This window comes from Agelaius phoeniceus, chromosome 3, assembly GCF_051311805.1.
Source record: "Agelaius phoeniceus isolate bAgePho1 chromosome 3, bAgePho1.hap1, whole genome shotgun sequence".
Lineage (NCBI taxonomy): Eukaryota > Metazoa > Chordata > Aves > Passeriformes > Icteridae > Agelaius > Agelaius phoeniceus.
In genome coordinates, this window is record NC_135267.1 from 21,794,950 (window position 1) to 22,083,307 (window position 288,358).

The 288,358-nt window shown below is 38.5% G+C and overlaps 2 protein-coding genes and 1 long non-coding RNA gene across 9 annotated transcripts; 1 reads left to right on the forward strand and 2 right to left on the reverse strand.

Moving 5' to 3' along the window:
- Window positions 1-18,230: 18,230 nt before the first annotated feature.
- Window positions 18,231-33,003, reverse strand: LOC143693518 (uncharacterized). The gene is made up of 2 exons (XR_013181260.1): window positions 32,141-33,003; window positions 18,231-19,871 (listed from the first exon to the last, which is right to left on the reverse strand). It is a non-coding gene; the product is annotated as an uncharacterized LOC143693518 (long non-coding RNA).
- Window positions 33,004-69,134: 36,131 nt separating this feature from the next.
- Window positions 69,135-72,989, reverse strand: HTR1B (5-hydroxytryptamine receptor 1B). The gene is made up of 2 exons (XM_054630258.2): window positions 71,117-72,989; window positions 69,135-70,279 (listed from the first exon to the last, which is right to left on the reverse strand). The coding sequence occupies exon 1, from the start codon at window positions 72,310-72,312 to the stop codon at window positions 71,179-71,181; it is 1,134 nt and encodes a 377-aa protein (XP_054486233.1). The 5' UTR covers window positions 72,313-72,989; the 3' UTR covers window positions 69,135-70,279; window positions 71,117-71,178.
- A 17,870-nt stretch (window positions 72,990-90,859) lies between these two features.
- Window positions 90,860-223,620, forward strand: MEI4 (meiotic double-stranded break formation protein 4). Of its 7 annotated transcripts, XM_077174846.1 has the most exons (8): window positions 90,866-91,322; window positions 93,967-94,071; window positions 125,661-125,959; window positions 127,301-127,350; window positions 159,290-159,538; window positions 170,924-171,483; window positions 182,314-182,445; window positions 219,898-223,619. In XM_077174846.1, exons 3-8 carry the CDS (start codon window positions 125,712-125,714, stop codon window positions 220,147-220,149), a joined length of 1,491 nt encoding a protein of 496 aa, XP_077030961.1. In that variant the 5' UTR covers window positions 90,866-91,322; window positions 93,967-94,071; window positions 125,661-125,711; the 3' UTR covers window positions 220,150-223,619. The 7 variants fall into 7 exon arrangements, with proteins under 7 accessions (XP_077030963.1, XP_077030961.1, XP_077030960.1 ...); XM_077174845.1 differs by lacking the exon at window positions 93,967-94,071; XM_077174848.1 differs by lacking the exons at window positions 93,967-94,071; window positions 182,314-182,445 and having other exon boundaries at window positions 90,860-91,322; window positions 219,898-223,620.
- Window positions 223,621-288,358: the final 64,738 nt, after the last annotated feature.

A 288,358-nucleotide genomic window follows, 5' to 3' on the forward strand; every position in this document is an offset into this window, starting at 1 on the left:
GCACTGGTAGGTGGCAACATGAATCCAGTCTTGCGTATTACAGAGGAGGTGAGAAAGGCAGCACAGTTTCTTTAATCTCACGCTTTCTCTTCCTGCTCGTAGGAAGATCCCAAGTGGTTTTTTCACAAAAAGACATCCAACTCTTCCCAACTGATTTCTATATTTTTTTCTAGGGAATGAGGCAAGTGGGAGGAAAGAATACAGCATTGTTCTGCATGGACTAATTTTTTCAGAAAAACTGTTTTACCTCATAAAACATAGCATCTTCAAGTCTAAAACAGTTTGTGGAAATATACCAGTCTAGAGCCAGCATCCACAGGAAGGAAATAAATTTTCAGAGGAGGTGAATTATCACCCCAAGTGATAAGGGGCAAGTTCCAATGGGAAATTTATATGCTGCAATGCTCAGTGCTACAGTTGTTGATGGTCTGGTGCCAGTCCCAGGTGTAGAGCAGCTGCAGGAGTTGCATTTGCACCATTGACTCAGGCACATATGCTTTCCTTGTACTGAATGTAGTGAACACAGGGAGCTGGGGATGCTGAGGAGGTGGGAGTAAGGCACTAAAGGTGCTGGGAAGGCATGTTTCTGAAGGCATGCAATTCTTTAGGACACAAGTGAAGTTTCTCACCTATTTTTCTCCCTTTTTTTTTTAAATTAACCCGTTTAACCTCCATGCAGATACAAGAGTAGACTTCCTGAGTTAGAGTTTATATAACTTGAAACAATTTCAAACAGATGATCTTCAGCAATAAAAAACTACACCTATGTGTTGTATAGTCTCTGGGTTGCCACCAGGTACCCTATCCACTCTATCACTCCCCTTCCTCAACTGGATAAAGAAAAAATTCTGATGAGAATTTGGCCATGATCCATCTAAACCAATACAATCTACCATGCCAAAACTAAAAGAGGAAAGAGAGGGGCAGGTTAAAAATAATTTAAAAAAAGGAACAAAATGAAAGAAACAAACAAAACCCTAAACAAATAACAAAACCAAAGAAACAAAAAACTACAAGCAATGCATCAAACCTGGGGAGGGCAACAATCATTCATTTGACCATCTGCTCTGACTGGTGAAAGGCTGAGGGCCTGGAAAAGATGAGTGGCTGAAGCTCTGCCTTCCAGCAGAAATTGCCTTGTGTTTCTTCAATGCTCTGCACCACTGTGCTGTATTCCACTCTGCTGGCATGGTTGAGGAATGGAAAGGAGGAGGTGAGTCATCAGTGGCATGCATAGAAAGTGTGCAGTGAGGAATGGCTGTGCCACAGAGTAAATGCGCTCCTCTGTGCTCCCCACACAGCGGAGCCCCAGCTGCCCACAGCACCCAGCTCACCTCTCCAGTCCTGCCTCAGCTCAGGGAATCACCTGTCTTGTGTTGGTTTGGAGCCAGGGGATGGCTGAGGGCACAATCATGGGCACCAGGACAGTTGGACACACAGCACTGCCTGGCCAAGCAGACACATCCACTGACAACATCTGCCTGAAAATGAACAAGCCAGGTTTGGATGGGGCTTTGAGCAACCTGGTATAGGGGAAGGTGTTCCTGCCCTTGGCAGGGGTCTGGAGTAAGGGGACCTTTAAGATCCTTTCCAACACAAACCCCTCTTTGATTTTTATGATCCTACAAGCATTTCTCAGTCTAAAGGCATCTGTATCAATTAGATCCTGAGCTCTGAGGCGACGGGAGGAGTGGATGCATATTAGGAATTTTTTTTCACTTCTACATCAGCAGTTTGGCATTAGAATTTGAGTTTTAATTGGTGAATAACCTGCCAATCACATTTACAAAATATACAGGAGGTACTTTTAAATTTTTACACTCTTGAAGCATTTGTGATCTTTTTCATGTATCTTTTAGCCTATCTCTCTCTTATTACTTGAATAAAAGAAGTGGGAGGATGAAAAAGAGAACAGCAAGGGCTCGAGAATCTTGTTATAAAGATACAGAACATCATCTGTAGGTGGTGATATAAAAAATTACAAGAAATGTTCCTCTCTGTTACTGTATATAGATATGCCTGGTCAAAGTCTGCCACTACAAACACCAGGATATAACCACATTGCTGAACGTCATTATCCCGCTTTCACCAGTAGCTTATTTAGGAAGTCTGACGTCAAATTCCTTAAGTCTTTCTGAGTGTTTTTGGCTTTCTCAAGAATTAATTTATCAATCACTTTTGCAATCACATGCTCATTCCAGCTAAAATTGCACTAGAAAGTCGTTGTCTGAGTTACTTTATCTGTACTTTAACTCCTCTCTCTTGGAGTCAGTTGGATGTCAATCTGAATTGTGATCTGGTGTTTGTTTTAAAAGCAGCCTCCTGGATGGTTTTAGTTTTATTCTTCACTCTGGTTTTTCCTCATCCCCTTTCTCATTTTGGGGAATTTTTGTCTTGCTTTTTTTTTTTTTTTTTTTTTGCCTCACCAGTTTGGTGACATTCTATTTTCAGAAATAATTTAGTCAGAAGTAAGAACTCAACCCTTCAAACAGCATTTCATCAGGTAAGTGTCTGAAAAAAAATTATTAAAACATGCTACCAGTGCTGAAATATTCATCTATCAGTTCATATAAAAGAAAGTTTTTTCTGTCACTTTAGAGAAAATAGGACTGTCTGGAAAGACATTTTTTGCAATGAGGTATTGATTTTGAGGAAGTTTTTGCAATAGAGATGTTTATGAGATCCAAGGCAGTCTGGTCACTTCTAATGGCAGCTTGGAATAGAGATCTGAAATGAAAACCTGGTATTGATCTGAAAAAGATGTCTTCAGTAGGGTACCATTTTTGAAACCAAAAAGATAGCGTATTGTTCCAGTGCAAAACACAAACCCGTTTCCAAACCTTAAGAGCTCATAAAATTGCCAAAGTTAGTTGTTAATGAGTTACATGTCAAGAGGGACTTGTGGATATGAAGATTAGATGGGTTTTTACTCATTTTTTCCTAACAGAATGTTCTCTCTGAAGAGGGGAATCCCTGAATGGCAGTGTTGAAGCAGTGGTGCCATCTTTGTCACAGTGTTTACAGAAAATGGCTGATGCATTGTCCTTGTTCTCAAGACAATGGCACTTTGAAGGCAGTGGAAGATTACTCCATCCACTAAAAGCATCCTGAAGTTCAAGGCTGGCTATGAGCCCGGGCAGACCACACTGCTCCCAGGAAAGCAGGCTGTTGGGGCATCAGCACAGCCACTGCTTCCCACTCCTCCCGTTTCCGACCCCTGGGAAGCCAGGCTGGCTGCTGCCACTGCCCCTGCAAACGCAGGGTGTGTGCAAAACAGGCTGTCCTTGGAGCAGGGTGGGACACAGGATGGGGGCACTCTCTCTCAGTAGCACCAGCAATTGCTGTGTCTGCATCTCTGCAAGTGTCTGGAAAGAACAGGACCAGCGAGCTGGATTTCTCAGGGCTCTCACATTCTCTCTGTCTCCCCCAGCTTTTCCTGTGCCAGGAGCAGGAGCATCATGGCTTTGTTTTAGGTCTTTTGGTGCTTTCCTGAGAAGCCATTTCTTGAGCCCCCACTCAAATAAAGACCTAACATCATCCTTAGGGGACAAAAATAGTGTGGTGGGCTGACTCCAGCTAGCAGCTAAGCCTCCACCCAGTTTTTTGTTCATGCCTCTACAGTAGAAAGGTGGAGAGAATCACAGGAAAGTGTGGAAAACTCTTAGGTTGAGATAAAAATAATTTGATAAGTGAAGAAAAATAACAAAAACAAAATCAAGTGATGCAAAGGCAATCTCTCACCAGCTCTGACCAGGACACTGGTCAGTCTCAGAGCAAGGGCTACTTCCCTGGGCTGTAATCCTTAGCACAGTGCTACAGCAGATGGAACGTTTCTTTGGTCAGTTCAGGTCATGTGTCCTGCCCGAATCTCCTCCCAAATACTTGTGCATCCTCAGCCTACAACAGCTAAACCACTGATGTGCTATCAACACTGCTCTGGCCACACATAAATCTAGAAACACATCACCCCATGGGCTGCTTACCCCAAGGTATTTCCTTCTCAACACTCCTAGGAGCAGCATTGGGAATTTTCAGGGAGGTATTTATCAAGGTTAGTAAGTAGAAAAAAAATATAGTTTAGGGTAAAAGGTTAAAATGGGGTTAAAATAAAGTTGAAATATGTTATGGTTTAGATTCACGTTTCAATGTGGTTTTTAATGCATATAGCAATACAGAGTCCCTTCTATGGTTCAGAATATCACAAAGCATTTCTGTAAATATTTTTCCTTTTTTAAATTGGAATGCACTGAAATATACTTTTGCTAGCAGTTGGGAATTGGACTAGCAAGGACCAAAATTTATGAACTTAATTTTGTGTTCAAAGTATTCAAGTTTCTGTGTTTGCATATATTTATTTTGTTTCATTTACTGATATGGCAGACTTTTTTTCCTATTTCTTCTGAGATGAAAATATTCTCACTAATGAAGATCCATTTGCTTTTATTTTGCATGCAGTAATTTTCAATTTTTCTTTACATATTTTTGGTCAATATGATAAAATATTTGAAAAACTTATCTTTTTCTCAGTCCTGAGATTTTTTGGTGTGTGTTTTTCTTGGGGTTTACATCTTTCTTCAAAACCCTGGAAGATGTATGGTGGACATACATCATAGCAAATAAATGAGTAAACTCTTTGCATCAGGCACTTAACATCACAACAACCGACTCACTAGTCTCTTGAAAAATTCACCAATAAGATCACTGACATTGTTAATTGTTATTTCCTTTTCCCAGTAAATGTTTAAGAAGGGTGCTGAAAAAAGAATTCTGACTTTTCTTACATAAAGGAAAGGGTTTAAAAAACTCCTATGCCGCCAAGAGACATTAGCCCCTGAATTTGAAGCCTGTGTAGGTGGCATTACTCTCAAAGTAAGGTTTTTGTTCTTCAAAATGTGTTTTAACAGGAGGTCTCTTTGGGGACGGTTTTAAGGCAATGAAACCAAGTAAAGCCTTGACAGCAAATTCACTAAGTACGGATGGGCACATCCCAGGGACGAAGGCAATTCTTTCTGTTTAGTCTATCTTTTGAAGCTCTCTCTTCTCCTAATCTTCTGGCAATACTCTAGCTGTCGCCTTTGAGTAAATCTTGCAACGATTTTTTTCCCGTAGTAGAAATAAAACCTCGTGTTCCTTAGGAGTGGAGAAATGTATGCAGGTAGGCAGCCAGGCAATCTCCCTGGCTGTGCTGTGTCGTGCCTCAGTTGAGGGATGCTGCGTGCTCAGCGACTGTCAGTGCAGCTTCTCCTAGGAGCTTTAAATTGCTCTCTTGAAATCTGGTTGCAGGGGCTCGTTGTCTTCTGTTTGGGTATGCAAGCTGAAACAAGGCACATCCTAGCAGAGCTAAGCTCAGTCACTCTTAGCTTCAAATCTGCCCCAGTTTTGTGGGGCAGACTTAGTTAAACAGAAAGGCCACTTAGGAGAATTTGTAAAAATTTTATCCATCAGAAAAATTTGGATCCTTCCAAATATTTAAATGTATGGTAAAACTTTGCCTGAATTAGCCTCTGCTTTATCCAGGTTCTGAAACCTCATCCCATGTAGTTTCATATCTTACCAGGACACAGCTCTGTAGAAATCCCTTGGGGAAAATCCAGTTTCTTATAAGGTCTGTTTGAATCCTTGGAATTTTTTCATATGTTTTTAAGGACTTCAGCAGAAAAGATATTTTGCCTCTCTTCTTATATGTAATAAATATCTATTCTGAGGATGATTAATCTACTTTACTAATGAAGTTTCAACTGTCTTACTTTAATAAGCATTAATAACACAGGTTTGTGTTGTCACTAGATATCTAAGATACTTTATTATTTGTCATACAGTCCAATCAAGCTACTTTTAGTCATCATGAACAACTGACTTAGCTGTGGAATAAAGTATACTTGTAAAAATGTGATGGTGTGTCAGCATAGAAGCATGAGGACAATGTACTGAGACATAACTTTCTCATGCTTTAAAGCAAAGCTAAGATGCTACCTATAGCATCTACATTATGGAACAAAGCATGCTTATTATGTAAATTCTTCCAATTTAAAGTGTTTCTTGAGAATGGCTGTTATGAAAAATGCACTAGAAGAAGAAAATGAGCAAAAGGGGTCACAGTTTTTTTCACAGCACTAGGAGAAGACATGTAAAGGAAAAAGGTGGAAGTTTCCTTTTGGATGACATGACTGACAACAGGAACAAATCTGTGTGAACTCTCCCTTTCCTGTTTCTGGCAGTCACTGGCAGCTGTGAGACCTAAAAGAGTGCCTCCTCTTAATATTTGATGTAAAGGGCTTCAAAATTACTAGATTCTTGATAAGTGCTCTTTGTCATGTGAAAACACAAAGTTAATCAAAATTGCAATTCTAGTGCTGGTGGATTTGCTAAATTAGTTTAAAAAACAACCTAACAAAACACAGCTGTTGACTACTTTTTTATTTTCTGACAATGGGCTGTATGAGTGAAATTCACTGTATGAGTGAAATGAAGGTGACAATAGTCCTGATTGTCCCCTTCATCATATAATGGATTATGAACAACTAGCTGGGGGATTTTTACTGCCTTTTTTCTCTTTTTTTGCCCCCAAGTGCCTTCTAGAACTTTCCTAAATAGGGAAGATGAGAATTTAAAATGTCTCTGTAAATAAAAATCTTTCTATATGCTCCCTACTACAGATTTATTTCCCTTTTCATTTTTATTCCGATGCTTATTTGACCACTCTGTTCTTGCTCTGTGTGATGTTACTCAGTTACCAGTGAGACCTGCAGCATCAGTAAATGGAGTAAACAAAAAACCCCCAGTCCTGTTCCTACAAAGAAAAAATTTCATCTGCAAATGATCAGATCTCTGAAGACTGTATAAATATATACAAGTGACTCTGGAGTGGTGCTTTTGCATGTACAATACAATTACCACACCAGCTTGTCACATTTAATTTACTATTACTAGGATTCAATATTTAGACTGTGGCAGTGCTTAGTCTGCAGAGGCATTCTGCTAACACAGGGTAGAACAATACTGCAAAAAAAAAAAAATTAAACAAGTAAGGGGAAAAAATCAGCTATCTTATAAATGCAGATGACACATAGCAAATGGAAGTCTGGAACAGTATTAATTTTGTTAGGAATTAAAGCAATATTCTATGTCTTAAACATGGATTTCACCTCAGCTATTCTATTTGCCAGAATCATTTGGTACAACTTGAGAGCAATTTGCTGCACAAATAAATCCTTTATCATATTCTTTTTCATATACCTTTAGGACTTAACATATCTCTATTAAAATGTCCCTTGCTGTGTCTTCTTTTATGGGTCTCTGGTCAGGCTGGCCAGCTTATGTGACTGTCAGTACTCATGTGCTGTAAGCATGGCTGGGTCCCCACTGCTTCTGCACAGTAGATTCGGGTTTGGGATGACCCCAGGCTTTTAGGCATATCTAGTCAGCCTCCAGGAACATGGGTGCTGCTGGTGCTCCTTTTTAAAATGAAAATCTTCTGTAGTTTGTTCACATTAGCATCCTGAACTTCATGTGGGTTTTCCTTTAATTTTATCAATAATATATGGACAAGCACTGTCATATTTCAAGCAACATTGTACTAGGTTGATTTTTTTGTCCTTAACAACTAGATTTATTTCCCTATATATTCTTCTCCAAATGTTCATATTATAGTCATGAAATTACAACCCCCTAACTACAACTTCACCATCAGCCCCTCAGTGTTAGATACGGACCTACTGAGGGCTCACAAAGTGACTTTTCTGAAATTTTTGTAATGCAGCAAAGCTCTAGTAATTTGCAAAAAATTATCAGATCTGAACAAGGGGTAATAGTTTTAAACAGAGAGAGAGTAAGTTTAGATTAGAGATTAGGAAGAAATTCTTTACTGTGGGGGTGGTGAGGCACTGGAACAGGTTGCCCAGAGAAGATTTGGACACCCCATTTCTGGAATTGTTCAAGACCACATTGGATGGGGCTTTGAGCAATCTGGTCTAGTGCAAGGGTGTCCCTGACAACAGCAGAGGGACTGGAACAAGATGATCCTTTAAGTCCTTTCCAATGTAAACCATTCTATAATTCTATGATTTATTTTTTATAAAAGACTTAGAGAAAAATAAAGAGACACATGTCTAGAAAAGTCTTCAATGTCTAGAAAATTCAGTGTTGGGCAGGTGAGGTTTTTATTATTATTGTGGAATGGAAGCATATTTTTCAAGATCTCCATTTTTACACGGAGAATTATGTAAGTTTAACATCTATTAGAAATGGAAAAATGTGATTTCTCCTAAAATACACCAAGATCCTTTCTATGTGGTTCATAGGTTTGTAACTATTATCATTAATACTATTCATGGAATAAAGGTATAATTCATGGCATAATATTTTTGGAAATATTATTCACAGAATATGAACAACTGGTGTGCAATTGTTTTTGCTCATTCAAGGAAAAGTGCCTTTCTGATTAGATCCCAAACTATGTCACACATTTGCATAATGGTGCATTACATGGCCACATTAGAGACTTGCTGAAAATAACCAGAAGGCAGTGTCTTACTTGCTCTAACACTTGGTTCATTAGCAGGCTTATAATTTTAAGGCTAAGCTAGAGAGATACATGCAAATATTCCCTATTCTTAATTCACTTGCCAAACTGTCCTTTTCCCATCTTGTTTAAAATCTGGCAAAGTTGTACAGAAAAAAAACTAGGGGACTTTCTTGCTAGCAAGCTGATCATGAGTCAGCAAAGTGTCCTTGCAGCCGAAGCCAGGAGCACTGTGGGCTGCATGAGGAGGGAAGCATTGCCATCAGGTGGAGGGAGGTGAGCTTCCCCCTCTACTCTGAACCGGTGAAACGCGCGCTGAGTCCAGTTCTGGGCTCTCCAGCAAGAGAGAGACATGCACAAACTGGAGCAAGTCAGTGAAGGGCTGGTAAAATCATGGGGGTTTGGAGCAGGAGGAGGCTGGGGCCACTGGAACTCCTGCCCACCTATGGCACCGTGACTCTCTGTTAAGGTGGAATCAATGTTTGGACACAATACAGGGAATGCCCTCACACTCATGGTTTGTGCTGCACCTGTCCTGCCCTTTTTTCTCATCCTTCTGATATTTCCACAACTCAGATCATATTCACTGAAGTTACAAAAACTAATTGAGCATGGAGAACAGAATTTTAACAGGGATGCTCCATGTCCTTTCTTGAGTATTGCATCTAAAGAACAGAAGATCTCTGATTCAGTTCTCTGCTGCCTTCTTCTAGCAAGGAAAAGCTTTTTTCACAGAGAATAAAATATACATTGTGTCTCTGCCCTCATAAATTCCTAGATATTTTTCCTAGATTTTGGAAAATTATTTATATACTATACCATGTATAACTCCTTTTGACTTCTGTTTAACATCATCAGTGTTGTTCCTGATGCCAAATTACATAGGCTACATGTGTCACATTTTTCTTTGGACCTCTTCTTGGGCCCTTCAAGAACTACAATGTGTAGTATGACTTTCTGACTTGGGAAGGGAGTTATTTTACTTTATTTTATTTTATTGGATTTTGCTGCAGCATTTAGGAGGAGATTTGGTTAATGTAGTACATCCAGATAATGGCTGAAGGCTGTATGGATGTTTGGTGGTGATAAACTTCCTGCAGTTGTGCTGCAGGACTGTACAGGGAGATAATAAGACAAGAGGCAATGGGCACAAACTGATACACAGGAACTTCCACCTGAGCATGAGGAAGAACTCCTTAACTGTGAAAGTGACTGAGCACTGGAACAGGTTGCCCAGAGAAGTTGTGGAGTCTCCTCCTCTGGAGATATCTTGATACAGTAAGGTTCTCTAGGGAACCCTTAATTGAGCATGCAGATTGGACCAGAAAACCTTACCCACAGAAACCCACTGCAGCTCCTGATGCCTACTGGAAATAGTTCCTGGTCCTTTGTGAATAGTTCCCGATCCTTTGTGTGCCCCAAACTTTGCCTAGCACTGCCCAGAGATTGCGAGCTGGCTTGGACCAAAACTGTGATAATGCAGGAGAACAAGCCTTCTGGAAATCAGTAATTTCAAGTCCAGTTTCACTCCCCAGTCTTGTTGTTATTGCCAGCATAGATGTTATCTCAACTAATGAGTATCAGGAAAAGGGTTTTTTTAAAAGCAGATATTTCAATGTTCTTCCACATTAAAAGGGACTAAAGACTTTTCCCACTGCATCCTAAAGGCACTGCAGGTTTGGGAATGACTTGTAACTCTTGTGAGCTTCAGATTAATTCTGTATTCAAGATATAAACTGGAACTGTATCAGGTTGGTTTTCAGCTGCATCCCAGTGGTTCAGGTAAAACATGGATGTTGACTGTGGTTGCAATAAAAATTGTTTTTTCATCATTTACCAAGATGTGTTTCATAATATAAGAATGCAGAGATATAATTATGGAAAATTAGTTACATCTGAATACAAGTTTCAAAATCAAAACAAGCAAAACAGATCTAAGCTCAAAATTGGTGACTGGAGCTATTTGTAATTTAAAGGGTACTGGCAGTACTTATTCCAGCTGAATTTAATTTTCCTCTAAAATTGCTCCACTGAGTTTATAGATTGACTTTCTACCAAAACCTGAAACCATGTCCACACATCTTACTTTATAGATTTTCCTTTCAAATTGTTGTTTCTGAGTAGATTTAGTTGTTGAGTGTCTGATGGACAAGTTTTGCTTCTTTTTTTAAGTCATTTTAATTTCCTTTTTAACATTTTGAAATATCATGACACATACTTTGATAAAAAGGACGTTAGAAGACAGACAAGACTGATTTAAATAAAAAGGGAAAGAAAAATAAGTACTTATCTATTGCACCTAACTAAACTAAATTGCTTTTTCATGTTGATTAGCAGCTTTGGAATTCAGATGAAAGAAATTAAGAAATCTCATTGTTTATATTTACAACGACAGCTTTATTTTGAAACCTAAAGGACCAAATTTGCAGTTGTCTTAGTCATGCCCTCAAAATGAGTCTATCACTTTTTTAGTACTTTGATTATATTTTGATATTCCTGGGCTTGAAACTCTACTCTGGGAACAGTAGTTCAGCCTGTGCCTTCCTACCAATAAATTGATCCTTGTACTGGACATGAGGTAGTTATGACTGTGATCACCTCATTACTCTGTGTAAGTATTAGCTTCTTTTCTTGCAAAGAGACATATTTTCTCCCTCTGTAGTTTCAGTAAGATGGAGCAAAAAGCTCAGACTGCTGAGTCCTAGCATGGCTGTCCAAATACTGAACTTGAAGATGTTTCTCTTCTGCTTTGAGTTCTGTCAAGCAGTCAAAACACCTACAGCAAAATCACATCCCAGACTTTTGTTGTTGCATAAAGGGGTTGAGTTCAGATAAGAGTAAGGGAATAACAGACAAGAAAAAGTGATAAGAATTCTACAGGCTTTAATTTCCTTTCAACTTTTTATTTCTTGTCCAAACTGTTGCTAAATTTAAAATTCATTAAAATCTAACCTAGAGTAAAGGACTCATAGGTCTGCCTACATTGTATTGCTTGAATCTTCAAAAACTGATCTGGAACAAGCACTCTAATAAAGAAGCATAATTTATATTGTCAGGGGAAGGATCAAGAATATGTGTAATGAAGACAGGTCCAACCCTTGTGAAGCTCTTGTGAAAAAAAAAATGGATGCCAGACTTCTAGAATTCTTTCAAAATATTCAGAAGGGTATTTACTTTATAAAGAGATAGGGGGGGAGTCAGGGAGACATTTCAGATTCTGTTGGTTACTGCTCTCCCCCAGAGACTGTCTCTGTGGCTGTATTTAAGTTGCTGGGTTATAGCCAGACTGGCAGAGGATGCCTAACTTGTCAAAATCCTGACTGTCTGGCTCTTCAAGATCTATGCAGCTCTAGTTGCCAGTGTTTAGGAAAGGTGAATCCAAACCAAGGTAGGTATAGAGGCAGGCCATTATGATACTTGTGTAAATAGGGAGTAAAAGAAAAAATGGTAGAAGAGCTTGAATTATTCAACCAAAGAAAAGAAAAACTGAACAGATATGCTTATCATCTGTCAGCATACTGAGGAGGACAGATAAACACCAGAGAAGGAAAAGAGCTACTTAAGGACAGTTTTGCCACAAGTACATATATATGTTTAAATGAGCCATGAATAGATTTAAGTGGGAAGTTCAACTGACATTCCTAATTACCAGAATATTGTAATACAAAAAATCCTTTCACTTTGAGAAGCTGCAAAAAAATTAAAGTGTTTTAGAATGGAGTTTGATCAGTTTATGAAAAGGATTATGCAATGTAGTTGCCTGCAAATCCATCTTTAGGCACTGGCAACAGTAAGCAGTTACTTACCTTATCAGATTTCTTTACAGGGGTTAGGGAGAAGAAAATTTGGCTCCAGAACTAAGCCCTTAATGCATGCTGTCTTGGATTTTGGCTTTTTATACCCTTAAATACTACAAGCTTCCTGACAAGCAGAAGCAACAATCTAAATACCTATCACCAGTTTTTCTCTCAGAAGTGTCTGACAAGGCCTTCAGGGTGGGCCAGTATCATATCACAGCATCTCCAACATACACCCCAGGCTTCTCTTCCCTCACTCCCATGATTTCAGCACACAACTCAAAAATCTATGCACAGTCTTGCCACAGCAGACCTCAGAGGGTTGAGATCAATGGTTGAGATCAATGGCTACTTAAGTCTGCCTAAAAGCAGCTCTGTGCATGTGTGTGTGCATCTCCCCTTCAGCTTCCCTTTGTGTTGTCTCTGTGCTGATGAGTGACAACTCTTCACTTCTCCAGCAAACAGGATTATCAGCCTGAGTGCCACAATCATGGGATCCAGAGAGGGCCAAATTGAGCTGTGGCTGCCTGTGCGCATGCCTACAAGCGACAGTCTCATTGTGAAACTAGATCATATTAATTTGGTAAAAGAGATTGCTGTCAAAGATTGAAGATATTCCTGTCCCCATTCCAAATCATGTATATTTTGCATGACTTCAACCCAGTCTCATGCTACGTAGCAACTCAGGCATCACCTCAAGGAGTGTGCCACCATCGTGTCTTGATAGCATAAGATGTTTTTTCAGTCATTGATTTCCAAATAGTTTGGGAAAAAATTAATTGCCTGTGAATTTCTCTTCTCCTATAGAATTAATTTAAACCTATTTTGTATTATTTTGGTTTTTAGGAAAATTCCCTAACAATACTGAAGTATTCCAATATGAATGACCTTGAGGAGAAGCCAGACGAGAAGTGGCTGAGGGCACTGGGTCTGTTCAGCCTGGAGGATACTGAGGGGAGACCTCACTGCAGTTACAGCTTCCTTGTGAGGGGAAGAGGAGGGGCAGGCACTGATCTCTGCTCTGTGGTGACAGTGACAGGATCCAAGGGAATGGCCTGAAGCTGTGTCAGGGGAGGTTTAGGTGGGATATCAGGAAATGTTTATTCACCCAGAGGGTGTTTGGGCACTGGAACAGGCTCCCCAGGGAAGGGGTCCCAGCATCAGCCTGAGAGAGCTCAAGAAGCATTTGGACAATGCTCACAGGCACGTAGTGTTACTCTTGGGGATGATCCTGTACAGGGCAGGAGCTGGACTCAATGATCTGTATTGCTCCTGTCCAACTCAGAATATTGTCCTGTCCAACATTCTGAGATTCTGTAATATGGCAATAATTAAAATGTGAGTAGAATAGTAAAGAATGTAGTAGTAATAGAATAAGGAGGAGTGAAAAGTACTTCTTTTGGTAGAAAAACTTGCTCCTTGGTCATTAGCTTTTGGTCAGTTTATACTGGCCTGGCTGTTGGGCAGCTGCACAGTGAATCAAACTGGGGTCTGAGCAGGATTAGTAACAACATGGGAAAGTGTGAGTGCATATACTGAACTGTTTCACTGTGTGGCTGCACAAAACTGGTGTAGGAACAAGTGAAGGAAGGAATAATAGCTGCTTAAACAAGAAAGAATTAGTTAAGCTACAGCTTAAGGTGTAACTGAATTGTTCAGTATGAAAATTATCTGGGAGCTTAGAGAGAAGTAGAACAGTAGACAGTTTGCAGAAAAATCCTCATTTATGGGGAAAAGGGTGTGATAGAAGCTAGTTAAGTTGGCAGCAAATGAACAAAAAGAGTGCTGTAGAGGGTGAGTAAAGAAAATACTAATGAAAGACTAAATTATTGACAGAAAATAGAATACATCAGTATACACAATATTTATGACACAGGTAAGTTATTATCATTCTAGAAAACAGAATGAATAAGTAGCTACTGAAGGATGCCTTAAGGATTCCAGATACAGCTACTGTGAGTAGAAATTGAGTAGTACCTCATGTATGGATAATCGGCCTCAATACATTTCACAGAGAAGTACATTTACTGTTAATCAAATAATGAATGTCTCTGGCATTCCATTTTATCTATTTCTTCATCTGCCTGAGAATTATTTACTAAGTACAGGCTGATATTTCACGCAGAAACTGAAGATGACAAGAGTGTTCAGTACCACACTTGGCATGAGCAAGATGCAACACTTCTTAAAAGTACTTATTCAAGGAGCCAGGAAAGAGTTATCAGATTCACTGTCCCTTAAAAATAACAATTTTGTGAATAGTACTTAAAATCATCTTTATAAAACAGTCACTTCTTTTGGGTAAACAGTTCTGTGAGACTAACTGCATGTAATTCACCAGTAGATACATAATTATAACTATACATCCCACGACGACTTCATGTGTGGTAAATGTCATGCAGGAAATGAACAAAGAAATAGAATCATATTAGAAATGAAGTGTAACTACAGTGTCTTAAAATCACTTTCTCAAATCATGACTCCCTGGTCTGTGCATTACAGGAGTTTGACAGTCCGGGTTATAACTTGGAAAATTATCTCTACGCCTCTGTTTTATGTAAATTACATCCTCTTCTGGGCTCAGTAGTTTGGCACATTTTTTCACCCTGAGTAGGTTGGAGTTTGTTCGTTTTTCCTGCTTAAACTGGAGATTTAAAGGCTGGAGATTTTTATGAGTACTCCAGTAGTACATTAGGCTTTTTTTTCCCCGGCTTATTTTAAAATTACTTTTTATAACAAAGATAGTAGTGAAATAGGTCTCTTAACTGTGCAAGGGCTCATCAGGACTAGAATATCTTATCAAATAATTTCTGAAAATCTGGTACATTCTCAAGAACAATGAAGCAGCATGAACCAGCACCCTATCTAAGCACCTAGTTGTTTATAGCATTTAGAGGCATTAACCAGTTGGTGCACTGGATTTTAATCCATATCACACATTCTGGCTTTGAACTATGGAGAATGCTTTAAATATGTACATCTTAATGTAATCAGCACTTCAGGAAACACGTTAAGCTAGGTAGCCAGGTCCTAAAGGGTAGTCCATTTAAAAATAGTGTTAGGCTTGTCGGTTTACATTTTTAGAAGAGATTTGTAGCCTAGGGATATTGCCTATTGCCTATTTGTAGCCTAGGGAAAGCCTAAGAAAGCACAAATTAGGAGTTAAAATAAAGGACTTAACACTGTTAAAGTGTTATGTTATTAATTTGCTAGTCCTTCTTAACCAATCTTCCCAGAGAGAGGCTGGTTTGGAGCTGCACTGCAGCAGACACTGAAGAGCTAAGAGCTCTTAATAAACATGTAACAGAGAGAGAGATGTGCTGTACCAAGAATGGAACACACTTTACATACCCTTCCACTAAATCCTGGTAGGGATAAACTTTGAGAGCTTTGTAGAAGTGTAAGAACTACTTGAAAATGTGGCAATGTCTCCAGTAGTAAATAAAGCAGGCCAAGGGCTGGTCCTGTCCTGGGGGCCACCTGGTGCAGCATATCCACAGGAGTGAGTTCTCTTACATCCCAAAACAAAGAGGCAATATCCATACCACCTTTAGGATGTGGTCACCTGCTCATTGTAAGCCTAAGACACCACGTAGGAGAAATGCCACTTGGCCTAGGGCAAAGCCATAGAGCATGATCAGAAATTAATGATGTGAGCAACTACATGGCAACACACTGACAGATCCCCTGGCCCCAATGGTTTATTGGTACAGACTTAACCAAGGACTACAGTGGAGCAGATGCCCAGAAACTGTAGAATTACAGACAGCAAAGAGGGCATCTGAAGGAGTAGATGTGTTTAGGTTTGGGTTGAATAAGCCATTTCCTCACTGAGGTTCATAGGGTAGGCATAGGTTTAAGATTTGAAAACAAAAACAAACCAGGGTTCAAATCTTAGATGTTGTTCAAGAGACCTTAGAAAAATAACTAAGACCCAAGTGTCCAAGGATACATTTTCCTTTTTAATGGGAAAGATTGATTTTGTGAAGTGTTAATGACATTTAAAGTGAGAGATGACTGCTGCATTTTCTTTCTTGGCTGCAACTGTATATCTGCTGAGATATATGGTGTATAATTGGCAAATACCTTCTAAAAGCAAGGTGATAAACAAATATATGTGAATCACCAACCCACAAGCAATCTATCAACAGAATAGTGATGTACTGGATCATTTTTCAAATCCTACTGTATTTTACAGGCATCAAATGATCATGACAGCTTAAGGGTAAAAAAAGGTTTGTCCAAGGCTGTGGCCAATTTCAAATGTGTTTTTTTCTTCAAAGGTTGTCTTTTCAATTTTCATTTTACATCCTTATTATAATATTACTGTCTATTAATGTAAATGATTAGTCTGTGGAAATATCTTTCTATAAATGGAATCTTGAAATCTATTCTCCAACAAATATTTATGTAGTTCAGTGGAAGTGAGTTAGAGGTGATGGTTTGCTCATGTGATGTTCCTAAAGAACTTGATCAGACTTTGGAACAGATTATTAAAATTCTGCATGGAATACTTAAGAGCAAATCTAAGAAATGTTAAACAACTTATTTTTACAGTAGCCAACATTAGTTTGTATTTACAGTTTTGCAGATCCTACTGAACTGCATTACTAAGTTGTTACAGGGGCAGAGTTCAAAGGCAGACATTTTGGGAAAGGCAAAACACTCTGTGGTTACAGAATAAGAAATAAATCTCTAGTGCCTTTTATTGAAAAAAAGAGAGATCAGAACACTTAAAAATTTTGTGTGTTTACCTACAATTTTATATGTTTAAAACTTTGCTGGAAAAAATTAAATCTGAAAGTGGCATGAACTTCTGTTACAGTTGAATTTGTCATGATGGTGAAGTGGGTGCTTGTGCCTTATGCCAGAATGAAATCCAGACTGCTGTGTTTGGCTACCCAGAGAAAAGTTGTGTCTGAAAGGTGGTAATTCAGACTTCTTTGCACTGCCCCAGAGATTAATTCTATTGCTTTCACCCAATTCCTGCCTTTTAAGAAAAGTTCAGATGTCTTCTAGTGCTGAATACCTTAGTGGTTCTAATATAGATCTACTAAAAACCATGATCATCAATGAATTTCATATAGCTTCCAAAATGAGTCTGTTCTGTTATCTGGATCAATTTCAAATGTGGTTGATGGGTAGAAATAAATATCTCAGTATATTCACCTCTTTGTGAGCATGTGCTATGGGTTGTTTATCGAGGAGGCTTTTTTGTAGTGCTGCACTTGAGCTATTGAGAAGGACAACACTACTCAAATTGGCATAGCATCTGTTGGGTTGTGCAAAACCCTACATACTTTTATTTTTGTCATAGAGCTGCCAGCAAAATGTTGGTTTTATTTGCATATAAAAACCTGACAAGTGTGGTTTCAGGAAGTGGTCATGTTTTTAGTGTTGATTTGTATCCTTCTCTCTGTATGAACTGTGTGACTTTGAAGAGGTTACTGAAAACACCTAAATTAAAAAATACTTATCCTATATATATATATATATATCACAAAAAACACAAAGGCTGTGGTCAGGTCCTCTAGGATAAAACACTATGTTTCCAAAGAGTGAGAGTGAGGCCACCTCCACAAGCAGGGGGCAAATTCCTGGGAGATATTTTAGCAGCACATACTTTTTTGGTATGTTTGATATGTTTGGAATGTTTGGCCTGGAATGTTTCACCAGCTGTCCAGCACATGTAAGAGAGTGCAAAGCAGGTGATGCATTTTAACTTATAAATTGGACTGAGCAGCTACAGTCCATTCTGAAATTTGACTTGACCACTTCACCACTTTTATAACTAATAGGTACTTCAAATGTCTTGAGTGTGGAAATAAAGAGTTTATTTCTAGAATATTTGATTTATTTCTGCTTACTGTACTTTTAATGTAATTGGTAGTATCTAGTGAATAAAATGAGACTGTTTTAGCAATATTTTATTTCAAATTTATCTCCAACATAAATAATTCAATCCAGCATGCTAAGTTTGGATTGTTTCCAATTGATATTCTGGAAAGATACAATAAGATTTGTAAGCAGCAGATTTCCAGCTATGAAAAATTACTAATTATTAAAATGCTATATTTACATTTTGCCAGGTATTGAATTGTTATCAACAATACAGAATTACAGATTTTTTTATTTATCATTTTAAGATCAATACTATCAAGGAATGAAGAACATTTATTTGCTTTCCCAAGCATTAAAGAATTTGAAAACCTGTCACTGGAAGGCAGAATGCAAGCTTTTCTTCATACACATCTTTATTTCTTTATGAATGAAAGCAGTTCTCAAATTTTCTTTTAAGAGAAAGTTATTAGTAACAGTTTCTTATGTACATTATTCAAAATAGTGTTATTCCTAACATGCAAGCAAGCTCATTATTTGGAAACATATGTAACATGCATTTCATTTGGTACAAGGACTGGTGACATTCCAGCGTTCCAGAATGGAAGGTGATTCCTTTCTCAAGTGTTATAGACTGAGCTTTACAGATGGTTTCCTCTCCAAAAGCTGTTGAAGGCACAGCAAATCCCTCAGTCACCCTGAGTCACTTGTTTGTCAGGCCAGTAATCTCCCTTTCCCTCCGTGCTAAGGATCACCATGTGACACAGGAATGCTCCCAGTGTCAATCTGCAAGTCTGATTTGCTCAGTCTATATTTGATTTCAGTCTTGGTATGGTTTTACCCTGTTGAATCTCCTTAGTCTCTTGATGTCACAGGATTGACTCCCAAATCACACCAGATTATGCCAGTAAATAAAAAAAAAGTTCATTCAGCTTCTTCTCACAGTGAACACACTATGAACCTAGGATTAATCTGGTATAACTCACTTTTCATTTACAAGAATGGCCTGGTTATTAATTTGTCTTTTTCATACATAAACGTATGTGAGACATCTGTCAGTGGTGTAGATCATTTTCCTATCAATTTCCTAATCCTGCTTCTTTTCCATTATCATTCCTATACCACTTACAAACTGCTAACCTGTAAATATTGTTGTTGTCTCTTTAATCTTTGTTGTACAATATTAATACTTTTTTCAATAATTGAGATTTATCTGATGTTCTAGTACTCATTATAAATTAGCAGCAGAGATCTTTTCAGATTAGTGGATGGTCCAACACTTTCAGGTATTTGGGGCCAGTTTTTAATATTGATCTTCAGAAGATGTTTCTCACTGTTCTTTACAGAAAATATTCTATCATTGTCAGATGGAGAAGAATTTAATATGTGGGTTTGGGTCTCCACTAAAAATTTGAACAGGCATCAAAAGTAGGCATAAGGATTGACTCTGTCTGTGGAGCTGATTGTAGCAGGTTCTGCTTTGGATGCAGCAGACTGGCTTCCACCAGCCTCTTGGACTCTATGGGTGGAGGCTGTCCAGCAGCCTGAGTGCTGCTTTCTTCCACAAATGTTTAATACAAAAGAGTTCCACCAGACATTCTTCCTCTTCTGCATGTCTCTTAGAGCCAGATGTCTGCTGTTCTCTAGGAGTCTTAGTCTGTTTTCTGTAGCCAGGTTCATTTTTCTGTCCCTGGAATATCTGCACAGCAGTTGCACTGAGAAAAAGCAAGAGGAAGTAGCAGTATAAATACATTTCAAAATTATGACTTAATAGACCTAATAAAGACCTGGTGGGATGATTCATCTAGCAGGAACATTAATATAAACAGCAGAATTTGTTCAGGGCAAGTAGACAGAGAAAAGGACGTAGGTATTTCCTTATATGTTAATGTATACATAGGCATCTCTTGCTCTGAGGTTATTAATAAAGAGGCTCAAAAGTTGTCTCATAATTTCTGAGTACAATTTAAAGGACAAAAAGTGTTGGTACCCTGATGGGAGTCAATGGTCGGACAGATATCCAGGAAATCACATGATGAGCCTTTTGTAAGCAGAATTATCCAAACTGCAGCACTCAGTCCCATCAGCATTGATTTCAAAAATCTGCACATTGGAAGGAATGCCCTCAGGCAGTTGGCTAATTTTTGAGAAGTTTTAGTGGAAATTTTCTATGTAGAAGCTGGAAAATGCAAAGAGAGATGACATTTTCCAAATATGATTCTCTAATTTGGTAGAACATAAAGGAAAAAGCAAAAGTTAAAAGCAACTCGGGCACTTCTTGAGCAACGATGAGGCGGCAGAATTCATGACAAACAGGAAGAGATGCAATGTGCTTCAGCAGAGCAGATTATAGGAATTCAGAGAGCTAGTAAGTGAGATCCTGTGGGAGACAATTCTGAGAGAGAGTTGAGTGAAGTAGGCAGATCTTTAAAGGAACTATGTTAAATGCAAGTTTATGCAAAACTATGCAAAAGAAAACTATGCAGAATTGCAAGTTATGACAGTGCGGAGGAAGGGAAGGAGCTGTAGATCACTTACCAAGGAAAAGAATTTAAAGAAAGATGAATGGATGAACATGTGAGACCAAAGAGAGAAAATCAAAAGCAGAGAGTGAAACCATGTGGTGCATAGGTGATGCATGCTTCTCAGCATGTTGTTGCACCAACAGGCAGAGGCAGCTAAAGAAAGACTTAGCCCACTTCTCTGCAGAGTGAAGAACATTTGCAAACAATGCCTGGAAAGCTGATAGATTCAGCTCCTTTTTTGTTTCACTCCAAAGGTCAGTTACAAGCAGGTGGTATCATGACAAAAAGGGCAAGAACTTAAAAGAGGGAAGAAAACACTTCAAGTTATGCAAGCAAATGAGCTATTTTGTGATCAGCCAGTCCAAAATTATATTCTGAAAATCCAGAAGATAAAGGGTATTTAAAAAGTAACAGAAGAGTGAGGTTAAAATTATAATACATGGAGTTAATTTTATTTCCTGTAGAAATAGTGGAAAAAAATAACATGTTAGCTATGAACATTTAGAAAATACTATATATAGAGTAAGGACTGGTCAATAAAATCCATGTCAAGCCAAAATAGACTCAATCTGTCATAGGACATGCTTCATATGTCTTCACAAAAACAGTGGATACCACGTCTTGATTTTAGTGAGTCTCTGGACACTGTCTCCTAGAACACTCTTGTAAGTAAGCTGGGAACATATGGTCTTTATGAAAAGGCTGCTAAGGAAAGAAATCAAACTATGGCAATATATTGAGTGGGGTTTTTTCAGGAATAATCTGTGCTTGTTCCAGAATTAGTTGATATTTTCTTCAATGACTTGGCTGATGGAAAAGTGCGGGTGCCTTATATATTTGCAAATGATACCTAGTTAGGAGGGAATGCACGTAGCAGATTAAAACTCAAAACACTCATGACAATTTAGAGAAGAGATGTGAGGCAAATCAGCAGGTAATTCAATAGGAAAAAGTCAGTGGATCTGTACTTGGACAAAAATAGCCATCTATCCAAGCACTGGACAAGAGTCCTCATGTGGTTGTTGTGTGTTTGTTTCAGAAAAGGAGTGAGGAGCTCATAGAAAATTAGGAGATGAGCATGAGTTGGTAAAACTTGCATCTCTAAAGAGCCACTTGCCATTTGCATTGTGGTGGTAATTCTGGAAGAAGTCAGTTTCTGTGGGCTCCCTGCCTGCCCTGGTTTGACCCCACCTGCCTTGCAGTTTGGTGCTGGGCATTGGTGAGATCCTGTGATGCCTCAGACTGCAGATATCCTCATGAGCAACCTGTGCACTATCTCCTTTTGTTTCTGATCTAGTAACTCCTGAACTTTTTAAATTGAAATCTGTCAATTCTTGGGAAGATATGCTATTCCAATATTTATGCAGTAGCTTGGTCCTGTCTAGGAGTGGTAGCATCCTGTAATTGTCCTACTGGGTAGCAATGTCACTGGTGTCTATTGCAAAGAGGGCCTTAGAACTGGATTCAGATTTGCTGATAAGCAAATGGCCTTTTAAAAAAAGTGTATCAATTCACTATTAGAACTACTTAAACTTTTCATAAGGAGTTAACTCTTTTTTTTTCTGTTTAAGGTTTGTCCTTGAGTAGTTGTTTTACCATCACTTTCCATAGCAATATCCATTATCCAGACCTGCCCATTAAGTAGTTTCTGGAAGCAGATTTTGGTTCAAAGTCCATTTCCAGGCATTTCAATCCCCCAAATGCCACTATGGCTGAATGTTATTTTCAGGGAGAGGGGGGGACAATTAAAAATACTGTCAGGGCACAATCCAGTAACAGAAAGCAGGCTGCTCCAAACTCCAGCAAAGTCTTTCACCAGATAGATACACCCTAAAAATATGAGAAATTTTGAACGATGCTGCCACTGCCATTCCCCATCTATAGCATAGTAGCAGAAGTGAGATCAGCTTTCAGAGTATTGCTAATATCTGGAGTGTTAATGTTCCACACCAGGTTGCACCATGTTCTGTTTGTGAACTATAATGTACAACCAATGTTTTCAGGAAAGTTTTGAAGGTATTTATGACTTAGGCTGGAATAATTTTGGATTTCCTTTCTTTCTCTCAAAAAGATGGTTGAGTTGAGGCACAGCTAAACAAGTCCACCTCTAAAGGGGAAATATGAAAGTGCTATAATGGGAGACAGCACTTCTGCTATGTGACCAAGTCACTGTATAATGCATTACCTTATCCACCCCCAACCTTAAAAGTCAGAAATGGATTTAGCTTCTAAGTTCTAACAAATTAGGGCCTTAAAAATGGATTTAACATTAATAAATCACATTAAATCCTCCATTTCAAGTCCTCAAGACAACATGACGCATTTTGGAAAAAAGATATATTTTATAAGAAAATGGAGAAATATGTTTTCTAGCAGACTGCTCCACTAAATTTGTCTTATTATTTTAATTTTAAATCTGGAGGCATTTAGAAGCTTCTTAAGAGGTTGGGATGTTAAATTAATCAGAGATGACAGATTGGTGGGCAGATGAGAACAAGCGCTATCATGAATTGGTGTCATGTGACCCTGAAATTTAAGGTACTGTCAAATTGTGCTGTTAGTATATCTGAAAGACATTTATAAACCAGAATTTTCAAAGGAAGTAGATGTTTTAATACCATTTTCTTCCTGATTTTGATGTTTTCGTTTAGAAGGAGAACAGAAACATTCAGTAATTTTATGAAAGACTTTGAGGAAATCTATACATTTTTCATTACTGTGAAAATCTATTTATTGCTTCAGCAGGTGTTCAAAAGCAGAACATCCACCAAAACCTTCATGACCTCCAAAAGTCTGCAACCTGCCAGGCTGGTCCTCTGAGATGAAGTCCATATAATGAACCTGCCACCTAGGGCCCACATAGGGGTTTGTGCAATGGACTTGAATCTTACATTTTTATTTTTTTCCCTAGTGTCTTTCTGCACATTTTTCAAACTAGAAGAATGGTTAAATTGATATGGTGTATGGGATTGAACTAACTTGCTGAAGGAAAAAAGCTACACTAAGATATTTTTTTACATATTGAAACACGTTAAAATAGCCAAACCCAATAAGAAGTAATATGTTAAAGATGAATAAGAACTTGAGTTATAAATTTTATTAAATAGGCAAACATAATTGTTTTGTTTTCTGGTTTAGGAGGACAGATGGAATGTAAAACAGGGCAGGTGAAGAAGGATGGAACACAAATTTGTAACAATACCTTAAAAGTCAGATTTTAACCTGTAAGTATAAGCCATGCGATATAAATAAATGATAGCTGTGTGGCACATTTGAGCTAGATATTGGATATAAACTAGCAATCAAATGTCTGGAGAGCAGCTGCTTGCCTATCTATAAGACATCTGGCTCTTTTCCTCAGCTCAGGAAGAACTTGCTGCTACAGCCAACTGTTGTGTTTCAGAGACCTGTTTTATTTTCCAGCATAAAATGTAAGTGCAATGTGACACAAAGCAATTTTCCCTTTTGAATTGCTTAGAATTTTTATGTTCTTTTTGTGTGGATTTATACCGCATAAACCTCTGCTTCTTTTGCCACCCTTTCCTGTTGCCCTTCCTATATACCCCAATCTACCAGTCAGGCATGATCATTACAACTGGCATAATTTCCCTGTCTTTAAAAGGCCCTCTGCTTTTCCTTCATGGTGTTTTTATTATTTAACACAGGCAGGAGAAAGATCACGTTAAATGCTGCTTTATGAGACAAATGCAGCTTGCTGAATCTGTGGAGACAGGAGGCTGCAGCTACTCTTGCGTGCACTGCACTGCCTGTCAGTGCTGTCTCCTGGTGCTCCTCACAGCCTCCAGCTACAGGGCAGCTTTCTTTATGTCTTTGCTGATTGCTCTCCCTCCAGAGGAATGCTGAAGTGTCCAGAAAGACAACACAGAGGTGTTCTTTCTCTGAGAGACACATGGTACAACAAACCTACAGTTTACAAGCTAAAATCTTTATTTTTCAAGAAATATAGAAAATTTGATTTACTTTTTAATATGAGGTAAATGTTATTAAATTCTGTCTCTTGAAAACCACTGAGCTGGCTGGAAAGTCAAAAAGCCTTCCACTTCTATTTTCTACTTTTCTCTTCATGTTTTCAAATGTTTCCTGAAGCACTCACTGACAGAAAATGAAGCTGAACCTAAAGATCACTCTGTACAGCTTGTTTGTTCCAGGGTGGCTGGTGAATATTTAGGTAAACTTTTCTTGTGAAGTTTTAGGAGCTGAGGTGTAATCTGGCATTCTATTTATCGATGTAGAAATCAAACAATCCAACCAGGTTTTTCATTTGTCCTTCCTTCCTTCCTTCCTTCCTTCCTTCCTTCCTTCCTTCCTTCCTTCCTTCCTTCCTTCCTTCCTTCCTTCCTTCCTTCCTTCCTTCCTTCCTTCCTTCCTTCCTTCCTTCCTTCCTTCCTTTCCTTGTGGGAACTCATCCACTGATGATTTTTTAACCTAAAGACATGATCCTTAATATGGCCTTTTACACTTGCTGTCAACTTCTGGTTTATGAGTTATGAATTAAGTACAACACAGATAAGCAGACTGTACTCTTTCAAAGCAGTAATCTTGAGGGCATTCCAAAGAACACGCACCAAATTCCCTTCTAGCATTGCTAAAATGAAGACCTTAGAAAATTCACTCCTAAATTATCACTTTAAATTTCCCATTAAGTTATAATAGCAAATTAATTCAGAGAACGAGATAACAGATTATATAAGGAGTTACTCAACTATTTTATGTTAGCCTATAAGTGTTCTTTGAGAGTAAGAGAGAAGCTATAGCTATAGCAGAAAAAATTTCTCCTTTCACAGCATTTGGTCTGAAGCCTGTTTATTTTGGAAACTTTCTCCTTGATTGTGGTGCAGTGGGAGGAGTTTTCACAGTGGGCAATTAATTTTAATCAAAACTATCATGTATTTTGGCAAAAAAAAGTGTGTGTTTGAGTAGGTTGGAAGGAAGGGTGAATCCTTTTGTCCTTTAAAAATACATAATCTGATTTGGCAGGGCACATTTGTGGTGTCTCTGTGGTAGATTTTCTATTAAATTTTTTTAAATACTCCCATCCCTGAGAAAAAAAGCTACAGGAGTTGGTTTGAGACCTTCATTAAAGGCTACACCAAAGCATGTTTTATATGAAAAATGGCTTTGCTACTGAGAATGATTGGTATGTCAAGATTTTCATTTCAGCCAACATTTTTGTTATTAGAAGCAGCTTCTGTTGTCTACAGAGGGGTTTTGTTCAGAAAGATATAATGCAAGATACGAAAAAAGCATCCTTCCAGTGTTCTTATCTACTATGCAATACTTCTATTGTAAGCATAGATAATAACAATTCTAATATTTTTTTCATTTCCTTGGGTGCTGCTTCTTACTCACATCTTATAATGGTACTCTCGATTTTACTGCTGCTTCTCTGTGAGCTAGAAAAATAATCAAAGAGCTTGTTTTTCAGTGTGTTTATTGAAACCTTGGAACTGGATGCCTTAAAGGTGATCTTTTAAATCCCTTTTGCCTTTTTGTATCTCCCGTGTAAAATACAAAGACTATCACATTAAAATGTGTTTTCCTTATTGTTTTCTGCATCATTAAATCTTGACAGGCCCATTTCTCTTCCATTTCCTTTTGAAAGAACACCAGTTTCTGAAGAGTGGAAGGAGGGAGGACTGAAGTAGGTCAGAGCCTTTGGTGACATAACCATGACAGTCCTTTCAAACTATTCAACAGCCAGATCATCCATAGATTGGAAGGAAAATGAGAATCCAATTAAAGCCAAAATAAACAGTCTGACACTTTGTTCAATATGTTTCTGTGGTTTCTGTTGTGTTTTGTTGTTTATATCCTGTCCCACCCTTGCCCTTCTGGAAACTTTATTATCTTTTTTGTGTACTGATAAGCAAGTTTTAAAATTCTCTCAAATCAGTACAACTCTGCAGCATTCAACTCTAAAGGACCATAAGTTTCTTTGGATAGCTGAAACAAATTTCTCTGTACCTTTGAAGACATATACCATATACCATATTTTATTACTACTGTGACTATTTTTACAAAACCCTTGCTTCCTGAGCAGCAACCACATTCCCAGGGACTGTTTGCATATGCCAGCAATAGATAAAGTTAACACATCTGAAGCAACTAAGGAATGGCAGTAATGCACTGGATGGTGCTTGCTCTCTCATTTCTATTTTTGGTTGTTTTTTTTTGTACAAGTTGTCCTACCCTATCCTGAAGAAAACAAACAAACAAAACCTGACTAAAACAGAAAATGAAAGTGAATGATGCTTGTTGGGAGATAAAACATCTGATTATTTTATGTTGTCACTGACAATAGGCTGACAAGGTAGTGTTCATCACTAATTCATCACAGCCATTAGAAGGGAAGCACCACACTTCCTCATCTGGTCTCATGAACTCTCAGGATCTACTGAGAAACTATTACATTGGTAGCCAACAGCAACAAGTGATTTTCTTAATGCAAGTATTAATTTTCTTAATACATTTTGGCCTTGTCCAGTGTAAGATGTACAAAGTACAGTCCAGTCAACAGCAGCCAAAATACCTGGAGCATCTTGAAACCCAGCAATAGTTTGGACATGGTTAGACAAGGCATCCTAGAAGCAAAGGATATAAAACAATTATGAAAGGAGAAGCTGGGATAGCCTTGCCCACAGTGTCTCCTCTCAGGTCAATGTTAAACACAGCAGGAAAGTGCATAGAGACCAACTAGAAATATTCTACACACCAGCTGAGTGAGCTGTGATACTGTGTCCTTAAGGGTGTCTGGGGGTGTGTTTCAAATATTCCTGTACCCTATCTCTAACCAACAAGATCCTGTAATTTCCAGCCACTTCCGTGCTCGCCTGTTGCTGAATGTCAACAGTAAATACAGCTGGCAAACACAGAAGTTGAAGCAGTTAAAGGATGTGTCATATTTCACTGGAAGTTTATTATAATTTGCAGTTGAACTTGATTACTTAAAGGTCATCTCACTTCCGTACATAATTAGTTTTCCTTGCTCCCAATTTTACTTATACAATTGTCAAACTAAAATAATTAAGGAGGGAAAGAAATTGGAAACATATGGGGAAAGAAATTGTTTTCATGCACCAAAGAGCACAGAATTATGAAACAGTTGGGGTTGGAAGGGACCTCTGGAGCTCATCAGGTCCAACCCCCTTCTCAAGCAGGTTCACTTAGAGCAGGTTGCCCAGCACCATGACCAGATGGCTTTTGAATATCTCCAAGGATGGAGACTCTAAAACCTCTCTGGGCAACTTGTGCCAGTGATCAGTGACTCCCAGAGAGCAAGAGGGTTTCCCCTTTTTCAGATGAAACCTCCTATTGCAGTTTGCACCCATTGCCTCTTGTCCTGTCAATTAAAGATAACGTAATGTCCTGCAGTGAATCAAGGAGATGGAAGCTAATTCACATATTTCATTGTAGTGTCCAGCTAAAGTATGTAGTGATGCCTAAAGATGAGAGACTCTGTCAAAATCTGTTCATTTCTGGCAAAGAAATGAAATTGCATGATGAAACCTCCTCAGAAGTGTCATCCTCTTGTAGATGCAGATTTGGTGTTGGACAAGTCTTTAACTTGAAAACTGTGAAATATTACCTTCAGTCAGCTTGACAAGCACCATTCTTCCAACATTTAGTCTTCAAACCTACAAATCCCAGCAGCAAGTACACCATAAATCTTCAAAAGTGAGCAGTAGGTAGGACTTGCTTCTTTTAATTCTCTTTCTACCTTTGCTGAGATGCTGTCCTTTACTTTTCTGCTACAGCTACTTAATTTTCCTCCCTAGCATTACTAGTTGCCCAGATTTTACTATAATGATTATTCATCAATTTTTTTCTCTCTCTTGAACAGTGAAAAATAGCCATGTCACAGTGATGCAGCACTAACTCCAGACACCCATCCCTTTGATGCCATGGCTGAGTCACTGCAGGTAGAATGCTGCTGGTGGCTGTGTCACAGGGGGCACGGGTGACATGGGAGGCCCAGGATGGCTGCCTGGGCTGGCAGGGGCTGATGCCCATGGCAATGGGCACTTGCTGCTTCTCCTTTGCTGATTCTCCTGTCTAATACATCTGGGTGCCTGGACAGGGGTGAAGCCAGACCATGTCACTCTTCCATCCTCTACCTCCTCTGATGCTCCGTTGGAGAACACTGCAAGTTTCTGAAACAATATTGACCTAAGGATAATAAAACACAGTTCCAGTCTGTACACTATCAGGGTTCTAGATACACCTGGAAAATCTTCATAATCCTGGAAGATTAAAGGGATTAAAGGGAGCTCCACCCTATTCTCCCTCTCTGTATGCATCCTGGTCTTACAAGGAGCTGGAAGCTCCCCAGAGCCATGGATAAATGAGGCTACTTCATCACCCACCTTCTCTGAGTAAAACTTGCTGTAAAGTTTCTGATTCATAAACCCATTGGCTGTTTTTGGTTTGTGCTTTCTTTTTACTGGAAAACTTTTGAGCCTTTTCCTTTTGCATAGCAATTGCCTAAGCCTAAGTTTTTAAAGAAAAGATCCCCAACTGGCAGGCTTTTCTACACAGACCAGGTCCTCAAGGGACCTTTCAATATCTTTCACCCCAATTTCTATTTTCCTTTTAATCATATCTTTCCAGTTGGATAGAGAAACTTGTTACCTGACAGCAAGATTGCTTTTTTACCCCATAAGGTCAGAGTCTCTTGCCATTCCCTTTTGTTTCATGCTCTTTGTTTACTGAGAAAGGGCAGGTTAGGGACTCTGACCTGAGTAACTCAAGATTTTTTTTTTGGAAAATCTTCTGAAGACAGAAAATAGGCAGGCTATTTTGTTCTTCTTTTATTAATCCAGACCAGAAATTACTTTCTTATATGAGGAAACACTGTAGTGGAACTGGAGATCACTTAGAATAAAGTTGTATCACGTGGAACTTTCCTTCCCTTTGTTAAAGAAAGGTATTCAATAAATACCATAAGGTAGGTAAAATAACTGGAAAATGATGCTGTAACAGAGGCAACACTTTCTTGAAGATCTAAGGTATGGCACAGTGATTTGCCCTAATTGTTGTTGTACTTTTATCATCCTTAATCATTTTTATGCTATTCCAATTTCATCTGGGGACTTCCAACCAAGGTTAGGGTTTAAAAACTTTTTATATACAAAATGTATAAAATAAGATTGTCCCTTCTCACTCATTGCAAGTGCACATGGGAATTCAACACAGTACTGACATTAATGATAATATCACAGAAAGATGTTCACAGTGGTCCTTATAACCAATCCCTATCATAGCACTCTGCAGTCTTAAATTTAGCAGAAGAAATTGGCTCCAAAGAATAAATAGTCTTTATCCAAGCCTGTCACTGCACTAAATTAACCAAGATACCTCTCTTTAAACACAGAGGTCTTGGCCTGCTTTCTTTGGCAAGATACTGCCACAAGTAACATGGAGTTAAAGATATAGAATTAGAAGAAATACATCAATAAAATTAATTGAAATATAAGAGTTTCATTTCACCAAAACTGATAAATCTTTCTATCTATGCTTTTATGTAAAGAAGAGTTTATCAAGATAAATCATTTGATGTTATTGAGATGGTGTTAGGAAGACAATAATTACCTTTTAAGGAAGAAAAGGAATAAAGTTAATTTAGGTAGACTAAATCTTCTCTCATCTTTTGTCCTTTTATTCCTGCTTCTTTGAAGACAAAGCAGTAAAAATCTATGTGCCAAAAGAAAGGAAAAATTCCTGCAAAGCAAGAAAATGTAGCCCTACTTTTCTAATGTCTCAGAGAGAACCACTGTATTGAAAAATTCTCACGCTACCTCTAAGCAGCCAGCACAGATGTTAGAAGTGCTTTAATTGTGTTAGCATAGTACTCTCCCAGGTCGGTTCTCCTGTCTGAGCAATACCATAAGCCCAGGGAAAGCACCTTATTAACACAATTGCTCTTCTCTCAGGCTGACCCAGCCTGTTCACATTTAGCTGATATTTTACAAAATCTAGGCTTAGATTGACTTTGACTTGCTGTTGGAGAAGTGCAGAGAAGCACAGACACTGTGCTTTCCCATTTTGGCACAAGGTGGGAAAAACAAATTTCATAAACAAGCAGGCTGGTTCCAGTCTGGGTGGCAATGAGAGTCTCCCTTGCAAAGATTCTTCCAGCAGCACCTTCAACTAGATCAGGAGACACTCCCCAAGGTGCTGTTCTGTTCAGTTGTAATAGCCAGCTGAACCATGGTCCTGAGAGACTGCTCCATGGGCATGATCCATCACTGAGTACCTTAAACTAAATAAGCAGCATGACCTAGATATTCTATCTAAGATTGCCCTACACAGTCATTTCAACAGCTGAAGGAACACTTTCTACTGACTATTTTCCAGTATCTTGTCTTGTACAGTTTGATCAATTCCGCAGCAAGAACCACCCAGAGAGTCTTTGGGATGGCCTGATTCTTCACACAAGATATTAATCTTCACACTGAAGATGTGCGCAGACTAAGAAAATTATTATTACAATTGGCTGCTACATCTCAGAAATTAGCTTTCAGTTTGTCTATGGACGCTCTCATACTTCTCTTAATTTCATCATGTCTTACCCAAAATACATCTTGGTCCTACAGGCACTGCCAGAAGTCAGGTGGTTTTTTTCAAATGGTTTTAGAAAAACAGTTTTTCTTAAAAATATGTTTTTAAATGCCAAATTTGGATAGTACTGTGTACATGTTTTTAACTTCTATTGGGTCTGACAATTTTATGTAAGAAGCTGTGCTATGATCCATCTATGACGATAAAGCCCAGGCCTCTGCTTAACAGTATTTACTGTTCTCTTCCCTGACTCCTCTGTGATAGAAGTGATCTATCCACTTGAATATGGAATTTGGTCCAGAAAGTATTTCAGTTTTAGTAGTATTTAGAAGTCAAACCTGGAAGTTGGAAAATGGATCTCAACACTTCCTTTCTTTGAGTTACTCAATAGATCAACAAGGTTATCTTGTCCCAAAATTTGTTGCCTGTCAATTTGCACTGTTTCACTTGCACTTAAGTCAGAATTAATCTGGTTAGTTACTACATTTTTATTTTCTGTTACTTCTGGCTTCTCAAACCTATGTAAATTCAGGTATTCTTAGCTTTGATATGGTTTTATGATGTTTTCGTTGTGGCAAACATTGTAGAAGAATAATGTTTCTCTCACCAAATTGGTTGACACATATTTGATGCAAGCATGTTGACAACCCACAGTGAAACACCTGCATTAGATTGAAATGGCTTTTGAAAGGCTGAAGTTCTTCAAAAAATGGAAATTTACTGTTATATGCTGTTTTCCATATACTTCTACTTGGGACATACTCAACGTGTCATTTTAAAGAAAGAACATTAACATAATTAACTGTATAATCTGAATGCCAAATGTATATCACCCACTGAATCACAGGATGGGTAAGGATGGAAAGACCACTGGAGGTCACCTGGCCCAACATCCCAGCTCAAGCAGGGTCCTCCAGAGCACCTTACTCAGAATTGTGTCCAGATGGCTTTTGAATGTCTCCAGAGAAGGAGATTCCACAATTGTCTGAGCAACCTGTTCCCAGACAAAAGGGGTGAAATTTACCAGTCAAAATTATATTTAGCAGCATTTTAAGACATCCTTCCTACTTCCTTGTTCCAGAAAGACAGAAGTCTCACATAGAGAAGTCTCACATCTGGTAAATTATGTTAAAGTGTCTCAGATACTCCGGGATGTCTAAAAGGCCATTAAAGGCCTAAGAACTCAACTCCAAATGTTCCTTGTACTATTGGTATTATACTAAAATATAAATAAATTTTAATTGAAAGTTAATATAATATAATTGATTATATTTTTATTTTCATCTACATTTTCACATATTTTGTTATTTTTAACTTCTTGAGTTACAATACTTAGGGAAAAAATTGAAGTGTATACTGAGGCTGAAGAGATTGGTGTATAAAGCCCCCAAAGCCACAGCAGAATACTGGCAGCCCTTTCAGCAGACCATGCATGTCTAGCCTTCTACAGTAGTCATTCTTGAACTTTGTTTTGTTCAACAAACTTCAAGCCCCAGGATATGTTTGAAAAACCTATTCCGAAGTTTTTTCAGGAAACCTTAAACATTTTTAATCATACCCTTTTGGATTTCCTTCCTTGAACTCCTTGTCTTTTTTCCCAGGCACATAAATGAGGGTGTAAGACCTTACTTGTTCATGGTGTACCCAGTCTACTGACTTGGACTCACTTTCTTTACAAAGTGACATTGATACCAAGCAGTGAAATCTTAATAATAACCTCTAAGACTTCCATCCACACATCCAAATAAGCAAGCAGTTACCTTTCCTTGGCTTGCCCAGAGTGGATCCGTGTTTGGAGGAAGAGGTTATCACCAGCTGCTCAGAATTTCTTTAACTCACTATCACTGCTGTGCAGCTTCCTGTGGATCTTCAGGAAGAATGAAATGAGGCATCTAATTTCAATGTAGAATTCATTATCCACTCTTTCTTCAGAGCACCACAAATTAGCCAGGAATGGCCAATGTCAAATCATCTGGGGTACTTAGCAGAACACCAAGAGTAAAAACAATTATCTGACCCAAAGTAATCATTAAGAAGTTTGCTGAATGAAGAATGTGTTACCTTAAATCAATTTCAACACCCCTTTTTGTAGACACAATTTCAGGTGGTAGTACTGAGTGCATATAGTTCCAAAATAATGATTTTCAAATTAATTTCAGTTATTTATTTTTGAGGTTCTGCACAAACTGCCAAGAAAAGAACACTATCCTGCAGGATTTTTTAGCTGCATCTGAAGCGTGGATAAGCTCTGCTGTGTGCAAGTCCTGCATATAAATTAGCAAATACATCTTAAAGTGGAATGAGAGAGGACCTTTTAAAAAGGTATATTTATTTTATCAGCAAAATATTATCTCAATTGCCAATAAGTTCCTAATTTTTACTATAAAATTTATCTATGATGTATTTTTCTCATACTTTTTGTGGAGGCAAGTTGAAATAACATTTTCTCTATACAGCCAAGATGGATGCATTTTAAAAAGGAACAAGGCTAACAGGACAAATCTTTCACCAAAAGCTTGTTTCTGTTTTATTGACTTTCTCCCCCTACCAGATAATCAAAGGAGAAAGAAGAGTGCTGGCACCCAGAAATAAAAATGCATTTAGGATTGTCCAGGAGAACAAACTTACAACTGTGGTTTCATTGTCGGATCATTTGGCACATGCTGTTGATATGCTCAGAGCACTTGGCTGCACAGGTGAATGTGGGGTGATCCTGAGCTTGGTTCTGGCTTTTCAGAACACCCTTATCCAAAGCCTGCATATCTGCAATTACCATTGTGTCCTCATAATGGTAATTGCAGATTACTGGTAGCACCTCACTCATCTGTGTGCCATATGGACAAGGTTGTGATTGCCCAACTATCAGAGAGTGGAGAAGTGTGAAGGTGTGTCTGGAACACAGGCTTGACACACTGGAGAGAAGGATTGTCTGTGGTTCTTGTCTTCTTCATGAGGCTCAGGAGAAAAAAAAACAGGCCTTCAGCAGAGAGAGCAGGCAGCCTGAGTTACTACAGACCAAGGAACAAATGACAAGAGACGAATTTTCCTGTCAGCACATGCACAGTTTGGGCAGGCAATTCAGCCTTCCTGAACATCACCCTGCTAAGCACATAGCAAATCAAAAACGTGCCCCAGGATGTGGCATGCAGTAATTGCAGAAGAGTGAATAAAAGGGCTACATTTATATTTCTTCTATTTTGTACAGCTTCTCTTCTATGTTGTACAGTTCTGTATTTTACAAGCTGTCTATTTCTATGGGAATCTTATTTTCAGGTCATATGTAAGCACTATCTGAGCAAACAGTAGGCACAGTTAAACATGTAAATCTATTTAAATTTGAATAACATTGTAGAACATCAAAGGAAATATTTCATGAGTGAAGTTTGTCATGGTTTAAAATAGGAAAAGCACTCTACATTAAGATTTCCAGTTTGATTGTTTTGCTTTCAGTCATCAGAATACACATGAGTTTTTCAACTTGTAGAGCAGTCTTAAAATTAATGTGTTATGAAAGTAAAATTATTTTGCTGCACTTTGCATCCTTTTCTTCTTATCCAAGAGCCTTCTGACAGCCACCTAATATCAGCTAGATTTTCAAGTGTCCCTTATTGCAGATAATTGGAAGCATCTGCTCCATTGTTAAAATGTGCACTCCTGTGCTTACAGCTGAAAACTGTGATCTCAGCATATCCAAACATCTCTTCATCTTCCCAGCTTCAATATAATTTTCTAGTTCTGATCATGTCCTGGAGTAAGGAGTTGGTTATTCTAAGTAGTTATTCCTTGATTTATGTCAATTTGAAGAAATTGCAGAACTGCTGTAATTTTCAAGTCAATTGTTCCTCCTCACACCACCTGTGAACTAAAAAGGATGTGCTTTCCAAAAGATATTCAGTGCCTGCTGCTCAGTTGTTGGTTCCTTGGCCATTCCTGAAATTTTTTAGCGTTGCATCTTGGCTGATACACCATCAGCAGTTCTGTGGCACAGAAGAGCCGAGTGCTGGAAACGATCAGTGTGGGCATGTCGTTCCCTTCAGTTTGTGAGGATCCTCTCAGGCTGACTGCCCTACATACAATCCAAGAAAAAGAGATTCTTACACATTGGAAGGACCCAGCAGGCTTATCTCTAGTACCTCTTTATTCAGCTCTTGCTGGTTACAAGGGCCAAGAGCTCAACTACAGGGACTGTCTCGATGCGTGTGTTCAGCTTGTGACAGGTTTAGTAAAAGTGGTGAAGAGGGGAAGAGGGTCTGCAAATCTTCAGCAGAGGTTGGTATTCCTGTCTCTGGAGGAGACTTCTTTTGCCTATACACAATAGTTCCTGTTCAGAAAAGTTCAGATACAAAATATATGAGTTGCTGGTGCAGGACAGCATTGTGCAAAGGAAGTACTATTAAGAGAACTTGGAGACTAGTGTAGTTCTTGCCTTCCTGTATTTGATAAGTATTATAGACATTCTAACAGATTTCAACATCCCCCAAGAAATAGATATCTTAAGTCTTACTTGATAATGCATTTTTTACATTGAGAATCATTAAGATTCTTAATTTGTGTCTACAAGCAAATGAGGTGTCCAGTGTCCCATACACAACCAGTCTCCTAGAAAACCAACTGGTCTAGTAAGTGACTCTGCTCAGCCTGAGGTAAAGGCTCACTCCCTGGGCTCTCCCTACTGACTCTGAAGAGAGCCCAGACACCTGTATCTAAAATCATAACACACATAAGTAGATAGCTGGGATGGGTTGTCTTCATTTGCAAACTGAAGGACTCCTGGAATCTCCTGTTTTCATTGCACTGAAAGAGATATGCTTTTTTAGGACTTAATGGTGCTGCCCATGAGTGCTTGGGAAACTCTTGTCAAAAGTAGGGGACAGTGTGGGATTTCTTAATTCTTCTTCCCTCTACTGGTCACTTATTTATGAAGCAAAGATTAAAATGCCATTTCCTTTCTCCTTCCCATAATCTTGTTATAAAACATTATCCTTTCTACCATCCTCTCTTTCTCTTTAGATCATCATCATCATTTTGAAACTGCCAACACATAGGGAGTTGTTTTCCCTAGTTTGCTTAATGACTTCTGTGCTGCAAATAGCAGTTTAAGGGGTGAGTGTAAACACAGTGGTATTGTAGCCTGAACCCCAACCAGCCCCCTTTTTGGTGAGCATCCAAGCTTGGCCTCCCAGCCCTCTACAACCTTGGAGGTTCCCACTACTTCCCCCACAGATTTTGTGCTGTCTTCCTTTAACTTTCTCTTTCAGCTCCAACACTTCCACCATTCCTTTTATGAGTACCACAACACTTTGAATCCAACACCCCTCAAAGCCCTTCCCCTGTAGCCAACATTTGCTGACACAATTTTTCTTTTCCTTGAAATAAATGTGACCCTGTTTGTGATCTCCTTCCTGCACAGAACATTCTGCAAAATAAGATTTGTTAAAAGCTTCAGCCTGGTGACAGATTTTAGCAAGCAGCTTTTTTCTTGGATACTTTTGCCAACAGTCATGCCTGATTCTGGGCAAGGCTGGCCCACTGATTGCTCTGCATAACCAAAAACTGCACAATTCATGTAAGGCAAGAGAAAATGCTTTCTGGTGAGGAAGGGTATGTATGTCTACACAAGTAGATGGCTGCAGGTGCAGTACATGTCCAGTCTGAAATCTTTGTCTGATACATTCTGCTTCTTAGAAAGGCCTGACTTCATATGAGCTTGGCTATCTGATGTCTACTAAAACAAGGAGTCTCTATCAAAAGAAACTACATCAATCAAAACAATGAACAGAAATCTAAATTCACCAGTTTTATTTAATTTTCCTTTTGTATTACCTAACTGTGTTGCTGTCCATCTCCAGCTCTTCCTTTTCTTCTGGACATGAAATAAAATTTTTAATTCTGAATTTTCTCTGCTATTTGATTCTTTTTTTTGACAAAAATCTAGGCAGATCTAGCAGCCATTTTCCTAGACGTAGGCTAGTACTTATTTAGGTACTTTAAACTTCAGTACACCAGACTTTCCAATAGCCTCTGCAATTTGAATACACAAGGAGATAAGATGTGGTTAAGCCATCAGGCTGATAGAGACACGGTATCAAGTCAGGTTTGAAGGTGATTAAAAATAAATGTGAAGACTTAGAAGGCTCAGAATTGCAGTCCTTACCTATCCCCAAGTCTGCTAATAACTCCCAATTTCTTTTTTTCACAGCTCGTCTTCACTTATGTCTGACATTATCAGACCACCCATCTTAGTTTGAAGAAAATGTAAGCTTAACCCAAGCAGAGTATTTAACAGCTAAGTGGCTTTTCTTGAGTAACAACTCACACTTGTAAATTAATCATGCTGCAACAGTCTCACTCTAGGCTAACTCCACATACCAATTTAACTCATTTTCCATGTTCTGAACGTGGAAACATTAAATCTAGGTCAATATTTTCAGCAAATTCAATAAATTATTCACTGAGTCAATTATTTTCTCAAGATATTTTGTACCACAAATTTTCTACCTGATGCCATGCAACCATTTTAGCATTCAAGGAAAGAAACCATTTTTATCTGCAAAAGGACTGTGCAGTCATGCATCTTAATTCAGGATTTAACATCATTAGGTAAAGCATAGCAGGAGGGAAGCAAATTTCACCCCACCACACACTTGATTATCTTCAGACTGAGATGTACTTGTGTCTATATCTGCTTATTCTTGAAGTCAAGCAGGTGAAAATCCTCCATTAATGCAATAAAAATTGTATATTCCTAGAAGCAAGTCATTAAGCAATTTGTCCGACATTGACTGGAAAGTGTAATATAGCTTCAGATCACTTGCCTGACCCTGTAAATCAAAAATGTATTCATGATTTAACAAATCCTATTTTTTTTGCTTATTTCCCTTCTGAATTTTACAGTTTACATGTAGTATTAGTAAAATCACACCAAAGCAAAACTTGGAAGCAAAAAGAAGTAAAAAAAGAATAATAGTCTACTGTCTTCTAAACAGAGGTTTCTGACAGAAGTGAATTGTAAGAAGAAGTTGAATGAAAGATATGGAAATTTGACACGCAAAGGTTGAATAAGCAGTTCTGAAAATAAGGGCTGGGCAGATGAAATAAGGACAAAAATGTAGGCAAGACACAAGGGGATGGTTTGCAGGGAGCCCTGGCAATCCCGCCAGCATGGGGAGAGGTGGATTTAGACACACTGTCATAAAAAATTCACAGAGCTCAACCATAGTCAATCCAAAGTTAAAAGGAAATCTTCCAGTGAGATCCTGTCAGAACTGACATGCTCAATATTCTACTCCTTACAAAGCCAAGCCCAGCAGCTGTACTGGTGATGAATGGCTTGGAGCGAGGCACTGCCGTGGCAGTCTCTGCCGTGTTGGCCCAGTGATGCTCATGGGCTGTGGCAGGCGGTGAGGAAACTGGCAAAGGCGTCCCACTGGGTCTGTCAAACTCACCTTCCCTTCTCCCTGAACGGCTCCTTTTGCTTTTCATCACTGTCACAGCCATGCTCCAAAACAGGTCCTCTTCCTCAGCTGCACTCCCAGAGAAAACTCAAGAGTGTCATGCATTGCAGGACCACACAGTCAGAACCTTCGCTCCCACTCACTTCCAAAAATTAAACCTTTCTCCCTTTCTGCAGCCTTGACCTGATAATTGTGCTGGTGGGAGGAATAAACTGTTAGTGCTGCTCCACTGAATTTGGATTTTAAATGTTCAGCATGCCATTCATTAAAACTGCAATTATTAATAGTTTTTTAAAGGCATTGGTGTCACACTTTTTTTTTTCACAGCTTTAATCTCATGACTAAGGAACTGTCAGAAAGAAGAGAGACTCTTTTCATAATTGAAAACATTTTCATGTGTTTTAGCAGAATTTTTTATCTGCAAGTTGAACAAACAATTCCAAAGAGCTTTGTTTTTAATGGGTTTTCCAATTATATTGACTAATGTACAGAGAGAGGTCAAGTAACAGCTATTTCCAAATAAAATTACATTCTGCTGAAATCAGAATCTGTGACTTTCTCAGCCCTGAGTCTTTTTCCCCAAGCCATTCACTATCAGAGATTATCTAATTATATAATATTTTACACAATAAATGCAAGCATTGTGCTTTTTTGGCATCTTTTTTATCTCTATTAGAAGAAGCTAATTAGACTGTATTTTTCATGTGCAGAATGAATACGTATTATATGTATGCAAATACGTGGTGATGAATGTTAGGGTCATTACCAGTGTTTCAATGTACAATTAGATATTTCAGATTTGAATGTCATTGGTAACAACATTAATAGCGTACAAGGTTTTCCATTAACCCACTGAGATCGTGGGATGGTGAACTATTACCTCAAAGGTATTTCCCTTCTGAGGACCTAAGATCATACCAAATCCTAGTGTGGCCTCATTCTTTATTGTCACCCAAGTGCTTTTTAATGCAGGTATTATCTCTGAAAGAAGTCAGCAGATGCATCATGTACCAATTCTTCCTGAAGCATGGACACATCAGCAGCCACATGGCAAATGCTTAATAGGATTTCAAGTACATTTGCAAAGCAGACTGTTAAAAGCAGTTTGTTGCATTTAAATGGCATAAAAGGTTGAGTTTATTCTAAGCTCTATACTATATATGACATTTGGAATTTAACACAAAAGAAGAGGAACAAACTAGAAGATAGTTCTGGTACTTTTTTTTAGCTGGAAGAAGTCCTTAACACGTTGAAGCTTACATGACAGGGCCATTTCCTGTTGCAGGACACTCCCATCAATAATGAGAGAGAGATTGGGAAAGCCAAAGATGAGAAATTAAATGCCTGAAACACTTTTTTTGGAGAGCAGGACAGGAAGTGGTGAGAACAGACATTTATTTTTATACTGACTGTCTCGGTTCTAGGGAAATGAGAAAACGCAGTGTGAGTTGTATTGGCAAGCAGTGAGTCATTGATTCACTTCGCTGATAAAAGTATGGAAAAAGTATCCCTCAAGGAGGAAATAAACTGTTGAATTTGCAGCTTTACTGGAAGAAGGGGCAAAATTCTTTTTCTGCAGCTCTATTGTTGCACCACATGAAATGCTGTAAAAATTATGAATTTAAATACATAATGGAAAAGACATAATAAAGGAATGACAGATAATCAGGTCTATTTTCCCTATAGCCTTTTTTATTTTATATTTGTGATGCCTGATTTAGTGTTTTTACTAGTGGCAGTACACAATATCCTAATTCCACAGTCGTTCTACTGAGTGCTGAAAATATTTGCTGAATAAGTTATCTTTTAGAAAAATATATAAAAGCTATAGGCAGAGTCCCCCAATGGCATAACTTGCATGTAAAGATGCCTCTTATGTGTTTTTTCTTGCCGCTACTTGAATCCCCTAGAGCTCCTTACAACCCTAATGTAGTGTTTCCTACCCAAGAAGCTCAGCTGCAGACCTGCTGATTAACAATTTTATGGGCAAAAGAAGAAACACCAGGAGTAGCTGGGGCTTGCCAGAGAACTAAGGAAAGGAGAGTATCAAATTGCTCCAATGATCCACTGCCTCTTGGAGCCTGTGCCTATCCCCTCTCCTGTGTGGCTGAAATGTGGCTGTGCTGACCCTGTCACCACAGCCTGGAGTCCCACTAGCATTTAATCAACCTTATTTGCAGCCTTGAAATCCAGAACACATCATTAGATTATCCACTTTGAACCTTCTCAAAGGTTTGAACCAAGAGAGGAAAAAAAATGGCTCCTGCCCCACCTCGGGCTTAGTTGGGTGGTATTTTTCTACAGCATTTCGGAGCTGTCTAAGCAATTCAGGATTCAGAATTTGACATGGGGGTTATTTCTTCCTCAAAAAATGTTTACTATTGATGCTGAAGTCTTTCTTTACCTCACAAAAATAGTGAAAAAGTAGCTAGAAATAAAAAGAAAAACACATCCCAGAGACACAGAGAGAGAGAAGGAGCAGAGAAGGGAGAGAATTATCAGTATAAACAGTGTTGCAGACATGGAGCTGTTCCAAGCCTATATCAGGGCAACTGGTCATTCAGCTTGGATTTGGATTTGTCAGGAGCACAGAGCCTAACCCATCATTCACTGGGAATACACTGCTCTTCCTACATTGACTGCATTTTTAGAAAAGTCAGCATTTTCCATAAGAAAACTTTTACAGATGCTCTAGGGTATTGAAGAATACCAGCCTTGCCAAAAGAGAAGCCTTAGATTTCTTGTTATTCCCAGGCTCTGACTCCTCAGAGTGCCATCTTTCATCTTTCAAACAATTTTCTTGTCAAAATGTGGCTTTTTGAGAAGGGTTTTTCCCCTTCTGTCCAGTTGCTTTAGCATTTTTATCCTTCATATTGAAGGAAAAAGTTTTATCTTGGATCAGCACAGGTCCCTTTATGTTTTGCTTTCTATTTCAGCAGCATGTTGTATTTAATAGGAGACATTTCCAAAAAGGCTGAGGGTCAGACTTTCAAGTTTGCACTTAACAGCTGCATGTGTCTGAACTGAACATCCACTCAGACAGCCATAAAAATTCCCTTCAGCAGACTGAGCATGGCCACGCAACACAATGCTGCCTTGCAAGTACCCAGAGAAAATCCTAGTGAGCAGAACATCCATTTGCGACTCAAATTCAGGATTTCTGTGCCAGTATCTGGACAATGTGATCATGCCCTTGCCACAGCAACTCAGGTCAGCACTGCACTGACACCATGGCATTGTCCCCTGCCAGCTTATGTCCTGACTTAAGGCTGGCATGGAAGGGGTGCTTTCCCTTTGAGCTTCCTGCGCATTTTGAAAGAGTGTGACTTTTGTAACAAAGCTCACTTTCTAATCTCTCATTCTGGTCTTGAGGGTTGCATGGCAGCTGTGGTCTTTAAACATGCCTGATCAGCATTTTAGGCACAATCTTTCTGAGATATGACTGGAGTATCTGTTAAGATTAATGTGCTTCACCAGCAGCCTAACTCAAAATTCTCAGTTCATAGTTGTTGGATACTTTTATTATTATTTTGATTAAGACTGAAAGTGAAATTTTCTACTGGCATACCAGAATCAAACTCATCACTTGTAAAGTAAACAGAGATTTTGAGTCCCAAATTATTGAATGAAGTTCTCCTCAGGGAAGTTTTCTTTGCCATTTCCCAAAAAATATGCCAAGTATCTTGTATGTTTTGCAGCGGATGCCCTGTCCACAACAGATTTTTTTATGGCATGTTCTGAATTTTTCTGCATTTCTGCTGCTATCCATGTAAAATGATCAACTTATTTTGCACAATGTATCCACAAATAAAAGCAAAACCTATGCATTCTATAAATCATCTGACATTCCAACAGTGTGCTGTTTTCTGACTTTGGATGACTCATTGTCATATTCATTTTTTAGCTTGTTCATCTATTAAATGTAACACGCTCCATGACAAGTGACCCATTTAATTTTCAATGCTAATTATGTCTTTTTGGACCCTCCTAGTTCAATTTTCCTAGTCTTAGTGCCAAAGGTTAATGCCTTAAAATTAGATATCTAAACAGAAGTGGGACATAGGCACTGCTAAATGAGTAAAGCAATTATAATTGTGCAGCTTTAAGCATTTCTTCTACTAACTTTCTATAAATAAAACTTTCCTCAAAGGTTTCAGCACAGATCAATTCTGAGCTAAGAGTAACTATAAAAGTTATTGTCAAATTCAACTAATTCTGGAGTTATGAGTAATAAGACAATTACCATAGAATTCTACAGAAATGTAATTTTTTTAGATATTTTGTTCAAGTTAGAATACCTGACCCAGGTATTCTACACATACAGACACAGAATATAAGCACAAAGGACATTTTTATATCATATATCCTTGCTGATTAGCACATCTTGAATAGCACATATTGGTGGAATGTGATCGCTGATGCTATTACAAAACACTTTCATAGTGTTCAAGACTGTTGATATTTGGCAAGCTGTATAATTGCTTTAGTGTTTTATAGTAATAGTATTGCATTGGTTTCTTTTTGGTATTTTTCTCTTCATTATCAAACCTGTGGATCTACTACAACTTCTTTGCTATTTGTGTCCAACAGCTTTCAAAATCAGTGTGCCTTTCCTCTCATTCTACACATTTGGTTTTCCACCTCTCTCCCAAGGCCAGCGTAAACAAACAACTTCTGAGGCCATGAAGGCTGTGTAAAATGTCTGAATGACAAAGTAATGAACACTCTTTGTGACTGGAGTCAGCACAAGTGTTTATTGCTAAGCAACAAAGACTGATGTCAACGAGTTTTGCCAAATGCAGATGGTGAGTAGGTTTGTTGGAAAAATGAAATCACTCTAACATAACTCTTTACAGCAGATACTAATATAATAGAAATAAAATGCACTCAACTGGTCGGAGTGAAGCGCTCCACAGAGAGGAATGAGGTTAATTTAATAATACTTTCTGATGGCTCAGCCTGTATATTATGGAATTGCTCATATGTGAAAATATTCCTAACCTACCTCAGCAAGATTAAGGAAGGAAAAACATCTGCAAAGCTGTCCTAAAGTGCCTGCCATCTCCAAAGCTGTGGTTCAGAATGTTGTTGTGAACAAAGGAAGGACACAATACACTGCACCTGGCTGCTTGGGAGGTGGTGTTTGGAATATGCAAATACAACATCACTGGACACTTCAGACTCTCACAGCATAAACAACTTTTAGTGCTGTTCAGCAAAAGCCTTTGTACTGTCTCTCTGAACAACTCGCCAGGTGTGAATGGTGGGCTGTGATTGATGATTATGTCACTGTAAAACTGAACCTCTTCCCTGAGGGGAATGTCCACCAAATTCTTTTTATCCTTGTTTGAGACCAGATCTGTCACAGTGGAGAACACACTCATTTATCTGCTTTGAGCACCTTCATGAAAACACAAAAATCTTTATGCACATCTTTTAGGCAGAGCTCAATATCAAAATCACATGCAATTTTCCTTCTTCCCGTAGACAGTGCACAAAAGCAGGACATGAAACTGAATAGGTGGTAGTGAGCTCTTAAAGAATATGCAGGGCATTCTGTTCTGGTTCAGCCAAACTGCTAAATTAATTTACTATAACTCACCCCTGGTGCAAGCCACACTAGAAAGCAGCTACTCCCTTCCCTGGAAGTCCACATACCTTACTCACCCTTCCAAAACAACCTGCTTGTGATGACTTAAGTTTTAGCTTTCATATTTTTCAGTATCTGTACGGCCTTAGTGTGCAACTCTGAACTTCATATAAAGCGTTAGCAAGTTCTCTTCACAGTTTAGTTAGACAAAACAATCTTTTTCCAGCCTGAGAGCCAAGGACACAGTTGCAGCTTTAGGCTCAAGAAGTGTAAACAGCAGCGAATTGAGGAGAGCAGTCTGGGAGGATGGGACTTCATAAACCTGAAGCTGTAATTGGATAATTGACCCCAAATATGTAAATGGACCAAAACTTATAAAAGTGTGAAAACTCGTGACTGGTTGTCCATCCTGGGTCGATCTTGGGCAGAGCCCCGGCCAGGCTCTTGTGCTGCCCAAGGTGTATCCTTTGAAGGCCTTTCAATAAACACCTACTTTATTCCTTTAACTCTGTCCAGCCTCTGTTCTAGGTCAGCCTCTCCAGGCATCACTTCAACTCAGCTTGGAAGTTCGGTTCTGCCACCCTACTCCCAGATGCCAGTCACGTTCTGTATGAAGAGACTCAATGTTCAGCCTGGAATTTCTGTTAATTCCCTAAACTGGATGGTACAGAAAGACAGGCACATTCCCATGTTCTCAGCCTCCACAGCGAGTGAGTCACCCCTGCTGGCCTGCACCAATCCTTATGTTGGTGCAGAGCCTTGAATAGTAGCCTGTAGTAGGATAAGCACACACAGCAGTGTGGTGATGGCAATAAAGTAAACACACACACACACACACACACACAAAACCAATCCTACTTCTACTTCTTGTTGTAGAAAGTGGCTTAATTTGCTTCAAAGTAAAGATGTTGCACCTCAGGCAACTCATTAAACAAGTCTCCTGCGTCTGAATGAAAAATGTACCATGCATGAAAATTACTATCTTAACTTGAGTGAAAGAAAGATCAGCCAGAGCTCATGTGGGACTCAGCTGGGAAAAATTATTTTACTTGCAGCTATTTTTATTTCTTTTAGCTGTGTTAGACAACCAGTCGAATTATACTGTACAGTTACAACAGAAAGACATGAGTGGCTGCCTAGAACTAGGTAAAGTCGCCTAAAAAAAGACATTAACCCATTTTGAACAGTGATTGCATTTGGAAGAGATTTTAGGAAATGCTGTAATTTTTGTCACTTGCTTTACTGTTTTTACATGTTGTGTGTCTTGGGCTTTTTCAGGAGGTTGGATCTAGTTATTCAAGGTCAGTTGCTCTGCTTGCAAATGTTCATAAATGGGAGAGAATAAGTGGTATTTCAGGACTGGTGGGGTTATTCAAAAATGGTACACTTTTGCAGTTCACTACTGAACATTTGACCACATGGCTTCTGGCTTCTGGTGTCTCATCAGGCAAGCAAAAATGGTGAAGTGGTGAAAGCGGTAGTGACAAATGCATACCAACTCAAACAACATCTGAATTGCTTTCTTGGTTTTCAGAGGATTTAAATATATGTTCAGGAATACTGAGTCATTCGAATATTCAGGGTATTGTGAGAAATATCAGTTGAGCAATGGAACTTTAATTTAATTTCAGCTCTTTAATCAAAAATTACTTTATGAATTTGTTTGGACTGGGGGAAAAACTCCCATTTTTTCTAACAGTCCTAGCCACTATGCTTTTTCTCTTGATCACCAGGCATGTACACAAAGCCACAAAATTCTGTTTTCTCCATCTGTAATGCACTGCTGAAATATCTAGTACTCATGTCATTTAGCTTTAAAAGCTATTAATGCACTTGGTAAAGACAAAAATTGAAATATGAAATCTTGTCAAACCTACTGGAAGCTGTAGTTAGTCTTTTTTAATAAATGTTTTTCAGAAACTCTGTTTCGTCTATGATAAATGCACTTTTTCGAGTATAGCACTGTAGATTTAGTATTGAGAAAAATCTGTTTACAGCTGCTGAATTCTGAACTTTTTATTTAACTGCAGAACATCCAGAGTACACACAAAGACGTCATAAACTTTCCAAGCCCATCAAAGTTGTTTGTCCTCTCACATCTACAGATCAGACCATCTGTAGATGTGAGAGGACACCGCCTTTTCCATGTCCATTCTGCTGAGCCTGGCAACAAGGGCTTGAATTAGTATCAAAATTTGACAGTGGGTATTAAACATTTAGCACTGTGGGCTTGGATGTTGAATTCCCACATGCCACCTGAGTCCCTAGACTGTAGAGTGTCCTTTGAGACAACAAGTAGGTGCTGGCTGTTCATAAGTACAGGAGTGACTCCACTCTGGAGAACCCAATCACCACCAATCCTGAATGTCTGCATTTGGCAGGGGTGGGGGAACGTGCTCAAAACCCTGAAACAGGCCTGAGCCTCAACTACCTAAACCCCAGACAATTTCTGCAGCCACAGGGCTCCTTGGTTTCTCCTTGGCTCCTTGGCTCCACTGGTTTCTCACCCAGCACGCCCACAGCAGTCTCCGGTTTCAGCTCCCTATCACTGTGAGAGGGCTGCCAGCCAAAGGGACTCTCAGTGTGGGGCAAACTCTCTGAAGCTAAGAGCTTAGGAAGTCATTGTCACACAGGGTGCCCCATAAAGTCCCACTGACTATGGTCCTTCTCTAAAATAGGTTTATTGAAGTAAGTGCAGAGTGTTTTAAGCTACCTTTTTTCCCAGGCACATTCTCCTATAATTTGAAAACTGTATCTCATGCATATTGGTTGTAAGATCATTATCAAAGGACCTTAACAGCTTAATGGAATATAGAAATTTGCTGTCATTGTGCTCTGAATTCTGAAAAAAATGGACCTCATTCCAGCTTTTTAAAAGGCAAACCCTGCAGGCCTTGGAAACCACTTGAAATTTAAATTACTATACTAGTATTATTATTGTTACTATTGCTATTACTTCTACTATATTAAATAGACTTCAGAAATCAAGAGGTAAGTTGAGATAAATAACCAGTCTCAATTTACTAACTTTCCAAACCTAACACAGAACCAAGGTCTTTTTAATTGCAACTACCCATAGGATTAGTTGCAGTCTGAACTACACTATAGATCAGGCAACTCTTGTCTAATCAGGTCCCTTTGTATTTGTGTGGTAATATTGCCCCACAGCTAATGATGTCTCAGCAGACACTACAGTTCTCTTTCAACCAAAAGCAAACATTGTGAAGGCCATTTGAAAATCAAATCTTCCCCTCTGTGTAAGGAAGAGTCTGGAAAATACCACTAAGTACAGACAGAGTAAATGCAAGTAAAAAGTATTTCAAGGAATATATTTCTTAGGTGTTAATTGAGAACAATTTCGGTATATTATAGTACCCTTATAATAATCTAATACATTAAAAGACATTAAAATGTTATGAGCTATTAAAGCTCTGACACTGATTTAGTGTAAGTATCTTTTGGCTGCCAGCCAGTATTGTTTAAAAGCTGCAAAATTATCCTGTTCTGGTGAGAAGATAGAAAAGTTTGAAAGCTTTATTTTATTCTATTTTTTTTATGGGTCTAACTTCCAATAACTTTAATAAGGGTCTGCAAAACAAACTGTATTGTTGCAAAACATGAATACATGGAGAAAACAGAGAAGATAATTTGAGAATAAAGCTGTTAGCTGCTCCTGACTGTGGCCCCAGAAGCCTTCTGGTAAATCTGACTTTAAAATTCAAACTTTCAGCTATATCAGGATGTATCAAATGAAGTACATTTATTTGGCTCCTTGGATGTGCTGTATATTGAAATGTCTGGTAACTCACTAACAAATTCATATCTTGTCTTTTTAGAGAGATGCAGGAAAATAACAGGCCTCAAAGGAGCTACCTTTCAGAACAAACATGTTCTCTCACTGTTTACTTAGAGAAGAAAACAAGGAAAATTAAGTAAAAGCAGATTGCATTTTATGTCAGAAAACCATCTCACAGAATCATGTCATCTAAAAACTCAATAACTCAGTTATGTCTGCTACAGAATTTATGTTTGCTATTAGGCCCATGAGATCCTGTACCTATTGCTGTGAAAGCTTTGAGGGAAAGGAAGTCAGGATGTCACAAAAAATGGAAGATATTTAATAATCTGTCACGACAAATATTTCCCACCATTTCTTATTGAAACCTTGCTTGACAGAGATCTAGAGATCCTCTTTGGCACTCAAGTCAACTTCTGAAGGAAATAAAATACCATAAACAGAGAAGGATGGCAGTATTGATCTTTATGGTGATGAAAATTAGGATACTGAAATGCCAGATATAGTGAAATGCCAAAATTTTGATTGACTCAAAAAAACTTATTCTGGGGCTTAAAAACTTTTAAATTCAATCACATAAAAAGGTCAACAGAATTTAGCTGCTCTTTAAAAAAAAAAGGACAAAAAATGTCAATGGGTCTTTTATATCTTCCCAAGATTCAGCCTTTAAAAATATGCACCTTGTTTAATAATTAGACAGCTATATCACACTTTTATATGCTGTTTGCATGCTGACAGTCACAATTGGGTCTAAAGTTAATCTGTGTGTGCATGTCCATGATTTTTCTGTGTGTCCTCTCTACTTTTTCAGCCTGCAGAACTTGGTCCCTCTGAAGGTGGGACACAGCTCTGCCTTTGCTGCAAGAAACAGAGAGAGAGGAGCCAGACTTCCCACTGCTGCAGGAAGAAGGTCCCATGACATCACCACCAGGCTTTCCCTGATCCAGCAAACAGCTGGATTTGCAAAGCTTCAGGGTAGATGGGCAGCGGTTGTTCAACTCACCTGGCACTGCCCGTAGTTGGAGCGGTCCCTGCTAGCAAATGGGGACTTTGGGTACCTTGCTACACAGTTCTGCTAGTTCTTGCAGAAATGGACTCAGTACTTCATGAAGAAGACAAATAATCTATTGTTGTACTACTTACATTGCAGTCGTTGGGAAGACTATAAAGAAACAATATCGGGAACTTCAGCTCAGGAAAGATCCAGAGAAATCTGAGGTTTTTTTATCTAAAACCAGCATGTCTGAAGAGTGATGTGCTGGGGTGCAGTTTGTTCAGAAAAGATCTATTTTTTCCACTGACATTAGAAAAAAAAAATCTGGAGGAAAAAACCCAGAATCTTAATACTCTTTTAATAATCTGAACTTTGGTATGACAATAGAACAGCACATAGACGATGGTAAAAAGCTTTTAACAATGTCACGAAACTACCAGCACAAAAACCCCCAAGCAACTCTATTAACAATAAGCACTACTCACTGCAATAGTTCCAGCAACACATTTACTGAATTGCATGCTTGCTAATTTTGAAAAACATCTCCATATGAGACAAGAATAAAACATGACATAAAGTACACAGTTTATATGAAAAAGAGAGGACTAGTTGCTTCTATGCTTGCCTGAAACTGTCTCAGCTAACTAAGCTCAGCAAGATGTTATAATGTTGGTTGCTGAGACTGGTTATGGCTTACATATTGATATAAACTTATTTCTGAATTTCCCACTCTGTTTATGGGGTCACAATAGCTAGTTACCTGCCTTCACAGAGTCACTGGAATAACAAAACCTCTGAAGCTCATCACCACTCTCTATCCTTCTTGGAAGTAACTGTAATGGGAGACTGCCACACATGGTTAGTAAGAAGCTTGTTGGGATCACATCACCCCAAAGTGATTAATCACCATTGTGTCTGCTTTCAGTCAAGACCCATTTATCATGGTTAGATATTGTATTGGAAATTTTTGACATATACCTAATGTTAGAGAATTCAAAGTAAGTTTACAATAATTTCACCATGTTAGAGTCAAAAAGGGAGGAGGAATGGAGAGAGCTTTCTCAGCTCATAGAAGTTATTAATTAGCTAGTCAAGGACTTTGTTCTAGCAAGAGACATTTGCATCTCCAAGGAGCTGAAGTAAAAATACTTATTTTAATTGAGAAGAATGATCAGATGGTTTCTTTGATAATGAAGCAAAAATATAAGTTTCAGGAAGATTAGATTTATTGGGGCTCCAGATAAATTTCTTATAAGAGACTAAACTTTGTCCAAAGGGAGTGAAAATAAAAGTATATACCACTTCTCAGGGTATGCTGAAGGCCTGCTCTGCTGGACATGCCCTGACCATGCTCCAGCTCTGTTTTGGGAAACGTACTAACAACTCTGGTCCCCTTGGAAGTCATGGGGATGTCCCCTTAGGCTCAGAGAGATTACACTGTTTCAGAGGACAGTACAGAAAAGGTCACCAAAAAGACAACAGTACCTCAGACTTTAGCATTTGCATGTCTAGGACCTTGTAAAACCCCCAGATTTATGCCTCTACTGAGAAAAGATAGTTTGTGGCATAGAAAACACTATTGGTGTGAGAAAAAGCCTACTTCCTGAGCAGCAGCTACCAGCCCCATTCTTCCTGTCTGCCAGGAGCAGGAGCAGCAAACCCCAGAGCTGTCTTGCTACCACTGCTCAAGCTCCATCTGACTTCCACAGTGGAAGAAACCAGGCTCCAGTTGCTCAGCCTTAGGATGTCAAAATTAACATCTGCCTACTCCACTAATGAGCCTTGAGCTGGTGATTGAAAATGTATTGGCATCCCTAGTTTCTCATTAAAAAGGCTGCTTTTTCAGATATTAAACCCTTTATGCAGCTCTTGTTTGAATTTTCTTCAGTTCTGCATCGTGCTTTCAAACTGCAGCCAATCTTCCACTAGCAGCATCGCTAAATCTGCAGACAGGGTCCTTACTGTCCCTCTGTCCCTCTGCCCATAAAACCAAGGAGACTTTGCCTTCATCTTAAAAGAGTATTAACCCCTTTTTGTTTGAACTCAGTAAGGGCAATCAGGCTTATTTTGATAATTTATTGATATATCACTTTCTTAAATGACACCTCAGTCTGTGTGTGGACATGTCCTATTTAAAAAGTCTTTTGTATTTGTTTTGTTCTGGTGAGGCTAATGCTGCCAATCCCTTCTACCAGAGAGACAAAGAAGCAGCTTGCAGGGGAAGAGCAAAGCAGTGCAAAGGCTCAGCAGCTTCAAAGTGGGGCTGGCTGGCTCCACAACATAGACACCAGTCACAGAGATTGTTGCAGAGACCATGAGAATAACAGCTCAGCCCCTGCAGTGCTGCTTGCTAACTCAAGTATGGGCCAGAACTCCATCCCATCTAAATAAAAATGCAACTATTTATAGTGGGGGCAAGAACATAAACTGTGTCAGGAATCCTCTTTATTTGTAGCTATATCAATAGCTAAGAGATAACATACCAGGAGGCAGAGCTTGAGAACATGATTCTTAGGGTTAAGATCAATAAAGCATGTGCACGGCAAACAGTGCTGTCTGTGGAGATCTTTGTATCAGCTTCAATGCTTCCTCTGAGAGCTTAGAGATGCTCCAGAATATCTTGGGAGTCAAAAGCAGAAAAAAGGTAACAAAGCAGGGGGGAGGACAGAGATGGTTAAAAGCAATTAGGAACTTCCCCGCTATTCAGAAACTTGACAAAAGTTTCTTGGAGCACAGCAAATCTCCCAGTAGGAACTGCTCTTTTCTAGCTGGGAATGGATTTCTGAAAAGTTGAATAGCTCTGTAAAGCTGTCTGCACAAGGTCAGAGGAATAAGAGATATCTCTAAGGAGGGCCCTGATGTTCTGTCTTATCTTTACTTGCTGTACTTTGTGCGCAGGCAGTGTCTTCCCAAAACACTGCATGACAACCCCAGAAAAGCAGCTCTGAAGACGATAGGAAGGATGTGCTTTTGGAGCTCTACTGACACATGCTGAATTCAGCATCTGCAGATAGCTTTTTTTAATCCCCTCCAGCTAATTATCTGTGAATTCTAAATTTAATCACCATCAAATATTTTCATATTTTGATTAGCTCTCCTTCAAAATAATTTAAATTAAAAGTGAACCTAAACATGTCCCCCTGGGACCTGAGCAGGTGTCCTGCTAGAGAAATGGTTTAAGAATAACCTACTGTGGTGATTTAAGCTGACCCAGATGACTTTCTGCTGAAATAGGCACTGACATTGTCGGTTCTGGCATCTTGACTTTAGAGAAGTCAACTTTTCCTGAGGGCAGTACTTCCTACAGTGGTTCAAAAAGATCCCCAGGAGAGATGCCTCACTGAGTGCTCTGACATAAGACATCACTTTTTTACAATCAGCCACTGCTTAAGTGAAAATCAGTTTAAAAAAAAAAAACAAGTAAATAAAAAACTCTGAAAAGTCTTATGTCTAGATCCTGAAACACAGAACCTGAGGACCAGAAGCATACATAGGATTGGACAACTGAGTAATTCCAAATCTGTACTTGTGGAATATTTGGAGTGAAAGGCCTCAAACCCAGCATTTTAATCCCTTGAAATCTGGTCTATAGCTCTACTGTCTTTGTTAGGGATGTTTTAAATATTACCATCTTATGCTATAAACTTTGTTTGTTACACTGAAAACACACATGCTCTTGTTCCTTCAAATCAGAAACGGGATTTGGCCATTTATATCTCTATAGATGTGATTCTATGCAGGAAATTGGTTATTAAATGGGTAACATTGATTTAGGATGCCAGTTGTTCTTCGTGGTTGGGTCATGTATCATATGGAGCTGACATCCAGTTTCCAATTCACTTGGCTGCTCCTCCTTACGCACTTGCAGCACATTTGGATGTCAGACAGGGCCAGATTGTTTTTGGAAATAGTGGTGAAGAAGGTGTGTGAGTAACCCTGCTCTCATCCCCATTAACATTCAGAGAAAGCAGCAGTCTAGGTTGCAGTCCTCCACAGGGACTGGGCAGGAATAGGCACCATGTGATGCCCTTTTCATCTCCTGAGCCCCCATCACAGATGCTGTGGCTCAGATGATCATATTGCAGATCTGTGCTGCCCACCCCAGCAGGTGCAGCTGGCAGGCAATGCAAGTCTACCCCAAAGAGAAAGCACAACTGTGTGTTCACCTCCTTGGCAGGCAGAGCTGCAGGAGGAGCACTACTACCTCTTTGCACAGGCTAGGGCTGATGAGCCATGAAGCTGTTAATCTCTGTAGCTGGGGTGATAATTTCAAAGGGTTTCACAAAACAATATTTGTTTTGTGACAATACATTTAAACTCAGTAAATACAAACCAGAGAAATGGTAGTGTCTCCACTCAAAAAAAAAAAAAAAGCCAACAAAAACCCATCACTGAGAATCACTGAGCTTGGACACCTCTCGGAGCAGAAAAGCATTTCATTCTTTCGTGACTTCAATTCAAAAAGAAGAAAAGGTATTGCAGCATTCCTGACACTATTGAACTTTCCGAACAAGCGATCAATAGGATTTCAGACAGCTTCCCTGCCAATCCGATGCCGCTGGGGAAGGAGGAAGGACCGCTGTTCCCACAGGCCTTTGACCCTTCACTGAAGTTCAGGAGCACAAGGGCTGAGTTTGCTTTTCCCATTCCCAGAGGACTCTCTGCCCCAGCACAAGATGGTCCTTTTCTGTGCACTCTCCTCTGTAATCCCTCTGCTCTCTGCAGGGGAGAGGTGAGCGTGCTATCAGGGAGCAAAGGGAAACAACAGCCTTTGCTGGCAACCTCGTGGAGCAGAGAGGCCCTGCAGATACTGCTGACCCATCTCTGTCAGTGTAGGAGAGTGGCAGTGATTGTAAAAAGTTCTGTCTGTGCAGAACAGGGCACAAGGCTGTCATTGCAGATACCCAAACCACAGCAGCATTGTGGCACAGCTCTGCTGCTGTCTGAATGCCCATGCTGTTGACACTATGGCCCTACATTCATCACCCATCATTGAGGCCACATCTAGAAGATGTCACTGATGAAATGATGTAATGGAACTTGAGAGATTAAAGATTTATGTAAAAAATGTTAATTTTGAAGCTACTCAGTGCAGATGACAGCACATATGGATATAAGGTAGACAGTTTCTTGAGGTATGAAACAAATTTTTGGTAGCTTCACTATCAGGTATATTAGAGCAGTACCTAAGATCTCCATTTAAGAAACACATATGCATAAGGAGAGAGACCTTTGCCAAACAAGCATATGTGCAACAGAATAAAAATGTGCTGTTGCCTCTAATGCTTTAATCTCTTTCATTTTAGGGAAACTCACTCTTTACTCCAACATTTTCATCATTAGTGCACCATTATCTTTCAGTGCTGTCTACAATATCTAGATGAGATTCCTCTTCCATGCAAATTAATTTGTGCCTTTTGTATTCCTTTCAAAACCCTTTTGAGACAACCTCTAATCATTTTCTTGATCAAAAGGCAAACCTGGTGTTTAACCCACCCTATTACTGTCTTCTTCTTAGCAGCAGAATATTCTCACTTGATGTCTGTAACTTAATCTTCACACAGTTAACCTTCTCCCTCTGCAATTGCTCCTGTAGCAGAGTTCTGAAGGTGCTTATTCATCTTCTCCATGACCCAGCACTCAGCAGAAACTTTGCAGCCTTATTCCCTCTATGCTTTTTGCCCATAAATAAGCCACACTGGTAAATAAAAATCATCTATCATATTTAGGTCAGTGGCCAACAGATTTATTACCCATCCATTGACATGTCTCACTTAACTTAAGCTAAACTAATAGTCTGCTGCACTGACATTTCCTCTTAGTGCTCTGACTTAAGACTTTAAGATTAAGTGCAAAATGTTCAAAGCCAAATCCTATCTTTCTTCCCATTACCTTTAGCCTTACCACTGGAAAATACCACAAAGACTTATGATTGTGAATAATCTTAGGTGTGACCTCCTTAGCCATGTCTACCTTTCAATTCTCACTGCATAGCACTTCTTCACAGCAGAAACTTACAACCACATCACTCACTCTCTCATTACTTGCTTCCCACAATATTCATTTCTCTGCCTTTGACAAATACCATCTTGCCTTGCTTCTAGCCTGTCAGCAGCAAAGTTAGTTTTCTTAGCTCATTGTTTTGACTGTACCATTCTTCTCCTTGTATTCTGTAACAACAAACATAAGCTGCTCACAGTGCTTCCAAGGCTCTGTGACTGATCTATCCTCTCCTATTTACTGCATTACCACATTTAAGGGCCACATTCATGGAATCAACTTCCCACAGATTCTCACCCCTCCTCTACACCTAACAAGATCAATTTAAGTTATCATTAAGTTATAAGATATCAATTTAAGTTAACGTTGATTGCTGGCAGCCAAACTTCAAGGCCCAGCTTGCTTCCTGGGCCTTTTTGGCAGGCTGAAGTGTGGAGCCACCTTTTCCACTTGAACTACAAGCCACTTGATTTGAGACTGGTCAAGCCAAAGTCTGTAATGAGGATGATTAATGGATGATAGGAATGCTTCAGTAGATCAGGCATAGTACTATTTGCTGACCTCAAAAAACCCCAACAAAATAATCCCAAACCCAAACCACACGTATTCTTATTCTTATTAATAATTTTCCAGCTATGATCATTAGCACAAATTCATTTCAGTCATTAGAATTCCACTCCTCTCCACTAGCTACCAGTTTTCAGTATTTCCCATGGTTTAAGCACATGGTATCTTTCCAGTGATACAAATCAAGCCTCCCACTGAATCAGTGGGAACAGCAGTTTCTCTAGGTGACAATCCCAAAACCAAATGGTGAATGCAAACATGAAACAAAAAGCTAAAATAATCTTATTATTAGGTGGAAAGAATATAAGAAGAGCAAGAGTTCAGCTGAAACAGAGTTATTTATTAAAAGGTATGGTTTAGAACAAGTTTGAAGGAAAGATTTAATTTAAGGACTGCATAAAGATGGAATGGCTAAAGCTAAATGCAACCAAAGAGACATCAGAAAAAAAGTAAACTCTAGGTACTGATACAAAAAAAAAAAAAAACCAACAAAATTGTATAAACCACCTGTTGCTTGCACCTACTCAGGGCTTGACTCATGGGTAGAGGTACATTCAGGCAAATGTTACTCTTTCCTCTCTGTATCATGCTCTTCTAAAACATGAACTCTTCACTACAGATTTTTTTTTTTCATAGATCTTCTATAATAATTTTTGAGGGAGATACAGCAGCTAGAAAAATCTGAGTTCTTTCAGTTGGTAGCATGTTAAGATGTTTTATTCACTAACAAATATTTCCTTTTTAGTTTATGTGTGTGTCTGCAGTCTGGCTGCAATATGTTGTTGTCCAAGTAATTATTTTCAGATGAAATCCTGAATTATTTTTAAACTGTCATTTATTCTTTCCTCTTTACCAAAAGACAGAATATATCTTCTTTTTTTAATTTCTTTTAACCCTCATAATCTGCACGACTTCTGTCAATAGCAATAGCACTGCTCTTCTGTCAATAAAAAGGTGAGGTCCTCTTGACTTTTTTCTCAGGTTCATGAGTTCTGCTCTTTCCAAGAACACACAGTGTGCACCCAGGTGACACAGGCATGTGGCCACACAAGTGGTGCAGTCAGGGGGATCTGAGTACGATTCTGGCTTAACACTGTGACATCACCACTCCCTGGAAAACTGGCACACCAGATCAACATCTCAGCTGATAGCCCTTTGACTTTATACTATTTTGGCCCTTAAAATCTCCATTTGAAATTCGGTCCTCACCTGGGATGATCTCTGTGATAATGTACAGAAGAGACATGTCAAAGGATTTTGCAGTCATGATAAATGAAGTGTAAAAGAGAAAGAAGACATACAGAGACCAACATGATGATTTAGAGTATTCTCAGGGGTGAGAGAGAGAGAGAGACTGTGTGTACAGTTAACCCCAAATGCACCATTGCCCCAAACTTACAGCTTACTGTCAAGTCTGGTCTCAGTTAAAAGCCATTAAGGAGCTCACCAGTCATACTTACAGCTTTTTACTGCTGGAGATAGGATTTCACTTGACATCACTGGTCCCAAGAAAAATATGTTTCCTCTCCTAAATCTTGTGACAAATTGCCAAAGAACCTCTAGAGGGATTTATCCTACTGCTCTTTAGATAAGAGAAACATAATGTACTGTGTAACTCAGCAATTTTTAAAGGTGCCCAATGCCACAGTTTTCAGATTTGTAACCAGCCAGAGCAAGGAATGCTTTGCTATATGTCAGAGAACTAGCCAGGTTTATTTCTTGACATGATTATTGATTAAAACATAATTAAGAAACAAGGTTTCAGTCATTAAATAAAGTCACAAATGATAAAATTACAATGGCATCATTAAGAATACATTTAACAAGAATGGTCTCCCTAACTGAATTCAACAGCAGCTATGTTGTACCCTATTTTCTCTTAGGTTTATTGAAAACTTACTGACCCCTATGGAGTTAAGATGGGATGATTTTGTCATGATGGCTCTTGCATATGCCACAGACCTTTCCACACTCACATCCACTTGCACACGAAGAGCACAGGACAAAGGCAGAGAACCTTTCCAACTCATCTCAAAGCAGAATCCCTCATGTCTGGAAGAAAGTTTTCCTCCTTTTTGCTTGTGAGTGATGCCACACAACACTGAGGAACAAGGAATTACTTTACTCTTTCCCCACCTCTTCTCCCAAAGTCTCCATGAAGATTTTCACTGTATGTCTCAATTAGCACATTCAGCCTGTATGTTTAACAATCATTTTAAAACACATATGTAAGCCAGTGAATGGAGGAAATATTTATAGCTACTGTTCATTTTTAGCTCTCTTATTCTAAATGAATAAAAGTAGATAACAATTTGAGTAACGCAGATACAGATTCATGCTTTGGGTTGCATGGATTTTCTTCTACCATATCAATTGTATTTGTATTGCTGGGAACAGCATGATGGTTCAAAAACATATATAGAAGAAAAGCAAGGATCAATGGATTAAAAGGCTTCCTTCTTAAATTACTCTGTTCAATAGGAGTACTCTCAGCACATTCATGATTCACTAGTGGTTCAGCCTAGCAGAGAAGTCCCAGTGAATTTTCCTTACTTACTGTCTAGACCAAGCAAAGAACTGCAGCAGCTCAACACCCAAAGGAAAGTAGCATTTCCAAAGCTAGAGGGAACAGATAAGAGCTTTGTCAGGAAGAACAAGGGAGTCGGGACTCTTCCCTGGCTGGGTTGAGAATGGACCAACTGCTGGAAATGACGAGCATTTGCCTAGCTCAGAGTTAGACCGGACTGCAGAGTCCAGGTCTGTGTCTGGAATACAAAAAAAAGAGTGGGACCCGACAATTTTGGAGTTTGACAAAAGCCAAGTGGATGTCAGCCCAGATCAGGGATAGTTATGAGTCTCCTGTCTGAAACATGCAAGGTAAAAAAGAGTGTTAAAACTAATCAAATGTACTGGTAAGTGTGGAGTTATTTACTGGTACTCTGCACACATGCACTTATTATTTCTTTCCGTTGCCTAATACTGACACATACACACGAAAATACCTCTGTTATAGTCGATTTGACTTTTAGAGTTTAAAATGTAACTCTTCAATGGCAACATATTTTATCCCTCCATCTTTGACATTCCTCAAAATCAGGCTTCTGGGATACTTTAGGGATGATTTGAGAGCTTGTAGCAAAGAAAACAGAGCTAAGAAAGTTTTGTAGCATCCATAAAGGTAGAGGAGAGCATGCACAAACCCTGGGAGTTCTGAGAAGCAAGTGGTGCCCACACCTGAGGGGCATTGGTATGGAGTTGCAAGCTAGGGGACTTCTGGACTGCTCTGCCTGGTATTGAAGCCAGGCTGAACTTTCCATCACTTTCTACATTAAAGACGGATATTTCTGCTCAGGTTTGAGTTCTGATATCTCCTGTATTTTTCTGTTTCTCCATCAGATTGTAGGCAAATCACTCTCAGCATCATTTTGCACTGCATCCTGAAACATAGAAAAAGGTAGCACACAGAAGAGAAACTTGCTTTGAGGTACTGAGAAAAGGGATGTGAGTTCTGAACCTTTAGATCTGGCCTACAACAGGCCAGAAAACAACATCATCTGATTGAAAATCTCTGCTGTCATCTTATATCACATTTTCTGGAACTGTGGGTGGGGTGGGAGGCTGCAACTCATCAGTTTTGTTTCTGAAACACTAAGGGCCAAATCATGTGAGTACTCTGATGAATTCATGCTCCTTCAGAAAACAGCTCTCCTAGGACTGACACAAACATTTTCTTTAAAGTAGAGGATGATAATAATGCTTATTTTACCAAAAGAAGATCGGTATCATTGGCTTCCTTAACAGAGGAGATCTGAGGCACAGAGTTACTCAGGGACACTTAGCAGGTCAAAACCAACCCAGAGTTTCTGCTGTTTCCATGCCTAGTTGACAGTCCCTCTTGGGCAGCAAAGTGCTACAGGGCCTGAGGGCCCCATGGCAGTGGGGCAGTGCCCATGAGATGGGTGCTCTGGTGGCTGACGTGGCCTTGGGGCAAGGGAAGAGCACTGCAAAATACAGCTTGGGCAGCCACTGGGGCTAGCTAGGACTTGGGTCCCCTTGGGAAGGCGAAGAGCAGCAACACACAGGGAGCAGAACAAAAATTATTTTCCTGGGGTCAGAGGTCTCAGCAGTATGAGGAGAGATTGCCTCACACTGAATCTGAGCATTTCAAGGAAAAATGAAATTCATTTAATATCTTACATGCAGTGAGGATGGGAAAGTGAGCTGTTAGGCTGCTCATTGAGGTCAAGCAACATAAAAGTACTTATCTGTCTATTGTTTCTTTTGATCATGACATTTTGAAGTGTCCAGACACTCAAACACAAGGCTTGCTTGTACTAAACATCAGCTGTCCTTCAGAGAAGCCTTGTACCCTGCCTCTGCCAGCTGCTGACTAAATGAAGGGAAAAGCATTTTTCTCTACCTTCCTTATTCCTGGGCTGCTTGCCAAGTCCTTTTCCAAATCCTCGTGACTCTCTCTCGAGCAAAGGGAGCTGCCTGTGCCTCTTCCCCAGGAGCAGCAGGAGCCATCTCTGGCACCCCGCTGACCCAGGACGTGCTGCTGTGGCAGTGCCCTCAGTCCCAGTCCTGCCCCTGCCAGCATCCCACCAACCCTTCCCAGCCCAGTGTGGGGCTGCCTGGCCCTGTGGACCAGCTCCTGAACTCCATCAGTCCCGTGGAATCCTGCCAGCCCCTCCGTGGTGTGTAACCTGCAGCCCAAGAGCAGCTGACTGGAGGCTATGGCTGCTTTCACCCCTGAATGCCCAGAGCTTTCTGGACAGAGAGCTGACTGATTTAGAGATGTAATATCACTGTCTACTGGCAGCCAGAGGTCTAAAATCCTTCCCAAATAGTGATGTTTGGTCACTAATGGAGCCCATGATCCCTCAGTCAAAGGGAGTGGTATTTCCTCCACTGCCTCCAGCAGCCTTTTATGCAGTAAATGAAAGTAAAATTGCAGTAATTTCAGATATTAAAGGAAATAAATACACGCCAACACAAATTCCACAACAGTACCTCTGTACCTAACTGTACTTTTTTACCAATACGGTGGGTCTGAAAATATGAAGTTTTGAGCTAAATGAGACTTTTAGCCCTGAAAGTTTTCCTTGGGACTTAGGAAGCACTCATGTTGATACATGCAGGTCCCTCAAATGAAGAACTGCTGCCACATTCAGGGAATGTTTTAGAGAAGATATAATTTTCCTTGCCAGTATCAGTACTTCTTTGAGTTACTCCTTTCCCAAAATTTTCAGTTTCAGAAGTAATTTTTTAGAAATGCGTAAGATATTTAGAAAGGGAAGGACACAAGTCTTTGATTTGAAAAAAGTAGCTTCAAAAATTTCAACCTTTCAAACAACTGAAAAGAACACTTAAGATTACTTTAAAAGCATTAAGAATCTCCACTTTTTTCCTTTTTTTTTTTTTCCACAGAACTCTCTGCAGCTATATAAACCCTAGTACTGCTCCTCTGCTTGGGGAACAGCTGCTTCCTTAAACACCAGGGCAAACACTGCATCACTCTTTCTACTGTCTTTTTACTATCAGGTCTGAATTCTTATAAGCAGGAGTATTGTCTCCAGCCAATTCAAGGATTTAACCTATATATATTACCCAGGCAAAAATCGCATATGTAAAGGAAGTTGAAAGAATGTGAAGAATCTTCTTCTATTAAATGAACTAGTAACCATGCAGCTTGGAAAAAGCCTGGTGGAATCCCTTTGGGATCTTACCCTAACACTGATTAAAGAACTCAATTATATCTGCTGACAAACCACTCAGAATATTTTGTGAACTGTGACAAAGTGTGACTGAAACTTGTCATTCAGGCAGAAATCAATTCACTGTTCCTACAGCAAAATGTAAAATTCCCAGTACTAGTAACTTTTATTTAATTGAAATAAATAACTTCAATTTTAAAGACTAGCTGGGCAAGAGTATCCTACAGGGTGTTGACATACAACTTCTTTCTGTGGAAGCTGACTTACAGTAGTGCCAATTTATGAACTAGTAAGAAGGTCTGTGATTTAATTAAAAACAGAAGAGATAAAATCCTTCCTTCATAAATGAAAGCTAATGCCCTCTAATTGTGTATAGCTGAGTAAGAATACAGAACAGCATGGGTGAGCCTTCTTTCCTTACAATACCCTGGAGTCTCTAGTTCTGGGAAATTGCACAATGACTAATTTTTTTTTTTTTTAATATTTCATTCTTGTGTATGTGTAGAGATCTGATTAATAATCCAGAGTAACAGGAACTGGGCCCTGGATTTTCAAAGTAGTCTCCCAGCTCCAGAAACCTCATAGCTGGATGCCCACCCTACAAAACCTAAGGTGATGCTTTCTTTGCATGCAATCATTATTGTACCATCCAGCATCCATTTTTTTGGCTGCAACTTCACATATAATAGAGGAGTAATATCTGGAAAATTGTTGGAATAGTCAAGTGTCTTAATTCCTCTCTACCTAATGCAGAAGCAGGGCAGGATGGGCTGGGAAATCAGCATTCATCAGTACAACTCAAGAGAAGAAAATCATCAGAAATGCTTCCTTTCCTTGTGATTTTCAGACCCAGTGGAATCAGACCAAGCAGAATTGAATTTAGAGATGTTGTTTCCTGTAATAATTGTTGTATTCTGAATGTGCCTTCCCTTGCCATGGTGTTGAGTTGTCCTTGCATGGTACAAAGAGGAAGCCTCAAGTACCATCTCAGCTATCTTGGCAGCTGGAATATGAGATTCCTTGTGTCCAAATGAGGCTTCAGACACACTCTGCAGACACCCTCTGTTTTACTGAATGTTTTCTATTCTACTATACGGTTTTTGAGGCAGGTTTGACCTCTTGTAGCATGCAGGATAGAGGACACAGAATCTACTAGTGGAAGGAATGCTGTCTTCTGCCTTGTTTTCTATATGCAATCCTTTTTTTTGCTCTTTTGACTGTTTTCACAGAGAAGTGCTCCCAGCATGTCTAGAAGAAAAGTCTTCGTGATTTCATTGTGCATTGGTAAGAGGACTTTTTTTCCCCATATAACATTATTTTGCCCTTCTCAGCATCACTTGCCTTTGTTCACTGATTTTCCAAGCCTCTCCAGTGAAAATGTTAAATATTCTATGTCTCAGGTGCATCTGTGGGACTTGGCTGCTGTCCAAGAGGAGGACAGTGCTTCTCCCAAAGGTTCCTGTGAGGCCCCAGATAACACACTTGAAATCATCTCTTGCTCTTTTTTGAAAGCAAGAAGCAAAGAAGTTATTAGTTTCTTGTTTGAGCTGCATGTAAATACACTGCTCAGAAGCATATTTAAGTATGTGAGTACATTACCCAAGCACCAGTACTTGACCAGTGCCTTACTGGCAATCTCATAAGAAACTAATAGCGTCTCCTTCTAAAATTTTAGCCAAAGCACAGCATAAATAAATGAAAGAGACTGATTAACTTATCATGATGACTCCTTCAATCGTCTTCTCCATTAGTGTGGATCAAAGTACAGAACCTTGTACAAAGGCATTTCAGACCTATCTGTCTGGTATAAAGGATCTAAACCCGGGAGATGAAAAATCTGGTTTTTACCTGACACAAAAAGACCATTATTCTTCAAGGTCCCAGAGAACAGCTCTGAAATACTCATTTTTGAGCTGCTGAAGATTGCTTAGTGTGCCATCTAAATAATCACACTTTGCTTTTGGTATCTATATATTCATTCAACATGAAGACTTCACAAGAGATTTTTTTTAATGCTCTTGCTATATTTTGGTAGGCAGTTTCTAACATGGTAATTAGTTCAAATTAAATTAGACATTTAGTCTTCTGACATCTGGAACATTGGCTGCCAGCTATTTTCCTTCTATTTTTTTCCTGAAAGAAAGAAAATATTAGGTTGCATGGTAAAAAGTTTATCTACAAGCTCATAAAGGAGCACAGGGACAATGACAGGTGAGGCAAGCCAAGTAATATCCTCCCTCAGCTCCTCCCAGACCCATCATGGAGGGGACAAAGGGCCATCAAAGACCCATCTTCACAAGCCCACAAGAGCACAGAGGCTCAGTAGCAGGCGGTGCTAGGGGACACAAGTGCATGTGTCCAGGCATAAAACCCATAACAAGGAGGAGATTATTCCCTATGGATGTGGGATTATGAGATGCAAGGAAAGAGCATTTGGGGATAATATGAGATTTAGAATTCAATCTTTGAATTTGGTGGAGAAACCAAAACTGAGGAATGGGAGGGCTCAGGACCATTTGCAGAGGAACAAGTTTAGGAACAAATGACAGGATGAGTAATAAAAGGAGAAAAGGGGCTGGCCCTGTGTAAATGGATACCAAAGGCTGTTTGGTATCAATTGTCTGGACATACCCTGTGTCTCCATCTTGTGTGCATAAGTGTGGCAGGAGATCTAAAAGCCAGTAACTGCAGTGGGCTCGTGGGTGGGAGTTGTGTGCCTGGAGTGCAAAAACTGGCAAGGACAACATGAGTAAGAGTATGATCCCTTGCAAAGATTAAGTCACAGTAGCCAGGGTGTAGGTGAGGTGCCCTGGGAGCTGGGTGCATGCACGTGTGTGTGTGTGCTACTGTGACATCCTACTGGGTGCACGTGCACACGTACATGAACGTGTGCTCACGGGTGTATGGGCATGATCTGTACCAGCAGCTGCAGTGGGGCTACAGCACTGGGGACTCATGGGACCAGGTGAGAAAAAGGGGACACTAGGATTTGGAGGATTTGGTATTTGAATCCAGCTGCTAGAGGGATCCACCCTGTACCTATACAAATGTAAATATATATATGTGTGTATATGTGTATGTATGTGTGTATATATATATATTACTGCACCCCTAGCCTGATTAGCCAGAGAGGTGAGGACCACGAGGCCGTCGGGGCTGTTTGTGTTGGTGTGGCACTGAGTGCCTCTGTCTGTGCTGATGATGTGTGTGGCTTGCAATGAGTATGTGTTTGTGTGTTTTGTACATATATCCATGTCTGCAGGTGCCTGGGGAAACATGCTCAGCCTCGCTACTGATTGGACCTGGGGCATGGAGCTGTGCAGCCTCACCTCTACAAGGCTGGATCCCCTACTGGATTTGGCTGCCCTCACATTGTTCTCCCAGCAGCCCGATCCAGGGCCATGGAGCTCCCGTGTCAGAGCTGCCCTGAGCCAGGGCCACACAGACCCAGGGGAGAGAGAGCCCACTGGGCCTCCAGGCAATGCATGTTCCTTCACCATCTCTCACCTATATGCCACTCCTTTGAATCTTTCTGGACCCTATTAAATGCAGACTTTTGGTATGTCCCTTGTGAGTCAGACAGACCCATCCCAGAATGAACTTAGCATTGATGTTTTCCTTCTGCTGCATAAATACCTGGCTGTTCTCTACATCTGCACTGGTTTCTGGTCCAGCTTCCATCCTATCTGCTTCTTCCAAATATAACTCAGATTCTTCTAGGAACTGAGTTCAGGGAAAAACAGCCTTGCCCTGTAAAGAGGTACAAGGAACCTTGCTTTTGCACTAATTCTCTTAAATGTACTTATCTCAATATTCCTCTTGAAAACAATATTTCTCATCTTTTCAGAGACTGGATATTAGAGGACTGACTCCAAATGAGATTTATATTCTAAACACAACATACAGGTAGGAAAGGGCATGAATTGAAATTTTAAATCTACAGGGGAAAAAGTGGATGATCTCGGGAAGTGTATGCCTTCATGTAAAAGCAGACATGAATGTATTAAAAAATGTTAATTTGAACATATTTAGGAATATAAAGATTTTTAGAAAGGGTGTTATACAAGTAATATTATGAAAGTGGTACCTGGATGGAAGGAAAATTCTAATTTAATTTTCACTTTTATGAATTCTGGAAGTATATTTATTATTTTTTCCCCATTCAGCCCTAAACATGTTCCTGAAATCTCACATAACATCATTAATGCTTAAATTTTGCAGATATTGTTTTTTCCTGTTGTTCTTATTTTTGCCTTGGTTTTGCATAAGGAAAGAAATACCAAAAGGGGGTTGTTTTACATAATCACCCCCTGCTCATGTCTTTCCTATTTTTCTATGACCATTCAGCCTAAAAGATAGAACATATGATTACTCAGTGAAAGCCCTGCAGCCATGTACTCCATCTGTTTGTAGCCTTCTAAGTATTATTTGTATAAAGATAATAAAAAAGTCTTGCTCCTTTATAAGGATGACTGCAAGTAGTTTGATGTCGGAAAAGAATAACAAAGATTTTCTTTCTCCAGCTCTTGAAAATGACTCAGTATGAGATTTTGATCTCTATATTGTAAATTTGATATCCTGTGGATCTCCTCCTTATCTATTGAGCTGCTTGTTGTATTACATCTTTCAAGACTAACACATGATTGATTAAGAAGCCTCATTTTCTGCTTGCTTTTCTATATGATTATTCTGTGCTTAAATGTTTCAAGCTCATTATCAGCCAGACTCATTGCTGTAGGAGAGTTCACTTAAACTGCTTCTGTATTTTAGGTACTAACTGCTGGAATTAAAAAAAACCTCTTAATATGAACCACTAATCATTGTGTACTGACACAGGGTTGTTTAGGATGTCTCTCAAATATGTTTCATTCTTCTAATGACAAAAAAGTTACCAACACACAAAATGGAGTTGGCATCTACTTCATTCCATAACTGTACAATATTACAAACACCTGTAATATTCTTACATGTGTTTGGGCATGGTTTTTTCTGAAACTGCCCACTCACCTGTCTGCTGTGACCATGAGATGTTGGAGCAGTAACCTTGGTTTTTCCTTACTCTATGGTCAAGGTTTGAAGATTTTGGATGACTGCCTCAAAGTCTTTTTTTGCTCTAGTCTCTTTTTGGTGGAGAAACCTGTTCTTCAATCTCTGCTACATCTCAATTTAAATAGAATTTTACTATTTGCCTGCTAGAATTGCTAGAATTGCTCTCAGCCATATTGCTCAACCTGATTTGCTGCCACAAACCACAAATGCTTCTTCTCCAATGTTTCTACTACTTGTCATTTTCACTTTGCCTCCAGAAATGCTTTAGACTGATCTGGATTTTCATGTGAAAGTGCTTACTTCTGACAATATCTGGTCCTTTCTGACCAAGAGAACACAGTAACAGCATTTTCAAGTCAGAAAGCACTTGGAGTGCTCTCCTGATGGACTGCAGAGTGGCTTTTTGCAGGCAGGGGCAACGAAGGGTGGAAATCAGCTTCTCCAAATGGAGTTGTCCCTGCTCTACACAGCCCTGCTGGAGATTGAAGGCCAGGCCAGCTTCCTCAAATGCTTTAGCAGGGAATATGGTGTAAACATCTAGACATTTAGTTGAGATCCCTTTTATCACATGGAGACTTGGCACATTAGTCAAGGCATTTTCTTCGTCCTCTTCATGCAGAAAAGGCAGAACTTTGTTGGCTGCTGCATGGCCATATGAAGGTTAATTGCAAGAGATTTCCCCTCTTGATTTCTATATCCTGTGTTTTATTAATTGGAGAAGTGAGAAATGCCTCTTAAATAAAACTGAGGATTACTAGGAAAAAAGTGCAGCTATGAGGCTGCAAACAGCTGCTCCCACAATGGCAACTACTGTTGAACTGTCGTGTATCTCACAGCACCTGGAGCCAGCACCAGTCACACACATATCCCTTACCGTGGAACATAGGAAACACAAGGTTGGCAAGTGTGTGTTCAACTTCAAACCTCAGTGCCCAGCAGAGATTTGTATCAAAAGCATCATTTGAGTGTCTGAACCCAAGGCAAGAGATAGATAAAAGAAAGGCATGCTGCTTCTGTAATGAAAGACTGGAACAGCATGGGTTTAGGCACCTTTGGAGTTTACCTGCAGAGTCATGAAGAGGCTCCCAGGAGAAAACACCCGGAGGCAGGATTCACTGAGCCAGTTCCACAGGAATACAGATACAGGGTGAACAGAAAGGACAGCCTCTCCAACTAAAAATTTTAGATGCTCCATCCTCCCAGAGGCAGAGTGCAGTGACCAGGCACAGCAAGGGGGCAGAGAAGCAGGACAGCAAAATTCTCAGACATCTTCAGAGAGAGTCAAAACTTTACCAACACATCCCTGAGCATCTTTTAAAATCTAGGTTCAACCAGGACACACTCTGCCAGTGGCAGAAATGCTAAGCTCACACGGGACACTCTTCCTACCCTAAAACACTCTACGTGAATCTTGCAACAGACTTTACATATTTATATTTTCCGGCACTGAGCAACGTTTGCCCTACATTTCTTCTCTTTCACTGCGAACAAAGGCGTGCCCTCACTCTCCCTGTCCCCCTGTGTGAACGGTTTCTGAAGCAGATGCTGCTGCTCCAGTAGCGCGAGGCCTTTAACTACCAGGTACCTCAGCAGGGCTGGAGTCAGCCTCTTCTCCTCTGCCCCAGGTCACTCAGGGCAGCTTCCACACTGACAGTCTTCCCAAGAGCAAGCATGGCTGTCTAACTGCTTGCTTGCGCAGAAAGTTCAGAGCCTCAGCATAAACTTAGAAGGGTATTTTCCTGATGAATTACCTTCTCAGCAAAATCCTCACACCACAGCAGGGAGCTGGGAGTCTTTGCTGCCCATTGCTGAAGATGAAGGTATGTATACTCCAGCAACACCAGGAACAAAGCCCAACTCCTGAACCACCCCGCTCTCTCCAAGTCCCCTAACTTTGTAAAACTGACAGAAAACTCAACTCTCTGGAAATGCTGGAATACTCATTTGAAATCTCATTTTCCATTTTTCACACATGTAAGAAGCCCAGTGAGAAAGAATTTGGGGTAAACAAAATTCCTTCTAGGACATCAAAAAGTGACAAATGAGAATTGGTGAAGAATTGTTTAACACTTTTATGAGGGTACTTTCTAGAACCATAGTATATTAGTTCTCTTTTTACAGGTATGCAACTTCAAGGCAATTCTTTTGGACTTCTTCAAATTACTGAAATTGTTTATTTTCCACTGCTTCAATTTGTATCTTACAGACTTCCTCCTGCTGCCTATGACCAGTAGAAGCAGAAAGGGTCACACACTTCCTGTACTATCCAGTTAAGTAAATCCTTATTACTTGAATAACTCTCTGAAGAATAGTAGGCAGATAAATCATGTAAGATTTTTCCAGTCTTTTAACAACCCTCATCTGGAATACATACACACAGCTTTAAAAGAACATTGATTACACTATCCACCAGGTGCTAAAGTAAGTTTTGTTTGCTTTTAAAGGAGCAAGAAAAATATTTGTGGAAAAAAACTAAACATTTTTTCTGACATTACATGAAAATAGTAATAATTATGCCTAACAGAACTGACTACGATGAAAGTAAAGCTGCCTGTTAAAAAACTGACAACCGATTGAAGCTTGTAATTTCAACCTTCATCAACTGCTTTCTTGAGTGACTCATCAAATCAGTGTTACCTAAAAAGTCAATACTGAGAAAGAGGGTAAACCAATAAAAACTCCTTTCAGTCACACAATTGCTACCACTCTTGAGAACACAGTCAAGCGTTTTATTGTTTATACTCATTTTCATTTACACATAAGAGGAACAATCAATGCAGTTCTATCACAGCAGGTGGACCATATCCTGAAACTCTGCTGAATACGCACAGACCTGTCTTAAGGTCCAATTGGGAGAAAAAAGAAAAAAAAAACAAAACAAAAGAAGAAAAACTAAAAAAACATTTGGGGTAAGTAGGGAGGCAAGAGATTTCACTAACATCAGTAAATTCATGATTCATGGGTATTTATTTTGCAGGTGAAATAGCTCTTCTGAAAGAGCAAACTGCTTCACTTCTTTACAAAATACACTAAATAATGTTAAGTACTTAGAGAATTCTAAATTTTGCAGTGGTTCATGCGGTAAGGGTGTGCAACCGACACAAAATGGAAAACATGGTTACAGCATCAAACTGCTACTCCTATTCCCAGCTGGTTTATGGAAAAGGTCATTGGACTTCTTGATTTCTTCTCTTATGGAGTAAAATCAAGAAGTATTTCCTTTTTAAAGGCAACTATGAGGACAGACTACAGATATGCAGTGCAGTTGAACAGGTCTACAACTCTTGTTTCTAGAGCATTTTCATTTACTATTGTTTTGAAATACAAATATAAAACTTTTGCACACTGTCACTTCTCACACATGTTCAGCTGAAGGAGTCATTTACAGAATTTACTGTGATGCTCCTATTTTAAACGTGAGTTTGTCTCCTCTTGGCCTCATGGGTGAAGGGAGCAACTCTTTCCACTGAAAGAAAGAAATTACAGGTGTGCAGAAGTACAACTATGCTACCAACACAGACAGAGACAACTGTGCTCTTGTGCACACCCCTACAACCGGTCGGAGAACAAATTAAGAAGTTAAGCCTGCAAAATAAATGGAGTTTACTCTCAAACTTTTTTTTCTTCATTCCAGATGAATTATAGACCTTGATTCGAGGCTGCCCTCTTTTTTTTTTTTTTGCAACTGATCTGCGTGCCTATTGGAACAGCATCTCTGCCAGAGTCATTACACTGAAACGCAGAGCTGAGCAGTTTGGTGGCAGAATGTATTGACGTTTTTGCAGCATCATGAGTCTGGCAACTGGGCTTGGGGAAGTTTCAAGCAGTGGGTCTTTACAATAGCAACTTGATTCTGCAGACAAAAAGCAAAAGATTGGCAGAATTATTAAAGTATCACAATAAAGGCATGTATGCATTCTGCAGAACGTGGCGCTGAGTTTAGTGAGGAGCTGGCAGCCACTGCCGTCAAGAGGCGCGGAAAGGCAAAGCCCTTCCGCGTATGATGAGACACACGGAGGTGTCCAGTCTCCCACGGAGGCTGAGGGACAGCTTTCCCCTCGGGACGCCTGCTCGCAGCCGGCTCCGCTCCCGCAGGAGCACCGGAGCCGTGAGGAGGGCAGAAAGAAGCAGGGCTGGACTTTGTCAGCAGCCTTCAACTGGGGCCTATCCTAGCTCCCTTCCTCGCCAAAAAGCCCCGAAAACAAAGCCAAAAAACACCAACAAAACCCATCATGCCGCTGTTTGCGGGGCCGCACGGCCTCCCTTCCAAGGGGGCTGCACGCCCAGCGGCGCCCGCAGCTGCCGGCGGGGCCGGGGGGCGGCACCGGGGCGGGGACCGGCCCGGCCCGGCGCTCTCCGGGGAGCTCGGCTGCGGGCTCGGAAAGCGAGCGCCGTTTAGCACTAATTGGCCGAAACACGGGCATTAGCATACGAAATGGCGGCAGATTGGTTTAATAGGTGGAATAAAAAGCAGATTGCCGTGAGTCACTCCCTGCGATCTGGGCGGGGGGGGCACACACGACGCGCGCACACACAGCTTGTGAAATGTCAGGAGCGCGCAGCATCCGCCGCTCGCGAAGGGTCTGAACACCGGCTCTTTGTGGGGTCGCACCCCCCTCCCGCCCCATTTCCAACCCCCGGCTCCCGTCGCGCCCCCACTCTCCGCGCAGGGCGGGGTGCGCGGACCTACCTGTGGCGCCGGGCGCGGGCGTGCATGGGGGCTGCCCCGGGGAGCACATCGCATTCAACATTTCAGCCTGTGCATCGGAAACGTATGAGTTTGTGGAAAGCTTGTTTGAAGTCTTCGTTAGACATAGTATAGATGACGGGGTTGATGAGGGAGTTGAGATATCCAAGCCACGTGAAAAAGTCAAAGATGGCCATGTGGAACCAGCAAGCGTCCTTGCAAATAGGCATCACCAAGCTGATGATGAAAAAGGGCAGCCAACACACGATGAAGGCTCCTAAAATAATCCCTAAAGTCTTTGTAGCTTTCCGCTCTCTAGCGGCCGTCAGCTTCTTTTTCTCCAGCAGGGCGTCCGAGACCTTCACCTTCACCTGGTTCATGTACACGGGGGAGCCCGTTTCGCTGGATCCCTCGGGAGCCTTGGAGTTTATGGACGTGACGGAAGAGGTCGACCCCGGGGAGTCTGTAATTAACTGTGCCCGCGTTAGTCTTTTACCTGCTTTCTTTGGCGTCTGCTTCAAAATCCGCGACCTGGCTTCCACGTAGATCCTCCCGTAGAGGGCTATGAGCAGCAGAGTGGGGAAGTAGAAGGCTCCTACTGTGGAGTACACGGTGTACAGGACGTGGTCCGTGTTCACCACACAGTTAGATACTTCCTCGGCCTTCGCCTGCCGCCAAAACAAAGGGGGCATGGAGATGCAGATGGAGAAGATCCATACCAGGGCGATCATGCCCGCTGCCCGTTTGGGAGTCCGTTTCGTGGAGTACTCGACGGCGTCGGTGATCGCCCAGTAGCGGTCCAGGGCGATGACACAGAGGTGCAGGATGGACGCCGTGCAACAGGTGATGTCCGAGGACAGCCAGATATCGCAGACGATCTGACCCAGCGTCCACCTGCCGGTCACAGTGTACATGGTGCTGATGGGCATGACAAGGATGGAGACGAGGAGGTCGGTGACGGCCAGCGAGGCGATCAAATAGTTGGCCGGCGTGTGGAGTTTCCTCGTCTGGTAGACCGTGGCGATGACAAAGGCGTTGGAAAGCACCGTGGCCAGGGTGACCAGCGCCAGGACGACGGCGAGCACGATCTTCCCGGAGAGAGGGGTGGCATCTTGGTAAATCACTTCCTCGGCGCTACAGTTTCGGTAAGAGTCGTTGGCGGAGCCCAATTGCGCCCGGCAGGGGCCGGCCGGCTCCATCCCTCCGCGGCCGCCGCCCCCGCAGACGGCGGGGCTCGGCGCGGCACGGCGGGGCCGCTACCCCGGCAGGACCCCGTCGGCGCCGGGGGAGGGCTGCAGCATCGCCGCGCCAGCACCACCTCCCCGCCCGCCTGCCCGCCCTTCCGGGAGCTCCGAGCGGGCTCCGCGGAGCCTTACTCCCCACGGACGGGGGAGCAGGGCAAACCGGGGGCCAGGCGCGCCCGCTCGCCCCGGCAGCTCATCGCCCCGCCGCCTGCCCGCGGAGCGCGGCGAGCCCCGGACATGGGGCTCCCGCCCCGGCCGCCCCTAAGCGCAGCCCCGCCGCCCGCGGCTCCACTCCGTGTCTCGACGGGCGCGGTGACAGCGGAGCCGCATGCCCGCGGGCGGCGGCCTCGCCCCCCGGGCTGCGGGCGCGACGGCGGGGGCTGCGGGGGCTGCGCGGGCAGCGGAGCCGCCCCGCCGGGCCGTGCCTTCACACGCAGCCCGCCGCAGCAAGTTTGCAGCCGCCGCCACGGGTGCGGGAGGAGAAAGAGGAGGGTCCGCGGGAGGCAGGGGGAGAGACCACCTCCCATTGCGCCCCGCCGCGGGCCATGCTGTCGAGGCCCGGCCTCCGCCCAGCACCGGCAGCCGCGGGCAGGGGCCGGTGTGAGTGAGCGGCGAGCAGCCGCCGCCCCTTATATAGCGGGCGGCGCGGCTCCGCCGGCACCGAGCAACCGGTGCCGCTCTCGGGCGGGCTGCCCGCCCGCCTGCCCGCGGAGGAGGAGCCGCCGCCGCCTCCCTTGGCCCTCCCTCCGGCACCCACCAGCCGCCCGACGGGGTGGGGGGGAGGTTCGGGCCGCTCTGGCCCCGCGCACCGCCCCACCGCCGGCCCCCCCTGCCCCTGCAGGCGTCGGGAGGAGCCCGAGCTCGTCCCCCGCCCAGGCGGGGAGCAGCCCCTCCTCTTCCAGCCCGACGAGGGATGCCACGGCACGGGCGGATGCAGGTGCTCCTTGGTCCTGCCGTTGTTCCCACCCTATCTTCCCATCCTATCATCCAATCTTCCCACCGTGCCCGCTACGCCGTGGGGCTGGGCGATGCCAGGCTCCCCAGGGAGCCCGGCGGGGCTACACCCCGGTGTACTGCCCGCCGCCACGTCCCTCGGCGGCGTTACAAGCGCCGCTCGGTGCCGGAGCCGGCCGTGCGGGACAGGGGCCGGGGCGGCCGGGACCGTGCGGGACAGGGGCGCAGCCGGAGCGGGCCGGCACCGCGGGACCGCCCGCCCTGCCCGCCGGGAGAGGGGCTGCGCAGCGCGGCGAGCCCCGCTGCAGCAGAGGTGGATCCCCACCGGATCACATCGCCTGCTTTACACTTCTAGTAATCCCGTATCTTCTGTGCTCAGGCTTTCGTACCCATTTTTCTCCTTCCTTTTATATTTTTTTTCCTTTATTTTTCTGGTGCGCTCGGAGGGGCACGCCCGCGGCTGAGCAGCCTTGATGTGCCCCACAGGCTCCTCCATTGCTCGGCAGGCGGGGACAGGAGCAGCGGGAGCACACGTTTGTCCAGGTCCCGCAGCTCCTGCCGGCGTTTGTTCTTAGCAGCCGCAGGAAAGTTTTGCACACAAAGGGAGTGCGAGCTTGCTTTTTGCGGGGTCAGGATAATTCCAAGCTTGATGAAATGCCTGTGCTCCAGCCCGACTAAATCTCCCGAAGATACCACGACAAAATAAGAGGAGACAAGCGTTTTCAGTCTGCAAGCATGTTTGTGCACATCTTCACGTGCTGCTACATGCCTAAGTTCCCTGTAAACTCTCAGCAGTTCCCTCTTGGACATCTCCTCATGGCTGTTTTCCTCTGTGGTGAAAAATCAGTCAGTTTCCCTGTTGCCCCGTGCTTTCTGGGCTATGCTCAGCACCACACAGGGGCAGGCACTGCAGTGTTCTGCCTGGGACATCGAGCTCATGGATAGGGTGAGAATCCACTGCGCCCTGCTCTTCAGCAAGAGGGACTGGCTCACCCGAGAGGATGCAGATCAAGGAAGTACCACAAGAGGAGGCTGGAGAGGATCCATTGTGGCCCAGAGGGGCTAGGAAGCTCTGGGAAGAGAAGCATTGAACTGAAGAAGAGCCAGGGCTGCACAACAGTGTGGGAAAGGCAGAGCCCTGCAGGGACAGCCCCTTCCTCCCTGCTTCGGCACAGGAGGAGATGCCCTGATCTTGAGATGTGCTAAGACCCACAGGTCTCCTGAGACAAAAAAAAAAAAAAAAAAAAAAAAAAAAAAAAAAAAAAAGTGGTGGTGCTTGAGATTTTGTAAAATCTGTTCCAGATCTTTCGTTAGACTTTCAAGAAATGAGGTGGGGGAAGACTGGATTAAAGAAAGTGTGGCAGTCAAGGTTTGCCTACGTTCACTGAACTGACAGGAAGATAAAATGTCAACGAGCCCTTCTGTTTTCCCAAAAGTGCATGGGGATAGGGTTTGGTCTGTTTCCATGTTTTTATTTTGTGGTGCCTCCTTGTGTTCAAGCAGGCAGCACCTCCTTTTGGCGCCTGGTAATTGGTTGGAAGCTCTAGACTTTACTGCATTAAAAATAATAATATAGAGCTGTCTGCATTCTTCTGATCTCTTTGATAGGCAGAGATTTTATAATCCTGGCTTCTAATACAGTGTGATATTGCTTTCACTTCTGCTCAGCATTTCTGGCTTAATTTAGTTGTGCTTAAGTTGGCAAATGCCCTCAAGCCTGTGTAGCTCAACATTCTTCCCAAATAGGGCTACATATCTGAGAGGAATTTAAATTTAAAACACCAGTAATAACAAGAGGAAAACCTAGCCCTTCATTCAATTTTGGAACAGCTTGCCTCTTGTGCAAAAGCTCTTCTGATAAAATTATAAAATCTCCAAGGGCAATGTTCTAGCCCTAGCCACAGCCATCAGCCATGGTGTGTAGTGTAGACAAGTATTATGTGAATGGGTAATGAGTTCTGGCCACCCAACTAATGTCACTGTTTATTCTCATTCTAAAATATTTGTGTTCTGTGCACAGCTTTTGCTGTTGCCCTTCTCCATTAATTTTGGGTCATTATTCATCAGTAATCATTGTTCATTGCTTCCCTCTTTGTCTTGCCAAGAAGATTATTTTTTTCCTCCCTCATTTGTTTTCTTCCATTGTGCTCGCTGGTTTCTCACTCATTTCTGTAGCACTGCTCCAAGTGGTCAGCAAAATGTTCACCCAGTGTGACAGGTCTGGCTGTGGTGACTGACCTCAGCTCACCTGACTTCCTTTAAGGACCACCTGGTCTTCCTGGGCAGGCTCAGTAAGCATTCCCCACGCTTCTCTCTGAGGCTTCAGCCTTGGGTTATGAAGAGCTGCAGCAAGATAGTAAAGCCATCTTCCTAGCAGTGGTCCTTGTCATGGTGCTGCACTGCTGGAGGGGCATGCAGAAAACATGTCCCCACCTAGGCTCTGGAACTGCTGCTTTCCTCAGGCTGTGCATGCTGCTTCCAAGGATTTGTTTCACAACAAGGGGTGCTCAGGTTGTAGAAGACTGCTCTTCCTCTCTGCTCTGCCAGGCTGCACATAGCCCCCTGTCACAACTGGACTCCCGAGGGCCAAGGCTTGATGAAAGCACCAGATTCTACCTGGATCATCAATAAGTGCTGGAGTCCTGGAGTGCCAGTGAGACACGTCTTGTGTATCATATGTATTGTCACATGAACGATCGTATCTCACTGCTGGGCTGTCGCCCAGGAGCTTGCATTTCATTGTTTATTTTCTCCTCTCCTAACTGGATCTGAAAAGATGCTTATGAGAAGAGATCTTATTTCCTGAAGCTTTTGGCTTCTGTGCAGAGGCAGGCATAAAATTAATTTCTTTCTGCTGGCATAAGACTGTTAATACTTCTTATATCCAGATTCTGATGTACTAAAATACCCAAATATAGAAACTGAATGAAAACTGAGCCTATTATTGGTTTATTGCTTCACAGACTGCCCATGTATGGCGTAAATATCTTATAAATAAATTAGAGAGAAGACAGACACATAGAAAGAAACCTAAGTACAGAAAAGAAAAGGTCTCATTGTACAGTCAGATCTGTCCTGGCCACAGATAATGTCGTGTGGGTTTTGGCTCTTGCATCTTAGGTATGTTTGAACATGGGCTCAGTGCACAATATAAACTTCACCTCTGCTCTTGACTCAGCTGCTAAGTTGTGTGTAATGGCATCTGTAGCCTCCTGAACTCTGATGAGATTCATACTCATATTTTAAATAATGAAATTCTGAGTCCTTCTGTTAGCAAAGATAACCTTGGCTGTGTAAATCAACACAGTGGTATTTTGTTGAGTTTGCCAACAGGCAAATAACACTAATGTCTGTGTGAAGTTTCTCAGTGTTAACTTTGAAATACAGCTAAGGCCATTTAAATGCCATCACTTTTAAGTCACTAGTCAAAATAAAATCACCCAGCTTGAGTTACTGAAATTTAATTATATGGAACAGCTGGGCCTAGTTTTGATTTTTACTCTGAGGACCCAGACAAAGAAATTAGCACATGGGCTCAGAAGGCACAAATACACACTGAGTTTCTCAACCCATACTGGTCAGGCACAGTTGCTGAAAAATGCACTCAGATGCCCTCCAAATATCATTCAATTACCCTAAGTAGGCAACTGAGGTCAAGCAAAAACATCCCCTCCAGTCCTCCCTTACAATGTTTCTAGCAGTTATTCTTCATTCATTGCACTGATCCTCACACATTTCAGTTCATGGAGGTAGAAGCTGAAGTTGGTGTCTGTTCCTCATTCATCTACAAGGAATTTGATTTTTAACAATGTTCCTGGAGATGCTCCACAGGAAACCACTTCAATCCTGCCCTGTCTCCTCTCCTTGCACACTGGCCATAATTCTCCTGCTTTGTCACAATCAGAAGAATTGACTGCTTGTGTGAAAAGAGCTGTGGTATCAGTCTGAGGCTGCTGGAGCCTCTAATTCACACTAAAATCAGTGCAAAAGCCTGTTTTGGTGCCAGAGAATCTGGCTCAATGATCATCCCTCCAGTTCAAGCTGTCTCCAGTTATATACCTGAAGGGATTTTAACCTACCTGCTGTACTATGGGCGGATTATAACCTGCTATAAAATTCATTCATATCCATTGGGGAATGATCTGTGGAAAATAGCCATGACAGTATGACATAAAGGTACAGCTGTCTAGGAATAAAAGCCAATGGCATAACCTTTAGCACCTGTTCAGCATTGAGGGAAAGTACAATGCATTTAGGCTTTGTAGGGATTCAGATGAAAAAAGGTCTAATTTTCTCATCTGCTCAGATCTGGCAGAAGATAAATTCTCCGCTTTCAGATATGGACCTGTATCAGTTTTAAAGCATTGTCCCACTTCAGTATGTTCCAGTTTTTCTGTCTGATTTAGGGAATGGAATCTCTAAAGGTCTCCTTTCAGGATCCAGAGTTGATTTCAAAGGGGTCCCAAATATCAAGTTTTCAGAAATGCAACACTGCTTTTTTTGTTAAAAATATAAGTCTGCAGACATTTTAAAGCAACAAGCTACTAATGCATAAAGCTTCATGGAAACTTGTGCAATGCAGTGAACCACTGCAAAGTAAAACTGCTGAAAATTAAGAATCAAATCTTTTCCTTGTGAAATTATCATGTCAGCATTGATTTAAGGAGAGCTACAAAAATTCCTTCCTATTAGAGATCTGCTTCTTCTGCATGGCTCATTAATATTTATCTAGGAAAGAAGGTAACATATGCTAAGCCCACTGCCACTATTTATAAGCATGCTCTAGTCTTTGTTCCCGGAGGTAATCAGAAGCTAGGAGCTTTTGCTGGCATGCAGATTTGGGCTGCTAATTTAATAAAATGCATCAACCATTAATTTGAGTCCTTTTAGGATGTTTACTAGCTGACAGTTTCTTTTGCAGTATGAGACTTAATTGCAAAATTTAGTTGTCTGTTCTGCTTAGCAAGAGGCTGACGGAGAGATGCCTCTTAGAACCTGCTGAAATTCAGGAACAGAAGCAGTTTTGAAGGCCATGAAGGTCTTGTAGGCTTACTTGCATCAGCAGATTAGTGTAGCAGGACTAAAGCAGTAGTGAATGATCGTAGCATCATCCAAATATCAGAGCTTTGCAAGGTCAAGAGGCCCTTTGAGAAATCCAGGGTACAGACAGTTGTTCTCAGCAGCACTTTGCAAGGTAGAGCACAGTGGAAGATCTCATTCTGGTCACAAGGGACAGTTTCTGTAAACCAATTAAATCTGATATAATCTGATCTTGGAGAGAGGCTGTTATGAAACTGATGGTCGAAATGTTGCAAAGTGTGAAATCTATGAGTGAATCTACTAAAAAAAGTTGAGTCAGCAAAGGCCATCAGTATCCACCAGTGCTCTATGGGTAGCTCTTTAGGGAAGAAAACAAAGGCCCAGAAGAGGTAGGTAAATAAAATTGTGTCACTTGAGGCTTCTTCCAAATAAAAGATATTCATGCATCCCACTGCTTGGAAGCAGAATGTGTTTCATCTGGCCTTTCTCAAAGTAACCAAGTAGAACTACAGAACCAGATCAGCAGCCTGGATCAGCATTGTCCCAACTGTACATCTTTTCATATTTCTTTTTTTATTTCCCAATCTTTTCATTATCCAAAGATTGTCCTAATAGAAGCTGTGAAAGTGCATGTCTTTACATCTCATGTTTAAGGTTATTTATTGGGGAAGGGAATACTTAACTGTAAAAGATAGATGGGATCTTTATCACATTTCAAAGGGTATGTCTTAATTCTCATTACAGGAAGAAGTCAGTTTTAAAGGATTCAGATCTCAGGTAGAACATGCCCCTAAAGAGGTTTTGAGGTGATCCAAAAAATACCTTGGCTTCTACATGTAGCCTTTAAAATGTTAGTGGATTTTTAAAAAGTTGAGATATGGACTTTTTCTTATTTGCCAGATGGTCATGTCTGTGTTTGTGGAAGCAGAATCAGATAATTTTATTTTGTAGCTTTTAAATTCCAGTTGTGGATTTCATGGGTTTCTGTTTCTTTCCTTAGGCAAATCCTTCTATGTCCCTTCCCCAATTCTTACTCTCCATAGTTCCATCTCTTCACTCTAAGAGCTCTGCAAAGGTACACACTGGGTGCACATTTCATCTCTTCAAGAGCAGACCAAGGCTTCCATACCTAAGCAATCTGCTTCTTTCCAATTATTATAAAAATATGCATCTATTATTAAAAAACAAACAAACAAAACAACAAGAAAAAGCAATCTGCAGCTCTGGGTTTTCCTTGGTTTTCTTATTATTCTCAAACATTTCTGGACTTGGCCCAGATCTGTCTCCACATCCCCAATAAAGTTCATGACTTTCATCCTAATGATGAACTTTCTCCCCCTCATTTCAAAACTCCTTTACTGCCTTCTCTGTATCTTGCCCCTGCAGCTTAGAACACATCTGCATGTGAGCCTGACCTTCTGTGCCCTCACTCTGCTCCCACTACTGTCCTTGGGAAGGACAGTGTCTCCCCTCAAGACCCACAGCCTCTGTCATGTTTAAAACAGAGTCCTAAATCCTAGGGGATTTCTATACTCCAAAACCATAAACCCCCATCCAAGAGTATAGAAAATACTCGGCTGAAGTTATCTCATTGCCCAAGTTGCCCCTGCTTAAGAACAGCGTGAGGCTAGGGAGATTTAGTTCCTAAAACTGCCATCCTGGTTTCTATAATGTTTCAGCTGTGTTTTTCTGATCTTGGAAGTTGCATTATACCTACCTAAAATGCAACCACACAATTTCATAGCCTGCTGTTGTGGCCATGATCCTCTTCTCTCTTCATCCCTTCTTTGTGCATCCTTTTTCTTATCTCATTCCTCCATTAATACCTCACTAATAAGCACATTTTCTTTACATGACTTTCAAAGCCTTTGGTAGTTCATCTACTTCTCATCACATATTCAGGTTAATTACTGCCTCCCACTAGCCTCTGATGCTGGCCCCTCCCAGAGTATTATTCAATTTCAGTCAGACATCTTCATGCCCTCCCAGGCTCGAGACAAGTTTCCTGTAGCAGGTACAGATATCCTCATTATAAAGGATAAAAATCCTCCCTCGCTGTGTTACCAACAAAGCACACTTTACAAGAGTCAGGCTGTTGATTAAACTGTGACTGCTGCCTATTATTCTTCCTGGTTGTATTTTCTTTGCTGATGTTTTCCCACCTGTGTGCCTCTGCTAGTGCTAATCTTAGACTGCAATTCTTTTGAGCAGAGACACCATATTTGCTACTATGAAAATAGCTTTGAGGGTCCTGATTCTACACTTTGAGTGGCTTGGAATAAACTCTCTGTCAATAGTAGCTATTAATATTTTCTCTTATGTTGTTTTTCATCTGTACAGTTCAGAAATCACTGTCAAGATCTAAGCTGGGCAGGGGAGAGAAAATATAATGAAAGGCTTGTGGGTTGAGATAAGGGCAGGGAGAGATCACTCAAGCAGTTACTGTCATGTGCAAAACAGGCTCAACTTGGGGAAATTAGTTTAATTTACTGCTAATCAAATCAGAGTAGAGTAATGAGAAATAAACCCAAATTTAAAAAACCTCCCCACCACCTCTTGCTTCTTCCTGGGCTCAACTTCACTTTTGATTTCTCTGCCTCCTCCCCCCAGGCAGTGCAGGGGGATGGGGAATGAGGTTGGCGGTCTGTTCATCACACATTGCCTCTGCTGCTGCTTCCTCCTCAGGGGAGAACTCACACTCTTCCCCCACTCAGCGTGGCATCCCTCCCATGGGAGACATCCTCTCTGAACTTCTCCAATGTGAGTCCTTCCTCTGGGATGCGATTTTTAACAAACTGCTCCAGCACAGATCCCTTCCCCAGGGTGCAGTCCTTCAGGCACGCCCTGCTCCAGCATGGGTCCCTCACAAGGTCACAAGTCCTGCCAGCAAACCTGCTCCAGTGTGGGCTTCTCTCCATGGACCCACGGGTTCATCCAGGAACTGGCTCCAGCAGAGGCTTCCCATGGGGCCCCAGCCTCCTTCAGCTGCACCCACCTGCTCCAGTGTGCGCTCCTCCAGGGGCTGCAGGTGGATATTTGCTCCACTGTGGGCTTCCATGGCTTGCAATCGCTACTCTGGCATCTGGAGCACCTCTACCCCCTTCACCTTCGCTGATGCTGGTTCATGTAGAGCTGTTTCACATATTCTCTCACTCTGCTCTTCTGCTACAGTTGCAAATCCACAAGGTTTTTTCTCCCTTCTTGAATACCTTATCCCAGTGGCACTACCACCATCACTGATGGGCTCAGCCTTGGCCAGCAGTGGGTCTATATTGGATCTGTCTGGCATTGGCTCTGCTGGACACAGGATAAGCTTCTAACAGCTTCTCACAGCTTCTCACAGTAGCCCCTCTGCTACCAAAGCCTTGCCATGCAAAGCAAGTACAGCAACAAATGATCCACATAAACTGACGTGATCAGCACAGTGGACAGTTCAAAATAAGATCAACCAGAATCTACAAAATATAAAGGTTCCTCATTTTCTGGTTGAGAAAAGCAGTTTTGCTGTATGTTTTGTTATATTTTAAAGATAAGGACTGCCCCTTGTTTACCTTACGCAAGTAGCGAGAAATAAACAAAAGAGCCGACTATTAAGATGTAATGTGCACCTGGTTGTTTGCTTCTATTGCAGCTCTGAATTCTGAGCTATTGAGATAAAAGGGGGAAAACACCCCTGCTAGAAATTATGTTCTTAAAGACTGGGGTTTTGAGAAGTAGAGAACATGATTACCCTTTCCCTTCTGCACCTGCCCTAAAAGATTAATTTCTCCAAAGCCTCCCCAAAGGATAATATCTTACTTATAGTTTGATTATAAGAATTGGGGATTTCATCTAAAGTGAATCTGCCTAACCTCTGCCTAAGATGCACACACTTAATATAAAATTTTAAGCACCTGGTCATGGCAGACAGGACTTCTATTATCAGTGACTTTCCAGGCTTCTTCCTCTCGCCTTTGGCTTTAGTGCAAATATTGGCATTTATTGTTGGAAATGTCTTTTATTGGAGTACATTTCTTGCCTCAGCAGACTTTCTTACTGGCTTAGTACTATATGTAACATTAGGAGTTAATTTACTCTTGTCTTCTGCTGTCCTGCCCTATCAATGACCTTTGGACCAGTGGTGAAAAACCCAGTAATGTAGATTGCTCTTTTACATGATTCTGAAAATGAATCTGATAAAACCTCAGCAGTACTCCCACTTCCTACATCTCACATTTACATTTACACTTTGTAAATTCCTGAGAAAAAGAATTTTTAGTTTCATGTTCTGAGAGAGACCTGCAAGAGTTCAGTAGTTCCCTTTTCAGAAAAAAAAAAAAGCATTTTGGTAGCATTGTTCAGTCTTTGACATTTTGATTGCCAGTAAGTACACAAAGTCCTCTGAGACATCATCCTCTGAGGAGCCATGAAACATGGGTCAGCCAGTTGTTGACAGCCTAATATTATCTGGCTGAAACAGTATGAAGAAAGCTATTCCTGGAAGCTGATGGTTGTGTGCATTCCCTTTCTTGGATTTCTTTCATGAAAATGATTAGAGCAAGTTTAGATATCCTCCTTTCCTTAATGAAAGGAGTGGGTTAAATTTGTTTTGGAGATTTTATGTATGCTTTAAAATCATCTGCTGTCTTCTCACTCCCGTTTCTGTACTCAATTCTGCTTTCCTTTAAAAGGGTCAGACTGCAGCTTATCAAGGATCATTTGGGCTGGAAAAGATCTGCCCTGAAAAGAGTCTACCTATTAACTGTTTTCAGCCCCTCTGACATTTGCTCATGGATCAGAAATTTCCAATTGATTGCCAATGAGATTTCTGAAAAGCCAGAGAAATGAAGAAACAAGTTACTTGGATGTCTAATCACAGGCATGTTTAATATGACCTTGAGCCAGGAGGACTTGATGAAATGGTTCTAACACTCTTTTGTCAAAGTCTATATTTGAATATATTTGAAGCTAAAGGGCACAGTTTTACTTTTTGTAATTTTAAGAACACTTGGTGGGCACAGCCAGATGAAGGAAAGCAAGAGAGAAATTTGAGGATATTTATCAAACAGTTTTAGATAATTTCAGCCTCTGCATCTTGATAATAGTAGCTTATACAAGCAGTAGCTTCACTAAATTATACAATATTCAGATGGAGGTGATTTGCAAATAGATGTGTCTCTGTAGGGAAAGTTTTGTGTGGGTTACCCCAAAAGCCAGAAATGTAAAAATATAGAAAATTAACAGCAAATGATCTCGAGGATCAAAACCAAATCTTGACAAAATAAGGACTAAACCCCGCTGTCATTTAAGCAATGTAACTATGTACATTTACAATTAAATTCCACCCACACTACTTACGTACTGGGTAGCATTTTTTGAATATCTGAAACTTGCTAAAGAATTTGAGCATCCACCTATTGCAGGCAGAAAAAAGTAACAGATTTTTAAGCACCCAAGAAGTGTTAGGGATCTCTACCAATAACAACAGGCCACACAATTTTACCAACCAGTACTCTGACTCAAGAATTTGTGACTGGAGAAAGCATCAGGTTTTAGAGGAGGAACACAAGAAATATATTTTATCAGCCCAGCTGAGATAGCAGGAGAAAAAGCAGAAAAATCCTCAAGGACGCAAGAGATCTCCAGCAGGTCACATATTCTGACCCATCCCAATTAATTCTTCCAGATCTCTTTTTAGTCTATTCCACTGGTGAAATGCTGGTAAAAATCTGGTAAAAATTTCCATCTTCTTTTTAGCATGAACTTGTATGCCTTAGGTGTCCAATAGTTCTGCCAGTATAGTTCTTTATAGCCTTCAATCAGATAGCCTGCAGTCAAGGTTCATTTTTAACTTATTTCTACTGGTTAAACAGACCTGCTGTCTTTAAGTCTTTGTGCTCTCATGCCTCTGTTTTCTGATATTTGACTTCCCAGTCTCATTACTTCTTCCTACACCATTCTCTTATGCTACTTGGAGCGAGTGTAAAAAGGCTGACAGATACAGATAGATATCAGATATATGGTATGCACATATATCCTTATAATAAAATTATATATCTGATAAAATATGTAAACATATATGTTTGATGTATATAAATATATGTGAAAGGCAGTCACATAAAAAGAAGGGAAAAATCATGAATCAAAGAAGTGAAAAAGCTCATGATAAGAACTCATATAAAATCAGGGCCACACATTTTATTTTAAAATACACATATATAGCCTAGCTGCTCACTAGTAAATTGCAGATGTACTCTATCATTTTATAAACTAATCCATCGAAGGAAGGTAGGGAACAATTTCAAAGGGAAGCTGCATCTACCTTTGCTGCATTGGCAAGGCAGAGCCACAGTGTGACCTGACCCAGCGCTGGCACCGCTGTGCTCCCCAGAGGATGTCAGGCTGGATGACTTCCAGAGGATCCTACTCCTGCCAGCATTTCTCTGCTTCTTTGCATTAATGCAGAAAGATTTCTGGACACAGCCACGAGAGATTAATAAATAGTGGTGACTGAATTTGGAAAGGTAGCTTTAGTTATCAAGGCAGTGAAGACATAGACCTGCCCTTTTAAGTGTTATATATAAACAGGAGCAGGGAGAAGCACCATATGTATTAAAATCCCAGCAGAATTTAACAAAATAAGGGTGACCTGATTTTGGCAGTGTGCTGTTTGGCTTTCAGAATGAATTATTGTTAAAACACAGGAATTAGAGAAAATAGGGATTGAACTAATGAAGTAAAAAATATGAGGGATTGCCAGGAATGTGGAAGAGCCCAACAGAAAACATTAACAGACAGCATGAATGGAAACAGCAAACTTTTCACCCATTAAGAGCAGTCACAGGAGGGATAAAATGTGCTGCAAAGCAAAACTGATGGACTAAAACAAATCTGGCTAAATTACTGATCAAGGCAAAGTTTTGCCCTAGCATGTATGAAAGCAAAGTGTTACAATTCTGCTATTATTGTTGTTCTATTAATTCTGCAACACATATCAATAAAGATTCCTTTTGTGCTAGGCAATTCCTGTGGATCCTGTGATCTTCATAAGAATTTTCATTTAGCAGGAATATTCCATGCCTTTTTTTTTCTAACTATTTTTTTCATGCTAATAGCGTATTCATATGACAGTACAGCTCTTACTAATCTAAGGATTTAATAAAAGGTTTAATTGCAGAGGCATTTTTCTGAAAAGCAGAGGGATATTTATTTGCTCCTCAAAAAGCCATGAGGAAAGTTAAATTAAGAGGTTTATAGTATGAGATTTATATTGGGTTTAAAGGATAGCTGGCCACTTCAGCAGAAGTGGGTTTGAATAATGAGTGATGAAGTAAAGAATTGCTTCATTTGTTGCAGACAAGTCAGAAATTCAAGTCTTTGGGAAGCTTGGAAATTAGCTTGAAGTATTGAACATTTGAGTTCAGCTTCTGTCTGATAACCACCTCTCTGATGGGTGATGTGACTCTATGGTGCAAAATGCATTTTTGTGATGTGGGAGTCTCAGTGAAGTCCCAGACCTGTTCACCTTGTCTTGCTCCTCATTAGTGAGAATGAGAGACTCACAGTCTCTCTGATAAGAGGAATGTGGGGGTCACCATCCAGCCAGCAGCACATCAGAGAGCCTGGTCTGTGCTGGTGAGTGATGTCTCTGTCTGTGCTGGGGCAGGACACAGGACTTGGTGCTGCACATGTCAGAGTCTCTGCTGCAGCAGCAAAACCTGGGGAACCTGCCTTGGTCTGGTTGCCTCTGCAAATAAGTATTGTGGCACACATTAGACTTTCCCTATAAAAATGTCTCTCTTGTTGGAATGGTATAAAGAATCCTAATGTAAATGAGACTCAACCCACATTGCACACCACAGTAATGCTGATTTGTTACAAAAGGAAGCACTGCTATTCAACACTGTGTTAATGAGTGCTGAGATGTATTCATTTTGAAGTGGGGAAAGGATGCCAAAGCAATTGATCAGGAAACAAGGAAAATTAAAAAGATATATTTCTTATAAAGCAATGTTAAATAGGGGCAGTAGGCTCTGGCTGCAGCTCTATAAAATTCAGATTTACTCTTCATTAAGGAAAACAATATAAGCTTTTTTTGTTGTCACCTAAATTGATACCAGAAGTGTCATTTAATGAATCATAATTGGTTTTCTTAGATCTAAACTAGAAAGGAAAACAAAACTGCAAAACCTCAGTAGTGTGGGCCATGGAAACCTGATATTTTACCCTACAAATTCTCAAGATTTTGTTCTGTTTGACAATTGTCATTCTGAGATTCTGTTCTCAATTGCTTTTGGAATGCAAGTTGCAAATTCCAGCCTGATTTTTATTTAATGTAATACTCTCATATGGCACTGGTAATCAGAGTCAGAACTATGCCTGTAAGACCAGGCAAAAGTAGGAAGTCATGGTGTACAGCACTTGAGATTTATGTAGCTGATAATAACAGTTACTTGTGAAACATTGGATGGAAATAAAGGCATTTCTTACTATGATGACAATAGGGCAGTGATGGCTTTGAGTGCCTGGATATTTCTAATAATTCAAAACAGTCAGAAAATATTTCAAACCTTTGAAATAATCCAAAAAGCTTGAATTCCTCATGTAAGGAAAATTGTGGATATCCTAAGTTATTGCTTTTCTTAATCAAACTTTTCATTTGCTTCTTTTAAAACTTTATTAAGAAAATGGAACTGACATGATTCAGATGTCCACTGTTTTGTCAATATGAGCTGCTTTGGAATTTTTCTCAGAACAGCCAATTGAGCAGATTTTTTTCTATGTGGTTAGGAACTTCTACAATTCTGCACTCTGCTTCATCTCCTCCATTTAAGCATGTGCTGTTTTGCTGAAAACTCCTCATTCCTCTAGCCATCTCACCAACATTTTCCTGCAGGCTACAATCTCCTTGTTTCACCTTTCAGCTAAATCTTTGATTTCTTTTCTTCCTCATTGGCTTTTTTTGCAGTCACATTATTCCTTTTAGGAAAAGTCTCCTTGGCATATGCCTGAGGTGTTCTTGAACTTTGCATCCTCTCATGTCATTGCGCCATTCCTCTCCCTGTTCTTCCATCTGCACATTCAGAAATCAATCAGCACCAATTACCCACTACATCTACAGGGGTTCAGAGCTGCAGGTTTGAAAGAAAAATTGTGGGGGAGTTCAGATTTCAAAGGGGGTCTCATTCTGCTGGATCAATTTGGACTGAGAACATTGGAGTGACTTACTATTCACTGAAATGAATGCTCCCACCAGTCAATAGCTGAATAACTCAAACCTTGCATGACACATTTCATTTCCAACTAGTAAAATGCCTACTTTGACCTCTCTGGAAAATGCTAAATGGCATCAGCAAAAGCAAGGGAAGGCTGTTAATTTTATTATCATCATTGCTGGCAAATAAAGCACTGGAGAAATATAAAGGTTTGTGTTCACAATCTGGCATATTCAAATAATGCAGATGCTATCACAGAAAAAGATTTAAATGCCTAATCAGCCTATAGCCCCAAAATAATAAGATATTAAGCCAAGGAATCTTTGGGGTCACATTGATTTGTTTAATAGTTGATGCATTTCATAAAATCACAGCAAGCAAACAGAATTGATTTAGGGCTGCTATTTATGGAGATCAGCTCACTGGGAGCTGTAACCATTCAGTCTCCTGGAAGACTGTCTCATGACAAACTTCTGTGATTACTTACCCTGTTTGTGCCACCAAGAGATTTGTACCACTCTGCTTTCCTGGTAAACTTTATAATCCTGTTTCTTTGCTTACTGTCAGAAGATCATAAAAGAGTTTCTTATTGTGGGAAGTCCAGCTTGAATAAAGAGAAAGCAAAATTCAGGAAATTAGGAAAGCAAATTTTGAGAAGACTGGAAGTTTGAGGAGATGAAAGCAGACCACTAGAGCATGTTGTTCTTAGCACACACTAATGCTTAGGAACTCACACATCACTAATAATAGACATATTTTAAAAGAAATGCAAACTTCTAGTCCTTGGTTCTCTCAGATAATTTTGGAGGCTTCTTGAAAGTTTTGAAAATTGACTTGTCATTAAATCAAATATGAAATACAGAATTTTATAAACAACAGAAAAGGTGTGTCTGGTATACTGCATTATGTTGCCTTTGAAACCCAGCCATAGGGGAGCTGTTGTAATGGGATTTACTGCTTGTCTAGCTTGGGAAAAGGATAATGTGCACTTGTTCTTTTAAGTTGTGTGCTACACCAGAAATGTTAAAACATCCAGTAGAAGCATTTTTAAATACATTCTTTGAACTGCAGTTTGCAAAAACAACAGTTGGTGGCACTTTGAAACAATTTTTATTTCTAAATGCATTTGCTTATTATAGGTGTGTACAAGATTACATTAATATTAAATTACTGTTCTACAGTGATTCAGATTAGGGTAACAATACAGAATTTATCAGCTGTCTCTGCACGGAGCACAGACAGCTTGCTTAAACTGAATCTGAAATCTGCATTTGTAAAAAACAAGGGAAGGTGTTCAGGGAGATTAATTCTTCTTAAAAAGAGTCATAGAGGAATTACCAGAAGACAAAAGATGGCAAATGGAAATCAGGAAGTCACTGCAATCACCATGGCTTGCTCTGCTCTGCAGAGGCACCATGGCCTGAAGCAGTGTCACAGCTTTCTGTGGGCAGCTTGCTCTCACTGGGTTCACATTTTGAACAGGTTTTTGCCATGGCATTGATGTGCATGGTATGTAACGTGTATAGATTTCTGTTTCAACCAGCACCCACTAGGTAAATAGGCATTTCCCAGGATTTTAATCCCCAAGCAATGCAAGGATGAAGAACAGAGAGAGACTGCCATGGCCATTCCAGGAGAATCAAGCATTTATCTGTGGTGATCCTATCAACCAAGTGAAATCACACCACCTGCACAGGAACTGCAATGTGTTTGATATCACGGAGGAAACCTGGGCATTACTGGAGAAAACCAGTGGTTTGAAAGATATTCTCTCTCTGTTATCACACACCTTGTCTGAATAAGTGACATTTATAGTAGTTGACAAGAAAAACATCTTTCCTTAGAGATTATTATATATGAGTCTTTCTTCCACAGGCCAGTTTCTTTTGAGCCATTTCAATTCCAGAAGGGACACATCACCAGTTGGTCATGAAAAAAGCCCTGAATACCAGGATGGCTTGCTGCATTAGCTGTGGCCATTTGTTTAAAGGACAGAAGGACCAGACTACAGCTGATACTTGGCAATCTTTACAGCTTGGGCAAAGGCATTTCAGTGCCTTCTGTTTTGTCTCTAATTCTTGCATATTGGAAATGAGAAGTCTCTGTCAACAGAGGGTAAGAAATTTGGATCCACTGCTGTTGCAGATGATTTCTGTTTGCTATCTTGGCCCTGAATATGTTGGTCTTAACAGTATAATCCATAAGTGATTCTTACTTAGTTTACTAAATTACATGTTTTCCAGTTATTAGTAGTTCTTTATATTGGCCAATTTACGTTCTGTGGCAAAATGTTTTGCTCAGCTTCTGACATGCTGCTTGATGCATTTACTAATATGGTCTTTCCTGGGAATGTTTTGCATCTCTCCCATTTGATTATATGAGGCTGCACTGAGGGGAGAGCTTGCAATATCCAGTATGCTAAGCCAGACCTCCTTGTTGTGAACAGTAATGCTGCCTGGCATTCTAAATTTTCTGTAATGTTCTGCTAGATTGGGTGTAAATGTGAGCTAAATACTGATTTGAAGTGTTTGCTTTCATATACTTCCATGTTCCTCAGCTTTTGCAATGTTCTTGCTTGAGCTGTATTCACGTGGTGCTTAGGCAGCCCAGCAATGCCTACAAGTTTTGTGCCTTAGTAACTTTCTGAGTCCTTGATACCCCCACACTCCCCTGCCTGCAGCAGTATTCTGGGACCATAGCTCTGCTTCAGTTAGGGATAATGCTTTGAGGCTTTTTTTAACAGTTCTCTCCAGTGCCTAATTCAGGAATATGTACCTGGACCAAAAAAAGTGTTCTTTGCTGATGCTAATGTGCTGATGCTGATGCTGTTCTCTTACATGCCTGATCTTGTGCTTGCAGAGGGCTCAGGAATCTTTGTTTAGGTATTTTGTAAACCTGCATGCATAGCTAATCAATTTTCACACACTGCTGCTTTCAGTTCAGGTGTGGATGCAGAAATACCTATTTTCTGACTTTTACCTGTGGATAATTTATGACCCACTCTTTATCTTGGCTGCTAACCAAGGTAGTAATTTTGGGCTCAGCAGTTACTATCCTTCCCTTACATTCTGACCTGCAGGCTTGATTGTTTTTATTATGCTAGATATAATTCTTTTGCTCACATTCTCTCTTTGAGCTGCTGTATCAGTCGTACAACTGTGTACCTGTTATTAATGCTGGCTCTGAAGTGCCTGTAGATGTAAATCAGTGTCCCTCCAGGGATTTCTGTCATTATATTAAATGAACTGGATCACGTTCCTCCTCCTTTTATCCCTACTTTCTCTTTGTCCTTTCTTCTCGTTCCTTCCTCCCTAGGCCAGGTGCCAAAAATGCTGGAGAGGCAGTATCTCTGCTATCAGCTTAAATTGTCAAACTGGCATCCACCTCTTTCATTTCAGGGAGCACTGTGATTGAAATTCCTTTTATTTTAGGCAGTGGTAGTATTTTAAACTCACAACTATCTAAAGAATTGGCGATAATGCTGCTCTGCTTTGCTGTGAAGGGGTGGTTACAGACCAAGTGAGGAAATGTTTGCATAAATACTATGTAGGCAGATTCCCACCTAGAAAAAGCCGCTGTTTCTGCCAAAATATTCAGAATCTCTCTGGCATCCACCACAAGACAATTGTCAGACTTTCTTGGTCTGATCAGGAAAGGCTTTTGCTTTCATTTGGTGCCAGCATATTTCCCTGACAGTGATGTGAGAGGTGACCAGATGTGTTTGTTGACCATGGAGATGCCTACGCAGGGAGTCTCTTTCCTTCTTCTTCGGCAGAGGTGAGTGGAAGTCTGCAGTTGCTCCCAAGGAGGATGGGTTGACAGTGTGCTTGGTTTTTATGACCTTTCCAGGCTGCATGGGTTGGCATGAATGCTTAATCATTGCAGGTGACAGAATGGGGGAGTCTGGGCTTTGCTCTGGAGCCAGAGTTCTGAGATGAGAACCCTGTGTCCCAGCTGGGGAGGCTCAGCTCGAAGTATACTTCGTGCCACATTTCTCTCTTTTTATCAACAAGGCTAAAAATCAGGGATTTCAAGGACACAGGAGTCCCAAATTCCTGTTTAGCATATTGTTAACTAGTTGAGAAGTAAACTCTGACTCTTCATTTACTAAACCAGAGAAACTTTATTAACTTGCTGCACACTTCTGTTTTGTCAGGCGTTAGAGGATAATAGCAGGGGAGAGGAGATAATATAGACTCTAACATTTCTATTGGATCTGGCTGTGCTTGTTCATGGCTAACTTCCAGATGTGAATGTTCAAACTGTAGGTCTGCAGTGGGGGGATGTGCTTGGTTTTGTTCTAAAGATGGAGTATTATAATGAAAGTAGGACTCCAGTGACACGTGCTTCAGCCTTAGAATGTTTTTCTTCTTCAATTGTTATCAACTAATCAAGAATATTCAGAAGCCTAGCGATGAGGCTAAAAGGGGAATGCTGACTGGACACAAAGATGGGACTGGTTTGCCTCAGATAACCCAAGCAATGATTTGCAGCCTGAGTTATTGGCAAGGAGAGCAATGAGGCACAGTGTTACCTGGGAGGGCTAAGGGGAGTGGTTTCTGGGGGCTGACTGTGGTGTTGCTGATCTAAACAAAGAAAGTTTTCTTATACCATACTAAATGTGCTGAAGTTTTTCGGACACCAAAAAGTGAAATGTCATCTCTTTTGATTTGGTAATGGAGAATTGCTGCACAGCATGTCTTATAAGCAGTATATCAAGTGTCACAAAGCACTCTGAATAAGAGGGAAAGTAGAATTATCCTTTGGCAGATGGAGCTATTGGGCAACTGAGCAATTCTCATGTAGGAAAACCTTTGTACAGAGTCAACATTGATTGCTTTGTTTGGTTTCAGTGTGAAAAGATTTTCTCAACATTCACATTTTTTGCAGAAGTGATACTTTCTCAGCCAACTCATTAACTGCTGTGTTCTCTGCCTGAAAATATCTATTTAAACTCTTTGTTGCACCCTCCCAGCAACCTGTTCTGATGCATAGCTCCCTCCCAGGTGATACCAGAGATGTGTTTGCCTTTTGCAGATCCTGGAATGAAATACAGAGTTCTTTTTCTATTTCATTACGAATGCAGCTGCCAAGGCCAGCATCTTCATTACCCCACTTTTGCATGCATGAATGCTAAATCCATTATTTATAGGCAAATTTCTGATGATGACTATTTGTATGTCATTGGTGGAAATTCGCCTATGTGCTCCCTCAGAAACAGATTGGCATTATATAACTTCACCTAACCAGCTGTAATACTATCAGAACACGTGTGCAGTGCAGCTCAGAAACAAATGAAAACATTTTAATGGAACATTTATTTTCAGGTAGTAGCACATGTTATGGTGGTGAGTCTGAAAGTATTAACAGCTGACTTACAAGGTGATAGTTTTTATCATTTACATTTGAGATCTAGCCTTGGATTGTCTGTTAATGTCAACAAGACAAGCCACTAATGTCGTGCCAGTAAAATAACACAAAGTAATAACTGATTCCTTTAGGTGGTCATACATTAAAAAAACTAGAATAGCTTCTTCCAAAACATAAAATGGTGTATGGAATATGTAGACCTAGCCTTAGCAAACATGCTCACAGGTCGTGTTGCCTCATCTGCAAAGGATTTCCTACCTAGGGGAGCAGTGGCCCTGTCACTGAGGGCTGCTCATGAGTAAAGGGTTGAGTGATATGCAGTTGTATCTTGTCTATCTAAAACCCAATCAAGCAAATAAACAACTTATTTGCATAGAAGAAGGCTCTTAAAAAAACCAACTAAACCCAACTAACCCAACCCAAACAAAAAACCCACACACATATGAACAATATTATGAATTCTTTTAACCCTGTTGAGCCCAAAAGGTCAACCAAAAAAAAAAAAAAAAACCCAAACAAAAAAGCTTCTGATGTCTCTGAAAAAGGCTTTTGCAGACACTGACAGATTTTTCATTTCACTTGTCTACCTGGGTGAAACAGTCACTCAAAAATGGGATCAATGACTTTAATCAATATCTCACCCAATATTGTGAGAGGTCATCTATCATTGTCTCCCAGCACTAGGGTAATTTGCAAACAGACATTCCTTGTGCTGGAGTCATGCCCAGAGGGCTTTAGCAGGAAGGGAATACCTCTCTGTTGGTCAAGCACAAAATAAAAAAGTCCACACTTACTGCTGGAACAGGAACGAGCTGTGACAGGAGTAAAACACAGGCACCAAAGGCTTGAGAGGGAAGGGGTGAGTGAACATAATGGCAGAGAAATGGCAGAGTAAGGCAGAGCCTTTGAGCTGCTGTTCCCTGGGGCTGAGAAATGGCTGTAAGGGGGACAGCTCATTAGAAGACCAAAGCTGTCTCCAGCACCTAAAGCAATTAGTAGATTTTTCAGAAGAGCTGGTGCCTGAATGTTTCTGAAAATCTCCTCATAACAGGACTGTGGAAGCCACAAGCTCCTGACTGCCACTGAAAACATGGCTTTTGGTTAGCTGTTGACATGGAAGCATGGAAGCTAAAGCCACCCTAAAGACTCTGTTTAGGTATGGCTGTTTGCAGTGTTTGTCAGTGCATGTTCCTCCCCCGTGTCCAATACCAGACCCTGTTGTGTCCTAAACATGAGAATTATTGATGTCATCAAAGGTTAATAGTTAAAGAAATAATTTCATTATTAAGTAAGTACCCCCAGCTGAAAAGCTGTTAATCATATCCCAGGAGAGCTTGCCAGCTTGCATTTTTGAGGATGCAAGGAAATGTTTTTAGTTTTTATGTCTAGTTTTTATGTCACTGTGTAATGAGAATGGGTGTCTTACTATTTTATATAGTGTTCAAATATGAAATATAGCCAGACCTCTCTTGAAGTGTTACTCTGGTTTGATACAAATTTCAGGAAAATGACATAAATTTATTATAGTCCATATATACAAGAAATTCTGATCTTTGATCAGGTTATTAAATTGACTCATGTACCAAGGGAAAACAAAATGTTTGCAAAAGATGATAAAAAATGAAATTAAATTGAGGTTCACAGGATGGGATGGATTTCAAGGCTGGAAAATCAGAACTTAAACATTAAAACCTGAATATTATATTATATTAATAATTATAATTGCTTTAATATAGCATATCTGGCATAGTGGTATTGTTGTTTTGCTTTAGGAATACATTTAATTTCTTAATTGTCTCCTGACCAATATTTTCAGTGAAGTCAACATGAGAACATTATCAGAAAGGAATCTAAAACAGTACAACCCCTTTCATCAAATGCCATGAAGTGTTTATTATCTATACTGTGTGCAAGTACATCTGCACACAGTATAGATCTGACTGTCACCAGGATACAGATACACCACAGGATAGATAATAAAATTGTTTCAGTTACTTTGTCTCCAAATTCCTCATTAAACATTTCTTCTTTTATGGAGAAATCTTCTGTAAAACAGCAGAAATCTTCTGTGATGCATCTTATGTGATGTTGTTATGATCCAGGTTCAGAATTTACGGCAATGAATTATTGACCCTTCTGGATCATCCTGAATATTGAAATATAGCTCATAGGGCTTACATGTGCTCAAAATTCTTCAACTAGTGTGAGATACTGCCAAAGCACCACTAACTCCTCTGCAGAGATTGCAAGAATTTTATCTTTCTTTACATTCATTGAGGGCAAATAAAGCTGCGTTACATTGCAAATAAGGAATTATTGTGACAAATCCATCAGCTGAATCCTTGGCTCACAGGCATAACTATATTCCAACAATTATATAAGCTGAGCTGCACTTATTTTTGTTGAAAAGTTAAAAATAAAAAATATATGCAAAAGAAAGTAGATAATAGAAATTTACTTTACACATACTCTTTTAAGTCAGTGTGAATGTGAATGTGCGATAGCAAATGGACTATGAATGTTTGTATCTTGGACTCTTAAATACATTACATTCATAAGTAAGTTGTGCCTGTGAGTTCTTGCTGTGCTAGTAAATTCTATAAGAATCTTTTGTTAAATTGTTTAAATTAGTCTATCAATTAAGTGCTGTCAAGTTTATGTGCTGTTAAAACCTCTAAGCCTAAACTGGTGGCCAAGTCCTGGGTTCAGTTTGGCAAGGGAGTCCACTCTGAACCTTATGATACAACAGGAGAGCCTCCCTTATTCCTTTTGATCCTTACTCTTTCCCATCCTTACCCCTTTTTCTATCCCCAGACTCCACATATATCATTTTAGGTTGTTTTTTTGTTCAGATTGATTGATTTTAGTCTTACCATTTTAGTCTGATTTTTCTCTATGTGCTTTAACCATGTAAAAGTAATAGAGTGAACTTTGCCAATGAACTTTGTCATACTTTCCCTTTTATATTAAACCTGCTTCTGCTGATACCTTTGCCAGGGATTCTTTGAGCAACGTAAAATACTCATTCACAACAGTCTTAAAATCCCACATGGTTTTACAAAATAGAAGCTCTTTACAATGCAGCTATTAAAGCCTTTTCAAGGTTAATGAATGGAAGACTGAATATACATCCCAGTCCTGGTCCAAGATGCCAACTCAAGTTAACATTGTTAATCTCCTGTCAGTTTGCATCTACTAAAACACAAGGGTTAGTTTTGAAAGTAAGAATTCAGTTGTCTCCAAAACTGAGTAAATAACCCCAAATTGATGTTTGAATAATTCAGCAACTTTTTTTAAAGAACCTTATTAAATACTTCCAGATATAGAAAATCCTTATGTACCATAAATTTAAATTGCCTAAGAAAATTTGCAACAAATATCATAAAACTCTTAAGAGAATCCTTCACCACTGCACCAACTTGTTGTTCAAGAGGATTTTGTTTGAGGAAGTTAGAGGTAAGAACTTTTTATTTAATCATGAAAAATTTATTGCAATGTTAACTACAAAGAGCCCACTCCTACTCCATAACCATTAAAATGCAGGAAGTCACCTATTCAATAATGCAGAATTGTTGTGTATTAAAAATTTAAATCTATAAATATTAATAGAACACAGGTCAGTCTCTTAACGAACAGAGGTAGCTGTACACACAGCTATTGTTGTAAGCCTTAAGGGGTGTACATTAGTTATGACATAGAGAAAAACAGACATGTTAAAAAGCAGTTGTCCAAAAAAGGCAGTTTTGTTCCTTCTTTCAGATGAAAGACAAGGACAGTAAATCCTTTACTAATCCCAGTGTCTGTGCTTGTCCTTTGGGAAGGCAAAGTTCCTATTTCAATCTAACTAGTCAACGTGTTGGAGTCAGCTTTACAAGGGCATGGCATAAAGGTGTTTATAAACTAACAGCAGCCAAAGTCACCTTCTGCAGCCTTGCTCCTTTACACAACTTCGGCTGTATCAAGAGGTCAAAGATATGATATTGCTTTTCAAGGCACTGAAAACACCCTGACAACGTGTGCCAAATGTATCCAACATCAACAGAGTGATTGCCATGAGGAAAACTCCCAGGTTTTCACAGCCTGTATATTTATAACCCCCAGGAAAGGGGAAGCTGAGTGGGTTGTGAGAGAGCTTTCAGTATCAGCATAAAGCAAACTTGAAGTACTGGAAAGCTACCACTAGCTCGTCAGCAGTGAATCCTGTTAGATGTAGTCAGCTCTTGCAGGAGGATACTTGTGGCCCTTCCCAGCCTAAACCAAACTGACAGCCTCAACCACTCTCCAGCTCAGCCAGGGTAGCTAGTTAGCAACACAGGTTGAGTGGTGGCCTGCACGAAAAGCACGGATGTGGCCTGACAGCAGAGCAGAGCTTGGGCAGCATGCACAGCACAGGTCTGTCCAGGCTGTGTCTGGAGAAACATGTTTGCTTCTTTACTTGCAGCTCTCAGCCACTCTAGGAAAACACTGGAACGTGGCCATGTTTTTTCATAGCCTTATCTGTGTTTGCCATACTGGTGACACTGTGTAATGCTGCAAATGCAGGAAGACACAGATGTCTGCTGCCTGCAGCTGAAGGGTCAGGTGTGAGTGGCTGAGTGTCCTCCCCAGCTCCTGGGGACAGGTCTGCTGTTTGAGAAATAGAAAGAGAAATAGCAGTAGACAGACCACTGGTCTGTCCAAGGAGGGCATCTTTCATATTCTTATTTCCATCCCTTGCCTGATCCAAGATATCCTTCCCCAGTTTTGTAAGAATACAAAATGCAAAAATGGAAGCTTTTTTTTTTTTACAGGCTGTCTGTTCTTCCTCCTGTCCCCCTTAGGTGGAGCAGTAAGAAACTGCAGGCTAGAGCATAGGAATATTTCTCCAACACACTACAGGGAAAGCTGATCATCTCACATGCATTGTTGTTTGGCACCACATCAGGAAAGCACATCTGTCCTCACCATTTCTCACAATGGCAGTGTTGAACACTCCACACTGCTCTGCAGGGTGCTCCTTCAGCCCTGCTCTCTGAGGGAGCACCTGAGGCCAGAGGACCCATGCCATGGCCTCTCTGCTTCAAAGCATGATTTAATATTAAGCTTAATTCAATATTAGACTGATGACAGTCATAAATAGTATCACAAGACCAGTGGAATGAGGAAAATACAAACTTGGTGGAGACAACACTTCAGTTAATGAAACATTTTGAATTAGAAATAGTGGCTTGAAATAGAATGTTTGTTAGGCAATCTGGGCCTGTTTAGAAATACTGTATTTAGTTGAGTCTGAAAGTGAAAAGCAATTTCCTAGCTGTGTGTTTGTCCTAAACTTCTTCATCTGCATTTCTAAGGGCTCTTGATATGCTACTTTGTTGAATGCTCCCTGCTTTTAATGATGTGACAGCTCTGCAAAAGATTGATGGTTGCTATTAATATATAGGAGAACATGCAGGTCCCATCTGTATATCTGAGTGTTTCAGAATAGAAATGGAATAGATTTGGCCACATAGAAACAGAATAGGCACTGCTGCAGCTAGTGCCAGATCTCCATTCTCCTGAAATTTTGTCCCTCTTAGGATGACTATTTCTATCCCATTGTGACATTTATCCCATTTTTGATTCCAGTTTTTTGAACTCTGTAACACCAATGCTAAACATGGCACATGAGTTGTTCTAACTTGGACCTTTGCAGGAGAAAGAATTCAGGATGTAGCAGTAGTTAATAATTTTGAAGTACAAGGTTAAGTAGTCTGAGGTTAGAGAGGAAGAGATCAGCAAAGCACTTCTTATTGATTTGAGATGAACAAGCCAACTGTATTCATTTGTAACCAGCATCTGTGCAATAAAAGATATAAAAACAACATAAAAACCAGTTCTTTTGTATGTTTTACCCTGGATTGCTCCCAGGACTTCTCAGTTGGTTCCACTTCGCTATTCAATTTCACACACTTGGGTCCATACCATCCCATGTAATGGTGCTTGATTAACACCACTGCCATTCTTTATTTCATCATCTCTTTAATTTACTAGGCTTTTTGTTCTTTCATCAAGTAATTGGATCCTGTCTTTTATTCTTGATTTACAGTATTATCTTCTAGAAACACTGAACCTGGTTGTTCCTCATTGTCTTTATTTTTTTTTCTTCCTTCTTCTCCTCTTCATGACACATTGTGGTTTTTGGATATTGTTTGTCATATGTCTATTGTTGGACAATTATAATTAATAAATCCAGCTTTATCATTCTGTGTGCACTCACAAAAAGAGCGTGGGCATAGAAGCAAGGAGGATGTGGCTTTCCATATATATATGGTGCTTTATGGACAGAAATTCCCCTATTTCTGGAAAGCAGACAGATATGCTTAGTGTTGGCTCCCTAGAGAGACTGAGAGTATTATCTGCAGAACCAAATTCCCTACTAGAAAAAACAGTGGGATTGCCCCAGGAAAAAATGCAACCTAGTGTCTGTGTGGTATTTCAAAAGTTCACATTTTTGCATTCTCAGCATTAGTCCTTTCAGAAGAATACAGAGCATCTAACAAATACCAGTCTATCAGTCTGTTGAGGCCAGTTGATGGCTTCAGTGATGAAAGTCTAAAACTCTTTTGTCTCTTATGGGAGCTTTTGCCTAATTGAACTATATTGTCCTTTAGCTAAAGGCAGTTTTATTAGTGCATGCCCACACCAAAACATCACCTAACACAAAGGAGAACATTGAGTAAAGAGATAGGCTCAGTCTCCAAATCTTTTAGACTTGTTAGTGATGGCCACTCATTGTATTGACAGTGTTGTGTGGCTTTTGCTTCTGAGCCAGCATGGCATCTCCTCAGTATCGGCCCTGTCTTTGCAGGGTAACAGGGCATAGCTAAACTATGCCTTGGGCTTAACGAGTTGTGTATTTCACTAGAAATCCTCATTTTAAAACATCTGGATTTACAGTGACAAAAAGAAGCAAAACCAAAAAATTACAATATAGGGTTATAAATACCAGGACATTTTATTTGGAAGACAAGAGAAGATGTGCTTACCTATGTGTCCTAGATACAGAGGCATAGATGCTGAAACTTTTGCATTTGAGCACGTATCACAGCAACAAAGTGGAAATTCTGTGTGAGGAATATCAGCAAGTTTACTGTATAATAGTTTTTATTTAAAATATATCTGCAGTCTTCCATAGCACTCACAGTGATTTACAGGATTCCATTTAAATGCTTTTTTCAATTTACACTATTTGCTGTAAGCATTGAAAGTTGACTGGAAACTATTAACACCTATTTATCAGAGTATTTTTTGCAGAAGTCAGATGGTAGCTAATGCTAATGCTTTTGGAAGAGATTTCTATCTATATACATAGCCATTCCTCAAGCAATATTCAGAGTTGATTCAAAAAACAAGAGAGAGAAGTGATTTCTTCTCTTTGTCATTTACCATGAACAAAAAAGTGAATTGCATAATATGCAGCTACCAAGGCTTATTTGACCAGCACTGGTTATAATAAATGAGAAGGGGAACAAAAAACTCAGGTTGCCATCCATCTGCAAAGGCATTTTTAAATGATTAAATATAAAGCCATTTAAACAATTTTGGCATTAGAAAAAAAACCCCAGGGAGACAAAAAAAAAAGGCAAAAGAAAAAAAAAAAAAGCAACGTAAAGCATGATAAAACTAGATTGTTCCTTCCCTTCAATATCTGAAAGTAACATTCTAGCCACAGATCTATACAGTCAGAGAGAGGTAAAACTTAAAAAAAAAAAAAAACTCATGTAGATTCTCAAGTACATTTATTTTTTAATGCTTTTGACAAAGTGGTATTAGATTTCAGTAAGCCAAACATTACAGTTTTGTCATGTCATATATACAATAAAGTATTTGAGTTTTTCAAAATAATACTATCAATTTACAGTTGGAGAAAATTCTACCATTACATGCTGAATTGACTTAGCCTATGGATGTATACTCTTGCAACAATGCTGATGATCTTCAACTCAATAATCAGATAGATATTAGATCAGCAAATAGGGATCCATGTCCATGGAACATGCTCTGTGTATGTGTGTGTGTGTGTGTGTGTGTGTGTGTGTGTGTGCCATGCATGCACATCTTATATAATTTAGTTTCTTCAAAATGTAAATTAGTTGCTGTTCTCACAGCCACTATATCAGACTGCCTGGTTAAGGATCCAAGAGGTTTTCCATTGCAGAAATTATTTATAGTTCTGTTTTCTCAGGGGGGAATCTAGACTGTGGTACACAATGGTACAAGCAGCTAAATTTTGTGCTGGCTTCTAGAACAGGCTCGGTCATGCCTTTACTAAGCAGGCACTGCTTGTTCTAGAGTATAGATGGAATATAGTCTGGTGTTTAGCTATGTGGGACTAACATCAAATTGTGCTTCCTGGGCTTACTGAAAACATACATGTAAGAAAGTTTAGTTCAACCTAATATGATACTGTGCTGATTGCCCAGCTCTTCTCTCAGCCGTACAACTCATATCACAGTATACAACTGTTAGTGTGGTCTGAATCTGTGCCACTACTGTAAATGCTTTGTTTTTCTGTGTATTGCAAAATTGTGTATTGAGAAATTTAAGGGATAATTGCATATTAGATTTTATGCCTGTCGATCATATAAATTTTATCTCAGCTCAGCTACAAATAAATTTAAAATTTTCTGCATTTTCACCATAGATTAAAATGTCACTGTGAACAATTCTACCATTGTCTCAATTAGATGAACGTAATCCTGTTAGTCAGTTAAATAACTCTCTTATTGTGTAAATAACAATTGGCATACATTAATTCAAATATTTAGGGAGGTATTACCATGAATAAAACCCCTTGGGAACACATCTCCCTGCTGTTGTGCTCACAATTCTTTAATTTCAATGACTTCTTATCTCAAAATTCAGGACAAAAGAGCTTGACTGAAGACATGTTAAGCTTCTAGAAAATCTAACCAATTTCAAAATGCTTAGAACTGGCCTTGCTAGTCGCCTCTAATATTGTCACAGATTCATAGAAAATCAGAGCAGGAAAGTCCTTCATGGGATCGTTTAGTCATTTAAAGAGAAGCAGAAGCTGTCACTGAGCTCAGTGACAGCAAATCACACATTAGGAAATATAGTTCCTGGTGCTGAAAAATTACTCATTATAAATAAGTTTTTAGAGGGGTTGCATTTTTTGTTCCACAGGAAGAGATATTTCTCATTTTTCATTATTTACACTTTCTGTACTACACAGTGGATGCAGTGTTTTTCCAGATGCCAGTTGCTTCCAGTCAAAACTACTTTTCCCTTCTAGCCAGCTGTAATCTTTCAGGATACCCCAGGGTCACAGCTGAGCTCTGCTTCTCAGAGCATTCTGTTAACCTACCCCAAGCATAGTCCTGTGTGTAAACATCCAATTTTGCTCATGCTTATGATTGAGTGAGGAGCCCATCCACTTAACAGATGTGTTAATGAGGGAAAAAAAGTGAAACAATATTGACCAGTTGTCATGGTTTGACACTGGCCAAATGCCAGGCACCCACAAAAGCCTTTCACTCAGCCTCCCCTGTTACAGATGGGCAGAAAATTTAATGATGGGTTCGGGAGTTGAGATGAGGATTGGGAGAAAACACTCCACGGGGAAAACAGGCTCATCTTAGAGCTACAAAGTGAGTTTAGTACTAACAGAGTCAGAGGAGGAGAATGAGAATTAAAATAAGCCCTTAAAAACACCTTTTTTCCCTCAACCCATCCCTCCTTACTGCAATAGCCCAGGGAGACATGGCATGGGGGTTTGGTCAGTTCATCACCCAAGGTTTTCTTCTGCTGCTCTGGGAGAGGAGTCCTTGCCCTGTGAGACTGTGGGGTCCCTCCCACGGGAGGCAGCTCTCTGGGAACTTCTCCGGAGTAGGTCCAACCTCACAAGCAGCAGTCCTCCCAAAATGGGCTGCAGGTGGATCTCTGCATCCCCCATGGATCCCCACGGGCTGCAGGGGCGCAGCTGCCTCAGCAAGGCCTCACCATGGCCGGCAGAGGAATTGCGGCTCTGGAGCCTGGAGCACCTCCTGCCCCTCCTTCTCCACTCACTTTGGTGCTGCCATGTTGTTTCCATCACATGTTCTCACCTCCTCCTCTTCTCTGACTGGAATTAAAACTGTGCCACTACTTTTGTTTTGATTTCTTCTTAACTATGTCACCACAGAGGTGTTACCAGCCTCTCTAATTGGCCCAGCCTTGGCCAGCAGCATGTCCATCCTCAGAGCCATCAGGGATTGGCTCTGCTGGACATGGTGGAAGCTCCTAGCAGCTTCTCACAGAAGCCACCTCTGTGACAATGCCCCCCCCACTAAAACTCAGGCTGTGCTAAACCAAGACACCAATAAAAAAATAATGGCAGCTTTGAGTGCTTAGTGATTCCTCTTGGGTTTTTTTCTGTGTAAGTTCTTCAGAGAACAAAAATTTTATTCTGTGCTGAATAATCTACCTTGGAGTTTAAACTTACCATAAAGCAGATTTGCTTTCAAGTGTATACTGTCACTCATTAGGGTCCCTCTTGCCATTCCACTAACATGTTTACCTGCCTCTGAAGTATCCTTGCAAACTCTCTTGAAGATTTTTGTTAAGCCTATACTCTGCTTATTGCATTGTTATTCCTTGCTCTAGGGTGCTCTGGTGCTTGTTGCTTTGAACTTCTTTGGCTTTGTAAAATTCTACCTATCCTTTCAGGCTGGGATAGAATCAAGCATTGAGACCATTCTATAGTGTGCTAGGACACCTTGTTCAGGTTTGCAGAAGTCTGTGAAAATCCATATTAATACATAATTTAGAAACTTCTGGTTGCTAATCCTTAGTCAAGGTGGTAAAGGGTTCCTTAATGGAACAGAAACCAGAAACTCCTCCATGGAAAAAGCTCTACTCAGAGTACAAAAGACATGATGTATGGCAGTGCTGCTCTCCTCTTATGAATTTTTTGCCCAGCATAAGTGGCAGTTCTTCTGCTTGTTCTGGATTTATTGCTAGCTGTGACTCCATCAGAACAGCTGTGCTGGTAGATGCTAATTGTACACTGGCTTCATGTTGTCAGGGTTTGATGGACATTGTACACCAAAGCCTCTTACACCTCATTTTCCAGTCTGACTGAAGTCTCACAGCCAAGCCCAGATGGAATGGATTTTGTGTCCTCTGCATTAAATTTTAGAGTTTATCTGTAGAAACATTGGATGATGTGTGATTAACTGCCAGACTTTCATTTTGCTGCAAAGTTCACCTTGTATGTAAGAGTCCCTGCATTGCCATGAGGGATGTTGACTACCATTTAATTGCTATTTCTTCTAGCATCATTAGTTACACTTTCAGCTTACTCTTGTAATCAATCCCAGCTAATTCAGGAGTTTATCAGTACATGACATCTGCCTTAAGGAAATGTACAGAAAACATTACTCTGTCTTTTTTATTATTATTGTTATTACCTAAATGCTAAATATGAATTGTTTGGTGATATCTCAGAAAAGCCATATACAAATTTTGGCTACAGTAATGGTCAGAGGGCTGGAGTACCTCTCCTATGCCTGGAGGAAGGAGGGCTCTAGGGAGACCTCACTGCAGCCCTCCAGTGTACTTCCCTAAAGGGGAACTACAAAAAAGCTGGAAAGGGACTTTTCACAAGGACATGGAGTGATAGAATGAGGAGGAATGGCTTTAAACTGAAAAGGGGCAAATTTAGATTAGCTATTAGAAAGAAATTTTACTGTGAGGGTGGTGAGGCAGTGGCACAGGTTGCCCAGAGAAATTGTGGGTGCCCCCTCCCTGGATCTGTTCAAGGCAAGGTTGGATGGGGCTTTGAGCAACATGGTCTAGTGGGAGGCATCCCCTACACATGGCAGGGAGCTTGGAAATGAGATGATTTTTAAGGTTCTTTCCATCCCAAACCATTTTATGATTCTATGATTCTAATTTACTGTTTCAGAGTTGTATAGCACTGAGGACAAAAATGTATATTTGGCTTGTGATAAATCTTTTGGCATAGTCACCCAGAGCTCATAGATTTTTGACTCATGCTACATTTGTTGACATTGTTCCTGGCTTCTAAATAATTTACTTTAGTTCACAAAAAAAGCCTCATTTGAAGTATATAGTTGAGTGAAAATATAACTATGTGCAGTTAGAGCCTGTTAACTGATCACATTCCTTTGGGAAAGGATAACTAGCATTTTATCACTAAAATTTTTAAGGAAATACCTGAGTAAGCATTTAGCAGTAGAAAAATGCCACTTTCATTAGTGCATGGAGTGAAAGGATTTGGGAGGTTTGGGTTATTTATAGAGAGGGGCAAGCCAGGTGCTGCTGCATATAATGGTTGCCTGGTAACACATCTAGGATTACAAGATAGCAGGGTCATTGATGTAGGCCTATTTCATCAGTAAAAGAGAAAAGAAAGGAAAAAACCCCAAACCCACACCAGAAAACTGTTCCTTGCCAGGTAGTGTTTTCCAGTGCTTTGTGAGCAATTCAGTAATGCCAAGCTTTCAGAAATAAACGCTCTAGAAATGAAAGATCACAATAGAGGCTTGTTAGTCATTGCTTTTGTTGTATCAATAAGAAACCCAGTTTTGCCTTTGGGCTTGGATAAAATTTATTTTCATTTGCCTTGCATGTCAGTTTACAAATACTCAAAAAGCTTTACATGACTCTCTGCATGCTGTTCTACTTTAATAAATATTTGTTGATATTTTGATTGTAATATCTTTGAAGCTGATCCTAAGAGGATAACAGGTACTGAAAGCAAAATTATTTAATAAGATCACTCATGTATTCAGCTATTACCTCTCATCATTAAGAGTGGCAGATTAGGCTCTGCATAGCTGTAGATGGGCGAGCTTTTGTACACGGGTACTTAAAGCTATATTTAGGTAGTCAGTTGCTGAAAAAATGACTAGCTTGCATAGTCATTGAGCACTTACAATGAACATTGTTTGTCATGGGAATTTTTGATCCTCATAATGCCTTGGTTTGGGCAGCATTCAACAATTTTGGCATCAAAATATGATTGAAATTGTTGGTTAGCAAATCTAGTTGTCACTGCCATATTTATTTTTCCATTTTTTTTCCTCTGAATATGTCCTACCTTTCTGCCAAAAACACTTCTCCAGCCAAGCTGGGAACAGCTACAGAAGTTACTTTGCAAGTGGCTTCTCAGAGGCACAAACTCTTCCTTTGAAGTCTTTCAGCTTTCCCAAAATTTTTTATTCCAGTCAGGCCTGGGAACTCATCCTACATCATAATTTGTTTCATGTTTCTTTAAAGCTCTGGTGTAAACAGAAATCAATAATGATTGATGATGAGACCCACTGGCTCTTGAGTTTCTTGTGCAGTAATATTAATATTCCTGGGTTTTGGATATATGGACTCAGCCTGTGACCTCTGCTAAAGCACAGCACATGAATCATAAAAGGACCTTGTCATAGATTTGGCAGGGGAAGGGGGGGACTCTCTTTTGCTGCCTTCTGGACTCTTTTCATAAGGAATCAAGGGACAGTCAAACTGGGCAGTATTATCCTCCAGAGCAACTTACTCAAGTAGCCAGAAGACTCAGCCTGAAAAAGAAGGATATTTTGTACCAGGCACAGGCCCTGCAATTCTCATGTTAGGAAGGTGTAGGAGTGTGTGTGAAGAGTCATATTTTTGTTTCCTGATCCATTCTCTTGTTCAATGGTTGTGTATTCATATAATCATTTACGTTGGTAAAGACCTCCAAGATCATCAAACACCATCATGTGAACTAAACCATAGCACCAAGTGCCATGTCCCGTCACTTCTTGAACACCTTCAGGAATGGTGACTCCAACACTTCCCTGGGCAGTCCATTCCAATGTGTGGCTACTGTTTCAGGAAGAAATTCTTCCTAATGCTGAACCTGAACTTCCCCTGGCACAGCTTGAGGCTGTTTCCTCTTGTCCTGTCACTGGTTGCCTAGAGAAGAGACCAACCCCTACCTGGCTACAACCACCTCTCAAGGTAGCTGGAGAGAGTGATAAGGGCTCTCCTGAGCCTCCCTTCTTCCAGGCTAAAAAACCTCAGTTCCCTCAGCAGCTCCTCAAAGGATTTCTGTTCCAGACCTTTCACCAGCTCCATTGCCCTTCTGTGGACACACTCCAGCATGTCAATATCTTTCTTGAAGTCAGAGGCCTAAGTACAATCACTGCTCTGGTTCTGCTGGCCACCCTATTTTTTAATACAATCCAGGATGCCATTTGCCTTCTTGGCCACCTGGGCACATGCTGGCTCATGCTCAACCTCTGTCAACCAGGTCCTGTTCTGTCACAGTCAAGACAGCCACCATACACAGAGTAACAGCATACAACTTCAGAGGCCCTCGAGCATGCAGAGCAACACCAAACCACATCAAAAGGCCTCAAGGTTCTGCACTTTATTTCTCTTCAGTGCACTTTATTGCCCTTCATCTGACATGCATTGCACCTGAGTGCCCTCTGCACCCTTTGGTGATTGGTCAGTGTACCTCAGCACTGCATGTCTCATCACCTTCAATACTGTTCACCTGCCCTGCACAGCTGTAGCCCATTAGGGATGAGGCTCAATCACAGCCCCACTCCCAATTATCACAAAATGTGTGCCTGCACTTTTCCACCAGGCAGCTTTCCAGGTGCTGCCCTCAGCCTGTAGTGCTGCTGGGTATTGTTGTGACCTGAAGGACTTCATCTTATACTACATCTCGTACTGTTGGCCTCAGCTCATGGATCCAGCCTGTCCAGATCCCTCTGCAGAGCCTTTCTGCCCTCCAACAGATCAAGACTCCCATCCAACTTGGTGTCATCTGCAAACTGACTGAGGGTGCACTTGATCCCATCATCCAGATCATTGATAATGACATTAAACAGGAGTGGCCCCAGTACTGAGCCTTTGGGAACCCCAATAGTGACCAACCACCAACTGGATGAAGCTCCTTTCACCACTCTGGGCCCAGCCTCCAGGTAGTTTTTAACCCATCAAAGAGTGCACCTGACCAAGCCGTGGGTTTCCAGCTGCTCTGGGAGAATACTGTGGGACCCAGTATCAAAGGCTTTACTGAAGTTCAGGTAAACAACACCCCCAGTCTTTCCCTCATCCACTAGGCAGGTCACCAAATGATAAAAGGGTATCAGGTGGGTCAAACAGCACCTTCCTTTCCAGGGTTCCTTGAGTCCACTGGAAGATTTTTATATCAGTACTTTGCCATGTCTGCTAGGAACAATTTCAACATCATATATGGAATCTGTAAGTACCAATTCTTGTGAAAAGGAAAAGAAATAAAATAGGAGAATCACTGATTTTGATTTGAGCTATTTTCTAACATGCCATTCTTCCTTCTCTTTAAGTGGTGACCTGCATTCTCCCTGAGAAGCAGAACTAACTCTTACTCACCCTTTCTTCACAAGACAAAAATTCATCCCCTTATACCACTCATGTTTGTGCCATGTTTTGATCAATATGAAATTGCAGGTTTTGATTGACCATATTTTACCAGTATGAATTGGTAAATAGGAAAAATCTATATTCTTTATAAAAATTGAGCAATTAAACCATTGCTTCATCCTGGTATTGTCATTCCATCAGTCCAAATTTTCTCTATTGGAAGCTTTGTAGTTTGTCGTTTTGGTTTCTGCTAACAAAAGTCTTTACTTTTTAAATTTGCTTTGTTGATTTTTTTCTAACCAGCGTTCTTGTTCACAATATATTTTCATAATTAAAATAAATAGAAGAATCTCTTCCCTGCTTTCCATTTCCACAGAAAATAAAAATAAAAAGAAAGTTTTTCTCTTGAGTATTCCAATTCTTTTAATTACTGTCTCAAATTTGATTTAGGGGGTTTTTTGTTGTTGTTGTTATTTTCATGCTCAAAGTAATTTTGCTTGCCGGCAATTAGAGATAGGTGTTGTGCAATAAACACTGGGAGAAACCTCAGCAAAATTGTTTCCATGGTGTTTAGTCAGATCTGCAAAACTGTTGCTTAGTGAGGAAAATAAGACAAGAGTACTCAAAAGCAGAAAAACAGGGGTCACTTGAAGTTCTGCATTTCAAACTGGCCACATCTTCCATCCAGCCTGCTGGGATGGTGTGCCACAGCATGGATGGGGTATTTCACCAAAGTGAATTTGTTCAAAATTCTCAGTCTGAATGACAGATTATTATATTATTCTGTTTCCTTTTTACTTTGTTATTTATGAAGAATAAAATATGCTGAAAGCATGATTTATGAAGAAGTAGATCTAAAGAACTCCCTCCATCAAAGCATACCTTTCTTCTCTCAGCTCACTGTGGCATGCAGCAGGATTTCATGCCTGAAAAAGCATCCCTGAGCCTCTTTGGTACTGATCCAAAGCTGCAGAGTCACCCAGAAGCTGGAGGCTGGGTACTGCTTGTCCTGGAGCTGCAGCTCAGGGGGTCGCAGAAGAAACTAGTGAAATGTGTGGCAATTCCTTAAAGCTAGAAATACTATTTCTTGCTTCTCCTACTCAAGGGAAGAAGGTAAGAGGGAAGTCTCTCTGCAGAGTAATCTGTATGCAGAGCAGGTTCATTTATACAACTATATGAGAATTAAAATTTTGGGGTTTTTGAACCTGTAACTTGGACATCAAGCCATACTTCTATAGAGTAACCTTGTATTTAGGAGTTCCCACAAAACAAAGTGGAATATCCTTCAGAAATTAAGCCAGAACTTTTCCTCTCAAAAAAAAAAAAAAACCCAAAACAAAAAACCCAAACAAACAAACAAACCTCACAAAGATAAGAGAAAGCAAAATATGACAGATAAGCGGCTTTCCCCACATTTGTGTGGGGCCATACGATGCCTGATCACTGATTCCATCTGGGAGCTTTCAAAGTCCGTGGCTCACCCTTTTCCCCACGTCCCTTGCAGCTCTTGCTCACAGAGAGACAAATCCCTGCACCATGCCTATGGGCCAGTGGAGTCAAAGGACAGGGGATGGATAGCTCAATTCTGTTCTGTCCCATGCTCCAGTGGGAATAAAAGACTGGTTTTGTGGTTTGCAGCAAAGGGCTGCTTACGGGCACACTTGTTTCGGCCTGTTTATTCACTGTGGCTAAGCAGAGCACCTCCAGCAGCACTGCCCAAAGTGTTACACAGTCCTGGACCTCCCCAGGCTCTTCCCCATGTAGCTGTGGTTTTATCTATTGCATTACACTTCCCATTATCAGTCCCTGTTAACTCCATCTTCTGTATATACAGTCTTTCATTTCACTGTCAAGCTAGTAAAATCCATCTTTTATGTGTTAAGCCAACTTTTGTCCACAAAGCACTCCATTAAACCCATCAAATCCATTTTGGTCTTATTTCTGCCATCAGTTCTGCCCCATTTTGTGCCAGCTCAGACCAATAACTAAATTATTAAAGCTTGGAGCCCTACTCAGATAATATGGGCACTCTCTGAGCAGCATAGGACAAAGGTTAACAGCAGAATGAGCAGTGGAAAATGAAGCACAGAAGGGATGTAGTATAAAGATGTTTTGTAGCCAGTCCTAGCATTAATGTACTTACTATATTTTCCATGTCATTTATAGCATCTTCCTCCCAGTTAATTTTGTAATCTAAATCTGAGGATTCAGGCTGGGGAGGAGAATTGCTCTTCTGGAAAAGGGGAGGCTATTTTAAATATTTGATAATTGAAGTAGAAAGAGGGAATATGTAGAGGGAAGGCTTGAAAATTTGGTCCGGGGAAACAAATGTTTTTAATTTTTCTTTTCTTGCACTATAAAATGAGTGCAAAATGAACAAGATTAAGCAGTATTAGTTTAGAATTATCCCAAAGTTCTACCAAATGCAGCTGAGTTTGTTTTTGGGAGAAGCTTCATTTTCCATTGAAGAATTATATGATACCAGAAAATAGGAACTAAAGCCTCGATTTGCTCCTCCTATATTGCAGAGTTAAGTGTCAAGGTACCATACTAGAGCAAGAAAAGCACCTTTCAGCAACTGGTGCCTTTCCAGTTCATGGTATCCAGAGTAGGGATCCTAACGCCCCCATGCCTTCTCCAAGATCTCTGGTATTTGATTTACTCCCCTGATGTGAGGAGTGTGACCGTCTGTACAGTAAGAATTCACCCCGTCCTGACCTTTGCGCTAAGCGGGGAAAAAACAAACAAGAATGAGCTGAGTGAAATAAGCATTGAGGGGTTTCTTTTAATGGGCAATTGTGAGGGCAAAATGAAGTGGTTTGGAAGAAATAAGCAGGTTTTAGGGAGAGAGGTTAAAAAGGAAACCAGGCCTGTGAGTTTCTTGTAGAGTTTGTCACCTAGTCTCTCGGTATGGAATGCTGGCAGAGACACGACTCAGGGGTAGGAAATAGTTGTATGCCAGTATTGGAAAGCTCATGGAGGATGCAAGATCTAGCTCGAATATAAAAGATCAGCTCTGTGTAAAAAAGCAGCAGATAACCTTTCATGATTATCTGTCAGTTCCCTGCCACCATTGGTCTGCATGGTCCAAGTTGGTTCCTTCACCCTCTTCACTTCCGGGAATCCCCCAAAATAGGCAGCTATTTCATAAGGAAATCCTAATGGGGACTTTTGTATTTCATACTTAATGCTTCTCTGCATGGTGCTTACTACTTTAGGGACAATGATTAAGTGTATACCAGAAGGCAAAATGCACCTTCTTTATAAAAAAATTCTGGTTTCCTTATGAGACTGTATTTAATATTTATAGATTGTCATATTGTTTTATTTGTTTACAAAATATATTTCTCCTCCACAATCTGTGTGAGAAGCATGAAAAAGAGAAGCACACTTATTTGTAAGATTAAATTCCTTTTATCTTCCTCGTCACAAATCTTCACTTGGATAAGATAATATAGGTTAGGAAGTCTCTGGAAAGCATAGAGTTCCAGTTCTCAACTTTCTTAGTGCAGAATTCTGAGTCTCTTTCTAATCTTTCTTATTACTCCCATCTCTACCCTTAGAATAACTATATTTTGAGATAGGCTAACCTGGGGACAGTATTGCTAGAGCAGTAGACATAGCTCGATTTATAATGGGCTTGCAATCTGTTTTTTCTTCATACCGGCCTTTTGTAGACTAATAGTTACTTTCAGATTCTCATCTCTGTTATGCAGTGATCCTTAGAGAGCTGTGATTAGTAATTTATGACTGCATCCAGAGTTATTGTTTCATTGAATTTCTCATTGCCACCTCACTACACTGCCTATTTCCCAATATTAGCCGATGTTTGGCCTGGGTTTTCTTGACCTATATAATTTTGCTATCTTGCTGTTTATCACCCTCCCCAGAGCTACTACACATAGACAACCATACAAACCTCATGAATATATTTGTTGTATCTTAGCAGTCACCTTTTTTAGACAGTTTTTAGTCTATATCAACAAATTGCCTCTCACCTTGATCCTTCTGTATTTCATTATCAACGTGAGGAATACTATGAAAGGCAGTTTCAAAATCTAAGTAAATAACGTAAATTAATTTTCCTTCCCTTATAAATATTTTCCTGGCTTTTTGAAAGACTGTTAAATATGTAAGAGGACATGATCTCCCTTCTAGCATATCTGCCCTTACTGAGCCATGTGGTCATGAAGCTTCAAGGGACATATGTTCTCTCCATAACCAATTCACAAAGTACAAATTCATAGAATCATAGAAAGACTTCAGTTGGAAGGAACCTTAAAAATCATGTAGTTCCAACCCCCCACCATGGGCAGGGATGTCACCCACTAGATCAGGTGGAATTATTCTAATAGAAATATGTATTTATGAGGCACTAACATTGTATTTGAATAAGAATAAATGCTTTTGAAAATTTAATGCTTTTGATTTATTTCTCATTAGAAAGCAGCATAAAATATAGGCATTGTGGAAGCTTACTGCATTCAGAAGATAAGTTTCCCCTCTGCGAGTCATTTGTGCAGTCATTAAAAGGGGTGCCACATGGTGTTGTGATGATCTTTTAGAACAAGATAGTCATGAGGGAGAATTCTGTGCTACTAATTCTTTCAGTTACAGCAACCTTGTAAGAAAAACACTTTTAACATTTAGCAAAGATTTTCTTTGGGACCCCTCAGTTGTTACATGGGCCTTTTATTTTTCATCACTTACTGAAGAACATGTTAAAGCACAATGGCAAGTATAAAACGCCTGACACTCTCTGCTTTAATGTTGATTTAGAAAAAGTTTCATTAATGACTATAAACCATTGGTTTGAACAGTCTTAAAGACTGGCAGAATGGATTGTCAGACTAAACAAAAATCAAATTGCCAAGTAGGAAACTAAAACATTAGATCACATTTTGCCTAGAGTTTGCGTCTATAATACTGGGCCATTTTTATCAGGAGAAACAAATGCCCATATTCTTTGTTTAACTGGTCAAAATGTGTCACCCCAGTATGCTGATCTCTACAGATCCCTGCTGGGTTCTTGACCAATTAAAAATTTTCCACATTTTGAATTGCCAGAACATCTTATTACTAAGAGCTCTACTCCATCTCATTCTAAGCAATGAATAATTTTTCTGCACATCATGTCCTTTTCCTTCAAATGGGACAAGCTTTCCTAAGCTTTGGAAAAGTCCTAGAGGACCCAGAGTGAAACACAGTCTTTGGGAGGATGATTCAACCCATCTTGAGATAAGCATGATGACAGATACTGTGCATTGCCTTTGGGAAGCACCTCTCTTCTCACTGACTGTGGAAAGTAAAAACATCTACGTTTTGCAGGGCTGCACAGATACCTGAGCTTGGTCTGAAAACCAGCAGCATCATGGCCATTCATTCCACCCTCATGGGACAGTCATTCTGAAAATGCACCAATGAGTCTGACCCCACGATCTCAGTTTGCACCTCGCTCGACATTGCATATTCAGAACAGCCTGGAGAATTTCCTATGGCAATACACTGCAAAGGCTCAGGCACGTGTCAGGTGCAGATGGCAAATCCATGCTCAGAAGCAGACAGGAATGTGACTGCATTTTGTCTTTGAAACTACCTACAGAAACATGAGGGTGTCACATAAATGCTGAGATGATAAGGTAATGCTAGAAAGCCTAAAGAGAACCTTCTAACTTTATTAAAATGGAATTAAAGAGAGAATAAAATTTTTCTAGCAATTTAAAGATTTCGAGGTTTTAACTGATTATATAGACATTTTTAAAATGTGTGGCTTCATTTCCCTCTTTTATTATTAAAATCCTTTCCATTACAATGTGTAGATTTTCTTTGTGTATATAGAAAGACAATTTAAATCAACTTTCATTTTTCATTCTAACAGAGAAAACCAGATTTGCACGGTGGAACGACACTAGAAAAAAATCTAGTAAAGAATATGACTTTTACTGAGCTAAAACTGCTACTTAATTATCAATTCTATTGTCATAATGGATTTCTTGACAGAATTAGGTGCAACAAAAGTGGAACTTCTCTAATCTATCTCCATGTGCCATTTTACTCAATCACAACGTGCTTGCCTGGAGCACAGGTTAGCTGTTTGCTCAAGCTGATCATGATACTGCATTTATTCTAAACATGACTAATTCTTTTAACCAGATGGCTGCACATATAGCTCTTTTTCATTTTTTTTTTCCATTATTTGTTTCCTGGGACTCTTGTTTATATTTATTATGGGATTTTATCACCATATGTCCATTTTTTATACCTTTTAATTACTTAGACTTGGTACACAATATTTTCTTTTTGAATGACTCCACAAAGCAGTGAAATAACCAAATTGTTACAATTCATGGCCATTTTCATACACTAATGTCTTTTTTCATAATCTATTTAAAAGTAATTCTGGTACCTTATTCAACTAGTGCTGCATCCTCTGAGAAATTCCAGAGATACTCTCAGAAAACACAAAAGGTTTGTCCATTCATTAAGCAAAATATTAATGAGACTGAGTTCTCCATCTATCACATTCCTGATTTTAGATATGCAATTCTCATCATCAGTTGGCAAAAGTAAGTGATCTTGTTCCCATACAGAAAATACCATAATTCTCCTTTATAATGGAAAACTGTGTGAATGAACACTAGATTTTGCAAATAATTTTGGTGACTGCACAAATGTGTTCCCAGTTTGGGACTCTATTTTCAACTCAGATATTTAAATTTACTTATGTGAATAATGTCACAGAAACTTTATTTTTTTAAATTTAAACATACTGCATGTAGAATGTTTCACTAAGAAGACTAGAGCCAGTACTATTGTCTGTACACAATAGTACTGGCTCTAGTCTGTGCTCTGAATAGGAGTTACAAATAATTGCTGAGTTAATCCACGATAGAAAGAAAATATTTTTAACATATGTAACCAGTTTCTTCAGGGAAAAAAAGTGCAGCTCTTATTGTAATTGACTATTCATAGTTAAGTAGCCTGAACTGAACCTAGATGTTATTGATCCAAGATATCTTCCTAGGTGTTGCAAGTCATTACTGCAGGGAGGCCTCTCTGTCTCTGAGTCTTTAGCTGAGGCCTCCTTCCATGAACAGAATGTTGCCACTCATCAATGCTCTCATCACCTCCAAGCTGCCAGTATGAACATCAGATACATCTACATTATTTTTCTTGGTTCAGGCAATTTTCTTTGTGCTGTTTTGAAAAAAAATGAAACTGTTTCCCCTTCGGAGTGGAAAGCTCTTAAACCTTTCCCTTAATTTTTTGCTATAAAAGTAATACCCACCAAAAATTCAAAATGCATTGTGCTTATGTAAAAGGTGTTAAACACAGCTTAAATAAAGTCTTCAGATTTCTAAAAGACTTTATCTGAAGAGCTTCTTAGAGGAAAAAACACTTGGATGCACTAAAAACTAATTCATATTGGCAATGAAGTCACAAAGAGGAAACAAAATTTCTCTCTTATAGTCAAAAAATGATACTTTTCTACTCATTAAATCAGAAAGCTGTCATCTTGCCAAGCAGTATAGTTCTGTGGTCCAAATACCAGGTTCTAAAACTAAATACAAACAGATTGTGGGACACATTCTGGACAGCTTATTCTCAGATAGCCTGTAATGTGATGTGCCTTTCAACTGACTGGTGGACTCAAGTTGTCCCCCCAGAGGCTTGGGAGATGGTCACTGGCCCCAGGGCAAGAAAAAAAGTGTCTCTGGGTGACAGAGCCATGGCAAAAAGGGAGGAACTGTAGCCCACAGAGATAGTAATGGGATGAGTAGAGAGAGCTGGGTCACCCATAGCCCAAGCCCTGCTGTGGCAGACAGAAACAATTTAGGGATGAGAATGAGTTGGCTGTAACTCAAACCATACTGGGATTGCAGCAGCCAAGCAGAGAAGCAAGAATTTGCCTGTGAGGATATGATAGATGGAACAGATTTGCTTATACACAATTTTATTTCTGTTCTGCCTTATTTAGTTATGCTTAGTATTCTCTCTTTCAAAGGCTTCTTCTTTTAGTTTATGTTTTAATAAAATCTGGCTTTGAGATGAAAGAGCTTTTTCGTCTTCTGGTCTCCACCATAAGGCCAGGATGTCAGAGACATACATCTCAGAGATTCACCTGCCTCTCCTCTCACTCCACTGCACACACATCCTTTGCTTAACAGTGTGCAGCATTTGAATTTATCATAATTGACTGCAAATTAGTACTTACATCCTGTGAAAATGCCAGGGTTTCAAAATTTGTGCTGTTAGGCAGAAGAAACATTGACACTTTTTTTACACAGCTTCCCATTCTTTTTGTATTGTCATTCCAAGCTAAACAACACTTCTTGACATTTTCATGTAGTGGGTTCACTATGAGTTTAAGTGAAGCCTTTAGTTTCATCTTCCTCTAATTTACTGTGGATTTTGAGCTGCTGCACTGACTCCTGAAGAGCTGGTCTTTGTGCCTCCACTCTACTTTAACTCAACTGTAATAGTAAGATTTTAAAGTGACACTTAACTGTCTCAGTGTTGTGTAATGCAGCCCCATATTAATTATTTAATCACCCAGTGGTAAGCTGAAACATTTCAACATCTGCTTTTGGGTTTGAATTTGTCATTTCATTGGGTTTTAGTTTTGAAAAACTCCCAATAAAGTCTATGTGTAATTATTGAATTTGTAAAGTATTTTGTTACAAACATGGGAATGTTATTAGATAACTTATTAAGTCCATGCATTTCAAAATCGACACTATTAGTTTCAGTAGCCTTCTAAAACCAGAGATCTACTTCAATTTCTGGAAAAACTGCTGGTTTTGGACTCCAACCCCCTGCTTCTCTGTTGGAGTTCTCCCACCTTATCTCCTCCTTCACAGCATTTCCTCTCTTCCCCACTAGGTTTGTGTGGCTGTTTCTACTTACTCCACAAGTACCACAAATACGAATTCTTGAGAACTGGCCAGGGTCATCCAGAAAGGCTCTTTGGTACTGTGGGAAAGGCACAGATAATTGTGGGTCATCACATTTTGTTACTTGTTTATTTATTTGGAGGTTGAGATCCTGATTATGTAGTCTGAATTGATTCAAAGTGAGCTAAAGGTCAAACTTATTTTGGCCAGGCAGCTGGGATGATTTGTAATTCATGTTTCTCCAGTTTTAGGTAGGGTCAAATACTTAAAGGAGATATGGCTGGGATGTTGACAGGTTCCTAACCTAAAGTACATGAGAATATTTTTATTATCCATTCTTTTCCCTTCCCTTCCCTTCCCTTCCCTTCCCTTCCCTTCCCTTCCCTTCCCTTCCCTTCCCTTCCCTTCCCTTCCCTTCCCTTCCCTTCCCTTCATTTTATTTTTTAAAATGAAGAACATACAGGAAAGGTAAGTGAGAACATCCTATTTCCTCATGCACCACAGACAGAGAATCATAACCTTTATAATTTTGTGTGTGTACACAGACAGACATACCTATATATATCCATCCTAAACCTATTATGAATTATTAGCAGAGGATTTAATAACTATTCCATGAGTACCATTCTGAATATTCTGAAAACTATTAAATAATGCATTTTTACACTGATATTATGTCAAGTAGTCATAGTATTTTTAGCATTTTTTGTTCTAAGTGTCTATAACCTATAACCACTATATAATGAAATTATTATTTGTGTATAAAGATTTGTGCATACTATGTTGCCTGCAATAACTGTGCTTAATTCTGAGGAAAGGCAAACAAATAATTTTAAAATATTTGTCTATAATATTTTGTTTCAATGCATTGACAATTTGACTTTAGACTTTTGATGTTATCTTTTGCTTTCACGATACCAAGTCATGAAAGACTCCAATTTATTGAATATAAAACTATTTTCTTGGAACCTCTGTTAACAAGGTCTCAGACTGAAAAATTTTCATTATGTCTACGGAGAAGAAATAGTATTTTTCAGAATGTGCTGGTCTGGCAACTATTCTAATGCATAAAGTGCCTTTAAGTGGACAGGCACTTCAATTTAAATAATATCTATCTGCAATGTGACAGGCTTGAAGGAACTGGATTACTTGTCTAGTAGTCTAATTTGAAAGCCCAGAGGTAATCAGTGAAATCCACAGGAAACAAAGCTTAATTTGACTATGTGACCTTGTGCGTTAATCTAGATTAGATGTTTGAGGGTCTCCAAAACCCTTATCAGTTTAACAGCTGCCCTGTAATAAGCTCCCAGTAAACAAATCTTCTTCCTCCATCTACCGATTTTTTATTTTGAAGAAGGCAAAAATTGGTGACATACAGAATGAAAACTAAAAAACAGTGAAGCAAATATACAACTAGATAGAAAATAGCAAACTGTCACACTACCCAGACCCCTTATTCTGTTTTGATTGCAACTCCTAACTTCTGGATACATCTAATTTAAATGCAAAATAAAACTGCAGAGCTATACTATGTATTGCTAGTTTACAACTATTTTCACAGTTTTACATGAAGATTTTCTTCATATTTCTTATTTGAAAGAAATAGATCTGTTCTCTTGCAAACAAGTTTGGTTTGGTTGTTTTTATGTTCTTTACCTGATCTAATGGTAAGGATTTTAATGTACCTAATCTTCACTTGATTTATTCATCTCCTTGATTGGTTTAACAGTAATCACACATGCAGATCTTCCTAGGATGTGCTTTCTCTTTTTTTTTTTTTTTTTTTAATGAACTTGGAGTCCTGTGTGCTGAAGACTTATCAGTAAGGTCTGTATTCAATTACAGGACTTTGTGTTTCACTTCCCTGTTTGAGTTGGGTGATTCCATCCAGAAGGTTATTTAACTGGTCCATTATCTTGCAAAAGAGTGTTTCCAAATAACTTTCTTCATTTCTTATCTATAATTTGCTTTCTCATGGCCTTTTCTGACTGCTTCAAAATTTTCTTATTCGAATTCTCATGGTCTGACTCTTCCTTCAGCATAAGAACAGGACAACCTGGACAATATAACTAAGTATTTTGAAGTTCATAGAATTGTAGACCCTGGTTTTTCTTTCCCCCAAGCTTGACTTTCGTATACCTCCCCATGTCATTACTTCAGCAAACTTTTCTTTGGACATTTTTCAGAGCCAGCATCCTGTGGGTGATATGGGGTTTTGTGGTTCTTTAATGCCGTTTCTCTTATCCTGTTTCTTATCCTATTTCTCCACCCTGGAAGACTTCCAGTACAGCTCTGCCTCTAGCAATGCAGTTGTCAAGATGTTTAAAGAGTAGAGAAGTTACTTTTTAGCTCTTTACACTTTTAAATGAGGCTATCTTTCTTGTACTTTTTTGTAGAATTTTTGAAATACAAGGAAACTTTTCCAGCATCTGGAAATCATTACGCAAAGGGGTAAATGCTACAGCGGCCTCTGCACCATGAGCAGGTTGTCTGTATGCCAGTGAAAGGTGTGGGGACACAAAAATGCTAACTGCTGGGCATAAATCTCTGTGCTTCAGGAACTATAGTATTAGAAGTTCTTGAACTTCCAGACCTTCTGATAGCAGCAAATAAAGACTTTGGCACTACTTCTAATATCCAACTGTGAGAAGGGGCAATTCTTAGGAGTTCAAAAGAAAATATATGCATATGGGTGGGATGGGTATGTTTCATGGTATAGAACCATCTTGTCTACTGAGCACCTGGGAATGCCTTACAGAACTGCAGCTGGACAAAATCCTCAGGGAGGACAGGGTAGTGGGGTCTGACCATCCCATCTGACAACCTCAGCAACTGCAACCTAACCCTTTCATGGTAGAAGTCACCCTGAAATGGGCATGAGAGGGGAGAGCCTGAAATGCAGCCTTTTTTGCAATATGCAGGTAGCAACTAGGATTTGCATGGAGGGCAAGGAGGGGAGACTTTATGGAGAGACATTGTATTTGGGAAGTGAGCTTTAGGAACCTCTGGCACAAAGCACCACAGATGGTCCAGAGAACATCTGCTGTTCTACCCAGGGAGGGAGCTCTTGGGGTTACTGCTGGCTGTAACCAGCAGTAGGTTAGTGAAGGCCACTGTAAATTTTCTTGGTCCATAAGATTTTTGCATTTCTTCATAGGAAAAAAAGGATCTTTATGGACCACTGTAAACATACATCTGATTCAACCAGATTTACCTGTGAACAGAGAAAAGGAGACAGCAAAGACAGGTGATAAGGTGTGTCATACCAACTAACTGCGCAAACCAAAAGGGAAAGCAGTATCCTTTAGATGTTAGACCTCCTACATAGTTATTTCACATCTGCAACACCTGGGACCTGAGCAGAACAGGATTTGCTTTCAGACCTCATGGCCATGATTACACATTGTCATTCATTTCTTGTATACTCCTGTATTCTTAGAAATATGCACGAAATACTGCTGATCTTTTTTAATCAACTGATTCTTTCCTGTACAACAACCAGAAGCATAATGAAAATTCACAGTCATTATTGGATAATAGGTTTGTACTCTCCAGGAAAGACAAGATTAAAGCGTGGGACTGAGAATCATTGTGGTAATAACCAACAGTGAAATAAAGATTATATGGATGAAAACAAGAGGGATTTTGGTCAGTTGTATTGTGGAAAGCTTGCAAAAGAGATTTCACTGAGGCAATCTCTGAAATACTGCACAGCAGGTGAACAGATATCTCTATATTTCCAGTAAATTCTTATCACTGTGATTACAATTTTTCCAGATGTATGTTGGAGGACATGTATAAATAATAATGATAAAGCTCAGTTATTACAACATAGCCACATGTACAGGAATAAAAGACAATGGAATGCCAACCATAGATGGGATAGAGGTTTCTGCACCCTGATGAGTTGAGCTGATGATTGAGCAAACAGAAATGGGACAACATTCAGTGGCATAAAACACAAGGCCAAAAATTAAGGAGTAGTGTCTACAGTTTCTGCACCAAATCAAGTCACTTTTTGAAACAATAAAAAAAAAAAAAAGGAAAAAAAGATATATAGTAGAGACCCTGTGATAGCCTGATGTGATGCAGCCATGTGAAAACACCTTCTCATGAATAGAAATGTAGAAATAGAAAATAAATATATAAAAATAGAAATAAACAGTATTCTAGCAGGAGTTTACCTGGAATATAGTGTACATTTACAGTTGCTCACACAAGAGAATTAAGCATGTTGAAAAGCAGAGAAAGGCATCTAAGATGCTTAGAGGGATGAAAGTTTACACATGATCAGAGGCTTGGAGTACCTCTCCTATGAAGATAGGCTGAAAAAGCTGGGGTTGTTCAGCCTGGGAAAAGAAAGCTCTAGGAAAAGCTTATTCCAGCCTTTCAATACTTAGAGGGGTGGGTTATAAGAAAGAAGAGAGAGACTTTTTACCCGAGTCAGTAGGAACAGGACAAGAGGGGATGGGTTTAAACTAGAAGAGGAGAGATTTAGGTTAGGTGTTAGGGAAGATGGTCTTTACTGTCAGGGTGGGGAGGCACTGGCACAGGTTGCCCAGAAAAGTTGTGGATGTGCCATCTGTGGAAGTGTTCAAGGCCAAGTTGGATGCAGATGTTGTAAAAGACATCCCTGCCCAAGGCAGGGGAGTTGGACTAGATGACCCTTAAAGCTCCTTTCCAACACAAACCATTCAGTGGTTCCATCTTTCAAAAGGAACTAATAGCCACTGCTGGCACAAGAAAAAAATGGTATAAACTGGCTATTTATAAGTTTATCCTGAAAAGAAGGTTTCTAAGCATCAGAGCAACAACATTTTAGAACAGCTTTTCTAGTTGCAGTACAAAATTTAATGTGGTTAAACAGCACAATCACAACCTGGATTAAATTATATGATCAACCAACTAAGCAGAACTCCTGTGCTCTCCTATGGCCTTTATTATTAGAAGGAAATGTAGGGTTTGGGGCAAGGGTTTGGGCAATAGAGGTATAGCTCCTATACCTCTAGATAAGGTTCTGAGTTCAGCACACACCAAAAAATGCATTTGGTGCTGCTTTTTTTGTGCTTCACCTAATGCTTAGTTTCTGTGTCTGTTGTTCATTAACAACACTTATGAACTTGATTATGCTTTGGTTTTACTACTGTTTAGGAACTTAATTGCATGTCCATCATTAAATATGCACTAATTCTTTTAATTGAAACTTTTTGAAAAATATTTTTCAGTAGATTAAATCTTTCCAATATATTGTGAATCTTGCTGTTATAGTATTACATTTCAGCTTGGCATGCTGATGTGTAATGTCCATTCCCCTCTCCTGTTAGGGTTTTATTGGTTGCTATAGTTACCGACCATTGCTCCGTTCATGTCATTTATGTAGGCTAAATTCTTAGTGACCCTAAATCTGTTATCATGCACACCTTGTTGTTCCTATATTGTGAGATGTCAAGGCACACAACATGTCATGAGGAAGACTTCCAAAAAAATTAGTAGAGCTTGTCTGCCTGACAGTCTGGATTTGCAGGGCTGACTCCTTCCATGCATTGCCATATTTTTACATCCACCTTTAGAGTAAATCAGCCAGGTCTTGTAAATGCTGTAACACAGTCGATCTTGATATTTAGTATTTAATCTATTAAAACATTTGGCTGTCTCCACACACAGTTGGGGGACCAATTAAAAGTCCAGAAAAACTATACAAAGTTTCTCATGTAATTAGACGTTTCAGGGCATGCTATTAAGGGCCATCTGTTCTCCTGGATGACTGAGTATGACTGAGAAATGAGATGTTTCCTTCTGTGCTTGAGGTTCCGTCTGTCTTGATTCTATATTTGATTAACTCTGTATGGGGGTGGGGACTGAATTTATTTATAATGGTCCTAATCTGTATAGCAGGTTAAGTATGATTAGGGTAGGATATTGAACTGTTCAGCATTTGAGATACCCTTTATTGTTTCAGAGCAAATAACTGTCTTGAACATTTTTCTAGGAGAATCCCCACTGCTTTTCTGTTGTTTACATTTCCCCACTGCCTGTTTTTTCCCTTTGTTATCAGTGATCCAATTTTCCCATAGAATAAATGGTTACAACTAGAGAAAAATCACTGCCATTTTATGCATTTTGAATTTGGCTAGTAAAGCCAAGCAGATCTGAGCAGAGCAGCAAAACATATGCTGTAAACTTATGAGAACTGGCTTGCTTTCCCCTTGGTAACATCTGTGCAGGCTCACCAAAGGTAACGTAGAACATGCCAGACTGCTGCAAAACGTGGAGATACCCAAATTAACTTTTAATTTAGGTATTTCTGCTGTTCTGCCAGCTGTGATGTGCCAATACCCTTAAGAGCAGATTTCAGTCGCTTTTTATCAGTGCAGCTGGCTGCCTACACTTTTCCTTCTAAGTGCCTCTAAATCCTAACAGAGCATTGACATGCAGCAATACTGTTGTTTAACATTCCTAACAACAACTGGTGGCTTTAGCCAGAGTTTTGCATTATCACACAAACATTTAAAACTTAAATCTGGCTCTAAATAATACTTCAGCTTCTTTGTATAAATTTTTGCAAATAAGATCAATGGTCTCTTATGCTCTGCGTATTGCAAAGTATTTACAAATCTGTGCCAAGCCAAGACATCTGGTCATTGTGTTTTGGTTATAGTAATGTGGGTTTTTCTATCTACCATGTTTTCTTTGAATTTCACCCACTTTACATACAGCAGCAAGTACAGTTATATAGATATTCAAAGAAAACGTTCACTTATTCACTTAAATGCAATATTGTTTGAAAAATTAAACAGGAAATAAGAGTTTATGACACTCTGTTGCACACTTAGCACTGCTAATGTCACTGCCCTAGCATCACTCTTAGGCATGTAAACCTGGCACTTTCCTAGGCTTCCAGTTGATTTTAGGAATGGTTATCATAAACAGTTTAAAACTAGTATTTGATGATAATTGTAGGCACTTAGAATAGAAATATCACCAAAATTTTGATACAGTTAGCTATCAAGGAGTGAGTTAGTTACCTTTCACTCCCTTTAGTGTCAGCAAATAATACCAAGGAATTTCCAATTTGAAGTAATTTTTCCTGACTTAGAGAAGATGTGTAATTGGGTATCTCCCTTGGAGTGAGGTATATCACCTAGGAGCCCACATTCCTCATCCCTATGAAGAGGTCAGTCTTAACTTCTCTTTTAATTCCTTGAAGTTAACTTCGCCACTCCCCTATGTTTCCTTGGCCTGCAATGTATTTTTCTGCAATTAGAATCTGACTCTAGAAATTACTTCATCTTCTCTCTTGAGGAGAAAGCGCATGGATCTTTCTACAAAGAAAATATAAGTGCAGCTATCGTGACCATGCAGCTACAGCTGTTAATGATGCACATCACAGTGAACATGATTCATACAGTCATCTGGAACTTATTATCTACTGTGAGGGAGATGTGGACTTTTTTGTGTAATCAGAATGAGAATATAAATTCTGTTTTAAAGAATTTTTCCTGAAATGAAAAGCCTAATTTCTCTTATTACTATTCAAAGTGAGTAAAGTTGTTTAAAGAACACCACAAAAGCTATTAAAACTTTGACAGATGTTCTGGTGAAATGTGAAACTGTTTTTTTTTTACCTTCAGGAATAACATTATTTCATTATTGTGATAATTCTATGATCAGAAAACTGGAAAAATTAACATTGATGGATTTTCTTTTTTCCTGGAATGTTTCTTTCATAAGAGAACGGCACAAGAAATCTGGAAGCATCAAGATTTGACAAGTAACTAAATCATTCAGAAAGTGGAATTTTAATCCTTATAGGAGCTCTACTTAAAGTGTCTTTCACAAATGTGTTTTCGTCTTGGGAATGGTCATGTTAGCTGTCTGCTCCCTTGACAATAATAACATACATCTGTTCTCAGTTTTCATAAAATGGAGGATAGTATAAATCACTGCAGATTATATAATTTCTTCACAGTAAAAACACTGGATTTATAGATGTTTTTACATTGTTTTCTATGTATTTTAATATGTGTATTGCTCATGTGCTACAGGAGTGGCTTTGCTTTCTCAAAATTCAATAATAAGCAGAAATCCTTAACACATTCCTTATCCATTTTCATCATAACAAGTTATGTTACAGAGAACTAAAAAAAGGTGTGCACATGACAATCAAGGTTTATATAATTTTCCTGCTACACTAGGAGCAGGATGGAAAAAGGTGAGTTTTCTGGCCCTCTTGGCTTTTATGGGCCCTGTTAAAAGTATCTACGTTTTTCAGGCTCCTCCCCTGTCTCAGCAAGAAACGTGGGACATGTTTTCTTATAACTGAGACAGTAAAGCCTCTGCTATTCAGTGGCATCATTTTCCATTACAATACTTCACCTATAGACACAGTAGATCCTTTTTCTCTCAGGATCTAAATTAATTACAGGTTTTTATCCTATGTAGAAATTCCTTTGTGATAACGTGTTGTTTTGCATGCTAGAGAGGAGGTCACAGGAGAGATCACTACAGCCCGGTCTGGCTGCAAGAACCCATGAAAAGTTCGGAGCTGTTATCAGTGACAATCCTGTTCACAGAAATTGCCAGTGAAGTCATTTGTCCCCCAATGACACTTGAAGCTTGTGTCCCATCTGCCTCAGCCTGTGGAGCCCCGAAGAGCCTGGGTGACTTGTGCCTGGTGCATTTCTCCACGAGGATGAAGCCCCAGCAGCACAAAAGGGGTGTTCCTGCTTTGAGGAGCAGCTGTTCAAAAGATACTGGGGGAGCTTCTGCATCAGTGGGGTTAGTAGTTTTTTGATGTTTTAAAACTTGTTTTTGTTGAGGAATAAATGAGAATGGATATGTGAAAACTCTCCTGTTAGACAGAATAATATAGACTCTGTGTTCAAGCTGTATTTTAATTAAGGGTATCAAAAATAGAGTGTCATACAGACTGAAGCTAGGGATGATTTAACAGGCAGAAAGAACAATGAGTGAGAGCTTAGCAAACTAATATAAGGTTGGAAAACAAGATTTGATGACCTTTTAATCACTGACTTTCTCAGTATGTAGAGGAAGATCATTTATTTTCCCAATGCTTCAATTTTTTTCTGTATGGTGGGGAAAATAAAACTGCTTGAAATAAGCCTTTTAGGGAGAAATGTTAAATACTGGAAATTGTTTACAGCTTTGATGAAAGAATCACACTGGCTATTTACTTTGGGAAGTAAATGCTATGTGTAGATACAGAATTTCAAAGTATAATAGGTCATGAAACCATGATATGGTAAGGCATTCCTCTCAGACTTGTGAACTAAAAAAGCCAACTGGACATGAAAGGGCCTTTGACAATCTTCAGAGGAAAGAACAAGTTAGCACCTTTAAATCTGAAATTACAGATAAATACATTTTCCTTCCTTAAAATCCCTGCAGTTCCAATTAGGGATTCTACTTCTCCCTTCCCTCCCAAAGTGTGGCACAATGCTGCTATGCATTATTGAACATGCTGCTGTGCCTTACTTGACCCCAGAGGTGACTGCTTCTTGGCACCAGATAAAACGAGTCACACAGATTCCTTGAGTACCTTACTGAGAGATTGTGACTAGCTTAATTAGAGAATGCTCAAGAAGTGTTGTGAGATACTTGGATTACATGCATTGTTTAAGGCCAAATTAATTATGAGCATTAATACAATCTTGATCTAAAGAGTAATTTGAATAAGGGATGAAATAATAACAAGATCCCTCTGAGTCCCATACAGCACGCTTTGTTTTTCCACATAAAATATCTCCCACATCATTTAAAATGTTTCTGTGGAGCAGAGCAAGGCAGTGCCACTCAGAAGTGCTAGGAAAATGCACTGCCAGATGTGAGTCATTGCTGAACTCCAGCATTCGTTTTTTTGCTCACCTTTCAAGCACAAGACAACCTGTTCCCTACTGCAGAGTTGCCTGCAGGTGCCTCGATAGAACATGCAGTGAGGAGCCTACCAGACAAGGGGGGGTTGTTTGATTTTCTTCTGAAGTTTGAGGAATTATCTTCATTTCCTGTGAACATCTGGGGTGATGTGGCACAACCAACTTTGTCCTTGGGTGAAATCTTGGCATTTCTGAAGTCAAAGAAATCTTCCCTTTTATCTTTCAGTGGAACCAGGATTTCCACCACAAACATGTTTCAGTACCATGCTCTTTCAGGTAAGGAAACAGTGAAGTGCTGGGAATGACATGAATTTCTGTAGCCATGTGGTCAATTTCCCTACCAAAGTAGAAGAATCAGACTGGATGTAAGTGACCAATCACCAAATCGGTCTTGGAAGTTGGATGGCCAGAATGGGCTTCCACTGCAGCTTTTTGCATGGTAAGATTCATACATTTTGTGGATACCTAGAAAGTTTGGTAGCAGGTTTACTTTAATGAAATCTGAACACAAGGAGATCAGATTTCTAAGTCTAAACTCTGTATGTTTCTAGGCTAGATTCTTTTGATTAAATACACATATCCACAGTAGGACATCCCAATTGAGTAACTCCCTAGATCTGCATTGACTCTTAAGAGTAACTGGCTGCAATTAGTCACATGAATTTCATACTTTTATACTTATTCTTTGTAAGTACTCTAGGGTTTTAATGAAATGGGACTGGAATAATAAATTATTTAGTGTTACTAAGCTAGTTACCACAGAAACGTGAGCGGAGAATTGTATTTTAACTTTACAAGCAGGGTATCTCTGCAAAATTTTCCCTTTGATTACTACCAAATGAAATATTTCAGCTGAATAACCATTTTCTTTTCAGGTACTGAACAAATATCTCAAACAAATACTCTTCACACAAGCTCCACTTATAAGACCAGAATTCCACATGCAAATTTCCTTTGAATGTAAAACCTAGGGTGACTGTCTAAAGCTAAGCATACAAATGGCATTCTGAACATTTAGTTCTAGTCCATTTATTTTTGTTTAGTTCTGTGCTTCATTATAATGAGATACACGTTTTTGTGTATCGAGGACTATAATTACTCGTGTCCATAGAGCAGCTCAGCAGAGAGTATAATTATTGCTTACATGTCAGCTCAAGGCAAGAATTAGACTCAAAAGTCTGACATGGTCATTACTCCTACATTTTAATTTGTTCACCTCCAGGTAGCACCTAACAGATCACCTATGCCTGTCCTAATTTTTCAATACAAAGAGATTAAACTCCTGCCTCTGTATCCTTTTTTGTGAGGGAGATAGTCACACCTGAGAATGAAGCTGGTTCTTCATTCATGTCAGAAGGACACAGAGCTGGTTCTGGGACAGGACCACAGGGCAGCACAGGGCAGCACAGGGCCACGTGTGCAGCACTGCCAACATCACAGACACATCTGAGGCTGCAGAGATGACAGATGGTCCTGGGTGCACAGAGGTGGAGGGTGTTCTCTTTCTTTGGAAAAATCAAGCAAGGTCTTGGGGCAAGCTAGGCATTTGCCACAGCTGGAGAGATTTTTTTCAGTCTGGAAGTGACATAGCCATTGTTCATGAGCTATGTGTAGATCAAAAACTGGTTTGATGTGGCTGCCAAAGATCCCTTCAAGACAGGGGCTACAGCAGGGATGACCAGAGAGCCCGCATTGTATGCTCTCTGTAGGTGCCCCTCATGGCCACCTACCTCCAAGTGCAACTTGCTCCAGAATTCAAAAGCACTTTTAGCACAGGAAGACACTGGACTGTCCCTTACTCAGCTGAAGAATGGGAGCAGACGAGGGCTGCTGGCCAGCACAGGTGCCCATCCACTGCTGTTACACAGGCCTGTGCACTGCTGACACTTCTCTTTTCTTCTGTTTTCTGTCTGGGGCACCATTAAATTTCCTGAGAACACTCACAGTTCAGTACAACAAAAACCTTCAGGCTTTAACACAGTGTTTGTGGTTTGTGCTATTATGTTGGGCAAAACCAAACAAGTTATAAAGCCACAAAAAAACTTCAAACATCCCTCCTTTGCCTATTAACAGTGAATCCTGGCTCTCTAAATAATTTAAAAATATCTGGTACTTAGGCTTTTTTGGCTGGCTTTCTCTGAGTTTGTGTGAAGACTTTCCTCCACAGCAGGAAGCCCTGACCATCTCAGTGCTATATTGCAGGGCATGTCTGCATACTTCCCATTATTTTGGGAACTACAGACAGAGATACAATGCTACAGTTGGCCAAGATTTCTCCATAAGGCCCTGGTAAGGTACAGGAGATAATCATCTTATCACAGAGATAATTACCCTGCTCTCTACCCTATGACTGAGGGAATAAAGGAACCACTTTTTCCTCAATATTCATACAACTAATCACAAAACAATAATATTTTTTCAAAAAATTGTCTCTATTACAGCAATGTTGGAAGTAGTAGGGTGAGAGTGAGTCAGCTGCGAAAATTAAAAATTCTGTTTTAATATATTTTAGTAATAAATGTTCACAAACAAGCACAAATTAAGTTTGTTCTCTATATTTTAAATTAATTTTTACTCTTCAGTTTATACGACTCATGTCTCACTATATGATTTTAAGTGGTTTCACAAAATTGCTTCAAAAGAAATGATTCTGTAGAGTTTGCATATACTTGATATATATCTTTGAAATTATTTGCTCTTGTGCATGTTTTTAGTTACAGAATAAAGACTGCTTAAAGTTTTATTGAGAAAATTCAAGTAATTCCCTTATAACTAAATGAAAAGCACATCATTAAAAGAAGATTTAAAGGCAAGAAAAAATCCTTTTATGAGAGCACAACTCTTGAATAATTACTTCAGCTCTGGCAGTGAATACTTCGTTATTTAATGAAATCTTGGTATGCAGTACTTTATCCCAAATGTGTCACGAATTTTCAGTGAGAGAAAATGAACTTTGGTCCTAATGTGTACTCTGGGAGTGAGAGGCACATGGCAAATATTATAGCAGTTCACTTTGAATGTTATTTGCTCAGGTATCTTTGCTCAGGTAGTATCTGGGGTGTCAATAACAGCAATTTCATGTTCTCTGTCAGGCTCTACAGGAAAAAATGCATCAGAGTCCTTTGCTTCCTCACCCACTGGCTATGGATCTCTCATGCTGATGCACAGTCTGTGTCCCCAGGTCTCCCCCCAGCACCCTGACTGTGTCTCAGCTGCAGCTCTTGTGGTGCTCACCCGAGCCCTTCTGTGCCCGTTCCAGGCGATGCTCGGAGGCAGCCCCACACTGCTGGCTGTGCCTGACCCCAGAGTGCAGCACTGGGGCTGCACTGGGGCTGCAATTCCTCTCACCTAATCTCCACTTTCCAAAGGCTAGAAATATAGATATTACTCTAGTCCCTTTCCAGCTAATGGAAGGAGACAGGAACAGCTGGCCAAGATTTCTCTGGGTGGACCTCACCGCTCTCCAAAGGTGTCAGTCCTGCACCTGCAGGGACATCAGCTGGATAACGCTAACTGCAGGTGGCATTGCCAGGTCTCAAGAGTTTGCAGAGACAGAGCTTGACCTTAATGTGCACCAAAATGATTTTAGCATTAACAGAACCACTTTTGGCAAGCACGTTGCTCTACACAAGGAAAGATCTGCACATGGTCCTCCCAGTACTTGGGCCTGATATTTCAAATGTTGCAGATTATAAGATGCAAGAGCAATACAAACACAAAGTTTTCTCAGTGATTAAGAAACATCATTAGAAGCTAGTGAAATACTTTTATAAACCATTTAAAACCATTTTGCCAATAGGTCAGGTGCAAACTAAGTTAACTCAAAAGGACTACAAATACTGATTTTTGAAAATTAATGAAATAAATAAAACAATACTAACATTACCTGAGCAAAATTAAAGTTGGAACCAAGAAAAGTAGAAGCAAATTATGTATATTTCTCAAAGATAATTGCTGGAAGTATATTTATGTCTCTAAGTACAAAGGGGAAATTGAAAGTAACATTATTTGTATCTCAGCACTTTTAAAGTAATATTACATATGTAATTCCAATGAGTATAAGTTCAATAAAAGCCATACAGCACGGAAGAACTGTGCTCTCATTATGTGAAGTGCTTTCTAATATGTAAGTGAACCACTGAGCAAATTATTCTTATTCATAACCTGCACAGAAGAAGACAGGGGTAATCAGTGGAACAAAAAAATCTGTCAGTGTCCAATATGAAGTTCTTGTTTAGTGCCAAATTAACTTCTCAGTTTTTGTCTGTCACTATTCCTTGATTTTTTATGTTAAAGATATATTTCAATAGAATGCCATTTGTAAATATGAAATAATCTAAAATTTGATTAAATACATTTATCAGGATGTGATTTTAAAGACCTTGCAGTTTATTGAATAGATTTTAAGCTCTTTTTGGAGGAAAAAAATACTTACTTGCTTTCTTTCTAGCACTACCAGTTACTTTTTTACAAATACACTTTCTGTACCTTATTTTTTCATGATGGAGATGTTTTGACTGATGCCACAGTTTTAAAAGTCAGTGAAAAGTCTGTTTCACTGAAGTGGAAGCCCTGATCAGGCATTGCTTTTTCTTCTTAAACCTGAAACAAGTATAAAAGCATGTCTCTTAGAACATTTAGATCAATCTTTTTTTCCTGCTCATGAGCAAAGAATTCAGGAGTGAAGGAAAAAGACAAAGGATTTCTCTGTGACAGGAGAGAAAGGCAGGGAGAAAAAAACAAGACAAAACAATATAAAAGTCCCACCATTTCTCCTTAAAATCCTTAGGAGACCAACTCTCCCCCTCACTTTGTGTTTTGTGGATGGAGAGGTTTGAGCTGATTGATGACAGAGTTGGGTTAGCATAAGGCCCATTTACTGAAGTGAGGAAAAGTAGCTCTTCAGTCAAATATTTCCATATCTTTTGCTTTTTCCCGTGGCTCCTCTGTACTGTTTTCTGAAACAACATGACTATGTTGATTACTGCTCCAAGAAGATTATTACTGTAAAAATGTTCAACTGACAAAGATTTCAGAGTGGATATTATCAATTTGAGTGAGTCAGACCTTTGTTGGCAAAATCTCAATGGAATTGCAAAATACAGTTTTCCAGCTCGGCAGACTTGTACCAGACATGTACAACGCTACGCAGAATGCCAGTTCCGTGCATCAGAGGAAAGGTTTTCAGCATGTTGCAAAACAAACAAACAAACAAAAAACCAAACAAAAACCAAAACCAAAAATTGTGTTCATCTCAGAAGAAGCAAAACAACTGTCTGAATGTGAATGAACACACACACTACACATGTGCTCTAACACATACATGCAACATCAGTCAGGCTTCTAATATCTACACCCAAAATTGCAAAGAGGAACCGTTTGACACAAGACCATAGTGACAAATGCCAATGCTGAACTGAAAAGGTGGGGATATATTTTTTGAACTGTGCCTCTTACTGTCACCACTGATATAACTGACAGAGCTATCCTATCTCTCATCAATTAATTTTTTAATTGCTGTAGGTGAAAGCTAGATTTAAATAAAAGACTTGGAGGCATGAAGTTTCATATAATATTTCAGTAAACAGCCAGTTTTATCAGTTTAGATTTCATTCACTTGTGAGGAAAGTATAAAAGATTCTGGACATTTAATTTGAGTTGTTTACAAGAACTTACAGATCAATTGTAAAAATCAAGTTATAATAGTATTGCTGATACAAAAAAAATTAGAATTAGTGAAGAAATTTACATTAAAATGTCCAAAACTTCCAAGAATTTTAGAAGAGTGGATTTCTTCTAAAAACCTTTTTTCTCAATTTAGCAGTGCTCAATAAAACTGAAAAGCTATTAAGCTAAGTGAATAAACTATCAGAATCTATTCACTTTTTGATGAGTCAGCATATCCAGTTGTAACAACAGCCTGGGTGTCAGATTAGGAAAACTCATGGGTCTAGATAGGATCTTAGAGGAGAAATATCAATGTCAAAATAACAAATGGTTTCCATGTAGCTTTAAATTTTTATTTTGCTTCCTTAAACTATATAAGGAAATGAAATTTTATTCTCTCATATACCAAGGAGGAGCTAGGCAAGTTTAGCAACCATATTCTGGATAGATGGTTACACATAATATACTGAGTATAACAATAGGATGTGACATGCTGCACATTGCAAATTACATAAATCATTAAATGTTTTAATGTTGAAGGCCTTAAAGTAATTTATGCAATTTACTGGTTGGTCCACAAGTCAGTGTTTCAAGATTAATCTTATACTGCTATGGGTTGTTGAACAATGTCAGTGGTCAGTTCCCTTCTTTTCCTTCTGCCTTATTTTGTGGTTGTCATTAGCAATATTGCTTAATGCTTTATTGAACCTCCATTTGCCTCACTATGTTTTCTCACTATGTAGAAATATTTCTGTTCCCTGTAGCCAAGTGTCCAAAGAATAATATGAATACTATTATTTTTAAAATGTAATGTCATTATGAATACTTGCCTAAGCACACAAAAATTATTTGGGTTCAGAGGCCAGTGAATAAGGAGTCAAGCCAATCTGGTGCTATTGTCAAAGTCCTCTTATTTTTCTACTTAGGTTTGTACATATACAGAATCAATGATAACCTTGTTCAAAAGAATAATGGGATCACATTCATAATCTCTGTTGGTTTTGTAATAGTATACACTCCACTTTATCATCTTAGAAAATTAAGAAAAGAGAATTGTGGGTTTTGTTCATCACTGTTCAGCATACAAAGTGTAACTCTATTTGAAGTTCTATCTGAAAATTTTAGCACTGTTTATTGAAATACAAACAGAACAGAAAGGAGAATCCTATAAACTCAATTAAAATGGAAACACAAATATCAAGCACAAAAAATCCCATGAATTGTCAATTATTCCTTTAACACCATCCTGTTCTATAAGGCAGCTGTGAAAGTAAATTACCTCCTTGTTGGAGGAAATACCAAGCCAAATGCTATTACTGTACTCTCTGATTTTAAAAGAAGATGCACAAAGTCAAAATGTTTTATTCCTAAAATGTACCTGACATTTTATTTTTCATTATGCCTGTTTGTATGTGTTACAAGATTTATTTTGATGAAATGAATGGAAAAAAAAGACCATATAAATAAAAATTGAAATTAAGGCAAAAATAAACTATCTATATTTTATTAGTTTTTATAGTATATCAGCATCTCTCTGTAAAAATACCAAATATCCCTGGCACTGTGATAATTAGCTGCTTTTTGTGATAAAGGATATATAGGAGGCACTACTTCACCACAAACTGTATGGGCTTCCATTGGTGGTATCCAGTCTTCTCAGCAGCCCAAAGTCCACCTGGAGAGAAGCTCCAGTTCCAGTTCCAGTTCCAGTTCCAGATCCACATCTCTGTGTCCCCTGACCTGGTCACTCTTGTCACATGAAATCTTCAAGGTCAGCATGAAGTAACTTGTGCTTTGCTAGAGAGGTAGGACAGGAACAGTAAGTCCTGCCTTGGGCTGGTGCAAGCAGTGTTTGTCTCATTTGTATATCATGATTTCTTTTCATCACCTGTTGATGCAAATAATGTAATTAGACTAACATTAAATGCAAAACAACTTCATATTACATCCATGAGCAGTGTTATTGTAGTGTAAATTCCTGCCAGTGAATGGAGGATGGATCAACAGAGATATTTTTCTCCTGTGCCTTTGTCTTATTAATAATATCAATGAGCAGCATCAGTTGTCTTCTTAGGCAGGTTGGGGAACACAAGCAACTGTGCCTGCTCATTATCTCATTTACCCAAGTAGTCTTTGCTAAATAGGCACATATTCTTGTATCCTCACTGCACAGACAAGACAAGATTGATGGAGATTAAAAAAAAAAAAAAACAAAACGAAAAGAAAAGAAAAGAAAAGAAAAGAAAAGAAAAGAAAAGAAAAGAAAAGAAAAGAAAAGAAAAGGAAAGGAAACAAAAAAAAAAAAACCAAACCAAACCAAAACAAAAAAGATAAACCCAGAGGGACAATAGGTATTTATTTAATGACAGGACCTGATTTTCATAAGGTGTTTGCTTACTTGAATTGAAACCATTCAAAATAAAGAATAAGCAATTCACTGAAATTTGAGAATTAGACATCAAACCAAGTCTGATTTATCTGTTGAAGTAAACTGAAAAGAAAATTTCACAGTGTCTGGCACAGTCAAAGGTAGAAATCCTTCCTCTTCATTACCCTCCTCCAGATGCTTAGACCTTGTCTCCAGGAATACATCATGTGAGAAACTTGTCAATTATCAAAACTTTTAACTCTAAGACTGCGATTAGACAGAAAATAGAAATATGTTTCAAAATTAATGCAGTAAAGAACTATGGCAGTAATAAAAGAAGCCTTATGCTTCCTTTCAATATTTCCTCATTTTAGTTATTGGTTTGCAATATCAGCATCCCATTAACAGTCTAAGCTACAAAGACTTCAGGATAATAGATCTTCCTTTAGGCACCAGTGTTTGAAGGGAAAAGGACAATTTAATATTCTAAAATCAGTGGAACTGTGTGGGCAGTAAGGAAGAGGGGCTTATCTGTAGATTTACTGTGAAACAATTATGCTCCTGCAAGCTCTAAATCCCTCTCCTACTCACAATTAAAGGCATAGATAACTTCCTAATGTACAGCAGCTGACAGATCAGATGATGGAAAGCCAATATCTATCACTCCCTGTTTACTTCTTACTTTGTATGGGAAAAATCAGCCATATGCAGAATTCATTTGGGATAAAAAGAGCTTGGGTAGCAGAGCATAGTAGGAAACTTTCATCCATCAACTCTCCCCAGAAAGACAGGATATTTCATTTGCAGGGCAGAGCAGGAGATACCAAAGGAGGAAGCAATCAGTTCAATAACAAAGGGAAAACTCTCAAGCAGAACTTCAAGCTCCTAAATGACTTCCTGAAAGGCCCTTGCACAGCTCCTTATTGGTTCTTTTGTTTGTCCTCAGGAAGGCAATTGCCAGAAACTTGATTTCAATTTGAAAGCTTTCATTTATAAAGAATGCAGCACCAAAGGAACCAACCAGTGTGGCATATTAACCGGTACAGTGAATCAAATCTTGAAGACTTTCTTCAGAGTTTGTGTTTTGCAGCCTATAAAAACTCTAGAAACCAGACCTGGCAGAATCTTTAGCACTTCAGGAACCCCAGAATTTGGCCTGCTGGGTTTACCTGTGAAGCTCTTGCCTTCAACTTTTAAACAGTTTGTACATCCAAATTCAGTTTATGTCACTAGTAAATTAATCCAATCCACCAACAAAGCTTACATTTAATGCACATTACTGTTCTCTTATGTCAGAGAAATCTATGAAAGTGATCCTGCTGAATCCAAAGCATCCTATGACTCTCCTAAAGCTCTTTGGAGGCAGAGAGACTTGCCCACTGCAGAGCAGGGATTTACTGCCTGCGAACTCAGCATCTGTGATACTTAGATTGTCAGCTTAAGTACTTTAAAACTTTCTTCTGTGTCCTTATTTTTCCCATTAATCTCTTATCTTATGCAATATAAAAAGAAGACTGACAAAATAAATTGTGCAAGTAGGAATCCAAATGAGTAGTTTGGCTTGTCTCCAAAATGTCAGTAAAAACATCCCCATTTTCACATTACTTTTCAAATTTCTGTATTCTTCCTTCTCCCCTTCTCTTAATTTCACAGGAGATTCCTGGCTGATCCTTGCTTGTCATAAAGATTTTGCAAGGAATTTTTGAAGGGGGATTTAATTAGGATGGCCAGTAATAGCTCACTTTTGTTAACTCAAGCACAGCATCACCAGCTGGGCAAGGGAGGGGATTGTCCTGCTCTGCTCTGCACTGGGGCAGCCTCACCTCGAGTGCTGGGGGCAGTTCTGGGCACCACGATGTCAGAAAGACATGAAACTATTAGAGAGTGTCCAAGGAGGGCAACAAAGATGGGGAAGGGCCTTGAGGGGAAGCTGTGTGAGGAGCAGCTGAGGGCACTGGGTCTGTTCAGCCTGGAGGAGACTGAGGGGAGACCTCACTGCAGTTACAGCTTCCTTGTGAGGGGGAGAGGAGGGGCAGGCACTGATCTCTGCTCTGTGGTGCCAGTGACAGGATCCAAGGGAATGGCCTGAAGCTGTGTCAGGGGAGGTTTAGCCTGGATATCAGGAAATGTTTATTCACCCAGAGGGTGTTGGGCACTGGAACAGGCTCCCCAGGGAAGTGATCACAGCCCAAGCCTGACAGAGTTCAAGAAGTGTTTGGATAATGCTCTCAGGCACCTGGTGTGACTCTTGGGGATGGTGCTGTGCAGAACATTGATGGACTCAATGATCCTTGTGGGTCCCTTCAAACTGAGCATATTCTGTGATTCTATGACTGACCTACACCTTCCTCCATCTGCCAACACTTCTGGGTCCAAGCCCAGATGCCTAATATATATGTGCAAAACTGCATGAAACAATTTGCACATAGAGTCTGCTTGCCTGGCCCAGCAACTACACAGAAGCCTGGAAAGCAGCAGGTCCTCTGAAGAAAACATACCAGTTTCCTGGGTGCTACCCCAAAGGCCCTCTGCTCTAAGGGATATGTGAAAGGAGCTGAATCAAACCAATGAGAAATCTTTCTTGAAAAAAAGGGTCTATTCTTGTCATCTCCTGATAACACAAGCAACACCTTAACCTCCAAAACATTTACCTAAGGGGAAACATTATCTCAGTCTTCAGAAAATCTGGGTACTTTTCGCAGTGTTATATCTCAATGACTGAAATGAAGTCAAAACCACTGTGTCAATTGTGCTCCTTCAGGATTACATTTCAGTTGCAGTGAGACTGATGCAAATAAGTAATGACCATGGCAGATACTGGTCAACAAGTAAGTTGCTTCCTTTTTATTCACTGACCCATAGCTGAAGTGACTGGAAATCACCCTTCCAGAAAATGGTATCAAAAAAGCAGGTTCAGCTGTTTTTCATCCAACTGGCTGTTTCTGTTTAAAGCTTTGCAGCAGAGTTTTTATTTTTTGAAAGAAAGGATGCTTGCTTTGATCTTACAAATGTGTATCATTATTTTTTAATCAGTTCAATTGTGAACGTGAGAAGCATGTTTTTGTGCTTAAACATATTGTGCAGAGACTTGCATAAAGGAAAACAATAAAAGGAATTGTAACAATTCTTGTTTCCAGTTTCTACAGTTACTTCTATCCAGTTTTAAAGTCTTGGTGTTAATTTCAGGTGTTATTATTAGTGACTATTTAAACAAGAAAACACTTTTTTAGCGTTTAGATGCTTTGGGGGCTTATTTTAATGTTAGACATCGGAAGACAATGACCTGTTTCAACAGATTAAAAACATAATTTAAAATGAGATGCTACTGTATTGGATGCGTCTGAGACAGGGCTAGTTTTCCCCACTGCAGCCTTCATAGTGCTGTGCATTGTAGGGGACCTAGGATCTAGAAAGGTGTTGATAATGCAGCAGCAGTACTGGCCCTCCATGACCCCCCTACTGCACCCAGTAGACTGGGGGGGACAAGGTCTTGGGAGGGGACCTTGTATGATATCCCGTTGGACCAAAGTAACCAAAGGGATATCCATACCATAGGGCATCAGTTCAGCAGATGTTCTCAGCAGAGCAGTACAGCATTTGTCTTCCAAAGCAACTGCTGTTCATACTGATGCCTACCTGTGAAGTAGCTGGGTATCACCTGCTGATGGGAAGTACAGAAGAAATCTTCTGGTCTTCCTTTGTTTCCATGTACAACCTTTGCTTTTGCTTTATTAAAGTGCCTTTACCTTGAATCATGAGTTTTCCTGCTTCTTATTTTCTCCATCTGCATCTTGCTAAGGAGGGAAGAAAATAAGGCGTCTTGGAAGGCACCTGGCACCCAGCCAGGTTAACCATCACAACTATCAAATTAAAGAACTCACTACCAAGAACTCTCTACCAAGACTGCCTACTTTCTTCTCTCTCTTTGAAATATTCAGTGGATTGTTCTATGTGCTAATCATCATGCAAGAAACTTTAGCTCCTAGGTGATCCCAGAAATCAAGACTCAAACTAGGGGAAAATAATGAACAGGATGTGGAAATTTCCAATGCACAGATTTACCCTGTAGTTTTTGTGGAGGCTCAAAATTATTTTATAATCTTATTGTTTCTTTGCTTTAAATTGAAAACATAAATCCATGCTTTATCATTTTTTCATTTTAGTTTGAACTATTTTAGTCACTTAGCAATCAATCTAATGTTCATGATTTTCTGATATTAATAACTCAGTATTTCCTTTAAACTATTTCCTTTGAAATCTCACTGTCTAAGCCCTTATAAAAGTCCAATTTGAGTGGCATTTATGATTTTATAGTGAAGGACCTGTCAGTTTTTTAATGATAAAGTTTTCTTTTCAAGAAAATTTACATAATCTTTTAATTTGTTCAGAGAAAACTGAATGATTTTTTTGGATTTTCCCATATTTGATAGGATTTTGCAAGGTTTCTCTGAGCTACTTAGATATTCCACAGGGGCTTTCTTAGCCTTGTGGTGCAAACTAACATGGTGCATCACAGTCACTCAAACTGTAATTTAAGCATAGAAAATCTGTATGGGATGACATTTGACACAGTACTCAATAGCAACTCTTTGAGTTACAAATGGTATAGGATCTTGTGAGTTCTGTTAGAAAATATAAATCTCCTGAAAACGTGCAAAGAATTTAGGTTGGAGGAATAATGGTTTGGACACATGTAAAAACCTACTCTATTTAATTTAAAACAAATTTATCTAAGCACCCAGTTTTGCAAAACTGAATTAACATCTCTGATGCATAAATATACATGTATTTGGAAAATATAAATAGTGATATTTTATATGGCTACAGCCTGACTTACAGCTGTCATTTCACCAAAAAAGGAGGAAAAAAACATTGCATAATTTCAACCCATCAAAATAAGTCCTCTAGCAAAAAAAATGAAGTAAGGCTCTGTAAAATTTAGTTGATGAGCTTTGATGGTAATATAAATGGAAAGCAGCCACTTTTGAGAAAGGCAAATTAACAGAAACCAACTGCTCTTTGATGTCTCCAAATTCTTTGTTGCTTTAAGCTCTCTGTCAGCCTTATTGAACTCCTCCCTTTTGCTTTACTGAAGACAGTTTCATCTTACAATCTAAATTTAAAAGATTTTGGTATTTTCTGCCAATGGAGTGTCCAATGGCTATCAGGTGACTTATCTCCTGTGGATAATTAGCTGAAATCATCTAACTATGATCAATAACACTTGGAAGGAGATATGGTTAAAAAGCATTACTTACATTAGTAAAGACTATGTATATAAATTGCATTTTTCCTTTGAACATAAAAGACAAGAAAACTTAGTGGATGATCTTGGAACCACACTGAAAAAGGCTAAATAAATGAACATTGAAAAAAGCAACTAGGTCAAAAAATTTTGGCAAAACTTAAGTCCAAGTTAGTTGCTAATCAGTATTTTTCTTAATCACATGGGTCAAATAGGGTAGCTGACCTCATTACATAGGGTGCTAGTAGAGAAGCTGGTGACAAAAGTTTAGTTCCCCCACTCTGTGGCTGATCTCGTGTCTCACTCTGTTCAATAAAATTGAAGCAATGGCACATTCTTACCAAAAAGATACAACCAAAACAGAAGGATCATAGAATCATAAGATTATAGAATAGTTAGGGTTGGAAGGAACCTTAAAGATCATCTAGTACCAACCCCCCCACCATGTGCCAGGACACACCTCACTAGACCAGGTTGCTCAGAGCCCCATCCAACTTGACTTTGATGGGGCATCTTCAACTTCCCTGGGCAACCTGTACCAGTGCCTCACAGTAAAGAACTTCCTCCTAATATCTAATCTAAACCTACTCTCTTTTAAGTTGAATCCATTCCCCATTCCCCCTTGTCCAATTAACATAAGCCATTAAAAAAAGTCCCTCTCTGTCTTTCTTGTAGGCTCCCTTCAGGTACTGGAAAGCTGCAATTAGGTCACCTCAATATGTTCTCTTTTCCAGGCTGAATAAACCAAATTCCTTCAGCCTTTCCTCATTGGAGAGGTGCTACATCCCTCTAATCATCTTTAGAGGTAGCCTCCTCTGGGCTTGCTTCAATAGGTCCATGTATTTCTTATGCTGGGGACGCCAGAGCTGGACGCAGTACAGGGAAAAAACACTGACCAGGAATGAAGGACGATCATTTACAGCAGTAATGAAGAGCTCAACAGTGTCTACAAGCTGAAACAGCACACAATGAAGAAAATACATGCCAGCAAATAAACTCTAAAAAACATTCTAACAGCCTTTCCCACTGCACTAAATGAGAGACAAAACTGGGCTAGGTAGACCCTTGGTCTCGCTTACTGAGCTGTGCATTATGTTTCCAATGTGTGCTTCCCTCCTTGGTGTTACTTGCTACTTGACTTACTAGTTAGAGACAGGTGAAACATATTGATTGACAGTCCAAGGAATGATCTGTGGGACATTGGGACCATCTCTTTGGCTCAGTATTGACTTTAAACTGAACGAATTCCCAGAGCATTCAGGCAGTCTATCTGATCTGTTTTCCACAAATAAAATGTAAGTAGCAAGGACAAGCTCATCTTCATGAATATTGGCAGAACAACTTTTAGCCCTGAAAACAAGTGTAGAAGTAATTCCTTATGAGGAAAGAGGATTTCTTAGCATATGAACAAATGCCAGTGGCAGCACAGGTATCTTTACATTTTGACAGTACCTCAAAAACTCTGGACAGTGTGAAGCATTTAAAAGCTGAAGCATTCTAAATGTCTGAAGACATTTAATAGCAAGGAATAGTGTTCTGAGGGCTACATAGACGAATATTTCAAATGAGGAAACAAAGAGGAAAACATTTTGTTAAAAGAATGGCCTCACTTGCAATGGCCACAATTCAGGTTGAGAAGGTATTTAATTTCTATTATGACATACAGAGGTTTAAAAACATGATCTGTTGTGCTAATATCGTTCATGTTTGTTCATTACCCAACTATAAATTATTATCAAAGTGTAGTAAAAATCCAGTCTGGCTAGTTATGAGGTATGGAATACAGACAAACAGATTACTGAATAGTTTGAAAAATGTTTAGGTTGCCCTTTTACACTCCAACTCATGTATCTTTTATCTTGACATATATCTGCCTTTGGCATGTTTGAAGAAATCTGGTTTTGAAATAATCAAGTCATGCATCTTAGAACTACCTGCCCTGGTCACAAATACACCACATTGCATATTTATTGACAGACACATTTTCTCTTGAGAGAATTATATTCATATGTGCATGGCTCTCAATGTATTCGTGCACATTATCTGTGTGTCAGATATGGGAATAAAGCATAAATAATATATTAGAGTTGAAGAAGAAATAAAAATTATGAAAGCTATTGGAAAAACAACTCCTCTCCAAATGCAAGGTGCATGGGAATAGAAGAGAATCATCTCCATAAATACATTTCTTCATCCAATTTCACCTTAGGTTCTCACAGATCAGTGCAGAGCAAAACTTCTGATTAAACTTCAATTTAATTTTCTTACAGACCTTAAGGAAATTATATATAAAGCACATATATCAAGTATCACATGCACTCCACAGAACTCATATTTCTTTATTCTCAGATATGAATTATCCAAGTAACCTATACAAGAATTTCACTCTGCTGAGTTGCTGCTTTCATTGTTTCCTAAATCCTTGAGACAAGAAGTTATAGAGTCAATCAAGCTTAGAGAACAAATGAATGTCACAGGTGAAATGAAGAACTGTGCATTTATTTTACATAACTGGAAGATCAAACAGTGAATTATTTCAACAAAAGTCTAGAATTTAGTTAGAACAAAACTCAATAGAACTTAGCTAGAAGTGAATTTAGTTCATTTTATGAACTACACTTATACAGTAGTTTCCACAGATTTAAGTGGAATTTGAAGTGTCCCTCCTTTAATAGGGGTTTTATGTTGTTGTAAGTCATGACATCTATGTCTAGTCCCAAAATTACACATGTAATAAAATTTAGGTTCACTTTTATTGCAGCCAATTCCTTTTAATCACTTGTTTTCTTCATAATTACAGGGTTTAGCAATCCTGGTTTTGGTTTGGTTTAGTGGTTTTTTTGGGGGGGGAGGGGGTTGTTGTTTTGGGGTTTTTAAATTTTTTTTTTTAATGTTTTCTACTCATTCAGCAGAAACATGATTAAATACAACATAGATATTTTAGCAGATGGGTGATTATCTCTTAAAACCTCCTATGGAATGGCTGTTTGTAGCAACTTATGGGTACATGCAATTTTCTCCCCTTAAAATATGCACAGCCCAATCTTCCTAGTTCTAATGTGCAACCTGAGTCCCACATATGGACTTTCAGATTTCTGGACAGCTGCATGAGGACATAACTTGTACAGACTGATTTGAATTTTAAATTGTATCACTTGAGTCACATCATGCAACTTCTAAATGGCATCTTCATTTGTACCTACTGGTGCTTACATTTGTATGTCACCACCATTTTATATTGGGCGTGGGAACCATGGTAATGTGACCCTCTCATGCTGCAAGCAGATGATCTTCTCTGAAGCAACAGCCCAGCTGCTGGGAGAAAGGATTTATGTCAGTCCATGGCCCTTCCCTGATGAGTGCCTGGAGCCACAGGAAGCACAGGTTAAGAGTTCCAAAGCAGATACAATATTGATTACAGCTACCTCGATCTGTTAGCATCATCTACAGCCCTTCAGCTGTAAAGCTGAGCAACCACTGACCCAGGATATGTGATGGGATTTTTCTGAGGAAAGGAAAGATTCATGCAAAGGAAATCTCAGGAAGCCCGTTGTTATAGTTGAACATATTCATCAGATAAATAAAAATACTTTCTTTACCTTTTTACCACACCCTGGTCACCTTGTCACTTCTGTACCTATCTATCCATCCATCTAAAAGCATATATATTTATATACATTTGTATATGGATACCTCTATAAATGACCTATTTTATTTATACAGCATTTGCGTTAGAAATTCCTTTTACTAGTCTAAAATATTTAAGTTTTTCTGAGGAGTGTTTTTTTCTTCTCCAATCTTCTTTACACAGTTGCCAGATACAAGGAATTCTGGGCTTCAAGAATCTACATTTTTAATATTAACCTGAAGCCTACATTTTGCACTAGGAAAAATGAATGAATTAATGGTTTAAGCTTGTTAAATTCAGTTGGACATATTTACAATTAGAGCAAACTGACAAAACTCATTTTAAGTGAATGAAATGGTGACAATTTGCATGGCTGAGCAGATGGCACTCCCTCTCCTCGCCTACAAGAGCAGTACAGCATGGTCGTTTTGAGGAAAGACATTAGCATAACTTTGAATACTAAACTGGACTGCACAGTCTATAATAATAGATTTATTATGCATTACTTATGTGTGCATCTAGCCTGACATCCCAACTCATGACCATGATAGTGCCACAGTATAGCACAGGGCCTTAAAACAGCTTCCATGTTGCTATGCATGGAATAGCATGCATTGTGGATTTTTTAGTAGGGGACTTCTCAGCACTACTGCCAAGGATCCTGGGAGGGACGAAAACTGGCAAATGCAGGTGCCATGGGAGAGATTCTTGCATTAATCAAAAGTCCTACCTGTGTGTAAGAGTGCCAGACCACATGCTATTTTCTCCAGTATAGATCAGACATATGTCCATATATAGCTAACAACCTCCAAAAACTCTCCTGTGATTTTACATCTGGAATACTAAAATTATTACAAAATAAAGATAAAAGCTACGCTAACCAGTTTCTGTCCAATAACTCAGTAGTCAGAGTGCTGGCACACACAAACTCCTTTCACTTCTGTGTCAGTGTTAAAGCCAACCTCTTTCACCTTGCAACCCAATTGACCAGGTTACAGTGAATCTTCAGGTGGGTAAGGTAGAATGTCAGAGCGGAATACTGAGTTTGGTTTGGTTTAGTTTAGTTTGGCTCAGTTTGGTTTGGTTTGGTTTGAACTAGAAGTTCTTTCTTACTCCTAGAACTTCTTACTAGTCAAGACTTATCACTAAGACAACACTGCAATTACAGCTGTTCCATCAAAGGAATGACTCTTTGGATTTTGGATCAGAGAATCAATTGGAATCATTGGAAAAGACCTCTAAGATCATTGAGTCCAACCATTCACCCAACACTAAACCATGCCTTGAAGAATCACATTTGCAAGTCATGTGGTATCATACATTCATACATAACCCCTCACAGGAAGGTAATTTGACTTCTTATCTGAAAATAGGGCAAATTTCAGTTGTCTCTAACGAATAATACATGCTACCTGGACCAGGGAATCAAAATCGGAGCCCTCATCTTCCTGCCTGTTAATTACTCTTTCACCACATTAAAGCTCCCTGTAGCCTAAAAACTATTTAACTTCACCCAAAGCAGGGCATTTTTGGCAAAAAGGTATTGAGACAAATCTCTTCCAGAACATCACTGTGATTACTGGGTGCAATGCTCCTTTGGGAAACAGGGTGCAAACTACCTGAATAAAAAATAAATCTGTATCCTTTAAGCTCTAAGCTGGTTAGACAGGCAAGGTGCTAGAAGCAATAGCACAACCACTGTGTCTCAAGTGGGCACCTGGCCTTTCCACTGTGTGAAGCGTGTTAAGTGTGTTAAGTCAGTATGTTCCAGGAAATGAAACTCACTTCATCACAACTTATGCCTGACCCAGCTGAGTCAACAGAAAAAAATGGACATTGGAACCCATGATTCAGCTGACACCTCATGCTTGCACAGAGGATCGCTAATCAAAATGTCTCAGGATTCAAACACAATCATGTGGATATTTTAATGCATTCAATTTTCTATATTATGAGGCAGTTAGCAGGGACTGCTCATATGTTGTTTGGTAAAGTTCTGTGTATAGAACTGTAATCTGTATTTTTTATATCCTAGGACATCTATATCGTAGCAATTACCTGTTTACCTCTTTGCCTTTTTAAGAACTTCATGAAGAAAACCTTGTGGAACTGCAATAAAAAGTACTAAATTAAATGAAAAGTCTTTATATGTTCTTTAATTCTTCTCAGATGTCTGTTGCTGTAGAGAAGGAAAGTCTAGCAACACCCCTGTTTTGTTACTCTTAGATAAATGATGAAATTTAAATGCAGAAAATTACCTGCTATATTGTCACATTAATTTTTAAGTATCATTCGGACTACTCGCTAATATGCTTTTATCGTTTTTCTTACCTAGTGGAGTGAGAATCTTTCAGTACTGATTTCCAGACAGTAAAATTCTTTGAGGGAAAGGTTTTATCTTTCCTTCTACTGTATAGAAAGGAATGGAATCTGTTGTCATTAATTTTATGTGATGACAAAGCACTATGAAGTATCTATTCATAATTGATGGCATGATGCCTATAAACCGTACGAAGTTTTTTAGTTTCCCTGTTCTCCTCATATCATGTCTAAATTTTTACATTGTTTTTATAGAACAAGGTTTTCATTGCATCAGACACTGAAATGTGATCCTTTTTTCCCTGATGATAATGCTTTATTTCTCAACAGAAAAAAAGATGTCATTGCATAACTCACTGAACATCCTGGATCAGATACATTTAGAATTGCAGATTATGCTCAAAGGGACTGCTTGAGCCATATTGGTTCTATCAGAATTACATAGAAAATAGAGCCATCAAAACCACATTATATTCTGTTTTGAAAACAGCTTGATGCTGAGTAATAAAGTATCATGATGCCAATTTTTTAAAATATTTTTAATTAAATATGGCACTGAAACACATGGGGAAAAAGGGTCAAATGGGAAGATTTTGATGCTTCTGCTCACGATTTTCACATGCTTTTAAAAACACTGTATCTCTTGCACCACCTCAGCTAAACAAAATTGCAGCTATGACAGTTGAGACAGCACGTTTCATATGTGTTTTCAGACACTTCCAGTTCTCAGGCAAAAAGACATGCATTAAAATATAAAGATGCCTTATAAATTCTAACAGCCTGTAGTTCTCCAAATGAAAATATATTCTTCAATGCTCAAATTGTTACTGATACTGTAACCATCCACTAAGAGCAGGGCACGCCTGTTTGACAGTAATGTAATCCACTTACTTTTAATAACTGATTGAAGCCTGTGGTTTTTGGGTTTGGTTTTAGTTCACCACTCAGTTGTTTGAAATCATTCAGCATGTGGATTGGTTAAATACTGAGAACTCATGACCTCTCAGGTCATGTGACTAAACACCTCACTGCTTTTATGTTTAATTAATAACAAAAGCAGCTAATTATTTTGTATGACCTTTTGACACAAAGATATCCTTTAACTGTTTTTGAGATCAAAAGACATATTCACAAAAAGATCAAAATAATTTATGTGCAACTAGTAGAATCAGCTTCTTTCACAAACTACAAACTGCTTATTTCAAACTGAAGCTTCATTTCACTGTTGTCTCACTTCAGATTACATACAGTGCTAATCACCCCATGTTTGGATAGCTTATTTTTTATTTATCAGATATAATATTAATTTGCACCATACACCAATACATTTGCACATACACATTGTTCATTTATGAAAAAGTAATGTTAGATTATGTTGCTTGGACATCACAAAGAAACTCTTCATGAAAAGTTGGTCAGGCATTGGAATGGGGTGCCTAGGGAGGGGGTGGAGTCACTGTCCCTGGAGGTGCTCAGGAAATAACAGGATGTGGCACTCAGTGCCATGGTCTAATTAACAGGGTGCTGATCAAAGATTGGACTTAATGATCTTGAAAGTGTTTTCCAGCCTTAATGATCCTATGATTCTATGTAATCACTGGGAATACTCACTGAATAAAGTTAATGCAAGTTCTACACATTATTTTTTAGAAGTGTTCTTCAATAGAACAGGAACACACATCTCAGTGATTCTGCAGTTGATTTTGCCCAGATTTTGCTGCTTTCAGGTGAATAAAAAATTTATTAGAGATGCTCTATTAATAGTGGGGGCGCACCAGCATTTTTCCAACTTGAAAATATGGGATTCTTCAACTTATTTTAAAAGCAAACCTAAAGATGGTAGTAAGTTGTACTTTGGTTGGTATTCTGAAGTGGTGCACAGTAACTTTGAAAGTTACTTAAAATTGCAAATTTAAGAAACGTGCCTTCTAACTACTAGCTCCAAATTAAAAAAAAATGGGAACTGTGCATCTAAAACTGAATTTATACAGCTCTTTTTTTATTATTATGATTAATGTAGTTAAAGTACAAAACAATAAAGCGAAAAACCTCTCTCCAGGCAGCTGCCTAATGGTAGAAGGCCTCAAGATTTTTAGGTGCCTCTCAATAAGCCTAAAATTGCAAGCAGAACTGCTACTCAGAAAAAGTAAAGCCCCTTTCTTTTTAGAACAGTAATAATGTTGCCCCTGCCAAATCCTATTTTTTAGATTCATCTCTCTGCATACAGGTGACAGGTTTGCAGGTAAAAGCACTGATATCTCTGAATCTTTTATTTCAGTCTCAGCTGAAAAGATTAAATGAAAACATGGGTGTTCCAATCTATATAATGAGTGTCCAGTTTGCAAAGCATCTGCATCACTTATATGCACAAAAGATGCACAGAAAATGACAGGGTAGCTGCTGATATGTCAGTTTTAGAAGACTGGAGAATGCTTTATTTTTTTCCCCTTGAGTTTCACTGAGAAATCAGTGCTGTCAGAATGAAAATGTTCTCCAACTTTTTCTATCTAATTCATTTTTATAATTTGAAGTCTAAAATGAAAGTTTCGGTGTGTTAACAGTTTTCTGTAGTTCAGAAGGTAAATCCTTCAAAATAAAAGAAAATGTGTATTTGCTCAAAAATTTTCCTTTATGTATATTGGTAAAAAAAGAAGTTTTTTGAAGAAAGAGCATTATAAAAATAATGCTCCTTAGATTATCCAAGAAATGAGGATGAGGGTTATAAAAGTGTGTATTGTTTGTCCCATCTGAATATTTGTGTGTTCAGAAAGATTGACTACCCTCTACTTAAAAACTTGATGTATTGTGATAAGCATAACTGCACTTAATGCATCTGACTTCCTTTCTTATTTTTCATCTCTCCTGTCTTCCCTTCTCGGCCTGCTCAACCAAGTATTAATAAAAATTTCTTCGGGCTGTCAAGCATTAGAACAGGCTGTCCAGGGAAGTGGTGGAGTCACCCTTCGAGAAAGTATTTAAAAGTTGTGTAGATGTGGCACTGAAGGACATGATTGAGTGGTGGACTTGAAGTGCTGAGTTAATGGTTGGAATCAATGATCTTAAAGGTCTTTTCCACCCAAAATGATTCTGATTCTATGCCTCTGGCATAGATTCCATTTCTGGCCAAGAAGGCTTATCACAGCCTTTTCAGCACAGTTTGTGGAGAGAACATAATTTTTCATACAAAGATAATTTCTTAACTGGTGAGCTTGGTTCACAGAGTTTCTGCTAAAAGGCAGCTTCTATTTCCAATGCATGGTTAAAGAAGTTTCACGATCCCATTTCCTCTTACAGTATTGTGCTGGTTTTGGCCGGGATAGAGTTAACTTTCTGCACAGTGGCTAGTATGGGGCTATGCTTTAGGTAAGAAAAGTTTAAAGAGGCATAAGTTAATCAGCAAAACACTTTGAGAGACCTTAATGGAATTTATAGCAATAGGAAGTGTAAAAGTGTGGGGGGTGGTTTCGGTGACCCAGGTGATGAGCAGGCCCAGCGTCCGGCCGGACTCCAGGGCTGGGACAGGCAGGCCCCGCTCCCTTCCTTCCCTGGCGGAAGGACCAGGGGCCTTCAGATGTGTCCTGCGGGGTTCCACGGCTTCCCCCCTCCTGCACCTTCCCGACTGAGGCGGCCTTTGCAGCCAGCCGGCCTTCGCGCTTCCCTCTCATCCCAGCCCCCGCAGCGGGAAGCGAGGCCCGCGCGTCCGCGGGCGCTGCCGGCTCCCGCAGGGAACAGCCGCCTTCGGTCCAGATAAACGCGAGTGGGAGCGAAGGGCCCGCAGCGAGGAGATGCCAGCCCTGGGCCCCAGGGCCGGGGCTGTGCCTGACCACAGCGGGGCCGGAGAGGTGACGGTCCGGCCCCGGGCCATGGAGCCGGGGCGCGGCCCCCGCGGCGCTGCTGCAGGTGGGTGCGAGCGCGGGGCCATTGGGGCTTCCGGGGAGGCTCTGAGGGAGGCTCCGAGAGGGCTCCGGGAGATGCCCCCAGCCCGCGGTGTCAGTGGCTTTTGGGGACATCCCTCATGTGCAAAGGCTGCCTCGGACAGCCCCCAGGTTCTCCTGGTTCCCCTGGAACAACCACCTGGTTCCCTTGGGACACCCGCCTCGTCTCCATGCGGGAAGCCTTATGTGGGCAGCCTCAGGTGATCAGAGTGGTTTCCTCAGGAGAGGTTGAGTTTATCTGGGAGGAAATGGGAGCCTTCTCATGAAAGCTGCACTGCTTTGGTTATTAATAATAAAGAATCAGCTATTAATTACTTGTCTCTATTAGTTACAAATCTGAAGTTTTCTCCTGTCCATTTCACTTGAGTCACAAGGAAAAAACACTATTGTGAAGTTTTGTTGGATGGGTGCTGGGATTCAATTAATGTTGTTAGTCCTCCTGTTACAAAATGGTTGTGTGACTATGCAGATATAATAGAGTATCAAAGAATTATCAGTTACCAATATTTTTACCTGATTATTTCCAATGTCAGTGAATTGAAATGATAGTTTCTGATCACTCTGACCTTAAGAATCCAGAAATCATAGGGCTTAGTCACTTGCATTTTTCTCATTGACTGATGGAAGAAAGTAATTATTAATTTTGTATTATCACAGAATGGCCTAGAGTTAGAGGTCCTTAAAGATCATCTAGTTCCAACCCTCCTGCCATGGGCAGGGACACCTTCCCCTAGACCAGGTTGCTCAAAATCCGATCCATCCTGGTTTTAAACAGTTCCAGGGATGGAGTTTAACCCCAGCTGGCAACTAAGTACCACACAGCCTTTTTTTCAGTCTCCCCACCCCAGCGGGGATAATAATAAAGAAAAGGTAAATCTAATGGGTTGAGATAATAATAATCTAATAATTGAAATAAAATATTATAATTGTGATACTAAGTATGCTAGTAACATGACTAATAAGAAGAGTTGTCAAAAGAAAAGGAAGAGAGAGTAAAAGAACCCAAGAGAAACAAGTGATGAACATGGTTGCTCAGCTCCTGATAACCAATGCCCAGCCCATTCTGAGCAGAGATCCCAATATTCCTTTGGCCAGTTTGGGTCACCTGTCCTGGCCTTGCTCACGTCCCAGCTTTCAGTGCAGCTCCTCAGTAGTGGAGGATGAGTCATTATAAAGCCCTTGACTTAGGGTAAACACTACATAGCGTCAGCCAAAACATCAGGATGTTATTGACATCATTCTCATACTAAATCCAAAACCCACAGCTTTCTACCAGCTACTAAGAGGAAAATGTCCCAGCTAAAACCAAGCTGCATTGACAGCTTCTCCAGGCAGTCTGTTCCAATGTCTCACCGTCCTCAGAGTAAACAATGTCTTCTTAATATCTATTCTAAATCTGCCCTCTTTCAGTTTAAACTCATTCCCTCTTGTCTTGTCCTTGAAAAAGCCCCTCTCAAGCTTTCTTGTAATACCCTTTGGGTGCTGAAAGGCACCCTGGAGCATTCTCTTCTCCAGGCTAAGCAACCTCAACTCTCTCAACCTACATTCAGAGAGGTGCTCCAGCCTTCTGATCATCAGGGCTTAGATGTTGTCTTAATTTGAATAAACTAGTAATTGAGCTAAATTAATGTGTAAAAAAGTACTTGTCCATGGACTTGTCTGTGATTCCTTGGCAAGTCTCTTCAGTGGTTCGCTGTCTTTTACAACTTCCAGTGCTTCATAAGTTAATATTTAGTTGCTACATATTTAAATGTTATAGTTACATTAGTGTCTATACTATATGTAAGGATTCGTTATTTATTGTATGCTGTATGCTTTTTAGACTATGGATTCCTAGCAGTATTCCCTCTTTTCCTTGTCCTCTGTTACAAACATTTCCTTTCTTCTGAACAATCTCATCTTTCTTTCTGCCTATATGAAATTTCTGTAAGAAACCCAAACCCAAGGGTTTTAAAATACAGTGGGTGCATTCTGGAAGGTCACCTGAATGAATCACTATCACTGAAAGATACTGATCTTGTAGATTTGAAAACTTTTGGAAACTGAATTGTTCAGGTTAAGGCTTGAAGTGTGAAACTGAAAAGGAAATTATGGTGATATTTTGGTCACTATATTTTAACATGGGAAGAAGAGATATGCAAAATAGTCTTCGTATAAAACTCCAAACTCTTGATTATTGCCTTTTTTTGAACTCTGCTTTGAAATTCTGCATTCAAAAGCTAATACCATCATTGCAATAGGTAAAACTGGGGAGATAAAGGCTGCTTTCTTGTTGGAACTTGGCAGTACATAAAGGCTGGGATTGTTTTCCACAGTCCCTAATGCCAACTGTAAATTTACTCTTTATGTAATTATAATTAGCATTTATGAAACTTTGTTAAAGAATAAGGGTCTGAACTTCATGGTTTCATAAATTTCATCTCATAAAGCTCTAATGAAAAGTACATCCTCAGTTCCCAAACCAAATGGATTTACACCCAGCTGATGAAGTGAGCACCGTTCTGTTTTGGTAGCGGAAGAAATCTGTGCTGACATAAGAATAGATAAATTTACACCACTGAGTTATACTTTAATTTCTGAACAGCAGGTTTTATAGAATAAATTCCCTATTCTGGAAACACATTCTTGTCTTTAGTAGTCAGAATAGTAAAGAGAAAGATGGTAGTGGTACTGTGTGCCAGATTGACTATATATTGTTGTGAGTGACACATCAAAAAATTTTCCTCCTGTTGGAGGAGGAAAAAGAGTGAAAAAGGAAGAAGTCTCAGCTTGTAGGGGGAATATATACACAATTTTAAACTACTGTAAAACTCAGGTTTAAATTATTGTTTCCAAATTATCTTGTTGAAGAGTGAGGCCCAGAAACTTTGAGGAGCCAAAACAATTTTTTATGCTTATATAATTCCAAACATACTTGAAGTTTCTCATGTCTTTAATTTGCACCTGCCTGCTATTTTGTGCATTGTAATATGTTTGCAAGGTTATTCTCACAAACATTTTTCCATGACTTCTGGGTTGTTTTTCTAGAAAGCTTTTTTTTTTCCCAGAGGTATCAAAAAGATCTGGAATTACAAACTTCTTTTAAGGGGTGATGCTCTCAGCCTTGCAAAATTTCTCTTGTTAGTTAGGTACCTTGAATAGGTCTTTGAAGGTCTCAGCTTTAGCTGCCTGTGGTGCACCAGCTCATCTCAGTGCAGTTGGCTGTCCACAGTACACGTGTGTGCATCTGATGTAGTCATCTTAACACTCTTTGTAGTCTGTGGGGGGAAACAAATGTTTCTGAGTCATGACTTTACCACAAAATGTACAAATGACTTGGCTTATTTTTAACATTAGAAATCTCTGTTTCTGCCCATTGATGATAAAAGAAGTCCAGACAGCTATCTCAGTTGTGGCCACCTAAACTGTAGGTTTCTGTAGTTAAGAGGAGGTAAATCCTACGTCAGAAACGTTACTGAAATCCTGAGGGATTATGTTTGCTTATGTTCTTAAATTCTCTGAAATGGTTATAATTGGGGAACATTAGTAAGTTCTAAAATGTTTTTTTCAACTCATTCATGTTACTTGGATTTGGAGAATTTATAACATTTGATTTCAGAAGCTAAAATTATTTAAAAGTTAGAGTTTGAAGAAATAAATCATGCTACATCTAAGTTTCCTTGTGCTTTTGACATAAAGTATTTTTAATATTTATTATTTTTATTATTGTTTTACCATTTTGAGTTCATTTGAAAAAAATATGCTGGAGTTATGTTAGGTTTGCTGTAGGAAGAGCAAGTTCTTCCCTCATTATGTCCACCTTACATATCTTTGTATATTTGAGCATAGGTTGTTTAAAGATGACACCATGGAGTAGCCTTGGTTTAATACACATTTCTACAATAAACGCTGTGTAATTGGAGGCATACTTCAGTTCATCTTGATTGTGTAGCTGTCCCATTATCATTGTTTATAATATACACAAATGTCATTTTGTTAGGCATATCAATTCAATCAAGTTTATTTTATTGTTGCTTAATGTTGTGGCCGTATGTCTCTGAGCTCAGCCCAGTTCCACTACAGCAATTGCAGCATTTTGTGCTCCATCATAATGAGTCAATATCTTGGTTTCTATTGTATAAAGTAGATGAGGTTACAAAGATGTGGGTAATTTTTTCACCTTTATTTACACTGTGTAATTGACAGACTAGTTAAAGTAAAATGATAGTAACAAAACAGTTTTTCCTTAAATGTTTGTACCTTTAAGGACAGACCATACTCTTAAATTTAGAAGGAAAAGCTTTTTTTTTTTTTTTTTTTTTTTAATGTTTAGGGCTGTCTGAAGATTCTTAGCTGTGTAGTAGTGGTGTACAGCAATTTGTTTCTGTCCTGACAAATCCTCTTATTTTTAAATAAAAATTTCACTTGTGGAGAAAACCGAGCTCTGGAATGGCCTGGAAGTTATATGAATTACAGTCTATTCTGTATCTTATGCTATTAATTTTTGAAATTATTTTTTTAATTCATACGATAGTGGTCTGAATAACAAAAGAGTGTCTTGACTTAATCAATAAGGTTTTGTCTATGACATTTGCAGCAGTTTCCTCCATTATTAGCCATGAATTTCATGGCCAAATTTGGAAATCACACCTAAGGTCTATAATTCTTTGACAGTACTGATAATTACTCCAGTGTTAAATTATTCCAAGCGAATTTAGGTTTGGGGTTTGGTTCGAGGTACCCTATAATTTTAAATCATAGCATAACTCAGCTAGCTTCCCCCCATTTCTCTGTGATTTGCCCATTTCCAAGGTCAGTGAGAACTGACCTATGTGCCACTCAGAAAAGTAAAGTATATAAAGTTCACCTCCTTTACCCATAAACATCCCTGAAAGACTTCTTAAAACCTCTGCAGGTGAGGATTCACCTTCTTCTGCAAATGGCTGATTCTTTGAGTCGTTAACCCTTAACACTTCAATCTCTCCATATGAGCTGCTGCATCAGATGCACCTGGAAAACTGCACTGGCAGATTGGTGGATTAGGGTAGTGCTTAGGAATCAGATTTATCCTGGTTCTTTCTGTTATCCTGTTTCCTGCTTATATCAGAGGTCTTCAATGGATCTTGCACCCCATGTCAGTTCCCCTTGGTTATGTTACACAGAGCTGTGTGGGACGGTTCATCACTTTTTTTGTAATTATTTCAGCAGGTGAATAATTGCTCAGCAGCCTTCCATGGCTAGGATCTCAGCAGGTCTTTGGGTTCTCAGTACCCTCTCTCTGCACGAGAGCTGGAAGCATGGAATGTCATTCTTGTGTTGGAAATCTGTAGACTTAGCCCTGTTCAACAGTGTTGTTAATCCATCGTGTCCTCTGAGTGGTCTTTCAGTATCAGTTTGTGGATTAAGGGGTTTGCATAGGGAACCTGTCACCAGGTGGTATCTGTTGTTAGGGTGCTGAGCCTTGCTTCCAGCAGAGTTTGCAAGGGATTACTGGTTCTCTCCTTAACACTGAGTAATCACAGGAATGGAGCTTTGGATAATTCTTGAACCTTTCTCTTTCTCTTTACGTCAGAGATATTTTGGCATTAGCACCTGGAATTAGACAGGGACTCCGTTCTGCTCTTGGTCGGGTACTGTTCTCAGACAAGGAAACTCTTTGGTCTGGTTCTAAAACTTTTTTCTGCCTAACCAGTGGTGTAATTTCTGTGCTGATAGGAGCAAAAACATTATTGATAAAACTCTGTAGCTGCCAATATGCTTTCAGTGGAATATATTTAGTGGTTCGGCACTTCCTGAGAGCAACAGATTGCTGTGCAATTTTTGCTAATGCACAGTTGGCCTGCATCACCATATTTCTAATAGTGTCATCCGGTGTGTTTTTTTCTAGAAGACTTACATAGTAGTTTCTGAGAGAGCAGTTGTCCCTTTAGGGGAATGGTGAAAAACCTCAATCAACTCTTAGAACTTCTGCTTTTTGATACACAAACTTCTCTTTTCCTAATCAGAAAAGAAATAAAGAGACATGGTGATAGTGTCAGTAACAGAAAGCAAGTGAAAGAGCTGTTTATTCTCCATAAAATCTTTAAGAAATCCATTCTTTCTCAAAATACATCCAGGAATATTGCTATTTGTCATTAATTATCTGATTTTAAACTAGAGATTTTGGATCCAACAGAATGACTTCTCCAAAAACTATGCTGTGACTTGTTCCTAAGAAGAACCAGCTGTGTTCTGTGATCTGTCGTGCTGGTGGGGTTTTTTTCTAATGACATCTTTACAAGTAATTTTTCCAGAAAAGTAGTGACTTTTTTCCTCCAAAGTAAGAATATCTCCCTAAATTCAGTGTAAGGCACTCCTACTGCAGAAGTGACTCTGTATAAGATGTTAAAGAGGAAAAGGCCTCCCTCAAACTCCAAATTAATTCATTAATTAAATGTATGTCTTAAGTGTTAAGGTGGAATGCTCTTTAAGATTCTCAAAGCAAAATCAGGTAATGGTTTATGTTGTTTATCTGACTTACTAGGGATACATCTACTTTAGAAAAAATCATTTTAGAATGTTGCAGTTGAAAGATCCTTTTACTTACCTCCATTGTACCATTACCTTGTGCACTAAGGTTTTTGTTATGCTTGAAACACAGTAGTCACTTTCCAGATAAAATGAAAAAGTGACTCTCTTTCTTTTGGTAATGGGTGGTCAAAAAATGCTACCAAAGTAGCATTTCATACTGGTAGCATAGTGGTAATATGTCAATGGTCAGACAGCAAACTTTGTATTTTCTTTGTATTTTCTTTGTAATAGTATGTCCTGTAAGTAGAAATAGAATGCAATAAATAATGTATTGGTGGTGGCTCTGATGATAAAAGGCACCTGAGCATTCATGAAATGCTGGCACAAATACCACTTCCCAGTCCATAATGGAATGTTGGTCATTTTGCAACTTCTGTGAATGTAATTTAAAGGAGAAGACTTATATTGGCAAAGCATGTTATGAAGCAGAAAGTAAATATGTGTTTGTCCTTAAAAGGAAGATGAATCAGAAAGCTTTGGCAGAGTGGTCTCTGGAGGCACCAAAATGTTAAATGGGCAGTGTAAGACATTTTTCTGCCTACCCTAATTTATCATTCTGCTCTGCACAGGGACTTGGTAAGAATGGAGCTTGACAGACCCCGTTTGAGTAACATCTGGGTGAAATTGCTATTGATGAGATAATCTGGGAAGCACCTTCAGATTCAAAGCCAAATATTTTAGATACCTTATTGTTACTATTTAATCTTCTTTCAGTGTGGTTCCACATATTTCATTTTATTCACAGCTTTGAAGGCAGTTCAATTACTTGCATGCTTTTGTATTTGTAAACATTTCCTTTCATGTATAGGGCAAGCAAGAGTCTTATACCAGTTTGCTGTCCCAGAGGTGCTAATCCTTTGAGTTTGAGAGAATCACCTTCTGCTTTTCACTGAAGTTCTAGATATGAATTGAAAAGTTGTATGAAAAAAATTTTCTTTACCAGAAATTTTGCAAAAGTACCATTTAATGTATAACTGCTTTAAGTAAGGGATATATATAGTATAGTTCAGTTTCTAAATGCTTACTATTTAATTAGTTTAAGAATGCATTGGTGGCTTAGATTGGGTGATTTTGCCCTGACACATGACAGAAATTGAGTATTTCAGGTGGAGAAGAGTAGCCTAAAGTATAGCAGTAGGTAAATCGATCCCAAGGAATGTTTGCACTCTTGTCCTTTGTGCTCTGTACTATGTAAAGTCTTAACTGGCTGCTGTGTCTGAATGGACAGGGTGCAAGGAGTACCCAGGAATTCTTTGTGCATTTCAGAAGTATTTGAAAGGTAAAAAAAACCATAAAAAACAGTGCCTTCTGTAAGTGTCCCTGATGGATAAATGCATATATGATGATTTATGACTTACTATCTGAAGTCGAGTACAACCAGAGGAAGAAATTAGCTTAGTGATAGCAGATGATCTGGTGAAAGGATGACCTAAAATACCTTTTTCAAACCTTTACTGTGACTATTTCAGAGCTGATCAACACAACTTATTAGTGCTTAACCTGCAGCTTTGATGGATAACAAGAAAAAACCAGCCTTGTGAAAAAATTGTAGATGTCAAGGATAGGGCAAAAGTGTAGGAAGTGATTTTTTTTTCTTAAATTATTATTTTTGGAGTGATATTTTTTGAGGAAAAGAATACATCAAACAACTGAATGAAAATGGTGTGGAATTAGGAAAAAAAAAGTAACTTTGCTAATTAGATAGGCTGGTTGATATTAGTTGGTTGTAATTTAATTTTTTTCCTTCTCTGCTCCTAGGCCCTGTGCTGTTGTACATGATGTAATCATCTATTTAAATATTTTATTTCTCTGACTCTTTTAATACCTTTTGCCCCATTCTCACTGTTTGTAACAAAGCTTATAAAACTGTCTTCTTCACTTACTAGCCACTTGCATCCCTTTGATGCTGTCTACTTAGCCCTCTGCAGGCTTGAGGCTTAATGTGGACTTAAAACTACAAGGGCACCAATACCAGGTGTCCAAAACCAGACACAACCTCAAAGTTTTATGTTTTGAGCACTGAGGCCTTCTGGTACACTTTCAAGAAATTACATGTATTTTATTTAAGTATAAATAACCCCAAATGAATTCTTCTGTCATGGGTTCTTCTGTCATGTCAGAATTCTTTTGAGGGGGAGGGAGTATCAGGGTGGGTTTTTTGGGGTTAGTATTTTTACTTTCTTCATCCTTGCTTTAGTGGAGATAACATTTGCATTAAAATTATGCTAGGATAAGCCTATTTGAAGTGCTTACTATTTCTACAGTTATTCTCTGACATTGGCTGAATTTTATTTTTATAGCTGACTGCAGCTCATGTATGTTCTGTTCTCACATTGTGCACAGATGCTTGTATTTCTGTTCTTGATGATTTAGGAATGCACTAGAAATTAAAGAATTGGCCTCACTGTTGAACAGTCTTCAAAGCCAAGAAAATATTTTGTGTCATTTCCTTAATGGAGTCATAGTGAAGTAACCTTTTTTTTTCTGTTTTTCTAATGCAATAGAAATCAAAGGCGGAAGAGAAAATCAGATTTCATATTTGAAAATATCAAAACTAGCATTGGCTTTTGCAATTATCCACTCAAAACCACCAGGGAAGTGTTCCAAAGAATACACAGAGCACCTTGCCAGAACTGTATCTGAACAAGATTTTGGATGGAAATGGAAAGTGGAAGTGCTGGAAACTGAAGTTCTTCGATTACGACAGGAGCTTCTTTTGAACAGGATCTCTCCAAGATTCTGCTTGGAAAATAGTAAGTTCCTCAAATAATTTCTGGCTATGTTGCAATAGCAAGGAACCAAACAGCTTTCATCTTGCCTGTACCATTTCTTGTACCTAGATGTGGGAGTCTTCAGTGTACAGTTTTTTATTTTTCCCAAAGTTTTGAGGTAGTGGAACACTTAATTTATTTGTAGGGATTGTGCTTGAGAATTTGATGCTCATGCAGAATTTATATATTTAAACCTCAGAATCAATGTGTATTATACAAAATAATTGCAGCCAAAAATTGTCAATACACAATCTTACTCTATAACCTTGGAAACACTTGTTTGTAATACTAGTTTGTATTTACATTTGGATCATGTCTTAAAAACGTGTTGCATATTTTTAACCACCCTACAGATTTTAAAATCAGAATTTAAGCCTAAAGTGTTGGAAGCACTAATCTTTAATATGTGTAACAGGAGCATAGGGCAGGCCAAGGGACTGCATGTCTGTTGTTTCTGAAAGTGTACTGAGACTGTGGATATGGTGAACGTTTTTTATGGCATATGATAAAATATTGTGAGTCTGATATTATTGGATTCAGGAAAGCTTTTAGTCAAAGAAGAGTAAAAAAAACCAAAAAGATGCTCTCAAACAGCACTGTTTCTCTGACTTTTGATGAGTAGTAAGTCATGCTCAGTTCAAGATATCATTGGCACTGTGTGAGCTTGGAAATCAGGCAGTGGAGGATTTCTGCAGGCTCTGGGAAGATACTTTCCTGGGAGATGAGGTCAAAAACACTCTGGGCTGAAGGAGAGAGAAAGTTCACTGCTGAGGGCATCTCTAAAATAAAACTGTATAGCTAATTGCTTTATGACTTGAGATTTTTAAAAGGTTCCCTGGTGGAAAACTTGATGAGGCTTTACCATACTGCTTTTGTACTGAAACAGTAGCATGTTTATTGCCATGCCTAAAGAGTTCCAATTTGTAATGTTGACTGATGGAGAGATCATTAGACTTCAGCTAGAAACTCTAATGGTTTATGTATTTAATTAGTATAATAGACCTTTCTCTACAGAGCAGTGATTTAATGACTATTCTTACTTTTTTATTGTCTGAGTGTCTGTTTTCTGCAACCTATTGCAAACATGACATTTAAGACTAAAAGTAGTTTTTAAATTCAGTTTCCAACAGGTGTCTTACGTTTTGAAGAACTGGCTGCGTATTGTCGGGAGAAATTTATAAACATCTAATGTCTGGAGAGGCTATTCTAATTTTAGATTAAGCAGAACACAGAAAACACTACCAATTAGCAAAACATAGCAAACAAGATCAATTCACTTGCAATTTCTGTGTTCTAAGTCTAATTTTTGAAAGATTCCCTAAACTCTAAATTTTAATTTTGAGATAGGCAGAGAAAACTGTCCCTGGCAGATAACACCTCTTGCAAAGGATATTAATTTTCATTACCCTAGTGACACTGAAGTTTGTTCACAGACTTAAAATGTGATCATCTTTTCTAATTTTAGATGTCATACACCCGCACTGTTTCTGCTGAGTGTGCATTCATGATTACAGTTCCACTGGAGAAAAATGCTCAGTCTTGCTTTTGAGTAAAGAAATATTGTTACTGGTACCTGATGGAATATCTGTTGGTGAGATCTATTCACTTCTTGGGAGGGCAAGTTGATGATATATGTTAGTAGTAGAGCATCTGTGGTTGACATGTATGGGAAGATGGTCATAGAAACAAGGCCTACCTGAAATAGGGGCCACTACACCACTGACATCTTCTGCCCCAAGATAAAAAAAAACACCTTTCTTGTGTGTTGTGTGCCAGTTTTGAGATTTTTCAAGCCTGTGGTGAATAGAAGCTAAAGGGTAGCAACTGCTGAGATACAAAGTCACCAGGAGGCTAAATCTAAGTAAGCGGATAAAGTGGTAATAAGTGGTGTTTCATCCTTTCTAGTGAAACTACTATAGACCCATCAAGCCATCTTTATGGTTTCCCAGGTTTACCACCTGATATCACACCAGAAGTATGCTCTTTAGGGCTGAGGATGATTACTAAGACTGCTCTTAGCACCAAGTAATCTGCAGCCATGAATCCTTTTCCTCCTCCACTCATTCCTCTAGCCTCATTTCTGGAGTTGGTTTTCTGCTTAAAATAATGCAGCCTCATAAAAATATTTCAAACCCCCAGCCTTTCTATGGCTTTCTTCTGTTTTGATTAATGACTTTAGACACAGGAATAGTTGGATTTCACAAAATCCACCACCAGAAAATCTCATGTAGTGAGGATAAGACTGCATTTGTTCCTGCTGGTGCCTCTTGAGAATTGAAGAGTTTGAGTCCTTCAGACAGGGTTCACTTTGCAGCTGTATGTTCTCTGCTTTGCATCCCAGATGTGAGAGCTTTCCTCTCCCACCTGCTGTTTGTAATAATAGCAGTAGGTCTTTCAGAGACTTCAGGAATGATTAGAAACTGTCCATGGAGTTTTATTTCCCTGATGTGAAAAATTTGTGAGCTGTTTTCCCCCTTCACATACAGTTGAACACAGTACGGATTTGCTAATACATGAAGGATAAAGAACAGAAAATCCATTTTTAAAAGAAATGATGCCTAAATTTCTTTGTTCCACCTGAAGAGTTCTTTGTCCTCAGAGACACTAAAAAAGTTGTGGGTTCCTAACTTAGGGGGAGAAGCATGCTTTGCTGCAAGTAAACTACTTGGTGGTATGAGTTCTTACAGATTAATGTGCTTTTTATGGAACTGTTGAGTATTCACTGACTGTGCTGTGTCTGAAAGGTCCTTATTTGACTTACTGTTCAGTTATCTTTCTGAATACAAGACTCTCTTCCTTGGTGGTGCTTTTGGCTTTATGTCAATCATATGTGGAGAAGGAGAAGCAAATATTTTTGCAATTATCTGTTATTTTTCACCTTGACAGTATTGTCCTGACAGCTAAGTCCATGGGTAGGAAAAAAGTCAAATCTCATGTTAAATCAAAGTTTCATGCCTTTCTTTGATTTAGATAAAAATTTCATAGAAAGGAGGATAGAAAATTCTTGATTAATTTCAAGAATAAGCATTGAAAGTATTTGAGCATTCTGTTGTCACTTAGCTTTGGAGCAACAAGAAAAGATAAAGGTTCTTACAAAGCATTGATGAATTGATAGGTTCATGGATTGAAGCACCTGTCCTCTAAGACAAATTCCTTCACTCTTATCAGTTCATAAAATCAATGATCATATTGTTTCTTGGCAGGCTGTGTTAAAGAGCTCTGAGAAGCCTGCAGCTGTTACTCCAGACCAAGAAGCCATAAATGCAGTATTCTGCCCTTTTTTTGCCAAGCATGTATTTTAGGAATGACAATTTAGAGGATAGATGTTTATTACCTTGGTTGCTTCCAGCTGATACTCTTGAAGGTTCCAAATCGATTATCCAGGGTTTATGTTTAACAAAACTTGTCTCAAGTATGTGTTCCCTCTTCCTTAGTTTCACCTTCAAAATTGGTTCAAGTTAGTCCCTTCTAATGCAGTGGGTAGGAATTTACTGAACTGCTTGCTCCTCTAATTAAAATTAAAACCAGATTCTCTCCACCCTGTACCTTTTCAGAATTGGATTACTCTTCCTTTTATTGGTCATTTACAGTGGAACTTGTTCTGCCATGCCCTGGAGTTCCCTCCCATTTTTAGCCTCCACAGTAGCACACAAGCCAGTCACCCTACCACAGTGTGTCTGTGTTTAGGGAAATGCTGACCTCTGAGTCACACTGTGATTAACCTGAATGTCTGATTTTTAACTGTATCCTGGGGCTGTTTCACCTTTCAGGATACTGTCCTCTAAATCCTATTCCATGTCAAAGAAGCAACTTGGATCTCTTTTGGGAATAATAGCCTGAGAAAACAAGAATTTTTAATCTCCTGCTTCACTCCTTAACTTGATATGTTTCTTGAGGCATTTAGTTGTACATGTGGAAAAAGGGAACAACTTCTTTTGTACGTTTGTATGAATGAAGACACTTAGGTCTCATTTCTTCTCACTGGGAGCTTTATAGAACTGGAACTAGCCAGTTCAACAGCTGAAATAAAACTGATGATAAGCATTACATAGCTACAGTTTACCAGCGGCCTTGCTTTGGGCCACAGAATTCACCCTTCCCTTCCCTTTCCACTTCCCTGTAAGTAATGGCTTGGGAATTTCTTGCTCTAGAGAGGCAGAAACTCTGGGTGCTCACATTGCACCCCAGGATTTCCCTGGAAAGCAGAGACAGGATCAGGTACATCCTGCTTTAATGATGTCAAGAAAAATGATGGCCAGTCCAAATATTTTCTGAATAATTGGATTTCAAACTTTTGAAAGGGCAAAGCTCTCCATCATAACTTAAGTAATATAGCTTATGATGTTTTCTCTGCCTCCTTACATTAAAAGGAGTGGTGAGAGAACATAATTGATAATAGATTTTTTAAGCTCATTTTCAAAGAGAAACCAATCAGATGAATTCAGAAAGGTCAGACCAAAACCTGAAGATTTCCTCAGTGGGTATGTTATCTGCAGCCTCATAAAGGAGTCTCCCTTGTTATGGGGTTAACAGCAGTCTGCATCTGACTGAATAGTAATGATACAAACACATTAGTCTATTAGGGGAAATTCTTTCCGTCCCCAGAAGATAGATGAAATGGTGTGAAATGTTCACATATGTTGTAAATAGCACTTAGCAACAATTTTAGTTCCTATGACATGGTACTAAGGTCAAGGACTACAGACTAGAATTTCCAAGTCATCATGGTATGTTTAAGGAAAAGCTATTTTTTCATGTTGGCATGTTTAAATGTGCTGCTGTTACAGATTGCTGTGTCCTGTCATCACTTTCCTCTGCTGGTATTTGGAAGGAGTACAAAAGCACGGCAATTGCAGAGGAGCTGTCAGCCTCTGAGGGGTATCTTTTACTTCTTGCTTTTTCTATCTTCCTTTTTCTAAGGTCAGAGTATTCTCCATTGGGCAACACTCAACTCTTAATTTGATGTTGCCATGGAAAACAGTTCTGATTATTTTTTCAGGTGCTTTAGGGATCTGATGTTTCTGCATGAAGACATTCTACCTCCCTATTTCTTGCTTCCCCATCCCCCCAGATAAAAATAGGTGTCTTTCTCTTCATTAGATCCATAAGGGCAGCCCAGTGTGTCATCTCAACACTTTTTCTCTAAGGCTTAGGGGTGTCACACAAACAGTACTTCAGAAATGTAATTTGACATCTTAAGTGTGCTGGTGTACTCCCATGCATCTACCAGTGGTAATAATGCAAGTAGGCAGCATGGCAAGGAATGTCTCACAACCTAAGAAGTATTTTATGTTTTTATGAGGAGAACAAAGAACTGAAAGCAGATCTGTGAGATGGCAAAAATGAAGTTAAATTGTGTTTAGCACAGATTTATAGGAATATGGCTCTTGGAATATGATGATGAGATAAATCTGTTCTCCATAATTGTATTGACACAATGGGGAACTTCATGAAAGCTGAGGCCTTTTCAGGATAATTAAATAAGTTAATTTGCAATCTGTAAAAAGCACCAGCTGGAGTGTAATGATTCATTGAAATCTCAGAGTACTGCTCCTCCCATGGATAACAGGTCTGTTTTGGTTGTGGAAACTTTCTCCCTTTGAAAGCAGGTGCTGCCTGTCTTATCTGATGGCATTGCTACAGCTGTTCTAAGCACATAATTGGGGCAAAAGGACCCAAGAAACATCCTGGTCTTTCCAGATTTCTGTGTAAGTAAGGCATTCAGAGGCAAAACCAACCCAATTTTTCCCACAAGAGAGAGGGTTTGTTATTATTTTATTAATTCATTATAAGATGTGTAGTGATTATTAGGAATAAGATTCATAAAAACAAGTGGGATTTATAGTTTAGTGTAGATTATCTTCTTTTCTTCTGGGTAACAGAACAATAGTTTTGGGGAAAACTGAATGTATATGGTAAAAACAGATTAAGAAGTGGCAATTAGGATTCTTTTGCCTTTAAGTCTACTGTGGAAAGCTAAGAATCAGTCAATTTTTTTCCTGGAAATACAGAATCAGAGAATGGTGGAGGTTGGATGGGGCTACTGAAGATCATCTTGTCCAAGCCTCTTGTCAAGCATGGTCATCTAGAGCCAGTTGTGCAGGACTGTGTCCAGACATTTTCTAAGTATCTCTGAGAGTGGAGATTTCACAACCCTTTTGGACAACCTTAACCCAACTCAAACTTGGAATCTAGTTCCTCAAGCAGATCTTTGTTTGTGTCCTTCTGGATATATAGACAGAAAAGCCAGGCATTTATACCATGTTGTATTCAAGAACATGAATACAACGTGGGTTGTTGACTTCCTTAAGAAGTCAGCTAAGTGTACCTACCTGTATTTTTAGGTAGGTACACTTTAGCTGACTTCTTAAGGAGTCCACCTCATTTTAGCCCCCATCTCACTAAGTTGCATCCAGATCATTGCAGTCTTCATAGGCTGCTATTTCCTGTCTCTTAGCAAAGCTCAGTTTGTTTCATAATGCAGAGCATTTTTAATAAGACATAATGCTTACAGTTTAGTACTACCAGTTCAGTCAGGTAGTCTAGAGATAACATTAATTCATTTAATATTTTGAAATATCCCCTGTCTGGCTTAGAACTCACATTTCAGTCACATCATTGAGATGGTCAATATTGTAAAGCTTGTCAGATCATTTGTTGTTGAAGCTGCTTGGTGAGCATTAACTGACCCAAATCTGTATATTTGTCACCTGAATATTTACCCTTTCATATCTTTACTGCAAGTTTGCTTTGTTTGACTCAAACTACGGAAGATTTGTGCTGTCATCTACAGAGATCCCTTAAAAATGAATGTTTATATCCTCAAAATCCTTCTCAGTTCTTACTGAATTCTAAACATTTAGGTGCCTTATGTGAGCAAAATCCCTAACAAATTGAAGTATATGCTTCTAAGCCTTTAGAGAAGCACTTAAATCCTAGCATCGAACAATTTAAGAATTTTAGATACTCAGTTCTATATTCATTTCTGTGAAATTATCCCTAAATGGGATAAACTATGTCAGCATCCACCTTTAGCATTAAAAAGCATAAAAAAGCACTTTCCATTCAAACGAAGGACCTTTCTTGTCCAAGTCAGTTAGAAAAAAACCCCATGGAGATGCAGAAGCAAAGTGTGGGATACAAGGCTTCTAAGACTTCTTCTTTGGACAATTCTAATAATATCTTATAATAATATTTTGGAATTATTATTATGGAATAATGAAAATAGAAGTTTGGCTTGGTTCCAATGGGGTGCTAAACACATAAGAGTTCATGACAAAGGGAGAGTTGTTTTTTTCCTCAACCAGTCAGCTTAGTTAGTAATGAAAACAGCGGAATAGAGGCAGAGTTACACATGAAAGAAAGGCAAAGAAAATGTATGGGTTTTTAAATAAGAGAATAAACTTGATTCATTGTTCATGGAAAGTGCACTTCAAACAAACTGATCAATGAAAATTAAATGAAGAATAACAGAGCTCTAAAAATGTAGATGTGGGCATAATTTCCCTTATGTTTTCATTTCCTTTTAGAGCTTATTGACTGAACACCTACTTGGAAAGCAGAATGCTATTAATGTCTCATTTTTAGTTGTCTCTTGTTTTTTCTTTTAGAAGTAGAACTGAGAGTATCAACTATAACTGAGTTTTAAGAGAACTTTACATGTCTGATGTAAGTGGTTTTGATTTTCAAGTGATAATCCGTGTGGCTGCTCATGAAATGAGGGAATATAAACAACATCTAATGCTTGAAACGGCAGTAATTTTCTCTTTGCAGAATTCAGACCACATCTTCGCTTTGCTTCTCACCTCTGCCACCTTCAAGCCACTTTTCTGTTGTCATCTTACTGCAGGCATTCCATACTGTTGTCTCCTTATTGCAAAAGTTTCACACCTTCTTGATATTTTCTTGTGGGGCAGCTCTTCAGAGCACTGCCTCTTTCTTCACAAAGTAGCCAACTGACTCCAGCTCAATTCTTAACCAGCCAACCCAATCTTTTATAGCATTCTTCTTCCCATTGATTACAGCTGTGGCCTGGTAAAGTCAGGCCTCTTCCTATCTTTAATAATTGGCCCAGCTGCAAGTCCTTAGGGGTAAGATTACTTTCTACACTATCTTTATTTTCTTATATTCTATCCCCCTACACTTTTCTGTTCTGCACTCCCTGGTGGTGGTGAAACTGCAAGGTAGATTATGTTTTTCAAAAGACTTGAAGATCATTTTACCATTTCACAGTAATTTCATCAGTTGAGGACCCTTCTTCCAGGTTTTAATTGTAGAACTACTTGTAGCATTTGGCCTTTCTCTTTCAAATGTTCTCCAGTCTGAGGCAGCCACCAGCAGAGTGTCTTAGGAAAGCATCTTCCACCACCCGAGCTCCTACTACACAGATCTTAAACCTGCTGCCTCTTCTACTCCCCACTGGGTAGTGAGAGAATGAATGTGGGAGATGGGATTGACTTTGGTGTTTTCTAGAGCTCTGCTTCCTTAGGACTAGCTGAAGGCTCCCTATTCTCTAATCATGGGGCTGGTTGCCATCTCACTGCCCTGATTAAAGCCTCTATTTTGTGGTCCCACTGCAGTATACAAGTTCTGAGTCCTAGTGCCAGCACACCCTGCTGACACACTGCAGTATGTAAGTCACTCCCTCATCCCTCGAGTGCCTTCTGATTTTCAGGTCATATTTTTTCTGCAGAAATGTGGATGTGTAGAGGGATGTGAGTTCTTCAGGCTTTGCACCACAAGGCTCTTTGTGGTACCATATCTTGCTATGTTTTTCAGGTCAGGAACTTAGTTTAGTAAGGAACTAAGGTACTAAATAGGAATTAAGAACTTAAATATTTCCTGAATTTGATGTGACAAATTTAAGGAGACTGTAAAATTGTTCACAACCAGATATTTCATTACTTATAGTGTTGTAAAATGTGGTCACTTTATCACACACACTACATTTTCATATTTCTTGTTCCAATACACTTAGAGTCAAATGTTCTTGAAATTAGTATTTAAAGATTCTTGTTAGTCTGAAGCAGGCTTAATGCCATTTCTGTTTTTTTTTTTTTTTGCTTGATAACCACATGGTGTGAACATCAAGACTGCTTTCTCATTTGAATAGTAGGTAAGTACAAACTAATGAGTTTAGCTTCTTTCAAGAAAAAAATTACAAGCTATTTCTAGACTTGTAGAGGGAAGTAATGAATATTTCCTGGTGCATTGTTATTTTTCTTTTACAACATAACTGCCACCTCCTCCCCAAATGACTGAATCATGTAAATTGCTTAACAATTTTAAGCATTTTGTATTATTCATTTAGCTGGAAATACACTGATATTGGGGACTTACTGTAATAGGGTTTTCTGGAAGCTCATCATGGAACAGGAGTTTGATATTGCAGTGACTAGGAACCTACCATAAATGAAATATTGTCTCCAAGTAGAAGGAGTGTTTCATTGAATACCCTACCTCTTTTATTTGGAAACATCTTAAGTTTGGTTTCTATGGATATTGGTGTACTATTCTTCCCTTTTTCTTCTCATTACTTCACCTTTCTTTCACCTCTTCAGTGTTTGGTTGTTTGGTTTTTTTTCTTTAACACATTCAGAAGAGAATCAGAAAACATACATATCGGGTTTTTGCACATACTTCTTGCTTTGCAGCCTCTGACATTAAATCCTCATGAGCAATTTTCATGTTATCCCATGGGATTGAGAACAGGAACAAAATAACCACATAGTGGAACTCACAGTAGATGGATTCCCTGGAAGGGCCTATTTTCGTTAAATGGCACCAAAAACCACTTTTCAATTTTTTTTCTTCTGAAATGTGTTTTGCTCAAAACCCAAGGGAGAGAGAACATGAAAGATGGATTCCTGTTCTTGTTAGTCAGACCATGGGAAGTGTGCTTTGCTTCTTTGCTTGCTTTCCAAGTTTAAAATGCTAGGCTGGTTTTAAATGTCCAGCTTTTCCTACCTTCTGGAAACAGCAGTTGATTTCCCTACAGTTAGCCCTTTCATTTTGAGTCAGTTGGTGCCAATACTGTGCAATTTCAAATATGTCCTAATGTTAAGGACATGAAACTCAATAATAAATAAATAAACCACATTTCCAGTTTTGATCTCGATAATAGTACTTGCATTGATACTGGTATGTTTTCAGAGACTTGATGGTCAGAATTCAATTTGAATAGGTGAATTTAATGAAGTCCATATTAAAATTTTTGAGTAGTTTTTTATTAACATACAGAATACTGTAGGTTGCTGCTTAGGAATGTTTTCTGTGTTAAAAATGCTTTTTTTAACTTGCTATTAAATATAACATCTATTTCCTGTGCGGCCAAACCATCTATAATTTGTTCTAATTAATTTAAGAGGAGTATGGTACTGCATGGGATCCTTGTGGAAAATGAACAGTGTAGTCAAGTTTTCCAAGACTGAGAAGGGAAGCAGGGCTGAGCCAGGAGTTGGTCAGATGGGGTTCAAGCTTTGCCTCGTGGCACTGAGATGTTTATGGGTGTTGGTCTTACACTTCACTTCTCTGGCTTGTTTTGACTGTAATCTTTTGGCATAGGTAGCATGTAGAACAGGTGTCTTTCGTCAGCTAGAGCTGAGATTATGTTGAGAGGCATTGCCTTAAATGTATTTAATGTGTGAAATGGGATGAAAGAGATTCTACAGTAGCATACAAAAGTAATTTATTGGTGTGAATGTACTGTATACTCTTATAATGTAGTTTATGTGTCTTTGAAGGAGATGGTTTGAGATAGGTGATGACTGAAGAAGCTTTTGATTCTCAGTGTTCCTCTTTGTTAAATAATGAAAAAATCAAACCTAATGTTCTGTTCAACTTTGACTGTTAGAATTTCCTACCTGACTGGGGAGAGAGAGTATACATAAAGCAGAATATTTTATTTGATGCAGTTATAGTAACAGACTTTCACTACCTTCTAAAAGCAGTCTGAGTTTTTGAGAATAAAAGCAGTGAAAATGTTTGGAGGACCAGAAATTTACAGGCATTTTCTTCCCTGGAAATTAATGGGAGTGTATATATTCACTTAAATTGTTTGTTTACTTAAATTATATATAGGAAAAATTAAAATTTCTGATAGTTTTAAACTTAAAATTACTGTTCATATTACTATAAGCATAAAACATCTTGTTCACAAATAGACATTAACTTTTGAATTTTTAACTTTCATTTAAAAATATCTTCTTCCACAGCTAAGTTCTAGTCATGGGAAGTTCTTGGGGAGCCAGCATATGCATGTATTACATGAATTTTGCATGGAAGCAAAAAGGAGAAAGTATATATGACCCTTTCAATAAGCATGTATCTAAGCATTGCACAAATGTAATTTTCATGTTTGCATTTCAGGAAAACAGGATACCTCTGCTGAAACTCTTCTGGGTCAGGAATCTATAAACCCTACAAGTTACTCGAGCCAGCTAGAAGACTCTGGATGTGATGTCTGTAATGACTCTGCATTTGATTCTTTAGGCATAGCTTCAGATTTTCACCAATCTGAGCATAATGTCAACACTTCTAAATATTGGTTGGAAAGATTTCCTCCCCTGAATCTTGGCCATACTAGCAAGGAGCAATCTCTGACTGCTCCAGTGCATTTTTTGCAACGTTTGCTTGAAATAAGAAAACTGTCAGAAAGAGGAGTTCTTCAAGCAGACTTCTCAGAGCTTGAGAATGATTCTTTCACCATATGCAATTCAGTGTCTCAGTTGCTTGATGGACTGACTTTTTTTTACAACAGTCCTGAATTCCCGGCTCCAGGTTTCCTTACTGAAGGGGTTTGTGTTTTGCTCAGTTTAATAACTGATACGAAATTATCAAATCATGTTTTGAAGAAGTGTTTCAAGAAGATAGAAGAATTTAAGAAAAATCTAATTCAGATTATTTTAAGAAATAGGAGTGTCAATAGGGTAAGTTTAAAAAATTCTTTCTTTCATATCCTTTCTTTCATATCCATTCTTCCATATACTGTAATATTCTCCTGGTTTTATGCACTCTTAAAATACCAGTTTGTCTTGTATTTTGAAGAGCACCAGAGATTTTTGTGATTTGTTTTTTTTGGCAATATGGATAATAAATCCTCTGAAGCACTTGAAAAAGTTCTTGCTCATGCATGAAAGAACTTCTAGCCTATTCCCAAGTACAAGACTTCTAAATAACTGATAAAAATGCAGTTTAAAGCAATTTTATAGATAGTATGCAGGAAAAACACATTGTTTCTCTTGCTATATGGAGATATACTGTAGATATTCATTCATATGTAATGAACTTCTTTCTTGAGCATCTAAATAAAATAGTTTGTTTGCTTCAGATATCCATCATTCTCTAGCTACTTGCAAATTTGTGTTTTAAAAATATATAAGCAAATGAATGAGGAGTTAAAAAATAATGTCCCCATCACAAACAACAAGTAGGACTGAATTGCATTTTGTTTGTATTGATTGGTGTATGTAAAAATCAACATGTATCGTCATGTTAATTTCCTCATTCAACTGAAATATCCCTGTCCTTCTTCACAAGATGCCCTATAGGTAGTGAATTCCATTGCTGTTTTAGGATTTTTAGTTTTTATTCTGGATTTTAGATTATCTTGGAACAGACATGATGGTTGTCTGTTTTTTGACACTTAGATTTACCAATTTAGTGTCCCCATGTAAGTAACTGTGCTACCAGAAGAGCAAATTATCTTATCCCTGTAACCTTTGGGCCTAAAGAATGTTTTCTGGGTACTAGGTCCCTATTCTAGGATAAATTCTAAAGTTGCCTCTCTCAAAATGAGAGCCTGGACATCTGATATGCCTATGGATGGATGTACCCATTTGTCTTAATTTAAAGTGAATCCAACTCACTGTGTATTCAGTGTTTACCCCAGAACATGAACATCAAATAAATATTGTCACCAAATTAAGAGGGGATTGGGTGAAAAGGATGTACCTGTATTTTGGTTAGGAAGCATTCAGACTGAAATTTCTAGGACTAGAGCTTTGTGTTTCTAGTACCAGAAACATTTCCACTTTAGTGTCTGCATGGTGTGAGACTCAGTTTTTAACTAGAGGTGTCCCTTGTCAGCGTTTTGAAAGGATATGACCATACATTCCATTTGTATGACATCAGGACTGGAGTTATACAGGTGTGACTCCTTTTGTGTGTGAGTGTGTGTGTGTGAGATCAATGGATTAAAAAAAAAAGTTTGAACAGTCCTTCATTAAGGACTTCTTTATAATTGATGATGTCCACTGTTTCCACCATTTCCCATCCTCTTCCTGAATGGGAAGTCGGTAAATAATTGAAATAAGTTTGTGTGGAAGAGCAACCCAGAGATTATCCAGAGACGGATTTTATGTTGATTGGAGGTATCTGGCAAAGTCTAAGTGAGAGGTGTCACATCTTAAATGGGAGAAAATACTCTGATAGATCAGGGGTGTTTCAGGCCCAAAAAGTATTTTTATGAATCATTCAGGAGAGACGGAGTACGTCCACATAATTTGAAAGTGGCATGTTTTCTCTGAACAACTTCACTAAAACAGATGGCTTTTTATGAGATGTGTTGTATCTTGCTTCCACCAAAATATTGACATAAGAGTCATTACTACTGGCAGCCATTACTTCAGTCAAACAGATCCAAAGAGTTTAAGAATTGTATAAATCAATTACTAAGGGGATAATCTTGGATTCTAATCTCCCAGATTAGAGGTTTGGTTTTCTTTAAACTGAATTGAAAATGGAAATAAATGTGTAGCATTCAGAATTAGTAGTGTAAATTGTATAACTAATCCTTCATGTGCTGTGTACCAGATATCTCCCAGGAACACTTTATACAGGTGATGATTGAAATATCACAATTATAAGTTTAAAAAAGAATTACCATTACTTACAAGGCTATCTTCTGGAAAGGGTCGCAAACTGTATGAATTTCAGTTCCAGGAAAATGCTTAAATCCCTCCAGCATAAAAATATTAAGAATTTTGTTGTATCTAACCTTACTGTCAGAAAGCATTTGTATAGACAGCCATGCAGCAATGTAGTATTTGACACAGCTTTCCCTTTATCATCCTCATCATTAAAACTGTCAGGATCTTGCAAGAAGGACAAAGGTCTGTGAGAAATACCTTCAAAAACCTCACCAAGAGAAGTGGCTGTGGATTACACTTAATTAATTAATTACATCTTCAAAAGCAATCTCAGAGCAAGTTAAACAACTTTAAATAATCTTTGAGAACTCGGAAAGGAGTCATTATCTCTACATTAGGTGTAAAGGAATAAAAACAGCAGAATTACTTTCTGTAACTCTGGAGTCCTATTTTTTGAAATGTTTCTAATTATAAAGCAGCATTGAAGCTGTAAGAACCAGCAAAGATGTTTATTCAGAAATTTTTTCCTGGATTCAGCTGCCTAAAGCTGCCTAAACTCTTGGATAGAGTCTGACCTGAAACTCCAAACTGACATAGGTATCAAAAGGAAAAAAAATAAAAAAGTCAGTCAATTAAGGTATGTGGCAGAAAATAAAAGGCAATTTTACGTAAAATATTCAATTATTTATATCAAAAAATTAAAAATAGCCTCTTGAATTTTCCTTTTTTAAATTTTTTCCCCCTCCATGTTTGGAGTGCAGCTCAGAAATATGCACACAGTTGTTAGACATACAATCTTTTGGAATAAACCTTCTGGAAATATTTCAAAAAGGGAGCCTCAAGTCACAGCTGCTCAGGGTGAAGCATGAATTTTCAGAGGTTCAACTGTCTGTGCAAGGCCTGACTTTGCACCTTCTGCTGTGGTGCAAAGCCCAGCAGAAGGTGCAAAGTTTTGCAGTTGTGCAGTTTTGCATCCCTGTATAGCTACCACAGAGAAGTTTTTGAGGATTCTGTGTCTAGCTCTGGTACAGATGAGCTGTTGCTTTCATGCAGCAAAATGTGTGACAGTCACTGCTGATCTGTGGTGCAAGTGCTTTGTTCATAATCAGTTTTTGAGTCCTCAGCACTGAGACCTTGGAGGTTTGTAGAGGTGTGTATCGCCTTGCAGTTTATAAGTTGTCCATTTGTGTTGAGTCACTCCACTGACACACACTGCTATGTCAGCAGAACCACTGTTGTATTTATGTAGGCTCCTTGAAAGTCCTGCTTTCAAGCAGACCTAAGTGTACTATAAAACTCTGTGAGATTGTATTCAGTTGGCAGAGCCACTGACTCTGGCTTTCAAATGGACTCTACCTGACAAAACATGGGAAAACATTTTGCATGGAAAACTCTAGCAGGAGCTATGGTATGTAATTTCAGCCCCAGTGGAGTAGAAACTTCAGAAAGGAAACATTGGAACATTGTTTTGTGCTTAATCTACCTGCTTGGGATTTGACAATGTCTGTCTTTGTCCACCTCTACAAGACACAGCAAAATGTACATTTCTCCTGCTCCTCATTGCAGCACTCACTCACTGGCACTGCAGTGTGCCTGTTGTGTTGATGTTTGTGTCTATTGTCCAGAATGTGTTCGAACAGGGGATCATTTCTCCTATATCAGAAGAATACAACAGTTGGAGGCACTGGGGATTCCCAACTCCCTGTGCTGTTTAGGGTAGCATATGTAGGATTGTGTTTTGTATATCTGGTGGAGGTTTTGGATGCAGAGCACTTCAGAGATAACATCCTGAAGCTTGCCTGGAGGCCTCCTGTGGTGAATCTGGGCTTGCTGTAGGTTCATAATATATGGAATTAGCTTTAAAAGTCAAATCCATCTGACAGAAATTAAGATGCTTTATATGTGTCATGTTTACATCTCTTGTCTATACAGCTGTGTGAAACTTCAAAACACTTATTATGAGGGAATCCAGAGTCTCCTTTATTACTTTGGAGATAGAAGAAAAATAGGTTTGTCTTTAGCCTCTTTTAGTGCCATTCAGTTGAGTTCAAAGCTGTCAGGGCCAAGTACATCACAGGATGCTGCATTATGTAGGATTTCTGTGGTGTGATCCTTAGTGGTGTCACAACAGTTTGTCAGCACTGTAGACAATTCAGTTCACTGGTTGTACTTCTTTTAGGTGCAGCTGATACTGTAATTCAGAGCTTGGTTAATGCATCTGTTACAGGCCAAAAGATCCTGGCCTTAGTCCTGGGTTTTTTACAGAGATCTGTGTGTGTTTCTTGGACCTCATGTTTTAAGGAGTTAACCAAAACACAAAGACAATACTTTTGGGATTCTAATGTTGAGCTTATTGGGCTCCTGTCCAACAAATACCTCATCTCTCTGGCCCATCTCACTCATAATGTCTTTCAAGCAAGACCTGGAAAGAAGAGAGATGTGTTTCAGTGGTCTGTTGTTTGCTTCTGCTCATGCTATGTTTAAAACATCAGTACTGACTTTGAAGATGATGTTAAGTCATGAATTGCCATTCCAGTCAAACAGCACACACATAAAAAAAGGTTATGTGATGCTTCCTTCCTTTTGTTTTTAAACTTTTTCAGAAATTGGCTGCCATTAGGGTAGTTGTTTTGAATTTACTAGCATTAACAGCATCTGGAGGGACACTGAGACATCAGCATAGTTTTAGGAACTTCTCATATCCTGTTTGGGACTTTACTACCCATTTTAATTTTTTTCTCATGTTTCACCTAAAAGCCTTTATGTAAAATTTTGCCGCTGCTCAAAATACTACTATTGATAACATTTAACAGAAAAGCAATTGCAGGAGTTCTGAGTAGTATTTTACTGCCTTTACTGGCTATTTATGTGAGAAAGAATTCACAATTCTTCATGAAAATAACAAGTTGAAAAGTAATACATTGAAAAGCAGAAAGAGAAATGTTTAAATCTCAGTGGCAATTATATAATGAAATGTATATGTGTGCTTGTGCAGTTTAAACAGCACACATTCATCAGAACCATGGTTTTGAATATTTTCTTATCTAGGATACAGTTTGTATGATTCATTAATGACTGAATTTTCCTGGAAGAGAGTCATCATAAACTTACTCTGATGCTTGAATACATGCAACAGTATGCATTTAATACATGCTGCAGTTAGTTGTGGTTGACAATAAACTTCCCCAACTGGGTATAGGTTTGCAGTATCTTTTGTCAGCCACAGCCAAGACAGGACTTAATTCGTTGGTTTGCAAGAGTCTTTCCTGCTTAGGGACAAATAAGATTTAGAACTAGTTATTCATGTCACTGGTGGTTTTCAAGTGTAAAATGAGCAGGCTTCAGTTTTCCTAATTAATTGAGTCCCAAGGGGAATACTGTGGATGCATTTTCATATGCCAAAAGATTTTACTTTTATAGGGGAAGAGCACTTCATTTGTATGAATATTAAAACATGTTGCCTGGATTTTGAGGTCTAGTAAGAGTCAATGCTTGAATCTCTTGATTATTGAATTAAATTTTCTCAGCAATCTGTTGTCCTTATGTAGAGTGTTAAGTCAAATGGTAATCAGAATCCATTGTTTTGAAAATTGCTACTGTCTAAAGCAATCACCAAACTGAGTGACCCTCATTTACTTCAGTAAAGTGGATCATAGAAGTAACATAGACAAGAATGAATGAAAGAAAATGTTGTCCATCTTCCCCTTTCAGCTAGCTTCAGCTGATGCAGATCATACACTAAAGCTACAATTATGGAAGAAATACAGAACAAAGTTAGCTTGTCCAGCAGATGCTGAGTGGGCTGAAGCTCCCCATCAGGACAAGAGCCTGTGAGCTTAATGCTTCTTGCAAAAAGACTAAGTCAATAGGCTCCCCTTGATCAGGGGCATGTAGTAAACCCCAGTCACAAGGTTCCCTTTGTTGCCTCAGTCTCTGATTCCTGCCTACAGGCTTTCAAGCTGCTTGTGGTTGTTCTTCTAAGACAAGTCTCCTCACTCAATCCAGCTCTTGATGCAGAGAGCAATCTCTCCACTTCTCCTTCCTCCCCTGTCTATTCTGAGCACTCTTTAGCCTTCAATAATCGTGCTCCAGTCATGGGATTTTTTCAGCTGAGCTTTAGTAATGGCAACAAGGTTGTAGCTTTCTAGCAGCACAGTGGCTTCCAGCTCCTCCAGTTTTTGCCCATGCTGTGTGCACTGGTGTAAAGGCACCTCAGCTGAGATGTCAGCAATGTCACCTTCCTAGAGAAACACCCATAAATTCCTTTGAGATGTTTGCCTCCCTGGTGTTTCCCTGTTGGCTTCTGTTACCTCAGGAGTCCTGGCTCATCTCCCTAAGACTGCAAGTGTGCTTCAGTGCAGCTAGCAAATTTCTGAATCAGCAGCAGAGGATCCTCACCAGCACCCCATGGCTCTAATCTTTGCATATCACCCCACAGCATGCCAGGGACAAGCCTGACAATGACAGCCCGCAGCAGTAGAGCCAACTGATGGTTCTACTGGAGAACATTAGGGTGAGAAGAGTGGAGAAAAGCATGAACAAGATTATGAAAGAGGGGAAATTTAGCCCAAATATTAAGAAGAAATTCTCTACTGTGAGGGCAGTAAGATGCTGAAACAGGTTGCCCTTAGAAGTTGTGGAGGTGCCAGGCCTGCCACTGTTCAAGGTCATGCTGGATAAGGCCTTGGGGAACCTGGTCTAGTGGGAGAGTCTCTGCCCATGGCAGAGAGGGTTGGGAGTAGATGATCTTTAAGGTCCCTTCAAATCTTTACATTCCATGATTGTATGATTCTGTGAAGGCGTAAGGGCAGAGTAAGGGCTGGAAATGTGGTCTACAGAGAAAAGAGTTGAAATAATATGTATAAATTTTTGAGACTGATGGAAGAAATACTGGCAAATAAACAGGAAGAGAGAGATCCATGAGAAGCATCAATTAACAAAGGAAGCAATGTGAAGATAAGAAAAGGGGTGCTAATATTCTTTGTATAAAAGTGAGGTTTTCAACTGGCATCGATGATTAGGAGTGGAAGTCAGGTTGGACTAAATGGGCAAGGGTAATGTGAAATCAAAGATGAAAATAGTTTTGTTTGTAAGACTTCACAATTTGAGGATTCCTGCAATCATTATTTGCCTATCCTGTATTGCCAAATATGTCAGTTTATTAGGAAAGAGAGCTGTTACTTGGGACAAAAACTGTAAACAGAAAAACAGAAAGTAAGGTGCAGTTGACACAGCTGCATGGTGTAGTGAATCATGTAACTCATGAAGGAATTAAACTCAGAAATTTTAGATCTTTTCTATTAAATAAAATGTAACATGCTGATAAATGAGTTCTAAAAAACTATTTTTTAAAGTTTTTTATGCTGTTTCCTGGGGAACAGGGCTTACAGTGTGTGTGCTGTCTGCTTTGGTTATCAGTCATTTCCTCTGCAAGTAAATTTTGATAGCCAGCTTGAAATCACTTGGAAAGAAGTGAAAGGTCAATAATACCTTCAAGTAGGCTTTAAAATCTGTAGCTGGGTGAAGGAGGGACCCAGTTAGTATGCCTGAGATAAGCTGAACATTAACATTATATATTCATTTTGGCAACAGCCAGGTTGACAATGCACACATCCTTCCCAGCTGCTGGCACAGCATTGCCCTCTCTTGCTCTGCATCCTGAATAACATGGGAAGAAAGTAGAACCTGGGATGTGGGAGGAGGGCTAGGAAGAGGTGATGCAGAACCTGAACAGTGAACCAGGCTCCATTACTTTCTGTTTCTAATGGTATATTTTTTACAATCCAGTTTTCTAACTGCTTTTACCTGAGGATTCCTGAAATGCATTGGTTTTATTTCATCTACAACATTAAACAAACCAAAGGGATTAAAAGATTTGTGTTCCTTTTTAACATTGGATGGATTGGAGCATTGAATATATGCTTTTATCTTTAATGAAACTATATACTATTAGATTTTTTTGTTTGAATGTTTCCAGAGTAAAATTAGCAGTACACGAGCATTGCTGTACAACAAGGTCTTACTTTTGTTTGCTATTTGCAGATTCATTGCTTATATGCTGCATTGCTTATGTGCTTATTTGTTCTGTGCACATTTAATCCACACAGTCTATGAGCATTCTTTTAACCTGCTTTGTTGTCTCTTATTTTCTTAAAATATTCTTATAGGAATGTAAGAGGTCTACCAAGATACAATGTAAAACCTATGCTCTCTAATAAATGAGTGGGATGTAAAAAATCAGTATTAATATTTATTAAAGATAATTACAACATATTTTCTATAACATGTAACTGGGAAATATTTTATTATAAGGTTACATTTAGTAAGAATATTTATTAAGTATTAATAAATTCACCAATGGCATTTTTCAGTGCCATTGATACTCATATCTCAAGTACCCTAAGTGGCATCATTACAAAATACAAAATACCTACTTACTTCTCTTAGTAGAGGCTGAGTCTTTAAATTTCAAGGTCCCTTGTTATCTAGTCTTCAAAAATTCCAAATAGAAAATGGCAACTCTTGCCAAACCATAAAAGATTGGAAATTTTGTGAAAGATTCTATTTTAGTTAAATCTCAGCTGCTAGCATTAATAATTGCACCAAAAATATCATTGCTGCATTATCTATCAAAAAATTATGTAAGCAAATAGAAGAGACCTTAAACAAGAACAATATTTATGTTTTACTGTGATCTTTTGGAAAGGTTACCTTGAAAAACTGTTCTGGATTGCCTAGTTTCCTTGCTCACCAAAGGCAAATTAGCAAGTATACTCAGTGTTGTTATGCTCTGAAAATATAGAACTGTAAAATTTGTATCCCTCCTTAATTTATTAAAAGAAATAAAAATGAATGGTAAATTTACTGAAAAATGTGCTATTTTTAAAGCATTTTTTAAACCTTGAGTTGAAGCAGTTGTAGCCTTGGGAACATGGGTGCTGTCAAGGCAGAACTATCCAGGTGTTGCAAGCATGTTTCTCGTAGATACTGTGGAATATGCTTTCAAAATGCTAATTTCTACCTTATTTTTAGAACAAGGAGTCATTGTTTTGCTTGGAAGGGTATATATTTCTAGTATATGAACGTCTCATTTTAGTTCATATAGCCTCAAAGCATAGGTAGGTGCATGCATTTCATTATCCCTTTATATAATTTTCATTATTCAGAAACCTATTTTTATCACATCTTCATTCACATTTCATATTTATAGACTCTTTGGTGTATATGTTAATGAATAATTTTAATTACACAGGTTTTCAAAGCTGTATGTGCACAATTTATGAATTCTTTTTAATAGGAAGAGTTTGCTTTATATCTCTGCATGAAGATTTGGTTCTGAACTTGAGACTTGTATCTCTTTTGTAGATTTCTTTTGATACTTCTTTTGGGATTACATGCAGAAGTGAGATGATTGAGGGCAAAGTTTTATTAAAGTTGGATTGGACTGTGCATAGGAGTCTCATGTTGGGCAGATGATAACCAAGCTGATCCAACTCTTTACCAGCTGGAAGAGGCTGGGAAATAGACATTGCATCACCTGCTGATCAGGCAGTCAAGCAAGAACTGTAAATGTGAAGTTGCCTAATTAATGGGTTTTAGAGCAAAAGATTTCAGTCACCTCACTGTCCACTTGCCTAGCCCAAAATTTGGTCAGTGACAATTTTACAGGAGGCCGTGTTGAAAACCATGGTAAAGTCGAGGTAAATGCTTCCCCTAAATAAAGTCATGCTGACTGCTCCTGGAACACCTTCCTGCCTTTTGTGTGTTTGAAAAAGTTTTCCAGCAGGATTCAAACTTGTAAATGGTGGGCAAGTATTTTTATTCATATATATGTGTGTATATATCTATATCTATATCTATATCTATATATATATAGATATATATAGATATATATTTATCTGCATCTGTATACACGTGAGTTGGCTGGAGGTATAATCTAGATTGTTATTAGGATGCAGTAGTCTGTTTTGAGTGGTTCAGACATCATAGTTATTCTTAGGCATATGGATTTGTGTAAGAAATTTGTCAGTCAAAAATACTCATTTACCCAGAGTTACTGAATATTAATGTTGTAGGGGATACGTATTTATATAAAAACACAAGTTATAATAATTGTAATTAATGCGTCTTCTTTTTCCTTTGAAATAACTCCAGTATGTTTACATATAGAAAAATCTTGTGTACTTTGTAGAGAAGTATGCTTCATTACATAATAGCTATTTATTTCAATTTCAGGAAACAAAGAAAACAGGTTTTTTTTTTTTGTTTGTTTGTTTTTTTTTTTTTTTTAGTAGAAGAAACTGTGGCAAAAAATTACTAACATAATTCTCATGTAAGTCTATATCACTCCTCTTGTGGTTCAGGAGAAATGCATTGTTAAACAACAATATGAAAGCAAATTATTTGAATTTGAAAATACATACAGATACATAGTGTCTCTTCTAGCAGTTAGCATTTAATCAGTTCTTTTCCTGATAACTATATTGACAACACCCTAGTACAGCTCTCAGCTTGCATGTTTGAATTTTAAATTCTTTGTTCATTTATTTGTCTATCTATGAAAAGCAGAACTGTATGTGCAGAGTAGTCACCAATTTGCTATGTGAGGAGATGGGTATGGTGACATCTAATCCTGAAAAGCAGTGTCCTGAGGAGTTCACACTTTTGGAGGAGTTTGTTCCTGTGACAGTTTCTTATAGTGTTATTCTTGTGAGGATGGATGTCGATTTCTCATAGATCTCATAGTCTGTAATCAATAGAATTTTGAACTGAACTTTTTCCTTTAACATTTTAATATGTAAATCCCATTTCTACTTAAAGTAATCGTTTGGGATAAAAAAAGACTGAGATGCATTTTGAAAGATTAAATTTACTGTTATTTCTCTTTAGTTTCAGGCACTGCATTCTGTATCACAAACGCTTGGTTTGCTAGGAAGGAACAACGTACTAAGAAATTCTTTAATATCCCTTCTCCTGTCGGGAGTCCGTCAGTTTGCTGAGCAGTTGGTACAGGCTCACCAGGTACTGTCATCTTTTCTTTTCAAGAAAGCCCAGAAAGTGGTGTTGGGCAGTGTTTTGGCTGTATTTATTTGTTTCTTAAAATTTAAAGAAAATCATCATTCTATAGAATATTCAGATTTATGAACCCAGAAAATGCTAGGAGTTACCTTAAACAGCAAATTCAAAAAGAGAGGCATAAAGTAAGAGAAAATTCTATACAGAAAGGTAAAATTATCAGACTGGATAATAAATAGACTGTATAGGTTTTTAGATCATACTATATAATTTACAAAATACTTAAAATAATGAGTTAGAAGATTTAGTACAATGTATAAATTGTTGACTGTGCAGGCAATACAACTTTGGTATTCAGCTAAACAGACAATATAACTTTGGTATTCCCTCCCTAGCTCATGTAAAACTGGAAAGTCATCTGCTTTATTTTATTTCAGAATTAGATGTCATGTTTCACATTATTATTATTACTTCAAATTATTAATTTTCCTGATGCAAAAGTTGTCCAGCACATATTTAGTTTGTTACAATGAGTAGGAGATAAATAGCGGAATAGAACTTCTGGTAAAATTTATTCTTAACTTAAATTATTTCCAGTAAACTACAGAGGAAAGAGAGAGACAATAGATGTTCCTTTAACATTTGAAAAAAAGATATATGCACTAAATAGGGGTTTCACAGATTTTTCATGCATTTGTATGTGTTGGTGTGTATTTTATGCAAAAATGTTCAGCTTCACTTGGGATTGCAACTTGATTTTACACTATCCTAAAAACTTTTTATTTGGTGGAAAATAAACTCATTGATACATATCAAAAACATTCACCATAGATTTATTTTGCGGTGGTCTAATTTAACAAAAGGCTTAAGTATTGCTCAAGCAGTCTTATCTTTTTCTCTCTAGGGTATGATGTAGTAGTAAGCTGGACTGTTGGACAAAGAATATGTAATTGCCAACCCAGATTTCTAGTATGTTTGAATCATATTCTGAAAATGCCAGTTTTGAAAGAATAAGACAATGAGCTGTGCCTTATTTTAGGTTACTGTTAGCGTGCAAGATTTATTGGTGGCAACCAAAAGTCAACAGACTTTTGACAATTTTAAGGATAGGGAAGAGTGTAATTAAAAACAATAATTGTTTTTTTAAGTTTAAAGTAGCTGTTCATTTTTAACATTATTAAATCTCACCTGTTTAACAGAATTAGTCATCTTTCTTTTCAGAGTTTTGCCAGTGGCAACGCAGAACCTTTCAGTTCTTCACAGTGATGTCCAGCTCATACTGAGCATTGTGCTTTGCTGAGTTATTTACTATGGAACTGCTTAACCTTGCCATACTGTAATTATTTTTATTGCTTTCAAATTTGGTGAAGCCTCAGGAGCTGGGCATCTGTCAATCTGTATCTGACACTGTAGGAACTTGAAAAGCTGCAGTACATGTAGGGCAAGTAACTGAAGTTCTGGTTTGCTTAGCTTGTGATGAAGTCAGTGTTTTTAAAGTTCATGCATTCTTGCACTTAGTCCTAATAGATGTATTGTGTTCATTTAAAAACCCTCATATATTCTCTATGTCATAATATTCTGGAAATAGATCACAATAGGACTCAATTCTGATGGCCTGATTTATGGACCTGCTTCCAAATGTTTCTGAATTTGTGTAACATGACTTCTGGTAGATATGATTCTAAAAAGGATTAAAGTATTTTTTCTTGCTTTATAATCAAATCTAATGATACAGTATCAGTTTGAAATAAAAACCTCCAGCTTTAAAACAAAAACTCTTCATAAATACTTAAATTAGAGTTTGGAGAAAGATAATACTTCGTATAATCAAACTTCATTAGCTGACAAGTATTCTAATTGTGTTTTGTTACTAAAGCAAAACCACTGTTAATTGCAAAGAGTATCTCCCATTTAAAACAATCAAATTAGAGATTCCTTATTTTAGTTATGATTAGAAGTGTGGAAATACATGAGGTTTGTTTTGCTTCATTGTTAGTTAGTTTTATTGTTGTTGGCACATAAGAGAAATAAAGAATTACCTAAGGCATGTATCCAGGTTAGTTTGCAATTAACTTTTGAACATTTGATGGAAAACAGAAATTGAAAAAAATAGCTTATTCATCCAATAAAAAGTCTTTTTATTTTTTATAGTAATATTTTTTAAATTGAATATGGTTTTCAACAGTGACTTGGAATAAAAAGAACTTTCCTTTTAATTTTTCTAAATGAATCATCTAGATAGCTCAACATTTCTGTTTTAATTTCCTCATTAAGACTTGAGCTAAGTTCCAAGTAGTTTGCCAAATGCATGAATTCAAGAATATGCAACTTTATATTCCATCATGTCTTCAGTAGGAAGTGTGCTCAGCTCAACCCCTTGCAGGTTTGTGTATACATCTTTGATAAATATTGAACATATTTTAATTTCAAATTCTGACTGATTTTAGAGAGTTTGTTACTGTGTCGTCTTGGAACAAGCTTATCAGTCTATGACCCACAGTTCCAAAGTGCTGTCTGTGCCCCATGCTTTACAAATTAAAAAATTAGGTTGTGTATTGGAGAGTGTTTCTAATAAACTACAAGAGAAAAGCACAGGGATTACTCTAAATATTTTTATATTGTTGTCTAATTGGTTAAATCCTTTAATCTTACAATAGGCAAATTAATGTCAAATACATGAATCATAAAATTTTGTATACAATATTTCCACATATTAATATGGAAATTAAAAATAATTAAGGAGCATGTAAAACAGTATAGTCATCCTGATTTTCCACACAGTTAAGATGATTTTTATGTTACTAAACTCTTAAGCAAGTTAGTAGTTTGCTTTAATTCATTTAGGTACTTCATCATGGGCTCAAAGTAAAGCCCATACTTAAGTGCTTTGCCAACACCAGCATGCTGAATTCTAGGCAAAAGCATATTAATATACACTCAGTTGGATCTCTTTATTTTTACAGATGTTGCATATGGTCTTTTGAGTTTTATGTATAATAGGAAGCTTTCATGCTTCATAAATAAAATTTATAAGAATACTGTAATTGAACCTTAAGTTACTCTGAAATAGAAATTTTCTGATCCCGAACTGGATTTCTACTGCAGAACAGATAGAGGTGTAAGATACTAAGATTTCTGAATCAAAGATTTCAAGTACTGTGGAAGATGGATTAATTTTCACATGTTGAGCTCCTCTCATGATAGCAGATTTGCCTTTATGATAACTTTCAAAGACAGAAGGCCAGAAATGGAAAGCACATAGTGGTTTACTGGATTTACTGCTCATTTCTAACCCCCCCAGTATTAATTCCAAGAATTCTGAAAAAGAAAATTAGAAACCAGAAAATAGATTTTGAAATAGGAGAGAAAGACATACTATGAGGTTTTGGAAAGCTCTGTTATACAGTAGTTGCTGATGCATAGCAGGGGTAGCATTACCCAAGTTTTATCACATTACTTTCTAGATACCATTTTTATTTTTTTTGAAAATTTAAAATCATTTTATCACAAAAGCAGTATGCTGTATAGCTGTTTGTGTGGGGTTTTGTAATCAAAGCACCAAAGAATATGTAATTCTCAATATTATATGTAAGCATTAAGTCCAAATTCAGATGTGGGTGCTGACTTCTCGCCTGAAGTCAATGACAGAGGATATAAAGGGCGAGATTTCCTCTTTAGTTTAGGTGTATGTAGTAGACCTTGCTGTCTGCTTCTTTTAAAAGTCAAACAAGCAGCTAAGATTAGCTAAACATTTGGCAACATGAAAATAGATAGTCATGCAAGGCTTTGTTGAATGTTACAAAAATTCTTGAGAATCGGGCTCATTACAACAAAATAGCTTTGACTCAAAAGAGCCAAAGGAGTTAGACATAAGGTGGGATTTGTCTCACTTGAATTCAGATATGTATGATATTTCCATCTGACATTCTTACTTTAACTTTCCATTGTAGTCAAGGGAGGGGAAAAGTCATTTCTTGTCCAACCTGTGTTCTCTTACATAATTATGATAATTGGTCCCAGACTTGTTTGCTTCTTTCTTCTGGCTATGAGAAAGGACATTTAAGTTGATAACTTGAAATGCAGATATTTATGTTAAAAAATTCCAAAGTTAAGGGACAAAAATCCCATAATATCTCTACAAAAATGTCTTTTTGGATAATCCGGGCAAGAGATGTTGGAGCAAAGACCTAATCCCACAGAACATTGTAACAGGTAGTCATGGAAAGCCTACTTCTGTCTGTACACTGACACACTTATGTGAGTAATGTTATTAGATGTTTGGAACAAGTTATATTTTAGTTACTGTAATTAATAAGTTAACTTCGTTATCATACATTTGAATTCTATCAGTGTCCGCAGCTGGTGACTGATGATGATGGCTTGTACAGGATATGGGGATTGGAGCTTCTTGTAAGATGTATTCAGCCATGGTGTGTCTGATGCATGTGCCTCTGAACAGGCAGACCTGTACAACCAGCAGTCTATGCAGGCAGTGTATTGAGGCAGAAAGAGAACAAAGGGGAGCACAGAAGCACTGTGATTTTGAGTATTTCCCGAGATTTTCATTGCTATTCACCACTGTGGAGCTAACAGGCTTGTCACTGGAATGTCAAACTGCACAGGAACAGCTCTATATGGAAGGAAATTATGGAAGGAAATGAAGGGCTGAAATATTCCTGTGGCTGTAGAGCCTTTTTTTTTTTTTTTTCTTAGCTGGCCTGCAAATTAGAGGCTTTATGAATGTCAAGTTGGACTAGCTCAGTTGGTAATCAGTTCATCAGGGAAAATGGAGTTTTCCTGTAGCTGGGTTCAGCTAGATGATCAAAAGGTTTAAAGAGCTGAGAACTGAGCTATTAATGTCAGAGGTTGTCTTCATAAGCCTTTCTCCATGTATCCATTCTGTATCCAGTGGTTGCTCTGGGCAGCTGTGGTACCCACCACATGCTTTATTCCAAAGGCAAGTGTGTCTGATGTGATGTCGAGAATTCTTCAAACAAGCTCCTCTTTCCAAGAAGTTTACTTCATTTATGCAGTATGTCTAATCTCTTCAAACATAAGTTTATATACATTGCAATAAGGGTTTCCTATGCATTAGAAAAAAAAAAAGCTATACTATTTTTTCTCAGCTATGATAGAAAATGGCTAGAATAGTTAATAAGAAAAAATAACTGAGAATATTATGCAGCTAGAGAAGCTAAATACCTTTTGCAGTTTGCTGTTGTTTGAGGTACTAAAATGGCTACCAAGTATATTTGGCTTTTTATAATTTCTACTGTTGACTTTTGCTGGTGCATAAGATTAATAATACTTCACCTAGCTAAAAAAAAGAGACTGGTGTTATGTAGACCTTATGAAAATAATTTAACTTGCATCTGGACATCTGTTCATCCTGTCTAAGATGTAATTTCTTTCCTTGTTATGCTTGTAAGCAGAGATTGTAGCGTATTTCAAATTGTGAATTCTTAAAGATGCTGCAAAATAGTGCTCTGAGTAAATGTAATGTAATTTTTATTCCATTCAACTGCTGATGCTACTGCTAACAGAGGAAATAATGAATGGATAGAATAATTAGTAGATCTGCATTATTTCTTATGTACCTTGTGTGGAGATACAGTTTTGGGAATATGTAAATGTCTTCCCTGAAAGGCAGGAATGAGAGAATCGATCAAGACTTGGTATATGCCAAAAGAGTGCCATACACCTTTGAAGTGTATACTTGCTTTTGCTGCATATGTCATCCCCTATTACAGATTAGATTTTAAGACGTTTACATGTCAGACAGAGCTGGAAAATGACAAATGGTTCATGCAGTGTTCTCTTCCCTCTCATATTATCTTGAAATGATACCATTAAGGAGAAAGGAGTTTAGAAGTGTTCCTACAGAACTAAAAGGTAGCAGGGCTTTGACTACACTTAGGTGCTTGGCAAAATTGAGGATGACATGTAATCAGAAAGCCTCAGATGTGTTTGGGAACAGAAGCGGCAAATATCGATTACATGAGAACTGTTGACTGGGGTATTATTACTCTTAATATTGGTGAATCATGTCATTCATGGAAATATAATACTGGAAAAGGAAAAATGCTTAATTAAAAATACCAAAATATATTATATCTCAAAATGTTACTAAGTATTATTTCTGGAAATCTTGTTTCAAACAGTGCACAAAATTCAGGCGTGAAAAACCCCAAAAAAAAAAAAAACCCAAAAAACCCAAACAAACAAACAAAAAAAACCCACAAAAAAACCACAAAAAACCCCAAAACCAACCAAAAGAAAAAAAAAGCCCCTAAAAATCCCATAAGCCAAAACCCAACAAAACCAAAAATAACATGATTATAAATTAAATGAAATTGTCTATTTGAATTTCTGGTGCAATTAAGTTTTCATTACATCTTTTTTAAAATGTGGGTTGATGCTGCTTTTACTTCCTTATTCTCACTGTTAATACTGTCCTTTTTCTATTGCTTTCTTTGCAGCTCATTTAGTTCTTTTACATTCCTGAAAGCAGAACATGAATAAGGACAAAATGTCAGATTTTTGTGCCATGTGTGGTAAACCTGCTAGTCTGGAAGATCATTTGATTTTTACTTAAACCTGTATCTTCAAATAGATAGCTTTAATGTTCCCATTAGGCTCCCTTCCTTATTGAACATTCCTGCTTACAGACAATGATTTGCAAAATGGAGTGATGTTACAGAAAATTGAGCACTGCTTCCTTAATGCTTTTTGGGTATTGCAGTTGTCTATGTGAATAGCATATATATACCATTTGTGCTCTTAAAAAGTTCAATTTCCAGGAAAGGTAACAGATTTTGTTACAGATTTACCTTTGGCTTTTGATTTTGGAGAATTGTTTAACATCCTCATTATGCATGTTTTTAACACAGCTTCACTAAATGCTTTTTTAAGATATGATATAAATGCACAGTTCTTGTGTCAGTGGCTTTGCAGTCTGTTTGCTGCTTTAGTATTTCACATCTTCATAAAATGGAAAAATAAAGAGTTGTAGTCCTAGAATTTCTAATGGGGAATCACTGATAAAATGATTTTTTGTTTAAAGAATAACTACAGCTTATAATTAAAACTCTTTTTAAGACCTTAGATAAATATAATAAAATGTGAGTGGAAAGTATGGAATTATAGAGGATACTAGTGTAAACTCATAACTCCATCTTTCTTTCAAAACATTCTTTTCATTTTACAGGACACATCCATATCTTGGATGTCTTAGCTTTGCACACACTTGTCTTTCTAAACATGTCTGACAGATCTGTACATAGTGACTTAGAACACCAGCTTACCCTGTTGGAACCTCTTTTGCTGGTTCCATTTGGTTTTGCTAAAAATTCATTTAGAGCAGTATTTATCTACCTATAGAGCTTATGCACAGCCATCACTATTTTAAAGACCAGGAAGATTAACTGATGTTTGTTTGGTGCTTTCTAAAATGTTCAGGTGCTGCCACCAGAGTCAGAAGGAGCTGCTGTCCCAAGTTTGGCTCTGAAACAAGCAGAATTTGTCTCTCATGGATTTAACTGATGCAGAACTTATTAACAGAGTAGGTTTATATCAGGGACAAAAAGTATTAGCTGCATAGAGTTTGCTTTGTAGCTAAGATTGAAATTATGGTTTGCACGGCTGAGACATGTGGAAGATGAAATCTGGTTCCATAGCATATTTTAAACTTAGTATATATGGTGGGTGACAGCACTATGCCTGGCTGGGTAAGGCTTGATCTGGCAAGACAGCAAACCATGACTAATTCTGTGCCCAGAGGGAAAAGTGGGTTCCACAACTAGTGTCAGCAGCAACTCCTATTCTTTGCTACATTGACAGCGTTTCTGGTGTACATTTAATTAAGGGAGATAGAGTGGGTTGATCTAAAGCTGAACATCTTTATAGAAAGTATCAGAGATAGATTTAAGTTTGTTGTGCAGGCTTAGGGATCTGAGGGTTCAGTTTTAGGTAGGCACTGATGATGTGGCCTCAGTCCACAACCGATTCAATGCAGCTAATGAATTGGTGAACCTGAGTAAGTGTCAGAATGAGTTTATTGGGACTCATAGGGACTTTAGAGATATGGGAATGGGACACTGGACTAGGTTTGTGGTAAGAGAGAAAGAGAGCAGCAGCTAAGTGTGTTTAGATCTGTGTATTAATTATGTGAGTTGCTGGATTCATGTAAGGCTTGGATGTCCAGGATTTGCACAGCAGAGTATGTTTTGCTGAAGTTGGAGGTGCTCCCGAAAGAGAAGCTGAAGTGTTCTCAGTCAGGATGTATGATTTATATGGCTTGATTAGATTGAGGATTAAGACATTGCTGGTTGCAGTCTTGAACTTGTATGAAAGGCAGGTAACCAGGTACCTCTGCTGAGTTGAACCACAATTGTCAATGCACACTTGCACACATACCATATTATAGAAAAATTTATGGCAGCACAATTTGTGTTGCATGTCCTGTAGAAATATTCCTTTTCTGCTAAAGTATACATTTGAAATGCATGTAGAACCAACATTACAGAATTAAAATCAATTTTAGAAAATAATCTTCTTGAATCCACTCCAGTTTAGCTTCCTATTATTTAAGAAAGGATTATTTTCACTTGATTGCAATAGCAATTCACATAGGGAGAAGTCAAATGCATAGAGCAGAAAAATGAGAAAAATAGAAGAAAAATATATGTTTCTTTCTCCTTTCTCATAGATAATGACAGGTTGCATGATTATAGTGCAGATTTTGAAGATGTAACTTGTACGTTTTGAATTTCTTGGCATCTGTCATTCCTGGAATTGAATTGGCAAAGCCCAATTAAACCTCTGGGTGTATTGTCTTGAAACAAGATCATTTGGGCTCTGTTTCATCTTTATAATTAATTCTTTCATTAAAAGTTAGTACTAGTGCCTCTTGAGTTTTCAGATTATTAAACTTCCAGCTGAACTTGCAGTTTTCAAGAACGCTTTATGGAGCCTTATCATTTAATCAAAGATCTTTTACTTAGCCTAGCTACAGCATTTTATACAGAGTACTATAGTGAATTGTGTATGATAAATATGAGAGAATGGAGTAATAGAGTTAAAAATTTAAGCAGTATTTCTGCCTATTGTCATAAGTTATAAAAAAACTTGGTTAAGAGTAACTGAATAAGTTAACCATCTTCCTACACAATTTGATTATTTTACCTATGATTCAGTCCTGTTGATTAACTTAAACAGAGTAAATTCATTGAATGATTGTTGAAGTATGGAATGGAAAAAGCTGGAAACAACATCTGGAAATTATCTAGTATAACAACCTGCTCAAAACATTTTTTGCACTTCTATTTGCAGCAACTCAGGATTTCTTTTGGCAGTTTCTCCAGCCTTTTGAGGTCATTCTGAATGGTAGCACAATCCTCTAGTGTGTCCATCACTTGTGCTGTTGTGTTATCTCTAAACCTACGGTGTTTGATAAATTTTCTAGAAGTGAGATTATAGTTGCAAATTAGTTGAGTTCCTAGAAGAAAAGATGTTAAGTCATGTAGAGACAAATCATTTTTCTACCTACGAAGGAGGTAGAAATACTGTTCAGGAAAGTTTATAAGAACTTCAGTAACCCTCTAGGATTTACAAATTAGTGAAGGTATAATTATCAGTTTATGAAAACATAAGGTGAATATTGAGGCATGCTCTGAAACTCCTGATTTTTCTCAAACATCCTGTAGAACAGCCTTCATGCACCTAAGAAACCCGGAGGATAGCACATAACCCGCTAAATTAGCCCTTAGCCTTCTAGGGCTGAAAGATATTTCAGAGGGACCTTGAATAACAGCTAGAACTAATTATATTTAAGTATCTTCCATATATTTTTCTCTTGTTATTTTTAAATTGTTTTAATGAAGGAAGAAGTTTCAAGGAAAGCAACACATTAGCTTCTCTCTCTGTTTAATTTAGAACTTGCCTGATTTTAAGAAGGGTGTTGAATAACTTGAGCAAGCTAGCAAAATTATTTATCTAGAAACTGGAATACTTGGATCTTTTAGGAGCTTTTTTGTTTTTCACCTGGATAGTTTAGTTGGGAAGCATGCAGCTTATATGATAAGCTTGATGAAACTTTCTTTTTGTCCACTCATGTCAGAGAACATACATTTTTCTTTTGCTTCTGGGGGAGATAAAGTGCTGCTGTTTAGGTCATGAAGAGGGAACAGGTAAATGACCAAGGATTACTGAGAACTCAAATTACATCTAGAGCAGTGTTTGCCAGGAGCAGGAGTTATCAGCATGGTGATCCTTCACTGTGATTAACCTCCCTTTTGTATCCATCTAGATATTCTCATTGTCTGCTACTATTGTGCTACTGCTAGGTCTTTGATGTTACCACACCTCCCTTCCAGCCGCCTAAACCCCAACACAATTACCCTCCTTTTACTTCTCAAACCTGATTACATACCAAACCTTGTATGTCTTTCACAGACTCTTAGCTCCAGAGTAGCCAGGAGGAGGTAACACCAGAAGTTTGGGGCTGAAGAGGGCAAGGCACTTTTAAGCTTGAAAACTCTTTCTCACTGAAAATAAGAAGTAATTCTAGATAATAGGTATGTTTTTCTCAAAAGTAAATGGTGTATAATTCCAGTTACTATTTCCAATATTGATAGCAAAATTAGACTAGTGGGTTGTGCTTTTGTCAGATAAATGCTGTATTGTTGAAAGACATTATTGTACCATCTGCTGAAAACAGAATAAATTTTCAGATATAATGTGAAAAGAATACTTTTCTCTCTCAGAAGCAAGACAAAATAATCAATTCTCACACAGTAAAATTCGCCCACATCGTAGATCAGGTAAATGATAGTGTTTTCTATCATTAGAGGTTTTTTTCAGTTTGTAAATTTTGGAAAATGTTTACCATTCAGACTGAAACTTTTTTTTCTTTCTCAGACCATTTTTGTCTGTGAGGAGGAAGACATAAGTGTCCACAGTTTTCACAGAAGCCAGCATGGGCTTTGCTTTGAATTTATGCATTTCTGTGTAATAGCAGGCATTGTAAACTCATGTCCTAGACAGCCATGAATGCATTAGCAGCTAGATTGAAAAGATTATTTCTCAAAAGTAGAAAAGCATTACCTCACTCTAAAAGCATTTATGAAGTTAAAGTAATATTTGTGATATGTGTGGGATTATAGCAATGATTGTCATAAAAAGAAGAAAGTTTTAATTCTGTCTTCAGAAGAGACTGAATACTACACATTTCATGCCCATGCATGTAAGAAGAACAGAAAAAATACTGAATAACATTTCTAATTGAGCATCATCCATTCTCTATAGTAACAGAAGCAAGAACCCTTTTCAAAAAGAAAAACAAACCAAAAAAACCAAATCACAGCCAAACACCTGTAGGCATAAAAGAAACAAATTAGGATTGTAGTGCCATTATATGGATTTAAAACTGCCATTCCTAGTAAAAGCAGGGAGCTAGTAGTACTTTAAGAAACTATATAAAATAAACAAGATCATTATTTGCAATATTAAAGAACATTGTCTGAATCACAGACCTTAATTTCTTCTACGTTTCATGATTCTGCTAGTGAATGCTTTGGCCAACTTTTGGAATGTATCATGCTACTTTATTCTGCATGGTGGTTGCTCAAGAACTGCTCAACTCTGCTTAGCTTGGAAGAAGAATCTACTTAAATTTGAGTGTCTGAATTTAATTAATTAGAAGTTTGTACCTATGTTTTTGTAATGTAGAAGTCAATTCCAGTCTGTGGGTTATTCATGATACAGTCTTCCATGGTCATGGGTTATTAAAAATTAATTATCAAGCAAAAGACAGCTCTTTCTAAACCCATCTGTTTCTCTAGAGTGTAGATACCACTGTAGAAAAAGTAGAGGAAGTTAACTTCCAGGGAAAGTGTAAGGCTGCTGAGATTCTCCCTGTACATGATTTAAGATTAACAAAAAGGAAGACAGTTTCTGCTCCCCTAATGACTTTAGAGAGTCATGTGGGAATTAAACTGCTTACAGAATTATCTTTTTTATGGGATAATTTTTTTTTATTTGCAATACAGCGTAACTAATCACCTTTAAAGTGTAACTTGTGAAATAATGGAAAAATTATTAATATATTTCTCAAAATTCATCTGTTTTCTACAGATAGTGTTGTTAAATAGGCCAAGCAGTAAAAGGTGTTTTGTGATGAGGACTAATAGTCATTATAATTGTAATGTAGTATTCATTATAATTGTGCTAGTGTATAACTAGGCAACTTATGATATATGAGAAAGAGTTGCTCAAAATGCCAAAAATAAATTATAATCACTAAAAACAATTATTATGGTTAGTTTGTGGTTTGGGTTTGTTTTTAAAGTTTTGCATCTATTTAAAAATACCATAAATCATAGAATAGGGCATTTCCATCTTTTATAAGTAATCTTCATGGGATTCTTTGTGTGCATATTTGATGTGTTCAGAGATATTGTTGACAAAATGTTAGTTTCCATAAAGTAATCTGGAAAAAGAGAGGACTGAGGGGGAAGAGAAGTTGTAATTGCCTCCCAGAACATGAAAAGTTGTTATACAAGGAGTAATCCTTTTATGTACTGGTGTGAACAAGAAGAAATATACTCTGTGACGAAGGTTAGATGTCAAACTCACTGAAGTACTAAAATACATTCATGATGAGCATCTTTTGGAAGTGCCCTAGGTATACAGGAACCTCTCTCTGGGTGAGGGGTGGGATTAAACACTTCAGCACCCTTTCAGCCATATATCTGAGCTCTTAAATGCCTATTTATATATTATATTAAAATTAATAATTATGGTCAAAATTCTCACAAAGGGGGAAAAAGGAGGCAGAACTACACTGCAGATCTCCCCTGCTTCTGAGTTCTAGAAGAAATTGAAATACTGTTCTAACTAAGAGTGTGAATGCTAGTTTTGGGTAGATTTGGTATAATAAGGGTGTAATACTTAATGGTAGTAGGTCAGGAAAGAGGCTTTACAGAAAATTTACAAAATTTGACTCATATTAGAAAACTACTAACATATCCCACAGTCAGGATTTCAAATTGCAGGAGGTTAAACTTTCTTCTTCAGGCAGTAATAAAAATTCAGGATGTAGATTAGATGTGTCCTGGCAGGCATGTTAAACAGGTAATTTTTGCACAGAAGTGACTGGTTTGCATCAGAGGAAGCCTTTTGGGGATTTCATATTTGGAGTCCTGTGAATTCTGTGTTTCTCAGAGAGATTACTTCTGATGTCCCTGGTAATATTCAATATTCACTGTAACACCTGTATATAATATAATTTATCTCTAAAGATGGGGGAAATAGTAAGCATAAGAGAGGGCTTGGAAACTGGGGGGGAAAAAAATATATTTGAAGACTGGCCTGCACCACTGATGGAGACCTCAGAGAATTGTGCACTGTTACATGTAAGGATCTGAGTAACGAGTAGATTACAGCTGTGTTCACTTCAATAGCATTTCAAAGAATTTCAGCTGTTCTGGGTTGTTTTATGCTAATGACAAAATAATACTCAAGAACCTTTTTTCTCATGTTTGAATACGTCTATTTATCATAAGAGCTGTTCTTCAAAATGTATTTTAGCATACATTTCAATTTCAGGACCTACTTTTTAACTTCCTTACAAAATATTTTAAATTCATTTGAAAGTTAAATTATATTATTGATTCATGGATTCTGAGGTCAGAAGGAGTCATTTAGTCCAAACACCTTTCTACCCAGATTTTTCCAGATGCTGAATTAAGAATGTGTTAATACATCAAATCTGAAAGCTGTTTTTGATTCTATTTATTGTTTACAATTATTATTTGCCTCATTCTTTAATAATAGTTTATGAGTTTTGGCTTTCTCTATCTGAATTTTATTGCCTAAAATTAAGTAACAGCTAATTAAAAGAAAAAAACAAAGCAAAACCCAAGAAAAATCCCTAATCAAGATTGATAGAATATGCTGGAATAGTATTACAGCTGCATAAAGTTATATAGGGCAATATATAAAATATAATTGCATAATAAGTTAGAGAAATTATGTATGAACTGTAAGCAATTTTCCAACCAGGTTTATGTTGAATCAACTCAAATCAGGAGTACTGACTAAATACTCTTTTGTTTTGCTATGTATTATCTATTTATTAAAATATTTGTTTGAGGAAGAAATCCATCTAGGGGAAACTAAATCTTTCCTAGAACTCATGGTCCAATAGTAATTCTGAATACTACTAAATTCAAAATTTAAAGACCAGATCCAGAGCCTGTTGCAATCACTAGAGGACTCCATTTTACAGTCAAATTACATTAAATTTTTGCATTTATACTATGCTAACATTAGGTACTTGCTGAGTTTGGGCACTGTTGAAATAATAGAATTAACTTAGAATTAATAATATTTAAGACAAGAATTGAGAATTTTTTCCTGTAAGTATAATGGAGTTTCCTTTTCTTCTATTTAGAATCTATATAGAATCCTATATAGAAGGATTCTATAAATGCTTCCTAGTGTTTTAAAATTCTTGCTTCTTCTTCTTCTTCACATAGTCCTTAATTTGTATCACTGATTTTTATTATGGCTCTATGTAAGGCATGGCTTCATCATTTTTTGTTGTTTATGGAACAAACTCTTAGCTAATGCTACCTGTACTTATCAGTGATGTCTGCCCTGGTTGTCTCTTCTCTTCTACCTGATGCTCTGAAACATGATTCTCTCCTCTGTCTCCTCATGCACAAAGTGTAACACATTTAGCAAACCTGAAGTGTTCTAACTGCATTTTCAAACTTTGTATCCTCCACTTTTGCTATGATTCCTGTAAGCAAGCATCAGTTACAGTAATATGTATTCAGTATCAAAAACTAATGTCTGGTTTAAAGAGAAAAGAAATCTTAGTTGTCTAAGATATCTGTACTACTTTATGATTGTTTTCATGCCATCCACATTTTCCTTCTCTTACTGCTCATTTGAACAGTCTTAAACTGTAGTGTAAGATAATCAAAGAAGAAATTAAGTAGAGATTTTGAGGGTCTACCAGGATACAAAGAAAAGAGTATTTGAGATTGCTCTAGAAATTCAGTGTTATTGATTCTTAATACTGTAGGAATGGGGAAGAAATTTTTTGGTTTTAACCCAACCCCCAGAAAGATATATCCAAAATAAGATGTACTAAACATAGAAGAGTTCATAGCACAGTTGCCATGGCAAAGCGGTTCTTTCTGTGGCAGGGGAAGTAACTGGGAGGGCTCCTGCTTTTCCATGTGCCCCTGGTAGCCCATCAGTCTCCAGTCCTGTGGGACAGCACCCTGGAGAGCTGCTGCCAAGCCAGAGAGCAGCAGTTCTGCCTATAGAGCCAAAGGATCATTTGCTGACTTGGCACCCTGGCACATCTTTCATCATCCCAAGCTGCTTCCTGATTGATTCTCCTGCCTGAAAAGTGAAGGCAGAGGAGCCAATGCAGGGCTTTTTAAATATCTTTGCTGGCAGCTTTAGACACTTCACTGTGACTGTTGCAGGTATGAGAAATTCTGTCAGAATAGCAGCATGCAACATTGTTTTTAACTCTACATGTAGCACCACCACCTCTCCAGCCAAAGATGTCAATTTTTTGCTGGTTGTATTGTCTTTAAAGATGCATGCCTCATGACCACTATTTCTTCAAATAAGCAGTTCAGTGTTAGGAAAGAATGTGACTTTATTTTTCCACCTTAATCAGTATTCATTTGCAGATTTCAGTTCTCTGTGAGCAACTGAGTGCAGTTCATGTGTGCAGAAGTGATGGCTCCCAAAGAATTTCTGCACATACAGGAATCGGACTAAAATAAATATGGCAAATTTTGTTGTAATCTGTGCGCAAGGTACCTTTTTTTTTAATTGCAATTGACTCAGCAGGAGACAGACTTCTGGAATTTCACTGACAAAGATACCATGCCTGTAGCCATTTTAACAGTAATATCTTACTTGTAAATTACCTCCCTATGCTAAGTTCCAAATTCCAAAGGCTTTAAAAAAGTAATAAAAAATCTAAAGCCAAGAGTCTAAAATACCAGCTTATTCCTAAGAAACCTGTTTCTCCAGCAGGAATTTAAAAGACACAGGATTTTTAGTCAAATGCATCACGTGAAATACAAAGAATTTGAGAAATTTTGAAGCTATTGGTGTAGTTATGAAACTAAGTTGACAGCCCAGCCTGTGGATTTTTATGGATTTAATTATGTTGAAATTGAGGCATATTGATTTACTTGCCCTTATGGTATGTTGAGGGTCTGCAGGAGCAGCAATGGACAATTCTGTTATCCAATCATAGTTGTTTCTATCATTGGAAAGAGATTTTTTTTTTCCCCAAGGTCTGAATATTTAAGTGTAAAAGCATTTGCATGTAAAAAACAAACTCAGAAACAGACCTCCACTTTTCGTTGACATATTTCTAACAAGGCCTTCAGGGCTTTGTTGCTATAGGGAAATATTAGCAATTAATGTGAAATTCAGTAAGTGCACATCTGTCTGCTAAGCTAATAAATAAAACATAGATGGGTTATGTTAGTTGCCAATTGTATCCAGGAGCATAAGCAGTGAACTGTGATACTTAAAATAAATTGGCATCTTACAAATACTGTTTGAGAAACAATTATGGTCCCTGAAATGATTAGCCATAATAATAAATTTTATTTTTCCATTTCTTCATGCTATTCTAAAATTAATTAACTATGTAGAAGTAAAAATATGTTTTTGTAATTTAATCAAATATCTGTTAGTGCCAAGAACTTTCTGGGGTTGAAGAAATGTCTGCTTCCTTTGATATTCTTTATTTGCAGTCCAAACCATGAAATGCTATGTTTGTATTGAACACAACACTTTTTACACTAGAAAATTTGTATTTTCATAACATTCAGTATGAATGTGGAGCCAGAATTGTGTTTCAGTCAATTCATAACTGTACTAGAATAAAGGAAATTCCCTAGCAAACGGGCTCCACTGTCTTTTTGGCAAATGCTTTATTCTGTTGAAACAGATCTTCCAAGCAGTTATCTAGAATTAATGTACAAAGTTGATGTTTTAATATGTGTTTTGGCATATATTCATTGTGAGAAATACTGCAAAGATGCTCTGGGAGGAATTTGAGAGCATGTTCTAATGAAGTCTTGGGTTGTGGCAGATCATTTTTCATATCCCCAGTTTTTTAGTTCCATCCACATTATCATATGGAATAGAAATATATTTTTCTTCTTCCACTTCAGGATTGGAGAGCAGAAACCATTCTGGACTATTTCTGGTTTGGATTTTTTTCATAACTACTTACTTTCCTACTTACCTTTAGTAGGGTATCTTTCTTTTTGTCTGTAGCTTTACTTTTACTCCTAATATCAATTAAAGTTTTTCCTTTGGGGTTTTTTTGGTGGGGGTGTTTGTTTGGGGGCTTTTTTTGTTTAGTTTGGTTTTTTTGTTTTGTGGTTGTTTTGTTTGTTTGGTTGTTCAGTTGGACAGGGTTTTTTACTCTAGCACTTAATGATAGAGTAAAAAACCTTTTAGCTTCTCTCATCAATTGCTTGCATGACAATATTGACCTTACCTTCAGTTCCATTCATTGCCACCTGTTCTACTTCCTACATATAGATTATTTAATGTTTTATCAGTGCTTTCACATTTTCTTTTAATAAGTCACTTTTACATGAGCACACTTTTCCATTTCCAGTGTTGGTACTTGGAAGATTCAGCTGTTGCACCAGCAATTTACATGGAAAAACATTGACTTCTGTAGTTTGTCATCTTTAAGATATTTCTGAAAGACAATTAAATTCACTTTTTGGGAATTTTCAGATCAAGCAGTGTGGTCTGTTTGGTCCTTTCTTGACTTAAAAGTCAGGCTATATAAAAACTTCATACACATGATTTAATACTTTCAGATACTTTGTGATTCTTTCTTTCATTAAGAACTTGGAATTCTTTTTTAATAGAGGCAGAATTACTTCTCTGTTTTGGTTTTTTTTTGGTGATTCTTTGCTGTAAGAACTTAAAGTAAAAATATTTGTTCAGAAAAATCTGAATTTGTTCATTTAGTTTGGTTTTACCTATTCTTTCCAACCCTTCAAGGGCAGCGCTGTAAAAAATACAAATGAATGGATATTAATTTTAAATTAGGAAGGTTATGTCTTATGTCATAAGATATGAGTACAGCAAAAAGAAAGCCTTTGAGAATTGATTTCTAAGTAAGAAAGGTTTTTTTTTTTTTACTTTTTTTTAATTTTATGGACTGTGTAAAATTTCAGCCTTCTGTAGTCTGATACACACACAAAAATAGAAACAATAAAGCCTGTCACAAACTTAAGGAGATGCTGCACATAATACAAAACCAAGTTGTGTCTGTTGTAAATTCTAAAAGTAACTGATTTCTTACCACCTAACTGTTTCTGGTGCTTAATTTGTGGGCCTGCTTGTACATAATATTTGAGACTGAGCAGTAGATGTGTTTTCCTATTTAGGGTGCACTGCTCAAAGTGTGCTTGGCTTTTTGCTGTCAGCCAGTTTTTGCTGTCTTTCTCACATCTTTTTGCAACTCTGTCAGCTTTGGATTATTAATAATTTTTCCCTACTATTTCACTATACAGTTTGCTTTAAGACTTGATTTTTTTAGTTTTAGAACTTCATACTTTTGATTGACTACTTTTGGAAGCCAAACTGCTGTTCATTTAATTTTTAGAAAATATTCATAATTGTAAGAAAATGAGACATCAGGAAACATCATGAGACATCATTTTGATTTTAAAACCCCAACAGGTATTCTTTGAACTGTTTGTTAAAGAAAAGGGTTCATCTTAGATTTTGTTTTTCTGTGCATTTCACCTGCAGTATTGCAGTTTGCAAACCCTAAGTGGTTTCCATAGTGAAGCACCTCAACCATTTATTTCAAGTTGGAAATGGGAAGGAGATTTGTCCTTTAAAATGAAATCAGTACATAGAAGTGCTCCTGATGTCTCATTTCTTACAAAGAATTACTTTTTTGCAAAGAGATAGATTTGTACAGCCTACTTGCTGACTTAGACTAACAGATTGTGCTGTTCTTCACAGCTTGCTATATTCTTTACCATACCACTTACATAACATACACATTTGATCAATAAGAACAGTAAAACCAGTCTGGGAATAAATAGGAAAAACACTTATGTCATTGTGTCGCCTTCCACAGCACTTGGACAACGTGAGTTAGCAGCACAGGATGTCTCCTGTTAGACACATTACATTTTTCAGTGTCCCAATCCCAGCCAGGACAGGAGTAGGAGGTTATTCTATCCCACCTCACGTCATTGCCAGGGGCAAGAGGAAGGTCATGTCTTCTGAGGAGAAAGGGATTCCCTCCTATAGCCAGGGTGTGGGGAGGAAGCAGTTATGTGGTGATGTTCCCCTTTTTCTTGTCCATTCTGTCATTAGTATTTTCTTATCTCCTTGCTATTTCCAGTAAATTGTTCTTATCTCAACCCATGATCTTTAGCGTTTGTGCCTCCAGTTCTCCACTCCAGCCCTCCAAAGGGGAGGGGTACCTGGGGAGCAAGTGGCAGCATGGTTTCAGTGGGAGCACTAAATTGGAGAATACCATTCTAAACCAGGACACCCAATCTTTCTATTTCACAGTTTCTCACCAAAACTATCCTTAAGTATTGTGTTGTGGTAATTTTCTTATAGATAATTTGTATTTTGTATTTCTATTGCATTTTCTCCTCTTTCATTTGCCTTTGAACCATGTTAACGTCCATTCATTCTTAAAACAGATTATGAATTTGCACGAGTCTCTTAATCATCTGTGTCAGTATGCTCTAATCATGTTATTATCATGCTATATCGCTCTAAAACAATTTTGAGCTTGATTGTCTCTGTAGTGAACACTGCAGTTACTGGAGTAATCACTGTACATGAAACAGTTAATTTCTCTTTAAAAACAAATAGCAAAGAAATACTTTCAGACATGCACAAAGTCAAAATAAATCTAAAAATGTTCCTGTGTTCCTACAAAATTATTCCCACCACTCAATGACTGTCTTCTCAAATGCTTTTAATACAAATGCAAGGAGAGCATTTCAAAACATGAGTATTATAAAAGCAGTAGAAGGGCAATTACAGTCTGTGTGGAATACTAATGTGCTACTTAGTGTGAAGTAGGCCTGTGTTGCAAGTTCAATTTATAGGTGAGCCAATGTAGATTGTTTTCAATATGAAGTATGACAGGCAGTGATATTAATAAAAATTTGTTGCATATATTGCCGTCACTTATTATGCAATTAAGTACAGTTTTAAATCCTAAGATAAATCATACTGCATGCAAGAGCAGCAAATTAAAAACCACTCCAACTATTTTGTCATTATTTTTAAATCAATTAAGGTAGCAATGTGGTGCTAGCTATTGTAAATTTAAATTTTGAAGATTGTGGTTACTGTAATTTTTATTCATTAATATAATGAATGATTATTTTGTTTCACTCTCAAGAGCTAGTTCTTTAATGTCATTGACTGAGTACAGAAAATAGGGTTATAGCTATTGTTCCAATGCAGAGCAACTGTTCTGAAATATTTTTTAAGGTTGTAAGAGAAACAAGTAAAGATATAAATGATGAATGGCAGCAAAATTGGTCATGTGATAATATCTTCTCAGAAACTACGGAACAGACTAGAGAGAGTTTTGGATAAACACAACATATTTAGAGACTTGTAAAATCCTTGATTCTGAGAGAACAAAAGATTATGACTTAAAGAGCGAACAAGTGAGAGTAACGACAGAAATATATAAACCAGTGTATGGTATAAAGAAGAGAAACTGAATATTTTTCCTGCCCTTTATCATTGTGCAAGAACTAAATTGAAATTTGAAGGTAAGAAAAATCCCTGCATTGGATAGACACCTTTGTTCAAAGTTAATATCTAGTATATTTTCTTTCCTGATCTTCAGATTCCACACAAGAACATTCTGGCTACATTCTCTGTGTGAATATTCCATAAAAATTCTTGTCATATGAGCTAATTCTCTGTAATCTTTCTTCCTAATTCACCTCTTATCTGTTGATAAAAGCCACCTTTTGGCTGTTGATATCACTGCAGATGTGCTTCTCTCTAAGGTAGAATTTTCAGCCAAGACTTTGTGCTTCTCTGAGGATCCAAATCTAATGGATCCTAAAGGCTGAATTAGAAGAGTAAATTCTGGAAGTACTGAGATTCTAACGTATATCTTGTTCTCAGAAACTGTTAGAGGATGCTGCAATTTAAAAAAGGAGTTTTAAATGTAGTAAGGAATTAAAAAATGGAAATTTTTTTGGAAAAAAAATTGGTGTTTCTGGATGTTTCCAAAACTGTTTTGGTTTTTCAGAAGGAGAATGGGGTACCTGTTGTCAAGGATAGGATGATCAGATCATTTCCATCATCACAATAGTCTCCCACCTTTGAAAGAAGCAATGCATGTGGATTACCCACTTGATCTGTTAAGCTTTTTTTTTCTTTTTTTGGTACAAATGTGATGAGAAAACATTGGTTTAAGAATGTTTTATTGACTGTCTGAATCTCCCAATTCTTACAGTCTTGCTAATCGCCAAATATAGTTTAACTTTTTACTGCAGTTTTGCTTGACAAAAAGGCAATGTCTTAAGTCAGGCAGTATGAACTTACTGTTCAAACAGAGCTGTGAAATGAAAGATGTTTGTCCCAAACAATGATGATTTCCAACTGATGAGTGAAGGCAGAAAGCTGACTTTTTAGGATCTACTGCCTTTTATCAGTGTTAAGGAAAAAAATTCGTGAAGCTTTGCACAATTTCTGCTGTTAGTAGCAGCTCTGTCGTTCACCTCTAATGAAGCCAAAGAAAGGCAGCAAAAGGCATTGATCCAGAAGAAGGTCTTTAGTTTCATGTTTCAGCACCAGCAGGAGATGCATATACTGTGTCTGGCATCATTTCATTATTACTATTTAAGATTGTGGTATATCAGAAGAGCTACCTTTGGAATTGCTTGAATTCTTTCAGACAACATCAGGCTAGACCAGCTGGCTCAGGGATTTGGTAGTATTTCGAAGCTCCCATTCTTCAGTCTTGTTATGCTCCTCTTGATGACACAACTGACTTCCTTTTGTGAGCTCTGACTTCCACAAGCATGGGATTCTCCCTCCTTCCTTTTTTCAGCTGTTTACTAAGTGAGAGCATAGGAGAAGCAACACAAATCCTTCTAGAAAATTAGTTGTCATCCTCATGAAAGTAATGAGGGGGTATTGTACTGTTCAGCATGTGTATACTCTGTATGCTTCTGGGATAAGCCTACGTGGTATTTCCCAGGTTGATCCCTGAGGCTTTTCAGCCTGCAGTTCATTCTGATTTGATCATAAGATCACTGTACATCCATGTCTAGAATGCTTCCTTTATATCACCAGATGTTGGCCAGACTATCTCTCTGTTTACAAGGCTATTTTAAATCTGACAAAGTCATAAAAATCTCCAGTTTCAACCTGTGTAATTAATAGATACATTAAATGAAAACAAAGCAAAAGCAACAAAAAACCCCAAACCAACCAACCAGCCAAAACCAAAAAAATCAACATAGGTTGATTTACTTTGTTGATATTTCTGTGGCTGCATGGGAATAAATGGAATGTGCATGTGTATGAAAGTTAATTTCTAGGCATTAGACCAGAAGCATGACATTGGAATTGGGAAGAAGTTGCAGTGATTTGCATCATCACCTTCTCTAGCTAGTTATTAAGGTACTTATGCAGATTTAAGTTCTGCCTAAACTGCCCTCCCTCAACAGGCAGACCAATGTTTTTGTAATGTCTTCAAGAATTTTTCTTCCAACGTTTATTCATTGATCATATGGATGTTATAGGCAGCAGTGGTTGTGTTGATATTCCCCGTCAAGCAAGGTGTTGTACAGTTTTCATAAGGAGTATCTTCAAGTTTGAGTCTCTATGCTTACCTAGAAAAATGCCTTTCCCTGCAGTCATCTACCTGTAGGTAATTCATTCTTTCAAATGATAGAGTAGATGAGGTATTTCTTTCCACTAAAGATTTTAGAACCATATTAAGATCCCTTGCCTTAATGACATTTACTTTTCAGAGGAATCCAGTTCTGTGCATCATACTTAGTGGGACTATACTTCTTCAATATCCCACATGTACAGCCAGAGTTGGGTCCACTTAAATAATGGTGTTACCATCACCCACATGACAGCCTAGTTTCAGGAAAGTTCTGTAAGATACCTACTCTCACATTGCAGTAGACTCAAGAGGCCTAATACATTCCTCTTATTATTTATTACTTTTTCCAATTTTGACTATAATCCCTTATTTTGAGAATTGCATTTACTCTATATCTTTGTGTGTACATTTGTATTATCACAGCCAGAAGTGGTTCCATTTCATTTTAAATGTTATCATCTGGAATTGTTGTTAACTTTACCCCTTTCAAGGAATGATGCTCATTAAGATCTTTCACAACAGGTAAAGTTTTCTTCTGATCCTAAAAACAAGTGCAAGTTCCTGTAAATGGAAAGAAGGTTCTTCAGCTAAGATTTTTGCCTTTTTTTTTTTTTTGTAAAACAGTGGAATTAAAATTAAGATACTAAGTTCCTTCATCTGCACATGAGTATTTGAGTTGATAATTCCGATGGAATCTCAGGCATTCAAATATTGGGTTGGAAAAAAAAACCCAAAATGTATTTCCTTCTTGTTGCTAAATCCTATGTCACTTGGAGGCAGAAGTGTTTGATACAAATCATAGGTCATATTTTATTCTGGAAAGAGAATATAGCAGTTGAAAAAGTTTCATGGGAAAGTAAAGCAACAGACAGACTAGTAATGGTTCAATGTTGACCTTGCTGAACACTAGACTAAGATCCCACTGAGGGAACAGTCAGTGGAAGGAGCCTAATTAACCCTTTAGGGTAAAGAAAGTAAAAGTGTTTTAATTCATATTGTCCAGAGGACTGAGAACCAAAAAGAACATTTAATGAGCTATAGTTCTATATGGTGATAATCCTATTTCCTCCCTCTCCAATAGGGAATATAAAATACAGAGTATTAAGGAAGAGAGATGGAACTGGGACAAAACCAAATGAGAAATTTTTACATTTCAGACTGGAAAGCTTAAAAGCTTTACTAAATAAATGACTGTGTGTCCATATGGCGTAGAAGAACCTTAATTCAATTTAAATGAGTTAAATTCAGTAGCAGAAACAGTCGGAGCATGAGTTCCCTATTGGCTAATTCGCTGTCATCAGGGAATCTTGAAGGAATGAATTGCCTGGCTACCTTAGAGCCATAAAAATTTAGCAGTATTCTCTTTCTTATTTGTTCACTCTGCAAGTTGCTGTATTATCCCAGAAGTTTTCCCTGGGATACAGATATTCTCCACAAAAGCACAAGAATAGTGACCTTTTTTTTAATAAAATAAGCTTGAGCATTAAAATAGGAGGGTTTCTTTATACTGCAGCTGATATTTTTCACTCATTTGTAATGCTACAATTGCTATGCCTGATAGTCCAGACCTTCTAAAAACTAGAAATTTGCTAGGAGTCAGTTACAGCATACCAAAGATGATCTATGTACCTCAATTCTGACAGGATTTGATTTTGTTTCTTCTCTCCTCTTTAAATGAGTCAGTCTCTAATGATTTTCTGTCATGTTTTTGTTAATGTATTCCTGCAGTCATCCGAAATAATTTTGAAGAGCTAGGTGGCCTGTGTGTTTAGTATGACTTGTTAATATGATCTTTTAATATCTTTCACAGTGATTTAAATCTTGTTTGATAAATTAAGCAATTATGTTAAATTGCATTAAATTTACAGCAAAGAGGAAAGAATTGTATTCCTAAAGGCACTTAAAAAGCTTTGTTAAATTCTTGTATGTATTGCCTACTGGTAGTTATTACCTGATTGTAAATAATGTGGTACGTAAAATAACTAGGTATTTTGAATTCTTCCACCTGGTCCACAGTTAGGAACATGCTTTATTTCTTGTTCCAGATCATTTAATTAAAAAAACTCAAACCTGTCCCAAACTGAAGCTTAGCTGTCTTTTTGAAAGGCTAGTTGTCCTCTGAAATATTAAATTTTTTCTAATCTTTTCGGACCAATTTTTTAATAAACACCATGCTATTTCTAACATTGCATTCTGATGCACAGTACACCTGACAAATGTGCTGGCAGCTGCAGAAAGACCAGAGTTCTCTCTGAGAATATTTATTGAATGTAGATTATCTTAATTGTGATAGGATGATGCTATTTTTTGTTTTACACAAAAGGTCATGTGCTGTCTTAATGGTGGTGAGGATTAGGGACTGTTTTCTATTACCTTCTTGAAACTCTATTAAGCCTTGAAATTGTTTAGGTAAATATCATATCCTAATTGCATTTTTAAACTCATTCCATTGAAAGCTTTCCATTGAAGCAGCTTGCAGAGTTTTACATAGTGCTAATTAGTTCACTAGTCCAGTCCACTTCAAAACATCCATGGTTTTGTAGTGAATATAAAGAGATTTGAGTATTTTTCTTCAGGTTAAATTTGCTTATTTTCCACTCTTCCATTTTTCTCCCCAATACCATGTTCTTGTGGGAAGTTCAAATTTAAATTCAAAGAATTTGTATTTTGTCCAGATTTCAAAATCAGAGACATGGCCCAGACTCATGGTCATGCCAGTGGGAGATTTGTCTTCTATTTTCTAGAGATAGGGGATGGAAAAAATAGAGAAAAGCCAAAAGGATTTTGGTGATGGGAGTACAGCATGGAAGGGAATGGTAGAGCAGTTTGTAGCTGCTAAGGAAGACCAGAGAGGTTTTCAGATTCATGTAATATTATCATTAGTTCAGGCCATCTGAGGAAATCACAGCCTTAGCTGAAAGGTGGATTTCAACTTCTTTTTCTCCAAAAAACTAAAACTAGATTATCTTTAAGGTCCCTTCCAACCCAAGTCATTCTAAAATTCAGTTCCAAGAAGTGCAAATATGTTTTTGACTTCCAGTGGCATCCCTGACATGCTGTTCTTTTGCTACCATTGTTTATGTTACTCTCTGGTGTTATTCTGGTTTCCTTCAGTACTATATCATTTCTTTTATGCATTCATGTCATTCACATGAATGACAGTGTGTTTCTGGAAACTTTAGCTTACTCACTGTTATCAGGGTCCCATAAGGGCCCCTACAGGTACATTTATGTCAGCTTTCTGTAACAGACCCACCAGACACCTCAGTCATTTACCTAAAACACTGTCTTCTGGTTTCTCAAGTCAGGTGTTTTTTCAGTGGGCTTTGTTCAGATCCTTTTTGACTTTGAATGTACTTTGAGCTCAAGTTGGGTTGGTTTTCCTTTGGTTGTAATTTTTTCCAGAATTAATGCTTCTGATTCAAATTTAATTGCCTTAAATTTCTATAATATTTCTGTAGTTTGGTTGTAATGGCCTCCTTTTGGGTGACTCAGTGCAAAAGAGTGCTCTTCTGCTCAATTTTAGCTTTTTTTTTCCTTAAATATTTGTCTCAGCAAAGCCATTTGATAAAATCATCTGTATTTTTGCTAGGGTATTCAGCTCTAATGTATCCAATTCAATCTCGGAACATTATCCTTCAAACAGGTTTTGTGAAGAATAAAAAAGTCTGTAGTTCCCCACTACTTTTCAGTTCTAGCTTTATGGTTTTATATAAAGCTGTAGTTTTACTGAGCAGTGTTGAAGCTTTCGCATAAGAAATTGTACCAGAGCAAAAAATCACATGCTTCTCTTGACATATGTAAATATTCCTGAATTTTCTTCAGCTTTCCTCTAGGTCATTTCAAGCCCTTCCATTCCCAGATTCCTTTCTTGATAGTATCCTTCTAGCACAAAGAATGAGGCCTGCACTAAACCACACCATGCTCTCGCTGAAAATAGTGGTGTTGTACATCCAAATTTTGGCTTGACTCTGCACTCTTGAAGACATTTTGCTTTAGTCAAGGCCAGTTGTACCCTTGTCAGCCTAAGTATTTGAGATTTACAGAATCATCCAGTTGACAGGTTTGCCATGTAGAAACTCTTGCATAGCAGAAAACTTCCCACAGACTACTTCAAATGGGAGTCACACTATTCTGATTTTATGTAAAGGAAGCCCTTGGACTTGGTATGACCTAGTAAATTTCACTATTTAATAGAACTCAGAGCACAGAACTTTCTTCAATAATTCTTTCATTATTTATTTCACCTGATAGCATAAATTTTACAATTATAAACATTTTCCTGTAGATAATCATTCCTGTGTATTTCTTATATATTCTTCTTCAAAGCTAGAAAAACTAGTTGGCTTCTGATGGTCAATTTAGAATTTAATCCCTTTCAAGTTTACTCTGCTTTTTTTGTGTTCTGTCAGAATGCTGCAATTTTCACACTAGTTACAGAAGATTTTCAGTTTCAAAAGGATCTTTCTAAGTGTAACTGTCTTTAGACTTACTGCTGGCATGCTGAACTTTGGAAGGCCAATCTTGCACTGCATATCACTTCTTTCCAGCATCATGACACTCACACATTCTAAACTGCTGCTCTGGAACTCTAAAAAAACTGTCTTTTTACACTACTGCGCTGCTAAAGCAGCTGAAACAAACAAACAAACAAACAAATTTTAAAAAGTAAAGTTGTCTAGACAACTTCTCTTTTTGGATCTTTCCAGAAGAGTCTACCAGATAATTAAACGAAAAGTAAAATGTGAAAGCAAAACCATATTTGCTTACAGTCATACCCATCTGGTTTCTGTAAAGCCTAAAAAGATTGTAGATAGCAATCTGTTCCATTTTCCGTTTTATGTTTTTCATCAAAAGGTCTAATTCCTTCCAAAATTAAGTTTTGATGCATGTATGCAAACTTTTAGAAACAGTGTGGTGTTCTCATGATTTCATGACATTTTATATTTTATTTGATTTTCAATTAAATATGTTGAATCTCCAATTTCTCACATCTTTAAGCTGTATAAGAAATATTTTCATGTTGTTCAATTTGATTAACCCACTCAAGATTTATTCTACACATAGAATATATATTCTACATATATATTACACATAGTTTTAAATACAATAAATAAGAAAAATAGCACTGCTTGTTAACCCTGTCAAATGTTTATGAAATTATATCTTCATAAAATTGAGTCTTCCATGTCTCCCATGTCTCTTGAGTTTTCCTATTAAAGTTTGGAAGTGGTATTCTTTGAAAAATCAGAGATTGTTATGTGATTTGTTGACAAAATTGTATTGGAATATGGGTGTTTAAGACAGTAGAATCGCTGAAAAACCATTATTGTTTCAGTTATATCTATATTTCAGTATATATCTATTATATCTATTAATCCATTTTAAGAGAATAGTTTGACAAAACATATATATATATGAAATATAAACTCTTTCCTAAAGACTTTTTATCTATACAATAAATACAAGATTTTTTCTAAAACAAGAGGAAAGATAGATAGCTAAAACACTTCTTCCTAAATCAAAGTTTGGGTTAATATTAAGTTAAATATTGCCTTGAACAGTAATAAAATATTAAACCTCTAATTATGGAAGATGAAAAAGAACTGCATAATGAGAAGGAAGCCTGTCGTCTTTAGCAGTATCATTTTTTTATCCATTAAAATTATACAGAGGCTTAGATTGCTTGTATGAAAGGGATTCAGAAAGCAGATGTCAACTTCTTTTTCTTAAAAACATTAAGCTTGTGTTCCAACCAGGTTTGTTTTTTTCCTGGATTTTCTGTTTTCTTCTGCAGCAAATACATACAAGCATCAAACACACATTTGTTCTCAGTTAGTCCAAAATCACCTAGGTTTGCTTCTGTTTGGGCTGTTTTTCTTTATGATTTTGAACCTGGAGTGGTGGATTCTGTCTCTGACTTTGGAGCAAGGACTGGTCTCATTGAAAATGAAGGGGGATGCAAGTAGAGCCACTGGTTGTAACTTTTAGAGCTGCAAACTAAAAACGGGAAGATTTTCTTCTCTGAAGTAACTTACTTCAGGTAGAGGGTGGGGCAGAAAATTAAACTGAGATAGAAAAACATGGGAATGGCCATTCTGCCTCTCACTGTGCTTACAGTAAATGTTCAGAAGAATTTGGAGATGTTTTCAAGCACATTCTCCCAGTATCCATCTATTTGTGATATTCCAGGTGAAGAGTGATTGATTGATTGAGCGTATCTGTGGATTTCACTGTCAAACAACTGTTTACTTTTCTTTCACCCCATACAAGCTTTCAGCTTTCACAGTGTCCTGTGGTAAGCAATTTAAGGGCGTGTTCTGTGAGAGCCTTCTGCCTTGGTTTGTTCTTGGACCAACCATCTGCCATTTGCTAGGTTCAGTTGATTCTTTCCATCCCTAGCATTGGAAGAGATAATTTTAGAAGTCAAGCTCTATGTGAGGCAAAGTCATCATGCTTTTAGGAAAAAAAAAGCTTTATGAGATGAAAAACATGTTGAAAAACTTCTTTTCAAAAATTAATGAATTATGATTCAGTACAAATAAATGTATATCTTGCATTAGTGTCAGGGTTGCCTGCCCAGTGCTAGAGTCACTAAAGTAAAGTGATTGCTATTTATTTTCAGAGCTTCTTCTGTATTTTCTAAAATAGGTAAACTATCAAGTCTTCTGAAACTAATGTAGCTGTATTTTTCAGCATTCCATTGCTTTCTGATGTGATTTTAATTAATGGAGGAATTTTTATTATTGCTATTATTCAAAACTTAATCTTATTACCTTCATATCCTATTACCTTTAAAAATTTTATATATATGATGTTTCTTTTCAAGACTTGCTTAGAGCACTGTCCTTGCTGTACTTACAACACTTCTTGCAGGACAGAACTTAATTTCTTATGTCAACAAACAGTCTATTATTTCAAATATGGTTATTTCATGTAGTACTCTTACACCTGTAAGTAGGCAAGTCCTCCAAAAACATAAACCACAAAAAAGCCCTTTCACTACTACTGAAGTTCATAACTGAGAAATTTTATTAATTGTTTTGTTGATTGCTTTCTCCTGATAGAGACTTTATGTGGGATAGTCTGACCTATAATTTCATTTTCAAGTTAGAAATATTCTTAAGTAGCCCATTTGATTTCTAAGGACCCACACAATAACAAGATATATTCACGATCTTTATTTCAGTTTATTTTCTGACCAAAAATATAATACCAAAATCAAACCAACATATTTCTCATGCTTCAAATTGTGAAGAATTAATTTTTATAGTTTTAGAATAAATTTCAAAAACAACATGTGTGAGAAGTCAGATTTGAAGTATATGCCTTGTAGATTGGAATAAAATGTGTTTATAAGTTCCCATTATCCTAAAAAGGTTCACAGATTTGTACTTTTTGGCTATTCTTTCCAAATGAGATAGCTTTGTGACTTATATTTCAGCTTTCTTTAATTGGATAAAGGGTATTAAAATTTGAGTTTTAAAGCTTTCTGTGTCCGTGTTATGTTACTTGCAAGGCAATTGTGATTCTTATTCCAAAATGGAAACGTCAGTGCTCTGCTGCTGACATATTTAATTTTTTACAATATGTTGTGGAAATTGTATCACTAGATAAGAATAATATTGCTGAAGATGTCTTGGGAATTTCCTGTAATTCAGTGTGTCACACTAAGGGCTAGTAACAGATGACCCTGCTAAGTGATCTGTGGAAGAGGCACAATGCAGAGATGCTTCAGGGATATAAGTATCTTCCCCTTGGGAGATAGCAAAGACAATAAACACTTCAAATTCTATCAAAAGTATTTTCCAGGGTATGCCAAATAATTATGTCTGGACAGATACTATTTTTGCAAGATTCTTACTATTGCTTCTGAAACCTCTCTTGCATGAGCCTGTTCAGGGCTTCTAAAGTGAAGGACTAGTGACTTACTCAGGACTAGTGACTGCACATGCTGTAGATTAAATTGTTCTAAGAGTTTAGCTCTCCTCTGGAATTTAACTGTTAAAAATGTTGGTAATTCCTTGACCCTTTCTGCAGTCACATGTGATCTTGATCTGCAAGCAGAATAGTTGAAACTTAGGGATCTACTTGAGAATAAAGGGATAGATACTCAGCATGAGTAAAGACAGAAATAGAATTTCAGAACCCATGGAATAAAAGATGAAAATATTTTGAAAATTTAGTCTGTGAGAGTATAAATTTAAATAAGAGATTTCACATTATATGAATTTTGCTTGAGATACTGAAAGAGTTCATATATTGGTTTGAATTTACTTGGCAAGTGAATAATTGACATGGTTATGAGGATTATGATTATTGGGAGGGTTGTTCAGGAGATAGCATTTCAAATCACAAAACAAGCTCCTAAAGAGACATGCTAATCAGCTAAAAACTAAACCCTGCATCATGACAATTTCTAATTACCCTTTACCTTAACACAGTAGTACTAGAAATAGAACAAAAATATTTCTAGTAAAGACTTTCATGCATGCCTGCCTTAAATATTTTAGGGTTATTTATGTTATTATATATAATATATAATATATTATTATATATTTGTGTTATTTTTATATATGTTATTTATTATGTTATTTAAACACTAAACAACAATTCTAGATAATCTCTTTTATCCTACTGTGATTTTGTATACTGTGGATATTGTTGGGTTTGTAAATTTTAATGATCAGAGGTTATTTACAGGTTTGCAGACCATCCACTTAAGAAGATTGCTGTCTTGTTTTGAAATTAAATGCCTACTATCCAAATGTTCTTTCTCTTGTATTTAACACTTGAACACAGCAGTAAGTAACCTGTATTGGGATTTCTCAAAGGAAAACTGAAGGGTCAAGAACAGAATTCCCTGTGAGAATTCATCTTCGTTATTCATAAAATGAGAATGTATTGACTTAAGGAAACAATTCAGTGATTCTTGAAACATATTTCCATTAACCTCTAGCCTAAACTGGATGAGTAGAGTAAAACAGTGTTGATTCTACTGAAAATTTAGGTTTTCACCATTCCCTTTGTAAACACAAAATTTACCAAATGGTGGCCATTTGTTGATAGAGTTTCCAGTCAGTCACGTTTTTCTTGTTTTTCATTATGCTCATTTAAAAACATTTTTTCTTAGAAGGTGATGCTCTCAAATACTGCTCCATTTAGGAGCTTGTAGTTATAATTATATACTCATTAGAACTGTGGTGTTAAAATGCAGAAAACCATTTCAGTCTCCGTCCCATATGCAGGCATAGTGAGCACAGAAATAAGTTTTTAATTTAGGTGAGCATCAGTGACTGCATTTAGTATGTCATTTCCTTTTTGTTTAGTCTCAGTCACCATCCTCTCAGTTCTACATGGAGCATCCCCTCTTACCAGAAAGACAAGGCAGCAATAAAATGAAACAACAACACCAAAAAGAGTTGGGGCAATTGTCTACAAAACAGCACACCCGGGACTGTATGTCTCTAGAAACATGTAAATCAAGCTCAGAGATTTTCTATCAGGTTTGCTCCTCTTCAGACATTTTCAAGTGGTTTGGGTAACTTGAAATGGGTAACCATTTTCAAGTGGTTCCTGTGGGACATCAGCTTCCACTTGCTCTGTGGCCTTCTGGCCCATGAATTTTTATTTTCTTGCCCAGAATTCAGTCTACATGTGTACTTGCCTTTAGTAGGCACCTGCAAGGAATCAAGGGGCATTGGGGCTGTTTGCTGAGATGGTGTTCATTGGTATAAGCTATGTCAAGAGAAATGTATGCCCTTTGTTTCTACCCTCTCTGGAAAATTTCTAGGAGCTTTGGCTATATTTTCTTGCCAGAGGAGGGGACAGACAGGCCATGGGGGATTTTTCCTGGAAGTGGCTTGATGGCAGATTTGGTTCTGTTCTATCCTTCATGCTCCTTAACTAAGTAGTCACAGCCCAGAAGCTGATGCTGCTGCAATTCCCGTTGCCTGTACTTCTATTGGAAGGCAAAATTAGCCAAGCTGTAGCAGTTCTTATTGCGTATTTTGGTCTACCCTTTATGCTTCTCTGACAAATAGGCATGTAAAAGAGGAGAAATACTACTTTTTACCACTTGATGTTCCAGTGAAATTTTACTTAGAATCTCTTGAAACATAAAAAGACGCTTTGCTAGCATGAAAAGTTATATCCCTGATAAATAGTAGAGGTTTGCCAAGAAATGGAACAGGCAAAACTTGCAAGATAAAAATTACAAGAAGCAAAACTGTAAGGATATGATGGATTGGGGAGATCTGGGCAGAATACTTTTCTGCTAAAATAACTATCTAGAAGTGTCAATTTTATTACTTTCTAAACACTTTTCTTTCCAGTTTGATTAAAGTTTATATTGGTATGTCAGTGTTTTATATAGGATTTTGTTGTGTAGAACTACTTGTTGAAACTTATATTTAAACTTGGTATTGCCATGGGACTTAAAAAGCCTAAATAGATGTTAGTTAATTATAGAGATAGAAAAGGAGGAAAGCTTTTTGTCTCTAATCAAATGTAATGGTGCTTTGAAATTAATTTTAATTGTTTTCATTTTGTCAGAAGTTTCAGCATTTAAATCTTCTGTTCTAAACAAAAAAAAGAAGTTTTCCCAAATTAGTACCATTCCTCCTATATTCCAGAGAGCATGCAGGTGTTGCTGACACTTCTGCATAAGCATCTGAGCTGCATGAAAGCAGTTGCCATGAACATACTCTCTTTCATCTATTTTTTGTTTCCACTGTTAAAGTATTGTCTCTGTTCTGTACATACTTTGAGATGTAAAAGGAATAAAATTACTTGCCTCTACTCAGAAAATATCATCAGCCTTCTGCATGTGAAAATCCCAGGCCCAACAGACTGCATCATTGGAAATATGACTTGTGGCTGGTGATATAAGAATTGTAGAGAATTCCTTCCATTTCTTTGCTTGTTTTATATTGCTGTTACTAATGGCATTTAAATAAATGAAATAAATGCACATAAACCATTAAGACAAGAAAACAAAAATATTCTAAGTACAATTAGGAAACTGTTTCCTAATCTGTTTATCAAGACTCCAAATCTGTCCAATAAGACAAAAAGCAGCAGCTTGGAATTTGATCTGGGGCCCCCTGATCTGTTTGGTTTTTTTTGCAAAGAGGAACTATAATAAAGGGCCAGGGACCTGGAACACAGCAGTTTCTTTTAACATATTAGTACTGACTGTGATAGCATTATAATGAAGACAGGTAAGAGAACTTCTCCCCTGTTGTTAATTATGTGGTAAATAGGTGTCCATTTCCAGGTGGCCACCATGTAATGTACAAGAAGCTTGGAGAATTAATTTCAACCAAACATTTTGATACTTCTTGCATTCTGAACTTGGTGATGTGAATACAATTAATTTTGATTAGCAGATCATCAGATCCAGCTAGGAGATCCTTGTAACCCTTGTTTCCATCTTACGTAAAGCTCAATTTTATATAAATAATATTTTTAAGCATTATTTAACCCTAAACTGCTTGTTTATATAAGTTGATGAGGACTGATCTCATAAAGTGTAGTGTCTAAAATCCATATTGCTTACTTGTCTGATTATCTTAAAATTTATTCTGAAAAACAGAGTTAGTGTTATAGTTACTTAAAATTAGTATTAATATATTCTGGAATAGCAGCATATATATATATGTAAATATATATATAAATATATATATATATATACATATAAGAGACTTGCTTTATAGATGCACCCTCTGAACTTTCTGGTGTGTACACATACAAGCACAGCTACCCACTCACACACATTGGTGAGCAAGATCAATAGGCCTATTATCTGACTCTGCACCATTATGGAACAATAAAAGCATCCCTTAACCAATTATGCAGCATAAATTTGTATTAGTAGCAGTTGCATCAATCAGTGCTACAGATGACATCTAACAAAACAAATAGAGACACATTTTGTTCAGATTATTAAATGGATTGGAAAGGTTAATAATAAGCCTTGAGCCAGAAAATGTTATAGACTGATTTTTTCCCCCTCTCAGTTATATAATGCAATATTTCAAAGTGCATTTGTCTCCAGAAAAATAATTATCTCAAAAAACACTTTCTCCATGTTATCATACTTACCCTTTCTTTTCAATGTCAGTTCTGTGTGATTAAAGCAATTTTCCTTTAATGCAGTAGTATTTGTAGAGGAAGCTAATTAGTTAACTTGTGGATCCTATTATCTATAATCAGATAGTTTCTAAGCTGCAATTAGTTGCACCTTTTAAGACCCACTGAAAGTAACACAATTGCTTAACTGCTTGGAAGAGCCTGAGGTTATGGGAGTAAGTGAAGTGATATAATTTGCCATTCTAAAACATTTTATATTGATTACTCATGTAAAAGGAGTGAATTTTCAAGGCCAACACTTGAGAGTCAAACAAAGAATTTTTGTTTGTAGTGTTGTATGTCTAATTTCCAAATTGCAGGAACTAAGAGCATAGAACTTCCATTATGTGTCTACGTAGTAATTTTTTTTCTGAGCACAGTCACACTTTATCACTGTAAAGACTTCCAGGACATGGTATATCTGTGGTTCCAGTTTGGAGTGGGATGAGTTATATGCTGAAGGATCCTGGGAACTACTCAGTTGCAAAAGCTCAGTTATCTAATAGTGCACCTAAGGTACTCCTCCTGGCTTACAGCTGCTACCCTGGGCCATGTGAAATGGCAATAGACATCTACATTCAAAGCACTGTGGGCCACCCCTTGCTTCCCTCCATCAGCTGGAACAGGAACAAGGGATAACTGTCTCAGCTTGTTCCTGCCTGTGTTGGTCAGATGACCCCTACACTGAAAATCTTAGGAGCAAACTTTGTAGGGCTTTAGAATTATCTATTTCCTAGAAATTCAATAAATCGTTAATATCACCTACCTTCACAACTTTGAAAGCTGTAGTTTAGTCAAATAAGCAAAGTAAATATATTTAGCTCCTTACTATTAGTTAACAGTCAAAACAATCAGTGTGAAGTCATGATTGCTCTAGAGTTGGATGTTCAATATTTGAAGAAACAGTCATATTACCTTTGATTTGGAAGGAGCTTTTCCCAAATTAGGCAGTTTGATAGGCAGAACTGAACTTTAAAAATATGCAAATACTTAATATACTTTTATTAAATAATGTAATATTTTTTAATTTTTCACTGTCTGTTCTGATAAGAATGTCAATACTGAATTCTTAGCAGCAGCTTCTGAACTGTACATTTTTCTTACCAGGGTCCAGGGAGACAGAATAGGAGTATGCAAGGCTAGGAATGATATGTTTTGGTAATGAACCTATATTTCAAGATTTCTAGAAAACTCAGCAAAATTCTTTTTCTACACTGAGCCTTTGCAACAGGACGGCTGTGCTGTCTTAATTTTATTTCTGAGGTGGGAGTCTACCTGAAAACCATTACCCCAGAGTGCTTCAACACAGATTTTAGGCTTAATAACTGCTCTCTTAGAAAGCAAAATGAGCAATCTCTGAGCCAACATCTTCCTCAGTTTTAGCTGGAGAACGTAAAGTGCTGTCTTTTGCCTAGATTCTAGAATCGAATTCTTGGAATAATAAAAAAAAAAACATATGTTTTTGTGAAACCAGTGACTGTATAATAGATTTCACACTTTGAAAAGTCTTACAGTTTGTAATCTAGACTGAGGAAAATGATTTGATGTCTTTTCATAGACCCATGTTGAAGCTCTGACCCATCTGGCTTTGTACCACAGGTCTAAACAGTTCTTTAGATTTGCTAGAGCTATTGGTCCATTTTCTAAAATATATAATTAATTTTCTAGCAGCTATGATTTTACCTTTCAGTTCTGTTCCTCTACCTACTGTAATTGCAGCCTTTTTCAGAGCAAGGTCATCTCATATTATTAGTAGATTTTGCTGTTAAGGACACAAAATTTCATTCCAGAGAGACGATTCTTCAACGTTTAAGTTAGTATCTTACCAGTTATTTCCTATATACAGAAAGCTTCTGTGTAAGTTTCCAGTTTCTAGATAAAGGACAGGTAAATTTATATTGGATAAAGCTGTAAGAGTTCTAAAAAATTTTTAGTTTGGCCAGTGTCCTTGTTCCAGCTTATTTGACAAACTGAATATTCCACTTTAAGTGGCTCAGAACAGGCCTATGCATTTTCAATTGAGATTTTGGGCTTTTAATTTGCTTTTTGGAGGTGTCACTTGAATAGATGAGTGTCTATATTTAGGAGTAAAAAATTCTTTCTGTACATCACTATGGTATGTCACAGCCTGTGGATAATTAGGTAAAGCAAACTCTCTCATGAAGAGGAGATTATGTTGACTTTTCATTTGGTAGTGTGATGCAGTCTTAGTTGCTTGATAGTTATCACAAAAAGGAAAACATTTTTTAGAAGTAATCATACTGAATGTATAGGTGTACTGATTATATAAATAATACTGTAAATTTTAACAGTATTCCTTAAACTGTCATCTGAGATGTTAGGCTGCAGAAATGTTTTCACACTCTACTTATGTACTGATTTTTCTTTATTCCCAGGTCCAGTCTGTGTATGACATTGCCCAGTATGAGAATATTTTTCTTTTGTGCATGATTCTGGAACAACTTCTTCAAAATGAGACAGAAGAAAGTAACATTTCAAGCTCAGACTATGGAGGAGAAGAAAAAATCAAATTTTTGAAGAATCTTGATCAAGTTATTCTTCATCTCTCAGATGAATTCCCTTTGTTTTCTTTATATTTGTGGAGAGTGAGTGTTCTTTTGAACTCAGGTCAAATGCAAATTGATTAAAACAAGCAACCTACTTTTTAACTATACATTTCTTGTGGGATTGCATTGGAAAATTTTTGAGCTAGACAGTGATATTGTCCTTATTGAAAAACATTTACTTTAAACTACTATTCTATACAGCAATTGCAGAGATAATGCAATTTATTTCCAATTCTGAATATAGAAAAAGTGTAATAATCCAGGTGCCATTTTCAATAAATGCTGTTTCTTGTAATAGAAAAGAGTGTTTTGGTGTTTGTCCACACAGTGAAAATGGAACAAAGAAAGTTGTTTCAGGTGCTGTTTGAAATAAACACTATGAATTTTAAAGTACAGTCATAATATGTGTGTAGAGCTTCCAAGCTAGGAGACTAATGCCTCTCCTGTAAGAGTTGTGTAGTTTCTCTATGACTTAGAGACAGTGTCTGGTTGGTTGAAATAAAAATGGTAATTTTAAACTTGATAACTTATCAGTAAAAAATCTTACAGGACAGAGTTTGTTACTGATAATCAAATGAGTCATTACTTGAGCAAAATAAAACCTGGTGCTCAGTTTCACAAATTTCTTACATTCGTTGTATACTGCTTGGCTTTACTTGTGTCTGCACAAGTTTAGGTACAAGAGGCCTAATTCACTCTGAGCTGAGTAATGATTTCAGAGAAGTGTAACTCATTTAATGGTTATTTTAAAGCTTTCTGTTCAAAATTAATGAATCTTTCTAAAATCCCCTTTGATATATTTACATATTATCTGATATTTAATGGGGTTTTTTTTTCTGTGTGATGGTATTATATGCATAGTAATAATAAAAGTAACATATTTTAACAGAAATTGTCTTAAAAGGTCCTTTAAAGTGTGAGCTCAACAATATCTTAACTGAACCGTAGTCTTTGATAAGTCTAATGGCTAACTATTATAATGAATTTCTCTTTTTTTCTGTTAGATAAACAAGATTTTAGTTTTATTATGTCTCCTAGAAGTGTATATTCACTATAAATGCAAAACATTTTGAGCATTAGTCCTCGTCCTTCCCCTTGAACTTGTCAATCAATTTTTATGACAGGAAAATTCTCTGAAACACCAGTATCTTGTTAATTTGAATGCATTTATTTTTTAATAAAACTCTTCTCTTTATATATATGTAAAATACATTGATATTTAAAAAGCTTTGATGGTGAATTAGCTCCCCAGAGAGTGTTTCTTAGTTAAGACACTGGCCCCCATTCTCTTTCTTAAACTTCCTATTTGATATGTCGTATGGTAACCTTTGTTTAATGCTTTCTTCTAGCTAACTTTCTTCCAACAGAAATGCTTGATTTGCAAAACAAGCATTTCTGACTAGTCACATGAGAAAAATCTGATAAGTTTAGCCAAACTAAAGAAAATAAGTCAGTGTGTAAGTTTGGTAGCCACTCAGGAACTGTGCCCTTTTTGTTGCTGCTTTACTTGTTTGTTTGTTTGTTTCATTATGGTGGAGGATCAGTTCTTCCTTCTCCCTCCACAGCACTGAAAGCCTGATTGCAGAAACAAAAAGGAAAGGAATAAACAAAATGAACAATTATCTAACTCATATAATAATTTTTATTTTAATTTTTTCAAAAAAAGCTTCATTCAAACATAGTAAGTAACCAAAAGATACAAAATGCAGAAGGATATTGACATCTTTATAATGGCAAAATGTGTAGTTTCAAGCCTGGTATTTGAAAGAAAAGTTTCAACCCTAGATTGCATACCATATTTGCTCATTGATTGGCAAAAATTATTTTTGTTGTTAGTAAAGCAACTCAGGCAAAAAGGGACACATATTTTCTTCTTATTCATAGCTCTTTCTCACCAGCAAGCTCTCTAGGCCACTAAAAAAGCAATGGATATTTTGGGAAATTTATTCATCCTTGGTGAATTTTGAAATGACTGCTCACTTGAGACATGATTTTTGAAATATGTTATTTCACAGCATACAGAAAGACAAGGTTTTGTATCCAGAGATGACACTACTACATGGCACTTTGACAGGGATTTGGAACCGCTGCACCGCTTTGAAATTGTTGAGGCAGATTGAGAGTTCCCCTTGCAGTGCCATTGCAGCAATCTAGGCACACACTCACCTCTCTGCACTGTAAACTGGTCAGCTCCGCCCTCCTTATCTGCTTAGTGCAGCGTTAAATAGGGCAGTGAACCACATTAGTGAACACCTCAGCTTTGGTGTGGGCAATAACCCCAGTGATCAGAATACTTGCTAGATTGTTGTCTCTTGTTTCTTGGAGATTTTTCACTAAGAGGGGACTTGCCTCAAGATGAAAATGCACAAAGGTAGACTTGTACTTTTAGATGTGTCCATGTGGTTGAGATATCTAATCTACGAAACAAAGTGTTTTGGTCTGGGTATCTAGCTGTTACCCCAAAGGACTGCAGATCTTCTCTAAGTCTTGTGTCATATTTCCTCTCTTCATGTAGATGCCTCTGATACCTTGAAGCATCTTTAGTGGCCCTGTCACTTGAAAGTGTCTGTTTAGACAACCAAACAGTGATGATAGCATGAGCTTAGATATGGAACTCACCACTACAAACATGCATTAAGGTGTCTTAACCTGAAAACTAAACCCCCACATTTGTGATACCTTATATGTTTTAGTAGGAAATCCTAACTTTAAATCCCTGCTCTTCAGACAATTTCTGCTCTTATCCAATGACTATCAGATTTAATTTGAGTAAACACCACTGTCTTTAGTTTTGAAATTACCAGGATGACTGAGATAGTCCTTGGAGGATTTGCAACCAGGTTACAAGAAACCTGCCTGCAGGTTTAAACAAAGTCTTCAAGTACTTACTAAGTAGGTTTGACCATGTCCAAGTTTTACCTGTCTGGCCTCCAGAGAGGAATACCAAATCCAGAGAAAGTGCTCTTTGCTGAGTGTAGACTGTTGGATGTCTCAAAAGAACGATCTCAAGGTCTGATGTGCTGAGCATAACATCTCATAGACTTAAAGAGGGAACACTGAAAATAATTTGGTCTGACCTATCATTGTTCTCTGGAGTGTTTTACATTATTTACCCTTGGAGTTTTAAAATGAACAGTTCAAGGATGTTTCTTTTGTATTGCACATCTATTTTTCTGTAAATACATGTGCTTTAGATGTTGACAAAATGCAATTGTTCTGCAAATGTAAATTGTTCAGCCTTATAAAAACAAATGTATATATAAGCACAGACAGTTAAATTATATATTTATGTGGTTGAATTACCAATACTTATTTATTAGTAGCCTAATAACAGTTTATGATTTTATAATTTGTTGTTCTGCCACCTTCGTAGCTTTCTGGGTGACTGACTTTCATGCCTGTCTCTATCTGTTTTAAAAAGAATTTTGTGGTAGAGTATCTCGTTTTACAAAAATAGAAAAATTATGAGACAAAGAAAATAAATTTTTATTCTACTGCTTCTTCATTGACTGTTCTATTCCCTGAAGAGTTTTTCATGCCTACTAAATGGCAGCAGTGGGTGGGATTTTGAAGTAGACTGTCTCAGAATGTTTTTGTAAACTTTGTTTGGAATTTTTTCATAATCTGTTCATAATTTATTGATTTTACAAGTTATTGCTTATATATGTTGGTAACTGTGAAAATGGAGCTGTAGCTTATTTTAATGCTGTAATAATATTTTTTTCATTCTGTTATCTATGCACTACTGTCTGATACAGTTTGTAGTTTACGGTGGTGCAACATTAGCTGATGTTCACAGGATCATAGGAAAATCTGGGTTGGAGGAGACTTCAAGATCTCTAGTCCAGCTTCCTGCTTCAATCAGCATTAACTGTGGGATCAAATCAATGTTGGTTAAATCAATGTCATCTGTTGCTATTTCAGTATTCAGTCAGGTATTGAAAACTCTCCACTAGGAGATGGAGCCTGGATCTGCTCTTTCGCTTGGCTGTCTTCATGGTGAAAAAATGTTCCCCTGTGTACAGTCTGTCCTGGTATACAGTTACTTCATTTATCATCAGTGTCTTATGTCTTTTCACCACCCAGAGCCTGGATCTGTCCCCTTGATATCTTTCCCATAGGCACTGGCAGCTGCTGTTGGGTCCCCCTACAACCATCTCTTTCCCAGCTGATCAGGTCCAGCTCCCTTAACCCTCCTGGCAGGTCAGATGCTCAAGGCCCAGACATTTCAGTAGCCCTGTGCTGAATAGCTTCAGTTTATCCACATCTTTTTACTGGGGGCCCAAAATGGGCAGCAGTATAGCTGCAGATTAACAGGTGCTGATTAGAGGGAGGTAATCCCTTCTGTGCTCCTGCTGGCACAGGCCAGGATGCCCGTGGCTCTCATCACTGCCACGGGCACTGCAAGCTCACAATCAGTGCCCACTTCATTGCCCACCAGGGCCCCAAGAGCTTTGCCTGCACAAATGCTGTCCAGCCAGGCACTCCCAACCTGTATCACTGGAAAGAAGACTTCCTTCCCAGGCTGGGCACTTTGCATTGGTCCTTCCTGAAGTGCAAGTCTCACTGATCAGCTTGGGAGAGTAGTAGTAAAAAACTACAGTTAGATAAAATCAGAGGACTACATTAACATTAGCATCTTACTGTATTTCAGTTTAATAATGAAAAGAAGGATGAGTTTTAAAGTATTTTTAATTATTCATAATGCTAAGCACAAATACGGGAGAAGCAAAGGATGTTTGTTGTGTTTGTTTTCATTCCCTGAGCAGCTGTCCATATATATATGCTTCCCTTTAGAACTCAAAGTTTTATTGATTTTTTTGCTTCTATAGCTATATACTTCTAGCTTTCCTGGATTGTGGTTTTTTTGTCTGTCACATGCCAGTAAGGGTTTTTTTCTGTTCTGCAGTTCTTAATTGCCTTGATTTGCGACAGTTTCTGCAACTTCATCCAGATGGTCTGTTTCGCTTAGGCCTTTATTAAATCAGCTCCCCCTTATGTAAATTGTTTCACCTTCTTTATCTTCTAGTTTTTCCTATTTTGCATATAAGTAAATTTACTTGGTCTGCACCTGCTTCTTTAATTGAACAAACAAAGTTAGTTTACAGCCTTGCTTTAATTAAGCCATTCTTTCAGTATGGTTTCTTCTAAACTTGCTGATTTCAAATTCATCTTGAATTTTTAGGGGTTATGCCACCCTTAAAATAGTTATACTGAAGAGAGGCTCATCCTTGAGAAGAGCTCTCTTTGCATATCACCTGTTTACCAGGCTTAAGTTCATATTTGAGACAGTCTTTCAAATTTTACCTAAGGAAACATTCCCTGCAAACCAGTAACATCCCTCAGTGAACAGAAATAGTTTCAAGACAAGATCTTTGTTTGGGGTTCTTTAAAAGGGAACAACCTTTTTTCTTTGCTTATTCTCATAAATGCCAGTGATTCATGTGACTTAGGCCAACTCTGGCACCTTACAGAATTCAGCTGTTTAGTACATGTACCTTAAAAAGCAGCACCCACGCACTCATCAACAATTTCTCTGGCACATACAGGAAAAACTTACACTACAGATTTTAGCAGTGATGCTGGTTACTCCTCTAAGATGTCCCAGCAATTTCTTGTTTTCTTCTGTTAGCTGCTGTTTCTGGTTCTGTAAAAGTGTAGGGATTTTTTTTTCAGTTTTAATTACTGAATTTACTTATCTTCTTTGAAGACTTTCCTTCCAGCTTGTCGAGACTGAAATTCGTTTCTGTCCTCCAGAGTAGCTGACCTCCCCTGACCCCAGCATGATGACACCTACAAATTTCATAAGTGCACTCTCTGATGTATTCAGCTGAGCTTGTACAGTCAGAGGAATATTATGAAGTAAAATCTCTGGAGAAAACAACAGAAATTTAAACTCCTGTAAATGACTCCTCTGTTCTGAAAGAAGATAAAACATTGAAAGCAAAGGTACCATTACAAGGCAAATACAGAGCCTAATCTGTTTTCTTGCAACATAAATGTGCTCCGTTGCTTTAGTGAAGCATTTACTTTATGTTTCTGCTGAATGCAAGAAAAAATTGTGTCAGCCTAATTTTTTGTTATCTTTTTGACATTAAGAATTGACAAGAAGGAGAGCTGTAAACAACCACAGAATGCTGTGAACACACTTCTGTACTACACCTTTTTTACTTGATGAAGATACTGGGTCATTTCTGACCTTTACAGCTCTTCATTCTGTCTTCCTCTGCAAAGTTGTTACTTTTGGCCATTGTGTATTCTGAGCTTGGTCTTTTGAACCAGGGATCAGGAAATACATCTTGAGCCAGAAAAAGAAAGAATGGAAGATTAATCTTGTAGCTTACTATTTTTCTTAGAGACTGACTCCTTTGAACTCTTTTTTCTTTTGGAGGGATAGGATGAGGGTGGAAAGAAGACAGCACATGGGAATTCTCAATGTGTATTCAGGATTTTTACAGGGTATCAAGATACCTCAGTGGTACCTCAGTGGTACTCCTTATTCATGTGGTAATGAGTCCTATCAAGATCAAGGTTCTTCAGGCCTTATAAACAACTGAGTGTTTTTCAGCTGATCTTTCAATTTATTTTAGTAGCCATCCACAAAAACAATTCTAAGGGTTGAGATAATTCCACATTAACTTTACTCTGAGTCTGTCTTACCCTCACAATACATGGCAACAAGACAGATGAGAAAAAGAAACAAAAAGATGAACTTCGATGAGACCTCCCAGAAAGTGCAAGCTCCAGTGAAATTTTCTAAAATCCTTCAGCAGTGTGTCATCCTTCTATGGGTCCAAGCAGCATGAGCGAATCATGCCTTTCAGTATCCTTACTAGTAGGTTGGAGGGAGCAGTGGGTTTGGATCACTAGGGCAGGAACCTGGACACTTAGCAGGTAATTCACTACTGGTCTTCTTTATAAAATTAAGCATAGTCTGCTTCCTAAATAAAAAGTCATTTGCAGGTTTTTCACGTGTGTTTTGTAAAAAAAGAAAAAAAATCAACCCCTCATAACTAGGCAATGTAAATTGCTAATGTCCCATTTGATTTTTTTTCTGTTAGCTATCACTTTTTTAAGGCAAACATGCCGACTATTTCAAAGGAGACTTTGTTTTTCTCTTTTTGTTTTTATATAAAATGCTCCTGTGACTAGAGAGAATTTATAAGAAACTATGCAACTCTTTAAATGTTAGGCCACTACCATTAGAATGTAATAGATTTTTTTGGTAGGTTTTTAGTGCAGCAATTTGTTCTACTTTTCAGAAAACAGATTGTACTCTTTGAGCTGTCAAAAGTCTACTCATATATTAGAAGCTAATAGAAGCACAAGGGAAGCCTGTTCCACATGGATCCTACTACAAATTCCTTGTTGGACTAAGGTATGATTGCAAACCCCAGTCTGTGACGTTAATGTATACTCTTGAGCAGCATACTCAACTTCACTTTTTTCTTCCTAATCTTTACACAAACCAAAATTGACATCCCAAACTGTAAGAAGTAAACAGACTAAAACTTTAGGCTTCTGTTTGGCATTTCTAGTTTTTGCTCCAAATGAGAAAGAAAATCTACTTAATATTGTAGCTGTAGTATTAAAATCACTCAAGGCAGCAAGTGAAACAAATAAGTTAAAGAAATATGTGTCAGTTGTGTATCTCACCAGAATTATTTTTGACACTTTCTGGTTTTCCCACTCATTAGTTTTTTAGTAAAGTTGAAAAAGGCACTGGAGGCAGGTTGTACTCAAATCATTTCACTGCTAAGTTAATGATCCTGTTCCACACAAAGTTCCCTTATGGCTATTTTGAAATAAACTAAGGGGTTTCATTTTTAACAAGGGAAAATATTGATGGCTGAAAGGCATTGTTGTGTTCTGTGTCTAGACTGCACACAAATACCATGTCTACCCTCACTGTTAACACCTTCCCTCATGTCTTCAGCCTTGCTTAGGCAGACCATACAGTGACAGCTATCTGTACCTGTTTGGCAGTTAATGAGATGGAAGAAATTCTGAAATTGTGTGATCACCTTTAAAATGAAACAATTCCAAGGTCTTCTTACCTGTTTTAGTTTTGCAGGATCTTTCACCTCTGTTATGGTGGCTGCCGGCACATAGACCTAACTAAGGATTGGATTCTACATCCTTTATTCATGTTAACTTAGAGTGGGGTTTTTTGTTCCCATTCCTTGTTTATTAATTTTAACTTCAGGATGCACCCATGATGCAGGAATTAATATAAAAGCAGAAACATAAATCCTAAGCTCCTCAGCACTCTGCTCAAAGAGCAGAAAAGACAAAACCTTATAAATTACGCTGATGAATAAGGCTGTATAGTTTTTAGGGGGGCTTTATGTAGTTCTTCTGGATGGATTATTTTCAAAACCATTTTAAAGAAAAGGGCTTATCATAACCAAACTATCAAATCCACTTTCAAGCTCAGTGACTGAATTCACATCAGTAGCACTTTAAAGGAAGATGAGAAATTATAAATGAAAAAATATCTTACTGATTTCCAGACTGATAAATATATCAGAACATTTTACATGTTGTCTTGGCAATGTGCTACAAAGTGTTGATAAACAAGAATACATCCATTTAATATTCCTTGTCCCTGACAGATCTTATATTCTTCATTGGCTTTCATTTAACTCTCTACGCTCTCCCCTATGATTCAGTTTTTCCAGGCAGCATTATTTGTGTTGATATCCTGAGCTGATTTGATAATAACTTTCTGATAATGTTATTCTGCTTGGAGAGTAGTAATTCTAGCTGAGACTGTACCTGGTCTGCTTTGTGTAATTGCAATCTTCCTTGAGCATGTTGCAGCTGCTTGTACAAAAACACTGAACATTGTGCTAGATACATTAGACACTTAAGTGCACTAGCACTACTGGACAGGTTTGTGCTCTAAGATTTAGATGTGGAGATTTTTGATTTTTTTTCAGTGGAAGAAGTGGTTAAACTCTTCTAACCAGTCTCTGATCACACTTGTATAGGTGTTTGGTTAGGATGGCTCAGTCTGGCACAAATGTGCTCTTCATTTCAACTGAGATGGTTTTGATGTATGAAGAAGAGCAGTTCAGTTGGCTGTCATGATCCCAGGCAACTGCAGTCTAGAAGTAATTTTGTGAAATGACCTTTTCAGTAAGTTCAGATGCAGTCAGGAAAAAGTGTGTCTGCAACCTTACCGATTCTGGGCTCTCCTTTTCTCTTTGCATACTTAACAGTTTTCTCTTTCCCCCCTCCTCTTTTTAGTTTTCTTTTTGTGATAGACGGATCCTGTACAATTTGCATCACTCACCACACAGATGTATAAAGAATTATCTTAAGCCAATATGGCCTGTAGGGCTTCTCACAGATGCATTTGCAGTCTCCTGGTTCAAAAGGTGGCCCCAGAAGGCAGTAGTAAGGATATTTGTTCTTCTTATGCAGTATCCAGGTGGGTCATCCACCCAACTGTGGAAAATCAGTGATCCCTGTTCAGTCTGACATTTCAGCAATAGGTGATTTAACCTCTCTGTCCTGACACTCTCTAATTCACCAGTACAGACAAAGTCCTCAGGTTTCAAAGGTCATGCAGAGACTGAAATATATTTTTTGTACAGATGTGATTGTTGCCAGAAATTTGTGTGGATGTGTTATGCTTTGCCTAATATTTACTTATGTGTGTTTACCAATTCCACTGCAGGTTTGTGCCCTTTGCTTTAAATGTCACCTTACCCCGAAGGAAATGTCACCAGAGGTTCTCAGCTCTGCAGAGGGTGTCAGGAAAAGTCCTAGAGGAAGCAGGGCAGCAGAGCATTAGATGGGTAACAAGCCATGGGACCTGAACTTCCAGGAAAGAGAACAAAGGGAAGTCAAAGTAAAATGATTTCTGAAAAGTAGAGCTAGTCTGTGCTTCTGAAGCAGGTAGCATGTGACAGCTGGATCATAAATCAGCAGCTGGAGACAAGATACTGTCAAGTGCTGAAATCACTAGTATATACAAGATTATTTTCTTCCTGGGGACATTATTTTTTTTTCTGTTAATTGAAATTTTCTGTGTTTTATTTATTCCTCTGATTAATTTTGCCTGCTGATTTCTGCCACGTTTGTGATTTGCAAGGTCTGTCCTTATGCCCTCCCTATGTTTGAGAGTGTCACTAATCCGATCGCTGTTCCTTGTTGCAGATCACTTCTGACAGTATCAAACACTGCCAGTCCTGTCACCATCCTCCACAATACACTCCAGTATAGCTCTCTGCAGTCATTCACCTGCAGTCTGCATTATCTTTTGCTAATGATAGTCAGTTTTTTTGCTCAAGTAGTAGCGTGTCTGAGCCATGGGCAGACTTCCAAGGGGAAATTTAAATGACAATCCAAATAAGGTCCCCAAGGTAGAGAAGAACAAGCCAGGCTTAAAGGGGGGGGGATCATCAACGCTAAGACTCCTGCTGTATATTCAGATTCCATCTCCAGCAGCAGTTTAAATCTTTGATAATACCACTGGTCTTATCCATTTATCAACTCCAGAGTTTATCATCCTGAAGGAAATAGTAACTGTAAGGGGGAGCAGCTGACAGTAAAGAAATTAAGACTCAGGGGAGGGTAAATCACTCAGAAAATAAGAGTATCTTGGTTTGACCTTCAAAAAGACAGCTTTAGTGGAAATAGAGCCTCAAAGCATATGATGGAAAAAAGAAGCTTTTATAAAAATCTGTAACAATTCAAAAAGTTACAATAGGAGGTAGCTGTTTTTCAATAAAGGCTGTCTCCTGAAATAGCTGCAGCTGAATTATTACAGATGAGAGAAGCTGAAAGTGAAGATGGATTCAGTAGTGTGCAAGAAATTAAGAAGGTAAATAAACAATAAAAAATAAAAAGTATATTAGTGCAAATAATATTGACTTCTTCAGCTTTAATAAATTCAATAGGGATTATGATAAAATTGTGATTGTGATTGTTGTGAATTTATGTTAGTGTAGATTTCTCTTCACAGCATTTTGAAGATTAACCTTTACAGTGCTGATATCATCATGAAATCAGGAGGGGCAATTTTTCATTTACAGATGTTGAGATTAAGGAGATATATTAGAGTTAGTAGTGTATTTCTTGTAATGAAACTAATGTATTCTGGACTTTTATTAGAATTATCAAGCATTCTTTTTCTATTTTTATCTGGTTTTATAGAATTTTTTTCAAAACCCATTAACTTCATAAGATTAATACATGGAAGTAAGCAGATTTTGAAAATTTCATTTTAAGTTCTGAAAATTGAGGCCAGCTACACCCAGTAACAACTTCCACATATTGAAGTCTTCAGATTGCCCAAAATTTTAAAGATAATGCTCCTTTAGCATAGAAGCTCTGTAACTTACCAGGACAAAAATTGTGAACATACTGAATTGACCTGGGAATGATTTCAAAGAAAAAAAGTTAAGCATAAGATGGATCTGGAGTGAATTGAAAGTGCTAATATAAAATTTTGCTTTAGAGTTGTAAACCTTGAGTGCTGTGTTTAGTTCTGGGCCCCTTAGATTGGGAAGGACATTGAGATGCTTGAGCAAGTCCAGAGGAGGCACCAAGGCTGGTGAGGGTCTTGGAACACAATTCCTGGGAGGAACGACTGAGGGAGCTGGGGCTGTTTGGCCTGGAGAACAGGAGACTCAGAGGGGACCTTATCATTCTCTACAGCTTCCCAAAAGGGGGTTGTAGTTAGCTGGGGGTTGGTCTCTTTCTCCAGGCAGCAACTGCCAGAACAGGACAAAGTCTTAAGCTGCACCAGGGGAAATACAGGTTGGATATTAGAAAAAAATTTTTTACAGAATGGGTGATAAAGTACTGGAATGGTCTGCCCAGGGAGATGGTGGAGTCACCATCCCTGGATGGGTTTAAAAAAAGATTGGATGTGGCACTCAGTGCTGTGGTTTAGTTGAGGTGTTAGGGCATGGGTTGGACTCGATGATCTTGAAGGTCTCTTCCAACCTAGTGATTCTGTCATTCTGTGAATTATGAAATTTTGATAGTACTTTGCATGAAATATAATTTCTGCAGCTCCCCAGTTTCTCTTTTTTTTTTTCTGTATTGGAATCTTAGCTTTGAAATTCTCTTTTTAATTATAGACTGCGTTTATTTCTGGTTTTAAATGCATATGCATATGTACTTATGCTTTATATATACCTCACTTGTATATTTAATTTTATCTTAGACTTATTTCTTCTATATGCTGTAATTTTGTAATAAATTTTGCAAACTTATTAATGGTTATTGGTATTCCATAGCAACTGAAACTTCTATGATTTGAAGTGTGGTTAATCTTTGGTTTAAATCTTATAAGCAGCTGTTTCTCAGTTCTTCTTGAAATATGTTGGTCATTTTGTCTTTGGGGCCTCCAGTTTGAAACTTGAGATGTTTCTGCAGTCATTGTCTCCTAAGACAGAAAAGTGTCTGTCTCTAAGTTTGATTTTTTTTTCAGTAGCACTTGCTAGAGATCTGCTATCCATAAGTGTTTGTTCTTATGTAGAGTTTATGCTTACAAAGTTTGCACAGTATACTTGGATTTCTAGATTGCCTGTTACCTATTACCTTTCAAGATTGTTTTGTTTTAGCATTTGTATATAATTCCAGCTTAAACTCTGTAGATGTGCTTCACACCACAGTCAATTTGTCTCGTTCAGAAAATAATTATGTCCAACATAAGTATACAGCAAGATTGTTCCAGTACTTTGTGTTTGAAAAGGTTTTAGACTGCAAGTGGCTCCATAAAGTGCTAATAATTAAGGATTTCATTCAGCATATCAGATTGCATTAAGTTCAGCTCAGAGTTGTTTAGACATGTCAACAATTAATTCTATAGAAACAAACATTTTCCATTAATGAGCTGGAACCCACTAATATACACCTCTTTGAAAACATAAGCTGCAATTATACTGGTATGTAGTCCTCTGATGGAACAGTTAGAAAGTTTGTCTCTTTCTAAAAGCTTTCCTAATGCCTCACTGATTTCTATTTCCTACTCATTAAATTATGGCCTAATTAGTATAGAGCTTTGTTGTAGAGAAACAGTTTTCACTTTTTAAAATGCCGATCTTTTCATAGTTCTTCTTTCAGCAGTATTTTCTGTCTAAAAATGATGCACTCTGCATCAAAGTTGCCACTTCATTTACTGTTATAAAATGCTGAGGTGATGGGAACTGTGGAAATTGCAGTAATTATGCAAGTATTTGTTTTTTCTTATTGTCTCACAGCTGCCTAAGTGTTATTTGAAGATAGGGCTCATCAGCAAACAAAAACTTGATTTGCTGAATTTTTTTTGTCTGTCACATTAAATCCCTTCCAGTACAGTAGAAAAGACAAACCTTCAACCAAGAGAAATCCCTCACATAGACCAAATTTCAAGGTTTTTTTCTTCTCTGCAGTCTGGTTGAATAAAGATCTTGAATCTGTTTCTATCATTTTGTCTGCCTTAGCTTACAAATTGTCCATCTCTCTGTCACTCACAGCTTGGATATTCTTGGTGTGATTAAAATCTCATTTACCTGTTACTTTTAAATCTGATTAAAAATTCTACTTGAATTTAAGAAAACTTACTCAGCAAAACTTTTTTTTTTAATTAAAACTGCCCTGAAAAATAGGTTTGTCTGGTGGGCATTTTTCTACCAAAAAAAAACAAACAAACTTTTTTTGAAAGTTTCCAGTCAGCTCTATTTAGCTGCTGAAAAGGGGAACGTTTTGCTTTTATAAATCATGCACAGCACTTAAAGATAATTTGTGGAGCAATTAAAGTAGCTACTAAGGTTTTATGGTGTGCAATTATGTTTCTTCCATCAGAACATCATTAGGAGAACACTTGTTTGCCCTTGCAAGTGAGCTTGTTAAATGTAAAGAAAAATGCAACTGGCAAGGAATAAAGGGCAGATTAAGGGACAAATAAGATGTCCAAAGAGTTCTTTATGAGTAGGGCTTTTTTTGTTTACTCAGCTCTTGTTTTTCTAGCCTTCCCTGGAACAAAAATAAGAGCTCAGAAAACCCATTTCATTCCATATAGTTGACTGACAATTTAAATACAACTTCATGCATCAGTGATAAATATACTGGGTTATATTTAAAAAAAAAAGCAGTACGTGCTAAACTTGTGAACATTACAAAATAGCATTGGATACACCTGGTTTTTTCAGAGTTTTAGTGACTCTTCAAAAGGTAGGAGTCACTTGTGATTTTTAGGACTGTAGGAAAATTCGGGTTGGAAAGGATCTCAAAATGTCCAGGCCTGCCTCCTGCTCAAGGCAGCATCAACTAGAAGGATAAACCAGGTTGGTCAGTGATTTATCCAGTTGAGTTTTGAAAAATTCCAAGGATGCTCAGTTGAAAGCATGACCAGTTCATAGTCTGCGTTACCACTCAGGTCAGCATATTCTGCTATTTGTTTGGCCTCATGGTGAGAATGTTTTTACTCAGTTTTAATGCCTTTTTTTTCTTTTATTCTTATTTATTTCTATTATTTCTTTTATTCTTGTTATCTCTCTTCTTTTCAGGAATCACTGTGAAAAGCCTGGCTTTGGCCCCTTGATAATCTCTCTGTAGGCAAAGAATTGGTGGTGGGGATGTTGGTTTTTTACAATTCTTCATGGTTAGACATCTACCATGATGTTTGTAGAAACACTGGAAAAGTAGAATTCATTAGCCTAATAAAGAGAAAACTTAGGGGAGCAATTAATAGAAGCTTTCAAGTACATAAGAGGTGTATTTGAATATTACATCTGATTCTGAATTTCCGGTTCATATGCACACTGAAGCTTATAAAGTGGCTTGCAGGAATCAGCATGGCAGAACAGAGTTGTTGGATGGAACATACTCTGGCTGAACTCCAGCTTAAAAAGGACTGGTTTCAAGTACAGACAGAACTAAGTCATGCATTACTCTCTGTCAGAAACTTGATCTTTCAGCTGAAATTAAAAAAAAAAAAAAAAGATGAAAGCAGAAAGTAGCTTGAGGTATTTGTTCTGTTTAATCCATACTTTTTAGAAGAGATAAAAATGGAATGACAATAAGCCTGTTTACTGAACAGGCTATTCAAGAGTGGTAACATTTGTGTCATTCTTTTTCTTCCTGCACTCCTGAGAGAAGCAGAAATAATTCATTTCTTAGCAGTACACTCGATTCCCAGATGTCCACGTTGAAAGTGTATTTAATTTCTCATTTCAGACTTCAACTGAGTAGTCTAATATTTTGGCTGACACTGTTTTCCTATAGGAGTGAAAACCACTTATTTTAACCTCTGCAGCTAGAATAGAAGTAAAATATGAAAAACTCCAGGTCAGCAAACACTTAATAATGTGGGTAATAGATTTCTACACAACTTCACTCAGAATTTCCATTTCTTCTTCTCAATTGCATCACCATCTCTTACTAGACTTCACTACAAGTTAAAGTTGAATTTACATAAAAATATATGTTTCTGCCATAAGTAATTCTGAATTTAAATTAAATTTAACAGAACAGTATGCCAAAGCTAGAAGACCAGTTATAAGAGCAGATGACATAATAAAAACTGGTGGTTTTTTCAGTTTTCTAGAATTAATATTGTTTGAATTTGGGAGTTAATGTCCAGAGGGAAGATATGATATACTATGTACTTGTTCAGAATAAAAAAACACCAGTTTTGTGATATTAAAATTACTTAAAGTGACATTTTAAATTCTTCTACTCTCATTAAATTTCTGGATAATACATATGCCAAACCATGCCTGACTGAAGGATTGGTAACTTTTGTGATATTTTAGGTAATTTCTCAAACATTCCTTTCTCTAATGCTCTGTGTAAGAATGCCATTCAAAAACTGTGGTGATTCTCATTTCCTTTTGTCAGCAGTGGCTCAAGACAGATGTAACATTTCCTATGTAGCACTTCTGTTCTTTTCAATATAGTTTCTACTTCATCACTTATTGGTTTGCCTTGGCCATGAAAGTTTCGTTGATTTTCTTTTTTTTGTTGCATCATTGTGTCATCAGCCACCAACCTCCATCTACAGCAGCTGAACACAGCCACTGTGTTATGCATGTTTTGACAAAGAACATCTCAGGAAGATGAGACTAAACTCAAAAAATGCTGCACAAGCAGCTTTTGGAGTTTTTCTCTGACTGAAAAGGGCTAGAGGCCGTGAGTCTTCAGCTCCTTGTCTGGAATGTGTCACACTTTTGAGCAGCAGCCAAGTTCCAATTCCTGAGAGACCCTGAGAGGCCACTTGCTTAATAACTTTGCATCAGGACCCTCTTCAGTTTCTCTGAGTAACCCTCTAGACAGAGCTTTTTCAGCATAGTGCCATGAATTCACAAATCCCATGGCCTGAGGAGGTATTATCTATATTGTTCTTTTGCTATCTGGCAGCCTTCCCCTTTCTGGGGACTCTTTCAAGACAGAGAGGACTCTGAGAGCCCATTTTTCCATCCCTTGGCAAGGTTAACATTGCATCTGATTTTTAAGTTTCTTTCTATTTTTGGTAGTATCATCAGGTAGGGAAAAAAGGTTTGAGTTCTGTTGTTCATCCTCTCTCTGCAAATACATGGGTTCCCTGGAGTTTCTGAGATTTATTTAATTCAGAGGGCTAATCTACCTGTATTCTGTTGAGAACTTCTTATCCCAAAAGTGGACTCATTCTTCAGCACCTCCTTTGTAAAAAGCATATTGCTTTTCACCACAGAAATCAGTCCCCAAGATTGTTTCTACTGGTAATTGGGAAAACTAAAGGTAGGATTATCTCCTGCTAGAGGTTCTTTAACTAGATAAATGAGACATGTAAAGGTCCAATATAAGCCTAGCAGGATGAGGGCTATCCTCAGCACTCCCTGGGATTCAATCAAAGCTCTATTTCCATTAAGAGATAGCCATAGGTATTTATGATACAGGAGGTGTATTACTGACACACACCAAGATGCTGCTTCCACCCAAGTGCATTTTATCAGGCATTAGAATCCCTCATGGCCTTGGGTGACCTACTTTGTAGCTTTCTTTTGGTTTGACTCTGAGCCTCACACATCAGGAAGAGTTGCCTACAAGCAATGACTCCAAGGTACAACAAAAAGATTATTTGGCACATTCATGGCTCATACGCCCTTCTGTGCTTTTCCTTACAGACTTTTAAAAAACTGAAATGTGCTTGAGTGCATATTACAGCATTCACAGTGGGGCCACAGTCGTGTGTGTCTCTATGGACTGCTCCAGTAGTAATATATTTCTCAAGTCTGATTTAAGGGAGCAACAATTTTGATAGACAATAAGAAGGCAGTCTGAGTGAGGTTATATTTTGAAGTGTAAATTCCTAAGCAATAATTGCAGTAAATTTCCTATCAACATCTATGATGCTGGGTCTGATGCCTTTTTAGACAGTCCATCTCTGGGTTCTGTTCCATTAGTCATGTCTGGGTTTTGGCCCACACTCTTTCCCAGTAAAATTTAGACTGGTAAAATGTTGGCCAATCTTCATCTCAGCCTCTGGATCCTCTCTTGCCTTGGTCTTTAGGCTATTGCCTTCTTTTCTCACTTTCTTGGCCTAACTCCTGCTTGATCGTGCATCTCCAATGTTCTTGCCTCTTCTGGCTCCACTCTCATCTTGTCCTCAAGGTCTTCCTCCTATTTGTACCTAACAACTCCCATGAAGAGCAACACTGTTCAGGCAGGATCTCAGATCTTAAACATCTACTTGTCCTGTTCTTTTATTGGTTTGAGTTTTTTAATAATTTTATGTTGGTTATTATCTAAATTCATGTAGTTAAGATGGAAGAATCGTGCTGGAGTTGTTAATTTTTCAGTAGTTACCTCTATTTTTTAAGACCTGTTAATTTCTGTGAAGGAAACAGAACGAAGAACTCATTTTAGCTGCAGTGAGATTTTAGCATTTGCATGAAGAGAGAGTACTTAAATCTCATTATTTCTCTCCAATTAGATGCCCTTTTGGGTGAACTCCCTGAGTAAAAGAGCTACATTAAGAATGAACATTCAAGTTTTTCTACTATTAAGTCAAGGCCATAGCAGCAGACAGAGTATTAGTTATTGGGCAGAAAGGAGACAGATGGACAGGTTTTTGGCTTTTATGTTTTCTGAAGCAGGGGATGTAATACATCTTCCAGCAGTTTCTCTATGCATGAATTGTTGGGGTTTTTAAAAAGACATTTTTCCCTTATGTCAGCTTCATGATTTATTTGTTTTAATTCAGTGACTTGATAATTTCAAAATTCAGGAGCAAATTATTATTGATTCATTGGCTGATTCACTCAGTCTTTGATTTGATATATTCACTGTTTATTTTTAATTAGCAGAACAATTTACAGTAATTTAGCCCCAGTCATTGTTATTGTTATTCACTTCTTCCTTTAATCATAATCCCTACACACAGAAGAGAATTGATCTTTCAAATTGCATCGTTAACTCCAAGTTTGTCAATAAGTTGGTAAATAACTTCAGTTACTTAAGCCATTTTTTCTAAATTAATGCTTCTGTGTCCCCCACAAATGAACCCCAAAGTCAGCAATTAAAAGCAAATAAGGAACATTCATGTGTTTTGAGAGAAAGATATACTGCAGGTGAATACAAAGCCGAGAGACTATGGCTCTGTGTCAGTCAATGTCTGTCAGTGCCTGCTAAGTGGTGTGAGGTGTCTTGAGGAAGCTTTGGAAGCAAAATACTCCACATTTGGGCCATCCTTCAAATCAAGTCATCATGAATTAATGTCTGGGGTTCCTCTGTGGTTTCCAGCTGGTTTAGCTGCATTTTAGCACATTATTCCAAGTGTAAGGCTGCCTCTGTTCCTCTAATTTTGGTACATTCCTCTATTGTGACAATACTTCCCAACTATGTGTCTGTTGTTGATTTATTTCACCTTTTATTATCTATGAATAAAACTTCTATTCTTAAATAGTCCTAGAATAGTTTGGGTTCGAAGGGACTTTTAACAAATCCTTTAACATCTAGTCTAACCCTCAAGTAAGATTTGTCCAGAAAGCAACCTTCAGAGGAAATCCTCATCTGTTCTTTTAGTCTAACTGCAATTATTTTCTTCTGTCCAACGGTTGATGGCTTATTTGGATTGCACAACTGTGCTTGTTTTACTACATGTGATTCAAAAAATATAAGATTGTTCCTAATTCCCATTTTGCAACAGTGATAATTAGGGAAGAGCAATAGTCAATAGATATGGCTTTACTTTAAAGAAATACCATGGGAACCCAACTTGATTAATACATTAACTACTTTTTTACTGTTATTATGCATTATTATGCAAATCGTTGTTTATGATTGCTTTCTTTTCTTTCCCTCTGAGAAAATAAATAAACCTGGAGATCTGGCCTGACTCAAAACTGAGCACTGAAACAATTCTGTGATGTTCTCTAGGCCTATTATTCCTGACTTTATATGACAGGTTCATTGGAAACATTTGGGTAAAATATTTTGACTTATGGCCTTTCCATGGTAGATTTACTGAATGCATAAAAATTCAGTGAAATTGAATAGGATTTTCATTAAATTATGCATGCAAAAGCATTTTGGTATGGGTGAGAGATCACAATTTTAATTTTATTTTAATGTGTTCTTTTATTCTTTACTATTGCATCAATTGTACAGCCTTTTTCACCCCTGATGTCTTCTTGTTAATATTTCAATCACACTTCAATGTGTTTGAAAAAAACAGGGGAATTTTAAGCACTGGGATTTTTTTTGTTACATTTGGTGGATTTTAAACCTGTTATAGGAGGGTGTTCACCTAAAAATTAACAATATATTTCACATGCTGTGTGAAATAAGAAATGAGAAGTACATCTTGTCTCCTCTTAACATCATCTGGTGATGAGGTATTTTAAGTAAAGCTCTGATCATTAATGTTAAGAAGGGACATACCTGTCCTTCTCATCACCATTCAGCACGATGTGACTACAGAGAGAATGAGACACTGCAACTCCTCAAGGGCCTCAGAAAATTAAAAAAAAAAAAAATTAATACTAAACACCACAAATTGCCCATATGATTGGAGAATAAGATCTCCAATAGGCTGAAATCAAAAATCTTGCCTTGTGAAAGGAAGGGATGCCCTGGTGCAGGGTGTTCTGTAAGGATAGGCCTGGTTATTTACTTGGACAGAATAAGGAAATGTTTTCTGGAGACATTGTAGGGCATTAAGTTTCTCTATTAGTGTGATGGTTGAGGGATTTGGAATAAATTTTACATAAACATACACTAGTTTTTCAAAAGCTTGTAATAGATTATATGGTTTAAACTGTATTTCAATAGTATAAATTTGCTCCTACTAGGCTGGGTTTGAAATAACTTTACATAACAAAGATAACTTTAATTTTTTTTTCTAGTCCCAAAACTAACATCTGAATTTAACAAACTGGATCTAAATTTAAGTTCTAATGGTTTTTGGTTTAGAAGTGGTAATCAAGCCATGTGTTCATTTATAAATTCTAATTCCTCTGGACATTGCTGGGAAATACTAGTTAAGAAGTGATTTTCTTTTTTCTTGATAATATTGAAATGGGTTCTTGATAAAATTGAAATAGGTTACTTCTGTCTGAAGAAAAAGTTTCTCTCAAAAACTTTCTTTTCTTCCAATCTCAGAAAAGTACACCTGTCAATATCAACTTATTTCTTAATCTTTTATGTGGCAAACCTAGGGCAAATAGTAATCTTCAAAAGGTTTGGATAATTTTTAGTTCTAAGCATTTCCAGCATGTTCCACCTGGGATATGTTGTGATTATTGGAGCAAAACTCATTTGTGTTGGAACACTGACATATTTTATTTAGCAGACTTTGATAGGAGCAATTTTAATGGCAGAAATCACAAAAGCTTAACCAATTTCCCCTTCTTTCTACAGTTAAAAGGTTTTGTAGTAGAACAAATAGGCTTTTCTAAGTGTTCTATACAATGTTACGCATGAAGTGCTTTAGAATGGTTGCCAAACTGGTGTTAGTATTTTACAGGGAAGCCATTCTGTTTGTGAAAGGCATTAAATTTAGAGACAAAAAGAACAAAACCCTTAAATTATGCTTCATGTAAATGTGCTCATTAGGAAACATTGCAAAACAAAGCTATTGTTGTGTTCCTTGCAAGAGCCACATGGGTTTTGTGACTGATGTCAGAAGCTGCAGTGACGCAGTTCAGAATTGGATAGACTGATATTTGATGAGTTGCTTAATAAGCTCTATTACTTCAGAAATTGATTCACAATTAATGATACAACTATATGCACTCTTCTAGGGAATGGTATCTAGTATGCTTGTCACCTGGAAAACTGTCTTGTTGCTGAGGCAATAGGTTGAATATCATGGGAAGAGAGGGAAATACTCCAAACACACCCAACCCCCAAACCTATCTATATAATGCAGAATCTCAACATATATCTCTGCCTTTGTTACATTCCAACAGTATATATATATATTTATATGGTATATATATATTTTTTTTTTTTAAAACCATATTCTTAATTATTTCCACTAAATTAATTATGGGATTTTTCAATAGGGAAACTCATGTATTGATTTAACTTCATTTACTCTTACTTCATCATCAAGGAAATCGTGTCTTTGTTTCAAAACTTTTAGTAGAGTTGTTTCAGAATTCATAATTACCATAGCCCTACTTAATTAGTCTTAGTTTTCTAGTGACTGCATTTGCAAATTTCAAATGCTATAATTTAACTAAGTCTGTGTTTTGTCTGTGACTTAGTGGCACATATCAATAGATATTTCCTTTTCTGTTTTTCTGTTATCATTAATGCCTGTGTGGAAGCTGTGTTTTTAAAATGAAGAAGATATGATTTTTGGAGACAGTGGAGATGATAATGCTGCAGCAAATTTGTAGGAAAATTAAAATGGAAGTGGCTTTGGCCTATAATGAACTTCTGGAGGCAGCAGTACCTGATCTAACTGCAAACTTCTCTTCCAGACCTTTTCAAGCCCCAGAAGCCACAGAAATCATGAAATCATTTAGACTGGACAAGACCTTTAAGATCAAGACCAGCCACAAGCCTGACACTGCCAAGTCCAGCTCATTCCCTGAGCACCATGGTGTATACATCATCTAAATACCTTCAGGGATGGTGCTCAACCACTTCCCTGGGCAGGCTGTTGCAGTGCTTGACATCACAGCTAGCTACCATCTTCTGAGCCAAGAAAAAGATGTAAAGAACCAGCTGATGATGGATGGTAGAGAAAAAGAGGTGACAGGCTGTCATGTACTGACTTGCTGTGCACCCTTCTGCTGCTCTTGCTGCTGGCTCCTTGGCCCTGGCAGAGGAGGGCAGTGGGGAGCCCAGCCCACCAGCCTCCCTTGAACCCCTGCTGCTGCTCTGCCAGGGCTTGCCCTGCATGGCATCTGATGGAGAGAAAGGGGAAATAGATGTTTTTAAGCTGTGATTATACAGGCTTTGCAATGGATCTGAAAAGACTTCTGTAAAGTATCTCCAGAGCCTGCTAGTGAGTCACAGGAGGGAGCTCAATTGTACATGGCTTAAATGAGTCCAGTGTTTCTCTGAGCTGGGGCATTTTGTCCTTATGTGACACATCAGAGAGAGAAACACAACCAGGTAATAATTCCACACAGGCAGAGCTATTGTTCAGTAATTATCTCTCACCATTCCTATTTTATCCCTTAAACAAAATCAAAGTAACAACTGAAAAAAAATAACTTTCCCACAGGATAAACAAATGTGCTTTTAAATTGTTATGAAAATCTATTTGTCCTCTTAAAATACAGAATAAAACTGCAATATTTTCACCAACAGGATTGTTTTACAACTCAGTTTCCTTGGATAGCATTTTTTTCTTTTTTTTTTATTGTGTCTAATTGTGTCTGCACAGAAGCCAATCCATGTATGTGATGCTTATTTTGTTTTCTAAATCATAAAAAGTTATTGTTTAATTACAGAAATACTGTCCTATGTGGCAGTGAAAACTGAGATTCAATATGAAGCATGCATCCAAATTACAGTGAACTGTGCGTGCACAAGAACTCACCTAGTTATGTTTGAGAGTTACTGCCAAATATTGTAGGTAAAAAAATCACTGTGCTTTAGAGGACCCATTTTATATTTATTGTATGTTCCAAACTCTCACTAAAACTCTCAGTAAAGGGGCAAATTGGTTAAGAAATGACCATTGGACCCCTGGGACTTTTGCACTGGCTCTCTGGTGAGTTTTAAAATGATACTGGGTACACCACATAGTGTATCATGGGAGTCTGGTAAGGTAAAGAGAGTTTGCATTTCTGTAAAATTGAAGAGCTGCTACAGAGAAATAAATTTTCCTGAGCTGATAGAGCTAGTGCTTTTTTTTTTTTTTTTTCATTTCATTTTGTTTTTTTTGGTTGGGGTTTTTTTGTTTTTTTGTTTTTGTCTGCAGAAATTTGTAGCATTCATGCAGGTTTTCTATATGAATGTCACTTGTTCCAGCATAATTATTTATTCTTATCATTATGGTAGCCATAGTGAGAGGATTTATTATCCCATGCTATGATTTTTCTCTCTGGTTAATGAGGAAGAGAAAATCAGGCAAATTTTTATCTGAGCAATGAAAGTTTGTGTTGTGTTAGTGACATATTGCCCTTGTGTTGTGTGTGTAGAACAACATGCACTGTGTGTTTAAATGTGTGCTGTGTAGGAGCCCTGTGCCAGCAGAAAGGTTCTGGCAGGATAGGGGCACAGCAAGGAGCAGAACAGTAGGATGGAATTTAACAGCTTCTGAGTCAGTGGTGGAAACTTTCAGGAATGAGCTAGTGAGAGTGGACTTGCATGATGAGAAACAAAAGGGAAAGTAAAAGGTGCTTCAGTATCAAAGGCTACATTGTAAAGCAGGTTTCTAATACAAACCAGAGGCTCAGGTAAGGAGAAAAATCTTCAGGATATACTGGATGGTACAAATAGAGAAGAGGGAGGGGAGGGGAGGGCAAGATTAGAGGTGTAGAGTAAGCATGGAAGAGAGTGTAGAAGAGAGGTCAGAAAGTCTACTGGAGATTCTTAAGAGAAGGAGGAAAAGTTTTAATTTGATTTAAAAATACCACAAAGGCTAAGGAAAGGGATTGATAAAGTGCAGCTTCTGGAATACAAAAGATACACCACTTGACATGTGGGGTGTACTTACTGCAAAGACTTAGAGAGATGAAGAGCAACAGTCAAGACAAGAGGACTTCAAATCTGAAAGTGTTCCAGGAGGTGCTTACAGCAGACAATGGGAATGCAGGAATGAATTGTAGTAAGGTTTCAAGGATGAGGATAGGCTTTCTCATAGCAAAAAATCACATGAAGGAAAAGCATATATTACCTATGAAAGCCTGTCAATGTTCTCCTAATAACTGGGCTCTAAGAAGAAAGTCAGAGCCTGAAATTCAGTACCTAATCAAGGCCCAGCAAAGAAAATGTTATAATAATATCCTGTGACTGAGCTCTCTAGTTTATCTGGTCAAGATGCATAAACAAGAACAAAGTTTAGTTGGGAAGGAGATAGAATAAATCAGCCTATAGAAGATAAAATTAAAGCTCTCTTGTTTTCATAAGTTCCTGCCACTCAAACTTGGCCTAGATTTAGATAGTTCACTCCCAAATGTAGTGCAAGGGCAACAGAATTTTAAAATTTAAGCAGGTGAGGTATGGAGTCACCTAGAGTTAGAGGAAAGCCCAGCTGAATAAAACAAGGAGACGGTGTAAATAAAAATCTGGAAGCCCAGTGCTGCTGACCCATTCATCACTTTGGGATACATGGCTTGAACTCTGTCTTAATCCTATAGGCCCTTTTGTCAAAGAACTGAGGAGGGATCCCTCAGATGCATGAAAGCTATTCTACAGCAACACCAGGCAAACTTCAAACTTTTGGCATGCTGGATAACTCTCTCTCACCTGTGGAGTTTGAGGTCTCTTTTTTATTATCTTTTAAGTTTCATGCAGAATAATTGGAACAGAACAAGAATTCAGATTTTCCCACAGGATGTTTTATTTGTCCAGCCCCTTTTACTATCTCTCCCCAGTGTTCTAGTTGCTAAGAGTTTTTCCAGTCTCAGTAGCATGACTAATTTTTATTATCTTTTGCCTTGAATTTTAAAGAGAGTCTTTTCTCCATGTGTCTGGAGTAGGTGCTAAAGGCAAAGGCACAGAGTTATCACAGGTGTTTCTTCATTCGCCATCTGAAATGAGATGACAAAAGGATCTAGGAATTATACAGTTATTTAAGAAAAATTTGGAGACTACTGGAATGAAATGCAACAGCTACTCTCTATGGAAGCCAATAGCACTATGGCAGAAGTAGAATCAGCTCCCTTTTAAGCCGTATGTCTCTAAATTAGGAACAGACCAAATAAAATACTTAAATATTAATGTGCTGTATGAAGATGCTGTAATCACTTAGTCTGGGTTTTGTTTCTGACAAAGCAACCCAAAGCTCCCTTCAGTACACACTCATAGTAATCTTTGTGTGAGGACCATCAGGCATGTCAGAATGAGATACAAATGAGTAAAACACTGGCTAAGTGGTTGTTGGAAGCTGGATATCCTGAAAGGTTAGGAAGAAGCCTAAATGTACTTTGAAGACCCACAGATATTCCAGAGCAGACAGCTTAAAAATACCTATATGGAAGCCCTTCTTTCTGGTCTGGTCACCCATCAGATGTGTAGCCTTCTTCTCAGAGCATGTCTATGATTATTCATTTTAGGGAGCAAGGCTTAGCCTTTTCTTTTAAAGGATAGATATTTGGTGGTACTGCTTACTTCTTATATACATTCAAAAAGTTTGATATTCAAAGAAAAAGTCTTAGGTTAAAAGTTCTCTTTAGCTCCTGTATTCCTGAAGATTATTAACCATCAATTTAGAAGTTACGGTAGACATGGTAGAGAGGTACTCCCTTAGAGCTGAAATAAGTAGGAAATTCATTGTCAGACACCACAATGGTTGTCATGGTAGCCAAGGCAGTCACCCTTTTCTGGGAGAAACACCATTCTGCAGAGTCCATCAGGTGCAATCACAGCAGAGCAGCTCTGCTGACTCGAACTCACTTTGCTGGGAGTGTACAATATTAAAAATGTAAGCCACAATGGCAAATACAGATTGAAAATAACAAGGTAATTTATGAGATGTTAGTTGGCATATGGTGTACTTCAAAAAAAGAGCATTACAAAATAAGTGGAATACCAGCTTTGTGGTTAATACTGATGATGCCAAGCAAGCAGGAGTTGAGCCCAGCCACAGCTGGGTAACTCCAAAGGAGCACCTGCACTATGCTGATACAAGGAGTCCTGGCAAATGAAATGCAGTCCATGTTTGCTGTACTGAGTATAATCTGTTGTCACTATTTGGTCACATAAACAATTATTCTGTTTAGTCTTATTCATATAACATCTCTACTACATTCTACTTCACATTAGTAGAAATGTTACACTCTTTGGACAATACCATTTCTCTAAAAAATAAGATTGTCTAACAGGCAAGTCAGTGCTTGCATGGCAAGAATGGACGCTAACAAGAAGATTAAGTTACCTGAGGAATTCAGAATTTTTGTGTTGTGAATACTGTATAAGTGCTACATAACACCAATGGAAAATACAGGTGCTTCAGTTTTTTGGGAAATAAATCTTGCTTTTGAACTGAAAGAGCCACCTCCTTGATTAAAGGTATCACACATCAGCTATAAACTGTCTCTGACAGTTCAATTTAACATACAAGTCAGGATTTTCAGGCAACACATTCTGATTAAGTTAGAAAAATATAAACAGTTTAAAATCTTTTGAAAGATGAATGAAAGAATATTTAATATTGAGTCATGTGGTTGGAAGTAGGAACTTCTGGGCAGCAGAGCTATAGATTTATTTATTTTTTTTTTTACCTTCAATCTCTTTTTCCCTGTAACCTCCCATGGTTATCATCAAGTGGAAAAAGCAAATAAAATAGCAGCAAGGAATGTGTTTAATATTGAATGTCATCCTTTGTCATAAAAGCATATAAAAGCATTAGATGTGATTTCTCATTGTTAGGGTTTTCAGCGGAGGCACCCAGTGAAAAAGAATGCAGCTTATTGAAAATAATACATGAAAAAGTTACTTTTGTGAACTTTATATGTACTCATGCCCTGTTTGCTTATTCTGTTGAGGAGATTGGTGCATGATGTTCTGGAGCTTGTTATCCATGGGCCAGGTGGTACACTTGCACCAGACAAGGAGCCAATCCAGGATCCTTCTCAATGAGGCAATCCGTGGGTTGAAATGCAGTGTTTGGTACTGTTTGTCATCCAAATTCATCAGAGGAGCTACAGTGCAAAGTGCAGATAGTTCTGCCTGTCTGTTTTTAATCAAGAAGGTGAACATATTTTGCATATTAGCATGGAGACTCCATTTCCCTCTAGTGCTGGTGTTATCAAGACTGCTAAAACTTTCTTGTACACAGAATTTATACAGGCTACAAAGGATTCTGCTGACCAAAAATCATCTAATAATGTTTGAAAATCTCAAAGCTTATGTAACTATTTAGTTCTCTGAGGAAGAGGACTAAAATAATGATTATAGAGATGGAAGGATAATTTGCCTTACTCATGGCAGAAAACATTCAAGAGGGTCTCAATCAGACCAGCTAGTGTTTCTGTGAAGGACTGTCACTGCTTCCACTTTCCCCCATCATATTCTTTTTTGTCAGCATGTTTAGCTTATTTATTATCTTAAAAATGATTGTCAGTTACTCATTCTGATCTCAATTTTCTTATCTAAGAACTTAGGGTAAGACTTTTTTATTCTGATCTTGGTCATAGGGATAATGATCCTCTCACTTGAAGTCCTGTCAACTGGCTGTTGGCCTATTTTAAATCATATTGTTAATTTGACACATGCAAGAAGGAATAAATGGTAATACAGAGGTATTTTTATGTTCCAAGTTGTGCTCAAATATTGAAAGGTGTCATTGAAGGTGTCACACAGGGGATAATGTCTTTTGTATCTGTAATCTAAACAATGTTGCTTATGTTTGTTCCCAGATTAATGATTAGTGTATCAGCTTTAATCTTGTTCATCAGGAAGCTGTAAAAATTTTTAAAACCATGACATGTGATTCTGACCATCTTGGCTTGTAGAATATTCACAAGACATCTTGTGTGTCCACTGAGAGACATAGCCAGTGTATTATTTTGAAGAAGTACACTTTTTTCCTCCAGTAGGAAAGCAAACATCGAAAAAATCTGTAATCAGGATCAGATTTTTTGGTTTCAGTTATCTACTGTCGAAGATCAAAGCTCTGACCCCCAAACAAGGAGAAGGTGCCCAAAGGTTAATTCATAATTCATCTAATTGAAACTTGAATACAGACCAAAAGTCATGGGTTGTATGAGAGTTTTGACTGAAAACCTGAGATGAGGTTGAAAAGATCTGGCAAGGATCCAGGGAAGTGAACTGAGGTACACTGAGTCCTTCTTGGAGGGATGGATCTACAAATGTGTTTGAATAAAACACAACTGAAAAGAAGCCTAATATGGCAAACTGTGTACATTTAGATGATAAAGGTTTAGGAGCTTCCTAGAATATCTGTAGGGTTTGTTTTCCCTCTTGGTTTTTGACACATTTATGGAATTTTTCACTGTCTCAATCATTCTGCTCTTGCTGGAAGGGAAAGTAAAATAGTTTTATTAATTCAAGTGTCTTCCTGTGCTGTTAGTCCAGTTCTTTTTTCTTTTTTTTTTTTTTTTTAATAAACCGTGTTCCTTGGTTTCATTTTCTTGTAATATTCTGTCTTGCATTGCTAGAATATAGTGTTATTGATTATAGTCATCTCACTACGTCCTTTGTAAGGGCTAGAAGAATTTCTTTTTATGTGCCAAATTTTTAAGTACATTCATAAAGAGATGGAGTATTGAAAAGATTCCCCAAGAGTCATCTCATCCCACTTGTGCAAGCTCAGCAGATATTTTATGATGACTATTTCTCTGACATGTTCCTAAAAATTTTCAGAAATTTGCTATTTATGAACCCATTCCTTCTACAATAAATAAATAAACAAATAAAAACTGCAGTGTACTAAAAATGCAGCATTGAATTAGTGAGAATTTTTTACTATAAATTTTTTAGTAGATATTTCAGCCTCAAAAGCATGTTTAAGTCCCTTCACTTTAGTATTATTAGATAAAAATTGTATTCTGTCATCTATGTTCACCATTAACAAGTGCTTTACTTCTATATAATGAAATAATAAATCAAATGGATTAAATCCCTGGAGAAAGAAAGAAAGGAATTTTTAGCAGATATTTAGGAAATTACTTGATCTCCTCTACAATGAATGACTTCCTAGATGACAGCAGCTACTTCGAGCTGAAAACCTGACAGCTATTCTCTATCCTTGAGAAGAAATACAAATCATTGCTGGCTCACAATTGTGGCCCTCAAAGCTCATCTATTTTGTACTGAAGTCACTTCAGTGCACAGCAGCCAAGCTGAAGAGCCCCATGTTAGTGTGTGTAACAGCTGAAGCCCAGAGACAGTGTGTCTGTACCCCTGAGCCTCAGGGCTGCAAGGCCCTTTGGGTGCACAAGCGCCCCAGGCTAAATTCTGCTTGCAGGGACCTCCTGAGCACAGCTTGAGGTAGGACATGTGATGGGCTTCTTGGCTGGAGAGAAATTGCCTGATATTTCCTGAAATTGCATTACATTGCAGCTGCTGGGATTGATAATAATCTCGACTTGGAGCTGAGCTCCTGCATCAAAGTTGTGCTAAATGGCCAAAATAAGTTGTGTGCTGAATAAGCAGTTCAGTATTCTTGTTATTCAAAATGGTTTACAGTTTTGTTTTAGATTTTGGATTGTGATCTAAGTTTCATTGCCCTGTAGAAACCAGGGAAAATCCTTTCCTGCTGGTTTTGAGGCAGCACCAGTGGATTTTTTCACATTTAGTTAAAATATCTAATCAACAATCTGGGAATGCTCAATATTTTTAATAGGAAGCAAAGGATTAGTAGAAAATGTGATTTTTGCAAAATAGAGTAAAACAATCAAGCCTTATAACTTCTGATGGAGATTTAAACTTCTGGACATTTTTTTTTCTCTTCTTAATACCAGGTAAAGCAGTTACTAAGTGTCATAGATATCTTGCTGCTGCCTCTCACAGGATTGTTCTGGACAAAATGTCCAGCTCATTATAAACGCTTCATGGGCCACTTCATCTGGCTGACAGATCGGGCACAAAGGGTTACAGTGATTAGGGTGACATCAGACTGGTGACCTGGCACTAGAGGGGTTCCACAGAGCACCAATCCTCAGCCCTGTGCTTTTCAACATCTTCATAAATGACTTTGAGGCAGGACTGGAAGAGATATTGAGCAAGTTCACAGATGATACAAAACTGGGAGGAGCTGCTGACTGCCTCCAGGGCAGGGAGGCCCTGCAGCGACCTTGGCAAATGAAAGGCTGGGCAACCACCAACCACATGAAGTTCAACAAAGGAAAGTGCCAGATTCTGCACCTGGAACAGGCCAACCCTGGATGTACAGACAGACTGGGGAATGGGATACTGGAAAGCAGTGCCATGGAAAGGGACTTGGTCAGTGGCAAGTTGAACATGAGACACAGCAGCGCCCTGGAGCCAGGAGAGCCAACCCTGTCCTGGGGGCATCAGGCACAGCATCACCAGCTGGGCAAGGGAGGGGATTGTCCTGCTCTGCTCTGCACTGGGGCAGCCTCACCTCGAGTGCTGGGGGCAGTTCTGGGCACCACGATGTCAGAAAGACATGAAACTATTAGAGAGTGTCCAAGGAGGGCAACAAAGATGGGGAAGGGCCTTGAGGGGAAGCTGTGTGAGGAGCAGCTGAGGGCACTGGGTCTGTTCAGCCTGGAGGAGACTGAGGGGAGGCCTCACTGCAGTTACAGCTTCCTTGTAAGGGGAAGAGGAGGGGCAGGCACTGATCTCTGCTCTCTGGTGACAGTGACAGGATCCAAGGGAATGGCCTGAAGCTGTGTCAGGGGAGGTTTAGGTTGGATATCAGGAAATGTTTATTCACCCAGAGGGTGGTTGGGCACTGGAACAGGCTCCCAAGGGAAGTGATCACAGCACCAAGCCTGACAGAGTTCAAGAAGTGTTTGGATAATGCTCTCAGGCACCTGGTGTGACTCTTGGGGATGATGCTGTGCAGAAAATTGATGGACTCAGTGATCCTTGTGGGTCCCTTCCAACTCAGTTTATTCCGTGATTCTGTGCTATGTAAACACAGAAGTGGCACTTTTTCAAATTCAAAATTTAATAGCAAGATCCATTCCTGTAAAATCATGTGTGTATAAGGCTTAAAGATCTATTTTGAAGCTTTGAAAAAATATTTTCTTATCCTTTCTCTACAAATTTTGTATCTTATTTGCCATAAAAACCATACAAATAAGTTGAATCTAAATGTGTTTGCTATCTTTTTCCCGGGGTAATTTATTTAATTTGAATGTAATTTGGGCAGCGTGAAATCTCAGCTTTTAAGTGGTAATCTTATAATAAATTAATATGCCTAATAGCAAAAGACTATGGGTTTGGATTGTTTGGGAGTTTTTTGGTATGATATTACTAGCTTTGTTTCTAAATTACAGCCCACTGATCAGTGAAATGATCCTTCGTCTCTGTAGTTACACTCTTCTCAAGCAGCACTAATCTTGTTACTGCTTCTCACCAGTCTGCAGAGGGAAATAATGGCTGGGGCAAGCTGGGAAAGAGGAGAGGCAGGAGGAGACTGCAGAGCTTAGGAAGTGAGTACCTCAATAGCAGCTGCTGATGCTGCTCTATAACCAGAGGATTGCTTGTATCCCTGAAATCGAGACTTGTGTGTGTTAGTTCCAGGGATGAGATGCAGCTGTTGATGTGTTCTGAACATGCAGTTAAATGTAAAAAAATTGTTCGTGCTTCCAAGCGTTTAAGTCACAGCGGAGAAGACCAATCTGTGTCTCCCCATGGGAAAGTAAATAGCTCTTATTCAGAGCTCAGCCTTACTCCTAAATGCCAGCCCTCACCAGCCTGGAGGACTCTGAAAGACCACATATTTCAGAATCTGGCTTATTTGAGAGGATGATCTTGCTAACTCCCTTGCTCCTCTGGAAGACAAGATGGAAATATGACTATAAAATGTCTTCTCTCCAATGTCAGAAGTGAGCAGTCTCCCCTCCACGTTTCTGATGGGGCTCAGCCTGACAGTGGTGCTGTCCAGGAGGGGTGATTGCCATCTCTCAGTGTGAGTAGTGCTGGGACTTTCAGCTACTCTGGCGCTGCCCTGTCTCATAAAGGCAGCTCTATAAGTGATGTCCCTTGCCTTTTGGCACAAATCAATTGTTTTCCTGGGGACACTTTTTTAATGTGTTTATTGACAATCCATTACAAGAAGAGCACTGTGGACAAGGGAATGTGACTGCCTCTGTGCAAGAGTGAAGACCCAATTTTGCCATTCAGCTTCAAAAAAAAAAAACCTTATAAATGAGTGCTGGTAGCTCCTGAGCAGATCTCTGATTGTCTATTATAATAATTTCCATTGCAGTCCCACACATCCTCCAAGATCCTAACCATGGAGGATGTTGAAACTTCCTTCCCTTAACAGCTCAGCTCCCACAAATACAAAGATAAAAAACAAATAGACAGAAGATCTCTATAATTAGAGTACATTGCTTTGTGGTTTCCTTCCCCTTTCCTGTAGGGATTCATAGGTTTAGTTTACTCCACAACATTTAGTTTTCTGGTCAGCCTGAGTTTTCTAGATGACTAGGTAGCAAGCACATCTATGGGGAAGTTTGTCTGGTGTGTTTTACATGGGTTTTCACTTGTTATTTCTTTCGACTGACTGCAAAGGATGGAACTGCTAGCAGTCTTATGTAACTACTAATTTGAATGTCTAAATTAGGTTAAATGGGCTCCACCTGAGATGCTTGTCTAGTTTCTGTCATTTGCAAAGGATTTATACCTGTATGGATGGGAACCCACATCAGGTTTATTTGTGATTAGGTTTCTGTCACATTGCAATGGCCTTGTGATAGCTGAACACTCACTTCTCATAAAAATTTGATGTAGCAAGATTCACTGTATCTCAGAACTGTAATTCTTGCAAATAAGATATTTGTGGTAGGTTTCTTCTTGTCAAAATAACTTGCATGTATGAGTTCTTAATTCACTAGGAAAAAATGACAGATTTCTATTTGAAAACACATTCTAAAAGAGCAATGAAGAGAGATAAGTGGAAAATAACATCTATTTGCTCGTGGAAGGCTGAAGAAAGCCAATATTAGTCAAGCTGCCAAACAATCACCTGAAAGTATTGAAGGCTGCCAGGGTTCTCATGCTGGAGCAATCGTGGACTCCTTAAGTTTTTTCCTGAGATAAGTAGAAAAAATCAGAACAGCTGCTTCGGCCCATAGCATTTTGATTTTATGCCACTGCAAATTTTCATCCCAATACTTCACATTGTTTAGTATTCAGTCTCCTTCCCCACCCAAAATTTCTGCATGTGACTTAACTACCCCCACCACAGGAAATCATTCCTCTTGCTCTGTGGTGAATCCATCTCTGCAACTGCTGTGTCCTCCCACTTCCCAAATCAGTTCTTTCTCTGCTCTCCATGTTTTCTCATGTGGATTCCTGAACCCCAGTCCCTGCCCTGCCTGCTGCCATCTGCCATACTAGACCTGAGAAGAGCTGAAGAAAGAGTGATTGAGAGGAAAGTACAGGTGCTCTCATCAAAGGGCTGAAAATGGAGGAATCTAAGCTCAAGACCTGAGGCTGAAACTTCACCTCCTCACCTCCTCTTCCATGAAGGGTGCTGGGTTTCTGAGAGGGAATAGGGAATTACACATCCTCCATGATGAGGTCCTCTGTGGGCTTTTGATGTAGGGAGACAACTCTAGGAATGGATTCAACCAGGCTGGGCATAGAAGGAGCTCTGTGACCCCATCTATTGCTAAACATCTTAAAGATTCATCATTGAAGAATATGAGGATTTTATATTCTTTTTTTCCTACCAATCATTTGAAGCTGCTGTAACTTAACAGGCTCACGGGCTAAGAAGGAAGCTCAAGCCTTACATTACAGGAACATAAGTGTTCCTGTTCTCCTCTCCATGGTGCTTCTACAAGGTGTTTGGAAAGATAGTAGTTAAAATGCTATGTCTACAGATAAATAGGCATCAAAGCTATGGGTGACAGCAGTAGGGCTGAGTCCTACTGAGCATCTTTCTACTAAGCAGCTTTATGAACTGAGGTTCCTACAACTGAATTAATGAAGTCATAGGGTTGGGTAGTTTCTCAGGAAAAATGCAAAAAGTAGGTAGGGCACTACCCACCAACTCTAAAGCTGTGAGTGAAGGGGATATGGTTGGAAGGAAGAAAGGAAAATGAGCAGTAAAAGAATATTTATTTATCAAGTGCATGTACGACTGGGTGAGGAACTGGAGAGGTGGACTGCTTACCATCAGCATTTACAAGAGGAAAGATGGATTTTGCCATGTAGAGTTACAACTTATTTTCCCTAAACTGTTGCTGAGTTTTCATATAGACTCACAGTTTACAGAAATATAAATCTGAAAACATGGCCTATTAGAGGTATCTAGGGAAGGCATTTAGATTTTCCAGAAGTTTAGAGTTGAGATTGCAGCTGATGTTTCTTTACTTTGCAGGGCCTTGGTTTTCCTCATAGAAGATGTAAGGTTTTTTTAAGGGTTTTCCATATGGTCTAAAGGTAAATAGAGGTACTTGTGTCTTCACCATGTTGTAAAGAGCAGCAGATTTTATGGGATAGGTCTTCAGGGATTTCCAGCAAGCTTGGCTATTAAAACAATAGGAACACAAAAATTTGTAAAAGGACCTTTCCTTGGTCTTGCTAGTCCCTATAATAAATTCTCTGGAAGAACCTTGTCAGTTGCAGAGAATCCCAATAAATCACACCTGCTGGATCACCTTTACCTACACAGTCATTGATATCCTAGTCAGGCACCAGCTTGTTAGTGCAGCAGGTACAGACACCACACTGTCACCTTCCCAGCAGTCCGTCTCCATCCATCTCCTCCTCGTTCTTCGTTACAGGCTCTGCTGTCTCATCAGAGCTGAAAGTCAGTCTCCAGAGCCTGTGGTGCCTTGGCTCCCCTGCAGAGACCTTTACACCGATGTGAGGTTGTATCATCAGTCCTCTGGCATAATTGTTGTTTGTGTGACAGGTTACTCCTGAAAGGGGTGGGAAGGGGAGGAAATATCGGTCTGACTTCTCTGGTTGCTGAGGAGATGATGTTGCTTGTGCTCAGGAAAGAAAACTTAACTGGGCACTAATTAGTAGCAAATACCATGTTAAATAATAGCAAAATGTTTGATTGAAGTTGTCAATAATTACAAGCAAGATAAATCATTCACAAGCTGCTATCTAAGTGTCTTAGCCATTATGTTCATACACAATAAAAAAGGAACTTTTCTGAGGAAGGATTTCCCTGCATGCCCCAGGTCTTGGGTTCATGTACACACATGCATCCACAGAGTCCTGCAGTCTGACATAATTCTGAATATCCTTAAATTGTCATTCCTGTGACTTTTGCCCATTCTCATTTATTCAGGCCACTCCTGCTCTCCTGATCAGTGTGGCTTTGTTTGCAAAGTGGGTATAAATATATTTTGAAATTTTGAAAGCTGAACATATCTAAGGCATCTTTAATATAAAAAATATTTTGGATTCTCCATTAAGGCTTTTGCTACTGCCTACAGAAGCAGTGGATGACATCACAGTTATAAAAAATGTGTTTCTTCACCACTTTTGGAAATACTGAGGGTGAAGCAGTACCCTCTCAAATCTGGTATTTACCAGAACTTGTGACTATTATTCTGTGGTTTTATATGGACTTCATGGGAATTTAGGTTAGGGAATGAGGAGCCAGGAACAGATCTAAGAGGAAAAGGATGAAGAGAATGAGAAAATGGGTTCTTTTACATATTATTCCATCAAAATAGCTGCTTGTCTGCAACTTTCTTGTAGAACCATGCAGCACTAACATCACGGGAGCAGAGCAGAAGTATGGAAAACTTTGGAACAGTACATATTATATACTATCATAAAAGTATAATAATAAGTCTGACTTATTTTATCTTTCAAATGATATTTTTTTAAACAGCCACAGCTGAACTATTTAGGGGGAAAGGAAGTGTGATAGTTGCGTATTAGCTGATCTTGCAAGACTTTTTCATTCCCTGAGCAAAAGTTTCAGATATTCTGCATAGGCACCACAGTGACTATAAAGATGGGTCAGACTTTTGCAACCCCTCTCTCCATTCCATTTCCTTGTAAAATTTTCTTTATCCTGAGTGGACCTAGTCCTGGAGTGGCTTTGTTATCTGTGTTTTTTCTCTCCCCAGAGCCCTATGACTGGCCCCTGTAAGTGCTCTTGCATGAAAGGCTCTTTCTCATGAAACCCAAATGTTGGGTGATGGGACTGGAGGAAGAAGAGTACCCTTCTGGATGCCTTTGCTTTTGTGACATTCAGCTTCTGTGTTCTTTCCTGAGGTCACTGGTATGGTGTTAGTTATCATTGTGTTGTTCATAATAAAATGGCCTCAGATAATCAGTGCTCTCCTTTTAGTTTAAAAAGTTCACCCCTGCATACCTTGAAAGCCTGTCATGATTTTGCTCAGTTAATAAGAGATAAAACCATTTTGTGGGAGCTGTAGTGCTGCATTGCTTGCCCATCTCCTTAAAGGTGATTTAACAGATAATCTCTATTGATTTGAAACATAAAGCCATGGGTAACCCTGGGATAAATTAACAGCTGACACAGAAATAAAACATTTAATCAGCCTCCAAAGCTATTAGGGAGCTGCATTATAAAACAAATTTTCTTATCCTGTAGCAAGTCATAAAAAGAGAAGAAAAAGTACTGAATGTCCTTTTGTGTGGTGGCATCAGTGTGCTGAGGTGACCACAGTGTTTTGAGCTCTCTACTCTGTGACTCAGTTGTTCAGTACCTGCTATGTTTGTTTTAGCTGTGTTTGCCAGACACTCTGGACCCAAGACAGAGGTGTAGGTATGAAAGTCCTATCAGAAGCAGGACATTTTGACATCTGTTAACCCTAGGTCTGCTTAGCCCAATGATATATTTGTCCTTTCACTGTGATGAATTGAGTGGGGGTTTTTTTTGGGTTTCCCTCCCATCAAGGCTGTTTGGGCTTCCCTGCCATCAATCTCATTGTGTTCACTAACTGTTAAGTTATTGTTTCCCCAATAACTGAATTCCTCTGCTGATTTACAAAAAGTTTAAGAATGACTTATTTAGACTGGGGTGGCATCATCCTGCTTCAAAAGAAAAGGGATTAGGGCTGACTGTAAGATCAGCTTGTGCTGCTGGGTGAGGATCCTTGGCTAACAGAAAGTCAGAGGTCGTTCTTCAGCACCTGGTTGTTGCCTCTCCAGACCCGATGCCTCAGCAGAAGTTGTGTCTCTTTGTGTGTTAAGCTGGTTTGCTAAGACAGGCTCTTCCCAAGCTTTTCCTAAGAAAGCTTGTATGATTTGACAGCAGCCTTGCTGGCTTGTGCACAAGAATGCAGAGGCCTTTTGTTGACCTGTAAGACTGTAGTATATTTGAAAAATCCCATCACAAAGGGGGAGAATTTCTCCTTAACTTACAAGAGGTCCTCCATAATCTCTCCACAGTCATCTTGAGAAACTGAATTCTTTTTGTATGCAGTGAAGAACACAGATGGTTTACTTATTAGTTCTTAAGTCATGGTCTATGTCAATGTTAAATTGCTCTCCAGGTTACTCCCTCATATTTAAAAAAGGAAAAAGCCCCTACATTTGCAAAAAACCCCAAAACCCAGAAATAAAAAACCCCACCACGACCACAAAAAAATTTCACTGTGAAGTTGTCTTAACACAGGAACACATTGCTTAGGGACACTGCAGTGCCTCCACTCCCAGAAATTTTCCAAACTCAAAAAGGCCTTGAAGAAGTTGATCTAACACTAAAGTTAGCCTTGCTTTCAGCTGTGGGTAGCACTAGATGCCTCTAATGGTCCTTCCCAGCCTGAAGTATTTTATGATGATTTTTATAACTTTCCCAAAAGGAGCTGTCAGGTTTCTATCTAGCTGAGAACTGTCAGGATTCAAAATATTCATCCTATCCATTTTTCAGCAATGCACCTCTGCCACACCTTGTTTCTTCAAAGGAAGTGTTTGGGACTATAATTTCCTCCTCTGGGCAGCAAGACAAATGTCCAGACAACCCCTGGAGACCTGTTGTTTAGCATAAACAAAGTGATGTGGGAACAGGAATGTCTCTGTGTGTCTGTTGCAGCTGTGGTTCTATACAGAGGTGTTACACCTTGCAGGCTCCTCTTCTCAATGATGTCAGCAGATGTGACAGGGAGAACAAGAGCTGAGAGGTCCCATTAACCTTCTTCAGAAAACAAGTAACTGCAAAAGTCAGTAAGATTAATTTCTTCTGTAGAAAAAGAAATTAAACCTTGAGCAGAGGTGGAGGATGATTTTTAAGTTTTAACATTCCTCAGCAGTGAGAAGTGACTGTTTTGAAGTCCATCCATCTGCTCTGCCTTCTTGTGAAGGCCTTTGTCTTTCCCAACACTCTATCTTTAGCAGTTCCTGTGGTGTTTTTTTCCCCATCACGTGAAAGTACTCAGCAGAACTGGCAGTGAGAGATTTTTTGAATGACAGCCTCAATTCTTACTGCTCCAAGCGTTTCCTTGTGGGTGTGTATTGAAATATTTCTGCTGGAGCTGGAACTGATAAAAAATTCTCTGTAGCTGAACTGTGTGTAAGTTTGCATTCTTGTTGCATTGTCTAAAATTTCAGCCTTGTGCAAAAAAGGAAAACTTACAGCTACAGTTTTTCTAGATGTTTTAATGTCTGAACAGCATGTCTGCTTTTGGTCTTCATTGTCTTTCTAGCAAGGACATTTCACATTTTTCACTCCTTTGAAATTCCTCAAGTTTTGTGTATCCTGTTAATTTGGTGGCTTAGGAGAACGTGCCTGTTCACATCAGTACACATCTCCAGCTCACTCACAATCACTGCCATGCTGAATGCTGTCCACGTGTTCCTGCTGGGCTTCCTGGTTTCCATCATTTCCTGTCTGCAGCAATGCCTCATTCCATTACCACATGGTACCTCTGTAGAGGTTCTGCTGTGGAGGTCCCACCCTTGGCTCTAGCTCCAGCCATCCCATTAACTTGGGTATTAACAGGCCCATCTTCACCCACATGAGAACATCACAGTGCTCAGTTGATTTTCCTGCAGCTGCATCCCATGGCATGAGCAGCAGTCAAGCTCAATTTCTGCCTTCTGCAGCCCCTGGTTTACTCAGTTCATAGCTCAGCATGCTGGTGAGTCTAATGAAAAATAAATTTTTATTATTTTTTTTGTGTTTGGATAAATAACTCTTATTTTTTTTTCTTCTTGTTTTTCTTCCTCTAGAGCATTCTTCTCTTTACTCCCAGTGTGCAATGCTGTATGGTTTAGCTGAAGGCAAGGGCATTTTTCTGTTACAAATGTGTCTTAGCAGCAGGAGAAAGCTGCTCTTCTGATAACAGCCCATAGAATTCTGTCCCCTTATAGCAGAGTCTCTACAAATCTTTGGCCCTTCTCCAAATCCTCCAAAAAAGGGGGGCAAACCCCCTAGTTTTGTCACATAAAGGACTACACTGTTCCTCAAATGATGGCTTTGAGGACACTGCTGTAAGCCAATCAAGTCGCTGGTCTTCCATGTCCCTGTCCTCATTCAATCTTCCAGAGAGGAAGAAATATGGGTTAGGTTGGGAAATGAGATGAAAGCTTTGATAAAAGCTGTAAAGACAAACTGGGTGTGTAAATACCAAGGATATGATTATTAACACCAAGTGACACAAATGCATCTCAAGGAAGTGTCTGCTCTGCCTTTCCTGTGGGACAGTTCAAACTTCAGCTAATCATGCATGGCCATCTAATCAGACACTTATTGGGACAAAGGCATTTTCCAGCCCACAGCAACTGCATACTGTTAATATCGCTGTAGCAAAATGTGAACAACTGCAGTTGTGGAGACATATCTTAGACTACACTTTATCGTGGTTTTGCTGACTAGGGGCAAAAGTAACATCGCTGTAATTAATGCTGATGACAGCAGCAGCTAAGGCAAACCTGAACTGACTGCAGAAGTTCCCCAAGCAGGCTAGTGAACACCTAAATAGAGGGGGGAAAAAAGTATCTAATTAGATTTTCGTATCCTTTTGCAGGTGCTTGATTTTGTTGAAGATGTATCTCTTTGAACTGTGGTTTATAGCCACTGTTACCATTTTCTATTGTACCAAACCCCCCAAATGTGTCGATTGCTTTTAAACATGACCCAAACAGCTAAAGCACAATTCACATTTTCTTTTTATTGGCAGTATCTATCCTCATTTTCTCAGAGGAGACTAGCTAGATTGGATATAGTAACTGCAGCCAACAGTCCATCTCAGCACAGCTCAGTTTTGTACCAGTAATGAAATTTCACACACAGGTTTTGTTTCATTTAGGGCTTTTAAAACCATTTCATGAAAGTGGAATTGTCTCTACATTAAAAAAGCAAAGCTCCAAAAAGCTTTTGTCTGGAGAAGGTAAGATGAAACACTATAATGGTACATTTCCCAGGAATTTGAGGAAGAGGCTGTTGGCCCCTAACAGAACAAACTTAACTGCATTGTAATTTGACATGCTTACTCTTTGGAGACTACTGTGAAGATCTACTGAGTTGTAGAAATGATAGAACCATGCCCAACAAAAATCTGAAAGCTGGGAGATGAAATTTGAAACTAGATACTGATATCTTGTCTCAGCACAGTTTCTCATAGGTAAACCTTGAAAGATGAATAGCTGGGAGTCTGTATCACTGCTTTACTGTCATCAAACTGAGAAGTTTGAAACTGTGCTTTCACTAAAAAAGAGTGCTGAAAAATTAATGTTGCCCTAATTGCAAACAAATAATATATTAGCTTGTATGTCTCTGCCTTATCACCTAATCACAGATCTAAAGAAGGTAGACAAAAGTGAATTCATTTCTTTCTGAACTGGTAGGTATTTTCAAGGGAATGGAAAATGGCTTTTCTTTTATACCAAGACAAAAAAAAAGGAAACAATAATTCTTCTTATCAGGATTCACCAGGTTTTCAGCATCAGTAGTGTATGCAATGTGCTTTTTCCAAGTACAGCATCCTATCTAATATTACAAAGATACAGAAGTGATTACTTGGTACCAAAGGGCATATTACTAGCTCACTTCTTTGATCTAAGATAAATTAATGGATCCAAAAATATGAATTCAAAGCACTTGTACTGCCCTTAAGCTGTAGAAAGGCATTATGTATCTTCCAAGTTAAAACACTGTCCTATTAGATTTCAACTACTGGCAGCTGCTTTCTTGAAAGATATTCCTTCAAGGAACTTGATAATCCTGGTACTTAGTTGGAAAAGCTTCATATTGCAAATGCAGAGGCTAAAAATTGCCTCTTAGTCTTGCATTTCCATTACAAAAGTCCTTTTCACTCTTTCCATACATGGTGCTGGAACAAGTGTAGTGCAATGCCAATATTTTATATAACAAATTAATGTCTGGAGTCCACACTATCGAGAAGGTCGTAGTCCCTTTGATTTGATATTTTTCATTCATAAATAATTCCCTTTTTTCCAGCACCATGACTGAAGACCCTGAGCAGCACTAGTTCTTTGTGAGAACACTTGTTCTGTTGAAGTCAGGATGATGCTGAGTGCAGCATTCACTCTGAACACGTGTGTGTGTGTGCGTGTGCGTGTGCGTGTGTGTGTGTAAGAGAGAGAGAAGTGAGGAGACAGTAGGGTGTTCAACTGCAGTGCAGTGCTGTAGGTGTTCAAACAGCAGTGGGGACATTCCCATGGCTGCAGCTCCCTAGACCCTTTGTGGTTTTTAGCCAACGGCTCCTGCAAAGTGACTGTGTAGAAGCCATTGTTTAAATGTAATTAAGGATGTAGGCACTGCTTACTCTTTTCTGTGCATGTTCAGCATTTTAAGAACACGTTTTGTTTGTGTCATTGGGTCAGTTCTTGTCATGGAGAAGGCAGAGAAAGTAAAATAGCCTCACACATGCTAAAGTGGCCCATGTACTTTTGTGCCAAGACACAGTTTACATCAATTTTCCTTCACCATCTCTTCTGTCCAACAGATAATTTTTAAACAATCTGTTCCTCATGATTTGTTTATAAGCTCAAGGCAAGGATTGTTTTCCTGCCCTACAGCACAACATGTTCTGTATTAGTCCAAGGACGAAAAAAGAATAGTCAACTTAAAGTGTTTTCATCTTGCCACATGATGCCAGTATTCCATTGAATTTCTTTCAATTGGGGTTGCAGGTAGAGCAGATGGTAAGTGGCTTTATGTATTTATTTAAATGATACATCATTTTTCCTGTAATTTTCATGCCACTGCTTGTGTTGCCTTTCTGCAAGCCATGTTTGCAGAAGGTTCATCCAGCAGAACCTCTGCAAATGTGAAACTTCTCACAAATGCAGTCCTTGTGAAACATGCATTTTCAATTCTGTTCCTGTGAGCACTGGCACCTGCACATTAAGCACATCCTTCAACCTAGCCCTCGTCAACAAAACACTTAAGGATTTGACTGAGTGCTCTCCTCAACTGGGGCCCTCAGCTCCAATTCTGAGCTCATTGCATTTAGGGTAAACTTTAATGAGAGCTGCAAGTTGAGCAGCCTCAGCCTTCTAGCTTCAGTGAATATTTGAAGTGCCCTTAAAAGTTTTTAGTCTACTTTCCTAACCTTGACTGTTAATATCTCCTCCTACTGCCGCTCTCCTTAAAATACTGCACTTTTTCATGCCTTATTTGTTTTGCCTCTTGGTGTATTAAGTGGAGGACTAATGTAGTGTTGTGGGAGAGCATTTTGGTTCCTTTCTGGGGACAGTCTTTGTTTGGTAGATGATTCCCCTCCAGATGGAGGCAGAGGCTCTACAGGTGCCTCAGCAGAGCGCTGCACAGCCCTGCAGTCCTCACACCCAGTATTTGCAGCAATTTTTCTATCACACCTCAAATAATAAGGAAACACTCTCTCTTTCTCCTACTCCACTGTCCTACACCATTTTCACCAAGCACTGCAAACTCTAATTACACAAAATCTTCAGGGAAAAGATTGTTTATACAGCTACAGACTGTTTTCTCTATTTTTTAAAAAATATGAAATCGTTACTTCTAGATTTCTTTTCTTATTGAAGACTGAGGGTGACTCATGAAAGGAAGTAACACAGCCCTGCCCTGGACCAAAACACTTAACCCTCATTGATTTAAATGAGAATTGAGCATGTGCTTAAATGCCTTTATGAATTAAGGCTAAAATAATGCCCCATCAACTGAGTTAAACTTTTCCTCCAGACTTTTAAGCAAGGATTTTTGCAAAAAATTAAGGGAGTAGAGTAGCATGGCCTCCAATATTAAAGATAACAGCACTTTCAACTTGCGTATTTCTAAAAGTGCATTTTAATTTAATTCTGGGAATGTTAGTTCTTTCAAAAATTAGACTTTGAAAAGCCACTACTCTTTGAATTAATTGTCTACTGTATATTTTTACTATGTGAGTCAGATCAAGTGCAAATTGCCTTTTAGAAGTTGCCAGATCAAAAACTTGTTTTATCTAGGGCTGACTTTTCCCTTCAGGTTTAATATCTTTCTACTCATCAAAAGGTGTCAAAGTTCCCCTTTTCCAGTACAAGTATAGCAAGAAAAAACACCGTTTTGTCTTTCTTGTGCTCATTGCCACTGAAACAGTATCTACACTGCACTGTTTTTAGCACTGAATATAATTAACAATGATTTACATAACATTTAATAACATTTTAAGAAGATGAAATTTCATTACCATTATTGAATTATTCCTCCCTTTCAAGTTCTGCATCACAACTGAAGTGATTTTTTTAACATGCAAGTTGCATCCTCAGCAACGTGTTTCAGTCAATTTGTATTGGTATTCTGAGGGTGCTCTCATTCTACATCTCTCTGCTTTTATTCCAATTTAGAAGCAGCAAGAGGTTAACCAGGATTTAAAGGAAATACAATAGACAATAATTCATTCCATTGCATGCCTGAACCATTCGCAATTATGAACAGTATTGAATTTTTGTAAACTGAATTTCTAATTGAATTTCAGGAAACATTTGCCATCATTATATTTTATAAAGGATAAGAGGTGCAGCAGAAGGTTCAGGGTTTTTTAATTAACTATTAAGCAAGGTAGGCAGTGTTACCTTTCAATCACTAATAGAGGAGGCAGCAAGAAAGAGAGATTAGCAAAGTTAATACCAGCAACAAGCCCCTCTGTCTCAGAGGTAAATAAGATACTTAGATAGATAAGATGTTTGTAGCTCTTCCAGACCTGATGAACTCCATTCTTTGCCAGAAAAAGCACTTGCTAAAAAGATGTGGGAGCCAGCAGCAACCAGCTCTGCGGATTCAAAGACTAAATGGATGAAGCATCATAAATTGATCTCATCATTTTTGCTTTCCCCCTTTTCTTTAGAAGGAACAAGAGTGAGGAGAAGCAAGGGAGCTGCATAGCACTCAGCATAACTTAAATACCCAGAAAAATTCTGGAATGGATAATTCAGCAACACACTCATAAGTAACTGGAAAATTATGAGAGGAGTTGCATAAACTCTCTTCTTGTCTGACTTGTAGCATGTAACTTGTTCTTTGCAGATCCAAGTAACTCCTTTTACAGCGGAATAATGGCATTTGTGGGTAGGATGGGAGTGTGAATATTTTACACCTGGTTCTTAGTAAGGTTTTTCACAATGTTTAACATTATATTCGCAAGTCAGCTACAGGATCATAGTTTAGATGAAAGAACCCTAACCTGCAAGCAAAATTGAGCTCAAGAAATACTTTTCAGCACTTTCTTTGCAAAAGGGGAAGGTATATTTATGCAGCTCTGCAGGATTTTGCCTTCTAGTTTGCTTTCATGGGTGGTCTCAATGAAGTAACAGATAGGGTGCTTACACTAAAAAAAAAACCAAACAGTAGGACTATAGTTATGCTGCAAGGAAGAAAAAAGGAAATGGAGAAATAATCTGAAAATTGAATAGAAACAACTCAAAAGTGCGACACATAACTAGATATAGTCTAGTGAACTAATAGGGAATGGAGAGCACAGGACTCCAGTCTCCAATCTAGAAAGACTGGAGCCTTGAGCAATCATTAATGGTGTGATAGTTAACAAGTCCAAATATTGGATTCTGCACCTGGGATGAAGTAACACTGGGTACAATTACAAATAGGGAGAGAAGTGGTTGGAGGACAGCCCTGCAGGAGGGAATCTGGGGGTGCAGCAATCCCTGCACAAAACAACAGTGTGCCCTGGAAGCCCAGAGGGACACCCACATCCAGGGGTGCATCAAGCTCAACATCACCAACTGGACAATTCTGTTCTACAGAGCCATTCTCCAGGGAATATCCTGACAATATCATGTTGTTTGATCTGCATGTAGGTCTGAAAGAAAGGGAAGTACCATTCTGAGATGTATAAACAACAAGTACAAGCAGCACATAGAGAAATCCTTTAATTCTGCTTAGTAATGCCAAGACCTCCATTGTAATCCACAATCAGGTTTTCAGCAGCATTTCCAGGAAAGAGAGGAAATGTTTCTGAACAGGCTGGAAAAGCACCTCTCCAGAGCAACCACAAGGCATGCAAATGCACATTTGAGAACCTGTCCAGCAATACTTCTCCAGGCTTTTCTGAACAAAACAAAACCAAAGCACAGGAGTGATACAATATATTCACAATTTTAGTTTTGTTTGTGTTTGTTTTGTATTGCTGCTGTAAAATTTAACTTGCTATTCAGTTTGACCCTTCTCCTCATGAAGTTCAGATGTTAATGAAATACAAGGAAGAAAACACTTTTTTTTCCCTTCTCTTTCATTTTTGTGGATGAGGTTTTTCCAGATGGTGTTTGTGAACAACAAAATCAAATATATATGCATATTGGATACACTCACTGTTATTTCTGCTTAGGTTTTGTTGTTGTTGTGGTAGCTTCTTCAACAAATACAGGTTTATTCTTAATAACATACTGTCATCAATTTGAGGGGTCAAAACCAAGAATTCTGGATTCTAACAAATTTGAGGATAATCCTCTTTCTCATAGGACTCCCTTTGGCTTTGAGACAGCAAATTACTGTTTTCTTCTCTTACAAAGTATTGCTGTGAAAATTTCTCCTGGATCTTTTCTACTAATCTACTTTGTTGGAAAGAAAAATCCTATTGCATACATTGGGTTCATCAAAAATATTTTGGTTTAACTGGAACCAATTTCTGTTTCCAATTCCAATTAAATTAAATTCCGTACTAATTTTAGATCACTGGCAATTTTTGAAGGGAATATGCATTTATTTTGTCCACACATAGAATTTGTGTATAATTTTTTCTCAGGTAAATGTCAATGGGCCCCATTTGTGCAGAATGTTCAGATTAGTATCTTTTAGCATGAAAAATATATGCTTCATTTCTATCGAGTTTGAGATCATGCAGAAAATGCTATTCCTTAAGTGTCAAATTTTTTATGTCACTTAGTCACATATTTATGCCACTTTTCTCTTCTGAAATGAGACATGGTATTTAGAATACTGCAGATGGAAGCAATCTCTAAATCAGTCATGCAAACCACTTGCTGTTTTATCATATAGGACATAGATGTGAGACCTTTTCAAATTCTCTTTTACATGTTAACAAAGAAATTGGCCTTTAAAAAAGTGATAAGGAAATGGAGTTCAAAAATATCTGCAAAATATCAACTGGATGGTGTCATTTTAGCAGGATTCCTGGATCTTTCTATGGTGTGGGATGCTTGAAATCCTAACATAGATTTTATTTATCTGAAGCCTTACTCACTCTTCCGTCAGCATCGATGCTGCTTCAGCAATCACCACCTGGCTTTCTGCAATGGGGGAAGAGCTGGTTGCCTCCCGTGCTTTGCCAAGTCTCGTGCTAGGAATTAGGGCACCAGAGGGGTTGCAGCAGGTGTTTAGAACCAGCTGAGCATTTGCTTGTGCCACTTTGGAAATACTGAAGCTGAAGTAAAGCTGAAGTGAAGCTGAAGTGGCTTTTAATAGTAAGCATTTCAAATATTTTTTACATTGAACAACACACTGGACAGCAAATGTTTGTTGAAATTGAGAAGGCTTCAGCCAGCCTCTTAGATCTTGTCTTTTTCCCCATGCCCATGGTGGCAATTAGCATGATGGCTCTCTAGGTTCAGAGGGCCATTACTTGTGCCCAGAATGGACTGCAAAGTGATCTGTTAGTGTGGCACATTGTCTCTGACAAGGAGAAAAGGATGAGAGCTCTCCCAAGAGCAGAAAAGAGGATTTGGCAGCCAGGTTTTGAAGGTATTTAGGAACCTGAGGATGTAAGGAAACACTTGGTGTTTTACCCATGGCACCTGGGTCATTATCTCATTGATAGCCCAGCCTGAGCCTTAGATTAACTATTGAATGTGGATGGGATGTTGGTATGTCATATATGGCTCACAGGGAAATTAAGTGGGAACTTGGGAACACCCCTTCCTGCATAGCTATTTTTACTGGATATCCAGGGAACTCATCTTGATGTGTTGTACTGCCAGTATAAAGGTTCCTGGTGGTTGCCAGGAGGTCACATAGGTCCCACTTGGGACCACGTTGCCCAAGCCCTCCTTCTTGGCATGGCATTCCCCTGCTCAGGAAGAGGCATGTGGATTGAGATGAAGGTAGATTGATATTGTGAGAATGCAGCAATGAATAGCACAGTATTAAACAGTTGTAGCTGTGCAGCTCACATCAGTCCAGGTGAGAGCTTTGACAGAAATGCCTGGGTCTCTCTGTGTAGCTCTTTGAAGATGGACTCACAGTCTGTAATTCCTTCCAGCAGAATTAGATCTCCCACCCAAACCAGTCCCTCTCCAAGGCCTGTGTTACTGACATCAATTACTAGAAATATTCATCATCGGAAGAGTGAGACCGTGATTCAGATTTTTTACTCATTAATTGAGGATCTTGTTGCCAACTGTTGAGAAACTTATCAGCTTTCTTTTTCACTCATGCAGCCCACTTGCGTCAAAATGAAGCTTTTATTAGGTGCTTTGCATTAAAATAGAGATAAAAGGAGTGTGTTTGCTTGAAGCAGAACAAGAGGAATAAGCCAGATCTTTAGCTGATATACATTTGTCAGGGCTCTGTAAAGGTAATGAAGCGATACTAATTTGCATTAGTTAAGCAGCTGAGCTTCTCTCTCTCATAGCAACTCCTCTGCAGATCTCCTGGTGATGACAATGTGGCTGGATGGAGTTCTGGCTCAGACAGAGTTAATTTTCCCCATTGCAGCCCTTGCAGCCCTCACAGAACCGTGGGTTGTACGGGTATCTAGAAAGGTGCTGATAATACACCAGTGGTTTGGCTACTGCTGCACCAAGGCTGTCCTACCCCAAATTTCTCCCCTTGCCAGTAGGTTTGGAGGGGGGAGGCAAGAACTTGAAAGAGGACCTAGCCAGGACAACTGACTCAATCTAAACAAAGGGACGTTCTGTACTGTATGAAATGTGTTCAACAATAGAAGCTAGGGGAAAGGAGGAGGAGGAGGGCAACATTTGCTATTATGACATTTGTCTTCCAGAGCACTTGCTGAAAGCCTACCTTCTGCAAAGTAGTTGGACATCCTCTGCTGGAAGTAGAGAAAAAATAATTTCATTTTCCTTTGCTTCTGTACACGGCCCTTGCTTTTGCTTTAATAAACTGCCTTCATCTTGACATATGAGGTTTTTTTTCCTATCTTATTTTCTCCCTGTCCTGTCCTGCTGAGAAGGGGAGTAATGGAGCAGCTTGGTGGACACATGGCATCCAGCCAAAGGCAGCTTGGTGGACACATGGCATCCAGCCAAAGGCAACCCTGATAGCTTCTAGCCCATGCCTCAGGTAGGTCAGAAATAGTCCGAGTTATGCATCTGTGGAAGGTGGCTGATAGACAAGATTTATTTGGAAGTAAATGGTGGAATTCTCACTTCTCACTCTTTTTCCTGAACTGTCTTTTGATATTACTAGGCAGAACTGTTCTGCTTTACCTTTGACTTTAGGGCAAGGGATTTGCATTCTTTCATGGCTGCTTGGAATTCATCATGTAGAGTTAAGAATGACGTGTTACTCCAAATCTGGCTGGAGACAACACCCCAACCTCTCTGTTTTTCACCTCTTTTCTGATTCCTCTTGCTTCTCAATTCTTAGGCAGTGAGGAGGTTTTTTCTTACCTTTTATACCCCTTTTTCTACTTCTATCGCATTCAATTAACTCAAATTTTCTTGTGATGCCACCTGCTCAGAAAGAGTCAAATATCATTTACCTTATATAAGCATATTTCTGGCTGATACTGCTCTGCCTTCTAGAATGACAAAAGAAAATAAATTTCAATAATTTGGATTTTGAGTAAGTAATAAAGGTTTAAGGGATTCCATTCTGTTGTATTATTCTGAAAGCGCAGACATCCTTTGGCTTTCATGAGCCCACAAGCTGAATCAGAAGTGTCCCACTTAAATACTAGCTGAAGATCCCAAGTCCTTTTGCAGACATCACTGTTTAATTCATGCAAACTGGAGGAAAAAGTGATGATAAACTAAGAGAAGTGTCCCTCCTGTTTCCCCTCACCAGGAAGTTAATACAGTTTTCATGTCTTGTGACATTATTTAGTGTTCCCACGGATGGCTGCATAATCACAGCCTGACAGCCGGGGGCACTGGGAACAGACACGAGTCCTGTGACAGAAAGGCTCTGGGACAAATGATACAAAGCAAGTAATGAAAAATTTATCAGAAAAACAGCACTTTCATTCTGTTCAGAAAACAAATTTTATCTCTCCCAAACACATTCTTTAAAGAAATTAAATTTTATTTTTATGCCATTTTTTTTGTGGATTTGTGTGTGTGTGTGAGCTGTATGCGCTGGTTTTCCACTCAGAATTCAGTGTGGAAAATTCCTGCAGATAGTTTTCTGTCTTTGAGTCAGAGTATCCACTGAGATATAATATTCATTTCATTAGGCTCATCAGTGTTAATACTGTTCAGCTCCATCTAATGAGAACAGTACATTAACATGTGCAGTAGTTCTCTTTCACTTACTAATTGATATATGATGAAAGTTCCCATGCTACCAGCTAGTATATCCTCAAAGAGAGTAAGTAGAAACAGTGGCTTAAGGGATTTTAAAAATGTATGTTTTTAATGACAGTGATACATGCTATTTAAGAGAAAAATGTAAAAAAAAATGTTGCTGCCACTGGATAACAAAATCTTATACAAATAATTTTCTTCCCTGGGAATTTGAACAGCTATTGTACTTATGCAGGAATGGTCTTTGAATATATATTTCAGTAGCATTATGCACTTCAGCATAAGGATTATCATTCTCAAATCTCTTCTCACAGTTGGGTTTTTTGGTGGACTTCTAACTTTTGATCGTGAACTTGCATCTAATTGAAGTGTTTATACAACTGACTGCTGATTGCTAGGCAGGAAAGCCTTGAATTACTAGTTGTCTTCCAAGAAGCTAAAATGGAGGATAGCAGATTCTCATCTGATGTTAATCACCTGATCTGCTTAAAATTGGACTGTCTTGATTTGCATCAAAGGATGGGAAAGAAACTCCTCAAGAACACCTCTGTCAATGACAGAGTTACACAGTACCCCAGAAGCCCAGGAGACTTTATCAGGCATTAGCCAAGCACTTGTTACCAAAGGAAACTTTGAATGACCAGTAAGGGAAATAAATGAAAAGTCATAAACTTCATCAGTACTGCCTTGTGGATGACTTCATTCTTCCTAAAAAGTCAGCAACTGACTTCCCTCCTTCTGTAGTAACATATGCCTACAAACATTCAGAGGGAAAAAACAGAGACAGGCGAGAATTAAAAATGCAAAAAGGAACTGAAAATAATCCATTCTGCTGTAGGAAGTATGGAAAAGACTGCAAACAGGAGCTTGCACATCTTCCAAGTCATCATGTTTTAAAAAGGGAATGGATCAATGTGAAGAGGAAGCAGCCTTAGTCACTTTGGAGCCAAATGGATCTGCTCAGATTCCAAGAAATCTCTGACCAGGTCTGCAGCATTAAAGGTACCCAAACACTGTGCAAACTGTAAAGGCACCACTTTGTTTAAAAGTCATGTTCCCCCTGGCTTGGGGGACCTGCAGTGATGAGATGCTGTTCACCCGCTAGTGACAAAAGCTGGGGCTCCTCACCATTGTGCTCTCCGAGTTCTCGTGTCCCAGCAAAGACCTTGCCTTCCTGCCAAACGTGCTGCTGGCTTCCTCCTGCTCCCAACAGCAGCTCCAGTGTGTGTGCTGCCAAACCACATGGCCCTGGCAATGAGGCTTTTCTTGGCAGGAAAACCCCGGGGTGCTCCACGAGGTCACCCGAGGGCTGCTGTGCTCCCTGAATCTGTTTCAATTCGGCTGAGCTGCCATAATGCTGCCAGAAATAGGTCTTGCAGCACCTGAAGACACAATGTGGTAGGCAGTTTTCATTTAACTAGAAGTGAACTTTTTAAGTTCAATGTGTTTATTTTATTATCCCAAACGATTTCTCACAATTATTTTTTCACAAGTATCTCAGTATTGTTATACTCCATATGGACAAGCCAAAAATCCTGTCCCACAGACAGATGGAGCAAATGAAGGAGAAACTATTACAAATGCAAACAAAATTTTCTAACTGAAGGCTTTATGACTTTAGGTTCTTGATTTTGTACTCAGTGGAGTGTCTTTTATATGTGCTAACTCTTGTAAGGCTGTGGCCTGTAAAATTAGTAAAATATAGTAAAATGTATACTTACATTTCTTACTTCCTTACAATGTATTTTTTCACTTAACTTTATATGTTTGTGTACTAAACGTGGGAGGATTGTGACAAAAAAGACATTAGTCTGAGAAGTATTTCTGAATTTCTTGCCTAAACCTTAAATCATATCATGACAACTATAATCTGTAATTTTCCTGCTGAGGTGGAATGTGGGGTGGTACAGACTCTGCCCCCTGCTTTCCACATATAGTTAATTTTTCTCTTTATTTTGTTCATTACAGAAGAATTTTCTATTGCTGAGGACTATATTGCTTCCATTTTTAGAGCACTGCATTGTGTTCTTCTGTAAGATTTATATTTGTTGTGGGATAAATATGGTATCTGAGTGATACTTCCCATTGCTGAAGTTGAAAAGGTCTGTTTCTGAAGACTGATAAAAATGGCGAAGTACAGGACTGCTTCAGTTCATATATTGGCTTTTCTTCACAAACTTCAAGTTGAATTACCACTGAGCAAGAAGCCGCAGTGATGATATTGTAAAAGATTAATATTGTTCTGTATTTTTGGAAGAGATCAATGATATTGTGGTAAAGGAGATGAAGGAAGACACTTTGTTATCTATGTTCTCCTTTTAATGTGATGCCAGGTCATAAGTTTTCCTTTTATTTCTGTCAGCCAAACTCCACTGCTCAGATCACTGTTTGCATTGTGTTTTTTCACTGGCAATTAAAACCTCTAAACATGTTAGACTGGAGTGTTTAGCAGCGTTACAGATTATTTAACTGACCTTTTATGAATTCCTGGGTCAATTGCCAACTGCCAGGACAAAATGAAATATAGCCTTGCATTTATTTTCCTAAGCATTGTATTTAAAGTTATCAAAGGCTTAACAAATTTCCTAAGGCTTTCTTGGCTGAGATGGAAACTCTGGATCTAGGGCTTCCCTGGAATGATTTCGAGTGTTTCATCCCTACCCTGTGCAGACACCTGGCCCCATCCTGCATCATTCATCTCCTGGTTCTGAACAAAATGGTTCAATAATTTCCTGTTGCCCGGGGCCCACTCAGGTGGTGTGTAACCAATGCTGCAGCTCACTCATGGAGTAGTAGTAAATACAACCTTACCTTCTACTGTTTTACTTCTTAGCCCACAAGTAATATAAAACAGCATTCCCAATTGTAATTGAACTACAACAAGGTCTGTTAGGAAAAAAACAGCTAGTTCCAGGTGCCTCCCCCTTTTGTTGACCTTCAGAGACTCATTCCTGGCTAACGCAACATATCTTGTGTATTCTTATATTATGTTTCACTGTATCAGGTAATTTAACAGCTGAATAAAACAATTGATAATTGTCTAATGGAGGAGAAAACAAGTTCGTAACACTTCTTTGCTAGTTGTTCATTTTAGTAAGAACACTAGGGAACTCATGCTCTAGCATTATGAAAATGATGGAAATTTTGCTCTTAGGTAATTCCAATTATCCTCTGGATTTATTATGACCTTTTCTGTTTGTTGACTTGTTGGGGATTTTTTTAGGGGGAGTGCTGATTTGCATTTTACCCCTGCTTAACAGCCTATTTCTTAGGCTGTTTCAATCCATTTCTGTGATTTGGGATTTTTTGACTGTGGCCTCAGTGCACTTGCACATTATCAACATTGTACTCTGAGGTGATATGCAGAACTGAATATTGGATCATTAGCCACTCATTTTGCTAAATTACATTGTAGTACCCCAGTATGTAAAGAAGTGGTATGTAAACAATTGTATTCTCCTGCTCTAGTCTTATTTAGTTAAAATGAGGTTTATTGTTGGATACCAGGTTACATGCACCATTGTTTTGACTCAGTTCAGTCAATTTTATGTTACCATTTCTTAGGGTAAAAGTGTAATCTCATAATTTTTTTTTTCTTTAATAATTTTTTTGCTGGTTTTCACTATCTCCTGAAATCACAAACTATAAGACTGAGCATAAGAACCAGGCAACTTATCAGAACTTGGCTGGGTTCCATGAGTCTGAAGCCTGTACTTTAGATGCTGAAAAAGGAAGCAAACATACCCTGTTCCTCTTCCATTTCTGTTAGGCTGCTTGAAGATGTCTTTTCACCACTTAGTGCCCCAATCTACCTCTATTTCTTAAAGGAGGGAGCCAGGGGAATTGCCATTTAGTTCTTCCAAAAAATGTAAAGGAAGTGAGAACTGCTCTCTGTATATAAATAACTCAAGTCAGGAAAAACCCAATGGCATTATACCCACTGCTGGGCTGTGATTACAGCTAGAAACCGCATATAGCTCAGCTGATTTAAAATCATCCATATATTAGATCAGCCTGAAGGCTGAATTCTTTATGATGCTTGGCAAAGCTCAAAGAGAAGTTAGTTGGAGCCAAGGAGGGTAGCCATGGTCATCCATCTACCATTGTGTCTCCCTCTGTCTGGGAGGGTGGACTGCCAGGAGTGGTTTGGTTTGTTGGGCTCTGCTGGCTTTGGCTGGGGTAGAGGTTTTTTTCTTCACAGTGGCTGAATTTGTGCTGAACACAGAGTTGATAACAGAGAGATGTTTTTGTTATTGCTGAGCAGAGCTTACACAGAGCCAAGGCCTTTTCTGCTTTTCATACTGCCGCACTGGGAGTGGGCTGGGAGTGCTCGTGAAGTTGGGAGGGGACACAGCCAGGACAGGTGACCTAAACTGACCAAAGGGATATTCCAGACCATGTGACATCATGCTCCATATATAAAGTGGGAGGGAAAGAAGGAAGGAGGGGACATTTGGAGTGATGGTGTTTTCTTCCCAAGTCACTGTTACAGGTGATAAAGCCCTGCTCTCCTGGGGATGTCTGAACCCCTGCCCAACCATGGAAAGCAAGGAATTAATTCCTTGCTTTGTTTTGCTTGTCTGCATGGCTTATGCTTTCCCTTTTAAACTGTCCCTATCTCAACCTACAGGTTTTTTTGCTTTTGCCTTTTCCATTTTCTTCCCAATCTTGTTGGTAGGGGAGTGAGTTAGTCAGTGGTTATGTGGAGCTTGGCTGTTGGCTGGGGTGAGCCACAACAAGGACATGAACAAGGACATGAAAAAAGCTACATTCACTTCACTTGCCATGCTTTAGGGAATGAGCAGCCCTTGAGGTGCACCTTCATGTCCCAAATCACTGCTCTCTGAAGAGGATTCCCAGAGTTCACTTCTCCTTTATTGTTTGTGCATCCTGTCTTCTGTGAACTTCCAGGTGCCTTTCTGATAAACTCTTCTCTGTTTAATATTGAAACTTCTTTCAAACAACCTTTAATAATAAAGCCATGAGGTAGAACTCTCTTACTTTTTTTCCTACCTTTTTACTGTCATGTTTATGTATGAAGCAAATTATAATATCCAATAAATTTGCAGTCCTGTGAGTTTTTATAAATATTTAAAATGGTTGCACTCTGTTAAAAAATTCCCCATGCATTAGAAATGCAAGAGGCTGCAAATTAAATTTATATTGCATATTTGAATATTGGATGTCAGTATACACTAAAGTTGTTTGGACTAAAACAAGTGAAATACCTAGCACAAATGCAGTGATTTGCCTTGACATGGTGTCTTGATTCATTGACAGCTTCTACAAGCACAGAAAAAAAAGATAACACGCATTGCAAATTGTTCAGCAAAATTAACAATCAGATCAAAATTGTAATTTGCAAAGCTAAATAAACTGATGTAGTCATGAAACAATATCAGATTTTGAGGTTTTTTTATTTTTCTTCCTTTGGCTTCTGTTGTTTATTTTCTTGCATTATGGATCCTCTTTCACTCTGTCTTATAATATTACTTAGTCACTAGGTACTGGGAATACAGGATATGTTTATTTCCATCCAGATTCTCACACAAGTCATATTTCATTTGCTTCAATTTTCTGTCCTTGGAAGCAAAAATTAAAAGTTCTTCTGAACCGTCTTCAAGAAGTGTCCTAGCCACTGCTGTCTCACATTAATATTGTAGTTAATACAAATAATGGAAAAGGGAAACAAAGCAAAAGCACAATTTTCAGTGCTTAAACTCTGTCCTTAATTTCCCTTCTATTTCTTACAGCTTTTAATGCTGTCTTCAAAGTCATACTGATAAGGACTTTCAAATACAGCAAGGGAAAAGCATTTTTCAGCCTGTCCAGTTATGGAGGTTCTTCAGTGTCCTCTTGCCAGGTTCTCATAATCAGCAGTCATATAAGAAACTGGCAATTTAGTTTCTTGGCTGTTGTCCCTACCTATTTTAACCAAAACAATTTTTTTTTGGCCAAGACATGTGCAGGTTTGAGGGCTCATATTAACCAGAAATATGAAGAAGGCTACAAGTGTAGAAAATGAACACAGGTTCAAGATTTTAAAGAAAGAAGCAACTATTAGTCTGGTTTAGCCTCCTCACTGCAGAAGTCAGAGCAATCCATGCATTTTGCATCATGCTGATCCACACAGTTTTAGCCCCATTTAAAACAGTGTTTCAGGAGGCATCCCCTCCTGATGTGGAGGCATCTAGAGATGGAGAAACCACTTATTTCATGAGCTGCCTTTTCTGTTCCAGAATGCACAGAGAAATTCCTTTGAAATTTATCTGGTTGGGGTACTATTTTGTATGATCTTCTCCTAAGAGATTAGAATCTTTAATATAATACTACTTTATATCTGTAATGGTAATTTCGTCCTCTGTTACAGACTGCACAGACTGAAGCACAGCCAAAGGGGTGAAATGCAGAGCATGAAGGTGACACAGAGGTATTCTGTACCAAGAAGTCAAGTGGACATAGAGTGACAGCCACGTGGTGCTTTGGTGCCATGCAGGCCTGGAGGGAAGAGGTCACACAACCCAGACTGGTCAATCACAGGCCTTGAAAACCAGGAAATCAGCCGAGTATTATCCCTATGAGACACACGTGCAGTGCCTGGTTCACAGCTCTTTCACTGCAAAAGAGGCAAGAAGTGTGCCTTGGAGGTGATGTCCAGAGTTACAGATCAATTAACCTTGGATGGCAGCACTTATGGCAGCACTTATGGCAGTCTCCAAGCACCTCAGGTCATCGTTATGGTGTTGGTAAGTAATGGGAAAATAGAATAGACAAAATGGAAGTAATTAAGATAAAGTGCCAGGGAATTTAATAGAAAAATAGTGTGCATTTCAGAAGCACAATTGCTGCTACCTAACAGGCACTAAGAACTCTATGCTTGTGAGAGGCCAGAAATGATCCTTAATCACTTGTCCTGTAAGAACACTGATGGCCATTGAAAAAATTACCCCAGTTAGTAAGGGAAATGCCACATCCAAAAACCAGCACAGTCAAAAGGAGAGTTTAAATTTATTCAGCTATCAGTAGCAAGACTGGTAAAAGGTTGTTAAGTATGAGTTATGGCTCCATTCCACGTACTACAGCCTGTAGCAATGGATATTTTAATAAACTTCACTTGGAAGAAAATAAAATTATTTCTGTGAAAATACCTGAGGTGTTTTGAAGATACCAGAATCCAAAGAAATATATGGCAATCTCATGGCAAGCATTCCTATAATGCATAGAAGTAGAGGAAACATAAGCACGTAATGAATATAGAACAGGCTTGAGGAAATAAGTGCTGGTGAATTTAAACAAACTGTGTGCCTTGAAATGTAAAACAACCAAAGTATAGTTCTTCAGTACAACAGTGGCTAGTAGGATGCATTTATAAATGGCAGAGCAACTGAACTCCCTATCACGTTAAGTGCAAACCCCCTGAAGGAATCAAATGTTTTGATTGAAAATGAATGGGGCCTTCACACTAAGCCCATTAACAATCAGCTTGCCCATAAATTGCCTCAGAGCATGCTATGTGCCAGCCCAGCTCCCCAGCAGGCAGTAGACACTCAGGTGAAGGAAGATGGAGTGGTGGACTGGAGGGAAGGTGGCAGGGGAAAGGCTGCAAGGAAGAGGTTTCACCTTGTGTTCCAAAGTCACTGACGGCATCACTGCTTGTTGCTGCTGTGACAGGCACACCACCACCACCAGCAGCAGGAGGGGAAACCAGTTTCAAGCACAGCAGCCTTGGAATTGTGGTAGGTCCAAGGCTTCCTGGCAAAAAAAAAAATCTTTCTTTTGCTGTTACTGCACTAGGTACCTCCCTACTTGGCTTAAGTCTCAAGCTAGCCCCAAATTAAAGACTATTCCAATTTACTAATATAAAGTTTTGTGAAGCACTCCATAGGCAAATAGCACAAGATCCTTTCTGATGAATCAGCCTGAATGCTATAATGATATTTGTCATATAAATACTCTAAACAGAAGTAGATTTTTCTTTAGCTGACAAAATTAAGTTCATTAGCGTACACAAAGTTGTTAAGTGTGAAGCAAGAGCAAGGCAAAATGTGACAAGGCTGCAGGCAGCTCTTCAGCTTGTGTGCAGTGCAGGGGTGGTCCAGGGACCTTAAGTCCTGCAGTTGATGGAGATAAGCACTCTTCATCCGCTGTTCTCCCAGCCAAGTCTATAACATTAGCCGGACACTGATTATGCACCTTTTTTCCTAGGAGAACACAGCATTTTAAAAGCTGTGTATTGTTCTTGGGGACATAATTCCTCAGGTAACCACTTGATATCTTTACCTGTCTTTTCCCCCTTTAAACTTGAGCAGTTTCAGTGACAGTGTTCATTGCTGTTGTTTCCAAGAGGGAGCTCATCTTACTGCTCTGGGGATCTTGAGGATCACTTTGTCTATGCTGTAGCTACACTGTTGCTCCAAGCTCTGTATGAACGCTTTATGGGAGGAAAACTTCATTTTATTTTAAAAGAAATCTTACTTCACTCACCTTTTTCTGCTGTGCTTCTCATAAGTACCAGGACAGATGCCTCTAGGTGGACACCAAATCTGAGACCTTACCATGCTGCCCAGGTTAGGGAGGGTGACTGACCTTTGACTTTCTTTGTCCCCTTTAGGAGCTGATGATGGATTTTGCCTTTCCATCCTATCCCATGCCATGCCACCTTTGTGAGTCCATGAGTTTTCCTCACCCTCCTTTATCCCTTCCTTTGGGCAGCCTAAGACTCTAGTCTGTTCTTTATCTTCCTACTTTGATGGGAGCCATTACTGTTTGTGTATTTTAGCTTGGGTATAGGCTCTCTAGTTGTCCTGAGAAATTACAAGTATCTGTGTTGCACTGGGATGTCTGTGACCTGTTGTCTTGGTTTGAAAAGACAGGTGTTTGCTAAGGAAGGCAGGAGCCTCTCCTGAAATGGAAAATGCAAACTACCTCCTTCCCTCCAAATTATTATAATTTTGAAATTAAGGGGCTCTCAGGCAAAGATATGGGAGTAGGAATAACAGTTCTTTATTAGGGAAGAAAATAAAAGTAAAATTAAAAATACAGTAATACAGACCAACACTGAGAGAGTCAGAATACAACCTGACACCCTATTGGGTCAGGGTGGTGGTAGCAGTCCTGATTAAATGGTGGCTGCAGTGCTCCTGGAGTGACAGGTGTGGTTCTGTTGGAGCAGTGATCCTGTAGAAGGGTGGAGTTTCCCTCTGAAGGTCCAGTGGTGGTGTAGATGGGCCTGGTCCTCCTCTGGGAGTCCAGTGGAAAACCCTGGCTGTGGTGTTACAAATCTCAGATTATATCCAGGTAGGAATGCTTGGCTCCTCCCTGTGGGCAGAGCTTCTCACAATGGGATGATGTCATTTTATCAGTCATGCAGTGACACTCAAAGGCCCATTAACAGAAGGTATCTCCCTGGAGGGAGGATTGGTTGTGGAAGAGATAAAGAAAACTGCCCAATTAACAGAAGATAACTGTCCCACCTCTAGCAGATGGGGATAGAATACACACCCCCAGCTACATCTTCCAACCTAAGACACCTGTTCATCTGAGCACCACCAGATTCATCAGTCTTATGGCCCTTCTGTTCCCTTGGGTGCTCCTGCAGCCTACCTACCACACAGTCTCTGTTCATGCCAATCTTAATACTTCTGTTACAGTTCTCTAAAATACTCAACAAAGCTCTTCAATGACCCTTGTCCTCACTGCTACTATGAAGTGAATTTTTATGAAGTGAAATGAAGGCACAGATCTAATCTTACCTGTCCTTGCAATTTCTAATAATTCAGAATGTATCATTCAGTATCTACCTTGGCAAAAATATTCAAGTTGTTAACAATCTGAAGTAAAGAATCTCTCAGGAAAACATTAAGCTTCAATGAATATATGTGGTGAGGGGAAGCAGAAAATACCTGAGTTCAATTAACTAGTTCATTCACATCTTCCTTCTGTTACATCTTGCAGTGATTCTGCAAAACAGCTTTGGTTTGATATTTTTCATTATTATTTTTGCCCCAAGCAGAGGAATGTGGGTTTTAGAGCTGTTTCCTTTTGCCATTGTTAACTTTGAAACAGAGAATAATGCAGTTTTCACTAAGTTTTTTTGTTTTCAGCCAGAAAATATGCTCTGCAGTGCATAACTGGTACGTGTGTCTAGCTATCCAAACAGAACTCAAAGACTAGAAGCTGCGGTGTGGCTCATTAGGGATTTTTTGTAAATATAATGTTGATACAAAAAAGAAAATCAGACCAAACTTTCAAGGGTCCATGAGTTAAAGTCAAGTAGACTCACTAGCTTAGCAATAGTAAAATCTTGTTAGTAAAAAACTACTCAGATGGAGTTTTTTAGTTTTAACTGGCACCATTTCTATACACATTTACATACTTATAGCTATTCTGATAGTATTTCTTCCTGCCATGTTCCTATGCTATAACAGAAAATGGCTTCTGAAATGTAATACCATACAGCCTGGGATACCATACAGAGCTGAATCTTCTCTTGATAGCACTCCAGGATGTTTGACATTAATTTAGAATGCAGTGTCATTTCCCAGGAGTTATGGGTTAATTCTGAAAAAATTAAATGACCTTCAGATACATGTTGCATAAATGGTTCTCACTCATCCATATTCAAAGCAAGACTTTTAAAAGAGGCTTCATGTAGCTCATATCTGCAAGTATGATCTCAGGGAAAAATAATTGCATTCAAAATTGCAGTTACTTGACTAGAGGCAAAAAAATTTTAAAATGCCTACCTCTTTCAACAAATCATCTTGTATTTGAAATTTATTTTCAGCTTTCCAGGTGGTTATCTTTGTCAGAGTTTCAGGAAGAAAAATAATATATATGAACCATAGGTAGTGAATAATTGAGACCTCCTATAACGACAAACTATTGTGTATGTAAACATCTCAGCAGTGCTAATATGAGTGAAAGTGTAGTAAAAAGCCTTTTTATTTCACACCAGTCAGTCTCAGATAATTGTTTTCTATGAACCTGTAAGGAATGGTGGCATTCCATTTCACGTGATTAAAACATCCACTTTACTTTTTTGTTAAAAATAATTTTTACAATGCTTAATGCACTTACAGGTACTCCTGGACAAGAGAAAACTGCCTTCAAGTTATTTTAAATGCCTAGACCACCTCAGAAAACTGCTTGAGTTTAACACATATTCTTACTTTATAATGAGAGTAAATAAATATTTTCCTTCTGAACAAGGAGTAGGAATTAACAAATGCCTGTTTTCTAGATGAAATTAAATGCATAGTGGTACCTGTTTAGATGTTTAATATGAAAATCTTTGTTTGCATGAATGGGTTTCCTCTTTTTGCTCCTGAAGACCTTGCCCCAGACTCTTTACTCCCAGAAAAATGTGTCTCTGGCATCTTTTTTTTTTCCAGTGCCTTTTGTTTTTCAGGAGACAGAGCCATTGTTAAGTCCTGTGTGAGAATTTATCACACTTCTAGAATAGTTTTTTTGATTTTAGCCCATTTATGCTCCCCAACGGTTCTGTCTGACAGCCAGTCTCACAATGCTGAAGAGAAGGTTGAGTCTTGTGACATAATATGTTTTGGGGGGTGTTTTTTTCCCATTCCATAATTTTGCAAACATTAAGATCAGTTTCAAATGTATTCTGAATTTAGCAAGCTCTTTTGGCTGAAATCACAGATGAAAACTGTTTGAGCCTTCTGATTTTCCTTTTAAAGCTTTTCCCTTGATGAAAAGTCAAAATATCCTCACTTATGAAAAAGGTCAAGGATATGTATAGTAGAGGAAATGTATTGTACTTGAAGTATTGTATATAAAACATGTAAAACCTGGTTCTGTAAGTAAAAGAAAAGGGGGAAATATAGTAGAGGAAATGTATTGTACTTGAATATCTGTATAGAGGCTTTGCCCTGGGAGGTCCTGGTTGTCCTTGATGGGCTGCAGCTGCAATGTCCTTAATTGGGCTGCAGCTGTGACCAATGAAGATAACTGGGATAAAAGGGGTGGATTAGCCAGTCAGGGAGAGCCTTGAAGGAGCCCTGAACTAAGAAAGAGCAACATGCAGAAGAAGGTGTCTGTGCTGTGAAGATCTGCAGCCATAAGAATACACCGAGGAGGTATGGACTTAAGAGATCTGATCACAACAATATGGGACTCTAGAAATAGAACAACAACAAAGGGTGACCCCAACATGATAGTTGGTAGAAGATAAGAGCTGTGGTGATAGTTGGTAGAAGATGCAACAGCCAAGAGCTGTGAAAGAACATAGCCTTTGGGTCAAGGAGCTGTGAAAGAGTATGGCCTTTGAGCAAGGAGCTATGTGTGTTGTACATGGCCTTTGAGTCATGGGGGAATATGTGTATATTGTACTTGAAGTATTGTATGTAAAACCTGGTTCTGTAAGTAAAAAAAAAAGGGGGAAATATAGTAGAGGAAATGTATTGTACTTGAATATCTGTATAGAGGCTTTGCCCTGGGAGATCCTGGTTGTCCTTGATGGGCTGTGGCTGTGATGTCCTTAATTGGGCTGCAGCTGTGACCAATGAAGATAACTGGGATAAAAGGGGGTGGGTTAGCCAGTCAGGGAGAACCTTGAAGGAGCCCTGAACTAAGAAAGAGCAACATGCAGAAGAAGGTGTCTGTGCTGTGAAGATCTGCAGCCATAAGAACATACTGAGGAGGTATGGACTTAAGAGATCCAATCACAACAATATGGGACTCTAGAAATAGAACAATGACAGATATGGAGGTCCAGATTATCCTAGCCTGTAAATATCAATCCCCACACCCAAAACAGGGTCTTAAGAGTCTTTAACCACCACTCCTTTCCTATTATGTGATCCTTTTCAGATCCTTTTCATGCTTGGAAATGCATGTGGCTCCGTACAGAGAGAGCAGTACTACCAGCAGGGTGTTAAGGCCTGGGAGGAGGTATCAACACCTGTAGTTTTACTAAATGAAACTGACTAAAAGAAAAAAGGAAAAAAAAAAAGAGATTCCACATCCTTGAAGATGTGGAACTACCCAGAGGTTTCAGTGCAGTCTGTCTGGAGCAGCAAAGGTGTATTCTTTGCCTTCTGAATGGGGTCTGTACCTAAGCCCTAGGACCATGCCTGTGTGTTGGGGCAGAAAAGGGCTCTACAGACAGTTTTCTGTGTCTCCATTTTCTTGCTGTTTATTGCAAATGCACCCAAAATGAAAGAAGAGGGTTGTTTTGATCAAAATCAATCCCTTATTTTTCCTTTTTTCCCCTTTTTGTCATTTTTGTGGTTTATTTGCCATTTACACTCCTCTCTCCTTACAAAAAGAACAACAAGTAAACCAACAGAAACTCTAGTTATCTGCATCTACTGCTACCTACTTTTCTGGTTTTGTTGCAAATGTGTAAAACTATCTTGTCCTGGATGGTGGTTGCAGAGACAGAGCCATAGGTGTTCTGATAGACCTAAATGGTTTGAAATCAATCTCTTGTGTTTCCCTAAGTAATTTCTCACTCAGGCCCCAGTTTCTTTTCTCTAGAGCCCCACGTTTTATCTCAGTTAAAGCTGTGTAGATGACAAACTGTAAGCCCTTCACTCTGGCTTTCTTTAGTACAGACACGTCACAAGCTTAAGGAAAAATCTATTTAAAAAAAAAGGAAACAATTTATTCTATAAAGCCTATCACAAGAATTAGGAGACAGTCTGAGGCTGGGACATGTGGGTTGCCTTTACCTGTCTTTATAAAGAGGGAAATTAAATGTGTAGAAGAAGAGGGCTTGAGGTATACACCCAGAAATTCTGGGAAGTGTATATCTGGTGTATATTGACATGGTTTTCTAAAAAGTGTATATTGACATGGCTTTCTAAAAACCTATTTTCCTGAGCAATATGACCCTTCTGTCCTATGCGGGTAATTGTTTCAGGAACAAGTCAGACATTCTTTCCACAGAGTTGTAAAAAAGAAAAAGTAGGAAGGAGCCAGGGAGAAAAAAATTCCCTGTCAGAATTAGGTCTAAGACTTCACACCTTCAAAGAATAAGGAAAATCCCATGGTCATAATTCTGAAGAAGAAATATGTCAGATTAAAATGACCAGAAATAGTATGATAGTATTGTTACTTCTCTGTATCTGTGGGTAACTAAGACATATTTTTCAAATATAAGTTTTATTTTGTAATCTTTTCCATGAATTCATTTTGCATTGATATTTTTGCACCCTATATTTATACCTGCCATTTACCAAATTTACTTAATTTGCATGTTTATTTCATGAACTGAATTCCATTTTGTCAAAAAGAAATTGAATGGCTGAAACAATGCACAGTGAATTTTTCATTCTTCTGAATATAAGTTTAATAGCCACATTGTTAACAACACATTGTGTTGTTCAAACACTGCACAATCTGCTTAAATATTAAGGGTTTTTTTTTCTGCTGACACTGTTTTTCTGTGGAAGATGTTTTGTTAGCCTTTATTTGAGACGCATTACTAGGCACTGTAATTGCTGATTTGTTAATTGATTTTCAAGCTATGTGTTTGTTTATTTTCACAATATTTTAAATTCAGAATAGCAAATTAGAGACAAAAATAACTTACATATCCACTTTCACAGTCTATCTCTAGATATTTCTGGGTTTTTTAGTGACTCTAGCTCTCTAAGTTTTACCAGGGGACCTATCACCTGCCTTGCAAATTCCTAAGAACCAAAATAGCAACAGCTGTACATTGTCATTGCACTAGGAGCCATCCTGAGAGGAACAATGCACAAGGGGAGAAATAAGACAAGGAATATTGACTTCCATCTGACAAGAGTCAAGCAAAGACTATTTCCATGAAGTGTTGTAACTATATTTTTGATCACCTCCCTGTGGCTTGAGTATAATGGTCCTTGGAAACCCTAGGCTATGCTAGATTTAGGATCCTAGCTCTGCACAGTTGACAGAGAATATATAACATTATACTCACTAGTGGCTCAAAGTCTGCATTGTAGGTTCCATTTTTCAGTCCCTGATGGGATTGTACCTTGTACTTTTAGGAGGTATCAATTTTGCAAAGGCTTTACCCTTTCTTCATCATAAATACTCTTGCTTGGATAGAAATTTCAGAGTGCTGAAGCATCAGTTTTTAGGTCCTATGAAGCAATTGTGTATACAGCCCTAGACCCTGCTCACTGCAGTATTTATTTGATTTATGTGACAATGAGGTTTGCAAAACCTCTGTTGTTTTCCAGTCCGTGGATTGTGAGAACTGCCTTTCAGAATTGGATCGAACATTGCTAATGCTGTCTATAAACAACCCAAAACAACACTCGGGGGAGTGTAAATAAACCTGGAGCTCATTAATCCCTATCAACTGCTGCACTATTGTCATTGAGAGACTGCTCTATTTAGCAATCCAGGTGAAGTCATCTCAGTACTCCAGGAATTTTGCCTGAGGCACAGCTACAAATATGCTGCACAAGATTTACTACACAATTACACAGCACAAAGCTCTAAGAGGAAAAGTATCTCTGAATACAATAGGAACATTTAGAATGGTGGATGGAGAAGAAATTTTGGAAGAGATGGCACAAAATTCATGTTCTCTCAATGACAATACTGGCTTAAGTTCCCTTGTGCATCAATGAAAGAAATTTTTGGACAGAAAAAAATAGGCTAAAATGTTTAGATTTGTTCATATGTGGAAAACACAGGTAGCATCAAAACTTTCTGCACATGCAATGTCCAGGTTTCTCTACCAGTGCATATAGGACACTAAGGGTTTTCCAGGTTCCCAAGGACTGAACACTAGTTTTTCCATAATTACAGGGAAATTATTTGTTTTTTAAAGAACCCCTCACTGAGAATAAAGTGCCTAAATGCTTAGTGAGACTGAAAGTTTGGAATTCAGAAGGGCTTTATGCATTCTGAAGCTTTTCACTGCCAGTGCTTGTGACTTGGGCTAAAGAATTGATATCTTCAGAAAGGTGACTGCACATGCCATTTCCTTGTTTGCAGGAGATTAAGGGCTTTTTCTTTATCTTTTTTATTGCTTTAGGCATGACAGGAAGCTGACACAAAGTGTGATCACAATTTGTATACAGCTAACAGGTGTAGATTGTGTCAAGACAAAGATCCACCCCATTCACTAATCTGCCTTCTGGAATTTGCCTGGGGAGTAAATGTAAGCACCATACTGTTGTCTAAGTCCTCATAGTAACCTGTGAATAGTAACTTCATCCTTGCATGCAAAAGCATGCAAAGGCCACAGATAATGTAGGCAGAGAGCAAAACACTTGCAAAAAGACTCTGCATTTGGTTTCTTTGCATAATTTGGAACAAATTTCCTCTTAACTGACATTTTGATTAGAATCAGCAGTTTGCAGCTACTTCTTACTAGTGACAAACACTTGGACTGAAATTTTCTTTTCTGGGTTCCTGCATACCACAGGGGGAAGGAAGAACTGACCTACTGGGGACACTCTTCCTGATGCAAGACAGACTCTTCCTGAGTGAAAATAGTGATTGGATACCTTCCCTTTAGCCTTCTCCTCTCCAGACTAATCAAACGCAGTACCTCAGCCTCTCTTAACACATCATGCTCTCCAGTCCCTGATAATTTAGCAGCCTTTCACTGGCCTCACACTGTTTGCAGTCTCCCTGTTGCTCAGGAGGGCCTGGTTACGCTCCAGGTGCGTCTTCACAAAGGCTGAATAGAGGAAAATAACATTTTCCCATAGTATCATGGTTAAATCATAGTTCCATAATATTTACTGTCTGTTCCTGTAAACACAGCTCCCAAGAGTACCAGGAGTAAATAACATAACCCTTTTAACAATATTATGGTCTTAAGTCATTGTGGTCTCATGTGCAGAAGTTTTTGTAACTCCTTGGAACAGCTGAAATCAGGTGACTTACTTTGAACAAAGGAGATTTTATTTATTGAGGTTTCAAAAAAATTATTTTAAAATGAGCCTAGCCTATTGCAATAATAGCCACAGCTAGATGATATATTGATATTTTTAAAATTATTTGTGCCTTGTTTCTGGTCTTTCTGCTAGGTTGTGCCCATGCCAGAGATTGCTAAGAAGCCAGACTTCAGTTAGTGAAACCCTCAGACACTGAAACAAGCCACACAGAACAGTAAAGGGACGCTGCAAAATATGGAAATTCTGTATATGAAGCAAAACCAAATCATGTGTTGTGATGAAGTGGAAAGGAGTCACCTGTGAAGAAAATGTAACCTTGATTTTTTTTGTCTATATCACAACACATAACTATCTTGACATTTTCTATCCATTGAACACTTCTGAGCCTTTATAATATTCTTTTAACAGAATTTTTTTTCTTCTAATTTAATTATAAAAGAAGCTTGTTGAGCTGAAGAATTAGGTTTTACCTAAAGGTCAACTAATATACACTAATAAAACTGTGCAGAATGTGAAATATTCCTTTTTATGTATCATCTGTTATTTATGGTATTTCTCATAACCTGCACTGAATTAGTGGAATTGAAATATCCTTGCAGGATAGCTACTCAAAGGAGAATAAAATATATTGTGGTACAACCGGAGCTGGAAAAAATCAACCAAAGGTTAGAGGAGCCAAAGTTCTAATAAAATATAATTCTAAGTGTAAAAACTAAGTTGTCAGTATTGCTAGTAAGCTGTTCTTTTGGGCTCTCAGGTGAGAACATAATTGAAATCTCAGGTGAGAACATAATTGCCCCAGGTCTGTCTCAACATGCCCCAAGCACCACTGATCATCTGGTGTTGACTGTGGCTTGACACCCAGCTTATGCACACCCTTAAAGGGCTATGGAAACCAAGGACTTCTCCAAGCCATGTGTTTAGCTCTGGCTGGTGTTTCCTATCTGCCCTAAGACACCACAAAGGGAGACACACAGGGAAAGAGAATTTGCCTTACAGTCCCCTTTTGCCCTGGAGTCTATTTGACCAAGAACTGTCACTCATGACAGAGCAAGTTCTGGACCTTTCCCTCCTTATCCAGCTCCTCTGTGGACTGGACATCCAACTCCTTCTAAGCCTAAAAAATTTTTAGTTGAAGCAGGAACTACAGCTGTATGTTCTCAGATTAGATTGATGCTATCAGCTGATAGCACACCCTGGGGTGTGGAGCTGACCTCAGACCCACAGCTGTCTTTATTAATGAAAGAAGAAAGTACAGGTCAGGCAGGAGAAAATGAGCCCAGATACTATGGACGAGCTCCTCTACTCATGAAATGCATAGATCA

Coding starts and splice junctions, on each gene's coding strand:
- HTR1B (XM_054630258.2), bottom strand. CDS start 72,312: ATGGAGCCGGCCGGCCCCTGCCGGGCGCAATTGGGCTCCGCCAACGAC.
- MEI4 (XM_077174846.1), top strand. CDS start 125,712: ATGAAAAGTTCGGAGCTGTTATCAGTGACAATCCTGTTCACAGAAATT. Junction 127,351..159,289: donor TCAGTACCATGCTCTTTCAG/GTAAGGAAACAG, acceptor CTAATGCAATAG/AAATCAAAGGCGGAAGAGAA. Junction 182,446..219,897: donor AGTTGGTACAGGCTCACCAG/GTACTGTCATCT, acceptor CTTTATTCCCAG/GTCCAGTCTGTGTATGACAT.